We start from the raw sequence: 288358 nt of genomic DNA, 5'->3' as shown, positions 1-288358 counted from the left end.
ACAGTGGCAAGAATGCTGAAATTGCCTACTCACTCGACCCTGTTGCTAATGGACCATTTTACATAGATGCAGACAATGGAGACATTCGTGCCACTGGGGTTTTGGACCGTGAGCAGCGAGAGCGATATGAACTGCGGGTTTTTGCAAAGGACAAAGGCACCCCGTCTTTACAAGGCTCTGCCAGCGTTGTTGTTCAGGTGACCGATCGCAATGACAACGCTCCAAAGTTTGTTCAGGAAATCTTCACATTTTATGTAAAGGAGAATCTGCTAGCCAACAGTCCAGTCGGCATGGTCACTGTGACTGATGCTGACGAAGGTCAGAATGCAGAACTAAGTCTTTTTGTAGAGATGGATGGAGTTGATGAGAAGATGACAGGAGAAAAATCAGAGGGAGAAGATGGTAAAAAAGAGAATGAAGAGTTGTTCTCCATTGAGAACAACACTGGAACAATCTTCTCTTCTGCATCATTTGACCGTGAAAAGCTTTCCACCTACACTTTCCGTGTCCGGGCAGTGGATGGAGGTGAGCCTCGCAAAACTGCTACTGCCACCGTCTCGCTCTTTGTGACGGACGAAAATGACAACGCCCCCGCAATTACTTCTCCAGCCAACGAGTCCTACACCCTCCTACCGCCTGCTAGCAGTGCCCGCACCATTGTCAAAACTGTAACAGCCATAGACTCAGACACAGGCCCAAATGCTGATCTTCACTACTCTCTAGTAGGAGGAAATCCCTTCCGACTGTTTGAGATTGGCCACACCAATGGAGTGATCACCCTGGCAGAGCCTCTGGAGCGGCGCCACAGAGGTCTACATCGTTTGGTGGTCCGAGTGAATGACAGTGGCATCCCCTCTCTCTGTGCCACTGCGCTGGTTCATGTCTTCATTAATGAGAGCTTGGCTAATGCTTCACTAGTGGATGCACAGGTAACTTCATGTATTAATACAGGCTTATGCTAACTGATTTCTCCCACAGAGTACATTAAGTTAAATAACTCAAAGTAAAAGATTTAATGAAACCTACTGTCCCTTTTTGGTAAATGTGAACCACAATTCCACACTGTTGGTAATGATAACAAATATTGACAGCGATGGTATTGCCCCGGGGCCTACTTAAACGGCCACAAAGTCTACACATTACAGTGCAGGAGCTGTGGCTGCAGAATGAATAAATGCAGAGATTCTGCAGCCTGCATGGTGTAATTTTCAGACAGTTTTTTGGGGGGAAATGTGCCTACATTTGCCCCAGATAAAGAAGCCCATTTCTCAATTGATGGCTACTGGCAATGCCAGCTTCTTTGTAGTTTTGAGCCTACTGGAGTGTGTTCTTTGTCCAGCATGCATTGTTATAATGCGTGTGTGGTTAAAATAACTGTTATTACTGAAGTGGTTCTCCTTTTATGGTACATTGAACTCAAAGCTGAAAGCATTAGGTGTGTGTGTGTGTGTGTGTGTGTGTGTGTGTGTGTGTGTGTGTGTGTGTGTGTGTGTGTGTGTGTGTGTGTGATAGAGAGAGGGAGAGTGAGAGAGAGAGAGGAGAGGAAAAGAGTGTGTTTGAGAGAGAGAGAGCATTAGAGGTAAGTATGTTAGAGAGCCAGCGAGAGAGAGATCGCCCTGTCCCAGTTTTGGCCCTCTGATACAGAATAGGTTGAAGTATGTTCGTACATTTGAGTAGAAGTTATTCCAGAGCCGTGTCTCTTAACTATAGACTTGAATATTAATGCAGTATAGAGTTTGCATTGTGTTTTGAAGCACACTGTGAAGAGAAGAGACACGGGCAGAGATTAGATAAAGTAAACCACTTCAAATTGTAAAGGAGTAATGTTTACTGGGAGAATAAAGAGAATCTTTAATATATAATGCATCTGCTATTACTGAATAAATCTGTGTGGCTTTCTGAAACAGAAGTCTTCAGAGCAAGATCAGAGTTGGCTTGAAAGAGCCACACGGAGGTGCAGAGGTAATTGACTAGACTCAAAGACATTACCGAGATACCAAAAATAACTACAACAGTATGAGTTCAAATTTAGCTTATGCTATGCTGGTGGAAATCTTTCTTTCTCCTCTGCCTCCGTATTAATCAAATGAACTTCCCATTACACTTTAAAAATGTTCAATTAAGTTATAAATGCTGGCAGGTAATAATTACTGAAACTTTATCTCTGGTGTGGAAATTGGTACTGGCGCTTAATTAATTAAATTGGTTCTGTGGCTTTGTGGTTAGAGTGTTTGTGCTGAACTTGTGGTTTCAACTCCCACTTGAAACTTGGGCAGGAACTCATTCTTAGATTTTCTCTGAGTAATAGGTCTTCAGCTGTCCACTCTTTGCATGTATCATGATTTATATAAATATAAATATTATATACATAGTAGTGAGGTAGTGAGGCGAACAGTAAGAGTAGTAAGAGGCACACATATAACAAGCAAAAAAAAAATGTTTTGGTCAATATGGACAGCATAAAAAGTTCCACTGAACTCTGCCTAACCTATGCAAAATGTTAGCTGAATCTGTAAGAGCACACTTTATAATGCAGATGCACCTCTTGCAGACTTTACCTCGATCTATGCTTGTTGTAGTGTATTGCTTCCCTGGGTGGGAAGATGATTAAAAATGAGACAGTTGGAGAATATATATGATTGCCAGCTGAGAAATGTAAACTTTAACTAATTTCTCATTTTCTGTTATGTTAGTATAGCTATTTTAGACAGTTGCATAGCAACTACAGTAAAACTGTGCTAAACATGCCCTCTGAGTAATCTAAATCCTTGTATTGAACCACACTTAAAGCTAAATGTTGTGTTTTAGCAAGGGAAAAACATCCTGTATTACCTCAGCTTGAAAGTTTTGACTCACCTCATGTGGAGACAATTTGGCATCCAGATATCTTTTCGAACAAAGTCAAACAAATGAGTGCAGACAGAGGGTGAATGACTTTATCACAAGGGAGTAAATAGAACACCTTATGAATTTAACACTTAAAAATAAAAATATATATAAAAAAAAATCCCAAGAAATCAAAGAGATGAGAATTTAAAAAGATCACGAGGTAAGTGATGAAACAATACCAGGGCAGGAAAAATTAGCTGCAGTATGCCTAAATGACCATGCCACTGAATCAAACAATAGGGTGTAATATATCCAAGCTGATATAAAAGCTGTCTGTGATTACAATATGCATAGTTTAGTGTGACTGTAAGGAGGAACTTGAAGGAGTAATTGAGTAGAAGTCATTGAAGAGAGAATACCTCCATCTCATAATGAAGTCAAACTGAGTGGTGGATGGATGCCAGATGCAATTAGGGAACGAAAACGGCTGCTGCTGCTGCAGTAGCACCGCGGCAGAAAATTACCCCAGTCGTTTCTATCCAACATTACTGGGAGAGCCACATGTTGGATAATTATCTGGAATATCATTCTGCAGAGTTTGAGGTAGAAGAAGAAAGAATTTAGTTGTGAGATTTTAGACATTGCTGTCATTTGGGACCCCTTAAGGTACATCAAAAGTGTGATCTACTATGAAGTTCACTTTCACATTTTGACCAATTGTATTTTATCTCAGTTCATATATATATATCTATATATATATAGATTTTTTTATATTTTTTTCATCTTAAAAATGTACGATTTTTAAAAGTGTTGCTATTCTGTGGTGTGAATTTATTGAGCCCCCAGCCGGGAATGAGTACTTTTCAAGTATTGGCTAGTTGTGTGGACTCCTTGTCTGGATGCATCAGTATCTGCAGTGACATGCTGATAACTGAATCCTTGGAGAGTAGAACAGATAGATGCTAATGTTAGGTCCAGCTAGAATAAAGCTCATGCAGCAGAATGGAAGATTCCTCTGGGATTTTGGGATGCGTCACAAGGTTGAATTCAAATGTAGGGGTAGAGTTGGCAGCTTATACTGCTCAACACTTGGGGCATCTAATGTTCTTGTGCAGGTATGCTGTACCCATACCTGCATACAGCATGCATATCTACACTTGGATGACAATACATGGGCTGTCTCATCTTCTCACACGCACACTCACACACACACACACACACACACACACACACACACACACACACACACACACACACACACACACACACACACAGAGAGAGAGAGGAGATGATTCACAAGCATACACCTTGCACCATTTCGTGTTTTTTGCCGTCACATGTGCCTGTGTGCTCACTCAAACACACACAGACTTGGCGGCTGCACCATCACATACTGGTATCTGTACATATGACACACCATCGCAATGTTCTCTTTGTTCTGCACACACAATACAGCAGACAGTGCAGGGGATGCGCTATGCCAGAGACGCCCAGTAGAATGAGAATGGAAAGGAATACTGCAGGCAAAAGAACAGTGGGGCTGATGGGAGAGCGGAGCCTGGCAGAGAGGCCCTCTGCAGTGGAAGCAGAATAATGGAATAGAACCAACACAACTCAGTGAAAAACAATGAAACTTAACCCTGATAGATGGGGATAAAACAACGAACTACAACACTGCCAGGCTTATTCTCAGCTCATGGATAACAAAAAGAATGCCTCTGTATAAGTGAGCCTTATATGCCTTTTGTAGTATAATGAGCAAGTCACACAGTGCAGCTGTATGAGCAGAATTTTCTGCAGTATTACTAACACTGCAGGTTATACCATATATTTTTTTTATTGAGCCATCTGAAGCCATGAGGGCTCATATTTAACTTTTTTTTCTCCCATTCATCCTTGCATACTTTATTATCTAACATTCTTAAGCAGCAGGCGGCAGGAATTACATGAGTCAGTAGTTTTTTGTCTAGATGGGTCAAAGAAATTGTCGTATGAGCTCTGTGACAAGGTGTCGGGATTGCTGAATGAGTTGTCTCGCTAACAGCTTACACTCTCTGCGGGCATGTGTAGGTGCATGAATAGATATCACTGTGCTCATATCTGTCTAAACTTGTAGTGCATCTAAATAATGATTCTGCCTACAAAGCTGGTTTGTATTGATTAGTCGTATTTAAATTCATGAGTCTACCCCATATTATCAGCAGGGCTGTGCAGACCAGAACACCACAGCCTCATTGTCTCCTGTCGAGCAAGGCTCCATATCCACTAATGGCTGTGTTTGTGTTTCAGCATAACCCACTTTCTTATAATGATCCTTTTATTAGTGTACAAGCTCAGAGCATGTCTGAGCTTCAATCCTGTATATGTGTTCATAAAGGAAGATAATTGTTAGATCTATCTTAAGCCCAGAGACAAAATATGTGCAATATGCTGTATATTGAAATGGATTAGCGTGGATTTACCTTGTAACAAAACCATTATGCTAAACAGAACAAACTTGAGACCTTAAAATGTGGGGAAAAAAATGGCTCTAAAGACAATTCCACAGAGCTCACATATTTACAGTAGCCTCCTTATTTGTCTAACTGTCCAATTCGCAGTGCAAAAATTGTGATACCAAATCCTTAACAAATCCATGCCTACGCTTTCATTTACAATAGGGACATTGTTCATTGATGAGACAGTAGATGAGTTTGCATTCAGAGGGTGTATTCATAATGTCTCTTGAATTTATTTTCACATTTACTGACTGTTTCTCCTACTTTTCCCATTCCTAACTGCCCATGAGCTCAATGTCTAAAGTTTCATTTTATTCTTTTAATCAGCTTTAAACTGTATAATCCCAGATTTTTTCTCTACTACTGCAGAAGATGCGAGATCACAAGTGAAGAATTGCAGGCACAATTTGAAATGCTGCAACTGGGAAGCAAGAGCAATTATATATTTAGTGACACCCTATGTGTCTGGGAATAATGGAAAGCTCTCACACTAAAACACAGTGTAATTAAGATGACGATGCTGTTTGATGTTTCTCTGTGGCTCACCCCCACTGTGTCATCTTTTTACAGTTGCTGCTCTAAACTTTTTATTGATGGTTTGTCTCTGCATTCCTTTTCCTTCTTTACTCTGCATTTGCATCTTATCTTTCCCCCTATTCCCTTTCTCCCCAGGTGGCCCGAAGCCTGATGGCTCCACTGTCACTAGACATTGCAGGGGACCCAGACAGCGAGCGTGCGTTAGGCAAGCAGCGCCTCAGTGTAGCAATTGGTGTCCTGGCAGGAGCCGCAGCAGTCATCTTGGTTATTCTTCTGGTAGTCACAGCTCGGCAGTGTGGTGCTCAGGGTAAGAATGGCTATGAGGCCGGCAAGAAGGAGCCAGAGGAAGATTTCTTTGGTCCCACGGGGGCGCAGCCACAGGTTGGCCGTGGTGGGGGATCAGATCGTGGACGCAAGCCTCGGAGGGACAAGCGCAGTGGAAGCAGTGGGAATGGACCTGGAGGAGGAAAGTCAGACAGAGCCCTCTACAGTGGTATAGTCACAGTCAACGGACTGCGTCGCCATGCCAATGATGATGATGAAGAGGATCTGAGCAGTGCTAGTGAGCGCCTGGCAGCTCGTTACTGTGCTGTGGATGGTGACCCTGGAAGCCCGCGGATGGGCGGTGGTAGGAGGCATCAGTCAAGCCCAGATCTGGCCCGGCACTACAAATCCAGCTCGCCCCTCCCCGCAGTGAATCTTCAGCCTCACTCACCTCCAGCAGAGGGAAAGAAGCACCAGGCAGTCCAGGAGCTGCCTCCCTCTAACACCTTTGTAGGCAGTGGTGGGTGTGTGGGAAGTGCTGGTTCCAGCAGCAGCAGTAGTGGAGGCAGTGGCAATGCAGATGCCATGTCCCTGGGATCTGACCAGTGCTCAGAGTACGGCTGCCAGACTGGAAACAAGTACAGCAAACAGGTAGGCGCTCTGGATGTTGAATATTCTTTTGACTGGTCCCTCTTTACAACTCTGTCTTAAAAAACTCAGCTCTTTCTGTCTCTTTGTCTCTTTGTCCGCTGTGTGGCTCCTGATCTCCTCCTTTTCATCCCAGGCTTCATGTCTTCTTATTCACACATCTGCTGACATACTGTACTGCAAACCCTGTCGCTGATGTCTAAACACCATTTTATCTCCACAAAATAGCTGTCAGTGTGTGTGTGTGTATGCTTACGCACTTTTTTGTGTCTGTGTCAGCATACTAAGCCTATGAGCAGTGTGGCGGTAGCCTGCTGTCAGACGCGTGCGCTCCATGTCAAACATCGGCCCTCTGTTTAGCAAGATCTACTACAGGGCACATACATCAAGCTCACACTGTAGCCAAAGAGTACGTGAATGTGCATGATTGTGTGTATATGTGCGCGCGCACACGTGTGTGTATGTGACACCGTGTGTATGAACCCCTGAGGAGATCAGTCAGAGTGAAAACAGAGAGGGGTGTGGGTGAATAGTTGCTTCCAGCAGGGTAATTGGTCATTTTGTGTTTCTGTTTCCCTTGTCAAGCTGTTATCTTTCTTCCATTTAGCATATATGTTTATCCCATAAACAATATCAGTCATATAGTTAATGGATGCAATGGCTTTGGTTTTCAATCCAGGCGCTGCAGTTAAAAGCTGAATTCCTGCTGATAAATAAATGCACCATAGAGATGGTCACTCACCCCTCCACCTACACATGTATACACATTTACAAATACACAGACACAGTCACTATCTATCATCACGGCCACACTGACACAGCAGGGTCTCCGGACTCCGTAGGGAGTGCGCCCACGAGTGATATTTGAATGACAGCTAACCCTGCTTAAAGAGGCGGGCTTCTCATTTCCTTGACAGACAAGTCTACATTTATCCTCCACGTGGTGAGAAAAGTGCTGATGTGGTCATTAAAAGGGAAGGAGAGCAGCTTCTTAGGCTAATCAGTTCATACATGGGCTCTCTGATCCCGCTCAGTGCACGTGCACACACACACACACACAGGAACACTCACACATATGCATACGCACACAAACTGCAGAGGTTAATCCATTACGGATTCAATCCTCTTAATCTGCCATTCCCAGGGAAAGAAAATGCTTACTGGGAGAGTTTGGTGTTCATGCTTATGTGCACTCAAAACATGCCAGAGCAGAGAGAGACTCACACAGACACACAAACTGACAGAGTAATGAATTATTGATCGGATGTGGTAATTAACTCCCATTCTGCAGTGAGGTTTGCCCCCTCCCCACCCAAGCCGACCCCCAAAATTTCCAACACCCACTGGTTTCATACACAGTGTGTGTGTGCTGGCTAAGATTTTGGGAGCTCATGCGTGACTTGGTTTCGCTTACATGTCAAAATTTGTTAACTCAAACAGTTTAGCGACATGAGCAGGTTTTTGTTTGTGGGTGCCTGTCACTTTGCTTGCGGTAGTGCTTATTCCATGAAGGCATATGCATTTTATACATGAGTGCAAGTGAGAGATAGACTCCGGGAGTAATAGGTGGTGTGCATGTGCCAGATGTAGGATTTGCGATGCCAACAGAAATTGGAATAGAATTAGATCAGGAGTGGGTGAGAATTACAGAAGGTTAGGAGGGGGAAGAAGATGGAGTAAACGAGATGGGGCAGAACTTCTGCATTTTAAAGCTACTTTACTGGGTCAGTGAAAATATTAAAAGCTGTTCATTTGAAGTCAGCACATCATCAGACCAACTTGGATGCTCATGAATAAAGTGCAAGATTGCATCAAAGAGGAAACAAGATCACAAGACAGCTCAGTTAATAGTGTTGGTTGTTTTTATGTAAATTGTCCACTGAGGAGTAGGGAGAGAGAAAGTGGGAAAGATATCTGTATACGAATGGAAATGGTGAGGGACAAAATGGTGAAAAAAACAGAAATGTGGTCTAAATGATTAGATATTTAACTAAATTCCACAAAAAGTGTGTGTGTCCGTGTGTGTTTGTGTTGGGGGTCGGGGGTGTGTGTCTCTAACAGTAATAGAAAAATTATAGAGGTTCAATACCAAACTTCTTCTTCTTGCTCACCACAGTTGATCAACTGCCTCCATCTCACCCTGTCTCTAACATCCTCCTCTGTCACGCCCACCCCCTTAATTTCCACTATATCCATGAATCTTGTCTGTCTTTTTCCTCTTTTCCTTCTGCTCAGGAGCTCCATTTTCAACATCCTTTCCCCAACATACCTACTATCCCTCCTCTGCACATGTCGAGAGCATCTCAGCCTCAGACTTTGTCTGTAAATTGATCAACCCGTGCTATCCCCCTGATATACTCATTTCTAACCTTGTCCATCCTGGTCACACCTTAACATCTTCAACTCTGCCACCTCCAGCTTGGCCTCCTGTCGTTTCATCAGTCTCCAAACCATATATCATAGCAGCTCTCACTAACACCTTCCCTTTTCACTCTTGCTACTATCTTTCAGTCACAAATCATCCCTGACACTTATCTCCACCCACTCCACCCTGCCTGCACTCTCCCCTTCACCTCTCTTACATGCTGTCCAGTGCTGTGGAGGTTGGTTGAGCCCAGGTATTTAGATTTGTTTACCCTCGCCACCTCTGTTCCTTGCAACTTCACTTTTACACCTGCAGTGGACAAATTCTAAGAAAGACGATAGGAGTATGTTTCTCCAAGAAAAGAGAGGCATGGAATGCGGGGAGTAAAGATAGAAGACAAGAGAGCGAGAGAAAGAGAGAGGTCTGGTTTGGGTGGCAGCCAGAGACTGAGAGCGGACTGCTGAGATGTGGGTCATCAGGATACCCGTTGGCATCAGGACACATTAATGATCACAGCAGTCACATGGCACTGCAGTCAATATGGGCAAAGTGGCCTTGTTCCACCCTTTAACTCCACCACACACAAAAAAAATGCACAATTCATCACAACAAGGTTCCTGCTGTCTGTTGTCCTCAGTCACCCACAATTAAAGCTTATCAAACTTAACAGTTATGTTCCAGTTATCTTTGGTTTTCATCCTTTTTGCAGAGTGTAACTTAATCTGAAAGAGCGCTTTGAACTTTTCACTTGTTCACTTTTCTCCCCTTTTAACTCTCACTCCCTCTTCCTTTCCATCAGTCTCCAACTTTCTTTGCCATATGCCAGGCTATAAATCTAAACACCCCGTCGCTGGTACCCTTGCATCTTCCATGCGCCACACTGACCTCCGAGAATAAATCGACTCAGCATTTTCACTAGTGCGACTTCTTTTACTGTAGTGTGCACTTTCTCTCTTGCTGAACCCAGCGGGTGTGCGGGGGCGGGTGAGCGCTCAGTGCCACAAAGGCTGAATCGAACCAGTCACACATCATCTTAAACCCATGCACACACATTCAGTCCAAGTCCAATCAATGTCCTGTTAACAAGGCCAAGACTGCAGTGGAAACAGGTGGGTCGACGGTGCAGTTTTTTGCGCACTGCACATTTCTGCAACACTTGGTGAAGGTCACTGCTGGACTCTCACAACACGGGGCACTTGTATTGGCACAGCAAGGTCAGGTGAAGGTGAGTTTGTGGTGAACAGGACTCATCCGGCCAGTCTTGTCCATCTAATTGGACTGTATGGACGGGTGCGGGTGGAGAGATTAGGTCTACTGGATTATAAAATTGAAAAGCAGCTTTTCATTTCAGCAAAATCCCTCCAGGATTAAATATGATGAGCCTCTGTCACAGACTCAGATTCATGCATGCCACATGAATGCATCCGCACATACGCCCCCTGTGATAACATGCAGCGTGCATTTGGGTCGTAGAGGTGAAGGTACTGTCATCCAGAAACAAACAGAAACACACACACACTGTCCCCTCCCTGTCGCTTTGTTACACACACGAATGTGCGCACTGTAACCATCCCGTGACCCTTGTCATGATGATACCAGCACACTGAGGTATTTATTAAAGTCACGACGAGTTCAGGCCACTCAGCCAGCCATATGCTCAAGGGGCGAGTAGATGGGAGATGAGGAGGTGGAGGTAAGTGGGAGGTGAGAAGGACAAGGTAACCAAAGTGGGGATCACCCATTGAGCCAGACTGAAACTGATCTGCTGACCTGGCAGCAAAGCACGAGGGGAGGGGAGGTGCTGGGGTTAGAGGCAGTGGACTTGAGAGAGGAAACATGAGCCAGACTGAATGAAATGAGACAGAGTGAGAGAGGTTTAAATGATGGAAGGAGACTAAGAAAGGGTTGACCATCGCACTATCCCCTCTTAGGTGCTTGGCTGTAGATTTAGAACACTTGCTTACCCTGTAAACATTGATTTTCCGCTTGATCGAGATTGTACGAACATAAATAGTCTGCGTCTGAAAGTGCACTGAAGGTCCATTATTAAAACTCACAAACAAACTGACATTTGTAAACATCGAGAAACACGAATTTCCCTTTTATTGACAGTTTTGTCGACCTGCCATTCAGCAGTACTTTGTGGGCTCTTGGCATGAAGAGCCACAGTTGAATGGAAGTGCAAAAGCATCTTCATCGCACCTTCGATTTAAGATTTAGAAGCATCAGCTGAAATTGAAAGAATAATAGTTTGTTAGTTAAATCATTTCATTCAACATTTATATTTTAAATATAGGCAACGATCAGATTTATAAATGACTCATAAATGTTTTTGTCATGTTTTTTAAGGTCACTGGACAAAATAATCCTTTACTTTTTTATTCATGTTTTTATTTATTTATTTCCATGTTTACAGTGTAGTACTGTACATAGTATAGACATATCTACAATCACAGGTTTTGAGCTATCCATCTGTTTGAACTCCTCTGTTGTTAGAACAGCTACATTGATATAAATTTAACTGAAAGAAACTAAGCTCATTTTTGACTGAATCTGACCAAACAAATCTTCAGCTGTATTGCGCTCACTTCCACAGATATAACTTTGTAATACAGGGGAAAAGCCTTAGCTTGAGGACCAGATTTGGTTTCAAATTCCTGAAAAATGGTAAATGTGAAAGCACTGCAGGGCTGCATCTGCACAAGAACTGTTTTGGTCTCATTTCGAAGCTGCCATTTCACACCTGTTTTTCTGCTATTTTCTCCAGGACTATGTAGAGTGTATTGGGCCGTGACTGCTGCCGAAACTTTTCAGATTGCACAGCGGCGCTCCAACTGAACACAAAATGATTGAGAACTGCAGCTGCTACTGCTGCTGGGCTGGCATGCTGCTTTCACAATGTAGCCAGCGTAGACAAGGTGCAGTCCAAATGTCCTCAGTGGGATGAAGATGAGGTTTTTAAAGTGATGTTTTGGTCACCCATACTCTTTAAAACGCTTTGACTCAAGATAAGAATGTGAACGTAAAAAGTAAAGGGCAACAGGCGATGCTAAAGGTTGAGATTATTTTTAGGATTCATTGAATTAAAGCCACAAAGACAGCATGTGCACTTCCATGTGTGGCAGCCTAAGTGCAGCCAGAGAAAGACAAAGGAAGGAGAGAATCAGAGGGAGGGAGGTTGCAGGAGGCAAAAGGAGACAAATTGTCTGTTTCCTTACACATCAAGGTCAACCAGAGCTGGAATGTGATTAGAAGTCCCTTGTCTGTCTCAGCTGTTTACCACACAAGATAATACAGACAGGCTGTTCAGCTGATAATGTTACCGTGTTAACAACTCCTCCCTTCAGCTTTTGTTTCAACTTGGAAATGGCAAGAATGTGGGAATGTCTTTCCAGCAGATACATGCACTCACGCAGGCAAGCTGAAGCAGGGATACATGTGGCAGGCACTGTCAAAATTATGATTTTAACACACACAGACGTGCCCACCGAAACACTTTTGTGTGTACATAATAGCACATAATTACACACCCTCCCAGATCCTTATGCATACACACTTTTTCACTGCAAGCAAATGAAGTCTGATAAGAATATGATGACACACAAGTGGATAGGAAAGTTTTCCATCTCTTACATCAGTTTCTTCTTCCATTCCCTCTGGATCGGAATCACATTCACAAGCCCGGGCACACTCTGCCTCCAAGAATCACACACATCCGCGGAGGCTCACAAACACTCTCTCTTAACTCCCTGACACAGACACACATTTGAGCACACACAAAGACCTACATAGCAAGCCCCTCACTGCGATGCTTCCTTTTATTTGCGTCTTGAAGACTCTGCTCCGCATTGTACAGCTCGGCATTCAGCTCATCTGCCTTCCAGCATTACCTTAATGGCTGTCTGTGGGTTGAGCAATTTTACCCAATATTGCTAAACAAAAGCACTCTTTCTCACACTAGACAGGGATTCGAGACAGCTTAGTAGCCCTATGACTGGTTTTATCCACCTACACAAAAGAATCTTCAGTGCATTAAGTGGTATTGAGTTGAGCTGAATTAAATTGGCTTGAATGGATTTTGAATTGAACTGAACTGGACTGCGCACAGCGCAGCTAAATTGAATAATTCAGATTGTGTGGAATCAAGTCGGATTGGATAAACTCAAACTGAATCAATCTAGGGTGAGTCAACTTGATTAAAATTGGTTTAGCGTTGCCAGTCGATGTTCCAGGTGACAGCTCGGTGGACGGACTGATTTTATTATGTAGAATGGACTGACACAATATCAGCGTGCTTTCGTTAAAAAATGCTGAAACTGCGTTTTGAACTAATGACATCTATAGAGGAAACAACTTACGAATCATCAAACACCTATCCAATGACAGGTCTGCAAACACACATAATGAAAAAGCACTTTTATTCTTAAATCACAATCAGGCTTAAAGCAAAGGAGGTGAATGCTCAGAGTTAAAGTATTGGAATATAAAGATATATGTCTAATTATGAGTCTTAAAAAAAGACAGTACATACTCTCAAAAGTGATGGTAACAGATCTAAGCTTCAATGTACAAACTTACAAAACCAAGGTGGCAAAAATCTACTCACTGGAATGTGCTTATAAACACTTATTATTTTATTGTACAGAGCAGGCGCCTGAGATATTTGCTTTAGAAGTCAGCGCTGTGTAAGTCGTCCAATTAAAAAAAGTGTCTCTTTCCAATCTTCCATCCCCAATGTCTGACTTTACCCCCCGCCCCCTCCACACACACACACACACTCACACAGTGTGTGTGTGAGTGTGTGTGTGTACACACACACTCACACACCCACACACGCACAATTACATCTTCCTCCGTCTGTCTTTCTCTTGATTGATCTCTTTGTTCTCCCTAAGTGGTTTCATCTCTTTTCATCACTCTCCATCTGGATCCATCTTTTTTAAAACGTGTTTTTAATGGTTCCAAACTTTCTTTTTTTTATAACACTTAATAGTTTCTTTAAATTTTACAAATGACTCTTAACAACCCTCTCCATTTCCTGCTCCCTCTTTTTCATCTGTTTTTAGACCGTAGTTAAAATCAGCTTTAATCTTTGCTTTTCATTTTTGGGGGGGTTGGATAAAATTAAGCATGCTACCAAGGAACAAGCCTAAGGTGTGAATATCTGCACTGTGCAATATGGTTTATGCATTTTTGCCACTGGCGAATCAGAGCACATTTCTCGCCGGATATCAGCTTATTAGATCTTGCGTGAGTGCAAAAGACTGGCCCTGGTAGCGCTGTAGTCCAAAGCCAATGTTTTTGCTCCAGGCTACGTGTAGCCATCTGTTTAGAATTGTTGGTGGAAGATAGATAAATCGGAAGATCGAGATGAAGACTGTAGAAGAGGAGGAGAATAAATGAAAGAGTAGAAAAGAAATTCCTGGTTAGTACCACTAACTTGGGGGGGGGGGGGGGGGGTATAGTGGTGGCGGTGTGGGGTGGTTGTAGGAGATTTGGGTAGGTGGATGAAGAGAAATAAGGTGAGTGGGAGAACAGGCAATGCTTCAGTGAGTGGTGGAGGGAGATGTGAAGCTACAAAATGAAAATGCATTCTTAGGTATTGCCTAGGGGTGGAAAGCTGATGGGGGGAGTACAGGGAAGGAGGAGATGGACTGAAAAAGATAGAAATGAGGTATATGGGTCTAGGGTTAGAAGCAGAAGAAGAGAGGAGGGAAGGAGGTTCACTTTGAGAGGAAAGCCAGCTCAGACTCTCCAGGCTATTTTGGTGTGAGTGTGTGTGTGCGTGTGTGTCAGGGAGAGAGGGAGAGACAGGGAGAGGGAAAGAGATGAGAGCTTTCTACCTGCCCTAATGAAAAAGTTACATAAATCTGAGTGGGCATGCCTCTGCCTGCAGCATTTCTCCATATTATACCACTGACCCAAACCTCTCCCAGTGCATGTGAGCGTATACGCTATGTGTGCGTGTTCGATCCTTGTAGAGTCCCACTTGCCTGTTCATGTCAGAAATAAACCAGAAGAGAGACACCCACGTAAATGTGCAGACACACTTACACACAGACCAAAAGATCTAGCTGACCCAAGCCCTAAGAAATAGCCAGTGTCTTCAAACAGAGATGTTAAAACAGGTTGACCTGTTTGACAGACACACATTTTCCACAGGCTGTGTAATCACACACTCTTGTTCCCTTGGACTTTGGAAAGGAAGAACTACCTCCATACGCATAAACGAACAAGATTTATGTTCACATACAGACACTTAGAGCCAAAACGCAGTGAACGTGATGAATCAAACTACACTTAAAGTCAAAGACTTTCTCCTGATATAGCACAGTAATAGCAAGGCATTACCATAAAGCTCGTTCTTAATGGGTCAACAGTGCACAGGTACAAATCAGACATAGATTATTTAAGAGGTTCTCCTCTTGTTTCACAAATGCAGCACTAATATGAAGATGGCAACTAACAGCACTTGAGGAAAAAGGGGGTAAAAGCAAAAAAAACCCCTCACTTTTACTGAACATTACTCACATCCGCATATGCACACAGAAGCTTTAAAACAAGCGCACTAAGAAACTGAAATCAAAGTCATGCAAATACGTCTTCCAATTAGGCCCCAAACAGGTTTCCATGGGATGAAATGGCAACCTCTAATTGGCTGGATAAAAGAATGCTCACATCCGAGCCGACAACTTGAGACAGCTTGGAAAATATACACATCCCTACCTGCATCCATACAAAGACACACACAGGTGTACACTTTGTAAGCGCGGATCACAGACAATTTATTCATGGTTAGGGGAGTCACACACGGTATCACCGGTAAGATGAGAAGCAAGGGTAGAGTGTGTTGACACAGATATGGTGTATTGTCAGGTGCAGGCACACACACATGCTTGGGTCAGTCTCTTTTTAAAAGCGTGAATAAAGCTTTGGTCGTGGTGTCGTGTTAACATAAAAGCTTTCACGCTGTTAAAAAAGACCAGGCTTTGATTAGAATTTGATGTGTGAGAGTGTTTTCTAATGCCGGCCTTTGCTGACAGCGGCCCTTTTAAATCCTGCAGAGCCTTTGCAGGGAGTCTTCTGTCAAAAATATGTTGAATCAACGATTTCACCTTAACATGCTCTGAAGGGGTTTTTTTGTTGTTACTCTTTTTCTTTTCCCCCCTTTTTTTCTCTGAATTCTCTAAAAGACAGATGTTAAGCGTGCTCACCATGTTTGCAGTAGATCTTTAGTAGATCTCAACCAAAAGGCAACAGCAGCAGCAGTAACGGTGTAGTTGTGGATGATCAAACATTGAATTTAAAATTGTTAACTAACTGAATATCAAAAAAAATGTTTGTTTTTTTTATCTGATTAATAAGTCGCTCCTGCAAGAAAGTGGCTCTGTGTGACTTTTACAAAGTGGTGTTACTCTTACATGGCATGATCATTATGAATGGCTAAATAATTCATTTCTTATTCCCGTATGGGGATTTGTGTAGAATATGAGATCTGGATTGTGAGGAATCCAAATTGCGCATATCATGTCTGAACCCATGTAGAGATCAGTGAATGTATTTGCATCTACAAAGTGCTCCACTTAAGCTCAAAGTTTTCAATATATATAGTGCTTAAGTCGCTGAAATATTGTGTACATTAGAGGTCTCGTTGCTGTCTTGTGAAAATTAGTTTTCAGATAAAGTAAGGGGATTAAATCCCCCTAATGGGCTGAAAAATACATTTCTTCCTTGAATAAGCTTTAAAGAGTAATTGGATTGTTGTCTCGTGGCTTAAAAGAAAGCTTGAAAGATCAATGCTTTCTAAAAACACATAGCTTCCTCTGCAGATGGACACCATGCAAGAGCTGTAGACTGCAACAGTTTCAGTATTTAAAAATTTATGTAACTTTTAGGCATGAAAACAGGTTGAATTTCAGAATCTTCTATGCCAGCATACTGAATATGTAGTCTGGACTCTTGGTTGGTTACAAATGGCAATTTCTATCAGCCTATTGGGCTAATGAGACTAAAGTATTAATGAGTTGTGAAAATAATCCACAGTTAAGCCCTGAAGCCTGAAAACAGAAGCACTGAATCAGAACATAAAGAAAATGTGACAGATGTTATATAGATGGTTATATTTTAATATACCATACACAAATCCTCATACACCCAAAATGAACCCTAATGAGGTTCCTTACTGACACCTTAAAAGTGCAATCTATACCTGTAGTTTTATGCTGCAGACAAACAGCATCTAAACTATTTTTACTGCATTAGCTGCGGAATAATTTGCACTTTTCAACATTTTTTTAATGCCAAGAGTCGCATAATAATCAGGCAGACTTCTGAGTAAAAGGCTCTGCTGAATATGACTTCACGGGAGCCATTTCTTAACCCTAATGCCGAACTATAATTTTCAAAGGGGATTGCAAAAGCCAATGTACATATATACGCTTGAAGTGTGGTGTGAGGTTATCGATAAGGACGCTTTGGAGTCTCCCCTGCTTTCTAATTAACTCTCCTTCTTCCTTCTCCGACCGCTCAATGGCCCAACTTTGCACTTGGTCTCTGGTGTATCGAACACACACACGCGCGCACGTGCACGCGCAGACTCACACACGTTATCACACACTCGCATGCAAGAAGTCTGTTTGCATACCAAAAGCATACTTCATAGCTGAAAGAAAATGAAAGCCGTATTAATTATACAGTCTGCGTTTGTACACGCACGCACACACACACACAAAGAAAAAAAGAGGAGAGAGTGAGGGAGCAGTTATTTTGTTTCTCCTATGCGTCAAAGGAGACAGAGTGCGAGAATGATTGAGTCTCTCTGCGTCAGGGAGAGAGGGAATGAGAAATAGTGCAGAGGGAGAGAAAGAGTTCACTGTCTTCTCTCTTTAATGTGCGTGTGTGTACGTGTGTGTGTGCCTGTACATCTTCGTGCGTGTCGTCTACCCAGTATAACGCCCCCTCTGTGTCCCCGAGCCACTCTCTGTCACTCACACACACTGAGACTATTGTCAAGACATTGGGCGAGGCACCCCAAGACATTTCTGTGGCACTGTGTCTGTCACGGGGGTGATAGGGCTGTAAAGGGGTTTGCACATGCACATACACCCACACAGAGTTGTTTAAATCATTTTAGAGGACATTAAATTGACTTAATTTCTTTATCTGAAGGCTTCTCCTGAAACTAACCATAGCTGCTATTTGCTTAACTGCTTCCCTTCCCTGAACTTAAACTAAACCTGCTCACAAACCATGTCTTCACCTCCGAATTGTGCCCTAGTTATTATTGGGACTTGTTTATGGTTCCCAAATGGGAAGTTGGTCCCCACAATATGATGGTGTAAATACATTTATGTCCCCACAAAGTATAAACACACAATCTATAAGATCCACAACTAATGTACAAATATGCCATTTTATATGTAGGCAGGTGAATTAATGTGGCAGTCGCCTGGAGTGCAGAGCATGCATGTGTGAGTGTGTGTTTGTACTTGTGCGTGCCAGAGTTATAGCATACGCATATGTGGGTTGTGATTATGTGTGGCAAGGCCTATGTGGTGTACGTGCTTGTTTGTATCTGACAGCACATTAGGCAAAGCTATCTTTAACCTTGTAAAATGAGTGACACTGATTCTAAACTGACAGGATGGATTTCAGTTTGCCATGGCGCTCCATCGTGTCAGCCTCTGTCAGCTCAGCCCGTCCGCCCATTTCACAAAAGACAGGAGCGTCACAAAGGAGACAAAGTATATGTGAGGGGGAGGTAGAGAAACAACGAGAAACAAGAAGAAAATGAGAGGTTTATGGAGAAAGCTGGGAAAGATATGAGAAATGAAATAGTTTGGAAAGTCGGGGAGGACGAGCGGTCTTGTTTGACAGAGAAAGGATGCCGCACCAAAAGAGCTGAAAGTGTAAACGAGGCAAAAGAGTGTGAAGGAGAAAAAAAAATGGGAGTGTGAATCGAGGTAGAGGTGGTGGAGGGAGCAGGGGGAAAGAGACCTTGCTCTTGTAGTCGGACGTCTCTGAGGTCCTTTATTGACTCTATCTATTGTTCACAGCAGCACTCCTAATCACTCTCAACAGGGAGGTTGTGTTTGTGTGTGCCCGCGCGTGGATGTGTGATCTTGTTTGCGTGATCTTGTTTGCCAGCCTTTTACAAAAAGTACGTATCTTTAGCCTCATCCTCACTTTTACTCTTTCATACACTGGCCCCCACAGAGAAGCTATTGTTCACTCTTCATCTGGTCAACCTTAATGGACAATAGCAGTGGGTGGGAAAAGCCTGTTCCTAACACGCATACTATTAGTCTAATGGTACAAATTCTCACACACACACACACACACACACACACACACACACACACACACACACACGACGACAGAATGGGCAGTAAATACCATCTAAATAGCAGGCATACATATGTATGGTCTCTCTTACTCACGCAGGCACACAGAAGGCCAGTTGTACGCGGCCATCCTGTTTGCATCTTTCTTAACAATGACTGCTGTCATGGATATTATAAGAGATGACTGTTTTAAGGACTAGCACTGGAAAGTGATGAACACCACCAGCACACACACACACCAACAAAGGAGCTAATCTGAATCATGGGCATTTGTCCGGTAAGCCTCGTTTCACATCTCACACTATGAGCCTTTGTTTCTGTTTTGTTTTTTCCCCTATAGACAGCCACGGCTGCACAAAAGGATAAACATTTCAAAGGGCCGATGCTGTGAATAGAGTCAATGATTTTCAATGTGTATCTGCAGGGTGGAGAGCCCAGATGGAGACAGGGAGAAGGGAGAAAGCACAATGCCAGAGTGGACAGATTGATGGTAATAAAGCTGTGGTGGATGGCGAAGCAGTCGATCCACATGCAGCGAAACAGTCTCTCTGCCTGTCTGCCTCTGCACAAACAGTCATCCACAAAATACCTGCAAACATCCACACACTTTAAATAACTAGTTAGGGCTAAAATGGTGCACAACTGACTCACGGTTTTATTTCTAAATGGAGCCAATAAGAGAAAGTGATTGAAGTTCACAAAGCTTCAACAAATCACAAACGTGCCTTGCACAAAGCAAAAACTGTTAAGCGGGACAGGCGTGTCAGAAGTCAGCGAGGCTCGTAGTTCCAGTGTTTGCCACCGGAGGGCTTGCAGCAGACTGCAGCATTCTGAAGAGGAGTGTGGAGAGAGGGAGCGAATGGGTCCGCATAGTGCCGATCAGATGACCTCGCTGCTGCAGTTAATGTTCTCTGGCGCTCAGACACAAGGCTAAGGCTCTCCCTCATACCGCGGGGCTGTTGTACAACAAGCTGTTGTGGTGGTAGGGGTGGTGTTGTTTGAGGAGTGCGAGTGTGGTTGTGTGTAAGTGTGTATGCAGGAGGGGAAAAGATTAGGGGAGTGGAACAAGAGAAGGTGCTCCTGTGAGGGGAATGAGGGAGCGTGACACCAAGAAGGTAACATGTTTCTAAAGCACTGCTCAATTTCTGTAATCCGGTCTTTCTTTCTTCTATACCCTTCTCCCCATATTTCTCCTTTTTCTTTGCCTCCTTTCTCTTTGTCCCGCTCTCTTGCCCTCTGCGTCTCCAACCCCCCACGCACTTTAATTTGCCCCCTCATTTCTACTGCCGCACTTGCCCCCCTTTTTCGCTACCTCATACCCCCTATCCCTCCCTCTTCTCCCTTTCTCTCTCTCTCTCTCTCCCTCTCTTCTTTTTCTCTCTGCAGTGCAGCACAGTGATTATCATTCCTCTCACAGAGTCAGGCCTGATAGTCAGATACTGCTGAGCACCCTTCTACATCACCTGCTTCTAGGGAGCAATGGAGAGCGAGAGACTGAGACAGAGGAAAGAAGAGAAAGGAAGAGGGGAGGGAAAGAGGGAGAGAAGATCGGTGAACTGCAGAATGAGGGGAATGAAAGAAGAAAGAGGAAATGAAAGGGGAGAAAGTGGGGGGTGAGGGAACAAAGGGTGAAGGAGAGCAGAGAAACATGGGAAGGGAGGGAAAAAGCAGAAGCATGGATAAGGGAGGATTGCTGTTACTGCAGAGGTGGTCCCACTGCAACATACATGCTGCATAGTTATAGATGTGTTGTCAGTGTGTGTTAAAGTGCACACCTGCAAGTGTGAGTGTGAGCAAGCGTGGCTGAAGTGCGCATTTACGGCATCAGCGTGGAAGCTATGAATGTCTGTGCGAGTGCGTGAGTGTGCGCTGTGATAATAAGGCGCCTTGACTCATCAACATCACTGGGCCAGACAGCTGAAGAAATGCCACTCATATTGCTTCATCCCTCCCTGAGCTGAGTTTCAACCTGCTCCAAACCATTTTGTGCATTCTGCAAATGCCACAACAGTCCGCGTCTCTTCCTCTGAACGACATTCTTCATCTCTTCTTCACTTCTACTTCAGACAGTCTGTGGTCATGCCGAGTCTTTTCCTTTTATTATTTTATATTTACCTCGCTACAAATGCTTATTAACAGACATTTTTTTTCCTCATCCCACCTTTGATCAGTTGTTCCATCCATCATCTGTCACTCCCTTCCACGTAGTCTCTTGACACATGTCTGTACCTGTCTGCTTGACCCAGCGGTGACACTGCGTAAGCAGGATGTCTGCTCTTTTCAACATAGCCTTAAGAAACTGCATTATGGCACTGGAAACGTCACTCCATTACACCACTAAGGGCTTGAACAAAGTTGCAGATCATTTCTATATTTAAATAACCAGTTTAAATATATCATCATCAAATAAATTGTTAACCCGTCTGTCCTGTTTGCGCAGTAACTGAAAGATGCTTTCTGTCAGCGTGCTTCACTGTTTCCCCTCCTCACTGGCTTTGATGCATAACTTAACAGTTGACAGAAAAAGATTCCAGGAGGTTTTCTCATAAACTCTTGGAGATTTTATTAGGATCACACGAATTTTAACAATTAACTCATTTTCCAGCTAAACTTTAGTTTCATTTATTTTATTGGACTCTTTGACATGATGAGAAAAGACAGAAGAAAAGAAATAGCAAAAAGTGTTGGAGTAGAAATGAACTTTGTTTGTGCAATTAGATTTAAAAAAAACAACAAAGACATTCATGTGTTGTTGTTTTTTTCACCAACAAATTTCACACTTAAGGTGCTTGTAAAAAGAAAAAAATCCCTTACAGTTATGAAACAAGACATCTGGAGCCAGAGAATTTAAATGGCAATTAAAATGGTAGAAAACAATAGTAAAGAAAGGCAAGGAAAAGCAAGCTTTGAAGTTAAATGCAAGTCATGCAACATGTCATCCGTAGAGCCACATTGTGTGAATCCACAGTGAAGAAGTGTCTCTCCATAAACGCCTTTTTCATGGCAGTTTAATCATGCAAGGTGTAAGGATGCCTGCTTTAAAGCAGTCAATGCAAGCTCATTATTTTTCAATAATATTTGCATTGTAATCTGGTCGCTGTTATTGAGTTCACTTATTCATTTCAGTATTCACTCTACTCTTAAAGTATGACCACATGCACGCTGGCTGTCTGCATTAGCACAACATGATTTCTAAACGGCAGCAAAACAAAAGAGCAGAAACAAAGGTCATTTTGACTGATCAGCATTCCGGATATGAAGTCTGGACTATACCCATGTGGTGTCAACAGGAGCATATTAGTTTTCAGTGTGTGCTCTGGTAGTATAGTGCAATATCACCTTACGTATTCCACACAGTTATAGCTGTAATAAGCATTAGGCTGACATTTTATCAGGTCTGGTATTTTTTTAGATAGTAAATAAACTTCCAGATTATAAGAATCGGGATAAAGTGATATTATCTGTTAATAAAAAATAGCTATGTTGAATAATCTGCACTTTTAAGGCATTTTTAATCCTTTATCGTGCAACACTAGTCACAGTAGAGCTGGCGTATGAAGCTCACCGCCCATCAGGAGCAACTTAGGGTTGACCGTCCTGCCCAAGGTGGAGGGGCCAGGGACTGAACTGCCAACCCTCTGATTTATTTATTTATTTTTTGACAGCTTTGTACAGAACCAAAGAATAGATCGCTATTTACTTTATTCATTTGTATATTAAAGGCTTTTTAGAGCAATGTACTCGTTTAATCACTAATTTATTTTTTTTAAACTGATTATTAAGTCATTACTCATATTATGCTTAAATGCCAGGGTTATTCTAATCATTCAAGAGGTCATCCTGCCCACTAGAGCTGCTAAGCCTCTTAAAGAATTCCATAAATCTGGTCTGTAATTAAGACTTTCAGTATCCCACATCAGTCACACAATCCAATTTTTGGCCTAAAAATATCTTATTTTATAAATATTGATGCACGCCATCAAATGTAACGTGTTCTCAGGATTAAAATCACGATTCAAGGATCGCTGCCAGGGAAATTACACCGCGGCACCCCTCAGTCAACGTAAGGAAAATTTCAGGTGTCTGGAGGGAGCGATTACAAACAGGATGTTTGTTGTCTGCTTGATTGACGTTGGACTCAGTGAATAAACCGACTTTGGCCTGTTTCAAAAGAACTATATTAACAACACGGGAAAAACACTTTTTCTTTTAACATCCAGTTTTTTTATTTTTAGCAAACAGCAATAAATACAAACATGCAGCAATATGTTGGGCAAAGACAGATGAAAGTATAATCCATCACAACACTTTTGATGCCGGGCAGTAGGACCGGCTAACGTCATTATGAATTATAAAGATAAAAATTAATCATCATCAACACTAGCATTTCCAGCTCTCAGTCGATAAATTTAATATTTGTTCTGTCACAGCCTGTTACATTTTACACTTCTTTTCATAGTTTTGTTTTCTTGAATAAAAGAAAGAAGCCACAAAGAAAAAACCAATTATTATGGTCATTAAGTATGTTTAGCCGAAACCTAATTACACTGACTTTTATCAATTGTCAGTTCAGAAGTTAAAAGCTATCATCAACTCTTTTAATGGATAATGATTTTATATTATGTATCAGCCTTTAAAAAGTCATATCAGTCAATCCGTCAAATGAATTATTTTACATTTTTTGGTCTGTATTTATTGAATCTGTCTCACTCTGCCTCCATGCAACATGATTTGAATAAATCTGTGCTCCTGATGGGAATTTGTCCCCCTGTCTATGCACTGTTACAACCCAGTACACTTGGTTTCTAAAAATTAGCCGCAGTGGCTCTTCACCTATACAAAGATGGTGTTAAACATCAAGGAGAACGAGCAGAGAGCAAAAGGGAACTGTGGCTCCAGTCCTACAACCATATTTGTAGTTTTGGTTTATGCATAAGCCGCATCCTGTCAGTTCATTATGCAGACCAGAGTGTACCAGGGCATAAACAAACACAAACACGGTCTCACATCCAAATGCTCTCTCTCTCTCACACACAGACACACACACACATACACACAGACCAAGAATCAGATGTGCAGATACACACATGTGTTGAATATGCAGACACATGTAACAAGAAGAGAGGGAGACTGTTAATTAACTAGAGCTCGTTAATTCTCTTTGAACCGACAGCAAGGAGGTTTACACACTAATTACCTTGATGACTGAGCCAACCTGTGCACGCGCACACACACACATTCTACAAACACAGACGCACACGCAGGTGCGACTACTCTCACGGGCTGACATAACACATCTTGCAGGTTTTGAAAGTCTCACACTCGTACACGGCTATCAAACACAAACATAAATGTGAGAAGTCTCACTCATATGCATATACACACACTCACACACACAGTCTGCAACACGGTTTTGCCCTGAAATGAAAGCTATATTAGGAACTCTTTTTTTTTTCTCTTCAGAGCTGCAAGATACAGATGGTTAAGTTTATTCTTAGTTCAGACCCATCATGCTTCCTTTTGATTCACTCTTTCGATCTGCCAGAAATAACTTCAGACCAACTTCCAGGATGGTCATATGTTTGTACAATATAGTTGCATTACATCCACACACACATATGAAAACATAATCGATCAAACGCGGACACTCACACTCGCTCACTTTGCTGCGCAGATGAGCGAAGCTCCCATGTCAGTATTGGACTGTAATGGCCCATGTCAGATTAGGGGGAAGGGTTTTTTTTATGTCCTCCGTCAGACTCAATTAATACTCCATCAGGCATGAATTCATAGGCCACACTGGACCTTAGCCAGTTCATCCATGCGTGTGTTTTGAAACTAATAAATGTGTTTTCACATTCAGTTGATATTTGAGTATAGCACTATGTTACCTATTATAATAATGAGACTTTTTTGAAGTTCCTCCTCCAAATTAGAGAAAGTGCACATGCACATACAAAAGTGCTTTTGTCAGTCAGGTTGGAAAACATCAAGGAGGTTTTTCAGTGCAAAGGTAGAAGCTGGCAAAGAAGCAAGGAGAGAGTAGGAGACACTTCGCAGGTATAAGCAAAGAAGGCGGAGATGTGAAAAGCTTTTTAAGAAATCCATATTCACAAAAAAAAGATGTTCAAATGGTTACTGGGTAGCAGAGGGTGAGTGAGAGCGAAAAGGAAAAAGTGAGACGACAATGTGAAGTAGTAAGAGGAGCTGAGGCAGAATGTGTAGAGTGTGGAGTCATAGAATGTAATGACTAGAACATGCCAAAATATGGGATTTGGCAAAAGAAAAGAAGCGAGGTTTGTCAATGAGGCTAAGGCAGTGGATGTGAGAAGACGCTGGAAAAGGGGGTTTGGGGAGTGCAGAGAAGTTATGGGTCAATAAAGCCCGCTGTGGGGAAGCAGAGAGGGACTCATAACGAGGTCAAGGACACATCATCGATCGCCACATCATAACGCTGACTTACAAGGAGAAGAAAGGATTGAGGAGGAGATGGAGGAAGTGAACAGGAGTCACGGAGGACAGAGGGAGAGCTATGCTACAGCTGTGGAGAGGGGGTGACTGTCGAATTGGCCGAAGCGAAGAAGGGGGAGAAGCGGGAGAGAAGTAGAAAATAAAAAATAACAAGGATGAAGGAATGAAAGGGGGCAAGTCTGGCCAGAAACAAGGTTAGAGGGAAATTGAATTAGACGGAATCATGGCTGAACAGATCAGATCTGTAATAAAACACACACAGAGGAGCAACCCGCACCAGTTTTGCAATAAGCTGCTGTAAATCAAGGCGTGCTCTGTGTTCCAAGCTGGATTTCTACACTTACACAGTAATCCTACCCCCTCTCATGTAGCTGACATGTTACATTTAAGCCACAGAGCTAAGAATCTCATATTCAGAAGTACAGCTCTAAGAAAAAGTTTGTTAAGCCTTTGGAAAGACCACGATCTCTACATCGATTGCCCATAAAATGTTATCTGATCTTCATGTGACAATTATAGACAACCGCAGTCTGACTAGACTAGCAACACGCAAACAGCTGTGCTTTTCGTCTTTATTGAGCACACTAAGTAATTGCTCAATAACCACATGAAGAGGACATGAAGAGTTTGTGTGCTGAATCAGATCTTTCGACACAGCAGCCTCAGCTTTATACTTTATACTTACTGCTCAATTAGCAAAGGTTGCTCACACGCTAACTTTCTTAGCATAGTAGCTAATATAAAGCATATTGACAGTGTTATTGTTACTTGTCATCTCAATATACCTCTGTTTACTGACAGCTTTGCCCTCCTGAAACAAATTACCTAGTTGCACAAAAGTACGATTATTACCTCTTTTCTTAAGTTGTGTATTTCCTCACTCAGGTAGATGTAACGGCACATCCTTGATGTTATTGAATACAATCAAAATAGAAGTGATTTTTATTTTATTCTGGACATTTTTCAGATTGAAAAGGGAGAAATGTCAACTGTGCAATTATACTGGTTGAAATATCTTCTATTGTGTAAGACAGAGAGCGTTTTTCTCAGCTGGGCAAGAAAAGAAATTAGCGGATTCAGGAAAGAGCTTCTGAACAGCGGACTGTGTTTTTAAAGTTGCCCAGTCTTTTATTAGGGGGCAAGTTTGTTTTGTCAAAGCCATACATGAGAATATCTTTCTTTCTTTTTCCTGTTTTATATCCCTTGAACACGGGAAGGATTGCATGCCCCTCTTGTGGCCTTGTGATCAGAAATTATTATAATTTTTCATCATTATTTTCATGAAATAAATCTGTGATCATGAAAACACATCCTGCCGTAATGTTGAGTTAATATTATTTTATGATCAGAAGTAGAAAAGTTTTGACAGCCTGTTAAGTGAAAAGAGGATTTCTTTTTGTCAACACCTGTGATGTCGGAAAACACTTATTATTACAAGTTCCCACATTTTCTTGGCAGCCAAACTATTTCTTACTCATGTTCTCGCTGACTCTTTACACCCAGCTTCTACTCATTTATCCACTGTTCCCTCTCTGAGCTGTTGCCCCCTGTTTGAATAAGTGGGAAAGAGGTTGAGCTTCAACTAAGTGAACGCTCTAAAAATACATTGCTCCGTCTGTGGAGAGTTAAAATGAAGCCACAGAGGTTCCAAGAACTACTGGTTTTCCATTAGATTCCAATGTCTCGGCTCTTTCCTCACCCTTGCACGTGCCTCCCATCCCTGTTGTCTGAGTCACTTTTTCTCATCCCCATTTTATCTCAACGATGTTAAGAAGTGGCAGAAGAAACACGTGCTCCATTAATTTCCCGTTTCTCCTTAATTAATTTTGCTGTGTTCGCCTCTCATCTTGTCTTGTGCGTTCATTAGGTGAACTCGCTCAAATGTTTCTTTTCTTTCTGCGCGCGCTTGTGTGCCTGTTTGAAAGAAAAGGAAGATTTGGTACAGTCCGGACTTTTATTGCAGCCCTCCATCAGTTTTTCTCCCCGATTATCCTGAGGTGACTTTCTGAGCTGACGTTTTGTCCACCCTAATCTGCTTCCGTCCTCTGCTCAGTCACTTCCTCCCCATACGCTGCATGTTTCAAAGCAGATTTAGGTTGAAAGGGATGTAATTTTGTGACCAGATAAATGAGTATGAAAGGGGTTTGTGGGGGAAGGGGGGTTATATAGAAATGGGCTTCCTGGTGCAGAGTGATCCCTTCAGGCCAGACAGCGTCGTTTAACTTTCACTGATAGCCTCTCAGCGTGAACTTATAACAATCTTTATCCTCTCTGTCTCGCCCCAAAGTGAAAACCGCTCCGCTAACTAGACTGGGGTGATTTGAGCGTTAAAACTGGAGCAGGTGTGATGCTTAGTTTGCATGAATGATGTAATTCACTCCTGAAACCACTTACACTGTAAAACTAGATTATTTGTTATTGATGGAAGATGGTTCAGTGGTTTGTGTCGCAAGGATGCTTGCAGCCTATTTTTGAAAGTTGCAGCTCTTATTTATTTTTTGCTATTCAGATATTAATAAATTTCTACATTATGATGAGTTGGCTTACTTCTAAACTAAGATAAAATGAAGGATAACGCGTGTCAGATCTTTTGATATCTCATATCTCTGGAACTGGAGCCCAAAGAGTATGAGGATGTAAATTGTTGTGGATCACAAATGTGTAGTTTTACATTCTTTTCTTTTTTTTATTAACCCTTTAATGCCCAGTGTATTATATTAAAATGCATTTTTTAGACTTCTACATCATCTGTCAACCCTCCCCACTCCCCCAAAAAACCTAAATAAATCTCACAATACATTTTAAGCAATAAATAACAAAAATAGAGGTAAAAAATGCCAGGTGTAGCAAATGTGACATAAATTAAAACTCAGGCTTTAAGGGGTTAAATAAATGCAGTGGATTTTAGTAAGTAAGCTAGTGCGAATTCCACATACACAGCAGGATGATCTAGTAGAGACTGGCTTGAGCTGAATACGCTGCCTGTCATTCATTTTGAAGGAACATGTCACCCTTTGCGCCAGAGAGGCTGTATGAGCCTTTGGAGACACAGACAAGCCTTTTTAACTGGAAAGCACATGCACCACCGAGGCCTTTTTTGCAGTTTCAAAAGAGTTAACCACGCTCAGACTGAAATTTAATGGCCTCTTCCTTTGTGCATGTTCCACCATTCCAGCACATTTCCGAAAAATCTGACCTGCCAGTATTTGTATCTGAGAGACAGACAGAAAAACGGAAGGCCTTCACCCCGGCTTTTGCTTTAGTCAAAAGCATAAAATCTGTGCATGTCCGTTTTTTCTTGCTGTCAATGAGAAAGATGTAAAATGTCACCAGACTCATCATTTAACATCCTTCTCTTATTTCAATACAGTGCTGAATGTTGTTTGTGAGCTTGAACTTTATATTACCCAGCTGCTACTACTAGGCACCATTCCAGATTGAAAAGAAACTCTCTCTGGCCCGTCCAGAGGTTTGTAAACATCAACCATGTCCAGAAACCTTAATCTAAACTGGGATTAAAGGCCAACTGAAAACTTTGAGGGAGTGCCATGATTGGTTGATAACTATTACCCTGCATTGTAGCAGCTAAGCCCATAATCAAGGCGAACATCCTCCAATAATCCCAATATGTCTTTGCAGACCCCTGCCCAACAGCCTAATCCTCAGATTTAGAACCTCAGATTAGGAATACTGGATGATTAATCTCATATTGTGCGTGTGTTTCTGTCTGTTTTCTGCAGGGGACCCTTCGCCGGGTGACCTTCTCGGTAGTGAGCCAACCACAGGACGGTGGTTGCTATGACAGTGGCCTGGAAGACTCGGAGACTCCGAGTAGCAAGAGTTCATCAGGGCCTCGGTTGGGAGCCCTGCCGCTTCCAGAGGAAGGCTACGAGCGAACCACACCTGAGGGCAGCGTAGGGGAGGAGGAGCATGTGGAGAATGGTACACACATGGCATTAGCGCTCAAAAAGGCCGAGTGATGCATTTACTTGTATATGTTTTACTTTGCTTGGACATGTTGATAGACACTATCTATGTCTCTCATTTTCTCTTTCCCTATCTGTCTCTCGCACCCCCTCACCTCCTCTTTCTATGCCATAAAAACACACAATAACACTTTCATTAAAACCTCGGCTTGCTGTCAAGGCCTCGGGAATCTTTTCAGTCTTTCACATGATGGAAATCTGTTTTATACAAAAAAGCATTTGTTCTGTGTGTGTCTGTGTGTCTCTGTGTGTGCATGCACTTGTCCCACATATACAGAGTGTTTCTGAGTAATATGTGAAGGGTTTTTTTAATAAAAGCTAATGTGTGTTAGTATGTTATGCCAGAGAACTATCACTGGCCTTGTCCAAGCATCTGCTTCACCAATGAAATTGTGTTTTCACCTTTTTGTGCAAAGTCTTTGTCAAGGATGGCAAGCGACAAAAAAAGTTATTCTTTTGATCTTTTCACTCGTCTTTCCTCTGTATATGGTCATGCCAGGGCTGCAGCAACATCGGCAACAAGCCAGGGTCACTGTGACCTTGGTGAATAACTAGTTCTATGGCTTTCAGTGAGTTTCCAGTTCAATGCTGCTTCTTGCCAGTGTGCGAAATCTTGAGGATTTTGTTGAGTTTAATAAGTTTTTGTCACGGTCAGATGGAGAGACGAATTGAACAGAGAATTCATTGTGTTGGCTTTAATTATACTGCACAAGTATGTTCTTGTTTGGTTTCACATGAAGTTACTGCTGCCGCTCTACATATTCAGTAAAACTTTGCTGGCAGATTACAGCAGAGATATCTAATTTCTTGCGGTAAATTCAAGTGAAGCCAAAGTTAGAAGCTTTAACAGGAAATGAACACATTACAAGACATGACAAGACATGAAAAGACAAATGACTGGTTTTGCATACATAAGGCTACAATGCATCAGCATTAAATCTCTGGTAGTCTCGCTAACCTTTGGAAAAAAGCACTGGAGGAATGTTACAAATACACATCCAATCAATTCCTTCCACATAAAGAAATTTAGTCTTGCCATTCAAATTCCTGATGATGAATTTCCTTTTCTTTTCAGTATTTTTTTCTTTTTCTTTTTCTTTTTGCTTTGACCTCACCTTTTACCTTTAATGTAATGCTGAACCGCACCTGATTTTTTTATGCATTCTTTGGATGTCAGCAGTTTTTCTTTTTGCTCCAGCAGCATTTTTCCTTTAATTCAACCCCCTCCTTTGCAACCTTTGTCTAAAACCATCTTTTTAAAGCTATTTTCTGTCTTCCTGTCTCATTGTTCAACTCTCCTTTCTCTCTGGTACTTTTTATTTCCTTGTCTCCTCATCATTTGGTGGTCTAGTGTGTGGCACCGTGAGTCAGTTCATTGTGACATTCCCCTTTCACTCTCTTTTCGCCAGTGTTTTCATTGTGATATATTACTTGTTAAATTAAGGCAGAGATGTCATTTAACTTCTTTTGTTTCTTTTTTCTGTATCCAGATGCTAGACAGCTGCCAGATGTAGCTTTGACAGGGAAGTGTACCAGGGAGTGTGATGAGTTTGGCCATTCTGACACTTGTTGGATGCCTGTCCGCTCTTCAGCACGGCCGCGTCAGCGCCACGGCAGCGACCCACCACGACTCTCGACCTTTGCCCCCGGAGATGACAACAATAATCTTCGCGGTAACGACCATGAGAGTGACAGTGAGAGTGCGGGAAGCGCGGGGAGCTCCGAACCCGGAGTGGTCGTCAGTGGAGAAGGTCAGAGATTACCTCTAGCCAATGGGGATCCGCTTGGCACCCTGGGTAGGGGAAACCACAACAGGAATATGGGTGATCACAACCGTAACCTTCTTAACCGCAAGATGACTTCTGCATCCTACGACACATTTAGCAGTGCTGGTTTTGGGAGACGCCAACAAGAGGAGGGAGGGGGAGAAGGCCAAAACCCACCTGAGGTCATACCACTGACGCGGACAGGAGGGGACTACAAGACCACATCCTGCCTGACCTTGTCACGCCGTGAGGTCTACCTGTGACATCCTTGCAGTCCTCACCACTACTTCCTTTTCCGTAACAAGAGGGAGGATTAAAACTTCACTGGCAAGTCATCAGCGTGAAAGGACTTGGAACCTGGGAAGATGTGAAACTGTCAGAAAAGATGTTTTCCAAAAATACTTTTTGATTCTGACTAATATTTATAGGCCCTTAAATGTAGAAAAAAAATTGGATCAACTCCTAGGAGAACCCTGAACAGAAAGAACACTTTCTAAAGCATTTTTCTAAATACTGGTGAAAGTTACCTACAGGCAAAGCTCCTCTTATGACAATGTGGAGGAGGACAATCTTCTCTTCTTTTTACCTGAATCTGATGCATGCCTGACCCTATCCCACAGAGGGAACTGTATGAAGAAGAAAGAGGCGGAGACGGTGTAAATTCTGATGCTATAAATTCCTGAGTGCGTATAAAAACTGAGTCTACAGCAGACCAGATTTGGACTCAACTGGTGAGCCATCTGCTGAAAAACCACAGAGGTTTCATCCAGTCAAAACAGATTAAAAAAGAAGTGACGGGTCTTTGATTGAGTTATTTGAATCTAATTCAAACCAATCAATTTTTCTAATGTCTAATCAACTGTATCATAACACAAGAGGGGGATATTAACCAATCAAACTGCTCATGTCTTGAGGATTTTCTGTCATAAATAGAGCGTAAAGTACCACCCAAGTGTGATCGCCGCAATGTTGCACACTAGAAAAAAACATCAGTTGTTTAAAACACATACGATTCAGAACAAACAGCAACAATGTGAAAACAGACTTTTCTTACAATCAAATGTAATTTTTCAGAATACAGTGTCCTCATAGTATGTCAGTAGTGCCACAGTATTCGGGCGTGTGTGAGAATATATGTTTATTATTTTACCTTTACACCCAGTCTGTATGTATATAGTGTATGTCAGTATTTGATAAAACAGCAGCGTTATCTCTCCGCTGCTGTCTTTCGTTGAGTAGACTGGGGTGCTTAGTTCATTGCACATCTACGGTATCCTAACGCTGTTCATGTATGATAAGTGCTCTCTCACGCACACGCGGACACATATGCACTCATACGCATGCAAGCGCTCATACACTGAGCATAGCATGTAAACACAAACATACAGTGCATTTACAGAATGTGGACGTGCATAAGGCCACCGTTTATGACACGAGTCAGTGGCTGTGTAACATAAAGTATGTAATAACCTGCATTAACTTTCATACAGAAAAAATTAAGAACAGGCAAACACAACACACACTACACACAGCATATTTAAACATAAGTCATATAAACGCAGTGCGTAGTTCATGTGCACTATGTATGTATGTGATTTTTTATCATAATTTTTTAACATTATCATTGAACTAGCTGTAGCATTTTGCCTGCTCCCCTCCATCCAGTATTTAAACATGAAATGTATTTAATAATTATTCATCTCTGACTGATGTGTGAGACTACATTAAAGGGAATTTCAGTGACATCTACTGTAAGTGACGATAGACAATGTGAAAACCGGAGCTATTCTGCTGTACGTAGGACTCATAGAAAAGACCAAACTTCTATAGCTTCTGTAAGAAAAAAAGGAAAGAAAAAAACTGCATGAAAGAAAGATTATGCTAACTTTTTTTTCCTCTCTTTTTTAAACCACATGCTTTTTTGAATACCACGCTTATTTGGATACATCTGTACTAAATGTGTGTGCTCGCGGGGAAATGGAGATAATGATTGCAGCAAGGGAGTTAGCTTCAGTGGATGAGATCGTTTCTTCTTTATCGTGGAGAGAGTTTGAAGTAACCTTGGGCCCTTTCGCTCACTTTGGCACAAAGGATGCCAGAGGCTATATATATATATATATTAAAAAAAGAACATAGTGAATTGGGAACGTAAGACTTGTGCTGCGACCCGTTTCACCGCGCAGTGCTGACCTGAACACGCCCATACTGCTGTGCTGAACTGCACAGATAACAGACTCCTTCACATTTTGTCCTTCCCATCAGCTACTGCACGACTTCGACACACTCTGCTGCATTGGGCTAAAGAGTGGGTGTGGATTGAGGCCAACACATCTTAATTCCCATCATCAGTGTGTGGCTCAGTGGTGTGATAGGGATAATAGGGTTAGGTCGTCCCTGTGGTCTTAATGAGTTTCTTTTCTCCTCTCTTCTCCTCCCTTGATCTGTTCTGATCTCATTAATGTCTGGATAGAGGAATGTAACACTGCTGGAAAATTGCCAGTGTGTCTCTTAATTTTTCTGGTTGTTTTCGGAACATAAGAGTGAACTAAGACATTTTAAAAAAAAATGTGTAGTAAGGTTCAGCTTACTCACAGAGTCGCGGCTTGACTGTCACCTCACTGAAAGGTAACTGGACTGGAAATGAATCAGGAATCATTGTGACACCTCCTTAGATTTTACAAGGATAAGAACAGCTCCGTGTGTGTGGATACACTTTGTATACCTGTATATATCTTTAACTTTCCAACTCTGTAAAAAACACTCTTTAGCTTCAGGTCCACTGATGTATTTACTCCCAAAGCCTTCATTACTCCCATATACCCCAATATGGCTGTTTACTGAGCTCTGTTTTTGATGGACTGTGCTGAGGATGTAACAAAATTCAAAGCCTAACATTTGGAATTTTTCGCTTCTTGGAGACTTCATGGGGATTGAAAACAATCATAATATCCTGCATGGTATGTTCTGAGAGACAAAAGGACACGTGCTCATTCTCTGGGAGAATGAGTTGAGATAAATGGTTTTCAGACCCTTAAAGGGCATCAAGAACCCGTGGAGAAACCAGTTTGTGAGTTTTGCAAAGAGACTCTTGAGACAGCCCTGCCTTTTAAAAGTGGCAAATATTTCTTCAAACTGCTGTTTTATGGCAGTTCCACGATGGCACCTTTCAAACACTTAAGAGTGGATTTAAGGGAACTTTATGTAAATGAATCTGTGTGGGTGTGTCTCTTTTTTTTATACTGCACGTTTAAACATGAAGATGTTTCAGTCTACTGCGAAAATGAAGAGGGGAGAGAGACAGAGAAAGGCATCATGTCTGAGATCTGCCACCTACTAATCAAGACACTTTTGAGAAGAGACACTTCAGTGGACGCCATGTACCTGTCATCCCCCTTGTGCTGTTACCCTAGCCATGTACAAATAAAGTACACTGTAGAACAGACAACCGGAAACCATAACAAACGATGGCATGCTTAAGGTTCAAATCTGCACTTGATAAAAAAAAGGAAAAAAAATGTTATTTTTGTTTTCCTCTTCTTTGTTTTCTTTACCTTTAGGAATTGGCTCTGTTTCTTTGCCAATTCCCCCCTGTAATTACATAATGAACTAATTGCATTTGCTATGATGTGGAAGAAGAAGAAGAGCTCTTGATGAATGGTTTGGTATGAAGATTAATCATGTAAAAGTTTGACTTTGACATTAAAAACTTCAGACATACCCATTGGCTGTTAGCACTTTCACTCTGTTCTCAGATTATTTCGCACAGTAACAATGAGAGCAACAGCAGGTGTGACACTTGTAATGACACCAAGCAAAATAACTTGCAATATTTTTTTTTTTATCAAGAACTGAGCCAAATGTTGGCAAATTTATTCATCAATAAAGTCATTACTTACAGCGAATGGAAGCCTTACTTGAAAGTGGTACAAAACTGGAGACAAGGCAATCTTTATTCAAGGTCAGCTTGGTCCAAATTCTCAGTTTCATAACAGCAAGCTGCAGTTAAACACTTCAGAACAATTTTCTAAGCAGGCTGAAGTGTGGAGGTCATTCTCTCATTTACATCTTCCAAAGTCAAGAACGCCCAGTGAAGTTTAGCTTTTGTCTGCCTTCCTGTTGAATCAACAGCACCACTGTCACGCAATTATATGTCATTTTTGCAGCTGGCTGATATCTGAAAATTAGATTATCACAAAAAAATAAGTTTATCACTAAAAGGTGGAACAATCTATCAAATTTGAAATATTCTGCACTGGACCTTGTTACTAGAAAAGTTTAAAATGTAGAAGCAATTTGGATTTGGACTTATCTGAAAATGCTTCACAGGTGTTAACTGCTACAAAGATTAGCGTGAAGGACTTTAAAATGTCAAAACGAAAAAGAAAGGAAAAGAAAAATGAGAAATCTGTGTTTGGTTTGAGTATGCAACGCTGACACCAGATGGTCATGCGTGGTACGTCAGTTTCCTGGTAGAGCTTTTTCTCTGTGTCATAACCCCTTTAAACATGCAGAAGTGAAGTACAGTAATATTTTTAAGCAATTAAAGGCATTAACTTTACATTAAAAAACATGTCATTTTAATTCAAATGACTCTTTTCACTGAACCAAAAATATTTGCTAAAGATTTAGATGTAACAAAATAGCAAAATATGATGTCCCTGAATCTTGGAAATGATCCTTTAAGAAAAGAAGGTTCTTCAAATGTATGTGATACACAATATATTTTACATGATAGCTGCGATAACTATTTAAACATTACTTTATTGTTCTTGAAAGGAATTGATAATTTCAGAAAACAAGCACATTTTAATATTTGAGTACCCATTATCAGGGGCATCGCAGAAACTAAAAGTCGAATCCTGCACTCTACTCTGTTTTCCATTGTCACAGAACAGCATGTTTTCTCCTGAACTTTGAGCTGGTTACAGCACTCAGAATTTAATGCGTTCCTGTTTCACAATTAGATTTTCAAACAATTCCAACTAATTATTCACGTCACAGGTTAAATTACTTTTGCTGTTTGAGAAACAGGCTGACAAAATTCAATTCAAATGCATCTTGTTTTATTTTTTCCTCGGGTGATGGCTTATAATAATCTCACATTTGATTTAAGGTTCAGTGAAAAAAATGTCAGTTGATGGACTCTAAAGTCATATAATTGTGTGTCCTTATTATCATTAATTAGAATAATCGCTTGTATCACTATGCAAGTGTGTTACCCATTCAATAAAAGGCTGTTTTCACCTGGAAAAACATTATGAAGTGCTGACCTCAGTTTTAAGTTTTCAGGAAATAGCCACCTAGATGTATTTGCATTCCTCAGAGGATAAATTCTTATGTAGCTGGTAATAAAGTAATAAAAGCACACATTGATTAAATCATTTAAAAATATTAAAAACCTTCTTCGAAACATCAGAACCATCATATCAATCAACTTTTACTCATATAATAAGTACTAGCCATAAAAGGTTTTGTAAATGATAATTGGATAAGAAATTGTCTGTCATCCAGAAAAAGTGTTAAAGTTAAACTCTTCATTAAATTCAAGGGATACATCTGATGGATGTTCATTTTATTGATTTTATAAAGATAGAAGAAAGTGTCGCGATTGCGCCCGGTGAAGTAAATCCCGGCATGTTAACCTCCTCGCACACTGCCCAGTAGTATATCAAGTGGTCTTTGGAGTTGTCAGGTGTTTTCAAGAGCTTAAGCTCACTCTTCTTCTGAGTGACAGAAAGCTAGAGTGAATTGCCTTTGAATTGGCTTTACATGCACAGAGAACCATGGGCTCATTGCTTCAAAGTGAAAAGACATATTCGTGTAATGTGTTGAAATTCGCCTGTCTTATTCGTTTGTGCTTTCCAATGAGATGGGTTTATTTTCAGATCCTATCAGAAGGTGTAAGAGTAGAAGATGTAAAGTATAGTAGAGTTCTGCAACTCATCCACACACACACACACACACACACAACATTCAGGATTGGTAGAAGTGAAGATAAAGCATTAAGGATGCGATAAATTCTGGCAGTGCAATGTTCTTATGTTAAGGGGAGCCTTGCAGCAGAGCTGTAAACACTATTTCTCGCCAATATGCCAGACAGATGATGTGAGATTTGATCCTCCCCGTCTTCCTCGATAGGCTGTCATTTATGTCTTTTCATCTTTTCATGGTCACACCAGCCTCAGCTCATCAAAGCTGTGCCATCAGAATTCTTGGTAGGAATAAGGAAGCAGGAAATAACACATATACAGCACATTTTTATATAAAAGCGCATCTTTTAGCATGATGGCATCTGCCTATACCTGCACGATAAAAGTTACTTTTCAAATGAAAAGTGGGTTATTCAAATGTTCTTAAATGTTTATGAAGCAGGATAAATATGCCAATTATATATTTCTATGAAATATGTAATATATTTGACAGTCCTCTGCTGTGCTTAGCTTTGCACTTGCTGTAATGTATGAGGACTGCATGGTATGTTTTAAGGCTAATTTGCACAGTATCAATGTCAGTTTGGTTTCTGCTGTCAAAGTAAACCCAAACAAGTGAGAATAGTCATTACTGTAAAATGCATTAACGGCTTCTTCATGTTTTAGATGAAGGAGTTTCCATGACGATGGAAGGCTGGAAGAACGGTCTTGAACAAAAAATAAAAATATATGCAGAAAATGAAGCGATTACATTGCAGAGCCATGCCGTACCAAATGTGCGATGTCACGATGGTCACTATACCAGGACTTGTTATGATGAATAGGTTTCAGCAGGGAAGAAAAATACGCAATGCAGTATTTGTGGCAAAGCGGAACAGGTGGAACAGTTTTTCATAAAGATAAAAGAGAAACAGCTAAAACAGCATTTAAATTCATTGGTATATGTTGTTAAGGTTTTGCAGTTATACATTCTGAATGAACACATTTATATTCTGTCCATTCTTTTTAAAGGACTTTTAAATTAAGGATTCATTTATACACACGTTTAAAAGTGAACTTAGGATTTCCTCACTGCATACTGATGAAACTAACAGAACCTTTCACAGCCTCTGCTCTGCTTTTATGTAACAATCATGTGATTTTCAGAGAACTCACTTTGACACTCACAAAGTAACGTTATTTCCATACTTGCAGGACCGCACTGCTTAGATTGGTTAATGGTCTCAAGGCGAGACCACTTTTCAGTGTTTTTAATTTACCCCATGGGTCTCCTCAAATGTGTTTACTTTGTTTGTGCCATTTCCTCACAGATAAGTCTGAGCTCATAATCCGTAGGAAGTAATAAAAACCCTCTGTGTGTGTGCGCGTGCACGGTTCTGTGTGTGTGTGTGTGTGTGGCTGATGACCTGCAGGTGGTGATATGTGATTTTCTGTTTCAAGTGATTGCAGGGATGTGATTGCATCTCCTGATTGACCATTTCTTTGGGTTTCCAAATGTTTCTTCAGTCCTTTGTTGTTTTTTTGTTGTTTTTGTCTTTATCCTCACAAAAGAAGATTTGGGTAGGGTGGGGTGGGGGGGGGGGGGGGGGGGTTCACATGTGTAGCTAATTCAGAATCAAAGTTGTGACAGCAGCCCAGTGTCGAAATTTTACTACGTGTGGTTAAGTTTGCATGTTAGTAAATAACACCCCCACTCTCTGGTCTCTTGCACCGTGAGATAGGCTCCAGAGCCACCCTGTGAAAGCCTAAGTGGGATAAGCAGTGCCAAAGGAGTGACAGACAGATACGCCTTATACGTTATACACTTTGTTTCTATTTCCAGTTATTCGCTTTGACTGTTTTCATTTGGGGGATAAAAAAAGTACTGTAAAAACTGCTGCCCTAAAGCTTTATTTAAAAAGTTCATCCATATAGCAAATGCAGTCTCGTCTGTTACTCAAGTAAAGAGGACACCAAACATTGTTGCTCAAGTTTAAATCAATCTACATCCATTTCAGATTCTGAATGTCTCGAGAGTCTGGACCATTTTCCCCAAAGTTCAGCATGGACAGCATCTTATTTAAAGAAACTTTTGTCTTTCTCAGGCAGATGTGATTTACTGCTGTTAAAAGCATTTGATGATGACACATTTAACATGGGGATGTGTAATCATGTCAAGTGTAAATGCCATTAATAATCAAACTGCATCCCTCTACTTCCTCCTCAGAAGGCAATCATCATTTTTGTGGTCTTTATAATTTTGTTGTTGAAATTAGGACTATAGTTATGATCCATACTATCTCTGCAAAAATGTCTGTTTTAGAGCTACGGATAATGGACCATTCATTACCGCGTATTTTCTTTTGTTTTTGGATGTCACTCAAAATATCGTCACGTTCTAAAGAGAACTAGCAGACTTTTTTGTTTATTGCACGGATGCTGGATGCAGCTCAAATATGCACTGCAGGGGCCTATGGGACTATCAGTAGTAGGACGAAAGCACAGCTGCCTCAGTAATTTGCCTGGATGCAGTCAATCCTCTGTTATGCCCAAGAAGCGGTCTGTACTCTTTCAAGGGATGGGAAGTCATTGCATTGTTATGGCACCTGTTCAGACTTGTGTAAACTCTACATACACACAGCCACTGTTTTACATTTCTGTGATTTCATCGCCTGCAGCAGAAAATCGGAAGACATGCATAATTTCAGCCTCAGAAGCTCAATATTACATCCCTTTGGTTTACTCCCAGAGCAGATGGCAGCGGCAGCATGCAGGTCTCTGTTGGTCTCTGTGAAGGTGATGTTGTCTGGATTTAGTTCATCTGTACTAGAAGCCAGAAAATGTTCTTTTCAAATATATATATATAGTCTGCATGATGTAAATTAAAAATCTCCAAGCAAATAAAGTTTTAGTGCGAAGATCAAATAAATGTCAAACTATGTGCTATTACTAGTCTGCTTTATTGCTTTTACAAAATACCCCTATCTGTTACATACGACATAAAATTAAAGTCTTTGACATTTCAGATTGCATATGATGAACATCTTTCTGACCTTTACATTTTTTTATGATCATAGAAAGGGTAAGTGGCTCCACTGTTTCTAAAGCAAGCCCCAGCACTGCTCTCCCTGCAGCATTTAGAAACTGTTTATTCATTTTCATAATTATCACTTTCACACCTGGTCTCCCTAAAACACAACATGGTGTTTTAGGACTTTAGAAGGCAAACGCAAATAAACTCTGGGACACTATAACGAATGCAACTGATGCACAGAGAGTGCAAAAGCAACCCCAATAAAGCAAACTCACTAAACAGCGCTTCCTTTGAGAAAACACTTGAGAACAAGTGATATCAGTCTCCAGATGAAACGTGGAAATTAAGTGAAGTAGAAGTAGCTGTTATTGTTGAGGACCACAATAAAGGGAAATGAGCCTCCAAGGAAACACAGATGGGTGTAGATATTGTACAGATGCAGCATAATTAATCGTATGTAGCGTTTGGATGTACATGGCTTTTTGTCGTGCTAGTTGATATGTTTTGCGTAGCATTTATTGCTTACTTTAAGATATCATGTGACATCTGTGAAAGTTCGCTGACTAATGCTGTGTGAAACTAATATGAGACAGTCTGCGGTCCATGCTGTTCCATGTTAATGGAGCAGGAGAAAACTACATAATGGCTGCTTACTGTGTAGTTCACTACACTCATGCATCGGGATAAGCGATGTTTAAAACAGACTCACAGTGGATCACTACCAGTCAATGCAAAGTTGTTCTGAGTGATAACCTTTATCCTGACATATCTATCTCAGTGTTAGTGCTCTTTTCCAGGATCACACTGCTCCAATCCATGGTCCCCAATGTGTAAAAAATATATTGTCAGTGATATGCTATCTCCTTCGCAGTCACCAGTCACTCTCCGCTCAAACCCCTGTTAGAGATTTTGGACCGCCTTGTTAGACAGCACTCTCCATCGCTATCATCAAAACACTAAATGAGGAAATATCTTCTGGTAAAATGGTGCTCTATCCCTCCAATGGAGTTTCAGACATTTTTATTGCCAGGGGCCCTCACGTAGACTGGGAAACTGTCTGGGGTGTACTGCACTTGTCTCCTGATGAAAGCTGTCTCCACCACCCTGAAATGGGTAAGCTGTTAAGAAAATGGGTGGATGGATGTTATTGCCAGGGCACGTTCAGGCTGTTCTGGCATTGCGTGGTCACCCAACAACAAACTAAGGGACTTTATGCAGGCTTTTCTTTTCAATTGTGGCCCATCTATAGCCTCTCTTTCATGAGTATTTGTCACTGTTAAGAGCCTGCCAGCTATAATATAAAAGTTGTGAAGGAGCACACGCTGCCATCCAGATGAAGTCCTTTCCAGGGAAAGGCCTCGCTTATTGTGGTCTGGCAAAACAATGCTAAACCACATTCAGAATGAATAACACCAGCATGCATGGCACAATATTAAAGGAGTCCAGATGAAAATCCACCCTGCCTGAAGTCCAGACATGTCACCCTTTGAAAACATTTGGCACATTATGAAATGAAAAACAACAAATGAGGCCCCCAATCTGTTGAGCAGCTGAAATCCTAAACAGGCATTTGAAAAGATCGCCCTTTCAAAGCTAATTGCTCTATGTTCCCCAATACTAAGTGGGCACTTTTAAAAGAAGAGGTAACAGCGGATGCAATACAATGATAAAAATGCCGCCTGTCACAACTTTTTGAAATGTGATGCTGTGGTGAAATTTTAAATATAGCATTTATATGTTCTTTAGCCATCCCTTCTTTCATTTGAAATGCAGTGTGTGCTTAAAAAGTTTTAGGAAAATATTCAAGTTGAAGGTAAAAGAGGAAGTGTGCAGACCTAAATAACATCTAACATATCTGAAAGTTATGTCCTTAAGAAACAAGGGGGACAGTTCCTGAAAGACCTGACACAGGACCTGAGACATGCATCTGACCCGTATTCTATTCATCAAAAGCTCATCCGAAATTGTTCACTGGAAGTGATGGCTGTCAAGAAGGCGTTCTTAAGGAAGGGAAGAAGGAAGAAAAGAGTGAGGTATGCCAGCAGAACACTATCAGTCATGGATTGGTTTCCCCAGAGCCCGGACCTCAGCATTATTGAAGCTACGTGGGTTCGTCTTGACAGAGAACAGAACAAAAGGCAGCCAACATCCAAAGAAGAGCCTTGGATCTTCTTCAGGTAGCCTGGAGAACTATTCCTGAAGACTATATAAAAAAATTACAAGGCAGCTTGCCTAACAGAGTTTATTCTTTGTTGAAGAATAAAGGCAGTCATACCAAATATTGACTTTCAGGCTCATTAAAAATTTACAAGCTATGTTTTTACCATATACACTATATGTCCATGTATCTATTTCACTTAATCCTTGCACCTATTTCCCATTTACCCAGCAAAACATAAAGAAATGAGCAGCAGCTTGAGACTTTTAAACAGTACTAGATATTTGTTTTACAAACAACAAACACTGATAGTTTGCATATTTGATATGTTACCTTTGTTCTACTTTTAATTAAATGTAAAGTTATTCAGAGTCAGAGTTCTGTTTTTTGTTTTTTTTAAACAGTGCTCCATCTTGTTAGAAATAGGATCATCATACTGTTTAATCATATGCACATTTTACTTGAAGGTAATAATAATAAATCATCTTTATTAAACAACAATTAATCAATGACTATATATGAAGGATGTTTACTTTGATTATACAACCATTATATAGAAGTAGCTAATCGATAACAGGTAATTTGTAAATGTAAAATGGATAAATATGGAGAAATATGATGAGAGGTCAAATGTGATATGATATTTGGATACAAACTATAACATGATATTCATAATCCCCATATACCAGTACAAAAATGAAAATCAATAGCTTTCTTTGATTCAACTCGTAAATTTATTCCAAATACAATACACATTGCTATTTAACAGCTTATTTAACAATATTTTGATTTTGATATAACTTAATGTAAAATTCAAAGTAAACATTATTTGTCTTGTATTTTTGTGATGAAACTGATATAAAATACTTGAAATAACACAAAAACCAGCCAGCCCAGAGACATAACCATGTCTCCACCATGTCCTCTGTCTGCCCTGGGGCCTTCTTTAGATGTCCAAAACACCTCACCTTGAAGGCACAGACAGGTCATCCCAGTCAGTCACCCAAACTACCTCAATTGGTGCCTTTCTATGTGAAGGAGTAGCGGCATCCAAATGAATATCTCTAAGGCTGCACACAGACCCCCTTCATAGGAAACTCATCACAGATGCTTGCATCTGTGATCTTATTCTTTCAGTCACTACACAGAGCTCCTGACCATATGGGACAGTATGGTCACATTAGCCATCAAATTGACTGATTTTCTCAGCTCTCTTTTCACCACAGCAGACTGGTGTAGCATCCACATCACTGCCAAGACTGCACCAGTCTGTCTGTCAATCTCATGCTTCACTCTGCTTTCACCCGTGAACAAACACCGAGGTACTTAAACTCCTCCACTCGGGACAGCACCTCGTTCTGGGCACTCCACTCTTCCGTCAGATAAAGGTGACACCTTTGTCAAGTAGATTGTCCAGCCAAATATTGGACAGTCACATCGGCAGATGGAATTTTCTTCACTCCCAGGAGGGATTGTGGCTTGCAATATAACAGCATCAGCTGTCCTTTTCATGTGTGGCATAACCAGGGCATCTATCTGTCTCAAGTAGATCTGGCAATGTCTCCAACGTTCTGATGACTTCCAGTCTGGGAAGTTCCCCATCAAGATGATGAATGCAGTAATAGCATCTAAGTTGACATATGACAGGTACCCCTGCCTCCCTTGATATTATGTGATACTTTAATTTAGGACAAACAATAACTGAATAAATCAGTTTGCTAAAACTGCAACGGCAGAATTGGGTTCTTTTTAAAACATCTGTATTTAAAAAAAAAAAAAAAACACTAATCAAAGCAGAAATAGAAAGCAATGATGTGGCATCATTAGAAACACATTAACTGACAAAATCATAAAATACCTGAAAGATTGAAAAAAGAGATATAACAAAAATATAACTCCTGGGGCTTCATAGAGCCCAGTTAGTGGGATGACAGTTAAGGATACACTTAAATTAACTCTGGGAAATGATGCCTCAGATGTGCATAAAAATACTGCTAAAATACCTCATTGGTACTGATCTACTCCATCATAAAGTGAAAGGACATCTTTTAGAAATACACTTTTACTCAGACTACTCTGAAGTAGCACAGCTTTCCAGCACAACCCAACATTCTGCCATCATAGACATGAAAGGCTTTTTCGTCAGACATGGATCCCCACTGTGTGCCTGCTGTCACTATTGACTGTAAGCTGGATAGGCTGTAAAGCAGCAAGAGCCATGTGTACCGACAAAAAAACATCCAGAACGCCCTCTGCTGACCTTTTCCATATTGCACACAGATACAGAAGAAATTCAATGTTAAAATACAGCTTCTCTAAATTTTGAAAACAGAAACCTAAATCAGACTTTTTTAGATTCTTTCTACTACATCCTGTTATACCAAACGTTTTTGTAATGTGCCAAATTTCACAATATGCTAAAAAGGTTAGCACTGTTGGTTCACAGCAAGAGGGCCCTGAGTTCGACTCTGCCAACTGGCCGGGGTCTTTCTGTGTGGAGTTTGCATGTTCTCCTCGTGTCTGCGTGGGTTCTCTCCAGGTACTTCTTTGCACAGTCCAAACACATGCAGTTAGTGGGGTTGGGTTAATCGGTGGATCTAAATTTCCATGTGAATGTGAATGGTTGTTTGTCTCTCCATGTTAGTCCTGCATCAGATTGGTTTTCATTCAGTCTTGATCTATAAAAAATGTAGTGTTCTCATTCCTGTACTCATTTCTTTTCAGTTTAGCAACTTTTTCTACTGTGATTTATAAATTGTAATAATAAATTATATAATTATATTTATAAATCAGTTTTTCCACATTTTTGCATTTGTAAAGCTTTTTGGGGGGGATTGTATATAATGCTTTTAACAGCAACATTACCTAAATATTTCTGATTAACTACATGCAGTTTATGTTGGCAGCGACTTTCCTGTATAACAGTGACTCTGAAGATTATTAGATTATTTTTATATGCATAACCTACAGTATTTAACTGAGCCTCTATAAAAGGAAATTTATCTCCAATCTTAAACAAAATACAATAAAGTGAAAGAATTATAATTGTGCTTTAGTTTGTAACCATATGATTACAACCTATCAAAACTGGCTGTTCTAAAGTTTCCTTTCAAGGTGTATTACAATAAATAAGGCCTTTGATTTAACCTGAGAAAATGCATTCAGTAATTCTAAATTTAGAAAAGACAGAGACAGATCGTGAAAAATTATATTCAATCATCTGAATTTTGATTACGATCAGAATAACAAATGATATTACTAATAACTCACAGTGTGTTTGTTTTACCATCATTTTTGACAACAGTCCAGTCTTTATTAAGTGGTTCCATTGGTGACACCAGACAAGAGTAACAAAAACAGAGAAACACTAAATGTACTATAATGAGGAAAATGCCCAGAAATAAATAACTGAAGCAATAAAAGATTTAAAAAAAAAAAAAAAAAAACCTTTTCAGAAGTTCTTTTTCTGCAGTGAGTTTAGCATGTCATTACAACAAAGTTCTTATTCTGGTGGGAGTGATTGGCAGCAAACTAAGCACGCACACTGAGAAGTCTACATTATGTAGGTACATCAATCTAGAACTTAATTTAGTTCACTTGTTTCTGTTTTCACTTTGACTGCTTATCTACTTTCACACAGAGTGTAAGAGAGTACTGACACATTTGCATATAGTATCTGTTGGTGGAGAAAAAAATGCATTCCTTTCAAAATTTACAGTAATTTAAATTGCATGAATATGTTTTTAACTAGGTAACAACTGCCTCTACCCACAGTGGATGTCGTTAGGGTTTTCAAACCATACATATACCAATATAACAATATGCTTGTGCTGTTGAATACAAATGTGCTTTGAGTTCATTTTTAAGTGTTCCTCCATTGCAACAATAAACCACAAGTAGTGTAACATCTAAAGACGCATCCATGCAGTGTAACTGATCCGCTTGAGCCACAATGAAACAAATATTGCCAAGATATTAGAACCAGATGCAGAAAAAAATCTGACAATTCTTGAGCTGTCCACCATGTGGGTGGAAAGGAGCACCATGTCAGACCCACACGGTAAGATGTGGGAGGTGAGGAAGAATAAGAAGGAAGTCATGCTCACAGGAAATAAGTTTATGACATAACACTTGGGCGACGGGTTGGTTGGAGGGGGTCCAACACTGAATCTGTGTGTGTGTGTGTTTGTGTGTGTGTGTGCCTGGAACGTGACTTTTTATTGTTTTGAATTATTTAGCTGATTGTAACTCACACACCTTTTTTGGATTAGAAGTAGAAATGTGCTTTTTTTGTTCTGAGTGACCATGACAAACCGATATAACAGAAACGGTCACGTTATGCCAAAAAAATGCAAAGGTATTCATTCATATCGTTGCGCTTACACTCAGTCGTACACATACACTCGCACACACTCAGTAGGTGAAGCGTTGCACCAGCCGTGCTTCATATGTATTCAAGTATTCAGCCAAGGCTGGTGATGTTGGAGCGACCACCCGGGGGTGCTACAATGCGGTGGCCAGAGCGACGTGGGATATTGTCATCAATCTGTGCACCTAAAATGAGGACAAAATTAATATATTAGATGGATCCAATTGCAAAAGAAATCAATTTTGCATAACTGTGTATTTAGAGTACATTCTGTTTGAAAATATATTACTTTTCTTACCTGAAAGGCTGAAGTTGGACTGGTGAAGATTACGTATTGGTGGTGGCTGGTGAGAGGTGGGAGAAGTTTTGGCTGATGGTGAAGGAGTAATGTATTTGGGAGTCAGAGCAACATCATATACAGGGCCATCATATATCCCCCGAGTTACACCCTGCTTACGCTTTACCTGGGCAGAAAACAGACAGAGACACAAACAAGCCAACCTATTATTCATTCTTTAGAAGCGAATGGCCTGCAGCACATTAGTCTCCATAATACGGGACTAATTGGCTCATTTGTATTTTGCCTGAATCACCTACTGGTGAAAAAAGAGAGAATAATGATCATGTTTCTAATCAATTCAGCTCCTGTTTTGTTTTGTTTTTTCTTTTTCATTATCATAACATAATAATCTGTACAAAAGGTAAAAATAAACATCCCAAATTCCTCCAACCAAGGTTAGGTTGTACAATTATTTAATTTACAGAGTCTTCTTCAAATCTTTATTTGCCTCATTTTGGGGGCATATTTAAATTTTTACCTTTTTATGAGGACTTGCAGCAAGATAAGGAAAAGAAATCCTCAAACATCTACTACCCAATTAATCTTTCAATGAAATTTTTCAATGTGACATTTATAACACTGTTTTTTAAGTATTTTTAAAATCTTCTAAATACTCTACCTCATTCCTGAACTTTACACGCTGGTAAGCATAATCTGGGAAGGGTTTGCGTGGAATAAATCGACCAGTGCCCTGCTGAGCATGCAGCTTTCCTTCTTCATACACCACCTGGCCTTGACTCAGCACCAGCACTGGACCTCCGCGACATTCCAGACCCTCGAAGATGTTGTATTCTGCAGCCTGTGCAGAGAGAAAATATGAGACAAAGAAGTACAGATAACAGAGGATTATTTGATTTTTCCAGATACTGTACAGTGTTTAGCCTCTCTATGCAGTCAGGGCAAGCTTGTTTTTTATCATAGAGTTTAATAGATGCAGCAAAATGCAGCATATGAGAAGATGGGGGATAAATAAGTGGGGGGCAAGGGGATACGGGGGGTGACTGTATAAATTCAGGGGGATGGGCGGAGATATAACAAAATGGGTGAGGGGTGAAGGGAGATTATAATTTAAATCTGGCTTCAGTCTGGATTAGGGTCTTTGGGAGTGGCAGAACAGACCAATAAATGAACTACGGTGTATTGTGTTACATTTTTGAAGGCAATTTTGTTTTACCATTTGCCTATAGCTCATTTTGTTTTGCAGATAGATTTAGTCTTATCCTTCACACAGGCACAGCTGTCTGTGTGATAGCTGCTGCTGTTGAAAAAGGTGAAAAGGCTTCATCTGTGATGCTTAAAGGATTAAAACAACAATGTCCTGATAATCCACGGTCCACAGCGTGAACTCGGGAGCATGGTTATTGTTCCGTGTCATTTTCAGTAGACTCGGTGTCGGTTTCACAATATGAAATTTCACTTGCCATCTCTGATTTTGAGAGAGAAATGTACAACACAATAAGAATGAACAGCTATTCATGTGTAAACTCTGTCTCATCTGCCTTTACGAAATATTATTTTAATTAATTTAGGAAAAAACTTTTAAAACATTGAGGCTTACTATTTTGGTTCTAGCACACATATATGATATATACTGAGTAAAATAAAGCTAGACTTGACTGCATATTATTATTCAGGTTTCTGTTCCCCTCCTGTGATCTTCCACATGGTTCTTATCCTATTTTACACTCTGCAGTCTCCCATGAAACCTTCTGTTGTGCAGCCTCTGTCTAGACCTCCCCCCCCTTATTTTATTAGTTCTTCTCCCTCTCTCCGATTTACCCACCCTCTCTCTTCCCTCATCATCTTTCTTTTCTTTTTGTCCTCACCGACTGCTGGAGTTTGGCAGTGATGGTTTTGACGCTGTCAGGGTCCCAGATGACAATGTCTGCATCAGAGCCCGCAGTTATCCGACCCTTACGTGGGTACAGATTGAAGATTTTAGCAGCGTTGGTGGATGTGACTGCCACAAACTGGTTTTCATCCATCTTCCCCATGGCCTAAGGGAAAAAGAAGTGGATGTTTAGAGTGCTACACAAAAACCTCACACCTACACAAAAGAAACAATGAAAACATGCCCTCATTGCTCACCACTGCCTTTTCCCAGACAAAGCCCATTCTCTCCTCGACGCCGTTGATTCCTTCGGGGATCAAGGTGAAGTCATCTTTACCAATAGCTTTCTGGGAGGTGCTGTAAGCGCAGTGAGAACTGCCCACCACCTGGAGGTCCCCACTGTATCAAGGCAACAAAATGAAGTGAAATCATCAGCAAACACTTAAGGATGCAGTCATTGACTTGTCTAATGTAAAAAGGTTCCCTGACAAATTGCTAAAAGTTTTAAACCCCTCAGAGAGCTCAGTCTGTAGAAATAGCAACAAATCAATAAAATAAAAACGTTTATGTTAAAAAAAAAAAGACAGAATGAAGAAGACACATACAGAGAAGTTATTTTTTAACCACTAGCCACCAGGTGTCCTCACTGAGCAAGTAAGGTAAAGTATGTCAAGTCATGCAGTGGCCTATTGCAGAAAAACAGCCAACTGAACTACAGAGAATGGTGCAACACAGCTGCAGTATCAGTCCTTTAAACATTAACTAGATTAATGCTCAGTCTGGTCTGCATCATTAAAGAAAGCCAACAAGACTTATGCTCGCTTTAGCTCTGAATGAATAAGGCTGAATCTGGCTGATAAAGAATTGTGATTGTCACGGTTCAGTTATAAGACCTTTAATTTATTTGTTAATTACAGTGATTACTCCGTGTTAGTGAGCTGTGGGATCGTCACCTTAATGCCAAGAAAGTGCTTATTATGTAAATAATGGGCTTCACTGAAATCTGAGGGGGAAAAAAAGCTCTTCTTGTGTTCATGTCTCTGAAAACGAACCTAAGAATACACCCCGTTGTTTCAGGAGTGGCTCAAAGAAAACAGCAGTATCACACCACCGGCTTGACAGCATGGACCCGCCTTGAGAAGTAGGAGCTTCAGATGAAGGGTGGAGAAACAGAGGAAGATAGAGGAGGAGGAGAAGAAGGAGGGAGGCACTCGGTAGCCAAGGCAACAGATAATAGAGGTTTCAGTGCTATTTGTGGAATCGGGGGCATTTTAAAATGTGCAGCTGGAAGTTCTCCGCATTGTGTGTGTGTGATATGTGTGACGGGTGCGAGTACTGTGTCTGAGGTAATACCTGAGGTGAGTTTGGCCTTGACTTGCACTTATGCATAGGTACAAGTTAACCAACCATTATCGTGTGCTTGACTGAATATACAGTAAAGTGGCTTCCAAATGATTATGTAGTCCTTAGTCTGTAATTAAGTCTCTCTTCTCTTCTGCCTCTCCTCACACCTTCACCTTCTCTCCATCTGTTCTTCTGTTTCACTGAAGTTTGATCTAAAATTCTGCATAACACTAGCAGCTGTTTGTGGCATGAATACCAAAGAGTGTGTAGGGGTAAAACGTAAGAGTCTCCTTTTGTGTCTTCGATCCTATTTGCATTTCACATTGAGCAGAGGTCATACTGTAGCTAAATTAAGCTTTTGTCTGCCTTTACTTAAATACTAAAAGTTTTTGCCTGTTTTAGGGTTTATGAAACACTCTTGACACTGCACATTTTCTCAGACTTCATACAAACTACTTGTTGTAAAACTCTGGAGTCTTCTATAAATTAAATTACTACAGTTTTTAGCAATATCCATTCACTGTTTAAAAAGAAAAAGTGAGACGTACCAGGCCAGCAGGGTGTGAAGATGGTCCGGGGTTGTCTGGTCAGGACTTAAAGGTGGAGAGGTCACGTAGGCAGCAGCCTTGGCCCAGTTTTTGCTCCAGTAGTGCGAACCATCAGTGGCCAGGCTAGCTGTAATTGGCTCTCCGAAAACCACCGAACCTGAGCAGAATAGTAGAATGGTTAATTTCATCCTTAATAAAGACAGAAAAGGACATTATATGATTAAGAACTACCTTTCCTCCGGGCCTGGGTGATAGTGTCAGCTGCACTCTTGCTCATCACCTTTGTGATGTAAACAGGACAGTTCACACGATTGCCAAGAGTGATGGCACGGAACACCGCCTCAGCCTCCAACTGCACAGGAAGGGAATAAACTAGAGTCAAGAACCTGGCAGGTGAATTGATTAACAGTGAAGCTATGGGGGGAAAAAAATCACCTCTTCGGGACGACTCAGAGGATGGCCTTCTGGGCCAGTAATTCCCATTCCAAGTATTTTTTTCTGTTCCTGCAAAAAAAAATTATAAGAATAACAAAAGAATGTCAGAATTATCTTCACATGCAATGCAATCACTGACAGCTGTACATACAGTAACTGTACAGCCATGTTTGAATGCCTCTGATGAGATTTCAGGAATTAGAAATAACAAATCTTTTGGCCTGTCAAGCTAAAATAAATATGCAGTGTAATCTTCGAAAGCCAGCGCACAGCTGGAAGATTAAGCACATTTCAGTTTCTCTGAAAAACTGGATGACAACCAGATCCCCTGCTCCCTTTTTAGTGTTTGTTTGTTCTCTATGGGGTTGATATGAATTTTCATCACCTATCTCCCTATTTCTCTTACAGTTAGTTTAACAAGCGTGTCATGATCATTCATCAGCACTGCAATTATCTTCCATTACCCTGATTCATCTTCACATACATCAAAGTTTTTGCCATAATTGTCTCATTAATCTGGGCCATCATTTCCATGACCACAACTAATACTTGCCATCACTTCTGCTAGCTATATCAGCACCTTCACCCTCACCAACTTAATCACCATTACATCATCATCATCCTCATTAGAATAATAATGGTCAACTTTAATGGTGGCCTAAGATAAACCTGTCATTCTCAACTGCAGCTGCAGCTGCAGGCGTATTAATCCTTGCTTTCTCTTTCTGAGAGATGCAGCATTATGTAACAAGAATATCTCTAAGCTGTGGTGCATGCTGGAGAGAGCAAAAAAAAAGGCAGCAGCACTTACCTACATAATAAGATATCCTTTTTCAGCAGGCAGTAGCACTTACCTGAGCAATAAGATCACCATTTTCAGCGTGAACTAACACCACAGCACCCAGCTGCTTCAGAAATGAGAATGCCTCATACAGCTAAAAGACAAGAACACCAATTTTCAGATTTCTACTGTTAAAAACAGAAGCCAGAGGATTCGTACAGTACAGATTTGTGGAATTTATGAGTATAAAACATACCTCTGAATCGGTCATCTGGTACACATCCTTATAAGCCATGTATACTTGAAAGGAGTTGATACCTGGCAACAGAAGAAACAATGAACGGCTTCATAATGAGAAAGTAAATACTCAGGAGCGTGGATAATAAAGACAAACTGTGAGTGAGTAGGAATGGGAAGCAGTGCGTGTTTGTGTCTAGCCAAATAATACGACTCCTAGAAGGAAGCTGGACACACAAGCAGCTGGTTTATCTCGTATGGTGACTTTTAAAGCTGCCCCAGAAGAAAATGCTAATTTTTCTACTCAAACAGATTACAAGTGAAATTTGCACATGGCCACAATGACAGCAGTGAGAACAATGGCTCTCTACAGTGTCTTGACTCTAAGAGGATTCAGCACTTTAGCCAAATTGTTTCTAAATCTGTCCCTATTGTTCTTGTGAAATGTGCCCAAACTAGGGATTGAAACAAGAACTGCAAGAAAGGCCACATCTCTAAAATATCATAAAATAATTAAAAATGGACGTACCTTTGTCCTGCACCAGAAGCTCCAACTCATCTTTAACATTTTCATTCCACTGGGGGATGTCTACGTGCAGAGAGTAATCACAGCAGGCTTTCTTGTCTGCGGCCTCCTGCCAGCGCTCAAACGCCTCCAGCAAACTGTCACCAGGCTGAGGGGCTACGTGATCAACTGAAAATTAGGAAGGGCACAAGGCATAGAAAAAAGAAAGAGCGTAATCAGTATTTTGAAACACTTAAAGACAAATGTAGATATGGTACGTGCTATTCTGTAGCTGACACTTGCTGACTAAGTCTAAGCATTCACACTCACTGATCATAGTGGTGCCCCCAGCAAGTGCAGCCTTGGTGCCCTGAAAGAAGTCATCAACAGGCTGTGTGCCCAGATAGGACTTCATCAGGCAGGTGTTAACATCTATTCCACCTGGTATCACCATGCGGCCATTGGCCTCGATCACCTTGACTCCCCCAGGAACAACCAGGTTCTCCCCCACCTGCCTACCCAGGATAAGATGTGCAAAAACAGATGAATTGATGAAAGGGAAAAGGAAGCCAAATTATGGAGGTGTGAAGATTATGGAAACACATGGCAATGCAAAAGGGTTGAGAAGATAGAAAAGAACACAAAAAGAAAGGAAGAGCAAAGAAATGCAGAAAACAGCCTCTGCAGTGCTTAAAACAACACGCTCATACAGTGTAATGGTAAATGGTAAATGGCCTGTATTTATATAGCGCTTTACTAGTCCCTAAGGACCCCAAAGCGCTTTACATTTCCAGTCATCCACCCATTCACACACACATTCACACACAATGTCCCCAAATACGCACTTGATGAGCCCGTCTTCAATGTAGACATCTGCATAGAAAGACTGGTCATCATTAACAACTCGCCCTCCTTTGATCAGCAGCCTTTCACTCTGCAGGGGAAAAGCACAGAAAGGGAGATCAGGGAGGGAGAGGTTGAACTTAGTCCTGACATTTTGATATATTGCACAATCAGTTATGTAATCCATGGCTTTATAGCAATATAACATGATGTGGTGTAGTGTGGACAGAAATGCATGGCCACACAAGAGCTGTACCTGAATGGGGCGCCAAAAAGTATCTTTCTGTTATTTCAATTATGCAATCAAATACTGAACATTCACAAGCAGGGTGTTGAAACCAGCACGTTTTTTGTGAGACCACCACGTGTCCACACCCTCTACTACTACGGATGGTGCCTGGCAACAGCATTAGGAAGATGTTACGTCTCCATGGTAACCAGTGATCAAGCAGGGTTTGGCATGACGACAGCTGACGGCTTGCCGAAAAATCAACGTCTTTGACCAATGAGAAGGCAAAAAGGGGGAAGAATATGCAGACATTATTTGTGTCTTAACCTTCAAATTCAATGTGTAACTCTAGGCTTAAGATCCATTAGACACTGGATAATTCTCAAATAACAGACGTGCCAAATGTGTAAAATCCACGCTTGAACACAGACTGAAAAGGATGCACGTCGTTTGTTAAAATCTAGCTTCACATTTCGTTGCTTTTAAGCAAGCAATTGTCACTTGCTCGACTCTAGTTTCGATCGCACACGTCAACCGAGTTAATCTCTCTGACAGGCAGCGAGATTATACAACATTATCCAACCAGGAGCGAGAAAACGCGCTCAAACACAACGCACTGTCACCTTTCTTTGGCGTGCAGTTTCTCGTAGGGGCAGCATGAGAAAGCCTTAAGTGAGGTAACTTTCAGTAGGAATTTAATCCGTATGCATACATGACTGCTGGTCGCTGCTGAGCAGGCCAGCTCGCTTACCGTCAGATGGGGGATGCTGTTCTTGGACCCAGACATGCTCTTTCCGTCGCTCTGCCCCCTGGCAGTTAACTCAGAAGCGAATTATACCGACTCCGGCGCCCCTGCGCGGCTTCCTGCTCCCCTTTGTCTCCACTGATGTGATGTGGGTTTTGTTTCCGTGTGTGACAGAAAGCGAGCGATGAATCCGCCGCCGTACGGCTGCGTCAGGCTGCGTGGCGCGCGCACAGTGGAAGAAAGCTGACGTTCCTGTGGGCGCGCGCGTGAGGAAAAAGTCACAGCCACCGTATTGCCTGACGACGTTCACGGCACGGGGGGAGAAAGACAGCTATAGGCCGTATGTGAAGACACGAGCACCCTCACACCCACTACACACACACACACACACATCTTACTTCAAAGCATAAACAATGCAGCGTGGAGGTTGGGTGGGGGTGCATGTTGTCTGTCGCTGTCCGATTCAGCACCACGGCAAGCAAAAAATATGTGTTGCTGCTTTGTTGCGCGCGTTTTGCGCCTTTTATTGAGAATTTAAGCTTAACGCAATCCATAATAGCCAAGCTGCAATGCACCATAAAAAGTTCATAATTTATGCAAACTGACGCCTTTGTCAGGAAAATAACTCCTGGTTCCTGGTGTCCCAAAAAGAAACTAGCATAGCTTTTTTGGTGGTTTATGAGTAAAAATTTATTTTATCCTCTGCGTAGGCCCAATGTTCCCCACCGGTTAAAGTCTAGTGGCACTTACTGGTCCACTTCATTAATAAATTATAGTTAGGGAACGACGGAGCCATTGCACTATCAACATCTGTCAACAAAAAGCCACAGATTGAAGCTGTCAGTCCTACCTTGCCATTAGGACTTTCCGTCCCCGATGAAAATCTGACCTCAGCACCACTGCGTGCTTCGTCTTTCTCTCCGGGCGAGCCGTTCAGCGACCACTCCCGGGCCTCGCTGGGCGTCTTGCTAATGGGGTCACCGGTGTCTAAGAGTCGTTCCCGGCTCCCGCTTCTCGGGGTGCGGCTACCTTTTCTCCCCACCGCGTAGTTTTCGAAGTCTATGGTCTTGCTCTCAAACGCCCCCTCCACGGAGCTGAACATACCATAGGTCTTCCGCTGGTTCGGCCCGGTGGTGATCGGCCCTGCTAGGTAGACCGGTAGCTCATCCTCCCGGTTCCACTGTCTTCTGCAGTCAGACATATTGGCTACAGTGGGAGACGCACACTTCCCCCCCAAGTCTGAAAGGATGGAGACGGCTTTGCTTGTTTTACGTCTAACCGGGTCACAGTCCCGCCTCTCCAGGCAAGCGCACTCATTCGATGATGTGAACTGGAAAAGCAGCTCTCTTCGGGCAACCTAGAATCCTTCCTCTTCATATACACATGGTGCAATGCTCCCGTTTTGACAGGACTGGTGGCGTGTCAGTGTGAACTAGTTTTAAAGTGAAGCATTCGTGCTGAAAGAATAAGTAAGCACATCTACAACTTACCCCGATAAATTTAGATTCCGTGTTTTGGCCTCTTTGTGGAGGACCTCTTTGTCTCTCTCCAGTGTGCCCCTTTCTCGTGTTTTAATGTGGGGGGTTGTGTCTGAGCAGGACACATCATTATCATCGGATTAAATCAGCATCATCTTTCCATCCACATCTGGGGGGGGGTCATCCACAAGGTCCATGTGCCTTAGGGGCTTAACTGCGGTTGTCACACAAAGACCTGCTTTACATCAAAGACCCTGCGAGCTAAACGAGAGCTACCCTTTATAGTTCCTTCATCTTCAATTATGGAGGCCTGCCCTTCCCAGAGCGCTCCATATGTACTCTCGGAAACGGGATGAGGGTGGGCGGCGGCTGTCCCTTAGCACTTGGACAGGTGGACCGCTACAAACATTAAACACAGCAATAACACGTGCACACGCATTATTATTATTATTATTATTATTATTATGTATTTGTCCTCTTTAGTATACTGATACAAGTGTTTCTCTACTACATGCCTCATAATGATCAACTACACTGATGTAAAATCTTATCTCTCCTTAATGAAATAATGAAAGGATCATAAATCCTCGTCTAATAGAACATCGGGTATTAATAACAATACGACATTTATTTTTGAAGTAACCGAGAGATGGCAAACAGGTATACATAAGAATCTCCTATTTTAATTCATATACGATTGTGTTTGTATCTGATGATTACAGCAATTGTGACTTATATAATTATTTTGGTTTTATTTATTAGTCATTTTAATGATTTCTATTTTACTTTCACAGCATCTCAGGGTGCAGGATCGCTGTCCTCTGCCATATGGAAAAGACACAATCGATTAAGTGTAGGCTCGTAGCGTTTGATCTGGGACCCCGTAATCCACTTACATGTGTCTACTGCTCTAGCTATAGCTAAAATAACTGCACGTCCAGGCTTGAACTTTAAAGCAAGACAACCTCAAGTTTGTTTGTTTTTTCTTTTTAAAATTGGAAGTGCATTGGGGAAATGTTTAAAGAATCGCCATAAAACATCCGCAAAGCATCTGTCACAGGTTTAAAAAGCTAAAAACCAATCAGGTAAGCTGTTCCTTTGACGGACATTTGCAGTCCTTGCAGTGTGAGAGCCTGTTTTAAGAGGGCGGGCCACAAAGTTGTGGCGTCGTTTATAGCCCAGAGTTTGACGGCAGCGAGCAAGTGTGCGTCTCTGGTTACTCGGGGCTGTTTGGTGAGGATTAATCTGCAACATGGAATACACACTCAACATTCAAATCCAGGAGGGTGATTGCCTTGAATCCTGAAGAAATCTGCTCATTTAGTAAACAGGTAATGATTATTGCTTTACTGTATGTCATCATAGCGCAGTTTTAATGTTGAAGATTTGCTCTAGTTACTGACGTTCCGAGTTCTCCTGTTGCCTATTACTTCGTGTCAGTGCCTGCTTACTGCTTTGATGCTTTAATGCGGAGTAATTACAGTACTTTCCCAAAGCACCGGTCAATTACCTCGCGTTTTCTCAAATTTTTATGCTATTGTATATTTTTTTTAATTAGCCTTTTTTCTTGCTTTGCACTTTTAGCCTGCTTTATGTAAGAATTTGTTAAGTTCAAAACTTCAATGAGAAGGTCTGTTATTATGGAAGTCCAAATTCTGTAACAGGGAGTTCAGAAAGTTCACTACCCAGCTAAAATATACATTTTCTCTCACCCTGTTTTTATTTTAGGAGAGATGGAGAAGGATTTGTCATCAACACCAACTAGTGTCAACGTCCAGGGGTCGAGCCTTGTCCTGGATATACCCTCTTGTCCCTCCCCCATGCAAATTCCTCTTTCACCCATCTCCAGTAACCTCACTGCTTCTCCCACTCAGCATGAAAAATCACCAACCTCTCTGGAACCCAGAAAATTACCCAGTTCTTCGCCGCCATCTACACATACTACCGCTAAACAGATGGATCCCCCCCTTTCCTTAGACAAGTCAAAGCCCTTATCTCCTGCTGTGTCTCCTAGCTCTACATGTAAAACCGTTTCTACTAATCCCTCCCTTAGTGCTCCGATCAGAACACCCCTACCAGCTTCTCTCACCCTTGCTGACCCTCAAACTTCCACAATTTCACCCACTTCCGACCTCACATCTGCCTCCTCAACAGCTACTTCCACCACGGCTTCCACATCTTCTTCCATGGCCTCCGCAAAACGCACTTTTGCTTCCATGGCCAAACGGGTAATTATACAGGAAAGACTTAGAAAAGCTGAGGAAGAGGATGCCTTTGATGAAGAGGATGGTAAGAATAGTTTCATTCAGATTGAGGGATTAAATGACAGATTTAGAAGGTTCAGTGCTGCTGAGAGGATGTCATAGACCAGTTGCTGTGTTAAGGTGATAAGCTTTGGAATGTCTTTTCATGTAACCCTGTCCCGAGGAAAACACAACTCTTGTCCAGAATCCAGAATGCAGATCCACTTTGACTTCCTTTGTTTACTCATTTGAATCCTGTGCTGTAAAACATTTTGGGATGCTTTTTTTCCCAGTGAATTAAACACAATAATCTAAATAATGCAAAAGGCTTTTACTTAAATGTCTCAGCAACTTGTTATGGCTTGCATTTAAATCTGTAGGGCATTACACAGGGACATTATGACTTTGGTAGTCTAAAACTCCAATATGAGGTTCAAATCTATGAAACAATATTAGTTGCGTTGCCGTGGAATTTTGTGCACAAAGTCATGTCCCCTCATTGATAAAATAATACACTTTTTTCATTGTACATCATGATATGTTTCATGTATCACAATAAATATTTTATCTGTCAAGTGCACTAATTTTATAACCTCACTTCCAAAAGTTGGGAAGGTGTAAATGCAGTTTTAAGAAGAATGCAATGATTTCCAAATCACATAAACTCCATATTTCGTGGAAAAACATACAAAGGCAATCTGTAAAATGCTGAAACGGAAGAAATTGTATTGTCATTGAAAAAATATGAATTTTGCAACAGAAAAGTTAAACAGAAGTTGCTCATTGTTTAAAAAGCCAATTTTACAGCCTAAATTTGGTTGGTTAGCAGCATCACTGGTTTAAAAATGTCTGCCAAGTGTAACAATAGGAGGGGTTCAGCAATCTCTGAAAGGTTAAATATGCAAAAAAAAGTATTACTATTTAAAGTTTATTCTATAAAAAACAAAGCACAAAAAGAATTTGATTGTGTCATTGTACACTCAAAGATTAACACTCGCGTTCGTTAATTCTCTCTGGCACAGATTCACCAAGGTGCTGGAAACATTCTACAAAAGTTTTGGTCCATTTTAAAATGACAGCATCATGAAGGTGATGCGGATTTGTTGGCAGCATAACAATAAAGTGAATTTCCTGCCCCATCACATCCCATAACTGCTCTGCTGGATGTAGACCTGGTGACTGTGGGGCCCATTTGGTTACACTGAACTTATTGTCATGTTCAAGATACCACCAGTTTGAGTTTCCTGACATGGTGTTTTATCCTGCTGGAAGCAGCATTTTTTTTTTTTTACCCTACAAGAAGATGGCTAACATTGTTAGCAACAACGCTCAGGTAGCCTGTGGTGTTTAAACTATGCTCAGTTGGTACTAAGGAGTCTAAAGTGTGTCAAGAAAATATCTTCCCTAAACCTTGGTACAATAAAAATGCATTGTACTTTCATGTTGCATATATCAAAATCTGACCCCACTATCCAAATGTCATAGCAGAAGTCAAGACTCCTCAGACCAGGCAATGTTTTTCCAATTTTTGTGTTGTCTGGTTTTGGTAAGTATGTGGGAATTATAGCCTCAGTTTCCTGTTCTTAGCTGACAGAAGTGGCACCCATTGTGGTCTTCTGCTGTGGTAATCCATCTGCTTCGGGGTTTAATGTGTTCTCAGAGATACTCTCCCTTGCATACCTTGTTTGTGAAAGTAAATATTGAGTCTTCTAACTGTCTCCTGTCTCCTAACTGTCAGCTTAAAGCAGTATGGCCATTCTTCTCAGACCTCTGGTAACAACAAGGCATTTTTGCCAAAAGAACTGTTGCTCACTGGATATATACTCTTTTTCAGACCATTCATAGGAAACCCTAGAGATGACTGTGTGGGAAAGTCCCAGTAGATCAGACTGTATAATCAGATTTTTATGTATAATAATAAAACTGTTCATAATGTACATTTTCCATAAGCACTTTAGAAAACCGACACTCTTGCCTCATTAACATTTTGTGGTATTTCAATATATTCCATAGCTGTTGGAATTGAAAACAAGATCCTGGCTTCACCAGTTGGAGATCTGCTATGAGTGATAAGCTGTGACATTTGAAATGCAGTAAGGGCTAAAGTTGAAGAGTGTCAAGCCCTTTTCTTAATGGACACCGGGGGGACAGTTATGAAACTTTTACAGCTGACAAGTGCTGTGAGGTAAAAACTGGGCACGGTGTTGCTGGAAGCTTTGAGGTTTTGTCAAAAAGTTATTGGTAGTTAATTAAAATTGATATACATGATTTTTTTTTTATTAAGACATATTGTGTCCTCTCCTGCAGATGAAGAACCAGAGGAAGACGTGTCTGTGGAGCAGCTTGAGGAGAAGGCCATAGGCGGTGATGCCAGAGCTCAGACCCGTGTAAGTGAAAGCACATGCAGACATGCACGGACAGGCTCTTGGCATTGTTTTCAGTCCTGCAAGCTGACTCAGTCTGGTTTTCAGCATGTGCCTATTTTGGGCCACTTGGAAGATGATCCCACAATTTCAGTGTGACACACTAATATACTGTCATACTTACAAATCATTAAGAAGTGTAAAAGTTAAAGCATACTGTAGCATGTACTGCTTCTGTATAAATAACAATGCAAAATTCACACTCTGTTTCCTCCATGTTGTCTGCCAGCGCAAACAAATTCAAGGGTGGGCTAGAAGTGACATTCCCAAGTGTCTTGTCAACATTTGGTTCAACATTCTCTTGCCAGATGTCATGTATTTGCACATACCCACTGTCTAAATAAGGAGAGGGTGTGCATATCTAAGAGAACACATGCAAACCTGAGACCATATCAGTACAGCAGCTGGATGCTGAGAAGCATTGGTAGGCTTTCCATTTGTGCATTATGGTATCCCAATAGGCAAGATACACATTATAATATTTACAGTACTGTCCAATACTCCAATTCAAAGCTTTATTTTATTTTAAAAACATTTTGTCACTCTAGCAATTAAAATAAGTTTTATGATGGTATTTTCTTTGTTTGTCTGATAGACACAGGAATACACAACTGCAGAACCATTAAAAACGAAGACACATCTGATTTCACACAAATAGGGACATTTAATAATAACTGAGTGAGAGGGAAGTTTATGAAATGACAGTTAATATTAGAAAGCCGTCACTTGATATGCCACAGGGGCCACTGCTGCCCCTGTTAGTTAGACATGACGAATGCCCCGACGGCTACAGAAACAGAAAATAATACATTCTGAAGTCATGTGTTCTTGGTGCATTATATGAACTTTACTATGAACTGTTTTGATTGGAGCTCACAAACAAGTGTTAATCCAATAATCCTTGAGGACTGTTCAAAATAACAAGAGAGTTACTGGAAATACAAGTTCCTGTTTAATTACATTTTTGTGCCACTGCAGATTAATTTTGATGACAGTGAATGTCGTAGCTGGAGGTGTTGCCTTTTTTTCATCTGTCTCTCCCATTTTTTTCATAATGCTAATATTTTAGGAATACCCCCAGGGAACTTCTTAAGCTTTAGCACAAACGTTCACTTGATCTCAACAATGAAATTATTATTATTCGGTAGCTAAAATTCAGAGGTCAGTGTGACCTCACGTAACACATTTTTGGCCATAACATTAAGAATGCATACACCAATTATGACCAAAACACTTCACATACATTTTTAATGGGATAAAATTAATATGCGATTCTGTTTTTATCCAAAATACAAAAGAAGATCAGCTATGATTTCACTATGGCATAATATGTTAACACTTTTTTGAGCATTGTTCATTGCCGTATCTTGGGAGCTAGGAAAAAGATTGTAGTAGACATACAGTTTTGGACATACACGATTTTTTGTAGTTTTGCCTTTAACACCACAGTATAACAAGCTTGCTTAAATACATATCCATGCATGCAGTACATTAAGTAAGCTGAAATAATCTGGCCCTTTTACCTCTCCTCTGTCTTTCAGCTGGGTCAGCACTACTTGGGTCTTGCTAAAGAGAAGGATACTGAAACAAATAATCTGCTGGCTGTTAACTGGCTTGTTAAAGCAGCAAAACAGGGAAGAAGGGGTGCAGCAAAAGCCCTGCAGCGCTGCTGGATCCAGAAGAAAGGTTCATTTAACACAAGTATCACGTGCGTTAAAGTCTTTATGTTTCTGTTCTATAACTTAAGCTCACTTCCACTAGGAATCACTCCAGAGAATGAGGCCGATGTCCGCAGGTTGTCGACAGAGAGTAAGTTTGAGCTGGCAGTACGCAAAGCAGCCATGCTGATGTACTGGAAGCTAAACCCAGACAGGAAGAAGAAGGTGACTGTATCTGAGATGCTGGAAAATGTCAACCAGGTGAATGCAGTTCCAGGTAGGAGAGACAAACTCAGCCACAGATATTTTTGATAAATTCATCATTAAAAAGTATTAACTATTTTTGAATGGTGAAAATAATGCTGCATGATGTACTAGTGGCTATACCTAGAAGGATTTAGTATGCTGTTATGCAATAGCTGTCACTACTGCTGGAAATATGAGATGTCCCTGTGTGATTTTAATATTTGCAGCTGTTACAATGAATAGTTTCACATTACCAGCTTTCATCCAGCTCAATGGTGGTGTGGTCGTTTCTCACCAACAGGTGGCACTGCAAGCAGCAAGGTTCCTGTCCCAACTTCGAATCAAGCCCAGAAAGTGTTGGGGAGCATGGTCAGCAAAGAATGTAGGTATCCAGAGAGGGTGGAGGAGCAGACCAGAAACTATATTGCATCTCCAGGTAAAATTATATCTCTCTTTATCTCTTAGCCAGTCAGATGGTGGACCTGGATGAGTTTGTTGAGATGACAAAGAACTATGCACAGGGTATTGCCCCGGCTACTCCCAAGAATGGCAGCCAAGTCTCAACCATAACTGAAAGCCCTGCACCTCATGACAGTCATACAGGGGTAAAAGATAAATAAATAAATAAATAAATAAATAAAAGAAAGAAAGAAAGAAAGAAAGAAAGAAAGAAAGAAAGAAAGAAAGAAAGAAAGAAAAGAAAAAAAAGGTTTACACTTTACATAAGCAGAAATAAACTGTTACTTGAACATAGTTTATTTGATACAGCATGGCTGTGTTTGTGTTTGCAACTGTGTTTTTAAAGCACAAGGCTGAGTTAGTCTCATCAGGATGCAAGAAGTCAAACAAGAGTGCCTGGAGTTTTGGCCGAAGTGGGATGATGCTGCACACCAGTGAGACCGGAGCCTTTAGAAGGGCCATGGACATGAAGTCACAATTAATAGTACCTGTTCTCTCATTATTATTTCACATTTTAATATTCTTTTAAATGTGTTGATATTCTCTGTTCATCTTCATATCCGTCTCTCTTCTCCTCAGATGCTGCAGTACCCACTGCATGCAGTTGTTGAGATAAAGGAGCATCTTGTTGATTGGGCATCACGGGCCGGTGTCCAGTGGCTGAGCACAATCATTCCGACGCAACACGTCAATGCTCTCATTTTCTTCTTCATCATCAGCAACTTGACGGTGGATCTGTTTGCTTTTGTTATCCCTCTGCTTGTCTTCTACCTCTCCTTCATCGCCATGATCATTTGCACGCTGCGTATTTTCCAGAGGACAAAGGTGAGCATTTCCTTTCAGTTTCATTTAGTAATTTTCACACAGTTAGCAGGACTGTCAGAACCCTGAAAGTTTACATGAAAGTTTATGGAACAAAGTAATTTCTACTGTAAATGTGAATTTATTTTTGCATTTCTCCTTAATCAATGAAATTATATAGTGCTCAACCAATTTATTACACCACAACCTAATGTAAGGTTTATGCTAAATCTGCCCTACATTAACAGTACTGGTAATTACCAAATTACCTGTAAAAAATACCACAATCAGTATTTTTAATGCAAAAATATAATTATTGTTTCAAATTTACTGTGTTGCTAAAAGTTGCTTTTTATGCTAAATGCTTTTTATTCTGCAAACGTAGTATTTCTGACCCCAAAGATACAAAAAAGGGACACAATCTCAGATTTAAAATTTGCAGCACATTAAAAAAATTCAACCTACCTCAATCCACTTTGAATGCCTATAAATCAGAAAATATTTATAGCATGAATGTAAACTTTGCGGACAAAATTTTTGTACAAAAAAGTCAGCTAATGCTAAATGGGATAGGTGAGAATATGTTTGTTGTTGTTGTTGTTGTCTTTTTTTTTTTCTTTAATTTGTTTGATTTAGAATTTCAGTCTAAATACCCTGCATTTAAATTTCTTTGGAGTGCTTTGCTTTCTTTCACTTGTAAACTTTCCCCCTTTTTCTAGACCTGGGAGAACTTTAGTGCCCTGACATCTCTGCTGACACGGTTTGAACCTGGCCTTGATGTGGAGCAAGCAGAGACAAACTTTGGCTGGAACAACCTTGAACCGTACCTCTATTTTATCTTCTCCGTCTTCTTTGTAATTTTCTCCTTCCCTGTAGCAGACAAGAATTGGATCCCCTGCTCTGAGCTCTCGACTGTGGCCATCTTCTTTACTGCTGTCAGCTACCACAGCCTCAGCCCAAATGCCACAGCATATGCACGCCGGGCAATAGTTATAGAGGTCAATTGACTGAGTGATTGAATGATCAGAATTACTGTCTTGCCTGTTGCTAAGTATAATTTACACTAATAATATTGCAGCTTAATTAATCATTTCATTCTTAATGAAATGATTTGGAATTTCTAGGAAACCACTTGTTTGCCTTCTGTCATAAAAACGTGTAGCAGCAACATGACATTGATAACAGAGAAAAAATATTTTTGTAAATACTGGGAAATCTCAGATTTGGGAGTTGAAGTTTTATTTTGCCTTGTAAAACCAGAGTTTGACATAATTTTCTAGTAATGCATTTTTTAGGCATAAGTTGCATAATATTGCTGGCATTATTAGCCTGATAGTGACCACATGCTTTCATTCACTCGTTGTTGTGTACGCTGTGTGGCAGGCAGAGGTAGGACCCAAAAGCAGGACTCAGAAACAAAGGGATCAACTGAAAGAGGCAGCTTTATTGCTGAGACTATTTAACCACAAGGGTACTAACAACCAACAACTCAGAAATGAGCAACTAGGAACTATAAACTAGTAACAAACAACTAGGAGATTAAAACTAGGAATTAATAAGTGAAACACGGCACAGGTGGCAAACAGGGACAACACGACAATGTGCAGAGGAAGAGAGAGGACTTAAATACACACATGATAATGAGAGGATGGGACACAACGGTAACTAATACAGACAAACAGGACAAGAGAAGCAAAACTTAACAAACTGTACACACTACGAGAGACTGTCAAAATAAAACAGGAAGTACAATAACCACACAGACACTGGGACCAGGGGAGAAACAGACATGGGAACAAAACTGACTGAGGAGACAGAAAGGAAATACTAAACACGGAGATAAGAGTAAAACAAACATGAAGACAAGTCTGATAAAACAGTCTGTGGAACATAGGAGAGGCATGGAAACAGAACCTGAAGACTAGATGGCAAAACTAAGGCCAGAAACTACAAGTATTACACAAAACAGAAAAACAACTAAAAGAACCAGAACTACGGATATAAACTAAACCATAGAATGGGTTAAAGGGTTTTTATGTGTACTTAACCTCAGTTTTATGAATAGAAAACATGCAAAAGGTTTTAACAAATGTCGACATAAATCTCTTTCCTATTTATAATCTTAATGTTTTTATGACAGTGAAATAAAACAGCCTTCTCCAAGTTAATCAAAACCTCTGTTGTGTCCTTGCATTTGGTTTAATCCAGATGGCATCATCTCTCTGTTGCCTGACGCAGTTCTTGCCACAGAACATGACGGCGCTTCATTTACTGGGACGCACCTTTGCCACTCTGCCACTGGGGGAGTCTGTGGTGCTGAAGCTCAGTCTCCCCTGCTTGCTTTATGTTTACCTGTTCTATCTGTTCTTCAGGTAAGAAAGATTTGGACAAACTGAAATATTGATTACTTATATTAGTAAAATTCTCAAACTGGTCTCTGCCGTGTTGTTTTATTCTATGTTAAAATGACAGATTTACTCTTCAGACACTTAAAGTAATCTCAGAACGTTTTACCCCCTCCTTTTTGTTTCCCCTTCCTTAGCATGGCGAGGATGCGTGGTTTCCGGGGAACTTACTGCTTCCTGGTTCCGTATCTTGTGTGCTTCATGTGGTGCGAGTTCTCAGTGGTCCTCCTCCAGAATTCCACTGTTGTGGGTCTAATCCGCACTTGTGTGGCTTACTTTCTCTTCCTGTTTGCCTTGCCTGTTCTGGCATTTGGTCTCGCCACCATGCTCTTCATTCAAGTGTTTAAGTGGTTCCTCGAGCTAGAACTGACAAAGATGATTGTGACTCTGGTAATATGTGCGATCCCTGTCACCTTGCGGCTGTGGACGCGGTTCAGCACGTCCATTCTGGATGTCTTTCGCTCACTGACTCATCGGGGTCCAGTCAAACTCATTTTACTCTGCATCTCCATGGTCCTTCTATTCTTCTCTGTCTATGTGTACCATGCAGAAGGTGAGAAGGTGTACAACTCCACCCTTACTTGGAGTCAGTATGGCCAGGTTTGTGGGCCTCCTGCTTGGGAAACCAAAGGCATAGCCCAGACACAAATCTTCTGTAGCCACCTGAATGGACACAGAGTCACCTGGACTGGGCGCTTCAAGCAAGTCCGTGTGGCTGAAACAGAGAATGGGGCACAGTCTGTGATCAACATGTTGCCGGTGTTTGTGGGAGATTGGCTGCGCTGCTTGTACGGTGAGACCTATCCCAAATGTGAGCCAAAGAATGCCTCAGTTGCAAATCTGACAGCTGCAGATTTGACAGCCAGTTCTGCATCAGGGCCTGTTTCACTGCCAATCCTCCTTCTATCGCAAGATGAGGAAGAACTGTGTCAGCTCAAGGCTCTGGCTAAACATACCTGCCATGTCAAGCGTTTCGACAGTTACCGCTTTGAAGTGACAGTGGGAATGATCCAGGATGAACGTGGAGAGAGAGAGGACCCAGCCAGAGATATAGTCCTAATGGCGAGTCATGAGTTCAGACAGGTGCTTCTAAATCTGAGCCCTGGTAATAAGGTGGAGTTTAGCACCAAACTGGAGGGACGTCTAGGAGCCAGAGCTCCAGCCTTTGAGTTGAAAGCTATCCACTGTCTTGACTGTCCTTCTTCAGTGCTCACTGGAGGCAGGCAGGTGAAAATAGAGAGAAACTGGAGACGTACCACAATGAAAGCCCTGAAGTTTGCATTTGATTTTTTCTTTTCCCCATTTTTGTCAGCAAAAATTTAAAACTAGTAATTAAAAGTAGAAATAAAATAACCTAGTTGAGTCTCTCCAGAACATCATCTTGTTTCTTATGATGTTAGTCTAGAAGCACTGATGCAATTAAAATAGTATTTTTTTTAATTGGATGGATCTATAAAGTTTGTGTTCTTGTGCATTAGTTTATGCAGATCCTACTTTTACTTCATCTACAGCAGTTTAAGAATCGTCAGACACCAACTTTGGCAAGACTCATGATCTGTTCTATTTTGAAATCCCTTTTTTGTCTAGCTAGACTTAAACTTATACACACACAACCTAATATATAATAATATGTTATAATATAGTTATAAAGAACTGGAAGATTGCTGTAATTTGATGGTATCCAGCTGTATGCAAGAAGGTTAATGCTGGGTGGTGTTCTCCTTTGAATACCTAGAAAACTGCACATTTGTTGAAAACAAAATAGCGACTGAGTGGATTTTATATCTGCCTTTGTATTTAGAAATTTATCTAGAAATATAGTGTATGGTTAAGATATTTGCATTTGTATTCTGTTTATATTTGTGCGTTTAAGCCAATTTTCAAATGCATATTTAAATATTTTTATGGAAATATATGACACAAATTTAGTGATAATATATATGCATTTCTGGCTTCCTCTGTTAGGCAATATTTTATGATGTTGTCTTTAAACTTCCTGGTCTTAACTTTATTTTTAGCATCAGATTTTCCTGTCTCTCAAGCTATGATGCACATGCAGTCATTTTGAAAAGCCAGCATAAAACTTTCATCCAGGGGGGAGGTTGCAGTAAACTTGCAGATTTTTGTATTACACATATCAAAATGCATCAAATGTGGTGCTGTGGATTTTACACAGATATCTACACTTTGGTCTGATCTGTTTCTCATCAAGACATCGTTCCAGAAGTCTTGTGGTTTGCCCAGATGCAGATCTGCAAACTTAAACTGTGCTGACATCTTGTTTTTAGAGGAAGAGCCTTTCTCCTGGAACCCCTTCTACCCAAGTTGTACTTTTTATAAATTTACTATCATGAACTTTAACATATTCAGGCCTATAGAGGCTAAGATATAGTGCTTGTTGTTCTTGTAGGTGATCTGAGAGTTACACAGTGTGACTTTGGAGTGAATTTGCTGGGGCATCCCCTCATTGGAAGATTGTGGCATTTTGTTAACACACATGAGAATGCTCCAGCCCAGAAAACTGCCAAAACCTCTGCTTTTATAGAAGTGCTCACTTGCTGATGATCAATAACCAGATGCAAATAAGGTTGAACTTTGTGCAGTTCTGTGAAAACTTTCGTTATCACATTAACACACACTAGACCTCCTTTTATGGTATTTCTCAAATGTATGCAAATGACAAATTTAAGACACACCATGTTCATTCCATAACAATTAAGAATTACCAGGAATGTTTAAAATGAGTTGTTTCACTGAGTTGAACACAATATTGGTTCAAGTTAAGAGACCAATTTGTTTACAGAATCCGAACCTTTAAAGAAAAACATTTTTTATCTCTAAATTTGCCAGTTTGGAATTTGACTGAAAAAAGAGGTACTAAAAAAAATATTGTACACATAATTAAAATAAGCCCTGTGAAAGATTGGCGATGTGCCCAGAGTGTATCGCCACCTCTCAACCCTAAGCTCCATAAGCTCCAGCAGCCCTGAATTGGATACGTGGAAGAAGATGGATGGACGGATAGTTAAAATAACAGTAATGAATGATTTATTTATTTTTGAAATGGGGGTTTTCCTAGATATCTGGTTTACACAGTACAGTAATGCAGTGGTGGTGTATGAAAAGCTTTACACATAAACACTATCAATCTGTAACCTCAATGCTCGTGTGAATTACAATTGCTGACGTTGAGCCTCGACACTGTAAATGTGAGTGCCTTTTTTTTTTCCACTGGTGGAGTTAAATGGGGTGTGTATTAAAATGCTTGAATTGGGGGAAAAAATCTCTTGTGAAAGGTTTTATTCAGATTAATAGATTTTTTTATATATATTTCTTTTTTGGTGATGAGACAAAAAGCAGAATCTATTAAATGAGGACAGACATTAAAATGAAATCCAACACATTTTTGTTAGATTTTATGTTATTTTATTAATGCACATTCCTTTCATTCACCTCATTTGAGTTATGTTTTCATACTGTTAGATTTTTAAAGCATGATAGATATACACGCTAGTAGCATTGAGTAATGGCGACATGCTGCTGCTGTGCTCCCGAACACAAATCGTCTCACTGGTTGTATGTGTTGGTGGTTATGATGCGATTACAACTGACTTGTTCTAAACTACATTTCGCCACTGCAGGGATGAACCTCGGAGCTTACATAATGCTTCACAAGGCCCTTCACTATGTATAACCGTTTTCTTGTGGGTTGTCGTCATCATGGATTTTGCTGTGTCGTACATGTTAAATCAATAAGTGAAAAACTGTACCTGCACATGATAACACTGGCTGGTAGTGAAGACAAAAAATATATATGCCCATAAGACAACCATCTTAGCTACAGGCAGATAACACAGATGTGTGTGAACAGCAACTTGGAAAACCAAACGGGCATGAGGGAGAGAGGAGGAAGCAGGTGTGACAGCAGTTATTTCTTTACACTGTTGATTCTTCAGATTTTGAAAATGTGCAAAGGGACTTGATATTCTCTACCTTTGCACTGGTTATGTTACCCCACCCACTACAGTACACATTTAAACCACTTACAATAATCCCATCAGGGCCAAGGTCACTTGAAAATAAAGTACTTCACTGTAAACAAACAAGTCTCACGCGATCCAACACAGACATCACCTCACTGTACTGCTGTACATCCCAGGCTTTCAGAGTCGCACCGCAGAGTAGCATGTGGCGCTGTGAGGTATACGGTGTAATGACATTAAGATCTTGTGATAGTATGAATTCACATGACATTACTGCTGTGATGAGCTATTGCACTGATGATAACCTCTAACCTCCAAGCACACTGGACACAAACTTAGTCAACTTTGATTTAAATTTGGGAGTCTCAACGATAAACGATGTGCTTAGAATTCAAGTTTGTCCAAACTGCAAGATTCCCCCATCAATACACACACTGCCTCCTTCAACTGCTATGTTTTCTCATATAAGCATGTGGATTTGTTTCTTTCCTCTTTTTCTTTTTTTTTCTTTTTTACATGAGATTACCATGATACAGCAATCAAAACACAATAAGGGCTTAATATACACAACCAAACAGTTAGTGTTTTTTGTGCACAATTTTACCCCGTCCTCTCTACAGCCAGCGACAACTACCTATATACTGCTACGAGAAAATATCTGATAAAGTGTGATTCCACAAACCTTATTATAAATGAGATCTCACACCGATTTAGAGTGTCCTTGACAAAATGCTTTTTTTTCTTAGCTCTCTGGAACTGAAAATTGGTACCGCCTTTAAAAAAAAACACAGACTATTTACAGCAAACAGTAAAAAGAGTGTGTACATTTTTTTGTTACCTGTAGAAGAAGAGCTCATGTATTAAAGCAGGAATGCTGCTGCACTGTGTTTTGTTAGTGTTATTATTGCAACGTGAACAGGGAAAAGATTACGGGACAGTTATTCGTGCGTTCCCCCAGAGCACTGCTCTGAAGGAGAGACTGAATTGCTGTTGTCAGACGACAAAGAAGAAAAAACTTTTAGGAGACTGTTGTGAACTATACAATAACACCATTCCTGATACCTCACCCTAGTGAAAACAATTAGATTTGGATTAAATGCCTGGTAAAGTTTTCCAGCCATTCTATCGGTATATTCTGTAGCATTTAGAAATTACCTCTCAAATGCTAGCTAGCACATATCTTCCATTTTTATGTGAAAGGTAACCAGAACATTAATGGGAAGTGCAACATGGTGTGAGGAACAGCACTGAGTCACTGCAGATCGAGAGGTGTCCCTGCACCTCATTGACTGCCCCAACAGTGGGGCAGTTAGACAAACATCTTCAAAAAGTGGAAGTAGAGTGCAGCCAAAAATAAATCAATCAATCAAATGTCCCGATGGGTACTAGATCAGTTCAGTTCGGTGATTAGATTAAACACCTTTAAATAAAATGAACTGAATAAAGAGTCTTGTTATTTTATGATTATTCCAATTATGTACAGACTCTGCATCAAAGCATGTCATCAAACATGCCTCGCTCCATGCCCTCGATAGAACATCCAAATATATTCCAGTCACTCTTTGCATTTCTGTGACACTTGGATAAAAAGTACTGTGTCTGCTTCTGTTCATATTTCCATTCTTGTCACTGTGCCTGCGTTTCTGGGTTGACACGATCCTGGAAGATGTACAGATTGTTGGTGGCTGCTATGGCAATTATATTTTCAGATGGGTGCCAAGCCATGTGCAGGATTTTCTTGGTGAAGTCCAAGCTATCGACGCCCACATCGCCCCTGCGACGTTTACCGCCAGTGTACACACGGCGGGTTCGCAGTACAGCCCGGGGCTTGCTGCTCTCTCGCCAGGCCTCCAGGGTTACGCCTCGGCCTGTCTCCCTGTCGAACATCCGGAAGAAGCTGTTGTACGCCCCTGTCATAATCACGCTGGATCATGGAGGAAAGGAAAGGAGAAAGGAAGTAAAGAGCGGGAAGAGACAAGCGGTGTTCACGGTAGAATGAGGGGGAGGAAAAGAGGAAAAAGCAAACTGAATACATGAGGATTGATTTTATGTCTGTAAAGCTTGTCTCTGGGATTGATTTAAACGTCGGATAAAGCAGGAGGCCAGGCATTTAGGAAATCACTGTAAGCAGTAACACACTGACACAGCAGTCTGTTTTTGCTTCCAAATCTACTTAAGCTGTACTTTGTCTGTCCCCCCACCGCCTCTTACCTGTCTGAGCTGTTCCAAACACACTCAAACTTGTCAAAGATGCAGTCGTTTTCGTAGAGGGAACACAGCTTACTCCTCAGGTATTCATGGACCTGGGGATGATGCAAACAGTCAGCTTAAGTTTTGGGGAAGGTAGCATTATCCTGCTCAGGACGCTCACATTTTGGCATTTTAATCTTCTTTCTTGTACTTTGCTCTCATGTATAATACACCGGCAGTAAAAATGAGAAAAGGCTTCCAGATTTTCTTTGGGATCAAGTTGATGCTGCTGAATTATGCTGATCAACTGAATGAATTGTGCATAAATGTAAAAATATATATATGTATATATTTGAATTTGAAAAGCATAACAAACACCCAAAATTTTCAAATTTGATTCAGACAGATTTTATGTCAGACAAATAATGAATAACTACTAGTTAGTTAATAACTAACTAGTAGTTTCACAACTAAAATGATCATATCCTAACAATTTCCAAATAGGTGCAGGTAAAATCCTCTACCTGAAAGGTCTCCACTGGGCCTTTATCCATATTGATATCCCACACCTTAGCGGTGAGGTAGTCTCTGGTCAGCAGGTAACGTCCGCTATGGCTGAACTTAACATCCGACACAGAGGAAATAATCTCTGAGAAGAAGGAGCGGTTCCCTGGATCCTCAGGCTCCTCAAAAACTAATCAGACAGAAATATAATTGCATTGCTTTCGTGAGAGCAAGATTCCTCATGCACAGCTTGCAGTAAACTCTTTAAAATGTTTCCTCACGTTTGGTATGTTTGTCGCAGAGAGCCGAGGCTCTCATGTCACAGAGGCGCAGCGTTCCCTTGCTGCTGCTGTACACGAACAAGTGGCAGTGGTGAGGGTGGAACTCTGCCGCTGTTATCACCTCCGTCAGATCCTCCATGTTTGCTGGTTTGATGTCTACAATATCTGAGAAGCAGAGCCATCAAGGAACAAACAGCGCAGACATTAAGCACCACATAAATCTGGCGAGCTGGGTTTCTACCACAGCCACACCAAATTCCATGACTATGTTTACATTTTGTCACATTGAGGCAGCAGACATGCAAACAAATCACTTATATTCATTCATGCAGTCTTTTTATTTTCAGATGATCTACAGGTTCACAACCTAAATTCATAAAGACATCCCGGAAAAGAAAAAAAAAACTGCACCCCATCCTATCCCCAATATGCATGCACAGGCTGTTCCTCTCTGTTCTATTTGTGGTAGTCCTGTGTGGCTCAGAAGAAAGTGTACTGCTGTGTGAATTATTTAAACTCGTCTTCCATAGATGCCTCTATGATTTTCTAGGTCAGCTTCCATTTGAAAGGGGAAATCACAACATGCAGCCAGTCCCACATGCTACCACCTGCACTGACTACACAGCATTATAATGGAAACACAAATCCAATCAGAGTCACGTTGTTTACATTAAGTATAAATCAGAAGATGAATTTGGATGATTGGTTATGATCACTGTACATGACCTGGAATTGGCTCCGTGATATTTTAGGCATAAATTTAGATAACAGGGGATGAAATACAAACACAGATTAGAAGCATATGGGATGCGTTCCCAACACTGCTCAATTTCTTTTTCTTTAGTAAGCAAACTACATACATAATGATCAATACTGATAACTAAAATCATGCACACTAACATACTAGCATGAATTGTTTTACAGTGTACCTTAACACAATTAAAATGGGATTTTATCCTTTACGGACACTTCACCATAAAATCAAATACAAAAAAAGCTTACTGACGTATACTGCACTTTTTCTTTTTTTTCCCTTTTGGTATAGACAGGAATCTTTACCTGTTTAGGTATATTGTTCTCATTGCTGTTTTACAATTACCATGAGGATACAGTTAAACTTTAACAATGAACAGTGATCTAATTCATACCGCTGAATTCTCTGTAAAAGTTTCCACCACACAAAAGTCTGAGAGGAGCTATAGAATTATTTAAAGCAAATGGTCATGGTTGGTTAAACTGAAAATAGTGTGTTATAATACAAAAAAAAGACAGTAAGGATACTGAAACTGCGGTCTGTGATGCCCAGGTGCCACATGTTGATGCGGAGGTCGTCAGCAGACAGGTAGGTTTCCCCATCGCTGTTGACTGAGATGGAGTTGACATGGTAGGTATGTCCATTAGCGAATACTCTTCTGGGACGGACCTCCACCATTAGATCTGTGGGTTTCAGCACTGGCACCTTAAATGGTGAGAGATAAAAGATTTAGGGCTGAAGGAGGAGGTGATAAGAACAGGAGGAGTAAATCATAGGACAAAAAGAAAGACAACAACAAGAAAGGACATAATTGGAGGACAGTAGAGCCATGGATCATTTAAGGACAGGAGCAAAAAGACAGACACTTGATTTGATGATTAAATGTTAGCCTGATAAATACTTGTATCAGGCATACCCAACAAAATGAAAGTGTGCAGTTGTACGTGTGTGTCCGAGTACCTGTAGAGAGGTGATGGTAGAGATGTCCTTGAGCCGTCCCTCCTCATCTTTCAGGTTGTATCCTTCTGGTCTCTTGTCTCTCTCGCTTACCTTCCACAGTTTAATAGTCTTATCTGTGACAGGCATCGGGATTTGCGTGCCAGAAAATGATGATTACATTCGTCTGTGAAGGTTCTCAGTCATCCAGGTCATCGTAGTCAAAGGAGCTTGCAAAGAAAAGCGTCTGGACTTCTTTAAGTTGCTAGAACTTAAAGAAGTCCAGACGCTTTTCTTTGCAAGCTCCTTTGACGATGATTACATTCATTGAAAATTGCAAAGCACAACAAAAATCACATTTGCAGCTAATTTAAAACATAATACTTAATTCATGCACCAAATTTAGATTTTTTTTTCTGTGCCATTACTGCACCCGTAAGTGAGACTCCAAAGACTATCTTGATGTTATTTAATTCTATGTAGGTAATAAAAGATGACGCAAGGCTGCCATAATTTTGGAAATTGGGGGTAGTTTGAAACCAAAGTGTGTAAGCGATACCTGAGCCATATCAAGCAAAAACAACTGCTATTTATAACAAATCTCTCTCTCTCACTCTCTCTCAATATAGATAGATAGATAGATAGATAGATATAGATATATATAGATAGATATAGATATAGATATATATATATTTAAATAGATAAAACCTATATGCATGTATACTTTCTGTACTTCATTTTACCACAACCAACAATCAATATGATGTTCTGATAGAGACTGAGAAGTCACTGATTTCTCACCATTGGTGGAGAGGAGGAAATGTGCTGCGTTCTGCTGTGGCAGCCATCTGATCTTGTTAATTTTTTCTTCTATCTCCACACTCTTCAGGTAGTCAAAGTCAGGCTCGTGGCTCTGAAACGTGCTGTAGACATTGTACTCCCCAGAGTCCCCTGTCTCGCCCACCTCCTCTGATTCACCTTTCGGCTGCCCAGGGCAGACAGTGAGGAAAACACGGCTTTCAGCATGCATTTACAGTATGTGTACGAAGATATTTTTTTTAAAAAGCATGTGTACAGAAAGTGGTGGTTTTGCATTGTAAACTAACCTCAGTCTCTCTCTGGAAGATGACCACCCGGCCACCTTTGTCCCCCGTGGCCAGAAGGTCCCCTGTCTGGTTAAACTCCACTGTAGAGATGACATCAGCTGTAAGGAAGATAGGAACATTGGCGGCAATTAAACAAAAGTATAGAAAGAAGAAAAGAAAACCGCAGCAATGATAGAGTAGCGAGAACGTTAGGCAGGCATGGCAAAAAAAGCACAGATGATTAAGTGAGCATAACAATGTAGAAAAGGCTGACAATGAAAGAAAAATTAATAAAATCACATATTATTTCAGTTACTCTAAACCATAAATCAACCATTTATGTCTATGATGCCTAAGGAAAATTTAAATTATGAAAGTGTCTGTTGCTGAGTCAGGCAGTGTCATCATACATTCCTTCTACTGTGCAATGCAGGAAGCTGAAATTAATCTGTTCAATTATACCAGTATGTTATCTGACACCACAGAGATGGCAGCGAGACATCGTCCGCTCTACCTTCAGTGACGTAGTCTCGCAGGAAGGTGTGGTTGATTTTGGGGCTCTCAGTGTCCTCGCCCATCTGAAGCTGAGGGAGGGTGACCCGCCAGTGCGCCCGTCCTGAGGGGAAGGGTCCAATCCGTAATGTCTCTCCCCACCCAGTCTCCGCCCATGCTGGTAGGGCCTAACGGAGCGGCCTGGAAAAAGGCATCCTGGGAAACCAGCCGGCAGGAAGAAGAAAAGGCACGTCGAAGAGATTGAGACTGGAATGCAAGGGGCGGGGGAAGGAGGAACAGGGTTTTAGGAAAGAGGAATGGGAGTGAGAGGAAATTAAGATGCAGGAGGACAGAAGAGAGAAAGGTGGATGGAGAGGCTGGTGATGAAGACAGCTTTAGAAAGGAAAGACGAAGGCTGTCATTAGGTAGGCTGACAATATGTGCGCACAGCATGGCAAATGATGTGACCTTAGTTAGACATTCAATGCATTCATTAGCAAAGACACGTGTGTAGACGAACAAGGCCTAGTGGGTGCTGAATCAAATCACAGTGCTGTAGAATGAAGGAAAAGCAACAAACAACTAGAGCAGAGAAAAGCAAAAGATGAATCCTTGTGTTTAAGCTCAGAAATAAGTACATAATGAACATAGCATGAGAATGAAAATATCAGCTGCTACATTCAGCCCTACCACTGGTAATAATGTTCCCAGGGTGTGGTAGTCCTCTTTGACTACTTGCCAGATTCCTGCTCTCACATGCACGCACACTTCTCAAAAAGATAGTCCTTGACAGTGATCAGAGGAGAATGCGATGTCTTGCCTGTGCTGCAATAAGGAGGGAGACAGGCCTCAGCACACCTACCAGTCCGCCTGCTGCTGTCGCTGCTGCTGCTATTCCTGCTGCTGTTGTGTTAATGGACCTCTGCTGCAGTGTACTCAAACAGGCCTGCGTGTCTTTCCAAGTGGGAGGAGAAGGGACAGAGAAGAGAGAGCAGGGGTAGTAGTGAGAGGAGGAGAGGCAAAGGAGGAGAAAAAAGAGAAAGAGAGAGGGATAACGAGGAGGATGGAGGTCCGTTGCCTGCTGATGCTGTGGATCTGTGCAGCATCCAATGTGTCATGGCAGCCTCCTACTGGAGCAGCCAATCACAGTATAGCTGTCACTGGAGGATCCACCCACTGCAGGTGATGAGAAGTACCCAAGACCAGCAGAGGGAGCCCTTAAATACTGAGTGGCACATACCAGCATGCAGTTTTCTGTCCAAAGTAAAATATAATATTGAAGACTGCAGAGCAATTTAAACAGATGAAAGAAAAATTCTTTAAAAGAAACTTTTAAAACCTCACACACCAATTGATGGTATGTTGCTACAATTTCAGTTATTTGTCTCCAGAAAATAAAACATGATAAGAAAAGGATAAACAAGATTGTGGGGCGACCGTGGCTCAGGGGGGTGGGAATCGCATCTGTAACCGGAAGGTCACCGGTTCGATCCCCGGGCTCTCTGTCCTGGTCGTTGTGTCCTTGGGCAAGACACTTTACCCTACTTGCCTACTGGTGTTGGCCAGAGGGGCCGATGGCGCGATATGGCAGCCTCGCTTCTGTCAGTCTGCCCCAGGGCAGCTGTGGCTACAACTGTAGCTTGCCTCCACCAGTGTGTGAATGTGAGAGTGAATGAATAGTGGCATTGTAAAGCGCTTTGGGTGCCTTGAAAAGCGCTATATAAATCCAATCCATTATTATTATTATTATCAGTCAAAGAATGTTTGAAAAGCCCTTTCTTATTACAGCACTGTGTGATATTCCCTAAAAACTAAATAAACATTGTTCTGGTCACCTTGCTTTTATGATCTTCGGCTTTTCTTTTTTTTTTTTTTGCAAGGAGTACAATTTATGTTATGTTGTACTTATGTTGCACGTATAAATGTATTTAACAGAATCTGGCTAAATGAAATGTACTTGACTGGTATACAGTTGGCATTCAGTTTACACCAAGCCTATTTTGCTCCATCATTAATTATTTAAATAAAAGAAACTTTTGATTATATATATTTCAGTTACATTTTACTCAAATTTATTTCTTGTTTAAGAGGACAAAGTACTATTTTGTAAGATATTAGCACAGTGTGAAATAATCTTCTAATGTCCAGTTAATGCTATATATCTGTAATGATATCTGACTGTGTTCATGTTGTTCTTGGTTGTTTATTTTAATTCTAAAGGTCTAAATTGCAACGCTCAAATATTTGCTGATCATGTGATCACCTATGCTTTTTTATATAAAGCTTAAAGGTTAATTTATAGTTTATCCACATCACGTAAGTGAATAACACATAATATGTTGTGTACTTATGATGATTAAACCATATTTTGTCCTTTTTACTTGGTTTTATTTCTCGTTCTGTACTTCAAGCCAAATAATTAGGATTAACCTATTATTTACTATTTAAATGAGGACATGTTGGTGCTTTTTTGTTATTGTACAAATAAATATCACAATAGGTTGGTTTTCCTAGTTCTAAGATATTTACTTTTTTGGACACTTGGACACAGGTGTTAAAGTTAAATGACGAGTTCATAACATGTACGAGCCGGGGGTTAGAGCAAATCCATTTAATCAGGTTCCTTTAGTGGATATCGGCTAAATAAAGGTCAAGGGATTACCTTGACGCAATCGTTTTCACGGGCTCTTTATGCTCTGCTCTCTGGCAAGTCGTTAGTCTGTCTTACTTTCTGCCTCCTCGCGTTCGAGGTGTTTCTCTTAGATAGCTCACTGGGCGTAAAAACTGAGTTTACCCGATCTTTTCTCGATTTACCTGAGCGAGGGGATGCCCTGCCTTCACTCTGAAGCACTAGAGTCCATGGAGCCTGGCAGCGTGAGTCCTGGGGCATCTCCGGACGCTGGCGCAGAGTCGATCCGCAGGGAAATCGTGAGCGACTCGCCGATGGTGCAAGGCACGGGTTGGTTCTTCTCCCCACTGTGGAGTCCAAGGTCCAGGTTGCGTAGCAGGAAATTTGGAGATGGTACGACAAGCTACCAAGAGGACGCATGGTTGGATGACCACTCCGACTTCACAAGGGCTTACTTTTTACGCAGAACCTCAGCGTAAGAGTTTACATTTTATACCTCTACAGTTTTAGCTGAAACTCAAATTACTCAGATCCCTCAAAATTATAATGTGCGATTAAAACGTTTTTAACAAACTTTTGTTGAATAAAACGCTTGTAAAGGTGAACACTTTATTAGTAATGAAAATATAAGGTGCCTTAGATAAAATTATGTTTCCACATATACGTTTAATACTTATTATACAAATTTTAAGTACTTTATTTTAGTTTTGCTTTTAAATAAATCGTGTAATCTGTGTATGATTTCAGGGTCAGTTGTCCACAGACAGAGATGTCCCCACTTCTGTCAAGGTTTCAAAGGAGGAGCTCTGACCATTCCGAGGCGCTCATGAAGGCACCTTATCGGAGGAATTCTTCCCCATTGAGAAGCTCAGACCTGAACGTTTTAACTTTGACAGACAGACGCCTCGCTTCAAATCTCAGTGTCCCTGAATGGATGGACCACTTTGGTCCAGATGTTAAAGAAAGCCATTCACCATGCTCTCTCTGCTTACCTCGTTGTTCCCGTTTTCAGTTTTCTCCCTGTCAACCACGAGCTCCCGTTTGCCCCTGCTCATCTAGCTTACCCCACCCTCCACAGTTTTTTCCACCCACATCATGTGGCCATGGTGACGGCTGCCCTTGGATGATGGGGCTCCTAGGAGAAGGCCTAAGCTGTATGGGTTCTTTAGCAGAGCTCTGCCAGGGGGCTGTGATCCATGTTGGGGAGCTACTGGGAGCAGAGGGTGTTTCGCTCTCTCTTGTACGGAAACACTGTGGTGGAAGGAGTAGCTTGGAAGACGTGATAGCCCTAACATCACTGGGGCACTTGAATGAGGGAAACCCATACAGCCAATCTCATCTAGAACTGGTAAAAGGGATCATGGGATGCGTAATGGCTACAGCTTCACCAATAAATCTAAGAGATGCATCTAAGGTAAATGTTGATGTCATGATTGTACATGTAGGCTTAACTCCCATGTTCCAGGGCACAGGCGAGGGATTAAAAATCAGAAATGAGGACTGCATGTTTAATGAGTCACCCATTTCCTGAAAGTCTGTTTTGAGATGATGACATGGCTATTTGAAGAAGCCTGATAGGGAATCCCTGGTGACGCAGTTTCTTTTAATCCTTTTAGTGACTGCTTCCAGTGATAAACCTTGGATTACTGTCCTTTCCTGGCACATGCCCACACATACACCCCCACAAAAGTAGATTCATGCCAAAGCTGTCTAAAAGGCTTACAGGTGGTGGTCACAGCAGCTCTTCTTGCCCTCACAAGTAAGGTGATTTGGAATGTGTGCCTGGAAGAGTTGAACACCAGGTAAACCCAGTCAGCGTGGGTGTGCATGGGTTGTCCCTAATAACTTGGTAGATGCCAAGCATCCTGAGAAGTGTGGGTATTTTTGGTCAGATGTGGCTAAAGCTGATGAACAGCGCCGACCCAATAGCTTAACAACAAAGGGTTATGAAGAGAATAAAGTTAGTTTAGGTATTAAAGTCTGTTGCTACTCAGTTGCCACAAATATCTAACATACATAAGACTGTTGGATAGGATATGTTTAAAACATGTTGCTGTTAAGTAATTAATATTAAGTGATCCTCTTACATGCACTTATGTTTTCCTTATTTGTCCCAGCAGGACCCCAGATTCAACTTAGCCAATGATCAAACATCAAAGATCAGGACGGTTCTGAGCGTTCCTATCGGCAACCACAGGGGAGAGGTATGTGTGCCGTTGCAAATACCTTTAACTAATGTAAATGTCCTGTGGATTTTTCAGTGGCATATTGTCCATTGTCATAACAGAATTTTAAACATAGATTGGATGAAAATAAAACGTTTTCTTTTTTTGAACAGGTTTTAGGTGTCCTGCTAATGATCAACAAAAGAAATAGTTGCGATGGATCACGTTCTGTTTTCACAAACGTTGATGAAAAGGTGAGGGATTGGACTTTAGTATGGAGATTTTTTTCCATTATACATTATTTATAATGTCAGATATTTGCCTTGTCTTAATGCTTACCACCCATAAATACGCGTTTGATTTTGTTTTAAGGTGTTGTCAAATCACATGGATGTGTTGGGGACTGTCCTGGATAATGTCCAGCTGTATGAAGGTGCGAGACAAGAGGCTAAACGCAGTAAGGTAAAGCCAGAGAACAGTTTAAAATCGTTTTATGCCTTGTAACATGTATATCTAAGCAATATCTTCATGCATATGTGTGTGTGTGTGGTCCAGGCTTTGATAGAGATGGCACAAGTACTATCAAAGGAGCACCATTCCCTTGAAGTTATGCTGAGTAAGATGGCTGCCACCATCATGCCCTTTACACACGCTCAATACTGCACCATCTTTATCCCCAGTGAGCAAACTTCAGACACTGAAGAAAAGGTACATTATCTTGACATCCTGCTCAATTTCCTTGTTTTCCATTACTTTGTCTGTTCAGAATATAGTACAATATTTTTAGCCATACACAATGTTTTCATTTTTTTTGTTTTGTTTTGTTTTGTTTTTCATTTTTGTCTTTTGATTACAGACTTTATTCTCAAGAGTTATACATTTGGAATGTGAGGAGCTCGGATCAACCTGCCAGATCTACAGAAGGTATTGTCCGGAGACTTTGCAAGTCCTTGCTGTTGATTTACTTTTAAAACAAATATGGGATATTTGGGGGGTTTTGTAATTTGAAAGTATAATTTTTCAGGGAGCATGACCTCAGGAATATAGATCCATCATATGCCTTTCGAACCCTGACTTCTATGGAAACACTTAATATGTCGAAGAGTTCTGATGAACTGAAAAGGAGTCTCATCTGCTGCCCAGTTAGAAATGAGAGATCTGAAAATGTTATCGGTAAGTTCCTTTCTTGAATGGCAGTAAACATTGTAAACAGGATAGAATTTGAAAATAAATCTTTCACACCTCTGTTACCAGACAAGCACAAATGAAGCACAGCATACAAAGCCCTCTTATTAAAATATAAAATAAAGTAGTATGAAATAATATAAAATAATAGGTTTCACAGATGATTTGCAGTGACTTTTCACAGCTAGAAATCCTTACTTACTGTTTAGACCTTTTCAGTCTTTATACTACTTACTGTGATCTGCTCTGAGAAGACCAGATCTGGACAAGTTGTTCCATCACAAATTAGATCTTATAAAATTGTTTCAGTTTTTAATCCAGTTATCTTTTCTAGCCACTTGAATATTTAGATGCTGAGATTATTATTGTGATTTTTTTCCCAGTGATTCCAAAAACAAGTTGCCCATCTCAGCTTTACCACAGAAAGCAACTAGACTATGTGTTAAAAACAAAAACATAATTTGAAGAACTTTGTGCTCAAGCTACACAACCATCTGTCTTTTAATGTCATTTAGCTGTGTGCCAGCTGATGAACAAACAAAGCAGAGACTCAGATGAAATGGAAGTCTTTAACCGATATGACGAGCGCCTTCTGGAAGACCTGGCAGTGTATTGTGGCCTGGCTCTACAGTATGCTCAGGCAGTCCAGATCACTGAGGAGCGAAGGGCCAGTATAGAGGTCACACAGGAGGTGAGAACACTATCTCGCCCAATTAGTAAGTTAGAGAAGAGTCAGAAAAATAATTCATACATTAACAAATCTTAAAGTTTTGTTTCTGAGTTTTCTTTGTTTGTTGTAATTGTGCAGGTCCTTGCCTACCACATCACTGCAGCAGAGCAGGAAATCCAGGCATTGCAGGTGAGTCTTTCTTTGGAAGAAATCAGCCTTTCTCTTTTTATCCAGTTTATCCCTGTTGCAGCGTGGCATCGTGCATGTAAATAGTGATTTAAAGTAAATAGCGCACACATTTGTTCCCTTTTCTTTCATATACCTTGTTCTTTCTGTTAAATGCCTTCCTTCTCCACTCCTCCTATTTTTTTAATCACTATGGCAGTAGTCATGCAATCAACCCTTGCTTTGTTCCAAGAGGCCAGATTTACAGGCTTTAATGCTATTGTAGAACTAATGCCCTAACAACTTAAAGCTCTTGATCAGCTGCTATCACTGAATGTGAGTGCAAAGGTTAAGGTAACCTCCTCACCCATGTTAAAGCTAGATGGGTTTTCTGTGTTTACACACTTAGGTAAACTGAGGAAAAGAGCTCAAGTTCTATTTTGTTTGTGTGTGTTTGTGCTTGAACGTCCTGAAGAGTACATTTCAATTTCTTTTATTGGTTGTGTTTTTAGGAGGTCACCATTCCTTCTGCTGAATTGCTGAATATTCTAGACTTCCATTTCTCTGGTTTCGGCGTGCCAGAAGACGCGACAACACAATCCACGATTCGCATGTTCCTGGATCTCAATTTGGTGCAGGATTTTAACATAAACTACAAGGTAGCTCAGCTTCTATTAATATTAGTAGCGTTATTTTCTTTATCATATAAATGAGGAAACAGGGCAGTTAAGTTGTTTAAGTTAATTTTTGTTTGTTTGTTTGTTTGTTTGTTTTAGAACGAAATGACATTAATAGGCTTGTTTCATAAGTATTCATAAATTCAAAAATCCTTTTTCATACACATCATGCTTCTTTTACAGCTTTTTTTTTCAATCAGGATACAGGATAGTGCTTGTATCAGTGTTAGTGTGAAGCCAGTTTGGCACAAAATTCAAGGTTTAATAACTAAGCATTTCACAATGTTCCATTTTAAAAGTTGGGGTAAAGAGATTTTGGTAAGAAGAAAAGCTTCTCTGTCAAAATCTGCAAGCTGCATCTGCAAATTATCTGTGAATTTCTTGGTAAAATCCTGTTGTGTAGCTACTGATGTTAAGGACTGTGAAACCCTGGGGTTCTGTGGTGGTTCAAGCTTGTTTCACTGGCATTGGTCTTTTTTTCATTTCATTAACTCCACCTTATCTAAGGCACCAAAACAGGAATCACGTTAGTGGGAAAAGGACCTTTGAGAGAGGAGAATATGAGTTCATAATGGATATTTTAGTGTTATCTTATTAGCTCTTACATTTGACAATATGTAGTTCAATATGTCTCTTTGAGTTACAGGAATTTCACTACTGACAAACTAGAAAAGCACAATAGAATCACCTAATACCTTAAATATTCTCAATTTCTATTATTTATCAATTTTACATATCTCATCCTTCCAGAGTCTTTGCCAGTGGGTTTTGACTGTGAAACGTGGCTACAGGAACAACGTGCCCTACCACAACTGGCACCATGCAGTGAGCACTGCTCAAAGCATGTTTGCAATGCTCATGGCAACAGACCAACTCCAGGTTAGTTTGTGGTAAAAGCAGAGTGGGTCTGTAGTTGCTATTATTATAATTTTGTTTACAATCCATTCTATGTGTCCATGTGACAGTCACACTGTGATATTTGCGTCCTATTCCTCTGTGGGGCAACCTGCATATGGCCAATAAAGCATTCATTCATTCATTCATTCATAATGCCGCCGGAGTTTCGTCTGTCCTGTAGCTCAGAAGTTTTGGGAGGAGTCAGTTGAGGACTGCCAGGGTTGTCCTTCCATACTCAGCGCTCTTAACTGTTTGGAAGAGGATTAATTTTAGATCTTGCCAAAACCTCTTAACTGCTGTCTGTAACAATCAGACACATGCCTATGCCTCAACTCAAGTGACTTCTGCCATTCACTCACCAGTGTTTTAAGCTTTTTGGAGATCCAGGTATATGGCCACCCTGGGGGTCTCTGTACCAGGACCAAGCTGTATCTGTTATGCATATTTGTATCTGTTATAGTTTGGAGCTTAATTATGTGGGATATTCAATGAAGACACTGACTGGTATTAGTAACACTAAAATGGAAGTATCATTTGTCGTACTTCATTTCTTTTACATCAAACATCGAATAGTAGAATTACAGTTACACATTTTTTTTCAGTATTTGTTCAGACAGAAAATGACATTACTATCTAACATTTTACTGTCTTATCACTTAATTCTTTTAGATTAGAGATTATTTAAATACAATTAAAATACAAAAAAAATTAAAAATGATTTAGAGATTTTGCATCATCAACTATCCATAAATTCCTGCTTCTTGTTTTTTACCCTTGCATATACTCATGTGTAGGGATCCATAGACTTCAGCTCCAATTGGGGTTGGTCCTTTATCATCTTATCTGTTAGAAACTTTTATTATCGACTTTTGACAGCACATAATCCAGCTATTGATACAAACTTTCTTTTATTTTGTGTAGCACATGTGCAATATATACATGTGCAGATGATTATTTTCTCACTTATTATTTTTTTCCTATAAAGCGTTCAATTATAAAATGCAGAAAAATAATTTTCTTCATTATTACAACCTGTTTCTTTCTGTTCATATGTTAGACCATTTTTTCTCGTCTGGAGATCTTAGCGTTGATGATAGCCACTCTGAATCATGATGTCGATCACAGAGGAGTTAATAATTCCTTCATAGAAAGGTAAATGTTACTTCTTCATCTCTCACATTTACTCCATTACTTATTTTTACTCTAAATTATCTAGACCATAATTATTTGTATTTATTTTGATTTGTACTATCTATAACACTTATTAGTCACTGCCTACTTATATTCAGTCCTGATTCTTTCTTTCTTTTTTCTCTCAGGACTCATCAGCCTTTAGCTCAGTTATATGGACACTCCTCTCTTGAGAACCACCACTACAACCTGTGTGTCTTCATCCTAAACAACACTGTAAGATGCAAGAAATCTTTTTTTTTTTAACTTATAAGTTATGTTTGCATGCACACAACAGGACGTTCAAATGAAGCTCGTATACTATATCTATTATTCTGCAATCATTCCACTTGTGAAATAATTAGATTATTTTGATCTCTGTGTGTGAACTTGTAGTCTTCAATTTAATTTACTTTCTTTCTCTCTCTCATCTTCCAGGGCAGTCAGATTCTTAGCGGTCTGTCTGCTGAAGAGCACAAAGCTCTATTACACCTAATCAAAAGGGCAATCCTTGCCACAGACCTGACCGTCTACATGGAGTACGTCTGAAACATTAAAAATGTCATAGAAGACGTAGATTACACATTAAGTCAGTCTTATTTTAACCCATGTTTCTTCTGGCTGTTTTTAATTTTTTTTTTCAGAAGAAGAAAGGAGTTCTTTTCTCTTGCTAACAAAAGCGGAGTGAGCTGGAAAAGTGAGAAACAAAGAGACTTGCTCAGGTGAGAATCACATAAATTAGAATCAGAGGCATATTATATTGTTGTGCTCGGTAAACCAAGAGAATGCGCTGTGTTGTAAGCTATTACTTTACCCCACAGGTCAATGCTGATGACAGCCAGTGACCTCTCTGCTATCACAAAGCCTTGGCCTGAACAAAAAAGAGTAGGTCTCACAAAGTAGCTCTGAATGAAAAATAAAACACTTCATGCTTCATCTCTCAATCCTTTTTCACTGCAACCTTAACCTCACTCTTCCGCCTAACAGATTGCCAGTTTGGTTGCCATGGAGTTCTTTGCACAGGGGGACAAAGAGAGGGAAGAGTTCAAAATCAAACCCATTGTAAGTGGAGCTTGCAGGATTTGTAGTGTGCCAAGGATTCTGAAAATGTTGAGTGGAACTCACATCTGGATAAAAAAGTGTGCGCACATAAAAAGGAATTTAAATCAATATTATTTTTTCATGATTGGAATCTAACAAGAATCCAATCATTTGTGAATATCTTGTTTTAGTCTCATGATAAATGTTTTTAAGTTTAAAAGCCCTTCAGGCATGCTGTTGTCCTATTTCTTGTTGCGCTACAATTGCATCTACCCCGTCGTATAACAGTATCACAGTGCCAAAGACTGTTCTTTGAAAAAATACATAACCGCAAACACTGGTATGTCTTGGAATATCTTCATATTTTTGTCACTGTGGTTTAAAAAAAATTCTTATTTTATTCACACAGATTCAAAAAAGGGTTTTCATAAAATGTTACTGTTACTCTGTCTACACTATAACAAAAATAACAATATCTTTGAATACATAAAGCTTTATAAAGCCTGTTGTGTATTTCTGATGCATTTTTCCCCATTCAGAGTGAAGTAAATTTAATGTAGCTTGCAGTGTTTGGGGTTGAATTAATCTTCATATATAAATGTTCATATTCAAGTACTGCATACTTTTACAATTCTATCTGATCTTCTATAAGTGCTTTAAGTGCTTTTAAACAGCCACTTTATGCTTACTTTTCACTAGGACATAATGAACAGAGAAAACAGCACTCGACTGCCGTATATGCAAGTTGAATACATTGATGAGGTCTGCTATCCACTCTACAAGGTGTGTTATTACTATTGGTATTGTGTAAGCAATGTGTAGATAACTGTATATTCTACTTGCATGCATGTGTCCTTATATATTTCATCACAGAATTCACCTTGTTGCCATCTTGTTCCCTTAAGATCAGTTGTAATTTCCACTGTTCTATCAACAATCCCATCTCTGTCTTTGCCTTCCTCAGACTGTATCGAGACTGTTTGACTCCTGCTCTCCTTTGCTAAATGGGTGTAAGAAGAACAGAGAAAACTGGCTGCAACTTGCTGATGAACAAGAAAAAGAAAACAATGAAAACATTAGTACAGACCCATCACTGCATGAAGACTTTAAGGGAGAGACACAGACAGACCAATGAACAGCGGACTGGAGAGAAGATGAAGACATGTGGCTTCAGAGGCTAAAAGGAGGCTTGCCCATATGTTCTATCTTCATTCTTCTAAGTGAAGACTGATCTATTGCTCACACATCAGAACTTTGATGAGCAAACTGGTTAATATGTTATGCAGTGGCCCTCACGGTTATGATTATTCCTGCACTTGTATTGCAAATAACTTATTGTGCCACGTATATAATAGCAAATTAAATGCATTTACTGTATGTAAAGATGTACTAAATAGCTTCTCAAAGTACTTTACATTAAAAGCTACATTCACATTTATGTTCTCTCTGTATGGAGTGTTAGGTTAGAAGATGGACTGCTCTGCCTTCACATTGATCCTACATTAATCTGTTTATTTAGCAGTGAAGCTTTGAAAGTCTGAAAAATGACTTTGATTATTTGCACACCATATTTGTATTTGTATTTTTATCTGTGCTACACTGAGTTTCGTAAGACCTGTATCCAGATTTTCAAATGCATAAGTATTTTAAATGTACTGCTTCCTTTCCACATACCATCAAATTAGTACAGTGATCTATAACATAATCAATTTTGTGAACTTGTATTCAACTATTTCTTTTATTAGATTACTGACATCTACATATTTTTTTTTATCTGATTTGACTTTCTTTCCATAATGGCTCTTTGGAGCACTTTGACCCTGTGCTAATTCTATTAATTGTTCCCCTTTATTGGCTCTGACTTACAAGGTTATCTTGAAATTTAGCAGAACTGATAACAACTAATGTTATTTCCACCATCTGAAACTGAGCAATAAAGATATTGTTCACCACACATATACAGCATGCATTTTAAATAATTATCCAGCCTAAAATGTTCAAAGTATTGTTACATACCTTCTATATGATTTGCATAACCTTGTTAATAGTAAGTAGTTATTTAGCTGAACTGTAGAGGCAAAAGGGGCAGATGAGTGTATAGTAAGCCAATTTATTATTATTATTATTATCAGTAGTAGTAGTAGTAGTAGTAATAGTAGTAGTAGTAGTAGTAGTAGTAGTGGCGTTGTTGTTATTGTTACCTGGATTATTTGGGGGAATGGACGTTTGCATTCCAGGCCTGTGGGTGGCACTGGTGCTCTTAAACAGGGCGCTGTTGCTGCCGACGGCTCGACGCTGACTGGCAGAAGAAGACTTCAACGGAGAAAAAGAGGAATAAAATGACAGGGCGCGCAAAAAGAAAACACAAAGCCGTTCAGGTAAATACGCTTTGTTTTGACCTGCTGTGTTTGGTGCAGGAATATGCGTTTAAAACAGCAGCCTTACCAAACGAGACGCCGTGCTCTGTGTGCAGCAGAGCAGCTGCCGTTAAAGTCGGTGTGAAGAAGTGTTTAGCAGCCTGACCGAGCAGCAGTGGATAACACGACAACATGGCAGCAGCTCTGCAGGCTGGTCCCACAAAGCAGCTTGTTCAGCGATGCTAACAGCACATACCTGAATGGGGTCTTGGGCTTTGATTAAATGGAAAGCACTGCACCATAACTGGACCTTTATGCTAGCTAGGAAATATCCGTACGTCGTTCCCATTCACTGATTGTGTAGTGTGGCATCAGCAAGCGCACTGTGGGTGTCTTCATTGATTGGTGCCTTTATCCATTAAACACCAATAAATGGCCCCATAAAATCGTTTTGCTAAGGTTGCGAGCAACTATTGGAAGAGATTTCGATCCCTACTCGTATTGTACACGCCACTGCAGGGTACAGAGTCCAAGGCAGTGGACACAGCTGTACTTATTGTACACTAGTTGCTGACGCGAGGTCGATGCATTAATTCTCACGCAGTAAATATTGACCTACTTCTGTGGAGACCATGATGCTCAATGATTATTATAGAAGTGTTTTGAATAACCTTTATCGATTTTTATTTATTTTTTTTGGAGGGGGGGGGGCTTCTTTTTATAATAATATAGTGGTTGGTTCAATGTATCCACAATATGTTTTACTGTCAACCTGCTGAATCAAAATGAGATATTTGGAGCTTGATATAATACATAAATAGGCAACTTACTATGCAGTATTGCTGAGGAGTTCCCCTGCTTTTCATGTCTTTAGGAAAAAGGCACAAATAATGGAGAGGTGAAGAAAGCTCGAAGTGAAGAATCCAATGATGTGCTGCCATCGGGAGTGAAATCGGAGCAACGTGATGAGCTGATGCAGTTGTACAGTTTTCAAATGCCAGAAGATCTGTACCACTTCTGGGAATTCTGCAGCGAGCTTTGCACTGACAACCCCTGTGGTATGATGATGTGGTACTAGACTTCATAGGGTGGAACCGCTGAATTTAATACTGCTTAGTATTTCAGTCTAATAGAACATTAAAGACGAGGTAATTCAAAGCAAAAAAAAAAAATCCACGTGACAGTCGGTGGTTAAGGACTTCAAAATGAACAGATCTCCTATTATACTTAAACATGAAATTCAGAAACTGTTTTTTAGCTATTAGATGCTCAATCGTTGTAATGAACTTAGGAGCTGTAATACAGGTGTGAAACAGATGACACAGTAGAAGACAGAAGCATCACGTCTGTAATACTGTAGTACTGTACGGTGCTTTAAAGGCCAGTGTAACAGCTAGCTAAAAGCAGATGTTCTTGAAGGTGCTGCGGTGAGTGGTAGTGTACACACTGCAGTAGAGTACAGCAGCTGACAGTCAAGGATCATTTCATCTATAAAATGTCAAATATACTGAACAATTTTATCTTTGATTTTTTTTTTTTTTTTGTTATTTTTGAATCCAGCCCTAAAACAGTGGATGATTTGTTTCCACTGAGTGTTGTTTTGTTCTCAGATTTAAGTTTATTTCATTCATCAAGATTTTTTTGTTTTTGTTTTTTTGAGCAGTGCAGATGATTCATTTTATCATTAAGTGAAAAATCTCCATCTCAGATACTTATGTGGTGTATAAGATATGTGCTACAAAACAGTGTGTCTATTTAGTAAAATATTTCATCAATAATTTGCACTTAAGTAATGCTTCTGTGTCAGCTCGTTTCTGTATCAATATATTGTCACTCTCTGTAGGTGCTCTGAAAGACTCGCTGGGATTGCAGCTAGTTGGACCATTTGATATTTTGGCAGGAGCTCACAAAAACTCCAAGAATTCCCAGCCGAACTTCCACCTTCACTGGCGATATTTTTATGACCCACCAGAGTTTCAGACCATACTCGCAGGGAGTGAGGACAGCCAGCATCACATTGGTTACTACAGGTATAGAACATAACATCTGAAGTGTGTGACTATCGGCTTTTATTAGAATCTTGTAGCTTCCACCAAAGGCTGCTTCCAACATTTGCTCTACCGAGAAGACAGAGAGCATCGTGTGTAATAATATGAAAATAGTGATAACAATATGTACATGAGCACAAGTGGTTCTGATTTTGTTGTTTTGTTTTGCTGAATTTCATTGTTCCGCCAGAGATACTCCAGACTCCCTCCCTTCGTTTGTTGGGGAAAATGAAGCCAAGAAGGGCTGTACTATAACACAGATGGGGGACAACGTGTTTGCTGCAGTCCAGTGAGTGTTAACCACCACAAACTCACCATATATCACTTTATATAATCCAAATTCCAGCTTAAGAAACAAATTCTTGGCACAAGAACAAAAAAGTCCTTGTGCATTAGTGACCACTGATGGTGGTGATTTTATTTCCCACATCACATTTCACAATAAACTGTTTTGTTTTTTTAAATGTAGTGTTTAGGTATGTACTGTTTAACAGGTTCTAAAAGTGATCTGAAGGGGGACAAATGCTGAAAAAGCAACAAGGTCACAGCCTCCAAAGCACGAGAAATGAAAACTGTTTTTTATGTTCAGGAAAATCAGGAAGAGCTTAGTATCAGCTGTACTGGAAGGTAGATCTGGGCAATATGGATTTAAAAAAAAAAAAAAATCACAATTTTTTTTTTTTTCTTTCTTTACTGAACAATTTCAGTTTCTGGTGAACTGGTGGCAGGGATACAGATTTAACGCTAAGCAAGAAGACTCTTTTTAGGAAAACCTGTTGTGTGGACTTTCCACTATTCCATCATGCTTGTTTGAATGGTATTATTTAGGGCTGCACGATTTTGCATAAAATGAGAATAACGATTATTTTTGCTTAGAATTGAGATCACGATTCTCTCATGATTTTCTTTTCCAGTATAAATATTTATTGCACTTATTAACTGCACATCAACTTCGCAACAGTTGAGACTGAACATAAAAACAATAAATAAACATAAAAACAACAAATGTCTCACATTTTGTTGTTGCCGCAAAATGTTGTACTGCTTGAAATTCCGTCTCCACCGTTGCTCGCTACTGCGTGTATAGAGCAGTGTTGCCAACTTAGCGACTTTGTCGCTATATTTAGCGAGTTTTCAGACCCCCTTAGCGACTTTTTTTCTAAAAAGCGACTAGCGACAAATCTGGCGACTTTTTCTGGTGTTATTGGAGACTTATTTATGACGACTTTTTGAAGTGAAAGCGCGTATCGCTTTTACTCTCAACAAGCAGCGGGTGCTGCCGTGGGCACCTCACCCGTTCCAAAGCGCTCACGGGCGGAGAATAGTCCCCCCAGCTTCTATCAGGGCAGAAGATGTTCACATGTGCGTCCGAACTGCAAATGAATCGCGCATGAGCGAAGCCGCTGCTCTCGCACTGACTGTAACGCAGTCAGTTCTTCTTTTACTGTTATGCTTTTTTGTGGATCACGAGGTTTAAAACTACTTATACACACACACACAGTAACTCCACCAGAGTGCCTATTTCGGGTCACTTTTGCCGGTCCAAGCCCGGATAAAGGAACAGGGTTGGAATTGTGACATTTAAAAAAACAATAATTGCTAAAATAAATTTAATTTGTAGTTATAAATAAATTCTAAATGCATTTAGAACGTTCTTTACTCACTTTATGTCTCTTCCATGATGTTATTTCTCTCTCCAGGCAGCAACGTAGGTTATAGTTATATTAGCATGACCAATTATGCAAATTAGGCGATGACGTCATTTAACGACTTCTAGCGACTTTTAGGACAGCCAATAGCGATTTTCCTTACTGAGGAGTTGGCAACACTGGTATAGAGCAGGTAGTGCAACAATAGAAAAATAGTTGCGGGACGGCACTGTGTAGCGTTTGTCTAGGGTGTTGATCATTTTCCTAAATCCCTCGTTTTGCACGGTGTTGATGGGAGCCATATCTTTGGTCAGGTGATAAGTAATAGCCTCCGTAATTTCTTTGTGCCTGCGGGAGTTCGACGTGAAGCGCTGTATAAGGTTCCCGTTATTGATGTTTGGGTGGTTGACCGGGACGGATTTTCTCCTGTCACTTTCTCGTCATCCCTGACGTGCTCTCCGTTGTTTTTTCCCCTGCTAATTTTAGCAGCCAGCTTCTGTATCACGTGGTATAAGGCTCCGCCCTTGTCATTTGTTGAGCAGGAAGAGTGAGCGCTTGTTTTCATGCAGATTACGTCCCGGATCAAAATGCGGTACAATCGTCGTCGTCGTCTTTTTTTTTTTCTTTTTTTTTTTAAATCGCACATAAGTATGAATCGAGATCGCGATTTTCTAACGATTAATCGTGCAGCCCTAGTGTTATTGTGAAATACTTGATGAAGGTGGTATGTCATGTTACCAGACTTTGTCGGGACCTGTTAGTGCTATACCTTGCACACTGGCTTTATCTGTGCTTGATCTGATAGAGAAAACCATTCCCAGACTACTGACAGTGTTTCTTATTTACTGCTCACAAGGACATCTTAGTTGCCTGACATGTTTTTCACAAGTCCTTGCAAGTAATGTTTACATTATTTTTTTCGTCTTCTGAGGGAATGGGCAACATGTTGACTATGATTGACTGCTTTGGCGTTATGCCAACCCTACAATACTGTCTGATAGGCTATATGTATTGTCTGTCTGATCAAATTGTAAAGCCTACATTTATTATCATGGTCTAAAAAAAAAATTTTCTCGAAATAATATTGTAATCGTTTTATCATCCAGCACTATTAGAAAGTTGAAAGAATCATCAGTGCGTTGCATCCTGTTGTGTTTGGGGCTTTGTAGCTGTAGATCAGTCAGGGTACCTTTGCTGAACTCTTACATTACTAAAAGTGTATTTATGTGGATGTTGTTATTTTGATGCATATCACCCACCTAAACCTTCAGACCACAAATAAACTTTCATGGGAACAATAGTAGAATAATGCACCACATTTAACTGCAAAAACTGTTCAGGAATGTTTTGAGGAGTATGAAAAAAGCTTCAAGGTTTTAAGTTGACTTGCTGAGTTTCTGTGTCTGCCTGATTGAGCATCTGAATGTGTTGGGAAAAAACTCGAGTGCATGGAGACTTAAAGGAAGTCCTGCTAATCTGTTGATGCTTGATACCACAAAACGCCTTCTGAGGTCTTGTGTTGAGTCCACCCCTCAACAGCTCTGACCCACTGAGGTGTGGTCTCAGCACAAGGGGAAATTGTAGAGTATTAGGGTGGTGGCTTTAATGTTGTGGTTTATTTGTTTGTTGGCCACTTAAAATTCCATCAATAACTTGATGCTTACAGAAATAAACAGTCAAATTGGGTGATCCTTAACTTTTCATAATATGCCCTCTTGTCTTTCCTCCTTTTATTTCATGTGTGAGAGTGGAGGTACATTACTGCATGAAATTTTCTGTCATCACTTCTTTTTGTCTTGTAATTTGCTGTTCTTACTTCCTTCAGCCTGTATCTGCTGAGGAAGAGGAAAGAGAGGGGCAGTAAGAAAACTGGGGATGAGGCGTTGGAAACCTTGGAGGCAAAGCTGAGAGACAAAGCACAGACTCTGGGCTTTTCTCTGGAGCAGAAGACCAAAGACATGAAGCAGAGAGACAAGAAGGTAAAATGCACACGCCAACAAAAAAATTACCAAGACCTCGCTTGTAATACCCATTTAAAAAAAAAAAAAAAATGTGTTCTTAAAGTTGATGCTTGAAAACTTTTTACACACTATAGGTCGTAACAAAGACATTCCACGGCGCGGGCATTGTTGTACCTGTAGACAAGAATGATGTTGGATACAGGGAACTTCCAGAAACAGATGGTGAGTTTACAAATTTAAAGTTGTTTTAACACCAGTTTTTTCCATTTATCTTTTGTTTATTCATTGGTGAGGTAAACAAATTTTGATAAAGGAATTTAGCTTCTGTGAAATAAGCTGGTTATATAGATTGCAGAGATGTCTTGATGCATTCTTAATCATCCAGGTAAGTAAATCTCCAAAAGTTGATTCTGTTCATGTGGATGTAGCGTTTTCAGTGGGAGAAACGTTTCGTCACTCATCCAAGTGACTTCTTTAGTCTCAGCTGACTGCAAGTTTCCCCAATCTTATAACCAGTACATTTGCATAATGACTGAAACCAGCCCACTGAAGGAAAAATGGACTGGGAGGTCAGTTCCTTCATCTTGATTATGCAAATTCTCATGACCATTGATCAACAACCACTGATCAAAGATCACTGATCAATGGCCATGAGTACCATTCACACAGAGTTGGGGAATGGCTGCAATCACAGCATTGTAAGATGGCGAAAGATGTACCCTTAAGCGCCCTCCTCTATTCAGAGATGGTCTTTCCCTTTTCACGTAAATGGCCTCATTGACTCTGCGCTCAAACCAGCGTTCTTCCCTTTCCAGGATGTGTACATCCTCATCATTGAAAGAGTGTCCACCCTGTAGGTGTGAATACTGCAGAGTCCTGGTCTAATGAGGTGGCTCTTCTGTGTTGTGCCATCCGCTTTGCCAAAGGTTGTTTGGTTTCCCTGATGTATAAATCCTGGCAATCCTCCTGGCACTTAACAGTGTACACTGTACATATGTTACTCTGTTTGTGTCGGGGGACCAGATCCTTGGGGTGGACCAATTTTTGGTGCAGCGTGTTTTGGGGTTTAAAAGCCACAGAGACACGATGTTTAGAAAAAATGTGTCTCAACTGATACTCCTGACACATGGGATCACTACAGGTTTTTGCTTAGTCAGCGGTTGTCCTTCTCTCCTGGATCGGCTGGAACTTTCTTTAGGCGCCTTTCCAGCTTTGACAAAAGTCCAGCTGGGATAACCACATTTACTCAGGGCCTTCTTGATGTGATGTTCTTCTGCTTCCCTGTCCGCTGTGTCTGTGGGGATGGTGTTGGCGTCCTGATGACAACCAGTTTATGCTCCAGTGGATGATGAGCGTCAAACCTTAAATACTGATCTGTATGCGTAGGTTTCAGCTTTTAGATGTTCCCCATTACTGATGGAAATCTCACAGTCTAAGAAGGCTAACCTGTCACTTTTCATATCCTCCATGGTAAATTTGATGTGTCGGTCCACCAAGTTAATGTGATTCGTGAGCTGTGGTGGTACGTCCTGAGATTTGATTTTCATCCAGGTGTCATCCACATACCTGAACCAATGACTTGGTGGTGTTCCAGGGTAGGATAACAAAGCCCTCTTTTCCACTTCTTCCGTGTACAAATTGGCCACGATGGGTGAAACTGGGGAGCCCATGGCACACCCATGTTTCTGTCTGTAGAACTGACCCTTGTATGTGAAATAGGTGGAATGAAGATACAGTTCCAACAGCAAACACACTTGGTCAGTGCTGAGAGTGGTCCTGTTGCTGAGGTTGGGGTCATCCTGTAATCTCTTACGAACTACCTCCAACGCTTCCGTGACTGGGATGCAAGTGAAGAGACAATGCTGTTGACCGGAACTCATACGATTATAAGATCGGGGAAACCTCCAGTCAGCTGAGACCTGAAGAAGTCACTTGGATGAGTGACAAAACATTTCTCCCACTGAAAACGCTACCTCCAGATGAACAGAATCAACTTTTGGAGATTGCAGAGATTTTTATTTTTTTTTTTTTTTTTTTTTTTTTGTCTCCGCTCCTTAACAAATTTGTTTCTTCCCTTGTGTCCAAGCTGGTCTCAAGAAAATTTGTAAAGCCATTGTTGAAGCACGGACTGATGAAGAACGCGTCAAAGCTTTTGGACCGATCCAGGAAATGATAACATTTGTTCAGTTTGCTAATGATGAGTGCGACTATGGCATGGGTTATGAACTGGGAATAGACCTCTTCTGTTATGGATCTCATGTGAGTATACTGAGTCACTGATTCTTCAGCAATCATCTTTCTTGGATTTGATGTGATTTCTGAGATGACTTGTGAAATAAAAAGAACTTTTCTTTTCGACTTATTTCTTATTTAAAATGGGATAGTTTTAATTCTTTGACATATTTAAAACAAAACAAAACAAATCAAAAACAGGGGACATCAAACTTTTAGTGGCTATACTAGAACTATTAGTGGTTTAATGTTGCACATATGTTTATTCTATTTAACTTAAATGTAAGTTGGGAACTAATGCTTTGGTCCATACAAAGAACTGAATTTTCAAAACTTTTTAAGGACTGGATTTTGGGGATATAAATCATTTCTCTTTGATTTTCCCTCTCTCTCTTACAGTACTTCCACAAGGTTATCAAGCAACTTTTGCCCATGGCTTACAACTTACTGAAAAGGAACTTGTTTGGGGAAATTTTGGAGACCCATCTGTCAAGTCGTATCCATGACAACATAGACCAACTCTCTCCACATTAAAACAAAAAAAAAATTATTCAGAAGTACATTTCTGTTCTGGCTCTTTATAAGCTTTCCCACCATGTGTTCTTGTCTTCTGTTGTTTGTCATTGCTGATATTTTTGGTGGATTTGTGCTGCTGTCACTAACTGGAAACAGTTTAGTGATGTCTTGTTTGTAAAAGGTAGCTGTTCAATAAAGCTTTTTTTAAATATATATTTCTACTTTTTTTTTTTTTAAATTTAATTTTTTAACCTGTTTGATTTTTGTGTCCAGCCTAATCTGAGCCAAAGTCCACCTCACTTTACAGTTGAATTGTGCAGTCATCATAATTTTTGCCTTGAGTTTAGATCATCAAGGTGGACTGCATGTTGATCAGACTGCAGGCAATCTGATGAAACAATGCGTTTAAGGTGGTGTAATACCATAGAGTGGAAATAGAGGGCAGTGTTGTGTATGGGAGTTCATAAATGAGCAGCACGGTAAGATTCTGGGAACGACTTCCCATCATTCATATCATGAGTCATCATTTCCCATACTGTACATAGGATGTATTTGGTAACTGACATTTCTGTTGATGAATGTTTTGGCATATAGAAAGGGATTGATCCTTTCCTGTCTTTTCATTAGTCTTTCAGGATATGAAGAGAAAAACTGTAACAATAAGAAAGTTTCCAGTTTTAGCATACTGGAAACGCCAGAAAACCCCCTAAAACCAGGCCTGAGCCACCTCATTCATTTCCCATTTCTGATTAGATGCAGTTCATAAAATGGCTGGTATTTGGATATATTTCATTTAAGCCTCTATTATATCAAGAGCCTTTCTACAAACAAACGTTTTACAGCAGAGTAATATGCAACAAGAAGCCCATGTGGTTGCATTGGAATGGTTGCATCCACAGTAACGCAGCCTTTATTAAAAATTTGGATGACTGCACAGACTGCTCTGTTGCTGTTTTGTTTCAAGACATTTCAAAACATTTATTTCACTTGTCAATAATTGGGCAAGCTTACACTGAGTATGTTACATCTTCAAAATCTAAAGTGCATTACAAAGGTTATGGTGGCTGTGTCATTGTCGTCTTCCTGCTTTGATGTTTTTTCTTGTCGTGAAGCTTCATTGGTACACTAGACTTATAAAAACTGTCTTTTTGGAATGAGCATTCATTAATTTGGATTTAAGGACCTACAGTCAGACTGTAAACAGACATATTTACAGTTTGTAAATATTTTGACACCAGCATGATTTTGTAATTTGCCCCCTGTCCATCAGAGCCATTTTTAGAGGCATACATATAATGCACAGGGTGTGTTTCCTTATTTGTTAATTCCTGAAAAACTAAGCAGATAGAAGATCTGGAGCTGATTCCAACTTTTGGACTTGTATTGAGCAGTTGTTCAATTTTGAAGTCCAAAGAGGCATCGCTACAGTTTATTCAAGGAAGAAAAATGGATATTCTTCAATAGATCATTCAGTCACCTGAACTTGACCTAACAGAGGAAACTTTTCAGTTATTAAACACAAAACTGAAGACAGAGAGACTCACAAAAAAGCAGCAGCTGAACTGCTGCAGTAAAGTGACTAGCAGATCAAGGAAGGAAACAATATTTAGTAATGTCCATGGTCGATGTCGTTGGCTGCAAGTGATTTCCATCCTGACACTAAAAACAATTCTGATAGTTATAATAATTTTAGTTTGCTTTTCGGTCTCTAAACAGTGTGTGTTTCCAGGGGGAGCTTAGTTCAATTTCTTTTTTTTTTTGTTTAACCCCTCTCAATAATCTGTACTTACGCCACATATTGACTGTTTGATTTAAAGTGCACAATGCTGGTTCACAGAGGCTGCAAACAAACAAACAAACAAACTCATGTATGGGCAGAAATCTGTGCCATCAGAAACTGAATTTGAATTAACTTATTCAAATTCAGTTTCTGATGGCACAGATTTCTGCCCATACTCATGGTCCATGTAATGGTCCAAATGGGTTTAAATGTGAAAGGTCTGAAAGGAATGTGATGTGACTGACCTTGTGTTCCTTGTTGCCTGTATGTTTCCTCCTCCAGAAGCCTGACTGACTAGCTGGCTGGCCGCCTGGCCATTTGGTTTCACCTGCACACACTTACAGTGGGGCAAAAAAGTATTTAGTCAGCCACCGATTGTGCAAGTTCCCCCACTTAAAATGATGACAGAGGTCAGTAATTTGCACCAGAGGTACACTTCAACTGTGAGAGACAGAATGTGAAAAAAAAATCCATGAATTCACATGGTAGGATTTGTAAAGAATTTATTTGTAAATTAGGGTGGAAAATAAGTATTTAGTCACCTCAAACAAGGAAAATCTCTGGCTCTCACAGACCTGTAACGTCTTCTGTAAGAAGCTTTTCTGTCCCCCACTCGTTACCTGTATGAATGGCACCTGTTTGAACTCATCATCTGTATAAAAGACACCTGTCCACCGCCTCAAACAGTCAGACTCCAAACTCCGCCATGGCCAAGACCAAAGAGCTTTCGAAGGACACCAGGAAAAGTATTGTAGACCTGCACCAGACTGGGACGAGTGAATCTACAATAGGCAAGCAGCTTGGTGTGAAAAAAATCAACTGTGGGAGCAATCATCAGAAAATGGAAGACATACAAGACCACTGATAATCTCCCTCGATCTGGGGCTCCACGCAAGATCTCATCCCGTGGGGTCAAAATGATCATGAGAACGGTGAGCAAAGATCCCAGAACCACACAGGGGGACCTGGTGAATGACCTGCAGAGAGCTGGGACCAAAGTAACAAAGGTCACCATCAGTAACACACTACAACGGCAGGGAATCAAATCCCGCAGTGCCAGACGTGTTCCACTGCTGAAGCCAGTGCATGTCCAGGCCCGTCTGAAGTTTGCCAGAGAGCACATGGATGATACAGCAGAGGATTGGGAGAATGTCATGTGGTCAGATGAAACCAAAGTAGAACTTTTTGGTATAAACTCAACTCGTCGTGTTTGGAGGAAGAAGAATACTGAGTTGCATTCCAAAAACACCATACCTACTGTGAAGCATGGGGGTGGAAACATCATGCTATGGGGCTGTTTTTCTGCCAAGGGGACAGGACGACTGATCCGTGTTAAGGACAGAATGAATGGGGCCATGTATCGTGAGATTTTGAGCCAAAACCTCCTTCCATCAGTGAGAACTTTGAAGATGAAACGAGGCTGGGTCTTCCAACATGACAATGATCCAAAACACACCGCCCGGGCAACAAAGGAGTGGCTCCGTAAGAAGCATTTGAAAGTCCTGGAGTGGCCTAGCCAGTCTCCAGACCTCAACCCCATAGAAAATCTGTGGCGGGAGTTGAAAGTCCGTGTTGCTCGGCGACAGCCCCAAAACATCACTGCTCTCGAGAAGATCTGCATGGAGGAATGGGCCAAAATACCAGCTACTGTGTGTGCAAACCTGGTAAAGACCTGTAGTAAACGTTTGACCTCTGTTATTGCCAACACAAGGTTATGTTACAAAGTACTGAGTTGTATTTTTGTTATTGACCAAATACTTATTTTTCCACCCTGATTTACAAATAATTCTTTACCCAATCCTACCATGTGAATTCATGGATTTTTTTTTTTTTTTTTCACATTCTGTCTCTCCACAGTTGAAGTGTTAACCTCTGCGTGCAAATTTACTGACCTTCTGTCATCATTTTAGGTGGGGGAACTTGCACAATCAGTGGCTGACTAAATACTTTTTTGCCCCACTGTATACGCTGTCTTTGCACTGACACACACACACACTGTATACACACTGATGTCCTGATAACTACCCATACAAATCTCTGGTTTCACTACTTTATTTCATTAAACCACTCCACTGCTTCCTAAGATTAGGTGTGGTCTCCCTGTTTTTGTTATTCTTTTAAAGCGGGTTGCATCGAATGGGAGCTTGTCTGCACAAAAATCGGGGTCCAGTAAGTTTTCAAATGCTTGTTTGTACTGCTTTGTTAGGCTGCACCTGGTATTCTTGGGGTATTCTTGTGTATACTTGTGTATACTTATTTTGGTTAGTTATTTCTTTTGACTTGCCTTTAGAGAAGGATTGAACAGAATATTGCTGCTTATTGTCATTTTACATGTATAATGAAATTTTGGGTGCTTCACACCAACTGTGGTGTATTATTATTTATTTTATCGTATTTATTATTCTTATGGTATCTATTATGTTTCTATTGTTCAGCACTTTGGTCAGCCTTGTGTGTTTTTAAAGTGCTATATAATAAACAATGATGATGATGATGAAAATATAAATAGTAGACAGGAATAAATAGCAAACAGGATAAATATATACAAAAATAGGCACACATTAGAGAACAAGTTGCAAAGTGCTTGGAACTAATGCAAAGTAAAGACTTAATCTGAATAAAGTCCATGTGTGAGTGGCCTGAGTGTTGGGGGGGGGTTACTCAGAGCATGGCTCAGATTAGTGAGGTGGTTGGGCAGGGTTGGGGTGTGGGCAGCCAATGATTTAATTACCCTGGGCCTGTTTTAAGAATGTTCAACTTCAGGTTATTTCCTCAGCACCAGTTCTCTACCTCTGCCCCGTACACTGTCTGATCTATATCACAGTGGTGTCATTGGCATGCTTGATGATGATGTTTGGTTGGGTGGGTTGGTTTACACTCGTATCTGTAGAGAGTGTACAGTAAGGGGGCTGAGAACGCAGCCCTGTGGGGAGCCCTGGTGCTCAGTGACAGTGAGGGGGAGAGGGAGAGGTGGGGCCAAGTCGGACTGACTGATGCCAGTTGGCGAGAAAGTGGGGGATCTGAAAATAGTGCAGTTTGGTGGTGAGGATTTCTGGGATTATGGTTTTGAAGCTTTAGTCCACCTTCCTGTTCTCCAGATGGCTCAGGCTCATAGACAGCCTCCATGAAGTCTTTGAGGCTGTCTATACCAGTCTTCTGGGGATGGGTATGATAGTGGAGGCCTTCAGACAGTTGGGAACAGTGGCATGAGTCAAGCGCTTTACATATCCAGTCATCCACACATTCACACACTGGTGATGGCAAGCTACATTGTAGCCACAGCCACCCTGGGGCGCACTGACAGAGGCGAGGCTGCCGGACACTGCCGCCACCGGGCCCTCTGACCACCACCAGTAGGCAACGGGTGAAGTGTCTTGCCCAAGGACACAACGACCGAGACTGTCCAAGCCGGGGCTCGAACCAGCAACCTTCCGATTACAAGGCGAACTCCCAACTCTTGAGCCACGATCGCCCACAAGAAGGGTGTGCTGGGTGAGGTGGGTGGCAGGGGAAGTGGGGGAGGGGTGGTCTCAAACTGAGCAAAGAAGGTATGAGCTCCTCTGCTAGTTTGAGGCTGCTGTCCAGGATATAGCTCTGGCCTTTGTGGTTGGTGAGGTTGTTCAGTGGTAACATTGGCTACCGTTAGCTTGCGAGGCAGATAGATAGGCCAGCACCAAGTGGACATGGCACCTAAGTGTAGTGAGCAGTGACTGTGTAATTCTGCTGTTATTGGCACCAGTCCTGAAGCACATAAGCACAGACCACATGAGCACAGAGCTCACCACCCCTTCCCTTTGTGTGTTAATATTGTGAATTGGTTGTCTGAGTACTGGGCTGTGACCTATAACTGGTTTGGGGAGGCCTCATAGTCTAGAGTACTTATTGAATGTGACTATACCCAGAGGTGTAGCGCTATTTAAGTAGCAGAAAGCATCAGTCGTGTGCTCCAGTACACGCACATGTTTGTGTTATTTGTTTCTAAGGCTGTTAACAGTGGCAAAATTGATAAAATCTCAGGTTGAATTTATGAACATGAAGTCATCCGTGTGATTATCTTCTAACAGTTATGGTATGCTGTTTAAGACTTCCTCCTCCCTGGAAGTGTATTGTCTTTTGCCACAGAGGTGACAAAAGTACAGACATTCTGTGCTTAAGTACAAGTACTGATTGTTGTAAAAGTTGAAGTACGGATTCACCTTCTTAACTCAACTAACAATGAAAAAGTATAGACTCTGAAACATGCTCAAAGTAAGAAAGTAAAAAGTATCTCTTTGGAAGATGTTTCTACTACTGTTATGTTAATGTAATAATGACAATAAATGAGAATACTAACTTTACTTTGGTTGAAATTGTAGTTCTAAATAATATGCTCAGCTTGAATCACTTAAGTAGAAAATTAAACAGACTGAAGGTAGATTGCAGTGAATTAATCTAAGCATCATCAGCTTAACTTCAAAATAATCTCTGCAATATGTAGTGTACCTCACTCTGACCATGAAACCACAGCCACTGTGCACCTTTTCTTAATTTTTTTAAAAGTTTCTAATGACTTTTTAACTTTTACAGACTCGGGAGACTCCGCCATTTTACAGTGGCTTGCAAAAGTATTTGGCCCCCTTGAACTTTTCCACATTTTGTCACATTGCAGCCACAAACATGAATCAATTTTATTGGAATTCCACGTGAAAGACCAATACAAAGTGGTGTACACGTGAGAAGTGGAACGAAAATCATACATGATTCCAAACATTTTTTACAAATAAATAACTGCAAAGTGGGGTGTGCGTAATTATTCAGCCCCCTGAGTCAATACTTTGTAGAACCACCTTTTGCTGCAATTACAGCTGCCAGTCTTTTAGGGTATGTCTCTACCAGCTTTGCACATCTACAGACTGAAAGCCTTGCCCATTCTTCTTTGCAAAACAGCTCCAGCTCAGTCAGATTAGATGGACAGCGTTTGTGAACAGCAGTTTTCAGATCTTGCCACAGATTCTCGATTGGATTTAGATCTGGACTTTGACTGGGCCATTCTAACACATGGATATGTTTTGTTTTAAACCATTCCATTGTTGCCCTGGCTTTATGTTTAGGGTCGTTGTCCTGCTGGAAGGTGAACCTCCGCCCCAGTCTCAAGTCTTTTGCAGACTCCAACAGGTTTTCTTCCAAGATTGCCCTGTATTTGGCTCCATCCATCTTCCCATCAACTCTGACCAGCGTCCCTGTCCCTGCTGAAGAGAAGCACCCCCAGAGCATGATGCTGCCACCACCATATTTGACAGACTGTGTTCAGAGTGATGTGCAGTGTTAGTTTTCCGCCACACATAGTGTTTTGCATTTTGGTCTCATCTGACCAGAGCACCTTCTTCCACATGTTTGCTGTGTCCCCCACATGTCTTGGTGCAAACTGTAAATGGGACTTCTTATGGTTTTCTGTTAACAATGGCTTTCTTCTTGCCACTCTTCCATAAAGGCCAACTTTGTGCAGTGCACGACTAATAGTTGTCCTATGGACAGATTCCCCCACCTGAGCTGTAGATCTCTGCAGCTCGTCCAGAGTCACCATGGGCCTCTTTGCTGCATTTCTGATCAGCGCTCTCCTTGTTCGGCCTGTGAGTTTAGGTGGACGGCTATGTCTTGGTAGGTTTACAGTTGTGCCATACTCCTTCCATTTCTGAATGATCGCTTGAACAGTGCACCGTGAGATGTTCAAGGCTTGGGAAATCTTTTTGTAGCCTAAGCCTGCTTTACATTTCTCAATAACTTTATCCCTGACCTGTCTGGTGTGTTCTTTGGACTTCATGGTGTTGTTGCTCCCAATATTCGCTTAGACAACCTCTGAGGCCATCACAGAGCAGCTGTATTTGTACTGACATTAGATTACACACAGGTGCACTCTATTTAGTCATTAGCACTCATCAGGCAATGTCTATGGGCAACTGACTGCACTCGGACCAAAGGGGGCTGAATAATTACGCACACCCCACTTTGCAGTTATTTATTTGTAAATAACTAAATTTCTGATAGTAATTTAACATTCGATAAACAGATAAATAATGCGATCAAGACCAGCTTCTTTCAACTCCGCGTACTTGCAAAGGTGAAGCCATTTCTCTGCTTCAGATACTTTGAGAAAGCATCCCATGCCTTTATTTCATCTCGCCTTGACTTCTGCAACAGCCTCTATTCTGGTGTTACTTCGTCATCTATTGGCCAACTACAGCTGGTTCAAAATGCTGTGGCAAGGCTTCTGACTGGCAAGCGGAAGTGAGAGCACATATCCCCTATATACTTGCCTCGCTAGACTGGCTGCCAGTAAGTTTTTGAATTAATTTTAAAATCTTGACACTTTTAAAACATTGCATGGACTAGCTCCTATATATCTTTCTGATCTTTTAAATTGGTACACTCCAGCGAGATCTTTGAGGTCCGCGGACCAAATGCTTCTAGCTGTCCCTAGGTCTAGATTACAACACAGAGGAGATTGGGCTTTTGCTGTGACTGCTCCGAAACTGTGGAATAAACATATCAGGACCTCTCCAACACTAGATACTTTTAAAACTTGTTTAAAGACCCATTTTTACTCTTTGGCTTTTTTTTTAAATTATTATTCTGTATGAGTCTGTCATTATTTTATTCTTATTATTTTCTTATCTTATTTATCTGATTATTCTATTGTACAGTACTTTGGTCAACAGTTGTTGTTTTTTAAAAGTGCTATATAAATAAAATTGATTTGATTTATTTTCTATTCCTCATTGATAATAATACTAGTATTTTATTAGTATTCTGAGCTGGGGGGGGGGGGGGGGTTGTGTTAGGCACAGACACAATAATACTGCAGTATGACGGCCACCCTTGTTATCCTTGTTGCCTGTATCATATCCCCCAGGTAATTAGTGGGTGGAGCTGACCTGACATCTGACCTGAGCAGATGGAGCCCAGGGCATTTCTACCATGCATTCCCTTCACCCAGAAATTGCATGTGTGTTGGCAACCATTCATAGTTTATTTACTTTATTTAACTAAACCATTTGTTGCATTCTTTAGAGCTGATTTCTGACAAAGGGTTAAGTCACATCTAAAAGGTGTTCTTATCTAGTAATTGTTTCACGCATGTTTTAAAGAAAAAAAATTACCTCTGTCTTTTTTGTAAACTCATAGATTTGGCCTAGGGCATATTATTCTATGCCCTACTGGCTCTGAAGACTGCATCTCAAACGATGACATTTTGCTAACATGATTTCTTACATCTCTTCCCGTACTTGGCCCTCCTCTGCCCAAGATGCTGTCTGTTTTTTAAAATGTCTCCAAGACATTGTTATTGATTTTTGCCCTGTCAGCCTATATTAAATTTGTCATCTAGTGAAGAAGGCCAGGCCATGGCGGGGGCGTAAGAACACGAAGAAGGACATTAGATTAGTTAAGCCCAACCCAAAGTGTCTAATTTCACATGAGTGTGTAAGTAATCTCACAGTTTTTATTCAACCATGGGACAACATGCTCCATACTGGGAACTTTGATCTCTGAAGCAAACTGCTGCACAGGGCGTCGGTGTATTCAAGTGCCAATGGGAATTGTCTCATTGTAAATGTTTTGTTTTGAATTAGTGCTTTACTATGCAGTAAAGCACTATATGGTGACAATGTATGCTTTAAGTGATGCGATGTGTTAAAAAAATGTCTGCGCACAGTGCGCCCCTTTAAAAGGTGCTCTGAGGCTACTTCTGGTCGCATTCAGGGTGGTCATCACTGCCAAGGTCTACTGTCGAGGTTTCCGGTTGTCCACGAAGGCAACACTGGTCCTGCGGAGGTTCGGGGAAGCGCATCTGAAGCGCGTTCACGTTTCCATACACACAAACACGCGCGCAGGCCATAGCAGCACACCGGGAGCATCCCTGAGAGGAGGGAGCGCTCGTTTTTGGTTTACCATCTGGAAGAATCGCTGTATTAGCTTCTGTCGAGCTTGATCAAAGACTTTCTCTGACGACGCATAATGATCCCGGGCTCTGCCGGGCGCCGTGGATGCTGAGGCGTGCACAGAAATCCACAGTGGATCGGGTAAAGGACCCCCGTGTCTCCTCCAGCAGAAGCAGCAAGCCCGAGACGGAATGTCAAGTAGCCCCGAAGAAAGTCACTCCAGGGGCGGCGGCTCCAACCGTGACTTAAAGACGGCCTCTTCGAGCAGCACGTCCCTCGAGGATGGAAATCCACCACCGCTGCACCAAAACCGTATACGCCAGGTGGGTGTCTGTCCGCAGCCTGCTCTCTGCACTAGCTGGCCCAGTCAGCCGTGTAACGAGCAGTCCAAAGCGCTGATGCTGATGCTGCTGATGATGCTGTGCGCCTAGGCAGAGCGGTCATAGGCGTTGCCGTGCTTTATCACATCGGCGTTGCCGAGAAGACAGATTTTCCTCTGATGCTGCATAAACTGTGTTTAAATTAGCTGTTAATAATAGAAAAGCTCCTCAACCATCTGTTTTGATAAGCGACGTAGAGGGACGTGCTTCAGCATTGTGTGATAATACCCAAACAGGCCAACTGTGCCAGTTGTTATGGCCGTCAAAATAAACACCACCAGGTCTGCTCTGGCTGAGGGGCTTCAGTGAAGAATGTTTACATGTTATCATTTACCACTGAAAGTTTACTGTCTGGATCGGCCATATCATGACACACTGCAAGTTGTTTATAGTTCTGAATATTTGCTTGATTAGTTTGAACTTCAGATGTGATTTTTTTTTTTTCAAATATTTGTAGGTCCATAGACTTGTGTCTGAGACTCTCAAGCTGTTAAAATGACACGCATACACTGTATGTGATATCTGCAACAACCTCACATAGAGTGCTGTGCAAAAGTCTCCACTCATTTCTTTACATTTCACTAAAAAGATGGGAAATACAGTAAGCTCAGCGATTTATTGAAACATGCAAACAGACATGGAAATACAGTACATAAGGCAAAAGCAGAGGTAGTGAGCTTGAATGTCAATATTTGGCATGGGCACCTTTATTCTTCCATAAAGCCTGAACTCTCTTAGGCAGCTTTCTGATCATTTCTAAGTAGTCTTCAGGAATAGTTTTCCAGGCTTCATGAAGGACATTCAAATCTTCGTTTTTAGACGTTGGCTGCTTTTTGCTCTGTTCTCTGTCAAGATCCGCACTATTTCAATAATTGAGGTCTGGGCCCTGGGGAGGCCAATCCAGGATTGATTCTCTTCCATTGTATGTTATTCTATCCAGGTGTACTTTTACTGTATGTCAGTGTGTTTGGGATCCTTGTCATGCTGGAAAATGAAGTCATTTCCAATCAGATGCTGTGCAGATGGTATTGCATGGTGGATTTTATGTGTGTCAAACTGTTTGGTCATTGGTATTTTTTTTGTAGATTCAGGTAAAGAAATAGAACATGTTATAGTTAGGCGCTTTGCTTATGTTTGAGTGCTTTATAGTTCAGTGTTTTTGTTAAATGGCTTAATACTAAAAAAAAAAAAATTCTTTTTAAACATTTGTCTGAAAATGGTCAGGTATAAGGACTGGACTGGATGGAAAAAGAAGCCAATATCCAAGAAAAACATTGAAAAACCTCCAGGAAGCCTGCAGAACTATTGCCCAGGACCACTTTAAAAATTACATGAAAGTATGGCTCCTTGAAAACAAAATGTTAAGAAATGAGGGGATGGCTCAAGACTTACAGACTAAAAGTACTGTTTATTTATCACTAAGTTCTAGATTTACTTTTATGAGTACACATGCTAGTAATATATAGAGTCCCTTTATCTATATCCAAAAGTCAATTTTCATAAATTTTCAGTATAAACAAGAAAATGGATGTAAAGCGTTACCATCTAGGCCTGATCATGCAATGCGTGTTTGGCTGCTCGGTGGAAGTGAGTCAGGAGATGGCAGAGGGTTGTTTCCTGTCTCAGTGCACTCTCTGAGGCTAATGTGATTTCAGTAATGGACTGTGGTGCTACATATACACTTGCACACACAGACACACACTTAGACCCTTCTTTTGGGGTGGGGCCTTTGAGCTCAGATACTTGAATTTACTCCGGAGGTTTTGTTTTTTTATAATTTAATGGCACTGAAATATCAAACGCCGCACTGCTCATCCGTGTGCTTGCTTGTTCGTGGTCAACTAATCACATCTTCTACAGGTTTACTATAGTTAGTTTAAAAAAAATGCAATTTGCATACTTGTGTTGATGTGCTCCACAATGAAAGCAGAAAATAGATTTCTTAATTTTCAGATAACAAACTGGATTCACGTTTAGGCCTCTAAACAGGCTGTGACACTCAAAGCTTGTTTAGAGGCTAAACTGGTACAATAAGCCACACCTTACAGCTTGAGGCTGTATGACACTGACCTATTGATTTCCAATATATAGTGCTTAACAAATTTATTAGACCATCACCCACTTTACATTTTACACCACAGTTGCACTAAATCATTGGAACTGGTAATGACTAAAACTAATTTCACATACATGTAATCATTAATACACCAGTATGTGCAAGCCCTTTAACTCATATATTTTTAATGCTAAAATATGAATTTTCACAATTTACAGTTTTAGGTGGTCTAATAAATTTGATTAGCACTGTGTACGTACAATCATTTGAAAAACAAGTTTTCACAGGTCTCTGAGGATCAAATCTACAAAAAAATAAATGAATCAAGGTGTTGCAATGGGCCAAAGTACAAACCTCCAACTGATGGAAATGATGTGGTGAGAGAGCGCTGTATAAAGAAGATCTTGCAAGCCTCAGCAAAGTAAAGAAGAGTGGAGATCTTTCACAACAATATACTGCTAAAAGATTACTTTAACTTTTTGCTCCTTAAGGTGGTTCCACAAGCTAGTGAATCATAACAGGACTGCATGGAGTCCTGTTAAAACAGTTTTTCACATGACTGTATATTACTTTTTTTTTTACAGAGATAAATGTAGGAAAAGATGCCTGAGGCAATGATGAGTAACAAATTGTTCAGTAGAGTGCACTGGGTGCATAATGCACCACAGCTGAGCAAACAGTGGTGCAAAATCAAAATACTTTATATAGTCAGTATGCCCAAAACACAAAAAGATATTACAAATCTTTGAAAACTTGTGTTGGAAGTTGATTCAGGTTTCTGTGTATCGTTATGAATGACTCTGATATTCACTTTCTTCCCCCCATGCTTTGGTCCCATCTAACTCCTGAGTCTTGTTCTTGCTTTATGTTGGACTCTCTTCACCAGCAAGTTTCTACTTTCTTTGTCTGCCATTTTGTTAGGGCACACTGGTTTTATCAAAGCCTTTTTATATCTGCTGTTGCTGGAAATGGCTTTAATGAGCACAGTGAAAATTAAGTATCCTAAATGCGCATGGCCCAGCAAGGAGAGGTACAGAGCGAGTTCTTATGTGAAGGCAAATCATGTGATACGTGTGATAATTTTACTCACCGTGAGTATAAAAAATAGCACATTTTGGCCTCTTGGGATACATCACTTTAACTTGCAAGAAGGACAGTATGGCACATCAAAGGGATATTGTCCAATTAATAGGCTTTTGGCACAAAGAGTACACTTGTCTTGTCTTGTTGTCTTGCAAGTGTGAAAAAGCATCTAGCTGAGTGGATACTCCTTGATTTTATCTGTTAAATACATCAGAAAATGTCTTTCTAATAACGATACCTTGGTTTATGGAGGACTTTAAGGTGTCAGAAGAAACAGGATTGACTGCAGGAACGATTCTTGTGTTTTTCTAAACTGAACTTTCAAAGATTTTAATCCTGCAAACAAACTTTGTTTCATCTCCAGTGTACTTTCCAAACCACAGATAGACAATATGCGCAAAACTTTAAAAAAGCAAGTTGACGTGAATAAATGTAATATATTACAGCACTTTAATGTTTAATCTTATGAATAATCGAAATCTTATCGTTGAGCTGGAGTTCACTAAAACAATAAAAGAGCTCTGACACAAAAGGAGAACATGACTAAGGGAGACTGGGATGTGAAGATCTTATTTTCAGGTCTAAAAATACTCCTGTCTCTCTCGTGATTGTCCTGGAGAGAAATCGCTTTTTCCCAGCCAAATGGCTTTGTGTCCACGTCTCTGCGCTCACTGCAACGGACCAATGTCACTGTTCATTTGCACGCTACTCTGAGCTGTTGTTAAATGATTGCTTTCTGCAGTGTACTCCCTCCTCTATCTGAAAGATATGTGGAGTGCGTCAAAATATGTAAACTACTTTCCTGGGCTCGAATAGTAGATTCTTAGGAACAGAGATTGATTCTACTAGATTTTATGTTCATTGCAGTTTAAGACAAGTCAAGGAGCTATTTGAACCTTTTTGCTTTGGTGGAAAAATGCTGCTCCCCATGTAGATACAGATATAAAACCCAGAAAAGCGTAATGCCTTCATTTTATATCCAAAGATGATGGGTTTAGGCAGCTTGACCTGTTTCTTATTCAGGACTTGACATGAAGGTCCTATTTCAAGTGTCAAGCCCTGTCGCTGCATGCTCCTTTCTTTTGACACCTTTTCTTGCGCTGCGTTCCCTCTCCACTTTCTTTTCTGGTTGCCAGTTGTCTTTTCTCCTCGAGAGCCTTGCTTTCTCGTTCTTTCCTCTTTAAAGGGGTTTGACTCTTTAGGTTGGTTTTCTCCTTGTCTTTTTGGCTGCCTTCCCTACCCATCTCTCATTTCCCAGCAAAATCCCCCCCCCCCCCCCCCAACACACACACACACACACACACACACACACACACACACACACACACACACACACACACACACACACACACACACACACACACACACACTGTTTTTGCCCTGCACTCCTCTCCACTAGTTCCTACACTCATGTCCTGATGTGCAAGGAGGTCAGATTACACTGCAGCCTTTGACATTTTCAGCTTTCTCTTTTCCGCCTCTCTGTCTGTTGCTTTTATGCCTTTCTGTTTTTGCCTGCCTGTCTATCTGTCTGTCTTTTTCCACTGGGAGTCTCATGATGGGACTCTGCAGGAAGGGAGTCCTAATGGAGCCAAGATCTTCATTACATTACTTTAGAACAGCTACATCAACATACACCCACATATAACCACAGTTATCTTCTTCTGCACAATGCCAAGTGGAAACGTTTGGGGTCAAATACTCTATATTCATTCAAATTGCTAAACGCACATGTAGGTAAAGCATTATACTGTATATTAGTATTTACCAGAGGCTTAACAGCACATTCCTGATTATAAATTCATGCAAAAACCTGTAAATGACTGCAGGTCAACAACTCCAGTACCCGATGGTTGTCAAATGCTATTAACAATTTATAATGTGGGCTTAATGCTTCCAGATTATTTCTGTGTAGATATGATTCAGCAGGATACAGCTGTCAATTACACTTTCTCACTATTCATATACTATACCATCAGCAAAATGGCACATTACTGCACCATCTTTCGGATTAACCAGTTCGTCATTCAGTCTGTCAAATGTTAATTTTGAGATTTTGAGAATTAGTAAAGTGTTTTGTTTTTTTAACAAAAAATGTAAAGCTGCTTTTTTCTTGTAATTTGTTGATATAATACAAGGAAAATGATTTGTGTTTTTGTAGTTTGGAGCTTTTGGACCAACACAACGAGCTAATAGAATACAGAATGCTTATTGTAATTTTCACTACTATATTCTGAATAATTTATTTTTGCCAACTGGTTAATTGTTAATTGAAACATTTTACTAGTACCAATTATTTTTAAATACTGACACCTAGCTTTAGTCAATTATTGTCAAAGAGCAAGTAATTAGAAAGATGTTCTCCAAATACAGATGAGCCACATTGCTGGTGAGCTCTGATGCAATGTACAAGCAATACACATGAGTGTTGTGTTTCAGTACTAGGTAATGGTGATACTGTTTAGAGAAATCCCTTGGTATTCCTGTCCAAGATCCAAAATCCAAAGAGCACATGAGCATGTCTATACTGGGGTACAAACAACACCCTGACTCAACCTCACAGCTAGCTTGGGTGCCCTATTTACGTCTGACACCATCTTTTCCTGGCATGTTTTTTCCTTATAGATGTTTCAAGGAGAGAGATAGCATCACCTGATGTGTAATACCTCACCATCATTTTTACAAAATGTTGCAGACTGAAACAGATGAAATTATAAGGAGAAAACTTGAGAGAATATCAGCCCGAGTATAAGAAAAGCTAACAACACTATGTAAATATTGTATCCCTTGAAATGTGTCCTCTGCTTCATAGAGGACAGGTGTTTTTGGACCAAGGCAGTGAGAAGCATTTAGAAGTTAATTATTTATAATGACCTTATAAGGCTGATTCCCGTTAGAGAGAAATAGAAGGCGGGGGCAAGAGCAGGGTGTGGTTAGTGATCAATGGACTTCTCAGAAGCTCAGACATATCTATGTAAATGTGCACTCTCCCCAGCCGTCAGCTCCTTCCTAATGCTCCTCCTCTCCACTTCTCTTGCATCAAATTTAAGTTGGGTAAGCAAAGGTTTTCTCACAGGAAACGCATCAAAGCTTTTGACTGTGTTGCTGAGAATAGTTTGCTGATCGAACTGAATGTTCACACGCACAAGCATGTACGTGCACATATGCACAGCAGCATGTTGCTTTTTTTTCACAAATCGAGGAAGATGACACAACCTGTGACCCACCTTCTAACTCATGCAGCAGTTACATTAGAGTTAAATCTGACATTTGTGCTTTTATTATGTGTCACTTAGGTCTAATATTTTCCTTTCTGAACTGGTATGGTTATAGATCTAAAAAGCGGCTGAAAAAAGTGGCGATACAATAAAGTGAATTCTTCCCCCATTTGTTTTGTTTTCTTTGTCGCCATCTCACAGTTTTGTTTTGTTTTTTATGTCTGTCTTACTAATTGTCTGCATTGTTCTTTTTCTCTGTGTGATGGCATCACGGCATCACTCAGCATTCCTGCATGACTGCGCTGCAGCGAATTTTAGGTCACACGCTTCATTATTCATAACACATTCAGATTGGAGGTGAAATCAGTTTCTGCCTCAATACCCTTTGTCATCTGACACAGCACTCTGTCATCATTTTGTTATTCTAGCATATGAAGAAATCAGTGAACTTTAAAGAAAAGGTGCAGAAAATTTACAATACAGATAATTTTCCAATTCTATATTAGCTGTAGGGGTGAATGTGAGCATGAATGCGTGCCTTTCTCTATGTGTAAGCCCTGCAATTGACAGGCAATCTGTAAAGGGTGTGCCCTTCCCCTTGACCTGTAACAGCTAGGATAGGCTTCAACCCCCCCCCCCCCCCCCCCAACCCACCCCTGAGACCGTGAATTGGATAAGCAGTTAAGAAAATAAGTGGATGCTTGGATGTTTATTGTGTCCAATTTTGAGTCAGTTTTGACTCATATCAAGACATGACAATGATATTTCTCACAATACAGAAAGATGTGTTATTGATGATTGCAGGCAGCCGCATTTAAATTAGTGAAGGTCATTTTTCATCCTTCTTTTTCAGTGAGCTGCTGTCATTGATGACACACCACGTAATTTGAAGTGTGAACCTACTGAAACAAGGTGCCAGCTGCAGAAGCATTATACTGCATTAGAGATCATACAGCATAATATCCAGTGACACAGCAGATGTTAAATGTAAGTTCAAATGTAAGCCTATGTAATGTTACCTGAGAAATTTTAAATAGCAGGTAAAATAACAGCTTAACACTTTGATTTAAAAAATAACTAAACTAACCCAACCTTGTAATTTATCAGGAGCTGCACAATATTGTCACATAATAAAAAAGAAATATATTTTCTCGTTGGAAGGTTTTTAGCCAGCCCTGCTTTTTTATTCTATAACTGCATCAGGAATGTTCCTTCACTGTTTGTGCATTCTGTCATATGGTGTGCAACTAGTCAGTACTCCATCAACTCCCGGTGAGGCCATTCGATTATATTTGGGTTGCACATCACCAGCTGCTAGTATCTCCTCATTGTTCTTGACTGTGATTCTGCCTTAAGTGGCAAAACATGTTTGTCATTTCCATGTTTAGCACCTTTAGCAAAAGGTGGAACCTTTAGTTCCACCTTTAGGAACAAATGTTTTGCATATTTTTCCAGAGTTTGTTGGTGGTTGTTCCAGTAGCTGACACATACTCTTACTGTCAGAGATGTCCGGGCTTGTTTTGTTGTGTGTACTAGGGAATCTGTGTGTACTAGGCGTTACTATAGCAATGACATGTCATGCTGTGACACTTGTGGCTGTAACGCAGGAGTGAGTTGATGGTTTAATTCCTGGCTGCTTCAGGTTGCATGCCAAATATCCTTGAGCAGGATACTAACCCCGAGGTGCTCTCATTGGAGAATAAATGTGTGTGAATGTTAGATAGAAAGCACTTACGTCGTAAGTGTTTTCTATGGGTGAATGAGGCAAGTTGTAAAGCACTTGGAATGCTCAGACTGAGTAGAAAAGCGGTATATAAGAACCAGACCATTTATACTTTCATGTCACGTAAAAAAATTACACAGGTTATCCCCAACATTATCCCAGCTGATATGATGTTGCATTGTTACTTTGTGCAATACGGTGCTGAAACCAGGTATCTTGTTAGGTGATGTCATTTGTTAGGTAGATGTGTGAACCACTAGGCTGTGGAGCCACACATAGCTAGGGACTCTATGGCTTGAACTTATACTTCAGTATTTGGTATACAAAACTACAGACTTTTGTTGTGATAACTGGTATATTGTACTACTTAACATTGATAACATCCTATAATAGGATGGGAGTCTCTTTCAAGTATTTATTTTCCATTTGCCTCAAGGCCTCTTTTTAATTAAAATGAAAAGCAAGATGACATCATGTGTTCCCAAGGGACTTGGGTAGAACTTCAAAGAGGGGAAAAGGGCCAAAGCTATAAATTCAGGTACTGGCCATTTGCAAGGTACTGTAGTGGCTATCTTACCAACCCTCATCTATCATAGGGAGGCAGTGAATGTTGGTTGTAGCTGGAGACATTGCATTGTACTGATGGCTTTTACATATAACACTTCATAAACCCTGGCATCAGTTACGGGAAGTGAATAATGAATTTATTGACGTGAGCAGTTGCTTACACTGCATTACTGGCCATCTAGCTTTTCTTAAAGTGTTCATAATTTATTTGGGAAAAGAAAGAAGTTGAAGGTTGTGGCATTGTGTAACAAAAAATAAAAGCTTAAGCAATCAGTTAATGTAGCACTGCTGTTTGCCTTTAGTGTTGCTGCCTGTCTGTGAGGGTGTGTGTATTGGGGGCTTTAGTGCGGTTGCACAACACTAACAAACAAATGGAGCAAGTCATGTTACGTGTAAATCAGCTGAGTGACTAATGAGATTTTTCCATTTTGTGCTTCATTTGCAACAGGGTGTGGTCCTTTTGACTTCCTCTTTCTTCATTTGACTTTCTCTTTATATAATAATGTATCAAGGTTATGTCATGTCTACAATGTGCCCTTCTATTCAATCTCATCTCATTTCAGCCCCTCCCACCAAGCATCCGAGTTTTATTTCTTAGTGTGTGTTTGGGTGTGGCCTGATCTGGAGTCTTAACTGCCTGCTTTGTTTGCTCGCTATTAAATTTGACTCTGTATGATTTGGTTTTGGAAAAAACAGGGACGGTGATGGAGAGCAAGCATGTGTGCTGCATTTTATGGTGCTGACCTTTCTTAAGCACTAAAAGAGGCTTTCAAAAAGACATGGCATTTAAGCACTGTCTCTGAGGCAGTCCATTACTGCTTCAGCCATGTATTTTATTAATTCTGTTACACAAACATAAACAGGCTAACAATTTAGCTATTAGACATAAAAAATAGAAATATCAACCTTTTAAGTGGAAAGTCAGCATATCAAAGCAAAAAAAAAAAAAATCAACTTCTCTTCAATGCAAAATCATATTTTGATCATTTTTAAAAAAAACTGCCCTCAAAAAATTTCCCCCCAAACTGTATGTTTTACAGGATCCTCTCTCACAAGTAAAAATAAAGTGCTCTGCTATTGAAAGAAGTATTTAGAACTCAAGTGTAGTTGCTGTGCACCCACAGATGCAACAGATTTATGAAACAAAATAACTATTAGTGACTTTGCTCATGCCAAGGTTGCTTATTTGTGACTGGCTCTGAACTCTATAGCTTTAGCCACTTTCCCTTTGTTAGCTTCTTTAAAATCCACGTTTCCATGTTTCGCTAGGTGGAGGTGATTTAAATGTCTCTTTAGATTTTTTTGTTCTGAACATTTGTGGTGGTCCCCCTGTGATTTTGGCAAACATCGTGTCTTCACTCACAATAAGAAGCCTTAAAGCTAACCACATAGTATCATGTGGTTTGCATGCAACGATTTGCCTACATCACTGTGTGTGTGTTGTACATGCATGAAATAGACCGGCTTGTAATTTGAAATAAGTGAGGCTGACTGACTGGTCATCGGCCTCAGTCGATGCTGTAAATTGGCTATTTTTGGTCTTTGGACAGTTAAGAAGTGAAACTCTGCTATACATAATCTTTTAAAGCATGGTAAAGCCTTAACTTAAATTTAGTTTTTTCTCCAATCTTTCTTATGGAATGATGTCATCTGATAATGAAGGATATTTTACTAAATTAAATATATTGGAAAATACAATATAGTGATTATTGACATCATGAGTCTTTATATTAGTCCCGGGCCTGAAAATGGTCAAGTTATTCAAAGCTAACAAAGGTTCAAAGGGGTTGGCAAAAAAAAGAATCTGGTAGCCATCCCCGATCGCTGTTACAAATTTCAGGGAGGAGATAAAAATTGTGGTTATGAAATATTTAAACGCGTTAAGAAGTCTATATGAGTTTTTTCAAACAGAAAGATCATATCTCCATTAAATCTCAAATGCATTATATGCTGTTAGACACTCTTCTCTGGGAGAACTCTACTAGTCAGCACTGTAGCTCCATTAGCAGGTAGAATAATCGTTATCAACTTGAAAGCCACGTCTTCCATCAAGGATAATGGCCTATCTCACAATTTTAAAGAAAGTGATCAAAAACATAATGGCTTATTCCTTTGCTTTTGCTCCTAATGTTTGCTCGTGTTTCATAACATGAGCCCCCCCACGATAAGGATAAGCAGAAGAGATTGGATGGATGGACAGATCGAAGTCCATGGAAGGCAACTATCTTTTTAAAGTCCTGTTGCCTTTTAAAACTGTCTAATTCATTATTAAATAAAAAATCAGCTTGAAAATTAAGCACAAAAGTCGAAAAATAAACAGGAACAAATTGAAACATAGATGTAAAGTGTGAATTTGGTTGTTTATAACCCCCTTTTCATATAAAAATGAGTGTGTGTTCATTTGACAAAGGAGTTGTACAATTCTGCGAACACACACACATTTACAGTTTGAAACATGCGTGTGTGCTCTCTGTCTATCAAAGAATGCTAATGGGCCAAATAAAAGCCTTTGGATCTATAAAAAGGAAAGCAGACCATTAACCCCTCCCCATGTACCAGGTCCACTGGACCAACAGAAACGAGAGCTCACGTCATCCTTCTTTCAGATCGCCCATCAGTGTAACCTGAATCTCAAATGGATAACCGCCACCACACACACACACACTTCCTCATATACACGTGCATTTGCAGACAAGCAATGATAGCATTATAACTTATTACTGAGGACACTGTTTCTGGATCAGCTAACATGATGATCAACAATTATAGATTTTTGTCTGTTTAATGTGAAATTCAAGAAGTCGGGTAATGCCAAGGTTTTTACTTGTAAAACAGAGTTGGCTTTAGTGTACTTAGGGAAGGGAAGGTGTACCCAATGAAGGTACACCCCCAAAAGACTGCACATCTTCGGCAATCCAAACAGAACTTGTTAGTAATTTTACAATAGCTCACTGTAACAAAATGCTACTGGTTGTAAATAACCCCCATCCAGTAAGTATTTCAGTATGTGATACATTTCAAGTAACGATGCATATATATTTAAAATTACAATAGCAAACCAAAAAGTAAAATTGCATTGTGCAGCAGTTCCATTCCATTTGAGACTCCACAATTTCTTATTTCCTGTTAGGATGTCCTGTGACTGGACAGTACCAACTATATTGCTATGTAAAAGTTAATGCAGTTAATGGAGGAATCATCTCTCGTGAAATAAAAAGATTTTAGTTGAATCCATTTCCTGAAAACTCAGACTTTATGTACTATGTTTATTTGTAACAGACGGGCAAAGGTAATTGCAAATTTATGAAAAATACAATAAAAATAAACATTTTGCATCTGTTTCATTCTCTTGTTAAGGAAGACCAGCCCACCTTTTCTTTTAAGATACAATGATTGAGGAAAATCTCAATCGAGGCTTTGAGAGTATGTTTTTACTGAGCGTAAAAATCAAACAATAAATTCATAATCAGGCACTGAGAATATAGTATCCAGCCACATTCTAAAGTATCTGTAACCATAAACTGTTTTAATTTTATGACCATAAATGGTTTGAATAAGTGACCTAGTGAATAGCATGTGCTTGTAATTTCAGTTAAAAACAAGTTTATGCTTGAAAAGAAACCAGAAAAAAATGTACATTACAATTTCAGTTTATTACAATTATTACAACTATATTATTTTTATTCAAGTGAATAAATTAACAAGGAGCCTTAAAGGTCTGTTCAACTTTCCTTGTTCCAAAAACCTAGGTCAGAGTAGTATTATTTTGTTTTGAATATTAGTATAATGGATTAATGATGCAAAAATGTCGAGTGTTCTTTTTACTTGTGTTTACTGCCAGTTGTTTTTTCTTCCAATATAGACACTGTTGTTAGGTCAGATTGGGTTCAATCTAATGTCCATACGCTGTTTCCTTAAAAAAAAAATAGATTCTCTTATTCCCTTCGTCACCAGCAGAGAGCAGCAAAGGAAACAGAAATGTGCAGTCTCTCTAAAGGCAGCATTGTCATGGAACTAAATGAAGCAGTCAGGTTCAGTGCACCAGTGTTAAAAAAAAAAGGAAAACAACATTATTGCAGTTGTGGAGTGATTCAGCAAATCTGTCCCATTCATGATTACTAGAAGAAATAAATGCTGCTGATGCTGCTGTAGCTGACTGAGTCAGTGAAACCGATCAGGCAGAATGTGTGAACAGAAATAGAGGTGTGAGATTGTGTCCCTGTCACTTGTGCTGAAATTTCAAACTCCTAACATTAGCGGCATTGACAGAGAGAGACCTTGACACCCGTCTGCTTGGAGTGGGCGCGCACACTCACATGCAGGAGCTGTCAACTTCAATTCTATCAGCTACCACTACGGAGGGTGCAATGCAGTTAAGATTCAGACTGACCCACTTTCTCCCGTTTAGGGGGAAGCCTGTAACTTGGTGGTTGGAAGCCACTGTTCTCTGCTCACTGGTCCCCCTCTGGACTGAGTGGTGTGTCCCATTTGCTCTGCTGGCTCACAGTAGGACAGCCTGTACCCAAGTTCACCCTTTTCATGGTCTCGTCTCATTTTTATTTGAACACTTTTTACATCATTCTTTTCCATTTTTATTTGGAAAAGTCTGTAGTATGTAATAAAAGAAACTAAACGCATACATCATTTAAACTGCGACAAAATACGAAGTCCTTACAGACTTTATAAATTTATGAACTTGTAAATTGGGGGTTAACCATACCATGACTAGAATATTTACCGTATTTCGACCATTGTAATCCATCTCATGGTCCTTTCTGACCTATTAAATCTTCACTATACATTTACCTCATTCGCTAAGGATGGAGAGCATTTTCACAGCAGTAGAGGAAGTAGCTGTGTCTGCAGCAGTCAGCTGGCTGTTAGCACACAGCCTCCTTAAACCCCTTACACAATGAAAAATTTCCTGTGACTCTGGCTCACATGCACATTAACACTCATGCAAGGACACGCTCGTACACACTCAGAGCCTTTTGTCGCCACATCTGTTCACATGGAGGGTTTTCATGTACATCTGGGATGGGTAATTCCCTGTTTGTGTGTTGAAATATGTGATGAGGATGAGAGTGTGAGTGGTTCTTATGTTCATTTTTCATCAGCCCTTTTCAGTCATCATCCCTCTTGTTCGTGTTTGATAGGACCATACGAGGGGAGGGATTCATTTTTTGAGCACCTGTAGGTGTGTGTATGCCTGTGTTTTTGTATGAAGACTGAAATCTAACTGCTGTACAAGGTGGAAGAAAAGAAAACTGAAGAAAGGAAAAAGAGGAATATGCAACAGTTTTTTAAAAATATTTTATTTTTCACTGAATTTGGGTTAACGCTTCTTTAAATTCTTTTTTTCAGTCATTTCGGAGTAATTAGTCAATATTTTTCTGTTTTTTCTTTTAGTATTAGCATAATGCTGATGCAAAACAAGGCCTAATAACTTTTTATAATTTATATAGTATGGCATTTTTTATTGACAAATATAAAAAGTGAAGGTGTTTAGTTTGCTTTAGGCAGAATTTATAAACTTTAGCACCAAGGAAAACACACAGAAAAGTAGAAGGGTGAAGTCATGGCCCACGCTGCAGCCCATCTTAAGAAAGCTCGCGAGCTTGAGCAACACCCAGACTACAGAGCTTTGCAGAAAGCCAGGGAGAAGAGGAGACGGCAGCGGGAAAGAGCTGAACGAAAGCGTCAGGTAAAATCTGTCACACGTGGTGTGTATCATGACAATTTCATTACCACATTCTGTGGTGGCCTTATCGTACGCTTTGGTGTTACTGTAGGACAACATGAAAAGGGGCTGTGGGATTTGCACAGATGTGGAGGTGGTTGAAATCGCACTAGGTAACGGATAAAGTACAATGTCAAAGAAATAGTACTGTACCACTGTCTACCATAAATAGTATAATTTTTTTAAAAGATTTTCACCGTCTTTGTTTTAACCTTCATGGCAATAAAAGCCCCTAGCAATACTAGTGCACATATGTTCATAGTGACCTCGTGTACACAAAGCAGCTGTTAATGAGACATTCGTGATAATAAGTAGAGTTTTGATTTTCATCCAGTGTAAGCATACTTGTGTTGTCCTTCATTACATGACTGACTCCAGGCGAATCTGTGCAAATCCTGTACGGATACAGAGATTACAGCTGGATCTCAATCAATCCAATCTCTGCATGTGGAGTTTGGCAAACAGCTGAATCAGGCAGGCAGACGAGTAAAAACTCAAAAAGTGGAGACTGAAGAATACACACACACACACACACACAAAACGAGTTCTGTGTAGTGAAAAATTCTATGTAAGGTTGAAATTAGATTGCTTGTACTAACCGGATCTGACTTGGTCCATTTTTCAGTGGTTTCGGTCAGCCTCCCATATGTCCCGTTATGCATGAGCAACACATGTACAGCAGCACAGCCAAACAGTTGCATACACACTCACAGCCACACACTAACATGTCATTAGTGTTGTAAAGACTCACTTCTTGATGCATTCTCAATCATCCAGGTAAGTAAATCTCCAAAAGTTGATTCTGTTCATCTGGACATTTCGTCACTCATCCAAGTGACTTCTTCAGTCTCAGCTGACTGCAGGTTTTCCCAACCTTATAAACAGTACTGTTTATAAGGTTGGGGATAAACAGTACTGTCAACTTTTGGAGGTAAAGTCTCACTGTTCACTACCATGAAAAACCTTTGTAACAGCAAACCTAATCAAACACTTAAATCACCACCATGAACATTTATAAGAAAGTAACCAAGGCAAAGGGACTAAAGCTAAAGCTGTCCAGAGCTCAGAGCCAATCCAAGCCAGCAGCCTCGGTATGAGCAAAGGATCGAAGGAGTTATGTAGACAATTATAGAGATGAGTAAAAATGAAGGAAGGGCTGAAAGCCTGTTATAAACATGCTGAAAAAAGATGAAAGTTTTTTTGTTGTCGTTGTTATATAAATCTGTTGCTTTTGTTTGGTAAGGAAAAATATATCAGACATTTCAGTTAATTATGTATGCTTCAGCTAATTTTGCTTTGAAGAACAGTTATAGTTCTTAGAAAGAAGAGAATCAGAATCATCAAAAATCTGTATTACCATGTCAGACTTGCAAAAAAACATGGAATTGGCCAAAGAAATCTCAATTAGTGAATTTCTTATTTAAATCTTTTTATTGCTGTGTTCATTTTTTAATTTTGTCTCAGAATCCTGACCCTTGGTGTTCCTGAAAGCACCGTAGGCCATGTGGTCTACATTCTGAGTGAAACCCAGCTGTTATGCACCCTACCATGAACACACACACACCCATCAGTGGGTTGTTTCTGGGTGGAACTGAAGGTCTAGAATGGTAAAAATAGCTAAGACAGGATAAACAGTAAGGGTTAAATGTTTATGGCTGCAGTTGTTATCTTACTGCAAGAGAGGAGAGGCAGCGGAAGAGTAGGCAGGACTGGGCCTTGACCACAGTACATCGTACATTAAGTCAGAGCTAGAGGCTGATCCTCAGTAGCTTGCACTGTGATAAAAGGGAACAACAAGGAAATGTAGTAGAATTAATTAGAAAAGGAAGCAAGATTTGGTAATTTATTAAATATGTTTGAACCAAAGATATGTACAAATTTATTGGACTGTAGGATTAAAGGATGCCAGTAATCAGGAGTGTACTGAGAGATGCAAAGTGAGAAACTGCAAGAATTTGACAAAGTGGCCAAAGAGAGTAAAGAAAGGCGACAATATTCAGGTAAAGCTGTGAATTCTTTTCCTGTCTGAATGGTAACCATGGGAAATGCAGCAACATGTAAGATATGTGGATCAGATAAAGCTTCAAAGACCGTTGGGATTGACTATGCCTTAAATCAACATACTGATTACTACAAGGCTGCTGACACTGGATCTAACGTTGATGATTTACTGGTAAGAGATGGAAAAAGCAGACTTAGGTTGTTATAATTTCTTTTTCTGCTAATGTCCTTTTTTGTCAGAAACAAACATGTTTGTTTGTCCCATGTTCAGCAAATGAAAATAAAATAAACAATAAAAGCAAAGGTGAATCAAATAGACCAATACAGCAAGGCTGGGATGGTCCATTTGGTAAAGTAAATCCATTGGGCATCTTTCTTTGCCTTTAGACAACAATTCTGATGGCAAAAGAACCAAACGAGACAGGCAAAAAAAAAAAAAAGAAACAAACATGTTAATGTCTGATGGTTTGTTTGGGATTGTGCGACATTGCACGTGAAGGGTAATCCACATAGGGGGTGTGGTATGATTGTTGACATGTATTGCGAAGTTTGATGACCTTACAAGTTAACGCCCAGTGGTGATTGACTGACACTTTAACACTTTAACCTCGCTAAAAAGAGGTTAGAAACTTGTTGACACTCTCAAGATAATGAAGACAGTACTAATGTTCACATACTGTGATATTCAGCAAATAAAGCGATACGTCGGTATATTTTGATTATTCAAATATCAGATGTCATGCAATGAAAAATTCTATTTTGGGCCAAAATCATTACAGAGGTAATGACAGGCCATCGTCAGAAAGTCATCACTTCCTTTGACTTTGTTTTGTTTTTTTGTTTGCTGTTAAAATTGGTTGTTAAATTTCTGTTCATTAAGCTGCAGTGATTATGATTGTCTGCAGTAAACAAATGTTAGATGTTTTATTAATATAAGATTTTTCTTTTAATTCTGATACTGCCTTAAAAATATAACACTATTTGGTAAGATTTATATTTAATCCAACTCAGTAAAGAGTGCTATTCCTCGTACATTTTTTTAAAGAGCAAGAGGAAAACACAATTTACATTTAAAACTTAAATTTGCTGTGTACATGCACATAAAGGCAGTCTGTCATTAACTGTTGATCAGGCAGTAACGAACAATTCTAACAAAAAATGAACACATTTTGAATAAAATGAAAACAAGTCTTACACCAGGAGAACAAGAAATGCTGGAAGGCTTGAGATCAAACAGTAACAGATTGGGAACAAGTGCGGCAGTTTAAAGCAGGTGATATTTATCAGTGCAGGACAGACAAAAATGGAGGAAAAAATAGTAAAGACACAAGTAAAACTAAAAAAAGACACCAGGAATGGCTAAATAAAACAGAAATAAACTTAAGCCTGAACAAAAAAACACGACATCAAAATGCAAATTTAGTATGACAACCTGATGTAGGGATCAAGGTTAGAATCTCCATGAAATGAATGTAAGTCAACATAATGTCCTCTGGCGATGTGGAAACATGACTCTGTGTGTGCATGTGTGTGTGTGCATGTGTGTGTGTGCACGCGTGCGCAGCTGCTTTGTGATGGTTACATTTAGAGTAGCCTAGTAGGCCACTGATACTGTACAAGCAGCTATGTAGCCATATAAAAACACATGATTGACCCTTTATTTTATGTTTTCACATTAAAAGAGCTTTAAGGAACAAACCCATCATGACTGTGTGTGTGTGTGTGTGTGTGTTGTGTGTGTGTGTGTGTGTGTGTGTGTGTGTGTGTGTGTGTGTGTGTGTGTGTGTGTGTGTGTGTGTGAGAGAGAGAAAAATACTGTTTTGTCTGATAAATGGAATGCGGCCTTTAATGTTGTTACTGTAATATTACATATATGTGGCACTTTTATCAGAATGACACAGTAACAAAATAAATTAGTAACATTTGCTTATTTACTTGTTATTAATATTACCCTAATTTCTGTTTAATCTCTGTAGTCGGACAGTAACACCAGTTTCCTCCGGGCTGCCAGAGCTGGAAACATTGACAAAGTCCTTGAATTCCTGAAGAACGGGGTTGACATCAGCACATGTAACCAGGTAAGAAAACTTAAACAACATTGGATTTTGTTTGAATTCTTGTATGCAGTTACATTAATTTGAAGAGGGGCGATAAAAATAAAAACTGTGACAAATTTTCAGGTTTTATGGAGTTATATTTTTCAAAACTCCATCTTTGTGTTTTTAATTTTAAATAATACTTTTTAAGTTTTTAGTTTTTTTTTTAATCTAAATATTTATTACAACTTTCCAGAACTGATATAGCAGTTGTGTGAAATAATATCTAAAATCTGCTGTTTAGTGCTTCAATGCAAGCTACTGTCAAACCTGCTCAAGCTAACCTTCGCCCTGCCGTGTCATGATGGCATCACACAGCGAGTACCTTAACCTGCCATATCCCTTTACATACTCACAGCTACCCTCATAGCTACAATTACTCCCTTTCCCCCCCACCACACCCATTCTTCCCCCCAATCTCAGCAGCTTTTGAAAAGGTCTGTCTCCGTGACAGCTGTTCTCGTCCCCTCCCCATACTCGCCCTGTCCCACATTCCGCAGAAGGGGAGGGATTGGAGAGGTTAAAATATTTCCCCCTACTCCTCTCTCCTGTCTACGTCAATGTGATTTACAGCAGTCACAAGACAGCCTAAAGGAGTGAGGCTACGTGAGCGTATGTGTTGTGTGTGTGCGTGCATATCGTTATTTTTTACTGTGTCATTGCTTGACTGTTATAGCTGGTTTGCAGCTATAAAAAGCCAACCCGTAGCTCTGCTGTTTGTTATCATGGGCACCATGGGCTCTGTTTTGTGCCCCGAGAGGGAAGCCTGAATATAGAAAGCTGTGCACACACTAATCTTCACATACACATACACACAGACATGTACGTAGGCACACACACCTCCTGTCCTGCAACAGGAGAGCCTTGCCCTAATAGGATTTCTCGGTGGTCAGATGATCAAATTTGAGACCTTGTCAAGTGACCAAAAAATGTAAGGGACATTTTTATACATATCCCAGTTATTCCCTCATTATTGTGTGTGTAGAGGCCAGTATAATGTGCAGTGAATGTAATTTTGGACCTAAGCACGTTAAATATCTCCCAGCACATATGAACATAAGCTATAGACTGTATTTTATTCCAGTGATGTGTAAGTAAACCAAATTAAAGTTATAACATGCACATAAATGCATTACTTTTTTTCTCTTAGTGTTTTCAATAGCCAAATGTAAAATAATATAAAATAATGTGTGCATCTTCCCACGTGTGTATTTGTCTCTAATTCTGATTGCACGTGCTTAAATACATAATCATACATTCACACATTCACAGATCATTTCTACACTTTTTCCACCTACAGATATATGCTGTGGTGACAGGCAGGGAAGTCTGTTGTGTCTTTACCTATTTACTCACCAATTTTAAGAGGAAAGACATTGACAGTATGGTTAAGTTAAAGCACACATCACTGGTCTTAATTTCTGCTGAATGTGTATGACAGCTGATGAGTGATGTCTCTAGAATGATTTTGTTAAGTCAAAGCACAACAGGCAGTGACATGACCGTACTGGAAGTGATGGCATGAGCCCAGGATTAATGCTTTTGATTACTGCAGTAAGATAAAAAAAAAAAAAAATCACAATAATTCTGTGCATAAATGCAAATTTTCTCCAAAGACTTGAACGAATCACGGAAAAGCATCATTATCACAAAGCCATTATCTGAAATAATGTCCGATAATGAGTCATTAGAGTTAGTAGTCTATTGACAAGAGCCGGATAATGTGACATTGCAGTTGAATGACCCAATTTCCTTTTGCTTGTTTTAATGTGTTTCCGATTACCGTTCACAATGCAATCAAATACAGGAACTGTATCTTAGTATTTTATCATGTTTAATGTTATTCATGGTTTCTTTAAAAAGTCTATCCATCCACAAAACACCAAAAGAAGCTGCAAATGTCACACACTAAGTCATGCACATATTTTGAGTATCGCCCTTGGTGCTATATTCATTAATAACTGAAGAGTAAAAACCTAGAAAGCACGAAGAGAGTGGCAAGGGCCAGAAACTGGCGCCAAGGGCAGAAGGCTGCCTAAGTTAGTAGAAGAGAGAGTGAGGGGTATATTCCTAGCTTGCCAAAGCCACTGTCATACTATGATTCTCCATTGCACAGATTTTATGAATGAGATGTATAAATAAAGTTGTAATGTTTTTTACAGATGATGTTTGTTCTTCCCGTTTTTAAGCATGGTGTGTTTGAGTTTTAGGATTTCAAAAGAGAATGAGTCACTACAGCTTATTCTGCATTTTAATACAATATGCCTATGTGCTTGTATTTGCGTGTTAAGAGTGTGTATAAGAACTGTTTCGCTCTTCACAATTAAAGGCCAGATTTCCCTTCTAATCTACTTAAAATTTTAATCCTTGGTGAGTAATATTACTCTTTACTTTAATCCGCATGCATTTACATTATTTGCTCCAAAATCTATCCCACTGTGACATTTATGACATTTACATTATTTCCTCCAACATCTTTCCCCTGTGACATTTGAGACAATAAAACGGCACCAAGTAAGCATGGTTGTTTATACCATGTGTGCTTATAACAAAGGTCAGCGGTCAAAGCAGCTTGAATGACAATCTGCGCTGGATGAAGCTCAACATTTTGTCTCCTGCTAGGGGAAGCAACAAAGTGCCAGGGATCACGATGTCCATTAGCTAAATGAAGCTTTTAGGAACAACTGAGCTCAGAGGGAAAGGAGATTTAGATTGGTTTGTGTGACTGTGTGTGTGTGTATGTGTGTGTGTGTGTGTGTTTTGTAGGGTTTTCTTGTCTCTCCTGAAATACATAATGGCTGAAATGTGGCTGAAAGTATGATTATTTTTTGCTGTGTCAGTGAGTCTATCATTTCAGAACTGAAGCATAACTGAGGCTGGACTTTCTGCTTCTCAAATGTCAGCAAAGAGCGTCTGATATAGCCTAGACTATTTTTTTTTTCTCTTTTCATTCGTTGCCAGTTCAGTGGAAAAAGTCACAGATGGACTAACTGCATACTGATTTAAAATATACTGAAGTGATGATGATATTAGAAGGTTTGGCCATGCGACCGGACAAACATGATATGCAGTGTGATCATTGTGGAAGTGATAATGACAATTAAAAAAAATCAGCAAAAACATATATTAAAATTTAAAGTCTTTACTTATCAAAAGTGAGTGCTTGCTATGATGAGTCAGTTGCAGACCTTGCAGACCTTGCAGACCTGCGTGATGATGATTTAAGTGTTTGATTAGACTTGATTAGACCGTGAGGAGCTTTCACACTTTAAGCGACTGTGCTGTGAGAGCATGTGTGACTATTTTAGCGTGATGCAGTGTGACCAACTCATAATCTGACATACATGAAACTGATTGAGAATGTGTCATAGACTGTCGATCGGTGGATCTCTGCAGATTTGATTAAGACACATAACAGACACTGGAGTAGTGCCATTTGTGCCGCTTTACTCGTAGCTCATTAGAAACCATTTGCACAAACTGAAGGCATTTATGCCTTCTTAGGTTTTATGGATGTACCATAGTGATATGAACTATGTGTCATTTTTCACTCTTTTTAAAGTCATGTTATAAATCACTCAGCCAGACAGTCACTGATATACTTTGGCCTTTGAGGAATGCCCCCCTTTTTATTTTAAAGGCTGACATTTTCAGTTGCTTCTAAATATGATTATCTATGTTTGGATGTGTGTTTGGGTTCCCTCTATGACTGTGCAGAAATATGACACCCCCCTTGGCTGTTTGGCATTTAGCAACTCGCGAGAAAGAAAGAGAGGGCGTGTTTCTATTTGTGTGTGAATGTATATGCATGATGTACATGTGCTATGGAGGGGAAAAGGCAATGATAGAGGGGTTAGCAACAGCTCCTCTTTTATATCACTGCCCAAAAAGCATCCAGAGCTTAGAGGCACATTTCCTCGCTGTCATTCATCTGAATTAGCCTGCAGGAAGAGGACAGAGCACATAAACCTAGAAAGCTGGTTCTAAACCAGTATAGAGGAAGCAGGAGGTGGAGGACTGGTTGGAGTTCCATCACCAAAGACAAAAGAAAACAGAGCAAAGGATTCATGAAGGCACAGAATACCCAAAGGAGCGGGCATTTTGAAAGATAAAAAAAGAGCAACATTTCAAAGATCCAAAGCACAGGATGGAAGAAAAGGAGGACGAGGTGAATGGTTTTTGTTTTGTTTAGAGTTTGTTTCTGTGTGTAAATGTCAGTGTCAGAAGAGGTACTGTGAGTTTTCGAGTGGGGATAACTCAGTTGTGTTGTAAGGGCTTGTTGGAGTGCAACATTTGAGGTCTGCTCTCCTCTTGTGCTGCTATAGTTCCTGTTGATAAATCTGAGGTGAGGCTTTTGTTATGAGCGAATTGAACTGTGAAAAATCAGCCAGTTTTTTTAACCCAAATAGTTTTTCTTCTGTTTCCATTCTTAAATGTCAATCTCTCCAACTGTGAATGAAATGAATGCCATAAATCATGTACAGTATAATGCAATGTCAAGTTGGATTATACCTTCATAAGTGACTATAAACTTAATCAAGATTTTTTATTGTTGCCAATTTTATAAAAATTCACTCTTGTACTGTAGTTTTCCTTTTTTGCAGGAGTATACATGATTGCATTAGATTGTTATTGAGCCAATTTCCAGTAGATATCGCTTTATGTCCTGTAATGTTGGTATGCCTTATCTTTGATACAGGGGTGTTGTAATATGATTCCCTGAGCACCACGCAGTTTCATTTCTTCTTCACGTGTTTTCTTGAAATCTTCTCTTGTTTCCTGTTTAGAATGGTCTCAATGCGTTACACCTGGCGGCTAAGGAGGGGCACAAGGAATTGGTGGAGGAACTGCTACAGAGAGGAGCATCTGTTGACTCTTCCACCAAGGTACACACACGATTTAGCTTTATGGGGTCTTTAATTAATATAATTCAGTTAATATAATTGTTGCTTTAAACGCTCACTATATATCTAATGGGTTTTTCTTTGGCTTGCATTGGCAAAGATAACTTTTTAAAGATAAAGCTAAATTTTTAAAAGACGAAAAAAAAGATAAGAAAATTATTTTAACTAAAGGAGAAAGAAGGAGATGATGGAATTAAATAAGTTGTAAAATACCATAAAAATCATTCCTTCTTTAGTGAATTAAGGAGCCATTGGGGTGGATATGAGGGTGATTTAAGATGATTATGAGAGTTTGATTGTTTGTTTCTTCAGACATTCAGTTTTATTAATTAATAAAATATTAATAATTGTATCATATATAAACTTAGCACAACGAGTCAGGAAACTTTTGATTGGCTGATTACTTGTTTGTTGTAACAATGTTTCTTGGCAGTAAATGTTGGAAGCCCTGTTTAATTTTTTTTCCATTAAATGGTGCCACATTGGTAAGGAAAATGCATTTGTGGGTTGAGCAGCAGAGTTGAGTGTGTCGGTTGCGCCCATGAAAAACCTCTCTGCCAATCCCAAACAGCTTCTTCTACTAATGACTTGTGCTTTGTGTCATTTATTGGATTGGCTAATTGAAATCTGAAGAAACAAGACTTATTGACAATCTAACAATTTCCTATAGCATATACCAGCTTTGTCCTAGACTGCTGTTGAATGGCAACCTACAGTAATGTGTGAGGTGCAATGGAGGAGGTGCAAGGCTGTTGTGGCTGTGCAAGGTTCTTCCAGATGTTACAGGGGCCTCTGTTGTTAAATTATTATTATTATTATATGGCCAATATGTTTTGTATACTCAACTCTGCTGCTCAACCCTTTCCAACAGTATAAGATTTATTGCCAAGAAGCATTGTTACAACAAAGAAATCCTTACTTTTTGTGCTAAGTTTAGATATTGTACCATTCAGTCGGAAGGAGTAAGAGAAGGCGAGAGTGAATGTGTAGTGCGCTTTTTGGCAAGCTGCTTGTTATGTGAGTCTGTGACTGCCTCATGACTCAGGCTCAACAGCTAGCAGCAGTGAACAGCTGACACAGAATCTATCACTCTGCTGTTTGTGTCCTTCGAGTGACTTGAATACGTTTCTTGGAATTAAACCCAACTTTTACATCCTAAACATTAAAGCAGAAATGAAATGTTTGCATAATGTGATTTTAGCCCTGTAACACCAAATGTATGTATATTTTTTATATGTGTCAAACATTTCAATAAACATTCATTTTCAAAATTCTGAATTTTCTGGAATTTTCAGGGTTAAGACTTTATATAATTAATGAGGGAGGTAAGAGAGGACAGATATTTGGTTGGTGATCTTAACCCTGTTTTCTCTTTGCAGAAAGGAAACACTGCCCTCCATATTGCCTCTTTGGCTGGACAAAAAGAAGTAGTCAAATTGTTGGTGTCAAGAGGAGCAGATGTCAATTCTCAGTCACAGGTGAGAATTAACAAGAACTTTTACAAAATGTATCAGCATGCAACACAAGCAACAAGTATATGATGTGGTTTTGTTTTTGCCTGTATATCTCTTCAGAATGGCTTCACGCCACTCTACATGGCGGCTCAGGAGAATCACTTGGAGGTCGTGCGATACCTCTTGGAAAATGAAGGAAATCAAAGCATTGCAACAGAGGTATGTTTTTCTTTCATATTGTTATATATACAATTATTGAAGGTAAAAACAATATGTAATATCTTGCCTATTTTCTTTTATTTTCTCTATGAAGCGTGTAACCATTTAACTTTTTTCCCCCTGTGCTCCTCCAGGATGGCTTTACTCCACTTGCTATTGCTCTTCAGCAGGGGCACAACTCAGTTGTCTCCTTGTTGTTGGAGCATGACACTAAGGGTAAGGTACGCCTTCCAGCCCTGCACATTGCTGCCCGCAAAGACGACACAAAGTCTGCTGCACTGCTGCTTCAGAATGACCACAACGCTGATGTCCAGTCTAAGGTGAGGGAGGGCAACGGGGACAAGTTACATTTTATTGTTTGTGGGTTCCTTAGGGAACAATAATAAAACGGACAGACCAGGCCTCTCTGAAAATGCTGTATTGTACAGGTCCTTATTTTTTATTTTCAAACTGTGCAAACTTATAAACATACTCAGTTTTTTAAATAAAAAAAAAGTACTGAGTGTTTCCCCTAACAGCCCTTCACCCTATTCCCCTTTTCTCTCTCTATGCATCATAACCAGATGATGGTCAATAGAACCACAGAGGTATACAGACTTATCACCTCCTCCTTTGATTCTGAATTTTGTCACTTCTGACCATTTTTTTCAGCTCTTTTGTTTTGATCTTGTCCTTACTTATTGAGGACTTTTGTGACATAGGGATACCCTGCATGCCAGAGTTTGCTGTATTAGACACTGCATGGCTGACAGTAAAACACAATGTGTTGTATTGATAATCCCCAGAGAATGTCAGTTAATTACTGATCATTTATTTTATAGATTTTTGTTGTTATTTTTAATTGATAGGTCATTGAAATGTATTATGTTTACGAATTTTATACTGAATTGATAACCTGAAAGTAAAATCAGCTTTTTCTTTTACTCCTATCTTTCTACGCGTAACTCAGCGCATGTGTGTCCTTGTGCATGTTGATTTACTTCTCTGAAACACTTTGATCTCTGATCTTTAAGTAAACTTTGTTTCTTAATTAAATTGCACCATGTCTATCAGAATGGGAAGGTAAGGAGTGAACCGACCTGCAATTGTGTACTATGAAAATTTATATATATAGCTAATATATAAATGTTCATTTGTCTACCCAAGTAGAAACACATACTTGCGAGCGTCCATAGTGTTGCTTGGTGCTTATGAGTTATGTTTTGTCCTTTATTTCAATATATTTATGTATCCAAAAAACCAAGTTGATTCACCCGTAGTTTTTTTTAGTAAGCATGGCTGAACTTGAGCAGTTTTGCATGTATTATCTATTGAATGTGCTATTTTGGGATTTGCTCATTTTTATGCTCCTTCTTACACAATGTTTTTCTTTCAGCACGCTCTTTCATCATATTACTACTTCAGCAGAGTCTGCTTCAGTAGAGTCTATTCCTGTATCTAACAATGAAAAGTCTTTCTTTCTTTTTTACTTTCTTTTGTTCACTTTCATTTTACTTTTCTCCTTTTCGTGATGAGCTGTTCTGCACTCTCTAACCTCTTTTCCTTTCACTCTGTCCCTCTCTATTCTCTCCTTTCCTATCAGAGTGGTTTCACCCCTCTGCACATTGCGGCTCACTATGGTAACGTGAATGTCTCCACCCTGTTGCTGAACAGAGGAGCCGCTGTTGACTTCACAGCCAGGGTACAGCCAAATTCCTACTGTGTGGCTGTTTTTGACTTTGATCATTACAGAAGGGCATGTTATTTACCATCGTAGTGTTCACTTCTAATAAGCCTTTATTAATACATTTACCTCTAGCCCATTAAACGTTACATTTCTTTCTGTATGTTTGTAGCTAAACTACTTTGCTAAGACTTTTACATGCTGTAGTTTTTGATGTACCTTTGTTTCTGTATCTGCCTTGTCAGAATGGAATAACACCTCTACATGTTGCCTCTAAGAGGGGCAACACCAACATGGTGGCCCTGTTATTGGACCGAGGTTCTCAGATAGATGCTAAAACAAGAGTAAGACTCAGCTTTTATTAAAACCATAGTGAACAATAAATAAGTGGAATCAACAACTTTCCAGGTCCTCTTTCTCAAAATCTTTAAACTGGATTAATGTGTGTGTTTGCTTGTGCATATGTGATTGTTCCGAAGGATGGTTTGACGCCCCTGCATTGTGCAGCCAGGAGTGGACATGATCCTGCAGTTGAGCTTTTGCTGGAAAGAGGAGCCCCCATCCTAGCTAGAACCAAGGTTAGCATATTTGCACTAGTATATCATTTATAATTTATACAATATGAGTACTATTGTTCCTTTTTATATTCCTTTGGTTTTCATCTCGGCTACTATTCTTTAAATTTTTTGCCTCCATATAGAATGGACTGTCTCCACTGCACATGTCAGCCCAGGGAGACCACATAGAGTGTGTAAAACTACTGCTGCAACACAAGGCGCCTGTTGATGATGTCACACTCGACTACCTTACCGCGCTGCACGTCGCAGCTCACTGTGGCCACTACAGAGTAACTAAGCTCCTCCTGGACAAGAAGGCCAATCCCAATGCAAGAGCACTGGTAAGGGTTCAAAGAAACAATAAGAGAAGCACCAAAACTGGTATTAACAGAAATTATCATGATATTTACTGATGCACATATTAAGATAAAAAGAGTGACACTATGGATCGTGAATATCTTGCAATTTACTAGTATGCTTATTTATATATTTATATTTCCATATTCTTTCATATAAAATGTTCCTGAGGAATTTCAAACTGCCAACTTGGATTGTGAAGTCAGCATTGATGGTCTGAGTTGGAAATCTGACTTGAGGGGCAGATACAGTTAAAAAATTCTGACTGGGAACACGTATATTCTGACTTTTCACCTTCAAATTAAATGCCTCTTTGGTTTGGAAATGGTCAGAATACAGTTATTTTTAATGATATATAAGAGTCCCAACAGTAGTAAGCATAGGGTTAATCAGATTATCAGGGGTCAGTTGACCCAAAAAGTTTAATAACTCCTGAAATATAAAATAAGGTTATAAAATTTAAATACTCCAATGCTACCTTTTTACTATAGAGACATGCATATTCCTGCTAATTTTTCTCTTATTGTCTCTGCCAGAATGGTTTTACTCCTCTCCACATTGCTTGTAAGAAAAACAGAGTGAAGGTGATGGAGCTGCTGGTCAAATACGGTGCCTCCATACAGGCAATTACTGAGGTGAGATTGTTTTGGTGTGTCAGGATTTCATGGATTAGCACAGTATACTTTGTTGCTAACATTGTTCTAAATTTGCATTTAATGCTTCTCCTTGTTGTTACTGCATGTCTCTTTTTTCATTATCGCAGTCTGGTCTGACTCCCATCCACGTAGCTGCTTTCATGGGTCACCTCAACATCGTTTTACTTCTACTGCAGAATGGAGCTTCTCCTGATGTTCGTAACATCGTAAGTAGTCATTTCTTTTATCAGGTCAGCGATCAGCAGTCGGAAATACACATCACAAAGTAAACACACATTTCATTTGTTTCAGTGCAAGCACGTGAAAAAATGTACCCCGTTCTGGTGTACTTTTTGTGTTTAGCACAGCGTCCTAAAGCTTATAAATCTTCTGTCTTTGCTTATCAGCGCGGTGAGACAGCTCTCCATATGGCAGCACGAGCAGGACAGATGGAAGTGGTTCGCTGTTTGCTGAGAAATGGAGCGTTGGTGGATGCCATGGCCAGGGTGAGTCAGCTGTAAACATTAATCACTCTTTCCTTCTGTTTACAGTAAATTTTTATATTTCAAGCACTGGTTTGAATGCCTGATGTCACCTGTCCCAGCTCTGCCTACAACATCACCGTTCATTCTAATTTTACTGCTTTTAAATGACTGCATCATTTCCGTTTATCCTTTTCTTCTATAACATGTACTACCTCTTTTTCCCTCAACTACAGGAGGACCAGACTCCCCTGCACATTGCATCACGTCTGGGAAAAACAGACATTGTCCAGCTACTATTACAGCACATGGCCTACCCGGATGCTGCCACCACAAATGGCTACACTCCTCTCCACATTTCAGCCAGAGAGGGGCAGGTGGAGACAGCTGCTGTGCTCCTGGAGGCTGGAGCTTCACACTCAATGGCCACCAAGGTGAACAGAGGATGAATGCATGTAGACAGATAAATAACATGTGATAAGTTAAATCAGTGGAATTTTAATTAATCCCTTTTACATCTACAGAAAGGATTCACTCCATTACATGTAGCAGCAAAATATGGAAGCCTCGACGTAGCAAAACTTCTCCTTCAGCGCAGAGCTCTTACTGATGATGCTGGCAAGGTGAGCTGAAGTTGTAGAAGCAGGTTCTGAAACAAAACCCAGCACTGAGGGTAATTGTCTTAATTGCAGAGAGAGACACATTACACTTAATCTTTGAGCATCTGATTGTTTTCTCTGAAACACAAATTATGGAATAAAACTGACTTGAAACAAAAAAAAAAAACACACACAAAAACACACACACAAAAATATCACAAAGGCTTGCAAAAAGTTTCATTAAATCAAATGCTTCTTTTCACAGAATGGCTTAACTCCACTACATGTGGCAGCTCATTATGACAACCAAGAGGTGGCGCTGCTGCTCCTGGATAAAGGTGCATCGCCTCATGCTACTGCAAAGGTTAGGCTGAGTTTTAAAGAAAAATAAAGGTCCATGAGAAGCTCACACTTGTTTGCATGTACTGTATTTCTATCACAGTGTATATCTTCTTTCTTTCCTCTGTTTTAGAATGGCTACACTCCTCTCCACATTGCAGCCAAAAAGAACCAGACAAACATTGCTTTAGCGCTACTGCAGTATGGAGCAGAGACCAATGCTTTAACAAAACAGGGAGTCAGCCCTCTGCATCTGGCAGCTCAGGAAGGACATGCAGAGATGGCCAGCCTCCTGCTGGGAAAAGGAGCCCATGTGAACACAGCGACAAAGGTCACACAGGAGCACAATCTTTATGACATTTTTATTTATTAAAATAATTTGAAGTGGAAACAAGAAACACATGCAGTCTACATACAGCTGTATAAAACTCTTTAGTTCTTAAGCTGAGTGCTCTATAAAAAACAGTTTTGTCTAATTTGTTCCATGAAGCAATTTATTACTATGTTAAGAAAAGTAATAAAATAAAAAAGTGTGAAGGATGGTAATGTGACATTGCTTTGTGTTTTACAGAGTGGACTAACTCCTCTGCATCTTGCTGCCCAAGAGGACAAAGTCACTGTAACAGAAGTACTAGCCAAACATGATGCCAACTTGGACCAGCAAACCAAAGTACAGACATGCATGTGCATGACAAATTTAACAAGTATACACAAAAGAAGATTCTATAAGAAGATTTACTAGTAATGAAAACCTAACAGTATGCTAATCTACAAGAATTTTCCTGTGTGAATGACAGTATGTCTTGCTTACTTTCTGTTTAATCGCTTTATGTTTACATGTTAATATTTAAGTGTATCATATGGACGTGCATGTAAATACCTGCCATCCAGAGGCTTTTTAAAAACATAACAAAGTCTTCATATACATCATATATTCAGGAAGCATTAAGATTGAGTTTAGTGCTTGCTTACAGAAGATCAGTTTTCATCTCTCACCCTCTCCCCCCTCGCTACAGCTTGGATATACCCCTCTGATTGTCGCCTGTCATTATGGAAATGCCAAGATGGTTAACTTCCTGTTACAACAAGGAGCCAGCGTCAACTCCAAAACCAAGGTTATATTTAAATCTTAAATTTGAAGCATGCAAGCTCTATTTAACTTAAACTGCAGACACAGCGTGAAACAAAACTCAAATATAGCATCACTTTCGTTTTAGTTTCTACTGTGACTTAACAAAATTTTGTTGTCTTCTTTTTAAACTTTTGCCCTGCAGAATGGTTACACGCCACTTCATCAAGCGGCACAACAAGGGAATACACACATAATTAATGTTTTATTACAACATGGGGCCAAGCCCAATACTACTACAGTGGTAAGACACAATAGAGCCCAAGCATTTACTTTTAACATGTGAAATATGTTGTGGAAAAAGTTCTGCTGGTACGCTATCGTATATCCTTCTCTCTGTTAGAATGGAAATACCGCTCTGTCAATTGCGAAACGTTTGGGTTACATTTCTGTGGTAGACACACTGAAAGTCGTCACTGAGGAGGTCATCACAACCACAACTGTAAGCTCATGATTGCTTTAGCCTCTGGAAATGGAGCCAGGAAATTTTTTTTAACTTAAACTATAACCTTTCTCTGTTTTGGTTGTCTGTTTTCCATGACTCTGAATGGTGTTACATTAGACGGTTACAGAGAAACACAAACTGAATGTTCCAGAGACCATGACTGAGATTCTCGATGTGTCTGATGAAGAGGGTAAGTTACTTAAATGTAGAAAACAAGAATTTAGTGTGCTGCTCATCGATATCAAGCTAATTTTTTTATAGGAAAAAACTACTCCAGTCATGAGACACAATAAGTCATGACTGAGCTTCATTAAAAAATTATACCTCATTGTTCAAAAGTTGTAAAAAAGTGTATTGTAGGTGATGTAGTTTTGGATCTGAAAAAGTGCTCGAAGAGTTGAAGAAGAGCCATTATCTGAGATGTCTGTGGAGCTCATCTTTTCGATCCCCATATTACTTGCATAGTCAATGCAACATATATTACATATATATATACATGAGAGAGAGAGTGTTATTAATTTTTTCATTGTTCATAACAAGGTTTGGCATTTTTGTTGTATCTGTTTTCCAGGCGAGGACACAATGACAGGTGATGGGGGAGAGTATCTAAGAGCAGAGGACCTCCGTGAGCTGGGAGATGACTCTCTGCCAGGACATTATCTAGATGGCTTCAATTACATGAGCCACAACTTGGACAGGTCAGAAACAGCACACACATATTGTATTTGACAAACATCTAAATTTGCTCACAGCAAACCTTCCTGATCTGCTGTTAGCCAAGTTCATCATCATAAGGAATACCTAAGTAATGCAGATATATACAGAAAAAGTCTGAGAAGATTCACCTTGGTTTTTCATCAGGCCCCAACACACTCCCATTCACCAAAGTTTCCATCAAAGAGAAGTTCTCATTGAAGATCTGCTTACAAGTCACCAGGTAAGCGTAGTATCCGTAGTCTAACCTTCAATAAAGTATCTTTAGACACTCGAGGTGAGTCCAACCAGCCTGCTGATGCTTGTTGTTCTTTAGGTGTCAACACTGTCTAGAGAGCATGAAAAGGACTCATTCCGTCTGAGCTGGGGTGCTGAACATCTTGATAATGTTGTGCTGTCCTCCAGTCTGCTACATTCTGGGTATAAACACACACAAACACACACAGAGAAAAACTCACTCTCCGTTCTTTCAGAGAAAATCCAAATGTTGGGACTTAACCCAGTTGCAAACTTAACATACACATTCCCATTATGTCTGGAAATACTGAGGGTTTTTTTTAAAACCCACAATTTGTAAAAACCACAAGATGCCATAAACATTTTGTGGACTTGCATTAAATCAGCTTAGGGTGCACACTTTATCCAAATTTCTTTAGTAAATTATCCACAATCAAAAGCAGAATTGTCTTTATTGTCACTACACTCAGGTACAGTTTCATTTTGCATGGCGTCTCTTATAGAAATAAATACATTAAGCCCATCTTTGGAAATTCTACCAACCTGTTTATGGTAGCAGTGCCCTCTACAGGCACATTGACTTCAAAGTAAAATCAATTTTTTTTTACACTTGTAGCATTTTAATTTCAGAGTGAGCTTGGACATTAGAATTCAGACTAAAGGCTCCATCTTTATACACAAAGGTGTACATCTTGGATAAACAGGCTATGTGGGCATTTCTAACTGGATCTTCTCATTTGCATTTTGCTTTGTGTACAGTATGTGCAGCAGCATGTCAAAGGATCAGCTGATATTGATTTTTTTTTTAATGATTTACTTATACTCAAAGCATTATTCTGCCATTGTTGTGTATTTTCTGGTTCTATTTTAGTTTACTTGCTGATAAAGTCACCAAAGTTTAAGACACAAAATGGCATCTCGGTGCTTTGCAAGCCTTTATTTCAGTAAATCTTTCTCCTGTTTGCAGCTGTCCTTCAGCTTATATACCTCCTGCAACAAATTACTGACTGTTCTGCTGCTTGTGCTGGCTAATGCACTACTTCAAGGGTTGTCATTATATTCTGAAATAGATATTCCATCTTTTACATGCCCTTATTTTTTTCTGGTGTACTTTTGGTGTGTTTTTCATACTTTCTCATGTGTCTTTTCTACTCCTTTTATTTTTGCTGCTGTGTAATTATCTGTCTGGTCAGGTTTTCTCACTTTTACTCATTCTTTTTTCTCTCTTTCTCTTTTGTTTATTTTGTTGTTGCTTCGATGTGCATTCTCTTATCTTCTCTGTATTTGTGACTCTGTGTGTGTGTGTGTGTGTGTTGTTTTTGTATTCTGCTTCTAGCCGTTCCTCACCATGCCTAGACCATGACAACAGCAGGTGAAGTCTTTATTTTGTCTATTTTCTTATCTCCTTTGTGCCTTTACTTCTTTTTCTTTGTCACTTTTGAATGATTTTCTCATTTCCATCCTGTTTCTTTGCTTTATTTCATAATGAATGCCCTTACATTACCTGAAATAACCTGAAATAACCAGATTTGTTTTTATCCTTAGTGCAGCTCTAGCTGGCTTTGCCCTGTTTTAATGCAATTTAATTATATCAGTTCATAATACAACCTGTGTCCTGACCAGAATCTTGCAAGTTAAAAAAATTAAAGCAGAATAAAACCAAAAAAGTGTTTCTCCAGGATAAAGTGATATTTATTGAGACCTATTTGTTATTAATGTCTCTTCTCAGGTTACAAAAATAGCCTTTTCTTTTACCTTTACTTGATTCAGTTGCCTTGTGAGCATGGAGATTTTGCATCTTTATTTGTTTGAATGTCTAGAAACCAATTCATCCATTTCTGGTGCCTTTTCTTTAGCTTCCTGGTCAGCTTCATGGTAGATGCCAGAGGTGGAGCTATGCGTGGTTGCCGTCACAATGGTTTGCGAATTATTGTCCCACCAAGAAAGTGCTCTGCCCCGACACGGGTGACTTGCAGGCTGGTGAAGAGGCATCGTCTGGCCTCTATGCCACCTATGGTAGAGGGTGAAGGGCTGGCTGGTCGCATTATAGAAGTGGGACCCACTGGAGCCCAGTTCTTGGGGTAAATTTGGTTGAGTGTGCGTGTGTTTGTGTGTGTCTGCGCGCATCTACTAACAGTTTGTGTACTTGCTGGTGGCTTTGTACTATCTGGTATAAGTGTGTTTCAGTAGTTGTGTGGTGTGTTCATACTTTCTTCTTCACTCCCCCTCTGTGCTGCGTATGGATCAGTAAGCTCCACCTACCTACAGCTCCACCCCCTCTGAATGAGGGTGAGAGCTTGGTCAGTCGCATCCTGCAGCTGGGTCCTCCAGGAACCAAGTTCCTCGGGTAGGACCATGTGAGGGTGATACCCAACCACCCTCAAATCCTGGTTACACGCCCACCCGTGTTTTTCCCTTGTCCTAAAATTTGAATTTTTTTTTAGTTTTTCATGATATATATATATATTAATTTTTATAATTTATTTTTGTGGTGCTTCTTTTCTTTCTTTGAAGAGAAGCACAGCTTTACCACCTGACCTGTTACCTTAACCTGTTGCGTTTTCTTCATGCTTCCCACAAGCACCTATCTCCCCAATCATGTTTCTAGTTGGATTCTGGTCCTGATGTGAAATAGATGTTTATTTGTTTTTATGTTCATAGTTTGTGTTTTGAAATTAATTTTAACTGAGTTTTTATTGTTTTCTTTCTTCGTAAATTCATTCACATGTCAACCTAAACACTATGCTATCATTGATTTTTCTCTGGAGTTAGCGCTGAAAAGCATTAATTAGCATTAGTCCAATTTGTATTTGCTTTTACCTTGTCACACCTTTTAGGCCTGTGATTGTAGAGATCCCCCATTTTGCTGCTCTGCGGGGCACAGAGCGGGAGCTAGTGATCTTAAGGAGTGAAACAGGAGAGAGCTGGAAGGAACACCACTGTGACTTCACTGAAGAGGAACTGAACCAGATACTTAATGGCATGGATGAAAGTAAGGGATCTGAAGTGGCCTGTGATGTATAACTGTGATCGATAGGTTGATATCTCAAAGCATTTTATGTAAAACAATACATGAATGCCATAAAACGAGCAACACTAGAGCAGGAGAGAGTTGTCTTATAGATTTTAAAATGCTAGTATAATAATGTGAAGCACAGTACTTAAATAATAAAGGGAAAAAACAAAGCACTGACTTTATGCTTTCTTTCACAGAACTTGATTCCCCTGAGGAACTTGAAAAGAAAAGAATATGTCGCATCATCACCAGAGACTTCCCACAGTATTTTGCTGTTGTGTCAAGGATAAAGCAGGACAGTCATTTGATTGGTCCAGAGGGCGGGGTCCTCAGTAGTACTCTCGTGCCCCAGGTCCAGGCTGTATTCCCTGAAGGAGCCCTTACTAAGAAGATTAGAGTTGGGCTTCAGGTGTGTACATTCCTTGACTGGTATACCAACAGAATATCCAAATTATGGCTATGAAGAAAAAAAATATGAATACATATTACCACATATCTTGCCCCAGGCTCAGCCTATTGATGTTGACATGGTGAGAAAGATTCTTGGTAATAAAGCAACGTTCAGCCCAATTGTCACATTGGAGCCAAGGAGAAGAAAGTTCCACAAACCCATCACAATGACAATCCCAATTCCCAAGACCTCCAATAGTGACACCACATTCAGTGGGGAGACCCCGACTTTACGTTTGCTTTGTAGTATTACAGGTAAGTATCTATAAATAAAACCCTTTGTTTTAGAAAGAAAACATCTTGGATGGCTTTCAGGCACATCTCATTGGATGACATATTGAAATGCTCCCGTGAACATCCTAATTTATTGTTCATGTTGTATTTGTTGCTTGTGCAATTGCTGTTTTTTTTTCATAATTTTATTAAGATTTCTATGTTTAAAATCTTAATATAAAGCTCTTTAGTCAATCTTTGATATTTTTCTTTGTGTGCTATTAAAAGAAATGACCTGATTTAATGGACGTAATTTATCAGAATTGGTGGTGGATGTATCTTGTCTTAAGTCCAATAAAAAGACAAATGCTGTCTGAAGATTAAAAAATATTGAGTGAACTGTTTTCAGAGGTTGGGTAACAAATCATTGGTTTACCTTTCAGGTGGTACCACTCCTGCACAATGGGAGGACATCACCGGCTCCACGCCTCTTACTTTTGTTAACCAATGTGTTTCCTTCACCACGAATGTGTCAGCAAGGTAAATCTTTTATTTGTTGGTAAATGACGATACACAGTTGCAGTCTTACGATTGAAGGTTATAAACGTTTATGCTTAAATTTTTACCTGTTGATACTTACCTAAAAGTGTCGTTCATTTGTAGATTCTGGCTGATAGACTGCAGACAGATCCAGGAGTCTGTTGGTTTTGGCACTCAGGTCTACAGAGAAATCATCTGTGTCCCATACATGGCTAAGTTTGTCATTTTTGCTAAGACACTTGACCCCATTGAGGCTCGCCTACGGTGTTTTTGCATGACAGATGACAAGATGGACAAAACCTTGGAACAGCAAGAAAACTTCACTGAAGTCGCCCGAAGCCGAGATGTTGAGGTGCAGTGTAATACTGGGGATAATAGTGGGTATTTAAAGATTTTAAATCAGACGCAGGTTATTACTGACTGATTCTTATTAATATTGGTTCTTTTTCATTTCTGGAAAGAAATTGAATAATATTGTCCAAGAATTTTTGTTTCTTTTGAGCCATGGAAACATTTAGATTTGTCATATCCTGATACAGGTACTAGAGGGGAAACCTATATTTGCTGACTGCTTTGGAAACCTGGTGCCTCTTACCAAGAGTGGGCAGCACCATGTGTTCAGTTTCTATGCCTTCAAAGAGAACAGACTGGCCCTCTTTATTAAAGTATGACTTTAAATCTATTAAAATATATAAAATGTTTACTTTTTTACTCAGAAATTCACAAATCTAAATATATGCAAGTCAGAGACATATTTTTTCCCCAAATATGAGCAGATTCGAGACACAGCACAGGAGCCATGTGGTCGATTGTCTTTTACCAAGGAACCACGCACGTACCGTAGTCTTAATCTCAATGCAATCTGCAACCTAAACATCACCCTTCCACCATACTCAAAGGTCAGCTTTTAAATATTTTATCATGTATGCTAGGTGATTTTAACTTTAACTTTGAAACTGCCACATTGCTGATTTCTCCTCATTTTTATTCTTTTATTTAGGAGTCTGATTCAGACCAAGATGGAGATGATGAGGTAAATAAAGTTTGTTTGATTTCAGTCTATAGCAAAAAACCTAGATGGTATAATTAGGTTGCAGCTTACTGTGATTTGACTTCTTTTTTTTTTTTCAGAGTGAGAAGAGTGACAAGAAATGTAAGTTGTTATTTTAGTATTTGTGCTCTATTAGAAGTTAGTTTTCTTATATATATTGTCACAATAGACCAAGTATCTAAAATGCATGATAGAAATTCATGCATTGAGACATTGTAAAAACTATTTTCAATAGTAATGGGCCTGTATATTATATGATAGTTATGCATTTATGCATCACAAGATTAACTTGAGATTGCTGGTCATAAATATTTTGAAGTATTAAGTTAAAAGATTTGCCTGTTATATATACTAACTACTAATTACTACTACTAACATTGTATGCAGTTACATGTTTGTAACTGGAGGATATGCTATGGCTGCTATACTTTATGTTCTCCTCACTCCAAACTCCACTGACTTTCCTATCATTTCAATTTTCCACTATATTTGTTTTTATTAATTTCATACAAAGGTCAAAATAGTATTTTTTATATATATCTTCTCAAAATTGTTTGATTCTCTAGATATTTGTACTTGACATTAATCTTAACTTACAGATAATTATGTTTTATGATAATAACATTTATTATGTAACAAGTATTTTTTTGACATAATATTTTCTCATGTTAAACCTCAGCAGTTGTACGAGTTGCGTGTAAAAATTGTTATTCACAGAAAAACAAACAATATCATGTTGTTTGTGCTTGATTACTAGCCAATTTATTATTACATAATTCATGTTCTATGATTTTCTTTAGCCACTGCTTTCTCCTTTGTTGTTTTATTTCTTTAAATTATTATTATTTTTTTTTTACTAAGTTACTTTCATTCACTCATTCACACAAATTTTAAATTTGGTTTACACTGTTTTACCTCACTATTTTTATTTTCTATATATGCTATCATGTCACAAAACTATAGGATTCTAGCAGTAACAACTTGTAAGCTATAATATTTAATAATAATGAACACATCAAATAGAGTGTAAATGCTAAATATAACAGTATTTTATACTAACTAACAATTCTATATATTGTGTTGCTTACAGTTAGTAAGTATTGAAAAGAGACTAAAACAGTCAAGTAACAGTGATTCTATTACTTTGCTTACCTCATATTTTCACTCAAATACCTTATAATTTTTTTAATTCAAAGTTTATTATTTAAAAAAATGTTTATTTGTTGGCAAACATGACTATAATAGCAACAATCTTGAGAAGTTTTGTTTGTCTGTTTTCAGTCCTTCTTGTACCTTTGTTCCATATGTAGGTTTATCTGTTTCATCTTGTTTTTGGTATATCTTGCAATTCATTTTTAATGCATAGTCAAACAATTTAGATTATTATGGTACTTATTTACATTCTATTCATTTTGTTACACCTCTTGGCTTTGCTTATGCTGTTGCTGCTCTACCGCTCTTCAAGTGTCTGGGAACTACTTTGTCTTCTTTGGTCTTCTTTTTGAGACTTCCTTATTCTCTGCCTTGTCATCTTCTAACTCTGTGAACTGAAGATGGATTTTTGATGGCATTATCTTGGTGACAATTTTGTGATGTCTCTCTCCCCCACTTCATTTGTCCCTTATGTTCTGTACCCTTTTTGGTTCTGAAATATTTTTCACTGAAGACGATGAATCTGAATCAACGGAGACATTCTCCTTAAGAACTAATCAACCTCTTGACCCTGCAACCCTTGCGAGCCCAGATCTCCTGTCAGACACACAAGATGTCAGAATGTCTGCTATCTTTACTCCAGATATCTATGAAGAAAGAGCTGAAACTAATAAATCGGAAGAAAGAGAATCTGTGGCCACTGTAGAACAGTTCAAAGACAGAGTAGAAAAGGCTGGTGAAATTAACGATCGGACGAATGTTAGTAAACTGAGAGGACAACAAATTGATGATATCAAAGATAAATTTTCAATCTATGGGACCAATACCCTTGAAGAGCCAGTCATAAAGAACATTGACATTGAGAAACAAAGTTTAAGTAGATCTTACACAGATGTTAGAGACATCACATTGTTCTCCCCCCCTACCACACAGACAGAAAAATACCTTGGCCAGAAATCTGCTAGGACATGTGGTTCTCAAGAAGATCTTGTCCAAGATGGATTTGAACAGGTCATTGAAAAGCATGCAAACAAAAAACACCCCCCAGATATCAAGAAACCTATTCGGAAAAAACTTAGAGACAGATCGCGTTCTGGATGTAGCAGTTCTGAGGGAGAGTTGGAAAGGATGAGCTCTGAGGAGTCTTTAGATGGTGATACTATTCTTAAAGAGAGTAGCCTTTTATCCACCCAAGTTGTCGAGCCACCAGCTTCTCCTTTGGTGGTTGAGACACCTATAGGATCAATAAAGGACAGGGTAAAAGCTTTACAGAACAAAGTTGAAGAGGAAGAAGTGCAAAAAGATACTAAAGTCTTTACATACGATGGAAAATCTTCTATTACCACAAAGAAAATGGAGGAAGCTATGCCAGAACTTCCCAGAGTTCCTAAGTCACCTAGATCTCAGACAGAAAGATTAGAGGAAACTATGTCAGTGAAGGACCTGATGAAAGCTTTCCAAACTGGGGAGGACCCGTCAAAGAGTAAATCTGGGCTTTTTGAACACCAATCCTTGCAGCCTTCTTGTATTTCCACATTGATTTCTGAATCACCTGGTTCGGAAACAGTGCATGATATAGAACAAAGACCTACACAGGAGCCAAAATCACAAATCCAAACTCAAAGGCCCACGATTTTCCATCAACAGAGTAGTGTCAAGAAAGGTGATCAAACAGACATCAAGGATGAACCAGCAAACTTAATCAGCTGTAAAGAATCACAGTTCCCTTCAGACAGTGTTTATATTGAAAAGATGGTTACATTTAGTGATACTGTTCAACAAGATGATGAAAGTGTTAGCCCATTGCGAGAAGTATCAAACTTGTCAGAGAAGGAGGGATTCTCTGTGAAACATCTGATAAAAACATTCCAGACTGGGCAAGAAGATCAAAAAAGTAAAGTGGGACCTCATTCAACACTGATATTAGATTCTAATGATTCTGAAGAGAGAGAGACAACTGAACAACGTCCTACACAGGAGCCAGAATCACAAAGCCAATCTCAGAGACCCACGGTTTTCCATTCAAAGAGTGACGCTGATGTACACGGCATCATAAAGACAGACACAGATGATCAATCACAAAGTTTAATCAAAACGGAACCACAGTTAATTTCAGACATTTCCCTGTTGAGAAAGACAGTTACGTTTGCTGACACAGTTCAGTATGATGCTGTTAGCCCACAGCAAGATGTGCCAGAGTTTTCAGGAAAGCAAAATGTGTCTGTTAAGCAGCTGATGAAAACATTCCAGTCTGTAAAAGACCCCTCAAAAACTAAAGTGGAACTTTTTGAACACAAACCTGTGGCTCCCTCTATTTCAACATTAATATCCCATTCAGGAGATTCCGCAGAGATACAGAGTACTGAACAAAGTCCTACAAAACAGATAAATACTCAAATCCAAAGGCAGACCCTCACAAATGTACATCAACAGAGTGATGCCAAGCAATATGACCAGGCAGAATTGGTTGATCAACCAGTAACCTTAATCAAAAAGGAATCACAGATAATTTCAGATATTCCTTGTGGAAAGTCACTAATATTTGTAGATACACTTCAGGGTGATCAATTATGTCTTAATAAGGGGCCAAAGATGTTACATAAAGATGTCATGTCTGTGAAGGAGCTGAGGAAAACATTTGAGTCTCAGAAAGACCCTTTGAAGAGTAACGTTGGAGCACTAGAGTCAGAGTCAGGCATTAAGTGGAGTGAACACAGTCCCAGAAATGAGCCAAAATTGCAAACCCAAATGCAGAATATCACAACTTTCCAACCGCAGAGAGATGTGAAGGATTTAGAGGCCCAAACTGGCCCTCTACAGAATCCTGAGAGTTCACAACAAATGTTAGATATTTCTTGTTTTGGAAAAACAGTAAAAAATGCTTATGGAATTCAGTTAGATGACGGAAGGGTTAGCTCTTGGAGTGATGATTCAGAGTTATCAAGAAGGATAATGCAACTCGAAGAACCGGCTATTAGAAAGAGTATATCTGATGATTCACAGATTAGCCCTGATCGCAGACCTTCTGAGGACTTTAGTGCTGACATAAAAGCTGAGTTGGAGGAATGTCCAAAGTACCAGCAGTTCAAGCAAACAGCTTCAGATGTCAGACATCAACTTGAGACACCTGAAGAGGAGAGCTTTGCTCAGGATTCTGATACTTATTTTGAGGAAGACATAAGTCCCAAGTATCTTGAGAGTCACAAACATAAAGGCATTGATAAATCCTCAGAGACTAGTGTTATTACAACATATCACTCCAGCACTGGTGAGAGAGACAGTTCTGAAGGACTCATGTCAGGACTGAGCAATGAAATCCATTCGTACTCTACTAAAGAAGATGGAATGTACATTATACCATCAGAGGAAGATCAAATCCAAGTAGAGATGAAAACATCTAGTCAGGCTGATGTAATTAGAGAGAAAGAACTCATGCCAACTTCAGTAACTGAGACTTCACTCCAGGAGGTTTGCATTGACAAAAAGGTACATCAGCAATCATATGAGCAATCTGCAAAACCAAAAGAGATGGCAGGGATGCTATCCCTGCTGAACAGTGACCTGGATCAGTACCTCAAGGACAAGCCAGTGAAAAGTGATCATGCAGAGGAGGTTGTTGTTCAGGAAAACTTTGAACAAGTTATTCACACCAAAATACATCAGTCTTCTAGTGCTGATATGAAGGATGATATTAATGATGAAGAAACACAGATTGATGTGGCTAAAGTAAAAGAACTAACACCATGTTCTATATCAGAGACTACATTTCAAGAAACTTGCATTCAGAAAAGCTTAAGCCTACAACAGTCTTCAACGGAAAAGCAATCTACATCTGAGAAAAATATGTCTGGCCTGTTGTCACTTCTCAATAATGACTTAAATCAACATCTTCAGGAAAGGCCAATGGCAGTACAATCTGAACCAGAAGAAGACCTAGTCCATGAAAGTTATGAAGAAACTGTATTGTCAAGTAATGATTTACAGGACAAACTAGGTGGTGAGGAAAATGAAGTCCTGCAGACTAATGTAATTACAGAGAAAGGACTCACACCAACTCCTGTGAGCGAGACTCCATTTGAAGAAAATTGCACTGAGAGAAACTTAAAACAACAAGAATCTGCAAGTGAAAAGAATATGTCAGGCCTGATATCACTTCTTAGCAGTGACCTAGTTCAACATCTCAAAGAAAAGCCAGTGACAATACAATCCCAACCACAAGAAGAGCTAGTCCATGAGAGGTTCCAACAAGTCATATTGACACATGATGATTCGGAGGGCAAAATAAAGGGAGAGCCAAATGAAGAGCTTCAGACAGATGTAATTGGAGACAGAGAAATACCAAGTTCAGTGTTGGAAACTCCATTCCAAGAAGTTTGCATAGAGACAAAGGCACACCACCAGCCATCTACATCTGAGAAAAATATGTCTGGCATGTTGTCACTTCTTAGCAGTGACTTAGATCAACATCTTGAGGAAAAGTCTGTGGTAGTGCAATCTGAACCAGAAGAGGATGTAGTCCATGAGAGATGTGAACAAACTATAGTGAAAAGCAATGATTTACAGGTCAAAATAGGGGAAGAAACAAATGAAGAGCTGCTGACTGATTTAATTAGAAAGGAAAAATTCACAGCAACTTTGGCAAGTGAGACTCCATTCCAGGAGGTTTGCACAGAGAGAAAGGCACACCACCAGCAATCTACGTCTGAGAAAAATATGTCTGGCATGTTGTCACTTCTGAGTCATGACTTAGATCAACACCTGAAGGAAAAGCCAATGGCAATGCAGTCTGAACCAGGAGGAGATCTAGTCTGTGAGAGATGGGAACAAATTATAATAAAAAGTAATGATTTACAGGTCAAAATAGGGGAGGAGCCAACTGAAGACCCACAGACTGATGAAATTAGAAAGAAAGAGCTCATGCCAACTTCAGTAACTGAGACTCCATTCCAGGAGGTTTGCATTGACAAAAGGGCACATCAACAATCATATGAGCAATCCGTAAAACCAAAAGAGATGGCAGGGATGCTATCCCTGCTGAACAATGACCTGGATCAGTACCTCAAGGACAAGCCAGTGAAAAGTGAGCATGCAGAGGAGGTTGTTGTTCAGGAAAACTTTGAACAAGTTATTCACACCAAAATACATCAGTCTTCTAGTGCTGATATGGAGGATGAGATGAATGCACAGACAGATGAACAGACACCGATTAATGTGGCTGAAGTAAAAGAACTAACACCATGTTCTATATCAGAGACTCCATTTCAAGAAACTTGCATTGAGAGAAACTTAAACCAACAACAGTTTACAACTGAGAAGAATATGTCAGGTATGGTATCACTTCTTAGCAGTGACCTAGTTCAACATCTCAACGAAAAGTCAGTGACAATACAATCCCAGCCACAGGAAGAGCTAGTCAATGAGAGGTTCCAACAAGTCATAATGACAAGTGATATTTCAATAGACATGATAAGGGGAGAACCAAGTGAAGACCTTCAGACAGATGTAAGTGGAGGCAGAGAACTAACACCAAGTTCAATGGTGGAAACTTCAATCCAAGAAATTTACATAGAGAGAAAGTCACAGCACCAGCCATCTGCATCTGAGAAAAATATGTCTGGCATGCTATCACTTCTGAGTCATGACTTAGATCAACATCTTGAGGAAAAGTCTGTGGCAATGCAATCTGAACCAGAAGAACATCTAGTCCACGAGAGATGTGAACAAATTATATTGTCAAGTAATGATTTACAGGACAAAATAGACGGTGAGGCAAATGAAAACCTGCACACTGATGTAATTAGAGAGAAAGAAATCATGCCAACTTTGGCAAGTGAGACTCCATTCCAGGAAGTTTGCCTTGAAAAAAAGGTACAATATCAACAGTCATACGATCCATCTACAGAACCAAAGGAGATGTCAGGCATGCTATCCCTGCTGAACAGTGACTTGGATCAGTACGTCAAGGACAAGCCAGTGAAAAGTGAGCATACAGAGGAGGTTGTTGTTCAGGAGAATTTTCAGCAAGTTATTCAAACCAAAATACATCAGTCTTCGAGTGCTGATATGGAGGATGAGATAGGTGCACAGATGCATGACCAGACACAGATTGATGTGGCTGAAGTAAAAGAACTAACACCATGTTCTATATCTGAGACTCAATTTCAAGAAACTTGCATTGAGAGAAATTTAGAACAACCAAAGTCTACTGCTGAGAAGAATATGTCAGGTATGGTATCACTTCTTAGCAGTGACCTAGTTCAACATCTCAACGAAAAGTCAGTGACAATACAATCCCAGCCACAGGAAGAGCTAGTCAATGAGAGGTTCCAACAAGTCATATTGACAAGTGATATTTCAATAGACATGATAAGGGGAGAACCAAGTGAAGACCTTCAGACAGATGTAAGTGGAGGCAGAGAACTAACACCAAGTTCAATGGTGGAAACTTCAATCCAAGAAATTTACATAGAGAGAAAGTCACAGCACCAGCCATCTGCATCTGAGAAAAATATGTCTGGAATGCTATCACTTCTGAGTCATGACTTAGATCAACATCTTGAGGAAAAGTCTGTGGCAATGCAATCTGAACCAGAAGAACATCTAGTCCACGAGAGATGTGAACAAATTATATTGTCAAGTAATGATTTACAGGACAAAATAGACGGTGAGGCAAATGAAAACCTGCACACTGATGTAATTAGAGAGAAAGAAATCATGCCAACTTTGGCAAGTGAGACTCCATTCCAGGAAGTTTGCCTTGAAAAAAAGGTACAATATCAACAGTCATACGATCCATCTACAGAACCAAAGGAGATGTCAGGCATGCTATCCCTGCTGAACAGTGACTTGGATCAGTACCTCAAGGACAAGCCAGTGAAAAGTGAGCATACAGAGGAGGTTGTTGTTCAGGAGAATTTTCAGCAAGTTATTCAAACCAAAATACATCAGTCTTCGAGTGCTGATATGGAGGATGAGATAGGTGCACAGATGCATGACCAGACACAGATTGATGTGGCTGAAGTAAAAGAACTAACACCATGTTCTATATCTGAGACTCAATTTCAAGAAACTTGCATTGAGAGAAATTTAGAACAACCAAAGTCTACTGCTGAGAAGAATATGTCAGGTATGGTATCACTTCTTAGCAGTGACCTAGTTCAACATCTCAACGAAAAGTCAGTGACAATACAATCCCAGCCACAGGAAGAGCTAGTCCATGAGAGGTTTCAACAAGTCATATTGACAAGTGATAATTTGGGGGGCAAAATAGAGGGAGAATCAAAGGAAGAGCTTCAGACAGATGTAATTGGAAACAGAGAATCAGCTTTGGAAACTTCATTCCAAGACGTTTGCATAGAGACAAATGTGCACCACCAGCAATCTACATCTGAAAAAAATATGTCTGGCATGTTGTCACTTCTTAGTCATGACTTAGATCAGCATCTTCAGGAAAAGTCTGTGGTAGTGCAATCTGAACCAGAAGAGGATGTAGTCCATGAGAGATGTGAACAAACTACTGTGAAAAATAATGATTTACAGGTCAAAATAGCAGAAGAGGCAAATGAAGAGCTTCAGACAAATGTAATTGGAGACAGAGAATCAGTGTTGGAAACTCCATTCCAAGAAGTTTGCATAGAGACAAAGGCACACCAGCAGCAATCTACATCTGAAAAAAATATGTCTGGCATGTTGTCACTTCTTAGTCATGACTTAGATCAGCATCTTCAGGAAAAGTCTGTGGTAGTGCAATCTGAACCAGAAGAGGAACTAGTCCATGAGAGATGTGAACAAACTACTGTGAAAAATAATGATTTACAGGTCAAAATAGCAGAAGAGGCAAATGAAGAGCTTCAGACAGATGTAATTGGAGACAGAGAATCAGTGTTGGAAACTCCATTCCAAGAAGTTTGCATAGAGACAAAGGCACACCAGCAGCAATCTACATCTGAAAAAAATATGTCTGGCATGTTGTCACTTCTTAGCAGTGACTTAGATCAACATCTTGAGGAAAAGTCTGTGGTAGTGCAATCTGAACCAGAAGAGGATGTAGTCCATGAGAGATGTGAACAAACTACTGTGAAAAATAATGATTTACAGGTCAAAATAGCAGAAGAGGCAAACAAAGAGCTTCAGACAAATGTAATTGGAGACAGAGAATCAGTGTTGGAAACTCCATTCCAAGAAGTTTGCATAGAGACAAAGGCACACCAGCAGCAATCTACATCTGAAAAAAATATGTCTGGCATGTTGTCACTTCTTAGCAGTGACTTAGATCAACATCTTGAGGAAAAGTCTGTGGTAGTGCAATCTGAACCAGAAGAGGATGTAGTCCATGAGAGATGTGAACAAACTACTGTGAAAAATAATGATTTAGAGGTCAAAATATCAGAAGAAGAAATCGAAGAGCTGCAGACTGATGTAATGGTAGGCAGAGAAATACTAAGTTCAGTGGTAGAAACTCCAATCCAAGAAATTTGCATAGAGAGAAAGGCGCACCACCAGCCATCTACAACTGGGAAAAATATGTCTGGCATGCTATCACTTCTTAGTCATGACTTAGATCAGCATCTTCAGGAAAAGTCAGCAGTAGTGCAGTCTGAACCAGAAGAGGAACTAGTCCATGAGAGCTACAAGCAAGTTATAGCAATAAAGGATTTCAAACAAGAAACTCATGCCTTATCTCCTGAACATAAAATGATGTCACCAGGAGATACAATTTTTGACAGCCTGGATATCACTAAAAAACAACCTTTAGAAAGTGGTTGGCACACATGTTCTAAAGAAGATGAAGGCCTGAAGAGTTTTTCATCTGAGGAAATTAAAACGGAATGGATGGTGGATGCACATGACTATAAAAGTGACCATGAAGATGTTAGTGTTGCTGTCTCTGATTCTGTTCTTTTTCAAGTACCAAGTAGTTTTAACACACTACAGCGACCGGCTGATTTAGAAAATCTAAACACTGTTGTATTTGATGACCCAGCTAATGAGTCATGTCATCGAGATTCACTAGAAGCTAGCCCTCTTGTGGAGGATAAATCGTCACAGAAATCCCCTGATTCAATTGAACCAAGCCCTACCAAAGAATCTCCTTGTCCAGACTCTCTTGAGGGAAGTCCTACTCAGTCAAACAATGCAGATGTTAAGATCCCAGCAAAGACTGCTGTATATGAAGATTATGCTTCCCAGCTCAGAGCATGTTTTGCTTATGAGAAAAATATTTACTCAGATGAATGTGAGCATGTTGAGCATGATAACAATCTTGAGACAACTGAAATACACAGTGAAAATAAAGAAGACAAATATTCTGAATCCACAAAGAGAGTAGCTCATGGTGAGAGTCTTCACATGTTTGTAAGGCAAGGCTGTTTTGACACAGAAGAAAGGGTGGTTGATGGCACCAATAAACAGTTAACACCAGAAGAGGAGATGTTTAAAATGGCTGCAAAGATCAAAACATTTGAGGAGATGGAACAGGAGTCTAAACTGCGGATAGAAAAATCTTTTGATGCTATTGTACTATCAGAAACAAATGGTCATGAAAATGGTGAGGTTGATCTTAAATCTGGCCCGGTTTCACAGTCTGTCCCACAAGATGCAATAGAGAAAATAACAGAGAAATGTGTGATAGAAAGCATTCACAGACAAAAGGAGACACTGAATATTACTTTTAATAAGAAGGAAGAAACTCAGTCAGATCCTAAAAGTACTCACTCAGTTGACAGTTCACTGTGTTTAACTGCAACTCCAGATGAACCTGATCAAGAATGTGAGTACTCTGTGCCACACAAAGATAAAGACACTATTGGAGGTGCAGTCACTGACATTCCTTTTTCTGGCTCAGATGAACATCATTTAAATGATGACAAAGAAGTTGGATCACCATTTACAATCGGTTCAGCTTCAGTCAGCCAACCTCAGACTACGGTGTGTACTAAAGAAGGAGAATTTGTTGTAGAGTGTGAGGGTCTTTGCATTTCAGAGGACAGAAAAACACCTGATAAAACACCAGGTGATGAAAAAACCCCTGATCCATTTCAGTTTCAAGAGGGAAAGCTATTTGAAATGACCAGAGGTGGAGCTATTGACATGACAAGAAGCCTCGATGAAGAAAGGGAAGCATATGCATTTTTTCATATTGGGAAACATCCAGTTGATGAAGTTGTCCCAGAAGAGACTGAACACTCTCAATCAAAGTCTTTAACTTTACAGATGAATGATTATGTCTCAGATGTAACCCATCAAGAAACCCCAAATTCATATTTGACTCAGGGTACCAGTGACAAAGCATCTAGTCCCAATTCTGAAACTGTCATCGTAGCTACAAGTGGAAAATCACAACTTGAGAAGCCACTTACTAAAGTTGAATGTGCCAGCTCTAGCTCTGCTTTAGACAATAAAAGCCTTGAAAGTCTCGGTCTAAGCTATCTAGACTCTACCATAGCCGATCTTCAATCAGACATATCCACAGTCGCTCATTCATTCTACTCAGACCAGAGCCATGATTTCTCAGATGATGATGATGATGATGATGATGATGATGATGACATTGAGGAGGAAGAAGACCAGTGCTCAGTCATAGAGATGGCCTTTTCATCTGGTCAGCCTAGCATGCCAGCATATAATCAGGGCTCACCCACACCTTTGACAAAACCAGCCACGGCAGTTAAGGGAGATGGTCATTATAAAAAAGCCAAGAAAGACACACAGATATCTCAAGTTCATGGAGAAGAAAAAAGTTCCACCTTAGCCCGTAGGACTAGATCTGAGGCTAGTGACATAAATAAATCCTCTGTAAAAGACAGCAGGAGTTATTCTGATGGTAGTCAGCCCACTAATACAACTGACCTTTCCCCTTCCAAACTTACTGTAATGACACAAGAAAAAGCTTTACCTCATATGATCTCGACATGCTCTTCTCCAAGGAAAGACAGCCAACTGTCCATGACTATAGAAACATCTGTTAGGCCTTCTTTGGATACCGATGATATAAGTAGCGCTAGTCACAAGAGCCCAGATTCTGTTATCTTCACATATGACATTCCTGCTTCGCATAGTTCAGGTTCTGATGGCAGTAGAGTAGAGCCAACAGAGCATTTGTCTTGTGAGACAGTGGATGTATTTGAATCCAGGCCTGCCTGGAATGAAACAGTGGAAACTCAGATGCAGAGAGTCATCGATGACCAATCTTCAGAATGTACGGCAGGTATGGCCAGACTCAAAGTGGGTTTTTACATTCTTATCTCTTCCTCTCAGCTGCAAGAGCCTTTTCCCTCCTCCTAAGAACAATATCAACATTACTCATTTTGCATTGCTTTCATATGTTGTGACTTGTCTGGTCCCACCTTGCACAGTTTAGTGTATTTTGTATGTGAGTATGTGTGCCCCTATGTGTATATTTTTGTGTTGTGCATGTAAGTTACTTTCCCATCTGTGTTTGTGAATATGCAGTCTCAAGATTGAATGGCCATGTTGGCTAAAGAAATAGTCTAAGTAGTTTCAATGAAGACTTATTGATTATAGATGAGTGAATGATTATCATACGAGAGTATTGTCTGTACTAATAATCCAGCTTTACTATTATCAAAATAAGGAAAAGCAGATCTATAACATTACTTACACTAATGACTGAAAAGCATGATGTGCTGACCGTGACTAGTCATTTGTAAGAAAACATTAATTCGTATCAAATTTCAGCCTTTATGTTATCATCTACGTCATTATTACAGATCTACATTTATTTTACAGCCTATAGCATAGAATCCTCGTGAAATATTATTTTACACGTACACATTCACATAACATATACTTGCAATATGTAAAATAAAATGTTACTCACTATATTTTCACTTCAGGAGTTGTTAACATTTAATGTTTGGCTATGTTGGCATTTTTTTTTTTTAGTCGATTGGCAGGAAGATGCTGACAGGAAAGAGGAGACATTAGCTATCATTTCAGATCTTCTTGGCTTCAGCTGGACTGGTAAGCTGTCAAATTATGCAATTAATTTTAAGTTTTATATTTTAAATTTTAAATACGCAATGTACTTTAGGAAGAGGCTGTATTTTAGGTAGAGGCTATATTTACTGCATTTTTCAAATGTTATTTTAACTTTAACTCAACTATTCATCATCAGGAACAGATGATATTATACATAATTCAACTCTTTTGTTATTTGATTTGTTCTCCACCTCTCAAGAACTTGCAAGAGAACTGGAATTCAGTGAAGATGATATTCAGCTAGTGAGAACAGAGAATCCTAATTCCCTCCAAGAGCAGAGCCATGCTTTACTGCAGCGCTGGGTTGAACGTGAGGGAAAACACGCCACAGGTCCATAGCATTTTGTCCTGCCAGATATGCCTTTATGAAATTATTTGTGCATTTGGTAGACCCATATTCAAATCGCTGATTGAATACAAATGTCATATTTTCAGTTTTCACGTAATAGAAATGAATGTCTTCTAGTCATCTATTAATAAATTATTGATTCTTCCACAGAGGACTGTCTGATTAAGAGGCTGACTAAGATCAACCGCATGGACATTGTTCATCTTATTGAAACCCAGATGAACAAGTCAGTTCAAGAGCAAACATCTAGAACTTATGCAGAGATAGAGAAGACACTGGATCACAGTGAAGGTAGTTGTACTTCTTAGCACACTGAAAACCCTACCTTACACCAAGCTCCCTGTGTGTTTACGTTCATTCATATATATACATATATATGTTGTTTTTAGTGTCAGTAGCCTTATCTTCAGTCCAAGAGGATGCAGATAGCCCCAGAGTCGTGAGAAAAGTGGAGTCAGATCGCAGACCACCCCCAGCTGTTTCAGAAGAGGACCTCTCAGTCGCTTCCCTACTGGATATTCCTTCGTGGGCAGAGCCTGTTGGACAGATCCATTCAGAGAGCATGCATGGTGACCTATTGGAGGAGCTTGAAATCCCGCAGTAAGTTATTCATTTGAAAATATTCCTGACTCTGCAAAATGCACTGGCAGTGCAACACAATGTCAGATCAAACTACTCCTTTTCTCAAGCCTAATGTTTCCCACCAAGTTGTCCTCAGGAAACAGAACAGTGTCCTATCCTGCTTCAGGCTGTTCTTTGTGTCATATAGTGGGTGCAGTTCTTTGGGTGTGTTTCCCTTTTAGCTTGTCAGATTAGGACTCTGAGATGCACATTTATCATCAAAGTCAGATTTTGTGACCTATCTTTCTTTTTGTTCTGCAGTGAGTTGAATCCTAACTTGTGGACCTCTGAGGATGTAATTACACGTGAATCAAGTCAAGACAACTTAGATGAGCAAGTAAGTATGCAGCCCACTTCAAAAGAAGCTGCATTTGGGAGCCAAGCAACTCAGGTTTATGACCCCAAAGTGAAAGACCAGGAAGCTCATTTCATCAGCTCTTTCCAAGGTGGAGCTCAAGTCAAAGATGGTCAAAGCCTAGAGCACTGTGGTTATGAAGACAAGCAAGGTCAATCCTGTGAAATTCACTCATCTCACTCATCTTTTTCTGTCAGAGACTTTACTCTGAGGCTGTCAGAGTCAGACAAAATTGAAACTGATGTCAGTAAGCTTTGTAATGAATTACATTGTGCACCCTTGTTTTGCAGTAGAGATCCAGCCAGTTCTAGTGAGATCACAGCCCAGTTCAAGAGAGTACTCTATAGTCATGACAAGACCACACAGGTTTCAGGTGTGGACATGGACACCAAACCCTTCAAGTTAAGCAAAGAAGAAATAACAAAGTGCAATGTATATAGTGAAGTCATTCTGGAAAACTTGCCCTTCATTGATGACAATGCTGATATGCAGGCAACTGAACTCAATATTGCAACAGCTAAGTCCAACAACGTGAATCCATTTAAAAATGGCATACAGACAATGATGCCATGCAGTCAGACAACCTGTCGCCCTCATTGTATGGCTTGTGACTCAACTGAGATGATCTGTAATTGTTATTCTACTACTCCAAACAATAACAATGTTGTAACAGAAGCAAACAGGTCCTGCATTACTGAGCCAGAGAATTTGTCTTTCCACTATTTCCAGCCTGTCACTTATCTCACACTACAAACACCTGAGTGTGGTATCACATTACCTTCCACTTTTATAGACTGCAGCCGAATGACCCCTGATTCTTTAACATCTGAAGAGCAGTGTGGCTCCCTTTCTCCCGCTAATGAAAGTGGTCACTTCCTTGCAGATGCATGGATGTTAAATGAATCTGTACCTAGATTGTCATCCCCCGAATCTGTCATGTCAGTTAGTGATTATAGAGCAATGTCACCTGACTCTCCTCAGGGTGGGGAAAGAGTATTACCTCCAGACTTTTCAAGTATATTTGATGAGACCTATGCACTCTCTGTTATGTCTGAGAGATGTAGTTCTCCAGAAGTTACAAACAACTTCACTGAAAATGAATATAACACCTGTGAGTCATGTAGTTACGACCACAAACTGCTTTTTGGGTCAAAGGCTTTTGTTCCTGTAATTTCACACTCTAGACCAGTATCGAATGACTATCTAATCTCTAAATATAGTCCAAGACATGAGGGTGAACATTTAAAGAAAGAATCCAGAACATTCTCACCTGTGATAGTAGAAAATGAATATGATCTTTCAGTTCACAAAGGAATATCTTCACCTGACTTGTGTGCAGCTATTCATGACTATTTATCTACAGATAGGGATTGCCGACCATCTTCCCCACAATCGCAAACTTCTCAGTGCAGTTTTTCATTTCTTGAACTATTGCTGTCACAGCCAATTCGCACACAGCTAATGAATCAACACTGTCATTATTATTTACAGTATTCAGGAGAAAATCCATCCTCACCATCCCTGATGTCAACTTCTTACCATAAATTCAGTGTAAAGGAAGCAGCTCAAAGTAGCCCTTTGATGGAGGATTATGTAGATTGCGATTGCCCTCCGTCTGTCCCCCAGCAATCTGCCACATCAGTTTATCTTCCACCACATTTTTCTGCTTCACAGCACCAACATAATGCATGTGATGTCAAGCAATATACTATAAAGAATTGCTCATCTCATCTTAATAAATGGCGAGATGATAAAACCACAGATGCATCAGATTCATTGATATGTCACATGAAAGGACGAGAAATACCAATTATGGATTCATCTACTCTTACATGTGTAGAAGTCAAAATCATTGACACTGAAGACTTGGGCTGTTCAGCTAAAGAAGAAGAGTCATTTCAATTTAGGCCACTAGTTTCTGGAGTCCAAAATGTAAGAGAGGAAAGGAGTCAATCTTACCTTGATTACTGGTTTTCAAAGCTGGAAGCAGAATCTTTAGAAAATAATTCATTACCAGGGAAGTCAGTTGAAGATTTAACAACAAAGCCAAAATTGGCTCCAGAATACAATGAAATGAAAGAGACTATAAATTTGACTTCGGTGAAAGAATTATCACCTACCAAAGACCAACACCAAAAACTTGAAACTTGTGACAACTTGCAAAAAATATCTTTAGCCCAACCACTTGTGTTTGACTTAGTGGAGAGACCAAAATACATTTTGGACTTTCCAACGATAACTCAATTCTCTAACACAAAAAAACCCTTAAATGAAACTGTAAACAAAGACTGTCAGTATGCATTATTCACAACTGAGAAGGAAGCACTAAGGCCATGTTTGAAAATTTCACATACATCGCTAGGAAAACAGAGGGATTATGTATTTCCTGAAGATACAAAAAGTTTGGGGACCGTATGCCCTCTAACTGAAAAGGAGTTGACCCTTATCAGTGACTTGAGAACAGTACCTACACAAGTTTTTGAGGATAACAAAAAAAATTCAAAAGATTTCTACTCTTCAGATATTGAACTTACACGCTCAGCTTTTAATGTAAAATCATGCCCAAGATTGCGGCCAAAATCTCCTGAATCATTGGAGTCTGATGATGAATTTAGTCCTCTCTCTCCTGACTCACCTGTTACTCAGTTCAGATGTCCCCATAATAAGTACAATGAAGAATTGCTAAGGCCTGCTTCAAGACCTTTGACCTATGCACAGGTTGTGCGAGGCTTTACACATGACAACGAATGTGACACTTTATTTGACTTCCAAAGTAGTGACTTGAGAACTATGCCTTCTGCATCTTCGCCATCAGAAGCATCTGATACAGAACATACCCTTTATCTTCTAGACGAGTGGGTGGCGGAATTAAGGCCACAGTCTCCTGAATCGCTGGAGTCTGAAGGTGAATTTAGGCCGCTCTCTCCGGACTCACCTGTTCCTCAGTTCAGATGTCCCCATAATGAATGTAATGCAGAATTGTTAGGGCAAGGGTCGGTTACACCAGAATCAGCATTTTCAGACTGGGAAGATTCTCATTTGCGTCTGGAAATTATGTTTGATGAGATCAGACCAGTGTCCTCTCAGTCACATTCATCTGATTTTAGTCTGGATCTGTTGTCAGATAAAAGAGCATTGTCTCCAGAGTTTGTGTCTCCTGGTTTGGACTTTTCACTCTTGAACAGTTGGCTGGCAGACTTTAGAGCATCCTCCCCAGAATCTGTGGTGTCAGTTCATCAATGTCCTCATTCTTCTTCCATGACGTTAAGTCCAACAATCAGTCAACATTGTAACTACTACTTGCAATATTCTGAAAATAGGCCCATGTCACCTCTTTCAACAATGTCCAATAATGATGATTTAGAATCTTGTCTTGCACAAATGTTTGAAGACAACAGACCAGATTCACCAGATTCCTACTCTTTAAATGTTGAAGTTAAACACTCAGCTCTTACTGTAAAATCATCGCCTTTGCTGCCTGCTTCAAGAACTTTGACCTATGCACAGGTTGTGCGAGGCTTTACACATGACAACGAATGTGACACTTTATTTGACTTCCAAAGTAGTGACTTGAGAACTATGCCTTCTGCATCTTCGCCATCAGAAGCATCTGATACAGAACATACCCTTTATCTTCTAGACGAGTGGGTGGCGGAATTAAGGCCACAGTCTCCTGAATCGCTGGAGTCTGAAGGTGAATTTAGGCCGCTCTCTCCGGACTCACCTGTTCCTCAGTTCAGATGTCCCCATAATGAATGTAATGCAGAAGTGTTAGGGCAAAGGTCGGTTACACCAGAATCAGCATTTTCAGACTGGGAAGATTCTCATTTGTGTCTGGAAATTATGTTTGATGAGATCAGACCAGTGTCCTCTCAGTCACATTCATCTGATTTTAGTCTGGATCTGTTGTCAGATAAAAGAGCATTGTCTCCAGAGTTTGTGTCTCCTGGTTTGGACTTTTCACTCTTGAACAGTTGGCTGGCAGACTTTAGAGCATCCTCCCCAGAATCTGTGGTGTCAGTTCATCAATGTCCTTATTCTTCTTCCATGACGTTAAGTCCAACAATCAGTCAACATTGTAACTACTACTTGCAATATTCTGAAAATAGGCCCACGTCACCTCTTTCAACAATGTCCGATAATGTTGATTTAGAATCTTGTCTTGCACAAATGTTTGAAGACAACAGACCAGATTCACCAGATTCCTACTCTTCAAATGTTGAAGTTAAACACTCAGCTCTTACTGTAAAATCATCGCCTTTGCTGCCTGCTTCAAGAACTTTGACCTATGCACAGGTTGTGCGAGGCTTTACACATGACAACAAATGTGACACTTTATTTGACTTCCAAAGTAGTGACTTGAGAACTATGCCTTCTGCATCTTCGCCATCAGAAGCATCTGATACAGAACATACCCTTTATCTTCTAGACGAGTGGGTGGCGGAATTAAGGCCACAGTCTCCTGAATCGCTGGAGTCTGAAGGTGAATTTAGGCCGCTCTCTCCGGACTCACCTGTTCCTCAGTTCAGATGTCCCCATAATGAATGTAATGCGGAATTGTTAGGGCAAAGGTCGGTTACACCAGAATCAGCATTTTCAGACTGGGAAGATTCTCATTTGTGTCTGGAAATTATGTTTGATGAGATCAGACCAGTGTCCTCTCAGTCACATTCATCTGATTTTAGTCTGGATCTGTTGTCAGATAATAGAGCATTGTCTCCAGAGTTTGTGTCTCCTGGTTTGGACTTTTCACTCTTGAACAGTTGGCTGGCAGACTTTAGAGCATCCTCCCCAGAATCTGTGGTGTCAGTTCATCAGTGTCCTCATTCTTCTTCCATGACGTTAAGTCCAACAATCAGTCAACATTGTAACTACTACTTGCAATATTCTGAAAATAGGCCCACGTCACCTCTTTCAACAATGTCCGATAATGTTGATTTAGAATCTTGTCTTGCACAAATGTTTGAAGACAACAGACCAGATTCACCAGATTCCTACTCTTCAAATGTTGAAGTTAAACACTCAGCTCTTACTGTAAAATCATCGCCTTTGCTGCCTGCTTCAAGAACTTTGACCTATGCACAGGTTGTGCGAGGCTTTACACATGACAACAAATGTGACACTTTATTTGACTTCCAAAGTAGTGACTTGAGAACTATGCCTTCTGCATCTTCGCCATCAGAAGCATCTGATACAGAACATACCCTTTATCTTCTAGACGAGTGGGTGGCGGAATTAAGGCCACAGTCTCCTGAATCGCTGGAGTCTGAAGGTGAATTTAGGCCGCTCTCTCCGGACTCACCTGTTCCTCAGTTCAGATGTCCCCATAATGAATGTAATGCGGAATTGTTAGGGCAAAGGTCGGTTACACCAGAATCAGCATTTTCGGACTGGGAAGATTCTCATTTGTGTCTGGAAATTATGTTTGATGAGATCAGACCAGTGTCCTCTCAGTCACATTCATCTGATTTTAGTCTGGATCTGTTGTCAGATAAAAGAGCATTGTCTCCAGAGTTTGTGTCTCCTGGTTTGGACTTTTCACTCTTGAACAGTTGGCTGGCAGACTTTAGAGCATCCTCCCCAGAATCTGTGGTGTCAGTTCATCAATGTCCTCATTCTTCTTCCATGATGTTAAGTCCAACAATCAGTCAACATTGTAACTACTACTTGCAATATTCTGAAAATAGGCCCACGTCACCTCTTTCAACAATGTCCGATAATGATGATTTAGAATCTTGTCTTGCACAAATGTTTGAAGACAACAGACCAGATTCACCAGATTCCTACTTTTCAAATGTTGAAGTTAAACACTCAGCTCTTACTGTAAAATCATCGCCTTTGCTGCCTGCTTCAAGAACTTTGACCTATGCACAGGTTGTGCGAGGCTTTACACATGACAACGAATGTGACACTTTATTTGACTTCCAAAGTAGTGACTGGAGAACTATGCCTTCTGCATCTTCGCCATCAGAAGCATCTGATACAGAACATACCCTTTATCTTCTAGACGAGTGGGTGGCGGAATTAAGGCCACAGTCTCCTGAATCGCTGGAGTCTGAAGGTGAATTTAGGCCGCTCTCTCCGGACTCACCTGTTCCTCAGTTCAGATGTCCCTCATAATGAATGTAATGCGGAATTGTTAGGGCAAAGGTCGGTTACACCAGAATCAGCATTTTCGGACTGGGAAGATTCTCATTTGTGTCTGGAAATTATGTTTGATGAGATCAGACCAGTGTCCTCTCAGTCACATTCATCTGATTTTAGTCTGGATCTGTTGTCAGATAATAGAGCATTGTCTCCAGAGTTTGTGTCTCCTGGTTTGGACTTTTCACTCTTGAACAGTTGGCTGGCAGACTTTAGAGCATCCTCCCCAGAATCTGTGGTGTCAGTTCATCAATGTCCTTATTCTTCTTCCATGACTGTTAAGTCCAACAATCAGTCAACATTGTAACTACTACTTGCAATATTCTGAAAATAGGCCCACGTCACCTCTTTCAACAATGTCCGATAATGATGATTTAGAATCTTGTCTTGCACAAATGTTTGAAGACAACAGACCAGATTCACCAGATTCCTACTTTTCAAATGTTGAAGTTAAACACTCAGCTCTTACTGTAAAATCATCGCCTTTGCTGCCTGCTTCAAGAACTTTGACCTATGCACAGGTTGTGCGAGGCTTTACACATGACAACGAATGTGACACTTTATTTGACTTCCAAAGTAGTGACTGGAGAACTATGCCTTCTGCATCTTCGCCATCAGAAGCATCTGATACAGAACATACCCTTTATCTTCTAGACGAGTGGGTGGCGGAATTAAGGCCACAGTCTCCTGAATCGCTGGAGTCTGAAGGTGAATTTAGGCCACTCTCTCCGGACTCAACTGTTCCTCAGTTCAGATGTCCTCATAATGAATGTAATGCGGAATTGTTAGGGCAAAGGTCGGTTACACCAGAATCAGCATTTTCGGACTGGGAAGATTCTCATTTGTGTCTGGAAATTATGTTTGATGAGATCAGACCAGTGTCCTCTCAGTCACATTCATCTGATTTTAGTCTGGATCTGTTGTCAGATAATAAAGCATTGTCTCCAGAGTTTGTGTCTCCTGGTTTGGACTTTTCACTCTTGAACAGTTGGCTGGCAGACTTTAGAGCATCCTCCCCAGAATCTGTGGTGTCAGTTCATCAATGTCCTCATTCTTCTTCCATGACGTTAAGTCCAACAATCAGTCAACATTGTAACTACTACTTGCAATATTCTGAAAATAGGCCCACGTCACCTCTTTCAACAATGTCCGATAATGTTGATTTAGAATCTTGTCTTGCACAAATGTTTGAAGACAACAGACCAGATTCACCAGATTCCTACTCTTCAAATGTTGAAGTTAAACACTCAGCTCTTACTGTAAAATCATCGCCTTTGCTGCCTGCTTCAAGAACTTTGACCTATGCACAGGTTGTGCGAGGCTTTACACATGACAACGAATGTGACACTTTATTTGACTTCCAAAGTAGTGACTTGAGAACTATGCCTTCTGCATCTTCGCCATCAGAAGCATCTGATACAGAACATACCCTTTATCTTCTAGACGAGTGGGTGGCGGAATTAAGGCCACAGTCTCCTGAATCGCTGGAGTCTGAAGGTGAATTTAGGCCGCTCTCTCCGGACTCACCTGTTCCTCAGTTCAGATGTCCCCATAATGAATGTAATGCGGAATTGTTAGGGCAAAGGTCGGTTACACCAGAATCAGCATTTTCGGACTGGGAAGATTCTCATTTGTGTCTGGAAATTATGTTTGATGAGATCAGACCAGTGTCCTCTCAGTCACATTCATCTGATTTTAGTCTGGATCTGTTGTCAGATAATAGAGCGTTGTCTCCAGAGTTTGTGTCTCCTGGTTTGGACTTTTCACTCTTGAACAGTTGGCTGGCAGACTTTAGAGCATCCTCCCCAGAATCTGTGGTGTCAGTTCATCAATGTCCTCATTCTTCTTCCATGATGTTAAGTCCAACAATCAGTCAACATTGTAACTACTACTTGCAATATTCTGAAAATAGGCCCACGTCACCTCTTTCAACAATGTCCGATAATGATGATTTAGAATCTTGTCTTGCACAAATGTTTGAAGACAACAGACCAGATTCACCAGATTCCTACTTTTCAAATGTTGAAGTTAAACACTCAGCTCTTACTGTAAAATCATCGCCTTTGCTGCCTGCTTCAAGAACTTTGACCTATGCACAGGTTGTGCGAGGCTTTACACATGACAACGAATGTGACACTTTATTTGACTTCCAAAGTAGTGACTTGAGAACTATGCCTTCTGCATCTTCGCCATCAGAAGCATCTGATACAGAACATACCCTTTATCTTCTAGACGAGTGGGTGGCGGAATTAAGGCCTCAGTCTCCTGAATCGCTGGAGTCTGAAGGTGAATTTAGGCCGCTCTCTCCGGACTCACCTGTTCCTCAGTTCAGATGTCCTCATAATGAATGTAATGCGGAATTGTTAGGGCAAAGGTCGGTTACACCAGAATCAGCATTTTCGGACTGGGAAGATTCTCATTTGTGTCTGGAAATTATGTTTGATGAGATCAGACCAGTGTCCTCTCAGTCACATTCATCTGATTTTAGTCTGGATCTGTTGTCAGATAATAGAGCATTGTCTCCAGAGTTTGTGTCTCCTGGTTTGGACTTTTCACTCTTGAACAGTTGGCTGGCAGACATTAGAGCATCCTCCCCAGAATCTGTGGTGTCAGTTCATCAATGTCCTTATTCTTCTTCCATGACGTTAAGTCCAACAATCAGTCAACATTGTAACTACTACTTGCAATATTCTGAAAATAGGCCCACGTCACCTCTTTCAACAATGTCCGATAATGATGATTTAGAATCTTGTCTTGCACAAATGTTTGAAGACAACAGACCAGATTCACCAGATTCCTACTCTTTAAATGTTGAAGTTAAACACTCAGCTCTTACTGTAAAATCATCGCCTTTGCTGCCTGCTTCAAGAACTTTGACCTATGCACAGGTTGTGCGAGGCTTTACACATGACAACGAATGTGACACTTTATTTGACTTCCAAAGTAGTGACTTGAGAACTATGCCTTCTGCGTCTTCTCTATCAGAAGCATCTGATACAGAACATACCCTTTATCTTCTAGACGAGTGGGTGGCGGAATTAAGGCCACAGTCTCCTGAATCGCTGGAGTCTGAAGGTGAATTTAGGCCGCTCTCTCCAGACTCACCTGTTCCTCAGTTCAGGTGTCCCCATAATGAATGTAATGCGGAATTGTTAGGGCAAAGGTCGGTTACACCAGAATCAGCATTTTCAGACTGGGAAGATTCTCATTTGTGTCTGGAAATTATGTTTGATGAGATCAGACCAGTGTCCTCTCAGTCACATTCATCTGATTTTGGTCCCGATTCTTTATCAAATAATAGCCCTTCATCACCAGAAAATGAACGCGACACAACTTCGTCCCGAAAATCAAGTCATGCTTTCAGAGAAAAATCAACTTCAGTCAAGGCTTTTTCATCAGATTTTGAACCTCTATCTTCTCAAAACCTATTAGTTAATAAAAACCATACCCAGGTACACACTTCTTCTTTGCATTCCTTGCCATCACAGTCATATGAAATGAGATATGTTAGTGATTCTAGCATACAAAACAAAGTTTGTTTTCCCAAACTAATGTCACATCTTTCTGATCCAATGTATAAAGGAAAATTTCCTTGTTGTGATATTATATTTTCTTAAACCATCCACCTATTTAGTCAAGTCAGTTGAACATCACAAAAAAACATCCTGACGCAATAGTAACTAGAATGGTTCAGTTTTTTTTCTCTAGTATTTCACCAGTCACCAGTCATCTTTTTTTGCATAACAACTATTGTGTTAGGATCTTCAAGCATCTCTATTGCAATGCTGAAGACACCCGTAATCTTGACTTATGAAGTTAATTTATGATAAACTGTGTGATTCCCCTACACATATATTCTATTTATCCTTTATTCCTTTATTCCTTAGTCCTTATGCTCTTTTCCTCAATGCAAGTAAGGCCAACTAGTTACTGCTAGGGCTGCTAGGTACTACTAGGATCATGGGATTAACTCAAAATGAGCTTAATGTTCCCTTATGTGTTTTCAACTGTTGCCTTTTTTAGTGAATGTGGTTGTATTTTGAGCCCTAATTTTGAGGGGGGTTTGTTTCTTTGTTTGACCAAGCCTTTCATGTTCCCTAATGTGTAATGTTTAATGATTATCCACGCCAGTTAGGGCTGGTCAATATGGCCTAAAATCCATATCATGGTATAATTTGAAGCATGTGCGGTAACGATATATATCGCGATATATTCTTTTCTTCTGTATAACATACTTTACACACTATAAGGCAGAGGTCAACAACCCTGGGCACGCGTGCCAAGGGTTAACTGATGGCACGACCATATCTGGACTGGCCATCTGGCATACCGGGTGATTTTTCGTTTTTATGGGCCGATTATTTATTTATTTATTTTTGTAACGGTATAAACAATGAAAGGTGGTGGATTGGCCAGATACTGGTCGATGTGTAAAAATAACTCAGTTGTTTGGTGGTGGCTATGGCGGAGCTTCCACAGAGGCCAGCGGGTGGATGAGGGAAAGGGGGGGCAGGAGGAGAGACCCGAGGCAGCCGCTGGTCCGAGTGTCAGGTGAACTGAACTTCAGGTAAGACGTTATGACCTGCAGTATATCTGGGTCATAGAAAAACCAAGTTTAGGTGTAGTTTATTTTCGTTGTGCTGACTTTTTACAGTCAGTTACAATAACCCGTACTGCGTACTAGCTGGCGGAGTTTCTATACAGCTGGGCGGGTGCTATGATGTTACTGATAGTGAACTTTATTTTATTCATAAGGTTAGTTAGTAGAGTTGCCAACCATCCCGTAAAAAACGAAATCATCCCATATTCAGAGAAAATATTACGCGTTTCGTATTGAGCTGAAAAGGAACACAGTTTGTCCCGTACTTCAGCTAAAATGGAAAAAGACACAAAGCTGGAGTTTTTCTGCGTCTTTACGCTGCACAGCTGTTTCTTCTTCTCTCACTCTCTCCCCCTCCCTCTCCTGTTGCTACTTCAGTCATGAAACTGATCAATGATCAGCTGATCGGCTATGCTTGTTTATCGCCCACTTTGCACCAGAAACAGGAAACCAGCGGAAACAGGAAAACAGCAACATCGTCTAGCAAAGTTTTGCCAGGGGGCCAGGTAGGGCATTAACAGGGAAAGGGGGGCACAAAGAAATATGTTTCTTTCTTATTCTCATTTAAAAATGTCTAGCTTTTATTAAATAATTATCTGAATCTTATAACCAAAGTTTTTATCTGACGTAAAATGTATAGAAATCATACATATACCAACAAGACACTGTCACCACAGCATTTCTTTTCATTCAAAGGCTTTATATCTTTAATACCTGGTGGGCCGGTCTCTAGTCAAAATGCCCGGGCCGATCTTTTGTCACAGTCCAGCCCTGGGCACGACACGCAGTGAGTTAATCTGAGAAGGTGCATTAAAAAATAAATGGCTGGGCCAGCGGTGCACATCACAAATTAGCTCACATAGACACACTAGTTGTGCCGCTTCTTAATGACGGTATCTTAGCTAACAACCCCAACTACCAGATTCAACTTGTAATTGGCTAAAAATAACTTAGCTTACCGGTGAGAGGGACGTTGCTAGCTGACAGTTTTTTCAAGCGATGTTGAAATTTCCTCATTTGTGGTTGTATTTTGAGCCCTAATTTTGAGGGGGGTTTGTTTCTTTGTTTGACCAAGCCTTTCATGTTCCCTAATGTTGACCAGCCCTTCCATCCGCTCAGCGCAGCATCAGCACCACGTAAATACACGGATGCATCCGTAGACTCGAGACTGATCAAACCAGAAGGCTTTAATGAGCAGCTGGATTTGTCTCGCATTAACTGGCTGAGTTAATGCCAGTTAATGCGACATTGAAATGCAGCTGATTGAACTGAAAACCTCAACTTTGTGGGGGTGAAAGTTTGCAGAACTACGAACGCAGCTGGAATCCATAGCTGTGCGTGTTCATGGAGCTTGCATTTTCACCTGCTGGACATCCCTACCTGACAAGTTTAACTGTCTTCAGAACATTGCAGAGGCATTATTGACAGTATTTGGCTCTACATATTTGTGTAAGCAGATTTTCTCTCACACGAAGAGTGTCCTCAGGTAGCGGTCTGCATGCTGGACACTCGTAGACCTGTGTCTCTGAGTGGGAGACCAGAGATCACATTAACATGTGTATCCCTGTATTAACAAACATGTCATATTGGCTCAGTTTATTTTTCTTATCATTGTTGTGAGGAGACCATAAAGAGCATTTGCATTTTCTGTTGTACAGTTCATTTGCTGTTATGGAGTTCTTGTTATGGATAAAAAGTGTCTTTTTTTGTTTCAAAACAGCTGATAACTATTCGCTGATAGCTGCAAACATCTGCGAACAAATATAATTCTATAAAGTTGTTCTATATAGTGTGTAACTGTTAATATAGAGTTATTAAATTTATTGCTTATGCAATCATATGGCACATTGACTTCTGAGGAAATTTTAGATGGTACTCATCATCAGAAAGGTTGCCTACCCCCCGCTATAAGGCATAAAATACTTTCATTTTCTCAGAAATCGACAGTGTGCCTTATGTCTGAATTCTGGTTGTGCTTACTGACCTCGAACCGATTTTATGTGGTACACGGCGCGTAGAAATTTGTCAAAAAATGTTTTAGTATGATTTTGGTAAGCTATGAAGGCGCACAGCTTGATGGATTGCCGGAGCATTACGGCTGTCGTAGTCAGGAGCCTCGCGGAGTAATCTGGGTCCAAAACTCCGTCTGCTTCAGGTCCCAAAGTCAAACGAAAAACTGTCTAAATTCTTTCATCCTTAATAAAATAATCAGCGTTGCTGCTTTACCAGGTGTAACAATTAAGTTTAACATCCAGGCATCCATGAAAACAGAATTTATTAAATTTAATGGAGTTAGAAGTTAGCAGGAAGTTAGCTCGCTAGTTTCCACTTAAACATGATATAGCATGTTCTGACTGAGAGATTTCTGAAAAATTAAAATGTACAGGTCTGCTATGACTTCCAACATAAATGAAAACAGACAGAAAACTAAACAGCAGTGATTTTTGTAGGGTTACTGAAGTTGGACTAACTGGTATATAATGATGTGCTACGTGATCGCTAGCAAAACAGCTATGTTAGCATAACATTAGCACAGTGCAGCTGAAGGATGAACGCTAACCTTTTTCCACTCGATAAAAGTTAACGTGAGGGTTTCTGGTGGTTAGGGACAAATGCAATTGCATGGCAGGATGCTATAAACGGACAAAACTTCAGTCAGGAGAACAACTGAGGTAATCCATCCACAATACGAGGTTAGTCATTAATATACTGCAACAACATGGGAATAGAACAGCTGCGAGAGAATTCATCATTATTGAATCAATGGTACGGAAGTGGAGGAAGCGCAGTTTTTAGCTTTCCCCATATTCCAAAAGTGCTTCGTCTCTTTGCTATTACTGTCGCCCGGCATAATTTGCAAATGATGTTGTTTGCAGCTGCTGCAATGCTTTCGACCAAAACAGGCGCAGCTTGATGACGCCGTCAACATGCGCTATCATGGTAGAGCGGTATAAGTCAAAATCTCTACCGTTGGCCAAATTTATATTGTTTCTATCATATACCGTTTCTACCGCCCACCCCTAACGCTAGTCAAGTTTTATTAAGCTCAAGTCTGCTGATTTTGTCACAGGCTTAAAGCTGTAATGCTGGAAATACAGGCCACATTTTGGAGTAAGGTCTAGTCAAGGTCTAGTCTTGTATAGTGTAACCTGCATGTAACATCCTATGTGCATGCATAAGTGGACCATAGGTGTTTTGCTGGGTGTCTACCAAATATCAGGTAGTTTCAATGTTGTGGCTGACCTACTGCCCATACTCAGCATGCAGTGTGACCAGTTGTTTATCTGTTTTATTCTGTCCAAACAAAGCTTTTGCATTAGTTAGGCATTTCTGCTGGTGTAACTCTACTATCTGATGCTGTAGGGGCACATTCAAATGGAGGCGTGACAACATAAATTATAAATTAAAGGGTCACCATCTGGTCAAAACAGTTTTGTTCAGGAGTGCTGAGGTATTTGACTCTGATTTTAAGACATTATAATATTTGGTGCAACAAATAATTTAGAAAGGAAATGAAATGCTATATCTGTCACTATGTTCCCTGGATAAATAAAAAGTTAGCAAATGAATTGTCATCACATGGTGCAGATGGGCCACCAGAGGGAGTTGACAGGTGTTGTGCTTTGTCACAGATCATCTGTCTTCCACCAACTCAATTCTGTCTTTCAGAGAATAGACATTATAGGCATAACATTGTATATTCACAGCTCAGATAATAAAATTACCTATCTATCTAATCTGGAGAGACACTGTAATTATTTATGTTTTGCTATTTTTCTTTTATGTGATATGACCATATTATCGATTGTATACACTAGTTTGTATTGTATACAATGTGTATTGTACACTCTATACTTTAGAGTTTAATATTCAATCCTACGGGTCCCCCATAAGTGCACTGTACAAAAAAAGGTGTACACAGTCAGTTGTTGATGATTTGTTGCCTGCAATCACTAAAATTATTTAAAATTCAGATTAGAGTGAAACTCCCCAACAATCAGACAAAGCCCTATGCTCAAGCAGTAGTAAATGGACTGGTTCTTATATAGCACTTTTCTACTCTGACAAGGCACTCGGAGCGCTACAACTTGCCTTATTCACCCATTCATACAAACACTTTTTTTTCTTTTTCTATGCAATTGCTTTCTGTCTAAAATTCACACTCCAGTGGATGCATCGAAGAGCAACTTGGGGTTACTATCTATCTTGCCCAAGTATATCTGGCATGCAGGCTAGTTCAGACAGAGGATCTGTTGCTGTTGGTTTTGGCAAGTAAGAAGAAAAAATAGAAGAGCATTCAAATAGATTACAAACTTCTGATTTCACTCTACATTAGTTACAGTCACAGATACATATCTTGAAACAAAGACTACACAAAATGAAACATCTGAAAACGAACCTATAACTCTTTACTAAGATATAAATAACCTTTTTTCAGTTTGTTTTTTAATAAAGCCTAAATGCCAAAAAGTCTATATTAGATCACAATAAACCACACATCGCAGCCAGTTTTCATCATTTGAGTCACAAGCCATCTGTAGAAAACAGTGGTTTTCATCATGGTACCTGGCTGGAGGAGGCTTTCCAATGAACAACCTCAAGGAAAAAAGAATCCCTGAAGTGAATACAACTTGTGTATGAACAAAAATGGACACAACAATATCACATGTCCAAGACTGATCTTCCCAAGTACATGAAAAGCTCATGAAAAGAAAATCCACGATCAAGTTCAAGAGAAAAATTTCCATGGCATTGGTAAGGCAGCAAAGGCTGTTGCATATCAGTGAATGCAGTGTTGATTTTTATAAGTAGTAGCTTCCCCCAATAACAAGCAATGGCTCTCTGACCATGGCATGTTTGCATTAGAACAGGTGGAATGCCCTTTCTCTGAAGCAAAACTAATAGAGATTACCAATAGAAATGTATTTTTTATTTACTGTAGTTGCAGCAAATTTTTTGCAATATTTAGCTGTTCAGTTAAAAAACACAGAATTCTAAATTTGCCACAGCTGATATTTTTCTTCCTCTTTGAAAGTACATCCTCCGTCAAAGAATTTTTACATTTAAAACCCACACATTTTGCTTTCTCAAATGTATTGGCAGGGGCGCAACACCTTGGGTTGGTTGCGTTGATTCAAATTTTCACCTGATGTGTTTTTGTAACCTTTCCTTATAATGCTTGTGTCATTTGGGCAGGTTTTTCGAATCAGTGTTATTATTATTGCAGTAATGCAGCTCAGCAAAATGCACTAGCAAATTTTATAAACTGCTGGATGGCTGACTTTATATGACATGGAAGTGACTTTATACTATACTTATGCATGTTCATCTTCACAGTAAATCAAATCTTTTGTTATTCATTTTTGCAAGTCTATCATAGTTGTAATATAATGTCTTGTCAATTATGTACTGCTATGAAGAATATTTCAAAAATATCGATGGGCATCTTAATAGGTCATGCCATGCTTTTTAAACCTCATGCTGCTTGTTAAATACATGTATTAACATATTTCTTAATATGTTAATTCTGTTTTATATGCATGTGCACTACAAGTGAACTTAATTATTTAAAATATTGCTCACTGTTCTTGTATTTAAAACACCAACTTGTCCTTGAAAAATCTTGGAAAATGCATGCGTCATTGGAGTCTTCCTTAAATCAACAACAAAACCACCCATGATATTTATTTTTAATTCCCACTTCATTGTACCATTTCTTTCAGGTGTCACCTGCATCTTCCAAGACAAATATTTCACAAGATTCACAACAAAAAAATCTTGATTTAGGACAGAGGCAGGTCTTTCCAGCAGAATCCCCATCCTTACCATGTGATTCAAATACAGTTTTCACTAAAAAACTAGAATTACCAATTCCAGCTAACTTTGACTTGAGTAAAGTACAATTTGACACCACAGTGAACAATCAAATTAGTGCACCACAGGAAAAAGACAAAATGTCATCTCCCACAAGTGAAGATTATGGCTTAGTTAAACCAAGCTTCATGACTCTAGAATCAGTCTCTCAAACAGCTCAAGATAGCCCAGATGCTGCAACTGTCATGTCCTCAGAATCCACACCAACACCACCAGGGTCTGGGTCCCCTCAGCTTGACCAGCTTCTGTCAGATCTGGAGGAGATGAAACTTAAGTTTAGACCAGAGGCACTTAAACCACATTCATCTGAATCCACCAACGAGATCCCTGCAGTTAACCAAATGTATGAGTTCCAAGATATTTTCCTTCAGGATCACGGCCCTGCAGAATATAGTGATATGCTAAAAGTCAATCTATCATCTGCTGCACAGCTTGCAGTAGATAACCCAGATATTCCCATTACAGAGCATCCACATTTCCAGACATCCATTCAGCTTGAACATGAAATGGTCTCAGTCATTCCCGATGTAACAAAACTTGTCACAAGTGTACCATCAAGCTCTGGTCTTCATAAAGACAGTTCTGAGTCCTCTAATGAATCCCTTTCGAGCCCAGAATCTTCCCAAAGACTTTGTGAAGAAATGGAACAACCAAGCTTTCATGTGGATGCATTTCAGTTAAGCACACATGGTCTAAATAATACTCAGAAATTTCCTTCAGTTGCTACAAAGAGCAAGTCTGACATACCTGAGAAAGATATTTGTTGGGAAGATGCTACAACTGACATTCTTCAGAGTCAAGAAGCACATGAATTAGCTATGCCATCTAATGACTTTAAAGGTGTGACAGAGGAATCACAGACTATCCCAGATAGACTTCAGTTATGGGCAGAAAACTCTGTTGACAGTATACATAATGAAGATTTGTCTTCACAGTCTCTTTCTGATTTGACTCCTGAGACAGTGATATCTGCAAGAAATTTCAGCTTTGAAGAACTGGTGCCCAATTCCTCATCAAGGAACTTAAAAATATCTTCAGATGAGGACAGGACCAGTGAACATCATTCAGAAGGATCTCTGACTTCAGTAGACGATGAATGTTTTGACTCTGAGTCTTCTTCAGTCAAACCCAAAACTGATTCTTCTTCAGCCTCTGATGAAGAGTACAGCTTGCCACCTGGCTATGCAGAGGCCTCCTCTATTTCATCTACCTATACTCAGATACCTTCAGGATACAGTCCTATAGTGCATAGTGGTGCAGACAGTCCAACCAATGAATATTCTGACCCAGAGCCTTACTTTGACTGCAAACAGGGTTCATCCGATTTCTCAGAGCCTGATCCCGATGAATCTGAGACAAGAGCTAGGTCAAGTGGAGATCAAGCCCAGGATCCCTCTAGAGTGCAGGAAAAGTTGAATCAAAAAGTACTGTTGTCTTCTGGAAGTGAAGATTACGAAGACGCTTCTTTTGTCCATGAGCCTCTTTATCATGTAGATGTAAAGAGAGAAGAAATGCAAGAAACATCAGATGAAGAATTCACCTTGTGTGAGACTTCACAACCACCACCTGTCTGTGAAACTGCAGCATATCATGATACTGATAAATCTCTGACAAGGGTAAGATGAGAGTTGGTAAAAAAAACCCTGCAAGTGTTTTCCCCAGAGCTGAGCTTGGCCAAATGACTATATTTGCTTCAGAGAGGAATGACTGCTGGTAACCCTGTAGCCACGTGAATGGGAGCTAAAACTCCTTCTAACCCTTAATTTGTTTTGATTTCACATTTGACTAATCCTAACTTAGCATGTCACTTTGCTGCCTGTAACTAGTAGGATCACTCACAGTGATAACATGAGTTACTTTTTTTTTCATCAGTAGGCACATTTATTGTCATCTAGGTAAGAGCATGGTGTATTTTCTTTTTTTGTTTAATTATAGACTGCCATGTTGTACTTTCAGTGTAATGTACAAAACGACATGCAATCATCTGAAAGTGCAACATATCACTCTGCTTCTTGCTTGCTTTCCTGCAAACCTAGCATTCATGCTGTCATTCATTATTAAATGTCAATGGATTTGTGTTGCTTGGTCAGGAGATCAACGCTGAGCTTGGATCAATGTCAGAAAGTTCAGATGATGAATTTTTGACTGCCAGAATAGTACAAAGAAGAGTTGTCATTCAGGTATCTGATTTAGCATGACTGATGACGTTTTAAACCAGTGTGGCAACTAAATGAAAGCTAAAAACTTTCACTGTCAAGTTACAAATGTTTATTTTCTAACAACCTTAAGTCTTAACAGAAAGGATGAAAATGGGTTCAAATTAGATAACACACCCCTCGATTAACATGTATGAGCCTAACCTGAGAGTTTTGTGCTGCTGTGAGCACTTTTTTTTCTTGGTTTATTTAACAAAATACATCTGAAAATGCAAGTTTGTTTCCTGTGTCCCGAAGTCTCTGTTTTCTCACTGAATTACTGCTTAAAAGTTGTGTGCATTATTATACTCGAACATACAGTTGCACTAATTTGTCAGTTAAAGAAGTGAATATTTCACTGACCCAAATGAGCCTGTCTGATTATTAGTTGTCTTGTTTTCCTCATAGGCTGATGAAATGCCAGACCTCCCTGCCCAGTCGGTGTCAGAAGAAAGGTACAAGGATGAAAATGGACACATAGTTGTCAAAAAGGTGGAGAAAAAATGCACTATATGCATTATATGCAGCTTCGAAAGTTAATCCTATATATAGACGTTAAATGCATTATCTTGCTCAGGTTACCCGTAAAATTATACGTAAGTGTGTTTCCGCGGATGGTGCGGAGCATGAAGAGACGACCTTAGAAGGAGCTCCTCAGGGGTTTGTCCCTGCAGCGGAGGGAGATGGCTACTCTAAGGTTGTGAAGCGGACAGTCGTGAAAAGTGAGGGAGACCACACAGAGGTATGTTCGTTGCAGATGTCCTTCTTCATAGTGTTTTGTTCTGTTTTGTTTTGGGGTTGTTTTTTGTTTTGTTTTTTACCAAAAAATGGAAGGTGTAACATCTATACTGAAATTATATATAAAAAGTACAGCTAAATAAACTTTCTGACCTAGGTGACTTTTACCGAACGTGAGCATTCGTCATCATCAAGGCAGGAGACGACTGATGGCCGCAAGATCAGTCACACGGAAAGGACAACCGTGTTGGAGGGTGAAAGGACAGTGACACACCATGGTGATCAGTCTTTGACCTCTGATCTGCCTACAGCCCAGGACGACTTCAAGAAGGTTTTTAAACACTTTGTCACCGTTATTCCCCAACCACATAACCACATATTAACATAATACTTATACATCAACATTCTTCATGTCTTAGCACCTTAGGTTTAAAAAAATAATAATAAACATTATTTTTTTAAACCTAAGGTTTAAAAAGCACATTGTGAAGATGTTTCGAGTTTCAAATGTATGTTTTTTATTATTTAATCACTTTGAATTAAGACTGTGTTCTCTGCTTTTCATGCCACCAGGCATTCGGTTATTTGAGTGGTTTTAGCGGAACAGAGCTCCCTCTGGTGGTAGAAAGAGAGACTATCAAAGAGGATGGAACAGTGGTCAGGAGGTGTGCCTACTGGAGTGCACGTGTGTGTGTGTGTGTGTGTGTGTGTGTGTGTGTGTGTGTGTGTGTGTGTGTGTGTGTGTGAAGCTTACTATTATTGACTAATGTTTGCGCATGTTCATTTGTGCTGGCAAACAAATTTTTTGTATTCTTAATCAATTCTAAAAGTCAAACGTGTAAATAAACCAGTGAGATGTGAGTTTATAATTTTTTAACTCTTGTGAACAACTGTAAGAAAATGTTGTCCCGTGCACTACATTAAAATTATTATTCATGCACTATTTAGTTGTTTTTAGTAAATCATAGTTTTAGTGATTACTTTGTGTTGCTGCTTTTCAAATCAAATCAAATCAAATCACTTTTATTGTCACATCACATGTGCAGGTACATTGGTACAGCACATGTGAGTGAAATTCTTGTGTGCGAGCTTCACAAGCAACAGAGTTGTGCAAGTTTTTGAGTAGTATAGAAGTTGAATAGCCTTAAATATTCAAGCAAAAGACACAAAAATGAAAAGGAAAAAGATACATTTTGACACAAATGAGTTTTGAGTAGAATTCCGTAGGTTTCCTAATGGTGGTATTTTACAAACAAGTTTAATTCAGGAAAAACTGGCTCAAAAGAAATTCCTTGGTTTGAGGAACCTGAATTCAGGTTCCACGCAGGGGACGACATGTTTTCAGCCTTAACAGTATGAGTTTTGCAACACAATCTTAAGTATTCTCCACTAAGAAAATAGCTATGAAGTTGCTCACAAAAAATTGATTTCTTTCATCTAGTCATAGTGATTTCAGGTCCAGATGAACAGAATCAAGTAGTGGGGATTTCCTTACCTGGACGATCGAGCATGCATCAAGACCATGAAGTTGCTGTGCATGTGTGCAGCGAGTATTAATAGAGATGAGAAAGAGAGATCAATTTCTCCCATAACTGCTTCTCAGGCTCACTGTCCACAACTGAATTTAAAGTCCTTCTCTTTACATACAAAATCCTGAGTAATCAGGCTTCATCATACCGTCATCAGACAGTTTTATATTATCCCAACAGAGCACTTCTGCTTTCAGACGGCAGGTTTATTTGTGGTTTCTAGAGTTTCTAAAAAAGCTTTCACATTTCGTCCCCCATGTGGGTGATATAGAGTCACTTGATTATTGGGGTTTTCTCCAGAATACTATAGGGTCTTTACTTTACAGTATCAAGTGTCCTGAGGTGATCGTTGTTGGGATTTGGCACTTTATAAGTAAATCTGAATTCAATTCAACTGTGTAAATCCAAAAATGTAATGTTGGATTTACACGGTCTAATCTGTGTGGGGGTTTTTTTTCTCCTATAACATATCTGTAACTATAGCTCTTCCTTTACTTTATTTTCCACAGGTGAATTTTTTCAAAGATATTTATCTTTCTTTATCTATTTCCCCTCCCTGCCTCTTGCTACCTGTCCAGGGCCCATCTGCGTAAAGGTTGCACTCTCACACGAACAGTGGTTGAGGGAGCTGGGCAGCGCAAACAGGTCATTCAAGAGAAAGTGGACCACCCCAGAAAAGGATCGAAAACCCGTGATCTCCAACAGCATCTCCACCAGCTCTTTCACCGCTACTACGAAGAAGAAAAGAACAATGACGATGAGGAAGGAGGAGTAAATGATTGAGTAACACTCTGCCCAACTCCCTCGTTGTGCCCATGCTAAAATCCCTGCTAGTCCTATGCATTAGTCACATGCAATCCTAGTGTGCACAAACACACCTCAAAGCTACCACAGTCTTCCCCTTTAGGACCTGGAAGATGATCTTTAGTTCTTGATTTGGAGTTTTTTCCCTGTGTGGTTTTAAAGTACTTCTGAGTTTCTTTATTTTATTTTTTTATTTTTTTGCCTTTTGTGACCAAAGAAAGCCTTTTGTTGATCTCCTGATTGTTTTACTTTCTGATTCAAGTTGTCTGATAGGTTTGTCTTATCCTGTGGTAGAGCAACAGAACACTCAAAGAAAACAGAGCGACACTATCCCCATCAAATAACTCACAAACCTCCAGAAGTACATTTTACTTAAAAACACTGGTACTGCTCTTGGAGTAGGTGCTTGGACTGAAAGACGATATTTCACATTGCACTGCCTCTCACAACTTTCACAGATAATCCTTTATGAAAAAAAACAACTTCTCACTCACTGTACTAGCCTCTGCTTTTTTGATTCAGATGGTCAAGATGTCACAAACAGAAAATCAGACTGTACTGACACTGAATTTAACTGCTGCTGTTGTGTTTCGTGTTGACTATGTGTACTCTGTCTTTGGGAATTATATATTCTATTTAATCTCAACATTACTGACATCTGTAGCCTAGGAATGAATAATCACTCATGTGAACTTAACAGGCATGACTAATCAACATCTGTCAGTTTGATCCTAGCTTTGACTGCTTTGTTGTTGTGTGGATTGCCCTTCTGCTTTTCTTTACCTTGTGTGTGTGTGTGTGTGTGTGTCTTTCATTCTTTATTATTATGTTTCAACTAAACATTGTTGACCTCCTCTTTTAAAGTATGGATGTGATGAGTGCACGTGTGACTGTACGTGCTTTAGGTTTGATTTTGTCTGTGCATTTGATGAGTTAAATACCACACTGAACGCTGGTCAAAAGTTTCTGTAGTTGATTTTAACTTGTTTGCTGATGTTTGTTTGTTTGTTTGTTTGTTTTTTCATTTTCATTTTCGTGTAGAGAAGTTATTTAATTTAATAATTCAGCCCCTCAGGATTTGGCACTGGGAAATGAAATAATCCCAGTTTTCTAATATTACATTTGTGGTAAGATGATGATACACTCAGTGTTTTATTTATGTAAAGATTTGTTAGTTTATCTTTTGAATCCGATTGTTGAAGTAGATAAAGGCGGTTTTGTGTTATGTGTGTGAGTGAATGATTCGGCGTGTGTAGTTAAAGGATGTGTAGCAGTTTCTGTCAGCAAAGAAAAGAAATGTTTATTTTACACAATTAGCATTTGCACTCCTGAATGTCAGAAGAGGAAACCTCCATGCTTTCTGTGCACTGCAATACAAGGTACAGAATATATCAGCCACAGGAATAGTCTCATTGTGGAGGGATTGCTGTAACAAAGCAGGTTGAGAGCTTAAATATATGATTATCCACAGCTCGGAGCATCGCTACTGTTTGTATTTACAACATGCAATGTATTTACTCTCACTCTCACTGTTTATTTTGTGATTTAGAGAAAAAAATGCAAATTAGTGGAGATTCACTGTGACAGATATGCTTTTAATTTGAAGACTCAGCATCCCTTCTCTGTGATGATGACCCGTTATATACATATACAATGCATATATAAATAAATATCTATAAAGGCATGTATTACTGTATCAAAAGTCAAAAATGCAGAAAAGAAAATGGCTGCAGTGTATCTATAGCTGAGAATAAAAATCTACAAATGTGCAGTGTTGTATCTGATTACATCTTTTAACTGTAAAATGGGCCATTTTGACATGCCAAAACAGTAGCTTGGGTATATTGCTGATGGTTGTGTCTCAGAGGAGGTCTTGCATAACCAAGTTCAGAGCTTACTGGAACCGAGAATTATTAATTCCATCTGTGCTTTTCTAGAAACTACTTTACTCTGCTTCTTTATTTGCAAGAGGGCGCCTTGTCTGCATATTTGACCATGAATATCATGCTGGATTTTCTTCCTGACTTAACTCCAAAAGGATTTATGTCTCAGAACTGAACTGGGGAGCTTTTGTTTGTTGGGAAAATGTCTAATACACTACACTTTTTCTACTGTGACAAAGGAAAAGTTATCTTAAAAATTGTCTTTTTTAATTCCTGCTACATCCAGTCCCATCAGTTTTATAATAAAGATTTAAGTTAGGCACATGTACTTAGTAGAGTTTGTACTGCCTCCTGCTGGGCATCAGGGGTAACCCAGAAGAAACAGATTTCCATTTAAACTCAAGATAAATGGATTGCATGAATTTTACCTCACACTACACATTTTCAAAGACACAGTTCCAGTCTTTAAAAAGTATTACAAATGATCCATAAATCTGCACCCATGTTTACTAAGAGTCAAATCAGCTACTTGGGAAGAAATGGTTTATAAACAGGACAGCTTTCATCACAGTGGGTTAAGAAATTGATTTGCCTAATTGACACATGTTCAGGTCTGTGTGAAATGCACTCTTCTGGAGATGTGATCTAAAGATCCTTTCCTTGGTTTAGCACCCTGCAGTTGTCCTTGTGCAGTAGCCCGACAAAGCTAGTGAATTCAAGAACTTGTTGATGGTAAGAGGGTTGAAAGGTTAACAAATCTTCATCCAAGGAGGTCATTTAAGGTTGAAATGCTTATTTAATACACTTTACCTCCATACTACCAAGGTAAGTAGAATCCAACTTTATTGATCATAAACACATGTTTCACCTGGTAGCTTAAATATTTAAATGCTTTCTCACTCATTTTCAGTCCAGTCCTCACACCTGACCATTTTCAGGGGAATATTTTTTAATCAATCATTCATGCACAAAAAGGCATCTAACTACAAGGATCAACCAGTGTTGTATCAACACAAAACAGGCAAATTAGCAAAGAACATATTTTCAACTGTATCTTTAGACAGTTTGTTACTAGCAAAAGCACATCATTCTTTTCCATTTCTTTAGTTGAATACAAAAAATAGCCAAAGATAACACTTTGAGGAGTAAATGGTAATTTTGCAACAACAAGGTGATTCCCAAAGCGCCATCAACTCAACACTTGGCATATTTCGACATCGTGTACAATGTATCCTTAAAAAATTTGAGGAATCAGGACAAAAGAAGAAGTCATAACAGTGATTGTCTACAGTCATACTATAAAACACAGCTGAGGCTCTGTCATGGTTTGGGGCTGTATTTTAGTCAGTGTTGTTGGAGATCTTGTCAAAATTGATGGAATTGTGAACAATCATATTTTGGTCCACCATGCAATACCATCTGGAAAGCATCTGATTAATAACAGCATCATTTTCAGCCGGAAAATCATCCCAAACACACTGCTAATGCAGTAAAAGCATACCTGCGTAGAAAAAAGATACTTATGCACACTATCAGTCATTGATTGGCCTCCCCAGAGCCCAGGTTGTACATGTTGTATTTCAGAGTATGTTTAAACATGAAAATGTAATATAAGTCTTTAAATATCCAAATAATCAGGCACAACAATATAGCCTGGTCTGGGCTTAGCATTTCTGAAGCACAGCCATCTAATCACACAGTGACCAAACCACAGGACACAAATGCATGAAAAATCAATACCAAAATAACACAAAATAAAATTAAAACACATCAATTATCACATATTTTAGCTGATTTATTTATTTCTTAAACATGTTAAGCCATCCATTGCCATGCTGGCAACAGTTACACACCAGATAAGGAGTGGTGCATTGCATTGACATCATACGTTTTGTCGAAAGAAATGTTTATCATATTTTCCCTTTTAAAAAAGAAGAGACAAATCAGTCGAAAAGAGCAAACAGTAGGGATGACAAAGACACTGCCATTGTCCTGCAGTGGTAAGACCACTGGCTAGCAGAAGCACTGATCGCCAAGGAAGACATCCCAACATTTATTACAGTCCATTGCACTTTCTCTCCTTCAATTTTCTGATACCATCCTCTTGCCTCGGTGCAACTTTTTCATTACAGTGCTTCCAGACCTATTAGTCCGACCACCAGTTTGTATCACTTGACCTGACAGAAGGCAAACCTTCTAGTGCTTTTGTGCCATCTTCATCATCTGCACCACCTCTATGCAATTGGCAAAATAACACACTGGTATGACAAGAATAAAATGACAAAAGAAACCCTACATACAGTTATACAATACAAGTACAAACGTTATGAAAAATGAGCTTGTTTTCGTCTTATTTTTTGTACAAAATGTAAGTGGTGCTTCGGCAACCCGGAGTTTATTCTCCTCCTCTTAGATATGAGATTCCGATATTTGGATGGTAACAATAACAATGTTATTGTTTTTACAACAGTTCCATGATGCTGGAGGACATTAGAAACATTTGGACAGGACTGATGCACAACATTAACAAATACAAACAAACAAGTCAGTGACTGACAAATCAAACAGAAGATATAATAGTTTCATATGATCTTAGCACGATAACACCCCCCTCCCCCCACCATGCACTACACAATAGTCTTGGATTTTCATATATTACATATATGCTACATTCTCTTATTTCTTATTTCACTTATATAAAGGCAAACATATCTCAACGCAAATGTAAGCTGCTCTGCTTTTCTTTACATTTAAATTAGTACTATAGATTGAAATCTGGCAATTTAAACAGTATGACTTAGCTCATAGCAAACATAAATGTAGCTCATAAACTGGATTTTACGTAAACTCTTAAGTCCTCTGATAGCAAGAATAGCAATTTCAGTATTTGTTTTTGTTGTGTTTTGTGTTTTTTAAACCAACAATCACAATGTATATACATCACCAGAACTAAAGCAAGCTCAATTTTTAACATTCTGATCTTCCAAATGTTTTTGAATTGCACACACATAAATACACATAAAAATACATAACTATTTTTTTGGGAGAGGTTACAGTTGTAGATCTTTAAACATCTCTATTTTATATTTAAAATGCATACCAAAACATCTTAAAAAAAACAAACAAAAAAGATTTTTTTCTCAATATGCTTGTTTCATAATGTCCAAATACGGTGTGCAGCCACCCAGTGGTGGTTTCGAATGATGTCCATTAATAAAATGCCATAACAGTAAAATGTAGTAATACTTGTTTCCTGTGGTATGTCATATCCTTATGGAGGGGTCAAAGAGCAGTCATGAACTCCACTAGATTTGCTGATGGGGGTTCTTTTTTCTTTTTCTTTTTTTTTATGTGACCACATGTTGATGTTCCATTAACTGAAAAGACAGAGAGCAACCATGTGAATCTCTGCTGACAAGACAGCATAAAAAGGATCTTTTGAGAAAACATATTAAGGCATGTAATGGCATGTAATGAAAAGCACACATCAGTGAAAGTGAAAAGTACTGGCATGGTACTGGCATGCAAACAGCTCTGCGATACTGTTTACTGGTAATATCCCAGAAATGCCAACAAGACACTTGCACAGGTGTGTTCAAATATAATGCCAATATTTATACTTAACCTTTGCAAAGCAAACAGTTTATACACGATATTATGATCATGCCATGCCAAGTGAACATTTCTCAGGCTCTCAATTCAAAACAAATCAGCAGTTCTTTCACTTTTAAAGAAAGTCTGCACGGAATGCTTAAGAGTGATATTTTATGTTATACAACTACAGTTTCAGTGCATTATACAGCCCCGATCAAAAGTTTAAGAACACTTGAAAATGGCAAAAAATCATATTTTGCATGGTTGGATCTTAACAAGGTTCCAAGTAGAGCTTCAACATGCAACAAGAAGAAATGGTAGTGAGACAAAACGTTTTTTTGAGCATGCAATTAATTAAAAACAACGGTTAAACTGAAACACGCTTTATGGATTTATGGATTTATAAACTATTCTAATCTTCCCAGATAGAAAGAAAGAAAAAAATCATCAGAAATCATTCAGAAACTTTTTAGCTACCGGTGCTGGTAGCACTGGTTTACATAATCTAGCTACAATACTGTCCAAACATATAGAGCCACCATGCATTTATAATATTTTGCTTCCATGGAGCCAGATTTTCTTTCTTTCCAAACTGGTCTTTAGCAATAATTCTCCTGGCTTTCTGAAGTTCTTTCAGTTGTTTTCTTTGCACAGTAATTCGACCTGGCCACTTTCAGAAGATGATTTGTTGTTGTTGTTGCTGTGGTTTATTTTGATTTGTGTTTATTTATTAGGCCACAAAAATGAGACTATGAATTGTTCATTCATAAAAAGGTACCTTGCTGACAGAATTAACTAACCAGTGTTTGTCTACATATAACAGAGAAATTAACAAAGAACTAACTTTTGTATCTTTAGGCACTTTGTTACTGAGAGCCTTGTGGAAAAACAGTTCCTGAAGACCACTTAAAGATATTAGAAGAAAGCTAGCTAAGACAGTTCAGATTGTGTTGGAGAATAAAGGTGGTCACACCAAATATTGGCTTTGAAGCTTTGATAGAGTGATAGAGTAGGAAGCCCAGGACATAGAGGGGGGTTGCGGTTAAATTAATATTACATCATACTGTAATACAGAAATTCCCTGCTTTCTCAATAGTGAAGTGATAGCTGGTACTTATTTTTATCTTAGTAGGAGTAAGGAAACTTCGGGGAAATTCAAGAGCGACAATGCCAAGCCTGGTATAATTATTTTTGCTCTAACAATAAAAGGATGTCGCTGAATCACAAAAGAACGCACACTTCATCGAACAGCTCATCCTGGTTACCTCCCTTTTTTCACCAAGCAGAAGCAAGAATGTTTCTCTAGAGGTAAGCATTTAACATCTAGAAATATAAAGAATGCTTCCTGCTTAAAGTACTACGACAGCTTCATTTTCATATTCTACTTAATAATTCCATTCTCGCCGTTTCTGTTGTAATACTATATATGCAATAGTGCATATGTAAAACAGTCTTCAAGGTTTTCTGACTGCCCCTTTTCTGTTTCTTTGTCTCATCCACTACATTGGACAACGGCAAGTTTTATACTAATGTACTACAGCTTGATCAAAACATGAATTGAAGTTGAATATGTTGAGCTCGAATTCCACACAATGGTAGTATGTATATGAAACCTCATACCTTAATTTTTAAAACAGTAGAAGAATATAGGTGCAGATAAACAGAATCATTTTTCTAAGCATAATTCCACGATCGTTGTTGGTTATATTCTGTAATATCATTTCCTGCAACTTCATCTGAATAATGTTTGATAATTAAAAAATAAATTCAATGTCAAACAGATGTTTAAGTGTTTAAACAGATAATTATAATTACTGACTGAAATAAGCTATGAGGCTGGTTAAGCACAGAGAGCGTGCCCGCTATTGATTAGGTGCAACAGCCAACAGTGATCATACCCCGGAGCCCACAGCTGCATTACATTAGCCAGGTGGTACATCTATTTTCCTAAAACACATTTTCAGCTTTGCAGTTCTTACTGTCTCTTACTGGGGGATGCTAGGCGAGCCAGAGCGATGAAAGTGAATGTTCTGCCACTTTCCATCACGGCGGTGCCAAACTCGGGTCTCCTCAGACTGCATGGTGCGAGGCATGCCACTGCCATCCATGTATTGGGTCAGACGAATATAGGCAATACATGCTGCATTTTCCCCAATAAGGTGCACATGTGGGTTCAATAGGATGGTGTGAACTGGCTTATTCCCTTTGGACAATGCTGCAAATGAAACAGAGAAAGATGCCACACAATATGTGAATGTTATGGGTAGTATTTCCCCACTTTCCACACAGAGTTGGCTAAGAATTGCTCCTTTTTATGTTAATATCATACAGCAGATACAGTCGCATCAAAAACAAAATGCTGATTCTTCTTTGGAGTATTAACTGATATGAAATCAGAGCAAGTGAAGTCTCCATATGTTGATGCTGGATAGTGGACAAGCATGGGGTTGCCAAGTGATTGAGGTTTCTGGGGCATATCTGGTTTATCTGAACTATTTTTACCCAGACTGAGGACATTCTGCCATTTATAGCAGTCATTATTCATGAGTGATTTTTTTTTTTTTGCTCCAAGGTTAGTCAATGCCCTTGTAGTTTAGTAGCAAATATGAACTACAAACTGAACTAAATATTGATATAGGACAAACAATCCAGTCCAACTCCAGTAATGTTCCTATAATATTGTCTTTCAACAACAATCCGAATAACTCCTTGGTTGTGAACTGGACTTTGTGCACACATTTATCATTTTGACAAGCTTAAGTCAAATATTTACAAATTTATGAACTGGTGTTGACATGCACAGATGTACTTGATAGTGTGAATGTTGAAAAGAAGATTAATATGTCATACATTTGTTTTCCTCAAGGTCTTTTTTTATTTGGCTTGTTTCTGTTTTATCAGCTCCCTAAAGATGGATTTCTATTGACAGCTCAGATTAGTAGTTGCAGTTATTTAGAATAGAAATATCCTTTATTGTCCCTCATTGGTGAAATTTAGCTGTTCCAGCAGCAAAGTAACCACCAGATGGAGAATGCAGATTCAAAAAAATTAGTTAGCAGTCTTAATGTTCGACTTTGTATTAAAACAAACTACAAAATGAAATTTTTTGTTCCTCCAGTGGAGTATATTGATTGTGTTTGGTCTCTTCAACATGCAAGTTCTCCCCTGCTGAAAAATTAACAGTTCTCCAGACTCTCTGTGTTTAACCTCCTAAGACCCGAACTCTTTCGTGGTATGCATTTTTAATTTCTCTTTGCTATTTGGGCTGACTGGGACCTGATGAATGTAAAAACAAAGAATTACCAGATTTTTTTTACCTGACTTTTGTTTCTGAGAAAAATGAGATCAACATATGAGGACATTCGTTTTAAATTTTGATAGAACAGTGGCAGTAGAATGGCCTCGTACGTGGATATCAGGCCCTGGTAGAGCAAAATTTTGTATTTTGGTCTAGACAACCCAAAATGTGATGTCCACATATGTGGACACCAGGTCCTAGGAGGTTAAAGACTCCAGTACTGTTACTTAAACATAATCCTTAATTACTCCTAGTGTCAAATGCTGATTCGAGGTCAGCCAGCTGTTTCTAACTCTTACACTAAAAGCTGGTAGATTTTAGTTGCAGATATCTTTTGCATAAGCAAAAGTTCTCTTCAAATTCTCTTTCTAATTCTGCAAATTCTCTTTCTAATTCCATTTTAATTTGTCACATGTTACCCAGGTTGTTAGTAGTTTATCGATTTTCTTTTGAAATGCAGAAATTGCAGGCAATTCTCGATATGAGTCCTCAAGATACTGCTAAAGCAGCTTTTTTTCTAAAGTTAGAATTAATCGTCTTGAACCTACCATTCTCAAAATAAAAGCGATGAAAGTCATGTCCTTCAACGAGGTTGCCCAGGGCCTCAGGCTCAAAGGAAGTCAAACCAGGATCACAAATTTTCCTGTTCCACCAGAAACATAATGTAGCATCAGCAAAGAAGACAAGCAAATAATTCTATGAAATTATATATATATATATATATATATATATATATATATATATATATATATATATATATATATATATTAGGGGTGCAACGATACTCGTATCGATATTGAACCGTTCGATACAGTGCTTTCGGTTCGGTACGCATATGTATCGAACAATACAAAATAAATTTTGGAACTATTTTGGTTTTCATGTGACGTATGACCCTGAAGGTAAGCGCGTCATGGACTAAAGTAAAACAGTATGTTGGATGTGCCATGCAATGCTCAATTACATGGGTGGGAGCTAGTGTGTTAGCACAGTTAGCTCGTTAACGTGTTGGCCGTCCAGGCCCATGCATGGGCAATCCGCGGTAGCTCGTTAACGGAGATTTGCCGTGTTGTGGCGTTAACGTCATTTCAACGAGATTTACGCTGACAGCACTAGTGGGAACACAACAAATATGACTGCACATTTACACCGACATCATCCTAGTGCAAAGACAAGTGGAAGCAGACAAAAACAACAAGCATGCATGCTACAAACTTTACCCGAGTCATTTAGACAGCCGTTAGCACATGATTCTCCTTATGGGGACCTGATATGTTTAATATGCTGCTGAGAATATAGCCCAGAAGAAGCGTATAGTATAGCTTTTATTTTGGAAAGAGCCATTTCTCTGTAATAAACTCTCTTTTCCAAAGATGAGTGATTCCTCAATCAGATACAGGGCTCGCAAAATCGAATGCCCGACGTCCCAGGGCTAGCGATTTTTCCAGTCGGGCTACCAAAATCTATCTCTGCCCTGCCCGTCGGCCTATCGTAGGAAGGAAAAATATATGTCAATGCTTTTGCATTCTTTCAGAAATGTAGCTGGGTAATTATGTCATTGGCATCGGTGAGCCACTGTCAATATGTGACATATTGAAATCGTGTTTGAATTTGCGCTTGTTTTTTGCTTTCACTTTGCAATCGCGCGAACTGTGTATAGAGAGCGACAGCACTGATTGGTGAGTGATGATAATTTGCGCACCAATTCCTCTGACATCGTCTTATCAATCGTTAGCTTACTATGCAAACATGACAAGTGAAATCTCCCGCAGCAAGCTTAAACATGTGAGAGGTTGATCGCGCAGAGAATCGCTGAGCGTTATGTGAGTGCGTGTGTAAAAGCAGCAGGATATATATTGTAGCGGGTCAGGGTTCTGTTTGTACAGTTATGTTTTGTTTATGTTGCCATAGTGACGGGTGATGCCCTCTCGCTGCGACGGTGTGTCCTTCCGGGGTCAGAGGGCGCCCTGTGTGTTGTTGTTGTTGTTGTTGTTGCTGTGCTGTTGCCGCGCTGAGCAGTTAGCTAGCGGCAGTGTTCTTCTGCAGATGTCAATAAACGGCTGTGCTCCCTGGCTAGCTCACGGGTAGCAAGACCAAACGGTACCTCCGTCTCCTCCTTGTCTGAGCTCGCCACATTGGTGTCAGAAGTGGGGTGATGGTGGCACCCCATGTTCTGACCCGAGTGACTTTTCCCCCGCCGGTCATGACCGGCCGGTGCGCCAAAAGAAGGCACCTGGACATTTGCAGGACTTTGTGTGGGGTAATGGGGTCGTCGGGGATGACTGACCCCTTAGGTTAGGTTAGACAAGTATCACATGTGGAGTTCCCCAAGGTTCCATCTTGGGACCCCTTCTGTTTAACATTTACATGCTCCCACTGGCACAGATTATAAAGAACAACAAAATAAACTACCACAGCTATGCAGATGACACACAAATATATATCACAATGTCACCAGGAGACCGAGGCCCTGTACAGGCTCTTGGTAAATGCATTGAGGAAATTAATGACTGGTTGTGCCACAATTTTCTCCAGCTAAACAAAAACAAAACTGAAGTAATAGTCTTTGGCGCCAAAGAAAAACGATTACAGGTCACCAGAGAACTTCAATCTATACACCTAAAAACCACCAACCAGGCGAGAAATTTGGGTGTAGTGATGGATGCAGACCTAAACTTAGAAAAACACATTAAGACAATAACAAAGTCAGCTTACTATCACCTCAAGAATATTTCAAGGATAAAAGATCTGATGTCTCAACAGGACCTGGAAAAACTAGTCCACGCATTCATCTTTAGTAGGCTTGATTACTGTAACAGCATCTTTACAGGTCTACCTAAAAAAATCAGTCAGACAACTACAGCTCATTCAGAACTCTGCTGCTCGAGTCCTCACTAAGACCAAAAAAGTGGACCACATCAGTCCAGCTCTGAGGTCTTTACACTGGCTGCCTGTCCGTCAGAGGATAGACTTTAAAGTTCTGATGCTGGTCTATAAAGCTCTGAATGGTTTAGGACCAAAATACATCAGTGACCTCCTGACCCAGTATGAACCTTCCAGATCCCTCAGGTCATCTGGATCCGGTCTTTTATCAGTTTCCAGAGTCAGAACCAGACACGGAGAAGCTGCATTCAGCTTTTATGCTCCTTATATCTGGAACAAACTCCCAGAAAGCCTCAGATCAGCTGAAACACTCAGTTTATTTAAATCCAGGTCGAAGACTCACCTATTCTCAGCTGCATTTGAATAAAGCACCAAATCCACACTTTTAAGCTTAAACTTCAAAACTTACATTAACTACTGATTTTATCTACTGTTCTTATTTTATCTGTTTTGATTTTATATACTGTTTTGTTTGTTTGTTTGTTTGTTAATTAGTTTGTTTGTTTGTTTGCTTGTTTTAATCAATTTTAAATCATGCTTTTTATTTGTTTTTGTTTCTAATGTCTCTGTAAAGCACTTTGAATCACCTTGTTGTTGAATTGTGCTATACAAATAAATTTGCCTTGCCTTGCCTTAGGTGGGGGCTATAGCGGGTCAGGGCTGTTCGAGGTTCTGTTTGTACAGTTATGTTTTGTTTATGTTGCCATAGTGACGGGTGACGCCCTCTCGCTGCGACGGTGTGTCCTTCCGGGGTCAGAGGGCGCCCTGTGTGTTGTTGTTGTTGTTGTTGTGCGGTTGCCGCGCTGAGCAGTTAGCTAGCGGTAGTGTTCTTCTGCAGATGTCAATAAACGGCTGTGCTCCCTGGCTAGCTCACGGGAAGCAAGACCAAACGATACCTCCGTCTCCTCCTTGTCCGAGCTCGCCACAATATTTTAGTTCTGCTGAGCCAAATAAGACAGGTCAGGGTGAAGAAGTGACAGCCAAAGAAAAGCTTACCACAAAACGGAAAAGTTATGACAAATCAGACTATGGGGTGGCTGTAGCTCAGATGGCAGAGCAGGTCAGCCACTAATCAGAAGGTCGGTGGTTCGATCCCAGGCTGCATCCTGGCTGCATGCCAAAAATCCTTGGGCAAGATACTAACCCCATGTTTGCCTACTGGTGGTGGTCAGAGGGCTCGGTGGCGCCTGTGTCCGGCAGCCTCGCCTCTGTCAGTGCGCCCCAGGGCAGCTGTGGCTACAATGTAGCTTGCTATCGCCAGTGTGTGAATGGGTGGATGACTGAATGTAGTGTAAAGCGCTTTGGGGTCCTATGGACTAGAAAAGCGCTATACAAATGCAGGCCATTACCATTACCAGACTATAAGGCAAAAAGAAAGTGCAGCTTTATGGTTTCATGGACAAAAGAATTTCTGTGGCTGCAATATGACAAGCGAAATAACCAGGGCTGCACATAAGTGGTCCGCAGGTGCGTATTCGCTGTCAAAATAAAAAACAGGCACAAGATAAGAAGTTGCAAGGCGTGTTTGCATACATAAGATTTTCAGGAGGAGGACAGACATTTGTTTAGAACTCTTAAAGATGTCGAAGAAGCAAGCTCCTTTAAGCAATTACTTTGGTGTTCCTCCACCTCCAAACAAATGTCAGAAGGAGTCCGAACCACAAAAGAAGCGCATATTCTTGGAAAAGTAGTTGCAGGAGGTGAGCTGGCTTCAAACAAATGATGAACGCACAGAGATGTGGTGCGGAATGTGCCGTGAAAATTTAATAAATGACAAATTAAAAAGGCATGAACATTTTTTTTGTATCGAAAAAAATATCGAACCGTGACACCAAAGTATCGAACCGAACCGTGAATTTTGTGTATTGTTGCACCCCTAATATACATATATATATATACATATATATATATATATATATATATATATATATATATATATATATATATATATATATATATATTATTTGAGGGCGCCTTTCAAAAACCCAAGGTCACCTTACAAAAGAACAAAATTAATAAAAGAAGCAATAGTCATAGAATACATACAATAAGTTAAAATTGCAAAGCAGAACTTGACAACAGATAAAATCAGCACTAAAGCGAATAAGCCAGTTTGAACAGATGTGTTTTGAGCTGTGACTTAAATGCGGGAAGAGAGTCTGTGTTTATTAGGCCACATTATATACACATTATAGTTATGTTACTGGGAAAACGTGAACAAAAGGGAACTTACGCGTAGGCCTCAAAGTCTCCATTGTTGATAGATTCAATTAACTGCTCAGTAACTTTGATGATTTCTTGTTTTCGAGCTAAAACACAAGATCACAGAAAATCATCAGCTAAACTGGCATAATAAATGTGTTGTTACTATATTTCAGGCAAATGTTCAGAGTGCAGCTACAAATCAGCTTCAGATGAGTTCTACTCTACGGATTTGCAGGATTTTAAGGTTATTAGAAATGGAAGGCGCTCAAGAAAGGATTTCACAACATTTTTGATCATTCATGTCTGAGTCAAAAAAAAAAAAAAAGCTGGAAGAAAGCCTCCCATGACTAATAGTGATATCAGGCAGGAAAAATGCAGGATGACAATATATTTCACCCAACAAAGCTCAAATGAATCAAGACAAACCAATGTCAGATGCAAGTATTTGCTGTAAAAGCGATTTAAACTAAGTAATATTGACAGTTACCTTTATTGTTATTGGTGCAGGCTGGGGGATATTGAAAAAATTACTCAATTTGTGAAACAACAGACATGTTAAATAATATTTTTTTTAAAAACTGTAAGAAGTCCTTCACCTTCAGACGAAAGGAGCAAATAGGGTCATAAACAGAGGTTTCATTTTATTGAAGAAGGGATAGTCACTGAGGAGTAACTTTCTTAAATCACAGACTACTGCAAACACCCAGTGGTCTAAGAAAAGGATATGATCTGAACATCACGAGCATGGCATTTGAGACACTTTACATATAAGGAACACTACCTCACAGGGATGACTGGGTAAGCAAAATAGGGCATCTTCCCCATTGTGGAGGACTTACTCTGAATTGAGGAGTTGGGAGTCTGTCTTGAGTCAGACATCTGTGAGGAACGGCTCTTAGAACTCAAGATACCACTCACTAAGCTGCCCAGACGAAGGGCTGAGATGGGATGCATGGATGATTGAATGATTGGGTGTCCAGTGTGTATAAAGGGCGGAAGACGTAACAAAGATAATCATGTATGGTGAGAGACATAGCGAAAAAAAGATTTTCTCAACAAAAACACATAAAAGGAGAGTAAAAAAAATGCTGAGTGGAAACATTTAATAATAAAAACATAAAATGGTGGGCACAAAAGCAGCATGTGTTCCCATTTTTGTATTAACCTAGGAGTACATGGATGCAGTTGGAGGAGAAGACAACGAAAGAACAGAACAATTTCCATTTTGCAAGAGTTAAAAGCCAAATGGGAGCAGGAGTAGTTAACCTGCTGTTAACTGCGTAACAAAGCAGGATGTAGAAAAACACAGATGGGAGTGACCAGTCTGACTGGAAATCATGAGGACTGACTAACATTACCAGTGTAGCAGAGATCTGCAAGCCTGTAAACCATACAGTTTTTACTACCTTTCACATCTTCATCTTCAATGGTGGTGTTGGCACTCTCAATTGACTCCTGACAAAAATGACAAAAAGATTATGGACATATAATACATGCTTCTTTAATGATATCATGCAACATGCATTTGTAATACAATTAAGTCTTAAATGGAGAGTTTTAAAAGCTAAATGGTCTCACAAACTCTGATTTATGAGCAAATTTGTTTTATTCGTGTTGGTAAATTGGAAAACATTCCTGTTAGCTCTTACTAAGAAAGTCTATAGTACAGGAGCAAACAGACTTAATATTAAATGTAGCCATCAGTGAAAGTGAACTTTGTTTATGTTATACCTTGTTTCCATCCACAGGGTTGTGTATCACAGTTGTCTGTGGTTCCTAAGAAAAACATATAATAGGCACTTGTGGGAGCAAATACTTCAACAATGCAAGAAAAGTTATGATTGGGCAGATATACCTCTGAAGAAAATGTATTTTGTGTATTTTCTAAAACTGACGGTCAAGAAGATGGCCCACCACTTACATCAATTAGTCATTATAATCTTTAACTTTGTCTATCTGTAAATCTATTCATCACAATGTATCTGAGACCAAATTCAAATGTGTGCGTCAATTTCTTGTTTATTGTATTTCTCATTCTTTCCACTCTTTCCGTATTGTGTGGTCTTTTTTGCATCTGATTTTCTCTCAGCAGCCCTAGCCAGTGCCCTCACTTGGTAATCAGATGTCTGGGTTTTTGTAGAATTGATCCTGGTGACCAGCTCAGTCTTTCTAATCACTCACCCAGATTACATAAGATTATAACATCAGCAGCCTTGTGTGAGTGTGTATGTGTGTTTGTGTGTTGGGGGTGGGCGTGTGTGTGTGATGATGGAGTGAGAAAGAGAGGAAAGACAGATGTCATGTGCATGTGTTCGTGCGTAATCAACTTGACAGCAAATGGGAGGACAGAAAGTCTTTGACATCATGCATAGTGGCAGTCATGTGGCCTGACGTAGACAGCAGACACCATGCCCAAAGAACAACTATCCTCACAATCCTTAGTCATGCACAGACCAACTATGCCAGTAACAAATCCTACAAAATGCACATGTGGATTACTGTCAGCAATTTTACTTTTAATTGCAAATCTAACAGATGTACAGTACAATGACATGAAAGGACTTCATGCATGGTACAAATGAAAAGAGCAAGAAAAGAAGAAGAGTTTCTTAAGAAATACAAGAACACAAGAAGTGGGGGGGGTTGAGGTAGAGGTTACCCTAACCACAGAACCTCATGTTCATTAGAGCCTAATCCAAACGTGTGTGTGTGTGCGTGTGTATATAAAGACTTAACTTGCTTTAACCCAACATTAACGGTGCATAAATTCAGCAAATCCAAACTGGCCAAGCGTTATATATCCCATGCATGCACTGCTAATTCAGATGAATGAATTCATAAATACATCAATCTGAATTATAAATATCTTTCATAGATAGCTTTATGAAAAAATCTGGAGCTGGGACATGCTGCACAGTTACAAAGGTCTATATGCACTATTTCATTCAGGGATAGTCTATTATTGGTGCTAGACATGTATTTCACCCCATGTTACTACAATATCCTTACATGTCTTTTTTAAAAGTTGAAATCTTCTTATCAAAGGTTGAGATCAAAAAGAATATGATCTTACAATGTGGAAAGGGTGAACCTGAACCTCCTCCACAGTGGGATGTGAGGCAGGTACATATAGATGTTTTGTGAAAGAAGCTGTGAGTGTAGATGAGAATGTGTGTGTATACCAGTGCAGGGGCAGGGCCAGTGTCTTTAGGACTGGTCACTGTGTTGGCTTTGTTGTTGACCTGCAGGGGGGCAGTGTAGAGGGGAGGGACATGACACATACACACTTCTCAGACACACACACTCTCTCACACCGGCTACAGACCAAAGTGATCATCCCAACTCTCCTGTTTGAAAGATCTAATTTCAGTTCCTATTATATGTTACCATGCAAAACTAAATTATGGAGATGATTAAAAAAAAAGGATTTAACATAATGACATGTGAGACATCAGAGGCAGCTGGAAAAAAAAACAAAAAACTCTAATGTGTCCTAAAGGTCACACTCTGATGAAGCCAACAGAGCAAACAGATTTAGAGATTCCCAGAGCAAATGCTTGTGATTGTGTGCCTTGAAATCCTATTCATGAAAATCAAAAACAGGACTGGAGCCAGGGGGCAACCCTAGAGCCCAACAAAAGCTGAGAACATTCTTGACTTTATGTGAAGAATGCGGGGACAGCGCATCCTTTGTTCATACAAATACCAGATGGCCTGGTTGTAAACCTTTTCAAAGTTTCCAAAATGTACATATACATTCCAAAATATCCCATGTACACAAGATGGTCAAACTCCCATGATCCTTCTTGAAAGTTTTGCAAAGGTGAAGAATGGAATCAGCAATCAGCCAGAGCCTCCTGTTCAGCACCCTGTTATAGACTTTCTCCAGGAGACTGGGCAGTGTGATACCCCAATAACTGGAGAACAATTTCCGGTCCCTCATTTTGAAAATGGAAACCACCCCACTGTCTTACACTCCGCCTCCAATCTTTAACAAGGCTCATTCGGACTCTGTGTCTCCAGACTCTCTGGGAAGCAAGAGGAATCCTTCCAGATTTAAACGCACTACACACAGGGGCTTTCAACCAGATGTTCCCAGTTCACCCACACTAGTCGTTTGGGTTTTCCAGGTCTGTCTGAGAACCTTCCTCACCATCTGATCTGGCTCACTCCTAGGTGGTGATCAGTTGACAGCTGTGCTCCTTTTTGTGCTTTTTGTGTCCAAGACATACGGCCTTAGATCACATGAGACAAGGGAGACTGTTATTGACCTTTGACCTAATGTGCTCTGATACCAAGCACACTGATAAACCGCGTATGCTAGAGCATCATGTTACTCTAAAGAAACACTATAAATGACTATGGAAAACATGAGTTTAGGTAAATTCAATAAATACAAAAACTAAAAAGATCAATAATTTAAAAAGAGGATGATGAGACCAGAAACATAAGCTAAGCTACGAACAAGCTAAGAAAACTAGGAAAGCTAAGAAAATAATACCCATTTCCCACATCTTTGAGTGACTGTCCCTGAATGATAATGTTGTTAAGTGCAAAATGCATAATAACAGTAGTAATAATAATCAATATGGCTTCTCAGACACTAAACATTCCAACAAAAATAATGCAAGAAACAAAGCATTTTCTTCATTGTGCAAAGCAGCTCACCTTAACGCCATCTGGCTTCTTGTTGAGCAAAGTCTTAGCTGCTGTAGAAGGAAAGACAGAGACAACATTTCAGTATGAGGTTCAAGAGAGTCCTGTGCCAGAGGCTACACAAACATGCAGCAAGCATATCAATTTGTGCTTATCTCCAAACTCCAGGTGCAAGATCCAACTGCAAGATCCATAATGCAATCCAACTGAAGCTCCAAATAACATAACTTCTGCAAGGCTGTTATCCTACTACATACTTACTCACATGTCAGGGCTGAAGGGTGGGTGGTTAATTGGGTGTATATATAGCAGGTGATGAAAAGGTTAATCTAACCAACTATCTCCAACAGGCTCACACACAACATTCCTAAGTCGACATTTGCCCACATACCCATGCACTTATATATTTGCACCTACATATATGCTCCCACCGCTATTCCTTAACTTTATTTTCCGATGTTATATAGAAACTTAACACTAAACTGCATTACAATAATCCATGCTGCATCTTTCTCTAAATTTCTCTGAGATTGTAAATTAGCACTTATGCAAGGATGAGATTCTGTAGTACACTTTAAAATGCCAAATGTCATACTTTCATGCATGCGCAACTGGCTATTCCACACTATTTCCAAAAATGTAGGGGCACAGTATAAAAAGAAAATATAACCAGAATTAAATTATCAGCAAATCATTTAGACTATACATGTAACTGAAAATAGTACAAAGGCAATTTGACAATTTTTTTTAAATTGCTTTTCATTTATTACAAGCATATGCTTATTTGGAATTTGATGTCAGTTGGGAACTGAGGAGGAGTGAGATGTTATGTAGCTTTGAAGGTGAAATGTTTTCCTATTTGTTGCTTAATGTATGAGTTCAGCTTCTCATCAGTTTCTGGCTTCTTGTGTTGAATTCTTATGTGATTATATGCCAGAGGTTTTCAGTGGATAACATGTCAGGAGTGCAGGCAGCTCAGCTAAGCAAGTGGAATGTGTTGTAATAGATGCTGTCTTTCTGAAATAAGCAAGAACTTTCCTGAAAACAATGTGATCTGGATGCGTTTCTCTAAAACACAACATTTTTCACCTTTAACATTTTATACATCTTTACACTACTGTCAGTTATATATATAAAAAAATGTTATTTGCATTTTACACAGTGTCCCAACATTTTTGGAAACATGACTCTAAATGAAAAATAAGACCTAAATGCCAATGCTTATTGGTTGGGCTCAACCTCATACATTTCACTGTCATTCCAAAAATCCTTACCTCAAATGGTTACCACAATTCAAACAAAAAAGGAAAGAAAATTGAAAAAGGAAGAAACTGATAAATAAAAAGAGACACAAATGAACAAATGCATTTCACTGTAGAATGAAAAGCAAAAGTAGTCTAATAAGAGCATGAAGAATATGAGATAGGTCAAAAGAAATGTATATTTAAAAAAAAGTTTGGTGTCAAAATAGAGAGAGAATGGTAGAAAAACAGCTTGAAAAATATAAATGACTCGTGTTTAGCAATGGCATTCTTATGCCTAGTTTCTTTTTTTTAAGTCTTCTAAAATTCAATTTTATTTCATTTTAAAACTTAGAGTTTCTCCATATTTTACCTTTTTATGGTGTAAGCAGCAGAAGACTCACTTTTCAGAGAGTACTTAACCAAATTATTATCAGTTATCAAGGTTTAATAGTTCAGGTTAGTTTAAGTGGGCTTGAAATAGTTATCCATAGTCAGTGTACTACCAACAACATTCATAGTTTATTCCCCTAGTACTTCCGATACCATCACCAATATCCTGCTGTAGACAAGGCTGGTTACAACCATTTATACTCTATGTATCTACCTCTTGATTCGTTGGTCTACCACTGTCTTCACTGGTTAATATATACTAATGTGTGAATTTGGTGTTTTAATGCCTTAGATTGAATCTAACCCTTTAAACCCTTAAAGTTTTAAAGTTGAGGCAGGTTCTGCTCATTACTGTTTTTAATCAAACTTTACTAGCTTATTAAAAAAAAGCAGTATAATAGCTTTATATCACCTCAGTAATTTGTTTCTTTTAATCTCATCCATAATAGTTTTAATTTACCAGTACTCATGTCCGCATCCTCTACTGCAGGTATTACACTGATGGATAAGTTCATAAATTCCCACTTTTTTAAAGATCTCTTTAACAGCTGTAACACCTTTTTAGCTTCCAGTTTTGTTTTTTCCTTCTTCTTTTTTTTGTTTTTTAGGACAAATGCTTGTAATTTTTTAACATAATATGTTTGGGAAAACCAGGTTTTGGACACCATGCTGAGAAAGACATACCTGAGAAGTTTCTTGTGACTAGCAAAGTGGTCAATATTGCTCCCTGCATTGACAGAAAAGAAGGAAAGAAGAAGGAAATGATGATGGGTGAAAGGAAGGAAGAGAAAGAAAGAAAGATTGATTAAAAGGTTGTAGCAAGAAAGAGCAGCATAGCAAAAGGACAACTCGAAGGCTTTACAGAACAAGCAATCATTTTAAGTTATAGTGAGAAGTCTTGAGCAAGGAAAACAGAAAAGGAGAGGAAAAAAATGGCTGGATGGATTGTTCTATATAAACAGAAGCATGAAGGACTGCCAGAAGTCTCACCTTGAGTTTCCTCCTGGCATTGAATTTCTTCAGGCATTCCACAGTCTCCTGCCTGTGCATCATGGAAGCGACAGTGGACCGTTGCTGCAGGGAGAAGATGAGAGGATTTGAAGGAATGGAAACAATGGGTGAGAAGAATGTATGGCTGCGATTGTGTGGGGAGTGCAACTGTCACGTTTTGTGTGTGTTCATGCTTTTTTTTAAATTTCTGTGTGCATCTGTGTGTGTGTTTGTGCAAATATTCCAACATCTGGGAGTGTGTTTGCCACATACGCAGATCCAGGGGTGTTTTAGGGCCTCTGCAGCAGTGATGCGTTTACTGGGGTTGATGGTTAGCATCTTGTTAATTAGATCTTTGGCCTCAGGAGTTACAGTGTCCCACTCCGGTGATGGGAACTGTAAAAAAAAAAAAAAAAAGTGTGTCATATATACAGCATATATACAAATACAAAACTACAGAGCTCTGAGGATTCTGTTTTTGTAGCAAGCCAGGAAGAGAGGAGATAACATCAGAATTATTATCCAATTTTCAATTTCAGGTTTCAGATGTTATATTAGTGGAGAGAAAAATCCTTAAAGGCCTATACCAATTCAAAAATCACAGTGGCTGTGTCCTGAGCTCCCAATGATGCTACAGGAAAACTGAGCAGATGGCCAGATGATGAAATGATCCTATGTGCAAATTAACTCAAATAAAATGTCACTTTTTGTTTTGTCTGACTTTATTTACCATTTTGTTTTTTCAGTTTTGGATGATGTATATATGCTTACATCATAGGCCCCAGCCTTGATTTGTTGATAGAGGCGATGTTGATCCTCATCCCAGAAGGGAGGGTAGCCAACCAGCAGGATGTACAAAATAACACCTAGAACAAAGTGACATGCACACAAACCCATGCATTTTAGATCTTTATACTCGGATACTATTTGTTTATTTAAAAAACAACAACATGAGGTTTCTTTATTTAGCACTCCACAAAACACTCAGAACAACTTAAAGTTTCAGTCCTTGTAAAAAAAAAAAAAACAGGATGTCTTTGGACCCAGTATTAGATCCAAGCAGCTACAGTGAGACAATCTGAATGTTATTTACCACAGGCCCACATGTCCACTGGTTTCCCATATGGGTCTTTCCTCAGAACTTCTGGAGATAAGTAGCCTGGGGTGCCTGCAAAACCTGGAGGAGTAATATGAAAGGAGGATATTTGGAAAGGCAGGTTGGTGCAGGCTGTAAAACGACTGTGAGACAATGAGTGTTGTCTTATGCTGATTTTTGAAATTTCACTTTTTCTTATTTTGAATAAGAGACTCTGCTAAGAGACATCTGTTGTAACATTTTTATTGACAAGGAGCCAAGGCTTTGGCTGCCATGTACCCTCTGTGGATTTAGGGTGGTTCCTATGAAACTCTTTATTCCTGCCAAATATTTTGTTGACAGTGTTCTTTGGAAAACTGAATAACTCCAATATGTCACATGAAATCTATTATCACGTTGTGCTTTGGCCAGGATGCTGTCCAGTTCATGAACAAAAAGAAGCCTACGAAAGGTTTCTACGGGACATTTAAACTGATTGGTGTATGTGCCCCTACTTGTCGAGATTAAAGAGATTCTCAACAGATTAACACTAAATCCCCCTTTATTAGTATTGCCCCAAAACTTCCCTAACATTGTCAAACATCTATATGACTGACTTAATATTATTTATCATTACTGATTGCTTGCTTGACCAATCAGCTATTTCAAGTTGGAAAATGGATGGATGAATACTCACCAAACCATGCCTGCTGGTCCCCCTGTACCTCGATAGCCAGCCCAAAGTCAGCCAACTTGACCGCCGCCCCCTTCAGCTTACTGGCCAATAGAAGGTTCTCAGGCTGGGGGGGGGCGGAGTCAAACAGGTTAGAGGTGAGAGGTCACACGCTCTGGGAACAAGCTGCCCACAGACACAGATCTAAGATCAGATTAGCCATAGCAATCCCAATCAAAGCCATTAGAGGTCAGTGACACTAAGCTGCTCTTAAATCAGTGTCTGAGGCAACTCCCTTTCTGCCACATCAATGACAGAGAACAAAAATGTGCACGGGACCAGATCTCTACGTGACCACGGACATGTTTCACACTGGAGCTGTGGACTTGCTCCCCCAGCCTCATGGATTCAAAGGGAGTAGAGGTGATGTGTAAATTAAAAAAAACACTCTACTATTAGAATCCATGAGCAGGAACAAAGTGCACACTGCAGGGAGAAGGATACAGGGGGCAGCTGTGGTGGAACATGAGACGTGGGTGTAAAAACAAGTGACTCTCAGCCACATATGTATAATGACACACACTGCACACTAAGACAATTTAGCACCATCATAAATTTATGAAAGCCAACAGCATGCACATATGCACACACATTTAAACACATACGCACTAACAAAGGCGCAGGTGCAGAAAGGTCTTTGCTAACCTAAGGCCAGTTAGACAGTGTGCTCTAATGAATAATGCATTTCCTAACATTTAGAGACTCAAAACACAGGCAGCCTGTGAGCAGTCACTTTATGGCAGACGTATGACTCAACAGGACATAGACAGTAACTGACAACTAGACACAGCTACATAACGATTAACATAACGATGAATAAATCGTCCTAATTTTGAAGCATGTAAAAACCTGAAATTGCTTCAGCAAAGGAAATCCTAGTCACAGAATGGAAATCTCAAACTTGGTTATTCTTTCTGGGGTGTTTTTGCAGTCACAAGCTCACAATCCATTTAGTCACATTGAAAACAGCTTTTTTTAGCATTCTCCTGCCTCTTTGCTTAACATCAAAATGCTAATGGGAAGTTGTGAGAATACGGGCTACCACTGGAATAGTCATGACCTTAAAATAAATTTTCCCATCTCAACATAATTTTTTACATAACTATGCGAATGGGGATCATTTCTGAGTGTCTGTCTTGTGATTGCCTCTATTTTTAACCAGCACTGCATTACATTACACAGTCATTCATCTCACAAAATTACTGCCATGATAACTTCAACATACTTTCAATCTGTCTTCAACATATTAGAGGTATTAGAAGAGGTTCCTCATTCTCTACACGAGCAGGCAGGGGGGAACTAGCCAAGCATACTAACTTAACATAGAAGAAGACAAGCAGGCAAGAAGAAGTGTCGGAATCTGGTAGGCTCGAATCAAATATTTGCAATGTATTGCTTTTTATTACTTTTATTGCCTTCAAAAGAAAGAATGAACAATGTAATAATTAAGAAGGTTGATAATGGAGAATTTAATGAAAATTCCCTATTTATTTTATAAAACAAAACATAAAAGAAGCAAAACAAAAATATGTAAAGGACAAAATGGAATTTTCTCTCTGTTGCTACCAAGTCAGGACTTTTTTTGTCTGTCTGTTTGGTCAACAAGGTTGCAGCAATGTCTGTGGTCATACAAACCTTCAGGTCCCTGTGAACGATTCCATTAACGTGGCAGTGATGGACACTCTCCAGGATCTGCTGTATGCAGTGGCTGAGGGTGGGAAAGTGGAGGAATGAGATGGATCAAATTAAAAGGAGAGAGAGGGGGGAAAAAAATCAAGAAAAAATATATTTTAAAAGAGGATACTAGGGAAAATAACCGAGAAGAGAAGAATAACCTAATTCATAACACTGTTCTCGTCATCAAACTTTTTATGTGAGATGCTGCTCTTGTTAATATGTGATATTAAGCCTCATGATGGGAACTTATTTCTGCAAAAAGTTAAAGTTAAAGACATGCATAACATAAAGACATAGATACACACACACACACACCCCTTTCTTTCTCCCTCGGGATGCAGCTTTTCAGCATAAAGCTGGCAGTGTTAGGTAGGTTGTGTATGATTAATATTGCAGGCTTTATGTCATTAATCATCTTTATAAATAACTCTGAGATCCCTGAGACAAGGTAACTATATCACACCTCTGAGACAACCATATGTGAGACACACAAACACACATATAGGCACACACAGTTGTTCTCTCGGGTAACAGACAGAGATGCATAATGGTTGCTTTGCTCAGCAGCGTGTGTGTGTGTGTGTGTATGTGTTACCTGGCATCAGCCTCACTGTAGTACTCCCGGGCTACTATATCTTCAAACAACTCTCCTCCTGTCACCCTGGGAAGAGAGAATGAGATCATTATTTAGTGTATTCATGATTCTGGCTGTCATGAAAACTGAAACAGACTTGTCATTTTTTCTATGGACTCAATTACAAAAATCACTGGCAACTTCAACTATTACACCTCGGTAGTATCGACTCTGTACCCCTTTTTGCCATCAGTGCTGCCTTAATTCTGTCAGCTGTACAATCATCATGTGAATATCCCATTCCACCAAATACCAGTGGTGTTTTACTGGACCTGGTGACAGTGAACGCCCTTCATTGTCAAGTTCAAGAAACGAGTTTGAGATTATATTACATTTTTTAACAGGGTGTGTTATCCTGTTGGAAGCAGCCATCAGAGGATGGACACATTGTGGTCATAAATGGATAAATTGTTTAGCAAAGATACTTAGCTGGGTTTCGCATTTATATCAGTTGATACTCAGGGGCCTTGCTGATGCTGCTCAAGGTATAGCTTCTCTTTCTCGGACCATTCTCTGTAAACCCAATAGATGGTTTTGTGGCAAGATCTCAGCAGTTTCTGAAATTCTAAGATCAATAACTGTGCCATGTTGAAAGCCACTTGAATCATCTTTCAGACCTTTGCATTAACAAGCAGCTGAACAATCCGAGAAGCTTCTTCAGTTCTGAAGAAGCTTCTCAGATGAGAGGTGAAACGTCTTCAAGCAACTTAAAGAAGTCCAGACGCTTTTCTTTGAAAGCTCCTTTGACTACGATGACCTGGATGACTGAGAACCTTCACAGACAGCTGAATAATGCTATACTGGAATGTGGAACGTTCCAAACGAAAATAAGAAAAAAAATGTTTGCAAGTAACTCACCAAATTACAGTAACTGGCTATTAGCATTCTAACAAAAGGGTGCCATAATAATTGCCATAATAATTCTTTAACATAGTGGACTCTAATATAATTGGGTATTTACAGATATCTTGTTTGAATGTGTTTAACCCTGAATTTTTTTCCCCTCCAGTGGTCATGGCTTTCAGAGTAAAAACTGAGCTTCTTCTATACAGGGTGTTAACATGAATAAGAGATAGTATATAAAAATTGGTATGGTGAAGAGAATTGACAAAATGTGTGAATGAGTGTTACTCACAGATCAAACACCAGATAGTGGAAACCCTCTTCTGATATGCTGTCATGGAGTCTTACTGTGGAGGAGCGCAAATAAAAAAAAGGAGAGAAAAGTGTGACAGAGAAAAGAAAAATCAGCCAACAGAAACAGACCAGCAGTGTGCAGCGGTGTCAACAAAGTTACAATATAACACTTAAAACGTCTCAGAACATGTTACTAATAATAGATGACTTCTAAGTTTTCATAGTAAAGCTGTCAATAGTGATGGCTGTCGTTTGATGAAATCTCGCTTTCCCATAATAAAACCTAAATTATTTTGGAAGTAGCTATATGTCTATGAAAATCTTTACAATACTAAAAATAAATTCAGTAAAATTATAATTCACATCACAGCAATTATGACACCCAGTTACATCAATTGAAGGTTACTAGAACTAATATTGAATCATGTGTAACTTTGCCAAAACAATGTCAGACTCTGTAGTTGGGACCACATGTTCTCCTTAAATTGCTGGCAGGAAACCTGTTCTTGGTAGGAGAGACGGCATCCATCCCACTTTGGATGGAGCAGCTCTCATTTCTAGAAATCTGGCCAAATTTATTAAACCCCCTAAGTCGTGACTATCCAGAGTTGGGACCAGGAAGCAGAGTTGCACTGTTACATGCCTCTCTGCAGCTTCTCTCCTCCCATTCCCCCCCAAAAATACCATCTCCTTAGAGAGTGTGTCAACTCCCAAACAGGAAAAAACAAACTAAAAACAAACAAAAAATGACTTAAACACAAAAGAATGACAAAGAAAGAACAATACAGTATCCACATTTGCACCAAAGAGTTAAACAGTGAAATGTGGATTAATAAATATTAGGTCTCTCCCTTCCAAGTCTCTGTTGATCATTTATTAACTCGAGTTAACAATTGATTAACAAATTGATTTATTCTGCCTTACAAAACCTGGCTACAGCAGGATGTTTATCTTAGCCTAAATCAATCAACACCCCCGAGTCAAACTAACTATCAGAATCCTTGAAGCACAGACCGAGGAGGTGGTGTGGCAGCAATTTTCCACACCAGCCTATTAATCAACCAAAGACCAAGAGAGACTCTTCTCTGTGCTTGTCCTGCTAGACCTCAGTGCTGCGTTCGATACTGTTGACCATAATATCCTATTAGATCGATTAGAGCATGCTGTAAATACTACAGGTACAGCGCTGCAGTGGTTTGTATCATATCTATCTAACAGACTCCAATTTGTTCATGTAAATGGAGAGTCTTCTTCACACACTGAGGTTAATTATGGAGTTCCACAGGGTTCTGTGCTAGCACCAATTCTGTTTACATTATACATGCTTCCCTTAGGCAGTATCATCAGAAGGCATAGTATACATTTTCACTGCTATGCAGATGACACACAACGTTATCTATCAATGAAGTCAGATGACACACACCAATTATTTTAAACTGCAGGAATGTCTTAAAGACATACATACCTGGATGTCCTCAATTTTTTGCTTTTAAATTCAGATAAAACTGAGGTTATTTTACTCAGCCCTGAAAATCTTAGAAATATGGTATGTAACCAGATACTTACTCTGGATGGCATTACCTTGGCCTCCAGTAACACTGTGAGGAACTCTGGAGTCATTTTTGACCAGGACATGTCCTTCAATGCACATATTAAACAAATATGTAGGACTGCTTTCTTCCATTTGCGCAATATCTCTAAAATTAGAAATATCCTGTCTCAGAGTGACCCTGAAAAACTAGTTCATACATTCATTACCTCTAGGCTGGACTACTGTAATTCATTATTATCAGGATGTCCTAAAAACTTCCTGAAAAGCCTTCAGTTAATCCAAAATGCTGCAGCAAGAGTCCTGACAGGGACTAAAAATAGAGAGCATATTTCTCCTATATTGGCTTCCCTTCATTGGCTCCCTGTTAAATCCAGCATTGAATTCACAATCCTGCTCTTCCCATACAAGGTCTTAAATAGTCAGTCCCCATCCATCCATCATCCATCTTCATCCACTTTATCCGAGGCCGGGTCGCGGGGGCAGCAGCCTCAGCAGAGAGGCCCAGACCTCCCTTTCCCCAGCCATCTCCTCCAGCTTATCCGGGGGAACACCAAGGCGTTCCCAGGCCAGCCGAGAGATATAATCTCTCCAGCGTGTCCTGGGTCTGCCCCGGGGCCTCCTCCTGGTGGGACATGCCCGGAACCCCTCACCCAGGAGGCGCCTAGGAGGCATCCTTGTCAGATGCCCGAACCACCTCAGCTGGCTCCTTTCGATGTGGAGGAGCAGCAGCTTTGCTCTGAGCCCCTCCCGGATGGCCGAACTCCTCACCCTATCTCTAAGGGAGAGGCCAGCCACCCTTCGGAGGAAGCTCATTTCTGCCGCTTGTATCCGCGATCTCGTTCTTTCGGTCACTACCCACAGCTCGTGGCCATAGGTGAGGGTAGGGACGTAGATCGACCGGTAAATTGAGAGCTTCGCTTTTACACTCAGCTCCCTCTTCACCACGACGGACCGGTGCAGCGTCCGCATTACTGCAGCCGCAGTCAGTCCCCATCTTATCTTAATGACCTTGTAGTACCATATCACCCCATTAGAGCAGCTCACTCTCGCACTGCAGGTTTACTTGTTGTTCCTAGAGTATTTAAAAGTAGAATGGGAGGCAGAGCCTTCAGTTTTCAAGCCCCTCTTCTATGGAACCAGCTTCCAGTTTGGATTCGAGAGACAGACACTATCTCTACTTTTAAGATTAGGCTTAAAACTTTCCTTTTTGCTAAAGCATATAGTTAGGGCTGGACCAGGTGACCCTGAATCCTCCCTTGGTTATGCTGCAATAGGCGTAGGCTGCTGGTGGTTTCCCATGATGCACTGAGTATTTCTTCTTCAGTCACCTTTCTCACTCACTATGGCCTCAGTAGACCTCTCTGCATAGAATCATACTTTTATCCTGTCTTCCTTCACTCTCCTCAACCAGTCACGGCAGACGACCACCCCTTCTCTGAGCCTGGTTCTGCCGGAGGTTTCTTCCTGTTAAAAGGGAGTTTTTCCTTCCCATTGTCACCAAAGTGCTTGCTCATAGAGGGTTATATGATTGCTGGGTTTTTCTCTGTATGTATTATTGTAGGGTCTACCTTACAATATAAAGCACCTTGAGGGAACTGTTGTTGTGATTTGGCGCTGTATAAATGAAACTGAATTGAACTGAATACACTAAATACAAAATACAGTAAGTCTCATTAGCAAAACTGGCTGCTGTCATTAGTTAAGTTAATTGAACACAGTATATGGATAGCACATTATCACTGTTTTAACATCTGCATTTATGAGAAAACAGAATAGCTGGCTTGCTTTCACTTTTAGCCTTTGCTATACTGTTACTGTTAGAAAGTAAAGCATTACTACACTGCGTTTCAATATTAGGAAATTAGAAGAGTTTGACTTATATTATATATTATTGTCTTGATTTCAAAGCCACAGGATCAAAAACCTAACGCCATTGTTGCTCTCAAACTTTCAAATAGCAAATACATCTCAGAAAACTACAAAGAAATTATTAGAGAAATATGAAACAACAGCAGTGAAGGGAAGAAAGAGCATGTGTCTATAAATGTGAAAACAAAGGAGGAGAGACCACTTCTTTCAGAGGTTTAATGAGAGGGGTGTAAAGGTTTAGAGAGCAGGTGTACGGCTAGTGTATCTTTTTGATGACTCAGCTGCAAGAGCACACAGGTGCAGCATAATCATTACATACCGTACTAGAACACATACACACACACACTTGGTTTTGTGGTCTCTCCTCCTTTCTCTCTCGTAACTGTGTCTAGAACATGAATATCCCTAGCAGAAATCAGTAGAGACCTGAAAAGACCCGTTTTAATTTGCACAAGTGTGTGTGTGTGTGTGTGTGTGTGTGTGTGTGTGTGTGTGTGTGTGTGTGTGTGTGTGTGTGTGTGTGTGTGTGTGTGTATTCCGAGATTTAGGACACAGCTCACCGATGTTGGGGTGCTTCAATAAACGACAAATCCTCGCCTCTCTCTCCAGCTTTTGATGATCTAAAAGAAAAATAGAGGAGACACAAACACAGAGATGGGTTATTTTAATGCTACTCATGATTCCCTCCTGTGATTGGCTTTATAAATAATAGAACGTGAAGTTGGATGCAACTTAGTTTTGACTCAGTGGAGGACACACTGCAGTATTTGGTTGTCAGCGTGTGTTGTGTCTGTCTGTCTGTCTGTCTGTCTGTCTGTCTGTCTGTGTGTGTGTGTGTGTGTGTGTGTGTGTGTGTGTGTGTGTGTGTGTGTGTGTGTGTGTGTGTGCGCTGGCGTGGTGTCAGCCGGCTCTTTTCCTTATCAGAACTGAAATGCTTGACAAAAATAATGTGACCTGATATGTGCTCGGTAATATGCCACAAACAGGCAGGCGGCAGTGAACAACAAACACAGTGAACGGCCACAGAGGATTCATATTGACCTCTCGCGTCGGGCTCAGCATAAGCTCCTGCAACATACTTTTAGGTCCTCTTTGGTGGCCCTGAGGGAAATCTGAAATCTGTATTCCCAAAATATACACTGTGCTGCAGTTTTGCAGATGTATCATACAATAGATTTATACAGTAATCCTTTTGAATGTTTAAAAGAAAATCTCATACCGTTTTTTCTTCATGTTTTTAATTACAATTTGTGTTAAACAATTAATCTGGATAAAATATGTTAAAATTATTTATTTTCTACCCCCTTTTTTCAGACAAAGGGTATTTTGAAATAATATATAATCGGTAATACAAAAACAGCTATGTAATTCTGTATTACACCAATGGTGAGATTTAATCAGAAACTTTATGATGTTTGTAGATTTCTACATCACTGTAATGAAGTGCTTTAGGTTACAATAAACTGTGACTTTTTTTTCCCCACACACAGTAATATTGTGCATACCATAAAACGATTTCACTCATATTCCGAAACCTTAAAGAAGTATATGCTCTACGGCAGTGACTATAATGTTCCACCTAAATACAACATCAGCTTTTGGTGAGCTTGTTTTAATAGTGGGCCCTTAACTGATGCTGGGAGAACATGTACATGCTTCTTTACATGAAATCCATCAAATTTTATGAGGGGGGGAAAAAGACGGTTTTTGGGAAGCAAAGAATAGAACAGCAGCAGGTATTAGATACTGCAATCTAACTGTACTGCAACAAAAATCCCAGACAGGAAATATGGCAACCCAGACAGCATAACATATCTCTCCTCGTTGAGGCTCAGACTGATTTTATCTGACTTAGCAAACATGAAGTGACACTCAAATCTCTCTGTCAGAAGAAACCCAATGTCCAGTGACTCTGATTCAGAATAAGTGAGTCATTGCAATGAGTAAGACAATCCGGTGCTGAGGCGACCCATTTCAGCTTTGCCTCAGGACAGGAGGGAGGGAGAGAGAGAGCAGGAGGTTCTACATTTTTCCAAAATAAAATAGGACGCCTATTTTTCACTCTCATCTGCCTCCTTCTTCTTCTCTTCTTGGTGCTATGGAAACTGTGGGCTCAGTGCAGCACAGAAGCAAGACCAGCAAAGAACACTAGGCTGCTTGTTCTCATTATAGGTCCAGGTATCTGTTTGTTTCGTGTCAGTGTAACGCACCTATAGGAAAACAATAGGCAAGCACAACAACAAAGCTAGTGCGCTTTAAATGAGACTGACCTTGGTGTGCACTCAAATGTGCAGCAAAATGCCAGTATAAAAAAAACATATTATGACAGAAAAGTACTTATCTCCAAAGAAAGGTGACAAAGATGTTTGTCAGCCCTAGTGACAAAGTTTAATCCAGAATAAAATTGACCTTATATTGCATGAGCAGACAAAACTACAAAAAAAAGAATATTTAAAGGCAAAAGAAGAAGAGATAAAATGATGAAACTACAAAAAGGTCTACAATGAATTGATCTGATTACTGTTGCAAAAAAGCTTTCTCATCCATCAGCCCAAGCATTAACTACCAAGAACAGCCACAATTAACTTCATTAACTGAAAAAATGCTGTTTCTTTTCTTTCAACAGTCATATTGGCTCCAGAGGCGGTGATGAAACTGTGTAAAAACTTCCGAAAGGACTTGCATGCCTTCCTGCATGCAGAATTTCTTGCAGCTCTTCTGTGTGGCTCCAAGTCTGCCATAATGCCCCTGAGAACATGCCAATTTCAATTTTGCTGAAGCATACTGCCGGCTGTAGAGACAAGCACAACAGCACAGAAGCCCACAAACAGCGCCAGAAACAAGGGCAGCCTAGCCATTACTGCATGATTAGCAGGATTCTCTGAGCAAGGTCACTAATCTCTCCATCTCTGTCTTTGCCTTATTATGTTGCTGAATGGCACATCCTTTTGTGTCAGTATAGCACAAAACACATTCTGTCTTCCCTTTGCCAATATTGAGAGAATCATTACTCACAAATATCTAATTTTCACATTTGCATTTTCTGCTACATTAAGTAATTGTTTTTTGTTTAGTTTTTTATAATACACCTGTGTTTACAGTACATCACTTAAGTCTACTAGCATCATTTTACACTGGTACAACAGCCAATTTGCTGTTCTTAAGGAATTTAACGGACTACTTTTCATTGTACTTTGCTTTATCAACATTGTTAAATTCCAGTAAAATAAAACAATACCCATAGTTTTAAGTATGTTTGCAGGACTTTTGTTAAAATGATAGTATGCACAATGCATTAATGCCATTATGTAACCATTATATTACAATTAAGACACAATCTAGTGTTATTCTTTGTACACTAAGCAATAAAGTTATCTGACCTAATTATACCATACCTAGTAGCAATACTGAGGACATGGTTTAGGAAAAACTGCAGCACGTTTTCAGACCTCAACACAAATACTGTAAGTTTTTTTTCCCAAGATGAAAAAAAAATAAAACTCTGAAAATGATTTGAACCATTCTTCCATAATGCTCCACAATAGGTGGTCATGTTTGGCTGTGCCAGGGTGGTTGTATTTTTTTTATTTTTATATTTGCAGTATTCATCGACTGTACTCTGTTATATGACAGCCTCGCTCCCTTTTGTCATCATTTTCCACCTCCACTTTTCTTTCTGTCTCTCTCCTCTCTCTCCCTCCTCCACAGGTAGTCCACCTCCTAGCCGGCTGGACATCTGTTGTCTAGCAACTCACGCACCAATCAGAGCGTCAGGCCTCTCCTCTCCTCTGCAGTGGAACCAGCCTTGAATGCAAATAGCAGATATTGAGAGTTCACGCACAACTTTAAAACTCTGCAGAAATACAGTTAGAGCTACGTATGCTTATTTCCTAACTTAAACACGTCTAGTCTTGTAGATGAGGATGGAAAGTCAGAAATTGAGCTTTACAGATTCTGTAATGCAACAGTTGAGTCTCAAGATGCTTATGTACACAGAAAAAGTGCAGATAGTCTAAGGATTGATGAGTAGTGAACGTTTGTCTGAAAAGGATGCGTTCATTTAGATAATATATTTTTTTGATAATATTAAAACTGTAGCTTTTTATTGGAAACCTCAGCAGCTACAAGATTAGAGAAAAATGCAACAACAAACACACAAAAGAGCTTAAACATAACAAAGTTCTGTTCGTTCTGAAAAAGTGATACATGAATTTGTGACTTCCAGATTAGATTATTGTAACTCGCTGTACTCTGGACTCCAACTTGCTCACCTCCAAAGATTACAGCTCGTTCAGAATGCTGCGGCTCGTCTCCTAACCGGAACTAGAAAGTTTGGCTCTATTACTCCAGTGCTCTCTGACTTCCATTAGCTGCCTATTAAAGTTCTGCTGCTTACTTTCAAATGCCTAAACAACCTTACCCCTGACTATCTCACCGACCTCCTCAGTCTCTATACTCCCAACTGTTCTTTGCGATCTTCCGGTCAGTTACTTCTGGCCCAGCCCAGGCACCGTCTGAAGACTAGGGGTGATCGTGCTTTTGCCTCTATAACACCAAACCTCTGGAATAGTCTTCCTGCTACCATTCGTGCCTCTGACTCCATTCAATTCTTTAAAGCACGCTTGAAAAGTTACCTATTCAACCTGGCTTTTTCCGGTTCACTAATTCTCAACGCACATTAATTGCTGTATCGCTACTCATTTCTCTGAATTATCATGATCTCTCCCTATCTCTACTTACTAATGCTTTTTGTTTGTTTTCTATACTTTCTCTATTTTACCTTGTTTTAATGACTTACAGTTCAGTGTAATCATTTACCGTTATTTTTACTGTGAAGCACTTTGGTGTACCCCCTGGTTTTAAACGTGCTATATAAATAAAATTGTATTGCATTGTACTGTAGTATGCTGTTGATTTTAGGAGAAAATCAAACCTTAATGTCAAACATCTTCAGTGTTGAGGGACTGCAGACAGTAACTGTAGAATGAGACAGTCCACAAGATTACTTGGTTTTCCTTTGTATCTCATTTTTGCAAGCTTCATACAAGTTAACAGGATTGGAGCACAAAAGTGCACGAGCACAGGTGTGACTGCCTGCACTGGCATAACAGCGTGTTTTTATTTTTTAATGCATGAGTAAATCGCATTTTACCCATTCACTCTTCAGACTGTAGCTGCAAAAAAAGCTGACTCTCAAAATGTCTCAAACAATCAGTTATGACTGGCTGAAAAGCCTCACAATACTCAACTCTGCTTGCGCAAGCTTGAGTCCTGCTGTCACAGACACTAGTGAGAGTAATTTTGCTTATGTGGTTAAAACTGAAGCAACTGTGCCAACAAATGTGAATGTGCGGTCAGCTGTTTTCATTCAACCCTGTCTGGACCTTTTCTTGGCTTGATCTGGGCTGACCGTCTCAAAGTGTCCAAGTATGAGTGCTTCTCTGTCTGGCACAATAAAGACCACGATGATTGATAACTTCATTTAAAGTATACAAAAACATACCTATTCTTTTTTGTTCTCTTTTACTTTTATTATTTTAACTGTCATAATTTGTCTTTAATTAGCTGTGGTGTGAGAAAAAAATACAGCTACTTTGTTTGTAATGGCTGAAAAGTAGCCGTGTTCCTCTTCAATACCAAATGCACTTCTTTGTCTCATAAAACAATCCAACAAATTTGTTATATTTTTCCATGACACAGTGCAATAGCCACAAAAAGATTGAAATATCTATTTAAGGTATTTACAACAGAAACAGTATCTTAAAAGTTTGTGGCGAGTATGTATTGCTATAGGTATAGATTTAACCTCCCTAAATGTAGAGTGATGCAAGGAGTCAGCTCCTTTTCAGTCTACAGAAAAATACTGACTTGTTGTATTAGTCATTTCATAAATCTTAATATCTTAAATAATCGATTTTCTATCATTAGCATTCCAAGTATGCTGCTCAGATTAGGCCTCCTACACTTTGCACCATTTTAGAACAGATCACAAGTTACTTCTTTCAAAAGTCCATCCATGCATTTGCTTCTCCTTTTCAGGGTCGCGGGGGGCACTGGAGCGTATCCCAGCTGTCATAGGGCGAGAGGCGGGGTACACCCTGGACAGCTCGCCAGTCTGTCGCAGGGCTAACACACAGAGACAGACAATCATTCGTGCTCGCATTCACACCTATGGGCAATTTGGAATTATCAATTAACCTATCCCCACAAACTGCATGTCTTTGGACTGTGGGGGGAAGCCGGAGTACCTGGAGGGAACCCATGCAAACATGGGTAGAACATGCAAACTCCACACGGAAAGACCCCGGCCTGATGCTGTGCGCCAACAGTGCAAACCACGGTGCCACCGTGCTGCCAAGTGAATGTATAAATATGCTAATTTGTTACTAGGGAATGTACAGAAACACAGCTCTTCAACCTGGAGAAAGTGGGGACTGGCTGATAACCAGTTTGTCTGCTGTGTTGTGCATTTGCTCATTTTCTATAATCTCCAGGTTTCTATTAGTAAAGGGTATGACTGTAAACCAAAGAGTTATGTGTTCTTTCATTCTGAGTTGTTCTTTCTGTTCCATTACCTGTACACTTCAGTTGCTTGAGTTGTGTATTATTATTCCTTACGTTAAATGGACACAATTGCAAGTTGGAAAGAACCAACCGTTAGCAGTAGGTTGCAGTGGGTTGCTGGGGTAAATACGATCGACAGGTTAGCAAGTATCATTTGATGAATTGTTTCCAAAGTGATTAGTAAAAATCCCACTGAACCTACAGTAAAGACACAAAAACATTTGCAACAGCAAGCCCATCTTCAGTTCACCCAACTGAAGATGGAGGACATTTTAAATAAACTAACAAAGGAAAAAGGGCTAACGTTAAAGTTATCTAAAACTCAGAGCCAGTAGTCTCGGTGTGAGCAAAGAATCAAATCAGTTCTGAGGAAAGTAAATGAATAAATGAGTAAGAAAGAAAAAAGACTAGATGTCAGGTTATCTGGTGAAGACAAAGAATCGATTTATTATACTTTTGGTTAAAAAAAAAGAGCTGTTGTTTTGTCCAATGTAAATCAGTGTATCACATGACAAGTTCCAGCTGCAGACCCCAGTGAACCTCCACCTCTACCCCACTTTGTTTCTTTCCACTGCTGCTTTTTTCTTTTTCAGTCTGGGTCTGAAGTGTCACATCTGCAACCGCACTGCAGCAGTATAGTGCTCTCTCTGTGAGTGTCTTTATAGTTTGATATCCTGCAAGTCCAACACAAGCAAATTTTGGGACAACATAACACGTCCAAACATTTTTATTAAAAATAAATAAAAACATTTTAAAAAGAACAAGGTAAAGAGTAGAGATGGACCGATCCGATATTACGTATCGGTATCGGTCCGATACTGACCTAAATTACTGGATCGGTTATCGGAGAAAAATAAAAAATGTAATCCGATCCATTAAATATCACGAAAGCACCTCACAAAACTTGCAACACTCCGTAACTCACCTCAGAACGTTAGCACGTCGGAGCAGTATGCATCATGTGATAGAGCGGCTGTGGCATGCGGGACCTGTGGTGGTCTGGATAGTATTTGGAGCTTCGCTAGCAACCCGGCATTTCATCTCCGACAAAGTTATCCCCGAGAGAAGTAAAGCAAGTGTGTAAGTCCATCTCTGAATGTTTGTAAAGCATTCCTGCGTTAAGCTTAACAAGCGATATATGGAGCGACTGTCTCTTCTTGCTGCTACTTCAATCATGAAACTGCTTAATGATCAGCTGATCGGCTTTTCTGTCGCCAGTCCGTGTCTCTAGTTTGCTTTTGGCCCACTTTGCACCAGAAAGAGGAAACCAGCGGCTGAACAACAGCAGCACGTTTAAGCTTGATCAGCTGTTGTTAGAATTTATTTAATATTACTTTCTACTCGAGTATCTTTTTCTACGTAGCTGACGGCTGGTAACTGTGCAGGGGCGGATCTAGCAAAGTTTAGCCAGGGGGGCCGATAGGGCATTAACAGGGAAAAGGGGGCACAAAGACATACTTTTCTTTCTTATTCTCATTTAAAATGTCTAGCTTTTAATAAATAATTATCTGACACCCAAAGTTTTAATTTGATGCAAAATGAATAGAAGTCCATTACTGTATATAGTAACTATTAAGTCTAATATACCCTAGTAAGCTATAGTACTTTTTCCTTTGGGAAGGTACCATCTGTGCAGTCTGCAATTTTGTTGAAGAAAGATGTTGAAGCTATTTAATATTTCTTGAAAAATAATTGATTTCTGTGCATTTTTTTTTTCACACTGCATCAAATTAAGGTTGATTACGTCGATTAAGCATCATGAGGTGGAGCGTGAGGGGTGGTTCCCTATTTTTTATTTATTTATTTTTGTTGTTGCTGAGAGTTGGAACCCTATTAGTTAGGTTGCTTAATATTTATGCTAAGTACTCTTTAAAATACCAGAATAGGGAGGATGGTGTAGGTTTAAGTTTATTAGATTGATCAGTATTGCTGAACTATGAATTTATTTTTTTTTTTTTTGCATACAGGTATAACAGAATAGCTTTAGTGTAGTTGTTGTTTTAAACTTGAGTATGAACTTATACAAAATGCAGCAAGATATTTAAAAAAAACAGTTTTGTTGATTAAAAAACACTATATCGGATTCATATCGGTATCGGCAGATATCCAAATTTATGATATCGGTATCGGTATCGGACATAAAAAAGTGGTATCGTGCCATCTCTAGTAAAGAGGTTAGCTTTGAAACTAAAAAGCTAAATAGAGCCATCTTCACTGCAACAGAAGCAGACTGAGAACATGGCATGAATCTTTAAGTGAAATCATTCTGTGCTTAGTTTTATTATTATTGTTATTTTTTTTTTAGTTTTTTACATCCTCGATGTTTTTGCGTCCCTGATGACAACAACTACAATTTCAATTTCCAAATGATCTAAATGATGAACTATTAATTCTTGATATGTAACATTTCTGTTTTCTGTATAAAGTATGAGGTAATTTTACTTTCATTACATGTAGATCTGTAGTTAATGTTACTACTGACTTCAGTGTTAAGCGGTGACTTAATTAACAGGCTAGTATTGACAGTCTGACCTTTATGTCATAGTAAAACCACAGCACTAGTAGCTACATGTAAAGAGTGTAGTATCTATTACAAGGGAGGAAAAGAAAAGAAATGACTTATTTAACATTTGGCTCATACATAGTTTTGGCCTACAAAGAATATTTCCAGTATAGTGTGCCTGTGTAAGAGTGCAAAATGCAAATGAGGAAAAAAATAATGGAAGGCATCCATGACAATTGTTATGTTTTTGTTTTTTTTTTACATTTTATCCTTCAAAATAAATTCTTGTAGGCACTTTTATGTAAAAAACCAAACAAACAAACAAAACTGATATGTGAAAACACATTTTCTGTTTAAATTAGGTATCATGCATGTTTGGGAAGCTAAAAGGTCACTTGAGTGGTCTTTCATCAAATGTGACTCAGACTCCAGTTTTGCATGGCGACCCTCCAACTTTATCAGTAGCTGATAGGCCAAGTATAAAAAGCAGCACACTGGCTGACCCGTTCTTTCCAAAGTATATATTGCCAGTCATCAGGGGAGCTAATATCAAAATATTTTTGGAAGTGGGTTGAACAGAAAATGGCTCCTAAGCTAAAAAAAGAACCAATACTAGCTAACTCTAGCTTTGTACCAAAAAAAGAGTCATGAATAAGTAGTGATGCAGTTATCGATGATAATATGCTAGTTTCATGCTGCTCACTTTTATTTTATAATGGAAATAACATCCTTAAGACTAATTTCTTATATTTGCAATGATCATTACAAATATCTGGGGAATTTATACATATGTCCTGCCTTACTGGCTAAAAATATTGCTGTTACCAGTATAAAATATGCTAATTCTATATACCAGTCAACAATAACAAATTCTGATAATCAATTAAAAACTTAGGTAATCAATTAAGTAAAAATTCCAAATTTTGTTGGTTATAGCTCTTTGGATGTTTTGAGTGTTGGTCAGAAAAATGAGCAGCTGAAACCATCCTCTGGAAATGCCAATACATATTCAGTTAACCCTATTAAACAATCAATAGTTTAACCACCAATGACGACAAACGTTTTCTGAAGTCTTAACGCTGATACAGACGCAAATGTTCAAACCACACACAATTGTACACACACAGACAGCGACACACCGCAACGGGGTCCTGGAATTGCTCTGCTCCATTTAATTAAGAGTTTTAATTAAAAAGATGTAGTGGAGTGAATGTAACATCCTCTGCTGCCAGCGGCTAAGTAGTCCTCTTCCATACCGTTCCCAGGGATCTAATGAAACCATCCAGGATGCTGAGACACCGTCACCCTCTGTTAGTTTGCAATAGAGGAAGAATTATGAAACTGATAACTCCCTTGCTTTCTCTTCTGAAGAGAAACAAAAGGTGGCTGGTGTCAAGAGATAAAACTGCCCCAAGAGTCTTGTAACATACGGTAATGTCCGCATTTATCTTATACACTGTAATGCAGAGATATACCACACACACATTAGACTGATGTGTAAAAGTGGTTTAATCTGAGCTGCATTTTCTGAAAACACCTCAACAAGGAGAGACTCTCAAAATACTAGTTATAATCACAGACAAAGACCCCATTTTATTGCAGCAATCAAGCCCTACTGTGCTGCACATTCTTTATTTTGATTACAGCTACAGTACTGCGGTAGGAATTGTGTCCTGCAGCTCAGGAGAACTGGCAGCACCAAGGTACCAAAATACACAGTACAAAAGATTCAACTTGAGAATTTAATTTTTGCAACAAGAACAGGAGTAATATAACCTGACCTGTTATTTAAGAAACAGAAAAGCCCCATGGAAAAAAATTATTTTATAAAATACAAATTAAACAGAAAAGTTGCAGCTCTCCATTTTCAATGCATGCCTTATGATCAAGCTTTGTAAGAAATATACTAGTAAATATAAATACATGAATGGGTGTGCAGGTACATATGTGCAATCTGTGTGAACCATGAAACAGCATAAAAAGATTAGTCAACACTTAAAATTCTTTAATACAACTACCAGACCTAATTTATTCTGCATTTCTCTGCAATGCCTCCAATACACCCACAGAGAACTTGACTGAACCATCCAGTTTTCCAGTTTTTATTAGCTAGGGAAAGCAATAGTTTTAATGTAGAAGAGAAGCAATTTAATGGAGCTACTTTTTTTCTGGGGGAAAAAACACTGGAATGTCTTTTTTTCGAGTTTTAATTTTGGAACAAAGTGCAACAAGTATCTTGTGGGAAAATTGCATTACAAAGTAAAGAACTCGAGTCACTTGGGGAACACCAAGCCAGGCCATGCACTGCAGACTCTCCAGTTAGACATGCCAGGAGCAGACTAGAGGCATCCTAGTTAGATGTTGTAGGAGTGTTTAGCTTATTTTAGAGCTTAGAAATGTGTTAACATAGAATGTAGAACTATTGTAGAGACATTGACACTGCCCTCAATGTAATAAAGGCCCCATTGTGTTGTGAACTTAGGAGTAGATTGTAGGAGACCCCTCACCCACTTGAACTGTGAAAGTAAAACAGAGAGGAGTTAATGCTGAGTGGAAATTCCCCAGAGAACGTTTGGGTGGGGGTCTCAACATTTGTAACTGGATAACTGTGGTCTGGAAGGGAGATGGGTTTTATGACCTAGGGAGTCACCTACACCCACAGTGTTTTAACTGCCACGCACACACATCCACCCGCACAGTCACACACGAGCACTCACATAGACACGTGGGAACGCGCACATGTAGGCATTCATGTGCTCGTGCACATAGACACAGACACAGAGTTTGCAGCACACCGTGGGGGGTTTTATGATGGGGTCGCCCCTACAAAACTGTGTTTCACAGACAAAGGAGTGAAGATTTGGAGAGGGACACACCGGCCTCGTCTTCCCTTCTAGTGCATGCTTAAATGAAGATGAATAAAGATGAATAAAGGTTTTGTGAAATGACTACTGAGTTCCGGTGCCGTCTCTGGATGCCTCGACGAATAAAAGAACCAGGGTAAAACTGATTTCGCAACAATGTCTGGACCACTTGAACTGCCCTTTCAATGTGGAGGAGCAATTCCTCTACTATGAGACCTTCCACTGACTGAACTCCTCACTCTATCTCCAAGAGTGAGCCCAGAGATGTCAAAATCATCACAGCGAAATGCAAATTGTGTCTGGGTGATAAGTAGTTCCAGGCTGTGAAGTGCTCCACTTCAAACTGAAAAAGCACCTGCAAGTTAAGCATGGCTTAACACAACACTGCTGATGAGGCCTACTGAAGACAATAACAATGCAGGACCTATAGCTCAGACGCAGTCATGGCTAGCATTTAGTGTGGCTAAAATTGCCACTTCAAAGGAAACTGCTGGTTAAGTGATGTAGTAGATGCTTCTGCTCAACTGTCTATGCAATGAGGCAGTGTCAATACACTCATGACAGATGTACAGTTTTCTATGCCAAAAGTAGAAAATGCATTTGCAACTTTGCAGCTGTGCTAATCCATCTATGAAGTGACATCATTTTGAACTACAATGCACACTTTTACATGTTTTATTATGAATTTTGTCTTCTAAGATTGTTTAAATATATTTATGTCTGTGACAATCTAATCAATATTCAATTTGTCAATGTTGAAATCATTTGGTACATGGCCGATGACTAAATGGTCATAAATATGTTCAGTGTCACACAACAGCTCTTTGTAGGAAGTAGGACAGTAACAATATGAACCGTACACAGTTTACCTGCAGCAGGAGTTCAGACTAAATATTTTAAGACTCTGAGAAAGTAAGAAAAAAAAATTAACATATAAAAGCACAGAGAAAAGGAGGGAGGTAGGCGATGCATTCAAATGTAATCTAATCTGTAACTAAGAATACCCTTGCTTTGTTGCACACATTGTACTGAACATTTTTTTAACCTTAAGTCAAAATTTTGTGATTTTAAAAGAGTGAGAGCTGCATCACTTATTTTTCACTTTCACTGAATGCATACATTGAATTTAATGGACAAAGTTGGTTCACGTTTCACATCTGAAAATCTAGAGCAGACTCTGTGCTGATGACTGCCATCAGTCTAATGTCTATTCACAGTGGTAGGACACATTTGAATAATAAGGTCCATGATATGTGGCAGATGGCTCTGTAAGAAATTTGGCATAATGCATCAAATTAATTTGATAACTTGATGTATTATTATACAGGAAAAAATATTTTCAAAACTAAGACTTAAAGTGGGATCTACAAACACACATTTGCTGTCCAGTGCTTTGTTAATTCGCCAAACAGCTAAACATTCACAAAAAACAGAAAAAAAGAATATTTTCAATACTGAGTGTATGTCAGGGTGTGAGAGCACAAGCAATATATTTTTAGCCTTTGAGTACCCAGTGAGTCATGTGATCCCCTTCTTCTGACTGATCCCTCCTTCCTTTCCTTCTCTCCTGCGTGCATATCTGTGTATCTTAACCACAGTCCTCTCCCCTTTCTCTCTGTTTTTAGTCCTACAGACCTATTGATTAATTTCTTTTTTATTATTATGATTATTTTTGTCAAATGGCTCAGCTGTCTCCTTATTGTCATCTCCTCACATATAGTACAGACTTTCGTCAAACATGTGCCAGGTGAAAGAAGATAGAAGAAGATAAACCACCATCTCTAATTTGCTGGAAATGATTTCCAGATTCACAGCCCATCTCTTTATCACCATGCCATGCTCAAAACAATGCAATGAGCATACTGGGGTATCAATCAATACTTAAAATTTTTCTAAAATTTCTATATCAACAAAGCTGAAAGCACACAACCCCTGATTAGCTTGAGTGCCAAATTCTGTATTTTTTTAAAGATACCAACCAATTGCATTGGTATTAATGAGTACCAATTCTCACTAAATCAATTGGTTTCAAATTTTAAAACATCTGAGTTAGAGGAAGAAAGACAGCGAGACAGTGTGATGTCACTCCTACAACATTTTCAAGTACAATGATGGTGGTGTCAGCAAGGAGACAAAAGTAATCTCAGGGGTGGTTACACTTTTCAAACTGCAATGCAGACGACACACTCTGCAACATAGCATTTTTGTACTGGCTACAGCAACACTTCTTTTAAAATCACCATGCTGTGCACATTTAAAGAACACGTTTTGTGAGATTGTATGTATGAAAAAATAGTATGTAATCACAACCAATAATAGTATAACGTTACTATCTCTCTCCCCAAATGTGATCTTGGTGGGAGATTTCAACATTCACATGGACAATAATGACCTTCTGCTCACCAGAGACTTTTCCTCCTGTCTCGAAGGCTCTGAATTTCAACAATTTATCGACTTTCCCACTCACTCTAAAGGACACACCCTGGACTTGGTCTGCTGTTCTGGTCTTACTCCCTCGAATCTTTCTGCTACTGAAATCCCCATAACTGACCACTTCCTCCTCTCATTTAACCTCACTCTCTGCTGCTCTTCTACCAAGCCAACCCGTCTCATCTCGTTCCGCAACATCAAGAACATTGATATGGACATTCTCACTACCAGTTTGGACAATGTTCAGATTCTGGACTTCTATTCTACTCCTGATGATTTGTTGTTATATTATAATAATTGTCTACGCACTGTCCTTGATTCTCTGGCTCCTGTAAAAACCCACCCTGTTTCCTTCACTCGCTCTGCTCCCTGGTTTACCTCTGACCTCCGAGCTCTGAAGGCCAAAGCTCGGCAGCTAGAGCGTAAATATAAGAAATCTGGTTTAACTGTTGATTCAGAAATCTATAAATACCACGTACTTCAGTATAAAGACTCCATCAACAAGGCCAAACAAAGCTTCTACTCTGGTATTATCAGTTCTTATGAGGGTAATGCAAGGACTCTGTTTTCAGTTCTCAACAAACTAATTCAACCCCCCAACGCTTTACCACCGCACTTCTATTCCTCTGAAACCTGCAACTCCTTGATGCTGTTCTGGACTACGAAAATCAATAACATCCACCAGCAACTCAGATCAAATGTTGTGTCTATGCCCTCTCCAGAACCTCTTCTCCTTTTTGAGCTGTTTTCCACTTTTCATCTTCCTGATTTATCTGATATTTCCGAGTTAATATGTAAATCAAAGCCTGCCACATGTCATCTTGACCCCATGCCCACGGGGCTTGTGAAATCCTGCCTCTCTTCTTTACTCCCACTCATTTCTGCTATCATTCACTCTTCTCTCACCACCGGTATCGTTCCCTCCTTATTGAAGACTGCTCTAGTCACTCCTATACTGAAAAAACCTTCTTTAGATCCTAACTTTAACAACCTCCGTCCGATTTCCAATCTACCCTTCATTTCTAAGATACTCGAAAAAGTGGTTGCAGCTCAACTTCATTTACACCTGGTTAATAATAACATCTACGAGAGATTTCAATCTGGTTTTCGCTCATGTCACAGTACCGAAACTGCTCTACTTAAAGTCACTAACGATCTTCTAATCGGAGCTGACTCTGGTCTTCTCACCATTCTCGTCCTTTTAGATCTGAGCTCAGCCTTTGACACCATTTCTCACTCTGTCCTTCTAAGCAGACTTTCTTCTCTCGGCATCTCTGACACACCCCTCGCCTGGTTTCAATCATATCTCCTCGACCATTCCCAGTTTATTCAACTAAGATCATTCCGCTCTCGTCTATTCCCCGTCACCTCTGGTGTACCCCAAGGCTCAGTTTTAGGCCCTCTTCTCTTTATAATATACATCCTCCCTCTAGGTACCATCTTCCGCAAATTTGATCTTCAGTTTCACTGTTTTGCTAATGACACCCAGTTATATCTCTCTTGCAAACCTGATTCCTCCCTCCCACCTTCTTCCCTCACAGAATGTTTATCCGAATTAAAATCCTGGTTTAGCTCTAATTTTCTAAAGCTCAATGAGGATAAAACTGAGATCCTCCTTATTGGCACCAAATCCAACCTTTTGAAGGCAAACCATTTCTCACTCACCATCGATAACTCCACAGTTTTCCCCTCTCCTCAGGTTAAGAGCCTTGGTGTCATCCTAGACAGTTCACTTTCCTATAAATCTCACATCAATAATCTCACCCGTTCTGCCTACTTCCATCTACGTAACATTAACAGATTGCTTCCTTCTCTTTCCACCCAGTCTACGTCCATTCTTGTACATAGTCTTGTTACCTCCCGTATTGACTACTGCAATTCTCTTTTGCATGGTCTCCCCCAAAAATCCCTCCATACGCTTCAACTGGTTCAGAACTCTGCTGCTCGCATTATCACCAGAACCCCCTCCTACCAGCACATCACCCCTGTTCTTCAGGAACTTCACTGGCTCCCTGTGAAATTCCGGATAATATTCAAACTTCTTCTGCTCACCTTCAAGGCCATTCATAACCTCGCTCCTTCTTACCTTTCTGACCTGTTAACCACCACTTGTTCTGCCCGTTCACTTCGTTCTTCTTCTTCTATCCAGCTTACTGTACCTTCCTTCCGCCTCACCACCATGGGAAGCAGAGCTTTCAGCTGCTCTGCACCCAGGCTGTGGAACTCTCTGCCCCCAGAAATAAGAAATATTGGTTCTCTCCCACAGTTTAAATCCCAACTCAAAACTCATCTGTTCAAATCTGCATATTCACTGTGAATCCACTGTTTGTTCATTTTATCTTGTGCTTTTATTTTATTGTTCTTATTCTGCCATTGTTTTACTAGGTGTTTTATCCTATTGTAAAGTGTTCTTGGGTGACTTGAAAGGCGCTCATAAATAAAATTTATTATTATTATTATTATTATTATTATTATTATTATTTAGTACAGTCGTTCACAAACAGTGTCACATGACAGACATTGTCAGTGACCAAGGCAGTGTGTAAATGGTTGTAGATACATAACAAAATATATCAACTGGGAAGTATGGACTTATTTTGTAATATATAATTTATTGTTTTAAAACAAGAATATGATAATTGAGTATCATAACATTTAATGTTTGCAATTTAACTATTAGCAGTTAATTGATAGCACCATTAGCTGTCTGTTAAGTTATGATTAAGGCAGCGGCTAATTCCTATGACTAATAATAAATTAATAACATTAACATGGAGAAATGGGCATCAAAGATTATCAATCCCGCCAGTATGTAGCCTTAACACAGTCTCCTGGTAATTTAACAGGATCACATTCTCTTTTGTCTAAAAACTGTCATGTTTCTCTGAAAGTACCAGAACGAAGGTGAGAAAAGTCTGCACCAAGTAGAAACAAAGGCAGTCTACCTTTCCAACTCTGTTTGATCAGCAATGACAATACTTTGGGGTTTTTTGCACTACCTAAAAGAATCTTAAATTTGTTTGTTTGTATTATGCTAATCTATATATTTTTTAACCAACTTTTATTTTAATTTTTTTGTCATTTTTCCTCTGTGATATCAAAACTGGCATTGAATATTAAGTATTTACTTGGATATCAGTATCGACAACCCAAGAGCACATCTTTTAAAAATTAAAAGTACAAACCAACACAACTAGGCAAACTTTTAGCTATGAGAAATACAGAATGCACAAACACACACTTAAATACTGACTGACCATCTTCTCTATCTCACTCTGATTTTCTGTCTCTCTCCCTCTGCTTCCTTTCCTTTTCTTCCATTCTGTTTCTCCACTCTTATTCACTAACTCATCTGCTGCTCTAAATCAAATGCTGCATAATCAGGACTGCAGATTTTAGGAATGTGGCTGGTTCAATAGGCCCACCACATGTATGCCTACTTAACTAGAAGCAGCAAACACACACGCAGTGCCTTGATCTGCCTGCATTCCAGACACCAATCCTATCCTAAACCCCTTTCAATTATATATAATCACACACACACGCATGCACTTGCATACACAAACACAGAGAACAGAAGAGAGGAGTAGGGGGAAGGTCATGATCCTGCCAGAGAGAAGGGAATCAGAGTTGCAATTCTAGGGCTTATCGCGGAAAGAGGGTAAGTCCATATTTGACACGCCAGCATGCAGAGTATATAAACCTCTATATGAACACACATAAGAAACAGGAAGGGCGAGTACGTATGCACTTCGAGACCCACATGCACAAGTGGTGAGATAATTCTTTGCAGTATTTTTGGAAAATCTGTCCACGCAAGTGTCAAGACACTGATCCGTCTCCCAAGGTGTCTATTACAAACACTACACTCAGCAACGTGCAAAAGACTGTTAGGATATGGAGGAGAAGATAGAGATATGCTGCAATAGATAGATGGATTGACAGATAGAGCACATACTAACCTTCTTGGTTACTATTCAGTCAGTACTCACACATTTAAATATTACATTTTGGGTAAGAATTCGATGAGCATTTTAATTTAAGACTTTAAGAACTGAGAAATAACTGAGTATAACACTAAACATTTAATGTGCACTGTGTAACATATAATATACATTTTATGGAAATAAACAGCACCAGTAAATGCATAATGAAAAATGTAGCAACAACAATCCAGGAGACTGTCTATCTAATATTGAGCATATTCTATCTGAGTGAGCACCTATGCCAAGTGGCTAGTTTTGGCATGTTTCAAATGGCAATATGTAGATCAACTTGTTATTATGATATTTCAAGAAAATCAGGTTGGTTGAGTCATTTGCTTACAGTTGAGTTACACAACACCAGGTGCTAGTGTTTTTTTCTTTTTCTTTTTTTTTGGTTGGTCGGTTTTTAGGTAGTATATCATCATCATCAGAGGGCATCTTGCTCTCAGACATGCCCGGGGTTGTCTCATTCTTGTGCGCACTAGGGAATGCAAATGCATGGGGTTGCTATAGCAGTGATATTACAATATGACAGTCTTACATCATGTATAAGATACAAACTGGTGTGGTTTTAAGTCAATGAATGTGAAGAGAAGTGATTGTCTGTAGTGTTTGCATGTCATCTGGAAATGATACAATTCTTGGATTTCCTTTGAAATGACTATCTAATAACAGTAGGCACCAATTTTAAATGTTATATATTGACAGCATGATATGGCAGCAAAACTGTCATTAAAAATTATGTGTCAATACTGTTTTGTGTTGCCTGTCTGCTACCTGCCTTTATGTAAACCAACAACATCCTGCACCTTTCCGTACGCCTTCCTGGTCGAAGAAGTGTAAAATATAACTTCTGTAGTCATCATCAAAGTATTTACTATTAGCTAACAATGACAAGTGGTTTGACTTGCGGACAAATGTTATAGAACTATTCCTTTAGTAAAAGGTAGTAGCAAACACTAAACACCTCACGAGACATAAAACACAATTATTGTCATACAATCAATAAACAACCAAAAGAAAAAGCACATATTCCCCAGAAATTGTTCCCCATCGCGTTTTATGGAACAATATTATTTTTGCAGATGGTTAAGTCTCAGCTCATTTTCAATACTTCATGCTCTATTTAATCTAATGTAATGATTCATAGTATATAAAATCACATTTTTGTAGTGTGGTTGTGAATAAGGACCACAAATCTTCAAATAAACGTTTTTTAACGAGCTCAGGAACACAGTATATCAAATATATATTTATTTTTTAAATGACAGCTGTCTGCACTGTCTGACATGGTAAACCGTCAATATCTACTGAGGGATTCAAAATATTAATTAAAAATGCAAAACAGCTGATTAAAGTTTATTCTGTCAACGCTGTGAGTTCACATACATGTTATTCTGAAAGAGCTGCTGGGTTCTTAATTTGTTAAACTTGTTTTATTAAACCAGAGATGGCAACAGCTGATGTCCTCTGTCCATTATCAAGGCTTTCTGCAAAAGAAGTTATGAAAAACTTTTTTCACGCTACACTATAACTCCTTACACCTTGCACGTTTGCAAAGGTGGTTATGTAAGGAAAACTTGTACTTGTTCTGATTCTGTAGGCGCAAGCAACCAGAAAAAGCTGCTAGGGCCCTTAACTGACAATCTCAGGCTATTGTTAACAGAACAAGACCATGTCTTCAAAACACTGGCCCTGTACAGATTTTAGTAGCATTGTAGTGAAGTGGGGTTAATCCTGCTTCCAGAGACAATAGCAAACTGTGGCCACAAGATGGCAGTAATAGAGAGGACAGATGCAAATGGGCATGAAAATAAAAAAGAACTCAAAATAAATAAATAAACATGTCCTTTTTAAGATTTCATTAGACAACTGCTACTTCCCTTGCTTGCTTAGTAAGTGATATGGTGACACAGACAGAATGAAAGCTACCATGGTGTCACTGGTCTCTTTAGTCCCGTTTTGAAATCTTGAGATGAGTGTTTTCACTGTCACCATCTTAGCTTAAGAAAACCAGATGTAACAAGCAAGAGCGGGACTTACTACATAAGTCATCTGCCAGTGACCATACTACAGATAATCCTGCATTTTGAAACACAGTATGACCAAGATTTACAAAAGTGTTTACAGAGGTTAAATCAGAAAACTGTTTACACAGGTTTATATGTGTTATGGGTAGACACCAAGATACATCTATCTTAAATTTGAGGCAGCCCCCAATGAGAGTGCAGGATATCACTGATTGGCATATCACATGACAGTAAATACATCATTGGGGCACCTAGGCAACCGTATCTGGAAAGTCTGAAAGTAACTAGCTGTCAGCTCCAAAGCGTGTCCAACAAGCAGTTTACTTCCAGTGTGGACGAAGCTTACGGCGCTTCCATTTTGGCTTAATTTTTCTAAGCCAGAAGCCATATCCATATTTTAAACATACTATGTGTAGTGACTGTAGTCTACTTTGTGTAGAATTTGAGTTGCTTTTATCCTTCAACAACCAATCAAAACTTAGTGCCTCTTCTGATTTACTTAGGGGTGGTCCTAAGCAACAGACCACACATTTGATTCATCACAGTCAAAATATACACAAATATAACATGTGCACTCCAGTCAGTTTAATTTCAAGTAAATTATTGCAAACTAAATTGTAGTTTGGAAAGAATGGTTCACATATACAGGAATCTGACATTTTCTGTAGTAGACAGCAGTCACTGATTATCACAAACAAGCACACTGCAACAAAATCTACTGGCTGAAGAAATGGAACTGTAAAAGCACAACACATCACTGGATAGTAATCACAGATAGACTCTTAATGGCTCCTGGGTCACATATGTGGCTGCGCATGCATACGTTTGTGAGCGTGTATGTTTGCATCCCAAGCCTGAGGCAACCAGGCCAGCAGCTACAATTACAGTGATGGATATGAAAGAACTGGGTCGGCTTCACAAGAGATCTGCCCCTGGGACAACAAGACCAGCCAGAGCCCTGAATCAATAAGGAACACACTCACACGGACGCACATACGTACACACAAGGTTGTATGGGACAAACATTTGCATAGAAACTAGAGGACAAATATGAAAGCCACAAAAAGGAGGGAGAACTGCACATCACAAAAAGTGCAACAGAACAATTACAGCATGACACATCACTTGACACGTATTCAGTTGTTTTTTTTCTACAAACATGGAAAACATAACTATCCAAAATGCAGATGAGTCTCTTCCCTTCTGTGTGACTGTCTGTCAGTCACTCACTGAGTTTAATCAGACGCACACAAACATGTGTCCTAAAGCCTGTTTCAGAGTGAGCAATGCTCAGCTCATAGGTCAGTAACACTCAGGGAATGTTTCAGCTTGTGTTGTTGTATGTGCTTGAAAATGTTTGTGGTTCCTACCTCTGGCAGATAGCTTCTTAGTGTTGATGATTTTGGCAGCATACTCCTGACCAGATGAGATCTTTACGCACCTCCTGACCACAGAGAAGGCGCCCCTAAAATGGACATGCACACAAAAATACTTAGGGTTTTTTTTCTCAACAGGTAAAAATAAGAGATATAATCCATACCAGTCAACATACAACAAAACAGGTTCAGAAAAATTGAGCTTAATTTTAAAAGACTAGCTTGAGTGAGCCTATGAATGTCAGCCAGATACCCTGAAAAAGGCTGCAAATATATCTGACTAAAATGATCTTGCTTTATTAAAAATCCAGCTGACGTTATAGTTAAGTTAATTAAACAATAGTGAAATTTCAATGTAAACTAGTTAGTAGTACTAAGTCTAGGTGCAGCAGTAACTCACTCTCACACACCACACCTGCAGTACACGTTCCCTAAACCGTCACACCCGTTAGCACCTGCAGACGTGCCAACTAGCCTTCTTTTGTTTCAGTCACGTGCTGCTCTGGAGTTTCAGGCACATGTATGAAGATCAAAAAACTAGGTCAGCTATATTTGAAGAAGGAGAGGAGCAGAGTGCTGCATCTCTCATCTGTAAATGCAGCCAAGGAGTGGTCCACCTGCCTCAGATCTGCTCAGCACTGCAGCCATGCCTGCGGCTTTGCTACTCAAGCTTTTTCTCTGTCTATCTATGCTTTTTCTTAACAATAAAATGTTCTCCTTCGTACCAAACCTCCTGTCTAATTCCATATAACATCAGAGACGTCAGCAAGAGTCAGTAAGAAGTAAGTAAGTATTGCCAAGATGATGCTGAGAATAGCCATTATCTCAAAAGAACTCTGGCCTTTCACTTAATTTAGTGCTAATTGTACATCATGTGATTTGATGAAATCAGTTTTACAAGAAAGAGCTGACTCTTGTCTTTGGTGTGTTTAATGACTGGCTGTTGAGTATATAGTGATGTGTACCATAAACATGTTATCTAACATCCTCTTGAGAGCGCAGCCTGCCACTAAAGCTTACCTCTAATTTATAGGGATTTGTTGAAGGAAATGATCATAGCATGACATGTTACATAAGAATTTTAGTTGACTGTCCAGTATGGTTAAGTCGCGTGGCACTATTGCACGCATATGTCAAGTGCATCTATACAGTCCTGCGGGACAAAATGTACAGTAGCTGCAGAGTGAAACTGCCTGCAGTTACTAAATTCAGAGAAAATAAAAGGCAATAGCAGAAATGCGGTTCTGGGTTAAACACTGAACACTTTCCCATGATATTTTGGGTTCTTGAAAAAAATATATTGTTCCAAATATAAATGTAATATACTGTTGGTCTCTGGTATGGACCATCTTATTGTGTAACTATGTAAAAATGCTTAACAAAGATGAAAATTGTCTTGGTGAAGAAATGCTCAGATAGGAGTTTCTATGTCACTGAAGTTCACAGAAGATAGTAAACTGATATAAGACTTCTAGCATCAATGACAGGACAGTGCTTTTGATTTAAAATGTATTTTTGTTATTGAACTGAAATTTTTATATGTATCATTCCAATCATCCCAATCACAACGCACTTTTGCAAATGACGTCACCATTTTTTATATTAAATTTTTTTTTCTTTACCTGAAAATTGATGTAAATCCAATTCATGGGTGTAAAATAACAGACTGTTATACTTTATATGCAGCTTAAAACTGACAGACATTAAAGCAAACTTAAATCCTTTTTGTGATGGCTTACACAGCAAAAGATGCTTGAACAGGAAGGGGATAGACATCCATAAACCAAAAAGCATATACCATTAAGTTTAATATATATATATATATATATATATATATATATATATATATATATTATATTTTTTTTTTTTTTTTTTTTTTTTTTTTTTTTTATGCAGTCCAATAGATAAACTGTGACAGGCACGTGTGGTCCTTTAACAGCCAAATCTGAGTTGTTGTGGGTTTTTTTTGCCATATTCCCTTTACTAACTTGTCTAATGGAACGCTATCATTGTATTGTACACAGACAGTAGAGAAATGTCTAATGCCTGTGTGGGTGAAACTGTGCTTAAAGTATCAGTGAGTTAAATGGTAATATGAAAGCAATACGGGTGCATTATTAATGCCAGATGGTGTAAGATGAATACTGCAGAGGATCATAATTGAAGGGAGCTGTGGCTTCGGTGGAGACTTGAAATCCAGGTTTCCTTTCGGTGATCAACTCTTCCAGTAAAAATACTCGGTGAGAGCTACTGGGAGGACATTCTTATACAGTTTTTGCTGTCAGTAAAATTCAACGCTGGTTTCAGACATCTTGAACTGTGTACACTGACTACTGGGTGCTCACCAGACTGCAGGTCAGTCAGCTGCATGACCACAAACATACACACACATATATTTTCATATAAACCAAGCGAGCCACCTTAAAAACATATACATATGTGTGCACAGGTATGCAGGTACATGGATCTTTCTTTCACACCTCTCGCTCTCTCTCAATGGTGAGGAATTCCCTGCCTGGGTCTAAGAGTGATCACGGTTCGGTTGCTTGGCTGTGGAGTGTGTCATCTCCATCTCGCCTACATGGTCTGCTGTCGCATTACTGAGTGTGTATTTCTGTCACGAGGGAAGAGGAGGAGGAGGAGGGCTTTGGAATGGGGGGTCGAGGCAGAAAGGGAGGGGTGTTTTAGCAAATCTCAGGCTTTCACCCACAGTAATGCATCTTTCCCTGGTTTCGCTTTTCAAAGAAAAAAAAGGTCCTCGCCCTGCTGTGGAACCTCTAAGGTCGAGGCATCAAAGACTGCACAGGATAGAGGCAGATGACGACACGCTCCATACGCGTCTTCTTTCGTAAGCACAAAACGTAAGCAGGGCTTCAGATGTTGGATTAAAACAAATAGGATCCCATCGCACAGGCCTGCATGATATACATCAGAGTGTTTTACCCCTCTGCATCAGGCTTCATCGCCGCACTTATCAGCAGCGCGCACAAGCACACTCACAAAAACACACTCAGCCTGAAATCCGCGTCCCTAAACCAAGGCGGCCTATTACATAACAAGCTGACATTTCAAAAGGGATGATGCCAGATGATTGAAACAAAAAGGAAGAAGAACGCGTTTCCTTACTTCCCCAGCTCCTCGAACAGCTGATATTCGTCAGTGAATCTCGTGCAGATCGTTAACGCCATCCTGAAGGAGGTGCCAAGGACTGTGCGGAGACGCGGATAAGGTGCACTCACAAACTGTATATACCACACACAGTCAGCACCGCCCGGTTTTGTCCTGAACCTGCAAACCAAACGAAGGGACTCATGCAGAGCTAAAGCGCATCGACAAGAGCTTTAGTGGAATGATTTCTGCGGCAGAAACGCAGCCTGCTAGAGCGTACTCAATCTGGAGGCGTTATCGTCAGCCGGTCCTTTATTTTCTTCACATCCAGCGGCTTGTTACAGCTCGTGGACGCAGCATTTTGTGTGTATGTCGGTTATCTCCTGTGTGTCCTGTGCTGTAAGTGTTGTCTTTCTGCACGCATCGTACGCCGCACTACCGCACCTACCCCCGGCTGTGCGCTCAGTCCCGCCCCTTTGCCTGCATCCTCACGCAAGCCACTGGCAAACAAAAATAACAACATTAATAAATGTAACGTTGTAAATATTAACAGCATTTGGATGCACGAGTATTTTTGGCGTGTCTGCAAAACCTTTCTGAAATTAAAAAATCGCGCAAATGAAATGTAAGGTCATACATAAGCTAGAAACTGAATCATCCCTTCTTCTGTTTTATTTACATTCTTGATTTATTGATGATTAATTGTGAAGCATCAGTGGCAAAACAGTTGTGACAGTGCTGGCAGATTATAGGAAAGTGAAGCTGATGGTTGGTTGGCATTTTGTTTCTATTTACATCCCACACAAGCCCTGCATAGGCATACAGAGCTAGAGGGTTCTGCACAGTATCACAGCTGATCCTAGGACTGCACTCTTCGATTCAGATATTGTAAGTGGAATTTGCTGAAGTCACTGTCTTAGTATGGGGGGCAACAAGTAGCAAAAACAATGCTGATAGATGCACATGCTGTGATTTAAGATAAGCAACAGCCTTCTAGTATTAAACAGACACAAACAAATCATACAACTAACCAGAAGGAAGCTTTCTGTGTTTACTCTGCACAGGTGCTATTTATAGGGCTGCTAACATGCTACTAGCTGCTAGCAGCCTTGACGGTACATGGGGGAAAGATGGCAGAGCTAAAGCAATATAATGATTTATTTAACCACAGAGGTAACTAGGCAAACAAATCCAGAAATTCACTGAATTTAGATCTTTGGCGTGTTTATTGAGATGGTAATAAACACACCAAAAGGTCTAAATTCAGTTCGATAAGGCAAAGAACCAAACAGGTGGAAGTTCCACCTTCAGTTTTTTGGGTACTCACATCTCCACCAACCTCATCTGGACCCAGAACACCAACGCCCTGTTAAAGAAAGCCCTGCAGCGTTTGCACTTCCTCTGTGCCTTGAGGAAGAATAACCTGGACCAGAAGCTGCTGCTACCCAAAAAAAATCATTGGCTGCACCTCCCAGAAGCTGCTGTCTCAGGAAAACCAGGGTCATCACAGGTGACCCCGTGCATCCCACGCAACAGCTGTTTGACCTGCTGCCCTCTGGATGGCGCCTAAGGTCAATCAGGTCCCAAACCTCAACACTGGCAAACAGCTTCTTCCCTTGGGCCACTCATAATGTCAGGAAAGACTATCCCCCCACACCCCACCCCTGGCCACCCACTCACTAATCTGAGCCATGATCTGAGTAACCCTCATCACTCAGGTCACTCACACACAGACTCAGAGTCCATTGCACTACTTTCAAGTACTTTGTAAACTATCCTCTAATGCCTTTCTGCTGTGTGGCTTCCTCTTGTTTTGTATATATATTCCTCTTTTTTACATATTCTTGCTGTCTTGTTATTTATATGTTTTCTTTCCATGCACAGTTGGTGTAGAGCACTCAAAATTTTGTTGTACATCAGTGAAAATGTTAGACCTTTATCTTTAATAGTTTTAAGATAATCGCGTTCAAACATAGCCTGACATTTCAATGTTTGAAAAAGAGACCTGAAAGTGGGTTGGTATCTTTAAAAAATCATGAAAAGTATTTGATATATGAAACTAAAATTTTACAGTACTCATTATGTATGTTCACATTTTGATTCAACCATTCCTTCTCAATTATCCAACTCATATTCACTACCTTTCCAAAGTATATGCTAACACAAAGTATGAAGGAGCCAAGGATTGTACTATCTCCTAAGAGATAGCCTATCCCAAAACTGAAACTGGAAAAACTAATATACGGATTGTTTTCAATGCTTCGAATGAAATTCTTTGCAGTCTCTTTTTGCTTGAAGCCTAGAACAGATGGATATCTCCAGATGTTTTGTTTCATTCCGTGAGATGCTCTGCTAGGCCTGGCCTTTGCTGCAGCCACTTTTAGCTGCAGCTTCTTTGTTAGTCTCTCTGGCTTTGTATGTAATAACCAAAAGCATCCATTTTATTTGTATTCTGCCAGGTTTCAGGCCTTTTGGTGTCACTGAGGTGACCAGTACTTTCCTTCTTTAAAAGAATGTATTGATTTGGCCACCCCTTTTCCTTTTTTCAGCCTGTTATTGGCCCTTCACTTCCATCCACATCTGTTTCGCTCTTATTGAGAATTCTAGTGAAAAATACCACGTGTTAGTTCAACACTTGGAATCAACTTCACTTCTTTGGAATTGGCTACATGGCTATGGGAAATATGCACTTTGTTTGATTAAAAATTGAATTAAAAAATAAAATAAAATAAAATAAGAAATCAGGGCTGATTAAGAAGTGTTATGCACGGGGCGATCATGGCTCAAGAGTTGGGAGTTCACCTTGTAATTGGAAGGTTTCCAGTCTCGGTCGTTGTGTCCTTGGGCAAGACACTTCACCCGTTGCCTACTGGTGGTGGTCAGAGGGCCCAGTGGCGCGAGTGTCCGGCAGCCTCGCCTCTGTCAGTGCGCCCCAGGGTGGCTGTGGCTACAATGTAGCTTGCCATCACCAGTGTGTGTGAATGGGTGGATGACTGGATGTGTAAAGTGCTTTGGGGTCCTTAAGGACTAATAAAGCGCTATACAAATACAGGCCATTTACCATGCAGGCCAGCAGAGATTAGAAACCAGGAGGGGCTGATGAAAAATGGGAACTTCTGGGTCAGTGAGATAATAACAACAGGAAGAAAAATCCAAGGACATGTGTTCAGTAGAAAGGCAAAGATAAAAGCAAGAATGTGGTTTGGCAAAAGTGAGCATGCCCTGAAAAGCAGATTATAACACATATACCTGTGAAGTCAATTAACTTTTGAGGTAATTTTGTCTTGTGACCCCAACAAAAAAAAAAATTGTATCGGTGGATCTCCTTGTCACATTTCAGATGACAGATGGCCTCATGACATTCTCATCAATAATAGATGTTCCCTCTAAAATTACAGTTTTAGGACCAAAGAGGAAAAACTAGTCATGGTCTGACAAAAAGCCAATTACTTGATTATTATGTATTATGCCATAAGTGGGAATCAGTGGACTACTTAATGTAGGTCCACTATAACTAGTTACAACAGTAAATAATTACTTAGACACAATATGCATCAGTAATAACAATCTATTAAAATATGTAATGTATGTCATATATGTTACTATATCATCAAATGGGTGTTTTTCCATACAGAATATTTACAATATCTGGCTGCTCCTATTGTTGATATTGTCAGTTTTGCAATATAAAATGTAAGAAAGGGCAAACAAGCTATTTCAATTTGACATTTTATTTGACATTTTATTTCATAAATACAGAAAACAATTTAAGCACTTATAATCATAAATACATAAATACATACACACAGGGAAATAGGTAGCCTCCCTTTCTTCATGACAGGAGAATACATGGAGAATACATATACTGAAGTAAAAAAAATAAGGTGTTTGATACAAACACTTCAATCAAAATTCTGTCATTTTTAACAGGTTTTCAGGCGAGTGGTACTGCTAGTTGCATATGATGACATTCATCTCGTGAAAGGAACACGGTGATTTCAGTGATTTTTGTTGGTTAAAAAACAGCTCGTTCATGAAGCACATCTCTTGTGTCGCTTCAGTTCTTCAGCTCAGGGTCTGCTGCTTGGACAAGAAACAGTAAAGAAGAATTAATTTGTGTGTCAAAAGTGGATTTTAACATTGCTTGATAATTTCTTAGTTTCTATTTCCTATTAAAAGAAAGACTGCTGTGTTGGCATACTTTTAGGTAAAATCTTACCTGGACATGATCTTGTTGATCACTTTCTTGACCCAGGGGGCCTCAGGATTAAGGCAAACCTCTTCACCTGTCCTTTTCAGTGTGGCACTGCAACACAAATCAGTGAAAAAAACTAAAGTTTAGATAGAGAACTCGTGTTGAAGCCAACAAATCACAGTGACAAAATCAAGCAAAATTATCACTACTGAGATGGAAAGAAGACTTTGGCTCTTACATGATCTCCGTCTCCTCGCAGTGGGAGTTGGGAAGAATCAACTCCACCTTCTCGATGTGGCGGCCAATAGGTTTGCTTTCTGTCTGAATGCAACGGCAGTGCAGTTCCACTCCCATGCCTGTAAGAAGAAAGCAGTTGCACATGGTCACGAAGTGCATGCTGAAAACATTTAATGCAATGAAAAAGGATAGCATGAATAAAATTGCTTGTTACTGCTAAATTAAGCCATTAAATGACAAAAAAAAACATACCTTCACAGGTGGCCAGCAGGGTCAAAAGCACCACGATGGAGCTGACAATGATTCTGTTGCTTATCATTTTGCCTTTTAGAAATTCTGTAAAAACTAACAACGAAAAATAACAATGTTCTTCTGAAAGCTGATGAAGCCTGAAGCGCTAAACTGCAACAGCTGTTTGTTTTTTCTTCTAGTCTGTTTGTCTTTCTTTCAGCTCCCGGTCTCCTCTCTTCTCTCAGTTCAGCTGCTCTGCTGTTTGACTCTAGCGCTGAAGAGGCTCAGCTTTTAAAGCCAACTGAAAATGACTCACTTCTTGCAGATTGCGCAAGAGTGGACTTTCAGACCCGGTGTGGGAATTCACACTGAGGGCTCTAATAGTCTGATTTATCAAGATTTGTCACATATATCACCTTTGTGGAAAAACACTGTGACTAAAACTCTGTGATAATCGACTGATGCCACAGGAATGCTTCAGATTTTTTTTTTTTCATTAACCAACTACGTCTGCATTCCTGTATTGCACCAGCTCTTGCACGAAGCTTAAAGATTGACCAAGTGGTGACTGATTCACAGATATAATATAATTTACACCTGAATGTAATTTTTGAATGACTGGTTGATGAATGTTAGCCTCCGTTTGTTGGCATGTCTCTCACATACTCAGTTATCATGAAAGTTACCTATTTGCATAGTTTTCATAGAAAACAAAGTGAAAATGGGGAAAAATGCAAAAGTGGCTAAATTCCTAAGTAAAATGTAGTATCACAATCGCTCATCAAGTCTTATAAGAGCTACAGTATTTTTTATTCTTAAAGAATTTCATTTCTTTTCCATATGAGATGGTAATTGCCTTCTCAGTAATTAACTGCCAACTTAATTTCACTCAGTCCTTAAGAAGAAAAGCTAACTACCTGCTGTATTTCAACAGTGGGTATACTGTGAATATGTTGATCATGTACACATGCCATATATGCATTATAGTAAAAAAAATGCATATATGCTAAAAAGAGACAGAAAATCCTTTCCCAGAACTGATGACACTGAACCTTTGGCTTTTATGCACCCTAGATTACATTGATGTCATTTTGGAAGGCACGATCGTCAGTTTATTACTTATGCGATTGATATTTCCTGAAGCAACAGTGGGTGAGCTGCCAAAAGTTGTTATTGGACTTGAGTCTGATGCAATCTCATCTAGCTCAAACATGTCTGCTGACATGACGTCGATTCAATCATTCTCACAAAGCAGAAGGAAGTCTGAGCAAGAGAAAAAGACTTTAACTGTTGCTTCACTTAACAAATTAATGCTGACTAAAGATTTTTTTTCTTTCAGAGGGCAAAAGTCTGTCATTTAAAGGCACAGATATTTCCATATTAGTTGTAATGAATTTTTTTTCTGTTTTGTTTTGTTTTTTAAAATTGATTTTTGGAAAAATTGGATGCAATGACCAAAGGTCTATAAACCTATTAACCGATGGTTCCTTTGTGGTCACACCCACCTTCGCTATATAGAAAGGGAAAGCAGTTATGGTTAAACACAGAGCATGTGATGGACCTCAACGGAAAGTTTTTAAGTTAACCACTACGATGCTGAAATTAAAACTAACATATGTAGTGAGACATGTGAAGAAAAGATGATATGCGGCATGTGACCACCAGCAAATGTTAGAAATCAAATGACAGTTTACATCATCTGGCTCCATGAAATTCCCCTAAAGAAATATTTATACATATATGAGTGACCAAACACTGTCTATTGCTTGAGTTTGAGTTCTGTGCATTTATAGTATTTCATATTTCCTGCACACAACAAAGAAAAAAAATATTTTTACTGTTATATGCAAGATTTCATTTTGCAAAGCAAAACCTATTTTAAGGAGCGTACTTTCGTATATTAGTGAGAACATCTCATTGACATAATGCTTTCATTTTCTGCTATCACAAAGATGTTTAAACATGTACACACACACACACACACACACACACACACACAAAATACAGGAACTAGACTTTTAATTAAGAGGAAGTATAACAAAATTTTTCCTAACAGCATGTTTCACAAAACAAAACTTCCACAACCTCATGTTGGCCCCATCTTGAACCTAAAGCTAGAAGTTGAAGCAAAGAAATTCCCCTAAATGGAATAAATGAAATCAGACCATTTTAGGTGGGATAATGAAAATGATGAACTATTTTTAACACCTATTTTGGAATTATTGTTAAAAGATGACTCACACTGTCAACTCACGATGGCCAGGTTTGAAATGACAAAACAAATATTGAATGAAACTGCAGTGCCATTTAGTGTAGGTATCTAAGAGGTGAGAATAAACTCTACTAACTTTTATGCAAGCATTCCAGTTTTTGCGTCCTTGTGAATCATCTCACTATCTACTTGAATTACAGTACTTGCTGCCATGCTGGTGCATGCTGGTAGCAGGCACATTCATTGAGATTTGACAACAACTGGGGTGGGATGAACTGTGCTTAAAAATGACATATATGGTCATGTTTCCTCAGAATGAATAGTAGGAACGTCTGTAAACCTTCAACTTTATGTAGCTCACTGATTTTCCCACCAATTGTGTGTTTTCATTTACAGATTACCACATTCTAAGTGAAGTATATAATAAAAAATAGATATTTTCAAACATTAAAACCACTCCAATCACCTCCACATACACTAAATGTATATTGCCAAAACTATTCACTCATCTGCCTTCACACACATATGAACTTGAGAGGCATCCCATTTTTAATTCCACAAGGTTTAATTTATTTGTGTTTATGAAAATTTTTGACCATCGTTCCACAAATGCGTTTGTGAGGTCAGACAAGGAAGTTGGAGGAGAAGGCCTAGCTCCCACTCTTTAATTCATCCAAAAGGTGTTCAGTCAGGTTGAGGTCAGGACTCTGTGCAGGCAAGTCAACTTCTTTTACGCCAAACTCTCTCATCATGTACTGTGCACCTAAGCATCCACTGACCCTGCTCTGTGACTTTAGTTGGTTTGGGGCATATCTCAGTGTGCTGTTAGAGTGTGCTGAGAGTGTCACCAAAAAATTAAGGAAATTTGTTAAGTGGAGGACAAAACATGCCAGGTTTAAAAAAACTACACATATCTACTGCAGATAAAGAGTAACTGAAAGCCATGCCCTAAAGAAATAGAGGAAGAAATCACGAAAAAAAAAAGACAAAGGGAATGCAAGATATATCTGTCCCTTTTATTCCCTGAGGTCTCATCAGAAATTGTTTCAGTGGGAGTGTGGCAGTTAAAAAGCCATTTTTAAGGAGGGGAACCGGGAAGAAAAGGCTAATTTGCTGTGCCAAAATATACAAGAACTGGACTCAAACTCAGTGGCAACAGGTCTTGTGAAGTGAGTGTCAACAGCCACTGCTAAAACTTGCCGAAAGATTTGTCATGGTTTGGGAATCTTGTCAAAATTCATTTAATTATGAATGCAAAAAAGTAACATCAGATTATAAACCATCATTCACTAACATCTGGAACTCATCTGATTGCTATGTCAGTGATCACCGTCACTGTCAAAACATTATTGATGCACAAAAGGCACTGAATAGAAAACACACAATGGAACATAATCTGTCATGGGTTGAAAAGCCAGACTTCAACATGATTTAAGCAGTGTGGGATTACCTTGACAGAGACTTTTAAAGAAGGCAGCTAACATCCAAAGGAGAGCTTTGAATGTCCTTCAAGAAGCCTGTAGTCATTTCATTAACGAAAAGAAATAGCAAGGAAGCTTGCCTAAGCAAGTTGAGGACGTGTGAAGAATAAAGGTTTACCTTACCTAAACCAAATATTGACTTTTAAGTTCTTTAGAATTGTGCAGACTGTTTTTACTGTCAACACTGTATTTCCATTTATGCTGAAAATGTGCAATACAGTAAAAAGTTAAACTGTTATTTTATCAGTATAGTAGACATGTATATTAAATGCATAGATGCTGACATTGCACCTTTTCACTGTTAAAGCAATGTAGAAAGATGAAATATTTTGGAAAGAAGTCAAGACAACATGCAGGAAATCTATTTCCTGTTCATAGACTCAAAGATATATACACACAGTATATACAGTGTGTGTATATACACGCATCATGGACATGAATGTCATGGCAACAAGGATTTCTTTGAACTGTTCTTTTTCCAGCGTGGAGTGATTGTACAGTGTACATATTTAATTACTAAAAAAAATTTGATTGAACAAGTTTTAATTTATTTTTTGATTTTGTCCAGTCCACACAGAGTCAGAATTATTCAGGATCAAACATATACATACACTCACTTAAATATTTTAATAAGTGGCGCTGAAAGTGCAACAGTGTCTTTCAAATTGACAAGGACAATGCCTATTAACTTGTGATTAGTGATTATGATTAAATGCGACTTGTAGTTTCTGTTTGCCAGCATTAAAAATGGATTTGTTTGACAGGACCTATTTGGTTGACCAACACAACATTGGGAAAGTAAAAAGAACTGAATAAAAACTGGAAAAGGATAAGTTGGGAAGGTCTCTTGGAGCCAACAACTGCAGATCTCTCCATCATCAGTTCAAACAGTAGTGCATAAGTACAAGTTATTCTGATATGTCATCACTTTTTCAAGGTCTGGAAGAATACAAGAGATAATTAGTTAGCATGTTCAGAAACACCCCAGGAACCACCAAGGCTTAAAGCTGGTACAACAAACTAGATGAAGTAATAAAGGAGAAAGACTACCTCCAAGATTCTTCACCTCAAATCAAAACCCAGATAGTTTAAAACTTGGACACAAAAGCACCTGGTTAAGGTGCAACTTGGAAAAATGTAACCAATTATTAGTGGGGGTGTATGTATATATTTGAGCCTGTGTGGATTAGAGAACCCCCCCCAAAGAAAAAAAATCTAAAATCCTATACACCCAATTCTGGAATTTTAAAGTAATTAAAGATATATGGCGTCCAAAGCATTCCACCCTGAAAAAATAACAGTTCAAAGAAATCATTAACAGCCCCAAATTACCATGAGGTTCATGGTAAGACTTGAAAACCTGAACTGGGAAAACAAGGACTGAATCATTTCCTTGCTGTTGGCCAATTGTTTATTGTTTGCTTTCTGCAAGCTGATGGGATGAAGTTTTACAATATAACTTGCCCCCATTGAGACTCAAATGTAAACATCCCCTGGATAGTCTGAAAAACGTCAGGATGTTGAACAAATAAAGAATTGTACAACCTCTCACCCATAAACAATGAATACTTTAATCTGGGATATCTGTTGGGGGATGGTCCCGAAGTACAATTTCACATGTGAAATCGCATCCCTCTGACTTTAATGTCATGCCAGGGCAAGCCTGCTGGCTTGTCATAAGCACCTTCTGTTTGAAAAGTTGGTATCTGCAAAGCCTTCACACATATATCTGGCTGAATATTAACAGGTTTGTGCTAGTTTTATTTATGTTTATAGAGGGAAACTGTTATGATCTATGTTTATTTATGCATATATGCAACACAAATTATACAAAAACAAGAAAGACAAATACAAAGTTTTTGGTTTGGCACAGATATCCATATTCCAGATAACTTGTTAGTACCATTTACTGGCACGAAGCTATAAAAAGGCTTCAAGAGGTTTAAGAACAAAAAAAACCCCTTTTTCCATGGAAATCAGTTCTCTTGCGATTTACTTATCCTGGGACAGAGTCCAGGTATTTCCTTGCCAAAAGCCTGCTGCTGCAGCATGTACAATAACAGCAGTGATTCTTATTCTGTTCTCTCATTCTTTTTTTTCAGTTGTCGTTATTGAGGGGGAAAAAAAGAAAAAAAGAGTTCATTGGAAAGAGGGAGCAAAGAGAGAAAGGGGGTCTGCAGAGCAGACTTCATCACAATCTTTCAAAGAAGAGGGCTGAGCTGATAGTCTACTCACTAATCATATTCTTCAGATATATATCGTATCTCTTAGATAGTTTAGTTTACAGTCAGTTGCAGAAGAAATGTCTACCATCGTTGTAGCACTCCTGGTTTCCCTGACTATCCATGGAGGTAAGTATAGCTGAACAACTGATGAAAATACAAAACATTTATTGCTCAGAAATGTGCGTTTGACACCTAATGGCAGCAACAGAATTTTCATTTTTGTCACATGCATGTGAATTTTAACCTGCAATAGATGCTTGCCTTACCTTGTTTGTCTCCAGACACTAAAATCATTCTCTAACTTATCTAAAAGCCTCAGGTATCAGTCCTAGATGCCAATGCCTCTTTAAGGAGAAAAGGCCAATTGGACGTTTTATAAGCACAGTGGAGATTTACCCTGCAAACTCCTACTGCAAAAGCACTGAGATTATGTAAGTATTTCTATTGATTTGCCCTCATAAAACACTTGAACCATATGCATATATCTGCTGTCTCGTATCTGTCTTTGATCCTGCAGTGCTACTCTCAAGAAGGAGGGGCAAAAGATTTGTCTGGACCCCAATGCTCCATGGGTCAAACAAGTGCTTAAAAGTAAAAAGATTACGTGAGTGTAACTTTACTGTACTTTGGTAACTGTTAGTAGATACCTGTGCATATAAAACCTTATTTAAACAAGAAGCATATTACTTTTTTCAGAATCCGGATAAGCAGGGAGAGCAAGATGTCTGCAATGACTGAGAAACATATTTTAACACAACCCCACCTTCATTTTTTACATTAGGGTGAACTGGAAACCTTGTGTGGCTATTGTGTTTGCATGCTTAGTCATGGATCAGGAAAAGGTTCAATTTCTTACAAAAGGAATTAAAAGCACCCACTTCCCCTTAACATATACAATTACAGGAAAATATTTACGATACCAGGAAAACAGTTAATGGTTAATGATTAACTTGTCACTAGGAGTGTCACTTCCAGTTTTTGCTTTTGTTAACAGGAAGTGGCTCCTACATTTTTGTTGGTTCTAATGAAAGAATAAAAAAATACAATTGGTCATTTTATTGCATTCAAATTAATCAAAAAAAATTTTGATTATTTTTTTGACATTTTTTTCCTGTGAGCCAAGTGAAATAGTATTCCCCTTAAAACATGAACATTTTCTTTTCTGTAGGCAGACACCTTGAAGAATATACCTTCCCTGATTTGGCTAAGATGGACAGAGGATAGACACATGGAAAATAGAAGCACAGAATGCAGTTATAGAACATAAACTGGGTTTTGTTTGAAGGTGTAGAAGCAGGATTGTTTATACCCGTTTTCACTTTACAGCACTTAACTGTGTTCTCTTATTATTGATGTGAACTATCTGTGTTTGTATTTCCTTAAAAATATATCCTTATATACATTACATGTTCATTTAATAGATTGTGGGGATAAACCTTATTAACTAACGGTAAGGAGGGACTAGATAGTGGGCAATGAGGACAGAGCACAATAGCAAGTCATGAAATGGGTTTAAAACTTTATTAGAAGAGTTGGCATTTAATGGTTTGTATATCACATATGACTGTGTGACTGTTCCATGTGCTGTGCTACATACCATACATTTTGTCAAGGACATTTTTGCTGCCTTTGAAATGTCAGGAAAAAATTGTGGAAAAATAAATCTATTCATCCATTTTCTTAACTGGTTATCCAATGCAGAGTCATGGTGGGGCTGGAATCCTGCCCAAAATGTCATAGGGTGAGAGGTTGACAGGTACAGTCTATTCAGGTATATTGTCCATTGCAGGGTAAAGCAAAAAGGAGAATTTCTTGGATTGTGTCATGTAGAGTATGGCACACAGTGAGATTATATTTTCAATGGAAGGAGATTGCCACCTCTTGGACAAAGATGCATACCATTAGGATTGTCTCATTTACTGAATACCACATAGCAGCTGAAAGCAATTATGTTCTTTCAAAATTAAACAGTTTTTACTGTGCCCTTTTCAAGAAAAATCCTTAGCTGGTGTATAACCATAGTCATTTATGCTTCTTCTGAGCTGACTGCAGAACAACTAGTATTTTAGTTTTAAACACAGTAACAAAGTTAACAATAAAAAAAATGTACTATGTGCTTGTTTTGAATCATCATTGCTGCTTTGAATAAAGGCTTATGAATAAAGGAAATACAGTCACCTCTTTTTGGGACTGATTTCAAAAGCAACAGCAGATATTTGATCTTAGCCTATGAAAGTTATGCTGACATACCGAATGTCACAATATTAACCACTTCCCAGTTACACAGCTGCTTTTTATTCCCCCTTTGACTTGCCCTAACTCTCTACTCCCTTCATATCTGTTCTCTGTGGTTCTTTAACTCCTGTTTTCCTACTTTTCCCACTGACTTACATGCAAATGTTAACACACTGGGATATCATGTTGATTTACTGCCAAAGTAAATAATGTTGCAATCCTGTTCTCAGTCTCCCAGTGCTTTCTCAGCCATTATGTTTAATTATGCTTAGAAAGTAAAAAAAGAAAAAAGAAAAGAAAAAAAAGAAATGTAGGTCACATGCACGATATAAATCATTAAATAGCTGGACCTCAGTACTCATCAAAATGTGACTGTTCTTTTCATTAAATTTTCAAATAACATATATACAGTATAACATCAAGAATCAACTGTAATCAAAGGTAAGCATTGCATTAATAGAATATTTTCAGAAAAAAACGTGATAGGAATAATGGGAGATTTCCATTTGCACAATATTACAAGTCTGGCCTTTAAAGGGTCCTGAACTGTAAACTCTTTAGATGAAGCTGTGCTGTTAATGAAATGGTCTGAAAAAAAGAGCATTATGTACAACTTGTTTCCCAGTTCATGTAGAAAAAGATTTTAAAGATTTCTTCCTAGAAGGCTACAAAGCTGGCCTGAACCAAAAAATATGCAAATTGCTTGCTGGTATTTGTGAAAAAAAGTGGTAGGCTTGACCTTGACATTGCTGGTGTAACTTTGTTTGTGGTAGCATTATGTTACAGTTTACATCCATGCATATGCTTTTAAAGCAAATAGTAGTGAACCATCAGGTGATTTGAATTTTCTTCTGCTGACAGATAACTTTCTGGTAAATTATGTTTGCTTATGTTGCTTTGGTTAAACTTACCATTGATTGTTCCTTTGTTCTGGTCCTATATCCAAAACGTGTGTGGGTCATGATGTCATTAACTGCATCACTGGGTACAACCAAATGAAGGGTTTTTCCTTTTGTATAGTACTGTTTATTTACTTTAAAGTAACCTCTTGAGTTGTACTGTATGCAGTGTTTTACATTTCAAACCATTTAGCTGCATAAATGAGTTTGTCAATTGGATAAATAATCTTACTCCTGTTTCTTTGTTTAGATTGTATTGTTTGGTCTAACCTATTTCTTAATGGTAGAGACTAATGATGTTCAGGTGTGTATAAAGTCTGTATAAATCAAGTGAGAGTTTGACGACCGGGGTTGTTTTGAGATGGTAGAGTGGAGATGCCAGGAGATAAATAAATTTGACCAGTCTGCTGATTCTGTCTACTTATCACTTTCCTTAGTACTTGCTCTACAGTGCTTGACTACTTTAGACTATTTTTGTTATGGTTTGTCTTGCCAGACTCAAACCCAGGACTCAGGAATGAAGGTTCAGTGAATTTATTTATAGTGTTGGTGCAGATAGTGCTACATGCAAAGTTTTCTTAAAGTGCTATGTTCAAAAGCCCCATATGTACAAAATCCACTGGAAGGAAAGTTCTGTTAATCCAAGTCCCCGAGCCTCTGAGTCTCTCGAACAGAATCGGCTAACTTGGCCAAGCAGCACTCTCACAGAACTCCGCTGTGCTGTCCTACGCACAAGAAGAGACTGAGGAGGAGCTTCTTCCCGCAGGCGATACGGTCTCTCAATCACACCACCACACAGTACTGACCCACACATATAGTTCTTACACACACACTGGACATTCTGGACATTGTTTTCACTTCATCACTTAAATCACTTTAAGCATATTTGCACTGCAAAAGACATAATGTGGATTGCACAACACTGGACATTATATTCTTCATTTCCAGTTAATACTTGTACAGCTGCTGTTATTGTGTATATATTTATTTATATTTCTTCATACATTCTTATATAGTTCTATATTGGGTATTTTGTTGTACAGTTATTTTATTTTCAACTTTAATTTATATATTTTATCTTATTCTTTCCCAGTTAAATTTACCCTTCATTCTAATTTGTGTTGTACAGTTATTTCATTTTTAACCTTAATTTATATTTTATTCCCTCCTAGTTAAATTTACCCTTTTTAATTTTTCATATTTATTTCCTATCTTATTCATAGCCTTTTCCTTTTTCGTTTTCTTTAGGTCACGAGCAGTTGTCCAAGCATTTCACTACATATCGTACTGTGTATGACTGTGTATGTGACAAATAAAAATTTGAATTTGAATTTGAAGACACATTAGAAATTTTCACCAAATAAATTGGAAACAAAGATTTACAGACAGGCACAGTAAAGACTACCACAGTTACACAACACTCAGGTCGTGTCCAAATTCATGGGCTGCATCCTCCTGAGGCTGCATTTGTAGACCGATTACGTCACAGCGACGCGCCGAAAGCTGCCCAAATTCGTAGACTGTCACTGTCGCTACCCGATCCGTACCGGAAACCCGATCGGTACCCCGCATGTGCAAATCTTACGTCACTTCCTCTCTTTGCCAACATTGCGACATTCAATATATTTCAATGATACGGTTAGTGCCCAGTTAGCTCCTAACATTTCTCAACAGCTCTGCCTCCTTTTCGACTACCGGGACATTTAAACAATGGATAATCCGTATACAAACAAATTTATGCTTTTCTCCTCAACAAAGAGCGTTCCCCGATTGAACAACGCCGTAAAATAAGAAGAATGGCGCCTAATTACAGAGTTAATAATACAGACTTTGTAATATGTCACATGAAGATTCATCAGCCAGATGAAGTGTTTACTGACAATTGACAGTGATAGCGGACATCATCATCACTATTCGAATCAATCCTCTCCACACAGACAAGCATAAACACACTCGACTATCACTAAATCAAATTTAACACACGTTTGTAATGACGCTAATTCAGTTTACAATATGGTTCATTCGCTCGGTCAGCACGTGGCAGTATCCTCGTACACTGGGGAGTAAACTCATTAAACGAACAGAAGAAGAAGAAAACCCCTGCACATGCGCGGTACGGATCGGGTAGACCCGATTTGTACGGTCCGACTTTGCACATGCGCAGTAAGGATCGGTGAGTTCTGATCCATAACTATCTTTTTATTTTTCGTTTTTGTCTACATCATATTGAAATGTTTCATTATTGGAAACATTTTAAGAGATAGTTATTATTCTTAACATCTTAACAGATACTCTGACCTGTAACTATCGTAAAACGCTTCGACCGGAAGTAGACACCTTTCGCGCATGCGGGGTACCGATCGGGTTTCCGGTACGGATCGGGTAGTGACAGCGTCCTCCTTTTCCCCGAATTTGAAGGATGGGTCGGGTGTGTCCTTCGTGGCCCACCATATCCAGCCAAACTCCAGTTTCCAACAATGGCGGCCGCTACTAAGTTTTAAAATTACTCTTACTAATCTTTCTGGGTCACAAAATAAACTTAACATATTTTCAGGCGAGAATGTGGGTATGTAAACATCAAATAGCTTCTCGGTTTATCAAGATATCGCATATTTGCAAAAGTGCTTCGACGTTTTCGGAGACGTCTGCTACCCACCAGCTCGATAGCTAACCGGGAGCTCGAGGGTCACTGAAGCCGCCGAGAACGGCACAACTCCCGGCACATCATTTTCAGATCACCGCGGACTTTCGCTACTCAGGTTAAACGTTATATATAAGTCACTTAGACAACCTAAAAATGTTATTGTTGGGCTTTTTTCAGTGTTTTGTTTGTTCGTGAGTCAATCGGTTTGGCTGAGATTAAAGTTATTAGATTAGATTAGATAAAATAAAACTTTATTAATCCCCCGGGTGGGTTCCTCCTTGGTTTTCACACAGCTGATTAAACGTCAAACAGAAAACTGATAAAAAAAGAAGTATGAGACAGTCGAGAATTTACGCCAGTGTCCTGTTATATTTTAGATAGCAAGGAGCAGACGGCCGAGTTTATTAAACTCCACCGAGACAGCGGTGACGCTAATCAGAAGGCTAGACCGTCCAATTTCCCCAGCCGTTTACTTCCGGCCTACCCGACCTTCTGAGGACCTGGCCCACGTAGACCGCGAAGGCCGGGTCCTCAGGAGGATGCAGCCCATGAATTTGGACACGACTTGTAAGTCAGGACCCACCTTAAATACCAACAGGTGATTGCAAGGTGATACACAGGTGCTTGATTGATTCAGGTGTGTGCAGGAGAGGCTGGGGATCCCAGGAGGATCCCGCCCCTGCAAAGCAGGTAACCACACACAGAGCAGTAAGCATACAAACAGAGAGAGTCAAAGAAATGTTTAGGTAATCTAAATTTACCAGACAAAGAACAAAAAACAAAAACAAAATAATCATCACCATACAGGTCTTTAAGTGACTTATTGCCAAGGTCTAATAGTCTAAGCTCTAAATGTACCATCCAGTAAAGATGGAGGGAAAAAGTGATTTGCAGTTAAAGGATATGGAGTGCCAGGACTGCCATAATGCATTAATTAAATACACCATTAAATAATTAATTAAATGTGGCAATAATTAATTAAAATTGGAATTAATTAAATAAATAGTTATGACACATGTAATTAATTAATTATTGACACATTTAATATTATTTATGTATTTCACATTTTACATTAATTAGTTGACACATTTAATAATATTTAGAATTCACCTTTAATATGAATAATACTATTGCACATTTAATACCATCAGGCCGGGGTCTTTCTGTGTGGAGTTTGCATGTTCTCCCCGTGTTTGCGTGGGTTCTCTCCGGGTACTCTGGCTTCCTCCCACTGTCCAAAGACATGCAGCTTGTGGGGATAGGTTAATTGATTAATCCAAATTGTCACTAGGTGTGAATGTGAGTGTGAATGGTTGTCTGTCCCTATGTGTTAGCCCTGCGACAGACTGGCGACCTGTCCAGGGTGTACCCTGCCTTTCGCCCTATGACAGCTGGGATAGGCTCCAGCGCCCCCCGCGACCCTGAAAAGGATAAGCGGACGCGAATGGATGGATGGATGGACATTTTAATTAATTATTGACACATTTAATTAATTATTGACACAATTAATTATTTAATGATATATTTATTTATTTCATTTTGGCAGTCATGGCGCCTGGCTCTCATCATGAAATAATTTTATCTGTCAGCCTCACCCATCAAACTCAGGGGGCGGGGTTAACGCTGCCCATGCAGCTTCTCTAACATTTGATTGGTTGCCGTGCAAAGTAAGTCAAAACAGGTCGATCCTAGATAATCCATTGCTTGTGTAGACTTGGGGCAGCCAGGTATCCCAGAATGCAGATCAAATCACAGGCAGCAATGGTGGTGGTGTAGTTTTAAAATACCCCGTTTTTCTGTCACCAGCTACACTTTTAACAGTGTTTTAGCCACGAATGTCGCGACATATGTCTGGTCAGGTTGTCAACATAGAACATGTTTGCAAAAGTGCTCAGATGTTTTCAGAGATTTCACTAGCTCTGCTAACAATTAGCATGCAGAGTGCACCCAGGGGGTTACGTTAACCGGTTTGTTTACATATTCCACTCTCCGTGTTCCACATGTTGCATTCGCAGATTCTCATTTTCATCGAACGATCGTCTCTTTCCGCCTGGTCTTGTGTCTCTGTGCTTCTGTAACATAAAGAACGAGCTGACATTTTCCTCACGAAACCAGCGATCAGCTCAACAGACCCTCAGTTTACCTGCATGCATCCTCCTCCTCATCTGTCAGCTGTTTAACACCTGCTGCTAATTCAAGAAACACGCCTACGTTACCTGGTGATAGTCACAGTTTAACCGGGCAGCCGGTGCTCGATATAAAGCAATGTCAGCGCATTTTTCTGCACAAGATAAGTAAATATAGTGTTTTCCCCGAGCGCAGAGCTGCTGGAGCTTGTTTCCTTACAGAGCACTTTATAGGCGAAGCAGCTTCATCAGCGGCTGATGTCCAATCACCGGCACACAGCTTTGAAACCTCAGCTGAGTTTTAGCTCTCAGTGGTTAAACGCTGGACTTCATTCACTCAGGTTCTGTCTGTCGGGTCACGTTTACTTCGCTGTTTTATTTACAACTGAGCAAATCGGTTTGGCTGAGGTTAAAGTTACGTTTCATAACTGCATAGTTTCACAGACGTTTAATGGTTCACTGGCACATGTGTTAGACTGAACTATCATCTAAATATCATCTGTTTTTTAATAGTTATTCAACTGTATTCTAAGCACCAGCTGTCTGTTAGAATGTGATTTTTTTTTCTCTCTGTTGGCAGAGGTATAAAAATGCGCAGGAAAATCTGACGTGCATGGCAAACTTCACCGACGATATTTAGGGCGGAATAAACACACATCAAACATAAATGAACCATTTGCCTGTCTCCATAATTGAGAGCATTTTCTCTTCTTATGTCAACACTCTCTCTCTCTTTTTTTTTTTTTTTTTTTTTTTTTTGCTTTTTCGGTCATGTTATCTTTACCTGTCAAAGGCTTGTTACAAACTATGAAACACATGGTGCAGACTTCTGGATGTTAGAAGAAAACTAATACTGCTCATGAAGGAGACTAAAGGCAGGAAGGTGTCCTTTAAAACTAAACATGTTAATAGGACCTCCCTATTTATATCATAGTTTATGATATAGCACGTGTATTTCAGTAATAGCCTGCTGATTTCAGGTGAAAAGTCGCACAGCTCACGTAGGCGTTATCTGTGAAACTCCTTAACTATAATTTATCCAAGTTAACTTCAGTTAACCATTCAGACAGTTCTTTTGCAATGAAAAACATAAACACCCATGCTGGTGTAGGTTTCCTCAGTGCCAGCTGTTAACATTATAGCTGCTTATGCAGTAACCATGGTAACCACGGACTCTAAGCGGCTGGATCGACGGAGGTCAGACAACAATTTTACATGTATGACCTTAGAACAGGACACAGCCACTATACGTGCTGGCCTCATATCAAATGTGAAGGCAGACTGAGTCTATGTTTGACGTTTTTTATATCTAATCTTCCTTTTCAAACATTTAAACAGCAGCGAGTCTGCAGCTGAGGGAATACAAACTCAAATTGTCCGAACAGGTTTGCTCGTTTCTTGGATTCATTTGGTGATTTATTAAATGTATAACTGTTATTCTAATCTGCTGCTGAGTCTCTTACACTTTTCTTTATGCTGTATATTTTCACGTCTCTGGAATAGTTGGCAGTTAGATAGTCAGCTGGGAAACTTTGTGTTAACTCATGGAGCTGAGGATATCGTGGATATGCTGACCTCGCTCCGTGGTGTACAGGGCCGTTTACCCTCATGATTAATATTCACTATAAAAATATTAGCCGAACATCATGAAGTCTGTATGTGTTTCATAGTGTCGAACAACCTTTGTACAGTTAAAGCCAGCAGTTACTACATGACAGAAACACCAATGTTATCTCTTTTATGCGTCTATACACAGGTCACGCTGATTACTGAACAAAAACCCAAAGATCAGATGTTAAACAGATTTATTTGCTCTCTCTCCTCCTTAAACATGTTTTTAATGTTAGTTATAATTCAGAATTGGCGACTGAAACACGTAGGACACATAAGAACATCAGGAAATAAAACACCGATAAATATAACCTCAGTAAAAGAAGTCAGCGGGGGTTACTACAGCTGTGTACTGGGGCCATAGCTGGACTGGCCATCGGGCATACCGGGCATTTGCCCGGTGGGCCGCTGGCGATTTTTTGGTTTTATGGGCCGATGGATTTATTTATTTATTTTTAGGAAGGGTATATATAATGAAAGGTGTTGGATTGGCCAATTGGTCATGATCGACTCTGGGCTGGACCAATTACAGCCGAGGAGGCCGGATGCACCCTCCCCCTTGTTTAGCAATCACGTGATTTTCGCGCATTGCATGCCGGGAATTAGTGGCAAAACAATCCAAGTACCGCATCAAATGCAAGCATTTGCAGCACCGCAAAACGTTCATTCTCCGGTTCCAATACCTTCTTGTTTTTTCTTTGCCGCACAAAAAAGGAATGTACAAAACAAAAGGAGAACAATGCCGGTCCGTACAAAGACAGACTCGACGAAAAGACAAAGAAAAGATAAGAGGAAAATTCAAAGGAGTGAAAGGGTCAGACCCTTACGAGCACACAGAGTGGACAAAAGACGTCAGCGTGCTGCCCAACTTTCACCACGCTCATATTTATAATTATACGGTTCTTAGAGTGAGTGCATACACTCATGAAGTTTAGTAACTTCAGGTCACTGCAACAAGCCCAGGTACAGTTTACCGACGGATGGGTGCAGGACCTTGAAATGCAAAGGTAGGTTTACCAGTCTCACAAATCGTCGTCATAAATACACATTCGTTAACCGTTTATTAATATAACCTTTGAGCTCAACGGTAATTAATTAGTAGTGGAAATAATTTCTGGTACGTGTTACAGAAATGTAGCAGTGACAATAATATTGTATGTTGTAATCGCACTGGACAATTAGTGATACAAAACAACTGTTTTATCCTGTAAATAAAAGTATATGTTTTTGTCAGTGTACCATGGTAATAACAGAAGCGAAGCGCAATATTGTGTCAGGACAATTCACTATTTATGCACAATAAACAAAGGAGCATAGCGCGACAATTTCTGTTCAGCGCCAGACTTGCTTGTAACCTATATCACCAATTATGTTAAGAAAAATGACGTATTAACTACTACAAAACACTGACCTTTGTGGGAATGCTTGGAGCAGACTAACATGTGAGCTGGAGTGTTCTGGGACGTTATATTTGGTATATCCAGACCATCCGTCGGTTCTTACTTGGAAACATGGCTTAAAAAAATTCTCTTCAAGACATAATCCGATAAAAAAAAAAAAACGATCTCTTTACCCGTCGGCTTCCCGTGGCTGTCATGCGACCGGCTATTGCAGTTAATAATACAACAGCTTCTTGCCATTTTTTGGGTTTCTTTTTATCGCTGTGTAACTGAGTTCAATTGAAAGCCTGCATGCGCTAGTACCTCTTGCCACAAGTTCCCAGAATCCTTTGCGGTTTTACCCCTGAATGACGTCACATTTTCAATCTTTATCCTGGTGGGCCGGTCTCTAGTCAAAATGCCCGGGCCGATTTTTTGTCCCAGTCCAGCCTTGACCGGGGCCTGCGCTTTGTCGGTGGGATTGCTTGCGAGGCGAGCGGGTCTATCCCACGCTTTGCCGTCAGACTGGGCAGACATCTCCGAAATCATCGAAGCACTTTTGCAAAGAGGCTGTATCTTGACAAACCGACCAGACACATGAAGATTAAACCACTACATTCTCGGCTAAAAAAAATATTAAAACGGTATTTGGTGACACACAAACAGGGTTTTTCAAAGTTCAGTTCTGTTAGCTTCCACATGCCGGTTGTTGTGTGCTAGAAACAATGGCCACCAGGCCAAAGCAATGGTTTTGACTCGATCAGCGTTAACCCCGCCCCCTGAGTTTGATGGGTGAGGCTGACAGATAAAATTATTTCATGATGAGAGCCAGGCGCCATGACTGCCAAAATGAAATAAATAAATATATCATTAAATAATTAATTAAATGTGTCAATAATTAATTAAATGTGTCAATAATTAATTAAAATGTGAAATACATAAATAATTAATTAAATGTGTCAATAATTAATTAATTACATGTGTCAATAATTAATTAAAATGTGAAATACATAAATAATTAATTAAATGTGTCAATAATTAATTAATTACATGTGTCATAACTATTTATTTAATTAATTAATTCCAATTTTAATTAATTATTGCCACATTTAATTAATTATTTAATGGTGTATTTAATTAATGCATTATGGCAGTCCTGGCACTCCATAAAAGGAGGCTGACACAGCTCTTATATATTTATTGGAAGTTTTAGCAATAACATTTTTAGTGTTCATTAGAAGTTAGGAGTTCATGAAGAGTGTTCATTTACTTGGAATTAGCGGAGGAGGTTATATCAGTACAGAACTGAAACTGCTGGGTGACTCAAAGTCATCCAGTACATCATAACAAAAATATACTAAAACAAGGCAACATTTTACACTCCTGCTCTCTCTTCCTTCCTTTCTCTCTCTCTCTCACACACACACACACAGTGTACCCGTGTGTGTGTGTGTGTGTGTGTGTAAGTACAAAATAATATTAAATAGCAATAATTAATATCAGCAGCATCATTCTGGCTTTTGATCTGCACTATGGACAACAGCCATAGTTAGAGGCCAGGCAACAGACAAAATAATTGAAGCATAAGCCATAAACTCACACCACTCTTCAATTAGGCTATCACAAGCCCCAAACAGATTCAGCATTGACAAGGTAACCTAAAGACAACTGTAATGTCCACAAGCCTGGAACAAAGAAGAGAGAGAAGCCCTTTTAAACCTCAGGTCCTCACAGACTGACTGGATGGGGTCACCAAAGAAGCACATTCATTTATCTCCAAAAGTTGATTCTGTTCATCACAACGTAGCTTTTTAAGTGGGAGAAACGTTTTGTCACTCATCCAAGTGACTTCTTCAGTCTCAGCTGACTGCAGGTTTCCCCAATCTTATAAACAGTACATTTGCATAATGACTGAAACCAGCCCACTGAAGGAACAATGGGTTCATTTATAAAATTCTTTATTCAATAATAATTTCTGACCATCTTCTGTATTTCACACAAAAATATTGCAGTATGAGTACATATTTTCTGTATATAAGTGGTAAAGTTTCAGTGCTTTAAACTTTTTTGCCCTAGTAGACCCATTGTCAACAAGTTCTGTTATGTAATGGACTGCTTTGATTCCTTCCAACATAAGTGAGGCTACTCATGTATACTCTTGACCTTATTCTATCATATACAGTGGCTTGCAAAAGTATTCGGCCCACTTGAACTTTCCTACATTTTGTCACATTACAGCCACAAACATGAATCAATTTTATTGGAATTCCACGTGAAATACCAACACAAAGTGGTGTACACGTGAGAAGTGGAACAAAAATCATACATGATTCCAAACATTTTTTACAAATAAATAACTGCAAAGTGGGGTGTGCGTAATTATTCAGCCCCCTTTGGTCTGAGTGCAGTCAGTTGCCCATAGACATTGCCTGATGAGTGCTAATGACTAAATAGAGTGCACCTGTGTGTAATCTAATGTCAGTACAAGTACAGCTGCTCTGTGACGGCCTCAGAGGTTGTCTAAGCGAATATTGGGAGCAACAACACCATGAAGTCCAAAGAACACACCAGACAGGTCAGGGATAAAGTTATTGAGAAATGTAAAGCAGGCTTAGGCTACAAAAAGATTTCCCAAGCCTTGAACATCTCACGGTGCACTGTTCAAGCAGTCATTCAGAAATGGAAGGAGTATGGCACAACTGTAAACCTACCAAGACATAGCCGTCCACCTAAACTCACAGGCCGAACAAGGAGAGCGCTGATCAGAAATGCAGCCAAGAGGCCCATGGTGACTCTGGACGAGCTGCAGAGATCTACAGCTCAGGTGGGGGAATCTGTCCATAGGAGAACTATTAGTCATGCGCTGCACAAAGTTGGCCTTTATGGAAGAGTGGCAAGAAGAAAGTCATTGTTAACAGAAAACCATAAGAAGTCCCGTTTACAGTTTGCACCAAGACATGTGGGGGACACAGCAAACATGTGGAAGAAGGTGCTCTGGTCAGATGAGACCAAAATGCAAAACGCTATGTGTGGCGGAAAACTAACACTGCACATCACTCTGAACACACCATCCCCACTGTCAAATATGGTGGTGGCAGCATCATGCTCTGGGGGGACTTCTCTTCAGCAGGGACAGGGAAGCTGGTGAGAGTTGATGGGAAGATGGATGGAGCTAAATACAGAGCAATCTTGGAAGAAAACCTGTTGGAGTCTGCAAAAGACTTGAGACTGGGGCGGAGGTTCACCTTCCAGCAGGACAACGACCCTAAACATAAAGCCAGGGCAGCAATGGAATGGTTTAAAACAAAACATATCCATGTGTTAGAATGGCCCAGTCAAAGTCCAGATCTAAATCCAATCGAGAATCTGTGGCAAGATCTGAAAACTGCTGTTCACAAACGCTGTCCATCTAATCTGACTGAGCTGGAGCTGTTTTGCAAAGAAGAATGGGAAAGGATTTCAGTCTGTAGATGTGCAAAGCTGGTAGAGACATACCCTAAAAGACTGGCAGCTGTAATTGCAGCAAAAGGTGGTTCTACAAAGTATTGACTCAGGGGGCTGAATAATTACGCACACATTTATTAAAAAAAATGTTTGGAATCATGTATGATTTTCGTTCCACTTCTCTCGTGTACACCACTTTGTATTGGTCTTTCACGTGGAATTCCAATAAAATCGATTCATGTTTGTGGCTGTAATGTGACAAAATGTGGAAAAGTTCAAGGGGCCCGAATACTTTTGCAAGCCACTGTAGGTTCCCAGTTAATATTAATATTGAGGTTGCTGCCTTCTCCTGTTGTGAGATTATTTTGCTCGCTATTTGCTCTGTGTAATATCCAAACACATAATTACCTCTCACTGCATTTGGAAAGATTTTGGCAAAATCCCATTGCAACCTCCATTAAATGTGCTGATGCATCAGTGCACATTCTCACAGATCTAAGATATCGTCAAGCATTATCAATTCAGTCAAACCTCTTATATTTACAGTCACTGAAGCATCTATTGGTTTTGTTTCATAGATAAAATTGAAAAGATAAGATTAACGGTCACAGCCTCTCTTCCTTGGGTGTTGCACTGACTCACCTTCAACCGGTTCTGTAAGGTTTCTTTGTCTGAGCTGAGGGACATTGTGCAAGAAAACTCCCTTTTGCCCCTGTGATGCTGGGTCTTCTCATATCATACAGGATAGTGTAGATGCTAGTTTCAATCGAGTATCTGAAGAAGGTCAGCCTTTAAACAAAATAAATAAAAACCCACACCATCCTATCTCTAAATTACCACACGTGAAAAATAATGGAAAAAGTTGTCATGTCACAACTGCTGCTTTCATGAACTCAAATGAGATACTATTACTGTCACATCTGCAGTGGCAGATGAGGGGAGGTTGGAAGTAGGACCCAAGATGCAAGCACTGACTTTGATGAGAGTGAGCTTTATTGTGACGGTGATAGAACAAACAGCAAAGGAGGTGGCAAGTGCTGAACCTAAGATTAACTAAACCGGAAAAACGAACACAAGCAGACCTGAAATGGAGACACAGGGAGAATCAGGAAACCAACATAGGATGATGCAGGGAAATAACACAGATGAACCGGCAACAGGCAGGAGAACACACAGGGCTTAAATACACACAGCAGTAATCAAGGGACAAGAGACAAGAGGGGAACACACCTGGGAGAAATCAGAGCTGACGAGACTGGGGAAACGTAAACTGGACACACTCACATGAGACCTTCAGAATAAAACAGGAAACTCACAGACACAGAGAACCAGACAAGACACTGAACTTACCAGATAGATTTACAAGCAGACAGTGTGACACCATGGACAGACAGAGGGAACACAGAGAAGTGGGAGCAGGCCGGCATAGATCAAAACCCTAACAAATGGCAAACCTTAACAAAAGATATAACAGAATAAACAAGAACATAGAATAATATAAAGAAACACAAAACACTGAGTCATCAGACTCAGGACCATGATAATTACTATTTTAGTCAGACTTCAGATGCATTGATGCCCCTAAAACAGCTTTGTTGAATGTGACCAATGATCTGTCATTTAAAATAGTTTCAGGAAGTTATGAAGACTTGATTCTGTTGGACCTCAGTACTGCTTTTGATACTGTAGATGACAACACTGTTTTGCCTTGCCTTGAATACTGGGTTGGCTTTAAGAGTACACATCTTCACTGGTTCAGTTCTTATTAGACTTTCTCTTTCTGCTGGTTGTTTTTTCTCATCCTTGTCCAAGTTTCTTGTGAGTCCCTTAGGAGTCCATCCTGGACTCTTCTTTTTGTATCTGCTTCCACTTACTACTGATGTAGAGGCTAAGCCTACGCTTGAAGCCACTGAGGTGGTCGTTAATGGGGGTGACGCGATGTCACTGGTATGCATGAATTAAGTTCACAGTCCAATAAATCCAGCAGTATGTATCTTGTCCTTTTTGGTCTTTATTCTGTATCGACTTAGCATAACAGCGCAACGGTCACAAACTGTTTGCCTTCTCAATGACACACCTGACGCCGATTACGTGCGTCTACCTTAAATACCTTTACATTACATAATCAAAACAGAAAAAGGTGACCTCTAGTGACCACATAAGGATTAACCCAAGAATGGCTCCTACACCCCGGCCCCTAATTGAAATGGCTATCAGACATGGCAATTCAAATCACAAAGAAAATAAGGAGCCACTAATACAGTCTACTTTAGACCTATACATTCACATAAATAAACATAAGTAACACACTTTTAGATTACAGTCTCATGTAACAAGCAAAGTTTAGTTACAGGTCTTTCCAGAATGTTAGTCTTTGTTTTTAAACGTGCAGATCGCACAAGTCCTTTTTTGTCACGAATGGCTTCCAGAACTCTTCCAAGTGGCCAGGAACCACGCGGTGCAGAAGAATCCATTATAATGACTATATCTCCAGGTTTTAGATTCTTCTTCTTTTGGTTCCATTTTTGTCTCTCCTGTAACAAAGGCAGGTATTCGCGTATCCATCGTTTCCAAAAAAGATCTGAGATGTACTGAGCCTGTTTCCATCTTCTCTTCAGATACATATCCTGAGGGTCAAATAGTCCGGGTGGTAAAGATGGTTTTCCTTTCATCAGGAGGATGTGATTTGGTGTAAGTGGCTCTAGGTCTTTTGGATCATCAGAAAGCTTTGTGATGGGTCTGTCATTTAAAATTGCTTCAATTTCACATAGAACCGTATTTAATCCATCGTCGTCCAACTGTTGTTGCTGAAGAACGGATCTCAGAATCTTTCTGATCATACGAATTATCCGTTCCCAAATTCCACCATGATGTGATGCTCCAGGCGGATTAAAACTCCATCTTATTCCAATGTGTCGCAAAGCATCCGCTATTTGGGTATGTTTCAGCAATTCAAGAGCCTCCCTTAACTCTCTGTCTGCTCCGACAAAGTTGGTTCCATTGTCCGATTGGATGTGAGCGACTTGACCTCTTCGACTCACAAAACGACGCAAAGCATTAATGCAGGCATCTGTGTTTAGAGAGCTAGCCACTTCCAAGTGCACTGCTCGGCTGGCTAAACAGGTGAAAATGACTCCATAGCGTTTAGCTGTATCTCGTCCTCTTTTCACTTCAATAGGTCCGAAGTAATCAACTCCGACATTGGTGAATGGTGGGTTATCTGGCAAGATTCTTTCCTTGGGTAAATCTGCTATCTTTTGCTCCAAGGCTTTTCCATGATATTTTCTGCAAAAATTACATTCTGCGATAACCTTCCTTACAGCTGAGTTGGCCTTTGTGATCCAGTATTTTCTCCTTAGTGTGGATAAGGTGTGGTTACGACCGCTATGACCAAGCTGTTGATGAATGTGCTTTAGGATAAGACTTGCTACATGTTGATCCTTTGCAAGAACAAAGGGATGCTTTATTTCTTCTGGTAAGGAGCCCTTTGTCAGTCGTCCCCCAACTCTTAAGAGGCCTTTATCGTCAAGATAAGGATCTAATCTATAAATTGAGCTGTGCCTGCTCACAGAACCTTTCCCACTTGACAACGTAGCAATCTCCTCTCCAAATCGTTGTTGCTGGCAAAATTTAATAATGGCAAGCTCAGCTTCCAGAAGATCCTTTGAAGATAGTCTGTACAGTTGCGTTTTCTTTACTTTCTCCTTTGTAGTACCTTTACAAATTGGGTTATCTGAGTAAGGTTGCGGTCCTTTTTTCTTATTTCTCATTGAACAAAGGATTGCCTTCAGTCTAAGGAACCAAGCAACAGCAACCTTGAGCCTTCTCCAGTCTGAGAAGTACACCATCAATTGACATGTAGCATCAAGCAAGTCTTTTACCTGAGTAACATTTACTGTGGCCTCACCTTTGACTTCAGGGTCCTCTGGTTCTAAGGAGCATTCCATTAAATTGGTTGGCCAATCACTTTCTGGCTTCTGCAGAAAGCTTGGTCCTTCGATCCAGCGGCTGCTATGAACAACGTTCCCAGCCTTGAGCCCTCTTGTAGCATCATCTGCTGGATTTTCCTTTGAGCTTACATATCTCCATTGTGATTGTTTAGTTGCAGTTGTAATGAATGAGACTCTGTTTGCCACAAAGGTAAGGAATCGTTTATCCTCATTCATTATATATTTTAATACAGATGTACTATCTGTCCAAAATATAGATTGCTCAAGTTTCATTCTCAACTGAGCCCTTAACATGAGATCCACTCGGACGGCAACTACAGCAGCTGTTAGTTCCAGACGTGGAATAGTGACAGGTTTTAGAGGTGTTACTCTTGCCTTGCCCATCAAGAATGCAACGTGGATGGATTTCCTATTATCTTGCATACGCAGATATGACACGGTTCCATATCCAGATTCACCAGCATCTGAAAAATGGTGTAGCTGTGCATGTGAGAGAGGTCCAAACTCTCTTGGTTGTATACACCTTTTAACCTTGAAATGGGAAAGCATTTGCAAATCACTGAGCCAACTTTTCCACCTTTGCAACATGGTTTGGGGTATTGGTTCATCCCATCCCAGTTTCCTTTTGCAAAGCTCCTGCTGCATTCCTTTGGCAGGCAGCAGGACTGGTGCAAGAAATCCCAATGGATCGTAAATGGAACTTGATATTGATAACATTCCACGCCTAGTACAGGATTTTTGAGGGATATCCATTTTGAAGTTGAATGTATCAGTTTCCACGCACCACTGCAAGCCCAGAGCTCTTTCTACCGGAAGTTTGTCTCTGTCAAGATTTAATTCTTTCAAGTCTTTAGCCCTTTGCTCCTCAGAGGTACTTTGCAACAGGGTGCGATTGTTACTGACCCACTTGGTCAGTGTAAATCCTCCCCTTTGACAGAGTGCTGAAAGATCTTTGACCAAATCAACAGCATCTGAGGTGGAGGCCACACTCTTTAAACAGTCGTCCACATAGAAGTTCTCTTTCAGCGTTTCACATACCTTGTCTAGGAATTCAGTTTTATTGTCCTCAGCTGTTTTTCTCAAAGCGAAACTGGCGCAGCTCGGGGAAGATACTGCACCGAACAGATGAACAGTCATGCGAAACTCAATTATGTCCTTGCTCAGATCTCCATCTGGCCACCATAAAAAACGCAGAAAGTCTCTGTCCTCTTTGGCAACTTTAACTTGATAAAACATTGCCTTTATGTCACCCATAAATGCGACTGGATCCTGTCGAAATCTAAGCAAAACCCCAAGCAATGTGCTTGTGAGATTAGGACCTTGTAAGAGCTGCTTGTTTAATGATGTCCCCTGGAATGATGCCCCACAGTCAAATACAATTCTTATGGATCGTTTTCTGGGATGGTAAACTGCGTGATGAGGAATGTACCACTTCTTTCCATTTTCGCAAGACAGCTGCTGTGAAGGTGTTTGCTCTGCATATCCATTACTTATCATCTCGTCCATAAAGTTTTTATATTCTTTATGCAACTGTTCATTGTTGAGAAGTTTTCGTTGTAGACTTTGCAATCTTTGTTTAACTATGGAGAAATTGTTTGGCATCTTTATGTTATCCCTTTTAAAAGGTAACTTCAAACAGTAGTGTCCGTCTTCCATTGTTGCGGATTTTTCCATGATCTTCATGAACTTAAGGTCCTCCCTTGACAAACCCTTTTCCTCTGTAACCCTTTCATTAAAGTCATAGTTATATTGACTTTTCAACATTTCCTCCAGCTTACAAACAGATATCCTATTTACAACTGTTGGTGGGTGCTCGCTGTCCAAGTTGCTTTTACTATCTTCCATGGGCCCATTTATGACCCAGCCCAATGCTGTTCTTATAGCATATGGGCCATTCCCCTGGCTATGAATGACCTCCCATGGTTCCAATAACTTGGGAGCGTTGCATCCAATCAACAGGTCCACATTAGCCATTATGTGGGGAATTTGAACCTTTGACAGATATGGCCACCTGATCAGATCGTCTTCCTTTACAAAGTTATCCGTGGTGACAGGCATCCTTTCCTGTGTTAGGATTTCTGGAAGTTCATAGAAGGCATTGCTGCCTAAACCAGAAACTTCAAGACCAGTAAGTGAGTGGGCAGAGACAACCTTTTCTTGACCCATCGTTTGTAACAGGAAGTGAGTTCTTTTGCCCACAAGATTTAGCTTTTGCATGAGGTGTTCTGAACAGAAGCTAGCTGAACTGCCAGGATCTAAAAAAGCATATGTCTGTATGACATGACTACCTTTAACAGACTTTATTTGAAATGGCAGAATGGAAAGCAAACCGCTTTCTCTTCCGGCCCCTGTATGACCACAAGTTTTTACATTCTTGAAGAGGAGGGCTCTCCATAGCATTCAGGGCTTACACCATCGTTATCAATATGGAGGACAGTGGGATGACCTTTACCACACGTTCTACATATTAAACGCTTAGCACAGTCCTTGCTTGTGTGCCCAGCACCTAAGCAACCAAAACACAGCCCTTTCTCCTTTAGAAAAAGCATTTTGTCTCTGTGCTTTTTCCGCTGAAACTGTTGACACTCCTCCAGTGTGTGTCGTTGAGTACAGCAGACACAAGATGGCTTTACTGTAAAGTCATGGCTTGTTGTAGTAATCAGCCTTTCCGTGCTGTAGGTTTTATTCATGTTCATGGGTGTGGCTGTAGCAGCAAAGCTGTTCCCTTTAATTTGTTTGCTTGGTTGTGACTTCAGTCTGTTGTCAACCTTTGAGACAGGGATTGTTGATGTTACATTCTGTATGTCCCCAAACAAAGGATCTGAAAGAATTTTCACCTGCTTTTCAATAAATGCAACCAAATCTTCAAACCGAGCTCTGTGTTTAGAGGTTTCCAATATATCATATGCAAACGCTCTCCATTTCTCTCTCATTTTATATGGCAACTTGCACAAAATGATTTTCATGTTCACTGGCATGTCCAGTTCCTGCATATGTTGCAGTGTTTCCATGACATTACAACTCCCACGTAAGAAAAGGGAATATGCTTGCAATGATTTCACATCTTCATTTTTAATTGCAGGCCAAGATAATGCCTTGTCAATGTAAGCAGCTGCAATTTTATATTCATTTCCGAAGTGTTCTTTGAGCAGTTGCTTTGCTTGTACATAGCCTTGTCCTGCAGCCATATGTTGACAACTGCGTACCAGCTCTCTCGGCTGTCCTGTTGTAAACTGCTCCAAATAATACAAGCAGTCCCTCTTATTGGCCTTTTCTTCCACTCCTTGTTCAAACGCATTAATGAAAGAGATGTACTGAAGAGGATCACCATCGAATACAGGTATTTTCCTGGATGGTAATGACGATGCACGCTGATGCTGAACAAGGGTTGCAGTTATTTCATTTTGTCTTTGTAAAATGGTACAAATGTCCTCCGACCGTCCTTCTGCCGCTGTAGGAATTGACCTGGGCGATGGAGGATCCACAATGTGAAATTGCGTTATGATGACCATTTGAGCTTGTGGCTCACCTTCAATTTCCGTTCCTGGCAGGATCATTGCAGATATGTTGCTTTCAGTCTGTACTATTTGCACTGCAGGTTTATCTTCATTGACTGGTGTACTAGGCTTGACTGTGGCTGAAGCAGCTGTTTTCTTGATTTCACTTTCATAATATGAATTCATAGCATTGGACGATATGTTAGATATACTTTGAACTTCAGCAGCTTGGAGAACAGCTAACTTTGCAGAAGAGGCAGAAAGCAACGCTTCAAGCTCAAGTTGTTCACGTTTCCTCCTTAGCTTTAGCTCTTGCTCCTCCAAAGCATGCTTCTCTTTTAGGACTGCCATACGAGCGAGTAATGCTGCCCTTTCTGCTTTTGCTTTGATTTTGGCAGAAGAAGTTGTGCTCACTTTACCACTAGATGAGCTTTTAGTGACTGAAGATTTACCAACAACATTTGAAACACTGTCCTCTGGCTTAACGCCATCATCAACACCATGATCACCCTTTAAATGTAAATGTTCGCAACCTGATAACCATTCTTTCACTTCATAAGTAAACTCATCATAATGCATTGTTTTTGCTTTAAACCATGTTTCATGCTTTTCTTTTTCATCATCTGGTAACAAACACATCAATGAACCATGAATTGTTTTTGCTTCATTACACAAACCAACAAAATCATTGAATGATGCTTGAATCATAGAAGTTTCATTTTTTTCCATTGAGACCCTTATATTCTCTTTTAAATTATTAGCTTTATTTAATTTAGCTTTTCTATCACGTTGCAGTCTGTCTAGTCTCTCTGCAAGTGCCTTAGCAGTCAATTTCACCACTCGTTTTTCCTTTTCTGGATGTGTCCCAGCCTTGCTGGCGTTGCTACTTTGCACAGCTGATTCTGCAGCAGGCTCCGGGGGCCTGTCAGCAGCTTTATTTATGTCCATAGTTCAAATGTTCCAAAACTCAAATATTTATCAAGTATTGAGGGTTTATGCGCACATGCGAAAGTTTGTTTATAAATCAGTTTTATTTGGGTTGACAACCAATGCATTGGAATTACGTCTTCTTAAATAAGTGTGCACACTTTTATCAATGGCCATTTATTAGTAGCGCTACTCATACCTTGCGTTGGGCGCCGTACTGATTCCGATGAAGAATTCTAAGTCCTCTCCAACATCCATGGAACAATCGCCAAGCATTCCATGTCGTCAGCTGACAGACCGCTAGTCCGGCTGTCCGCTCCTCGTGAAACCTCCACGGTAACCTTTCCAAACGGCATTCAGCTCTCCGCGGCGATCGATCACTCAGACTTTAATTGTCCTGTTTGCGCCGAGTCTTCAAAACACCGCGGCGAAGTTGGCACAAACTTTTCCCCCAAGAAAAGTAGTTTGTGACTCTATTGTAGAGGCTAAGCCTACGCTTGAAGCCACTGAGGTGGTCGTTAATGGGGGTGACGCGATGTCACTGGTATGCATGAATTAAGTTCACAGTCCAATAAATCCAGCAGTATGTATCTTGTCCTTTTTGGTCTTTATTCTGTATCGACTTAGCATAACAGCGCAACGGTCACAAACTGTTTGCCTTCTCAATGACACACCTGACGCCGATTACGTGCGTCTACCTTAAATACCTTTACATTACATAATCAAAACAGAAAAAGGTGACCTCTAGTGACCACATAAGGATTAACCCAAGAATGGCTCCTACAACTGATATTTGAAGATTTAAAGGATTTAAAGGTCGGGCCTTCACTGAACGTCCACTGAAGTCTTTTTTGTAATTCCCTGTGGTTTGTCTTGAAAATAATAACATTGGATGACTAATAACGTCTTCCAGTTAAACAGTGACAAACAATTTTTGCACCCTCCAGATCTCTTTCTCTGGAAATTGACCCTGTGCTCGAGAAAATGCTAACTTCCTGGTTTGAGACCGGGTGTGGGGTTGTACATTTCTGGTAGCTTTACTTTGCGGTCAATCGCTACTGCGAAGATATACTCCAAAATCATGTCCAAAACTCGAAAATGGAAAGATCGCGTTAAGTTACAAAGAGGAGAAGGTGGGAACACTCACCACTGTTGTGTCATAAAAAATCTAATGATCAATTTTGACGTTTAAAGAGTTTAGATCGATCAGTTGTTTACATCACTCAACACAAGCAGTACTGCATTACTGCATGCAGAAGACACATCGTCCACATTCAGAAGCACATCTCTGTATAGTGTCTGGTCTTATGATTTAAACAGGCAAATGTTCAGCATTCAAACTACAGGACAAGAATAGTCAAACCAGATGTTTCCCCCATTATGTCGAGATCAGCTAGTCAAGTACACACCTACACAGCATGTTAACAAACCGTGAAAAAAGCCACACAAAAATGAATGATTGCTGGTAACGGTTTCTATACATTAGTATGTACGAAGGTTATGTTGTGACTTACCTTAAAAATTACAGTGGTCCCTCGCTAATAACACGGTTCACCTTTCACCTCGCTGTTTCGCAGATTTTTTAGTGCAAGTTTGCATGCTTATTTTTTCTTATGTCACATTGTGTCCTGCGTCCTGATCGCTGCAGACGATCTCATCTCTCCTGTACAGTACAGAATCGCTGCATCGATCGCTAGCAGTGTGACTCTGAAGTGCAGTACTGTATTTCCACGATGCCCACGAAACGTTTTGCACCGTCAAAAAATAAAATTGGCTACTTGATTTCACCTATCGCTGGTTATTTTTAAAACATAACACCCGCGATAAATGAGGGACAGCTGAGAAATATAACATTTGAATCCATTTTCTCTTTTGCCCTGAGGCGCGGGGAAAAATATTGACAAGTCGATGAACATCATTTACAGATATATTGTGTAAATGCCCAAGACATCTATAGAAATGTAAATCGCCGCTTAATTCATTCATTTGCTTAACTTGTTTTGGACTGTAAACAGGGCGCGAATAGGACACCGGAAACAAAGCTCCCCACAGGAGTTTCCGCACCGGAAGTAGCATATGCTAACGTGCACATAGTCAATTTAGGTAAATTCACCTCATATTTAAAGTCTTCAGTTGATCCAAAAAAAACTCCTATATTGACTTCATTTCATTGGCTCCCCGTTAAATCCAGAATTGAATTCAAAATCCTCATATACAATTTCTGGAATAATCAGGCTCCATCTTATCTTACTGACCTTATAGTACCATATCACCCCATTAGAGCAGCTCGCCTTTGAACTGCAGGCTTACTTGTTGTTCCCAGAGTATTTAAAAGTAGAATGGTTGGCAGAGCCTTCGGTTTTCCAGCCCATTTTTTATGGAACCAGCTTCCATGGGACACGTGGATCTACATCAAAATGATATTTGCGATGAAGGGGGAAAATGCACTGGATCTTGTTTACACAAACATTCCCCGTGCTGCAGAGTTTGCATGCTTCATTAACAAGCTGTATTGCCTGATCTTCAGTGTCAACACTTGCTAGTCAGAGGTCAATGAAGAAGTTGGTCTTGATGAACTTGATGGTTTCTTCATCAAAACTTCCTTCTCCTTCAACTGCAAGATGCTTGAGGCCATAGTTGGCAAAACCTGGAGAAGATGCTGCTCCAAATAAGTGTACCTTCATCCCGTAGACAGTGAATGGAGTTCCAAGGTCACTGGTCTCCCACCACAAGAACCATAGGTAATCGTGGTCACAAGCATGCACATGGAATTGGTAGAACGATATCACACATGAAAGTTCCCTGGGCCTCTTTGGAAGCGACACAAGACTCCGAGCAAGGTGTTTGTTAGCTCTGGACCAGTCAGGAGATGGTCATTTAGTGAAGTGCCTTGGAACTTGGCAGAGGCATCAAAGACGATACGAATCTTTCCAGGTTTTTGTGGATGATACACACCATGGTGTGGGATGTACTAAGCTGGTGTCTTGACAATGTGTTGCTCTGGGACCTTTTCAGCATCTCCATGGGCTAGGATCTCATCCATGAATTTCTTATAGTCCATGTAGTACTACTTGTTCCTCTTGAGCCTTTTTTCTATACATTTGAGATGATGAATAGCACATGCCTTGTTGTTCGGCAGGTTAGGCCTTTCACTCTTGAATGGGAGTGGCATCTCAAAATGACCATCCTCCTTGTGCCTAATGCCAGTCTTATCTTTGTTAGAAATTTGAGATCTTCTTGAGAGACCTTTGTATCTTCTGCTGTTTCTCAACAAAGTCAGACTCCAACATCTTTAGGACCTCTGTGGAAGAGATCGTTTCCTTTATTTGAGTTCTGTAGACATAGTGAACCTTGTTGGTGAGGTTTGAAGAGGGCTGAATGTCAGGCACCACTTCCTTCACAATGACTTGGTGACTTACTCCGAAGGCATGTCCATAATCGAGACATGGATTTCCATAACCCACAATACTCCATCCCAGATCAGTTCTTTGTGCGAATGGCTGATTTTCCTTTCCAGACACAACCTCACAAGAAACAAGTGCTTGGGGGCAGTTGTACCCAATCAGCAGACCAACATCACAGCTTTGAAGTGGAGCGATCTCACTTGCAATGCATTTGAGATGAGGCCATGTCTGAATGTGATCTCGGTTTACGGGTATACAATCTCTGGCATATGTTACTGGTAGGGAAATGGTCTTGAGTAGAACCCTCTGACTTGTAGACCTGAGAGCTTGCAACAGGACACAACTGTGTTTCTTGAAGACATGGTAGTGAGCTTTAGCTGAGTCGATTCACCTTTGATATGCAGAGCTTGTGCCGTTTCTTCAAGAATAAAGGTTGTATCGCTCTGTGTATCAAGGAGTGCGTACACAAGAATTTCATGCTCTGGCTCACCTTTGGTTGACACCCATACTGGAATAATGGAAGATGTGTGAGTGTTGTCAACATTCTGTGTGACTCTGTTTGTTAGAGCCAATCTATAGAGAAATATTTTTGATACTGTTTCAGTTATTATGTTACATGTTTGATTTTGTATATTATGTTGTTAGAGAATAAATGCTGCGCGTTTAATTTGTGTCGGGCAAGAAAACATTACAGCGCATGTGTGGTAGCAGGCTAAAGTGAGCCAGGACGGCAATGGAAATGTGCGCTGTAGCAGCAAATAGTTTTTTGACCGTGACATCTTTTGTTTGTATGTACGAGTCAGAAATAAATCTGAACAGCTCACATTAAGAAGTGGAAGAATTATTTTTTCGAAGCTTGGGACAGAAATTCGCCACTACATAAAAGTAAAAAAACTAGCGAGTAACGGAGGAATGTTTTCCGCGGTGGAGCCACCGACTGAGACATAGAAAAGTCACCGGATCGTCGGCATAAGGACGCCTACACCAGAGCGTTCTCACTCCCGAGGCGTAACATGTCGACGTTTTGTCACATCCCGCGGCGTTCCTGAGGAACGCGAAAGGAGACCTTCGGCGTTCTTATGGTACGCGGCGGGTTATGGCTGGAATCCAGTGCAATGATGCTCCCGCGGTAATAGACGTTCCAGCCCTGTATTCCAGCCCTAAACCTAACCTTATCCCTAGCCCTGACCATAACCTTATTCCTGACCTTAACCAGGACTTTAATGATGTTAAATAGCGTGTTTCTAAGCGATTTGAAGAAAAAGAGCGAACATGTGTAGATTCAGTCCAGACGGTTCTCATATTTCCTCTTTTTTCCGAGGTCGTCATTTAGGAACGTGGTGGGTAGCCGAAAACGTAATATGGTGACGATTTGTCACCTAGCGTAAAATGTTACGCTTTGGGAGTGAGAACGGGTTGCCTACACACAACAACACGGCGAACAGCTAAGTAAAAAGTGTTTTGTCAGATGCATCTTACCTGTGGAAGTAGCATAAAGGAGTTTGTGCAGTACACCACCCGACAGCTGTGCCGAAGAAAATCATTACGGCTTAGCGGTGTTATATAATTACAATGGCGGACGACATTAATGACAGTGTGGGTGTAGTTACGCGTGATGACAGCCAGAGGGCGATGACAGACAAAGGTCTGGAGTTCAAACTGCATCAGCTCACAAAGGTGAGAAGAGGCAAATTAGAACAAGTGACAGCACAAGAAGATGAAACTGAGCGACTTTTGAGCCGTGAAATTCTGCCGGCTGTAAATGATGTGAGAGAGGCACTGAAAGTTTACAGGAAGTTGTATGAAGAGTTTCAAGAATGCAATTATGCAGTGTTGCTGTGTATTAAAGATGAGGAGGAAAAGGAGGCTGACCAACAACTTTGGTTTCAGCCAATGTCAGAACGATGTTTGCAGTTCATTAATAGAGTTAATACATGGATTCAAATACAAACATGTGATCAAGAGATAACTGGACAGTGCATCCAGAGTGTCAAAAACATCTAGAGTGTCAAACAAGTCTAAAGTATCCAACACGTCAAGGGTGTCGACAGCATCGTCAGAGCGCGTCAAGGAAGAAGCTAACAGAGCAGCTCTGATGGCACGAGCAGCGTCTCTGAAAGAAAAACAGGCTCTAGAGTTAAAAGAAGCAGAAATTAAAGCTGCAAAGGAAAGACTGGAAATTGAAACAGCCATTGCAGTGTCTACTGCCAAAGTGAAAGTGTATGAGGAATGTGAAGGGGTTAAGTCTCAAGTGAGTGAAACCAGACTTACGGTAATGCCACGTCGTGACCTCCTGAAGATGAATAACGAAAATGGTCATGGCAACGTAAAACACACACCAGGGAAGCCAACAGAGATAGAGAGGTCTGCCTCTTGGAGGAATCCTGGTGATCCAGGTACTGCAGCAGGGGCCATACCTAAGACACATAGAACTCCACTGCAGGGGCCGAGCCAACGCCAAGATGGTGTCTCACTTCAGGAGACCAGACCAAGTGAGCTTTATCAAGTTATGCAGAAACAGACAGATATCACAGAGATGCTTGTAAAGAACCAACAGCTGGCTCGGTTACCACAAAGGGATGTGCCAGTGTTCCACGGAGATCCTTTGGAGTACAGGTCGTTTATGAGGGCATCCATGCACGCTATTGACACCAGAGCTGATAGCAATTCAGACAAGCTATATTTTCTGGAGCAGTATACTCGAGGCGAGCCTCGTGATCTTGTGAGGAGTTGTCAGCATATGCCTGAACATTGGGGGTATGAAAGGGCTCTGCAGCTAAATATGGAAATGAGTTACAGATTGCTAGCACGCTAATTGAGAAGACATCGAAGTGGCCACAAATTAAGGCTGAAGATGGAAAGGCGTTGAGCGCATTCTCTGTATTCCTGGTGAGCTGTCGTAATGCCATGGAGGATGTGGACTATATGGAAGAGATGGACAACCCTGCAACTATGAGGGTCATCATTTCCAAGTTGCCATTTAAAATAAGAGAGCGCTGGAGAATCCATGCATATGATATCCAGGAGCGGCGCTGCAACAGAGCAAGATTCACAGAGCTGGTGGCCTTCGTTGAACGCCAAGCAAAGATTATGTCCGACCCACTCTTTGGCGATCTTGAAACAGCAGTGTCAGACAAGGTTATGAAAAAGCCACAGCAAGGAAATAAGTTGAAGAAAGACATTAGACATGGGAGCAGCATTGCTATCAAGGTTAACCAAGGTTCAGAAATGGACAAAAGAAGCAGAGTGAGTAAGAACCAGAGTGACCTGTCACTCAACTGCGCCTTCACAAGACCTTGCATGTTCTGTGGGAAACTTCATACACTGCAAGAGTGTTACAAGATTAGAGAGGAGACTCATAAGGATAGAGTGGACTACTTGAAGAAAAACGGACTTTGCTTTGGATGCCTGCTAAAGGGTCACATGAGCAGAGATTGCAAAAAGAAGATGGTGTGCGAGGTTTGTTCACTCAAGCATCCAAGTTTGTTGCACTTCTCAAGTTATGAGGAAGAGAAGCCTCCCGATGAGGTCAATATGGGTAGCACTGCTAAAGGCCCAGCAGGGTTGTCTGAAGAAAAGGAGACAAGTGCCTGTACTGGGGCTGGAGGCAGCTGCGTGCTTGCCATTGTACCTGTAAGGGTGAAGTCCTGCAAGAGTGACAAGGCTGTGGAGGTTTACGCTTTCATTGACCCAGGTAGCTCTGCATCGTTCTGCACCGAAGCCTTGGCAAGGCAGTTGAAGGTGCAAGGCAGACGAACCGAGCTAACGTTGAGGACCATTAATTCCAAAAGTCGAGAGGAGAGTTATGTGCTCACAGAATTGGAAGTCAGCAGTCTGGCAGACAACAACTTTATCGCACTGTCAAAGGTCTTCACACAGAAAAGTATTCCTGTTTCCAGAGAGAACATCCCACTCCAGAAAGAGGTTGACAAGTGGCCGTACCTCCACGAGGTGAGGTTGCCTCATATTGAGGCTGAAGTGGAGCTTCTCATTGGAACTAAAGAATACACCATATTGGAGCCATGGAAGGTGATCCCAAGTGAGGACAATGGTCCATATGCCGTAAAGACAGCACTTGGATGGATTCTGAATGGACCACTCAGAGAAACAGATACTGCAGCCAATGATGTACAAACATGTGCTATTGTGAACAGAATAGCCATCGACAACGTGGAACAACTGCTTGTACGACAGTATAACCACGACTTTCCAGAGCGTCACTGTGATGATAAAGCAGGAATGTCTCAAGAGGACCACCACTTTATGGAGTCTGTGTCAATCTCTACTCGTCTCACTGATGGACACTATTCCATAAGTCTTCCTACGAAGAAGTCGTGCGTTCAGATGCCGAACAATCGAAGTGCAGTGTTACAGCGTGCACTGAGCCTTCAGCGCAAGCTGAAAAGGAATCCTGCACTCCATGAAGAATACACTGCCTGCATGAGTGACATGTTGAGCAAGGGATATGCCGTTGAGGTTCCAACAACACAGTTAAACCGCAAGGATGGAAAACAGTGGTATATTCCCCACCATGGGGTATACCATCCACAAAAAAAGAAGCTGAGGGTGGTCTTTGACTGCGCTGCCAGCTACCAAGGAGTTTCACTGAATAGTGAACTTCTACAAGGGCCAGATTTAACAAACTCATTGATCGGAGTGCTGACAAGGTTCAGACAAGAGTCTATCGCCTTTACAGCAGATATCGAAGCAATGTACCATCAGGTGTGTGTCCCGGATGACGATGCTGACCTGCAGCGCTTTCTGTGGTGGCCAGCAGGGGACCTCAATCGAGACATTGCTGAGTACAGGATGATGGTGCATATCTTCGGTGCGACTTCTTCTCCCAGTTGTGCCAACTATGCACTGCGAAGAACAGCAGAGGAGAACCGCAGCAAATCATCACCTGAAGCTGTAAGCACAGTTCTGGAAAATTTTTATGTTGACGACTGCTTGAAGTCTGTTGCCACGGAAACTCAAGGTATGGAGTTATACACAGACCTCACTGAATTGTGTTCTGGTGGAGGATTTCACCTAACGAAATGGACAAGCAACAGTCGTGCTTTGCTCTCATTCATCCCTGAGCATGAGAGAGCCAAAGATGTCAGAGACCTGAACTTGAACCATGAGCTGCTGCCTATGGAACGTGCTTTAGGAGTTCTATGGTCCCCTGAGTCTGACGCATTCAAGTTCAGGATTAACATCAAAGAAAGACCTGTGACGAGACGTGGAATACTTTCCGTCACCAGCTCCATCTATGACCCACTGGGATTCCTTTCCCCAGGAACTCTCCCTGCAAAAATGATCTTGCAGCAGTTATGCAGGGAGGGTCTTGCTTGGGATGATGAGATCCCAGAACAGCTCAGTCATAAGTGGAACAAGTGGTTACAAGAGCTGTGCCAGCTGTCAGAGGTAACCGTACCCAGGTGTGTGAGACCATTGGACTTCGGTCCTGTCGCAACAGCACAGCTCCACCATTTTTCTGATGGGAGCGAAAGTGGATATGGAACAGCATCATACTTGAGGATGACCAGCAATGACGGACGGGTTCACTGTACGTTAATGATGGGAAAATCCCGTGTGGCGCCCCTGAAGCAAACCACTATTCCACGAATAGAGTTGACTGCAGCTATGGTTGCTGCAAAGACAGACAAAATGTTAAGAACGGAGCTTCAGATGAATCTTCTTGAATCTACATTCTGGACTGACAGCACAACTGTGTTGAAGTATATTGAAAATGAGAGTCTTCGCTTCAAGACATTCGTGGCCAATCGCGTTGCGGTCATTAGAGAGCTAAAAAATCCCCAGCAGTGGAGGTACGTCGGTACAGCAATTAATCCAGCTGATTGTGCATCCAGAGGGCTTGCACCATCTAAGCTCATGAAGAATCTAAGCTGGTTCCACGGCCCAGCTTTCCTGAAAACCCCAGAAAGACAGTGGCCAGAAAGACCTGACAAGGAAAGGATTGATAAAGATGACAGCGAAGTGAGGCATGCAACCATGGTACATCTCACAAATGCAGCTGAGAATGTTCACACGTTGAACAAGCTGATCAATCACTATTCCAGCTGGCATCGAGTGAAGAGAGCTGTGGCATGGATGATCAAACTCAAAGACTTACTGCTACGACGATGTGAAAAAAGGAAAGAGACGTACGTTAAACAGAAAGAACAAGACAACGAATCAATGCAGACAACACTTACCCTGAAAGATCTGGTGCAAGCTGAGACAGAGATCATCAAGTTCTGTCAAAGTCAACAATTCCAAGAAGAGACCACCATGTTAAAGAAAGGCAAGTGTGTGACAAAGACTAGTCACTTGAGGAAACTTGATCCCGTGATGCAGGACGGAGTTTTGAGAGTTGGTGGTCGCCTCGCAGCTGCTGGGATGCCAGAACATGTGAAGCACCCAGTCATTATCCCAAAGGGCTCACATATCACCACACTGATCTTGCAGGATATACATGAGAAGATTGGGCACTGTGGAAGACTGTATATGCTTTCACGGCTGCGACAGAAGTATTGGATTCCATCCGCTAACTCAGAAGTGAGGAAGTTTCTGTCAAGGTGCGTAATCTGCAGGAAAACTAGAGGCAAACCACTGGAACAGAAGATGGCAGATTTGCCAGAGGATAGGCTTTTACCTGATGAACCCCCCTTTTCTAATGTTGGGGTGGATTACTTTGGACCGTTTAATGTGAAGCATGGCTGCAGCACAGTAAAAAGGTATGGTGTGTTGTTTACCTGCCTTACAACAAGAGCAGTGCACATTGAAATTGCGCACACTTTGGACACTGATTCATGTCTGAACGCCATCAGACGCTTTGTGTGCAGAAGAGGTCAGGTATCTGTCATGCGTTCAGATAATGGCACCAACCTAGTTGCTGCTGAACGGGAGTTACGCGAAGCCATTCAAGAGTGGAATCAGTCAAAGATTCTAGATTGTCTCATGCAAAAGGGAATCCAGTGGGTATTCAACCCACCCGCTGGTTCTCACTTTGGAGGGATATGGGAAAGGCAGATCAGAACCGTGAGGAAGGTCCTGAGGTCTATACTGAAGGAACAGTTGGTCAATGATGAAGGTTTACTGACACTAATGTGTGAAGTGGAGTCAGTACTAAATGACAGACCGCTGACTACAGTAACAGATGATCCAACAGACCTGGAACCACTGACGCCTAACCACTTGCTACTCATGAAGAAAAAGCCGGGTTTGCCTCCTGGACTTTTCAGAAAGGAAGACTCATACTCCCGCCGCCGTTGGAAGCAAGTGCAATATCTTGCTGACTTGTTTTGGAAAAGGTGGGTGCGCGAGTATTTGCATATGCTTCAAGAGCGTCAAAAGTGGACTCAGGTCAGAAGAAACGTAACTGTGGGGGACATTGTAATGGTGGTCGACGAGTCAGCGCCAAGAAGCTTGTGGATGTTGGGGAGAGTTCTTCGTGTCATTCCAGATGCTAAGGGTCTGGTTCAGCGTGTGATCATCAAGACAAAGACTAACACCTTAGAAAGACCCATTGACAAGCTATGCTTGATCTGTGAGAATGTCATGTAACTTGGAATGAGAAAATACAGTATATGTTCTGGTCGGTTACAGGTTTTGTGAAAGATAATTTGAATGACCATGTGTGATACAGGAAGTGTTAATGTTGTTTGGCTCTTTTGTAAGTGTTCGCTAATTGTCAGTCTTCACGCCCTCCAATTATGGGGCTGGAAATGTTAGAGCCAATCTATAGAGAAATATTTTTGATACTGTTTCAGTTATTATGTTACATGTTTGATTTTGTATATTATGTTGTTAGAGAATAAATGCTGCGCGTTTAATTTGTGTCGGGCAAGAAAACATTACAGCGCATGTGTGGTAGCAGGCTAGAGTGAGCCAGGACAGCAATGGAAATGTGCGCTGTAGCAGCAAATAGTTTTTTGACCGTGACATCTTTTGTTTGTATGTACGAGTCAGAAATAAATCTGAACAGCTCACATTAAGAAGTGGAAGAATTATTTTTTCGAAGCTTGGGACAGAAATTCGCCACTACACTGTTAGAAGTTGCTTCACTTGTTGTTGGTGTGACACTGTTGTCTTGTGAGACGTCTGAGTTCGTTTGTCTTGTCCTGTCACTGTTCTTGGTTTGATTTCTCCTTGTTCTCTCTTCCTTAGTACGATTGTCATGAAGACATGTTGGATGCCTTTTATTACATGTGTCACAGGTTTCTCTGCTTTCACAATCCTTGGAGCAATGACCAGATTTCAGATAGCCAAAACATAACTTTTTGTCTTGAGCAAACTTTAGTTTCTAGAATGCTCTCACTTTTGAACCTTCTACACTTAAGTAGGCTGTGACCCGACCTTTCACAGTACACACAACTAGCACTAACAGTTCTTTCATTTGAGTTAATTGCTAGCGCCTTTGCTACATTGCTTCTGTTCCCCTTCAATTTCACTTGGCTTGAGAGCAAAGAGAGATGTTATAGGATTACAGGCACTTCAAACCCCTTCATTTGCGACATGGCTGTCTTGCAGCAGCAAAGGAAGTCAGCAAATGCTTGAAGTTCCATACTGCCTTTAGAGCTTACCTTTGGCCATGCGCCAAGTTTGTATCTGAAGGCCTTGGCTACGAGGAAGGGATTCCCATACCTCTCTTTGAGAACTGCCCATGCTGCATAGTATGCAGCCTCTGTGCCAAGTGGGAAGTAGCCTTCTATTGCCTTACTTGCAGGTCCACTTACATATTTTCTCAGGTAATAAGTCTTCTCTTCAACTGGTATATTTTTCCTGTCGATCAGAGTCTGAAAGGAAATTTTCCAATCATTATATCTGATAGGATTGCCACTGAATATTGTTGGCTCTGGTACCGGAAGACGACTTGCATTAAGAGACACTGCAAATGCTTTAACCAGATCTTCTGTGTTCACCTCTCGTTGCGGTGGCGAGGAACACCGTTTGATATGCTGGTCATTTTTTCAGACTTGACTTCATTTTTCTTGTCAGATCTGTGATGAAGTAGGTTGTATATTTCTTCATCTGAACATTCACTTTATTCATACACCTGCTGTCGAGCCTTTGCTGCAATCAGCTTTTTTACAGTAACAAGTCGTTCTACTTCTCTGCGCTTAGCTTCTAGAGCCTTTTGTCTTTGTGCTATTTCTGCTTCTTGTCTTTCAGTTTTCTTCATATGGATTTCTTGTTCAAGCAGAACTTGCAGAGCAGCCTCATTTGCTGCAACTTCAGCAGCTGCATCTTGTCTTTTAGCTGAGAGCCTGCTGGAGTGTCTGGAGGAAACCCTTGAATGAGAAGAGAGGTTAGTGTGGTGTGACTTAACACTCATCCTGTCTGAGGCTAACTTAGGCATAGACTCAGTCTCCTTCCATTGTTCATCCCTATGACTTTCCACATCTGAGGCTACTGACTTAGGTAAAGACTCAGTATCCTTCCAATGTTCTTCATCTCTTTGAACCTCCACTCTACTTGGGCTTGGGCACTTTCTTACAGATTCAACAATTGTCTTTGTTATGGCTTCACACATATCCATCCTCCATCTTGTGTCATTATCTGGAGATTCAATACGTCTCAACTCAACGTAGGCAGCATTCACAACCTTAGAAGCACTCAGAACCTTGGAAACATGTTCTTGTAGCAGATCCTTTGAGCACTGACCATCTATAGCTCCTTTGGCATCCTTAATGACAATGTTGACACTGCAGGTCTTAATGCTCAATTCCGATTTTTTGATCAAATCCGATTTTTTTGTCTGCTTGTTCACACCACAAATAAAATGTGACAGCAAACGCGCTCTAGTATGAACCCTCAAAGCGGCCCGCATGCGCAAAAGAAGACATCACACACAATGCGCTCTGTTTAGACCCAGACCAAACAGTACTGTTTGACTGATGGCCCTTAATATAAAGACTTATTTCTGACGTTACGTTTCCCAATTTTGCTTTAAGTTATAAAGTTATTTTTTTATTTACATATGGCCTAATAATGATCCTTATTGCTGTTTTAGAGAGGAGGTTATACAGTACAAATAAAAGTTCCACGTTTCTCCAACGCTGTCTTCCCGACATTTTCACTGGATGGCCAAGAAGCATTCACAATGTCTTCTCGGGCACTTCTCCGGCGCTGATAATTGGCGTCTGTCTTGTGTCAGTGACGCAAAAGACGGATTTAATGCGACATGACCGTTCAAACAGCAGTCGCTTTCTAAAACATCAGATATGTATCGGATTCAGTACCACATACAAAAGTGACCCAGATTGGATTTGAAAATATCGGATTTGTGCTGTTCACAGTGTCATACCATGATAGGATATGTGTCGCATAGGTTCAAAAAAGTCGGATTTGATGCGCTTTTGCCTGCAGTGTGAATGTAGCCTATGTGCTTATCGTACAGTTCTTTGCCCTTTTCCGTCAACGTACGGACTCGTTGGCTCTGTCGTGCTCTTTGTGATAGTAGAAACATCATCAGCTGTGCCTTCAACTGCTTGTAGTTGCTCATCTGCAGAAAGTTGTTCCACATCACCCTTTTCACTGATTTCTGGATTAGTCTCAAACTCTGCCATTGTTGGAGGGTTTTTTTTTTTTAATTTGTATACTTAGCCTTAATGTAAACGTTAATGCAGCAGCTTAAATTTGATTTGGTAGTTGAGGAGCAAATGAATATTAATCTCAGCTTACTGTTACAACTTTAAAGCACAGTAATTACTGTTACTCTTTAAACATCACTTAACATGTATACTTAAGTCACCTTAGCTATAAGTCACCATTACATATCTTGTCCAAGCCAGTAATACTGTTTCTTACAGCAACTGCTGAAACCCACCATATGCACAATGCACAGGTTACTCATCACACATTAATTTAACACCGTATGAATACCAGTCACTTAAACAGTAGAAATGTAAACAGTGAGAAAAAATTATTTCAGTCCTTTGCTCATTTATAACATAATGGACCCAAAATAAATAAATGTACAAAAAATATGTCATTCTGTAACAATTGATTTAAATAGACCTCTAATGCATTTGCCATATCTGGCTTTTTGACATGTATCACTGAACAATCCCAACAGTCAGGAAGGAGTTTTCTTCAGTATCCAAAACTTGCTACAAACAGTGTAGGGTAACAGGTAATCAATACGGAACAAATCTCTCTCGCTCATAATTCGATAGGAACATTTCTATGATCACCAAAGTGGTTCTGGTTACCTGGCATGGAGATTGAAAACTGTGCAGCGCAACTCTACTGAAGAGATGCAGAAACCAAGGTCAGCTTTTCAAGACAGCCCCAAAATTCTTCACAACTTGTGTTCAAATGCGAGACAGTTGTCAGGTGATGACTGCAAGGAAGCTATGTCAGTGATGAGGCACTCAACTGACATGAAACTGTCAAAGAGAAAATGAAGGTGACATTTCAACATAGGCAAAAAGTGATTCAAGATCCAGCCACAGCTTCTTCTGTCCTGGACCTTTTCCCAAGATTCCTGGATACACCTGGCTTGGTAAGGCATAAAATGGTTTACTGACAGCTTTGTGGTTCCTTTGTTTGTTTGCCCTGGGAACAGCGAGGGCCAAACTGTCTCAAGACATCAGTGCAGCAAAGCAGGTACACGGCAGAAGAATCCATGGCCACTTCCTAGACAGTTGCATGTAGCAGGGCATCAAGGCCATCAGCAACTACAAGAAGAAGACACCTGGGGTTGATGGCGACGCCTCGCTAACAGATGCACTGAACAACTTCTATGCACGGTTTGATGCTCAGAATGACATATTGGTGAGGAAGCCCAGAGGAGCAAATTTTAGCAGAATGCTCAGTCTTTTGCACAACCCACTGGCATTGTCACACTTTCTGTGTCTGCACTGCCATGTGTCTGTATCATTTTGTTTTTTCTGGTGTTACACTGTCTTTGTCTTGTTTTGTTTTTTTCAATTTTTGCACACTTGCCCTCTATGTAGCCCCGTGTTGATTGTCTGTTACATGTTATATGTAGCACCACAGTCTTGGAGTAATGTTGTACATACTGCACATGGTTGTATTGTGGTCGTATTGTCGTATTGTACTTCTGTTCTACTTCTACACATGGTTGAAATGACAATAAAGTCACTTGACTTGACTTGACTTCCAGTTTGGATGCAGTAGACAAACACTAGCTCTACTTTTAAGATTAGGCTTAAAACTGGGGAATTCCCATGATGCATTCATTTCTTCTTCAGTCATCTTTCTCAATCACTATGTGTTAATAGAGATCTCTGCATTAAATCATACTTGTTATTAATCTCTGTCTCTCTTCCACAGCATGTATTTTATCCTGTCTTCCTTCTCTCACCCCAACCGGTCGCAGCAGATTGCTGACCCTTCCTGAGCCTGGTTCTGCTGGAGGTTTCTTCCTGTTAAAAGAGAGTTTTCCCTTCCCACTGTCACCAAAGTGCTTGCTCATAGGGAGTCATATGCTTGTTGGGTTTTTCTCTATATAATAATAATGGATTACATTTATATTGCGCTTTTCGAGACCCTCAAAGCGCTTTACAATTCCACTATTCATTCACTCTCACATTCACACACTGGTGGAGGCAAGCTAAAGTTGCAGCCACACCCTGGGGCAGACTGGCAGAAGCAAGGCTGCCATATCACGCCATCGGCCCCTCTGGCCAACACCAGTAGGTGGTAGGTGAAGTGTCTTGCCCAAGGACACAACGACCAAGACAGACAGAGGAGGGGATCAAACCGGCAACCTTCCAGTTACAAGATGACCTTCCCAATCCCCTGAACCACGGTCGCAATACTACAATAATATGTGTATTATTGTAGGGTCTACGTTACAATATAAAGCGCCTTGAGGGAACTGTTGTTGTGATTTGGCGCTGTATAAATAAAACTGTGAAAAATTCATATTTTGTAGTAGGAAAGTTGCTGCCACTCAGGCTGAAACTATTTTTTAATACGACTTTTCACTTGATAAGCTTTTCTTTGAAACCTTCACGTCTGCCTTCCTAACACTCCTCTCAGTGGCTTTAGTTGTCATAGCAACCGGTCCCCGCAGGTGCACTGTGAAGTCATGTTTTCTCTTTCAGGTTTTATGTTATGATACCATAGTTTTGTCCGTTTCCATATGTATGTAGAGCCTATGGAGACGGGTATTCAGCTTACACAAGTGTGCTCCCGTGCCGTTCTTTTGAAATCCAACAAGCCATAGTTTGGCATAGGCTGAACGCTGATTGGTTAATAAGTGGGCCAAAGCAGACCCAAGAAACACGATGAAGCTACCATGTGCTCATGTCCTTATCTTTCACAATAAAAGCCCCAGAGTCCTGAATGCTTTACAGTTTGACTAGAGCCATCATCCTGATAAGAAGCTGAATTTAATAGCTTACAAAGGTGAAGAGATTTGCAAGAGATTCTGGGGTATACATAAGAACCACATTATTGATTTAGAGTTATGAAATGAAAGACAGTAAATGATGTAACAGATTGGTGGCAGATGGAAGGGCATTAAAAGTGGTAATCTTTCCAAAGACAAGAGCAATATTAAATGTCAACGGGGTAACTGACTGAAATTAATATTTACCACATGTCAGAATAATTTATTAAATAAAATGTCTATTTGTGGTTGAGGTTCTGATCAAAATGTTTCAACAGTGACATCTGCAGGCTAGATGAGGTAGGGCAAGCCATGTGATTGTGCAGACAAGACTGGACTCTCACCTCTTCGGGATGTGATCTCTTACATGAATATAATGGACTTCCGTTTTTTCCATGCTAATACTTATTCTAGAAGCTGTGAAGGACTGTTAAATTAGGAGAGAATGGATTTTGAATGGTGCATTAATCAGCAACAAAGCACTGCTGTGGGAAGGAAAGTGCTGCTTTTGTGGCAGAGCTGCAGGCCTCTCTGCCATAGCATTGGCACTGGATTTTGATATTGACAATGGACTGCTTCACTGTTATTTTGGTTGTGTATTGTGATAGTCTATCCAGTGATGTAAACACCAGTCCAAACTGTAACTTATCAAATAAAAAAAGCATCTAACACATGAGAGAGAAAGAGACTGGTGGATGAGCTACAATGGCTTACATCAACAGAGAGAGCACTTTACTTTCATTAACCTATATTAATAGAAACCGCCTATACATTCAGAAAGAAAAAAATGAAAGGTTTTTCTACTTTTGAGTGGAAATAAATAATGTACTTACTGTATTAAGTCCTTTCATCCTCATGCTAACCCTTTACTCACATTCTGTGCAGCCAGAAGCTACCAGAAAAACATCCATTAATTAGAGAGAACCTATTTGTTAACAGTTCAGTTTTTGTCTGCTCAGTGTGCAAATATCTCATAAACAGAGACGCCATGCAAGTTCAGAGTGACCAAAACTCCACACTCCAGACTCAAACAAAGTAAAACATCATGCCCGTGTCACATGATATGCCATTCACACCAGTATACAATGCAAAGAAAAAAGAAAAGAAAAAGAAAATTTCTTCATCCTCTTCTCAATAACTGCTAATTTTATATATATTAGCCAGTATGTAACTGGTTAGGTAACAAATGATAACTTAATAAATGCTGTCTTTTACTGTTTTAGAAAAGAAAAACGCATTTAGTCTCACATTTGCTTCACTATTTATTTTGATAACTGATAATAAAACCTAAAGCAATATTTCTCACAGACTGCCAGAATAGGCCTATTGTTAAAGAGGCCCACTGACAATACTGTAACAGAATTAGCTAAAGGTGTGTTGAGTTTAGGC

General features: G+C 39.9%; 12 protein-coding genes and 1 long non-coding RNA gene across 42 annotated transcripts in view; 9 read left to right on the top strand and 4 right to left on the bottom strand.

Moving 5' to 3' along the window:
* The window catches only part of pcdh7a (protocadherin 7a), a 40510-nt gene extending 5072 nt beyond the window's left edge, over nt 1-35438 (top strand). The window contains exons 3-6 of the mRNA XM_040024410.1: nt 1-929; nt 6000-6779; nt 29696-29897; nt 31432-35438. The exon at nt 1-929 is cut by the window's left edge and continues 248 nt beyond it. Of these exons, the coding sequence (XP_039880344.1) occupies nt 1-929; nt 6000-6779; nt 29696-29897; nt 31432-31970 (2450 nt within the window). The 3' untranslated portion in view covers nt 31971-35438. The remainder of the gene's footprint in view (nt 930-5999; nt 6780-29695; nt 29898-31431) is intronic.
* A 10353-nt stretch (nt 35439-45791) lies between these two features.
* crmp1 (collapsin response mediator protein 1) lies at nt 45792-56341 on the bottom strand. Of its 2 annotated transcripts, none has more exons than XM_040024403.1 (14): nt 55866-56341; nt 54044-54132; nt 53529-53713; nt 53223-53387; nt 52713-52774; nt 52530-52610; nt 51676-51744; nt 51472-51592; nt 51241-51397; nt 49606-49747; nt 49344-49514; nt 48137-48316; nt 47476-47641; nt 45792-47362 (listed from the first exon to the last, which is right to left on the bottom strand). In XM_040024403.1, exons 1-14 carry the CDS (start codon nt 56214-56216, stop codon nt 47271-47273), a joined length of 2031 nt encoding a protein of 676 aa, XP_039880337.1. In that variant the 5' UTR covers nt 56217-56341; the 3' UTR covers nt 45792-47270. The 2 variants fall into 2 exon arrangements, with proteins under 2 accessions (XP_039880337.1, XP_039880339.1); XM_040024405.1 differs by lacking the exon at nt 55866-56341 and adding an exon at nt 55022-55859 and having other exon boundaries at nt 45794-47362.
* A 503-nt stretch (nt 56342-56844) lies between these two features.
* Nucleotides 56845-71229, top strand: wfs1a (Wolfram syndrome 1a (wolframin)). The gene is made up of 12 exons (XM_040024402.1): nt 56845-57824; nt 58222-58782; nt 61044-61123; nt 62701-62845; nt 62921-63094; nt 63365-63445; nt 63529-63668; nt 63869-64006; nt 64102-64347; nt 65043-65321; nt 66532-66695; nt 66866-71229. The coding sequence occupies exons 2-12, from the start codon at nt 58227-58229 to the stop codon at nt 68049-68051; spliced, it is 3189 nt and encodes a 1062-aa protein (XP_039880336.1). The 5' UTR covers nt 56845-57824; nt 58222-58226; the 3' UTR covers nt 68052-71229.
* Nucleotides 71220-78132, bottom strand: ppp2r2ca (protein phosphatase 2, regulatory subunit B, gamma a). 4 transcript variants are annotated; one of them, XM_040024407.1, is made up of 10 exons: nt 77816-78132; nt 76976-77346; nt 76483-76580; nt 76178-76361; nt 75401-75513; nt 74968-75145; nt 73687-73851; nt 73426-73595; nt 72923-73014; nt 71220-72635 (listed from the first exon to the last, which is right to left on the bottom strand). In XM_040024407.1, exons 2-10 carry the CDS (start codon nt 77037-77039, stop codon nt 72338-72340), a joined length of 1362 nt encoding a protein of 453 aa, XP_039880341.1. In that variant the 5' UTR covers nt 77040-77346; nt 77816-78132; the 3' UTR covers nt 71220-72337. The 4 variants fall into 4 exon arrangements, with proteins under 4 accessions (XP_039880341.1, XP_039880340.1, XP_039880343.1 ...); XM_040024406.1 differs by having other exon boundaries at nt 76976-77220; XM_040024409.1 differs by having other exon boundaries at nt 76976-77169.
* A 1447-nt stretch (nt 78133-79579) lies between these two features.
* Nucleotides 79580-83850, top strand: LOC120729024 (cGMP-specific 3',5'-cyclic phosphodiesterase-like). Of its 3 annotated transcripts, XM_040024400.1 has the most exons (8): nt 79580-80057; nt 80330-80996; nt 81703-81786; nt 81921-82001; nt 82120-82209; nt 82303-82455; nt 82604-82920; nt 83448-83850. In XM_040024400.1, the coding sequence occupies exons 1-7, from the start codon at nt 79780-79782 to the stop codon at nt 82748-82750; spliced, it is 1500 nt and encodes a 499-aa protein (XP_039880334.1). In that variant the 5' UTR covers nt 79580-79779; the 3' UTR covers nt 82751-82920; nt 83448-83850. The 3 variants fall into 3 exon arrangements, with proteins under 3 accessions (XP_039880334.1, XP_039880332.1, XP_039880333.1); XM_040024398.1 differs by having other exon boundaries at nt 82303-82920; XM_040024399.1 differs by lacking the exon at nt 83448-83850 and having other exon boundaries at nt 82303-83040.
* Nucleotides 83492-89747, top strand: LOC120729246 (cGMP-specific 3',5'-cyclic phosphodiesterase-like). The gene is made up of 12 exons (XM_040024785.1): nt 83492-83623; nt 83741-83791; nt 84280-84426; nt 85195-85323; nt 86399-86493; nt 86661-86748; nt 86950-87050; nt 87156-87233; nt 87333-87396; nt 87499-87573; nt 88252-88335; nt 88517-89747. Exons 1-12 carry the CDS (start codon nt 83492-83494, stop codon nt 88685-88687), a joined length of 1215 nt encoding a protein of 404 aa, XP_039880719.1. The 3' UTR covers nt 88688-89747.
* A 60-nt stretch (nt 89748-89807) lies between these two features.
* On the top strand, nt 89808-98543 carry LOC120729026 (histone PARylation factor 1). The gene is made up of 8 exons (XM_040024401.1): nt 89808-89930; nt 90784-90967; nt 91753-91939; nt 92148-92246; nt 95432-95585; nt 95702-95789; nt 97654-97826; nt 98199-98543. The coding sequence occupies exons 1-8, from the start codon at nt 89892-89894 to the stop codon at nt 98331-98333; spliced, it is 1059 nt and encodes a 352-aa protein (XP_039880335.1). The 5' UTR covers nt 89808-89891; the 3' UTR covers nt 98334-98543.
* Nucleotides 98544-107685: 9142 nt separating this feature from the next.
* Nucleotides 107686-166770, top strand: LOC120729019 (ankyrin-2-like). 9 transcript variants are annotated; one of them, XM_040024378.1, is made up of 46 exons: nt 107693-108334; nt 126756-126857; nt 131663-131761; nt 133159-133257; nt 133354-133452; nt 133587-133772; nt 134016-134039; nt 134506-134514; nt 135035-135133; nt 135361-135459; nt 135595-135693; nt 135816-136013; nt 136566-136664; nt 136793-136891; nt 137072-137170; nt 137383-137580; nt 137671-137769; nt 138011-138109; nt 138218-138415; nt 138656-138754; nt 139101-139199; nt 139359-139457; nt 139557-139655; nt 139776-139848; nt 140230-140356; nt 140520-140595; nt 140689-140792; nt 141946-141981; nt 142466-142690; nt 142858-142956; nt 143447-143601; nt 143823-144034; nt 144132-144330; nt 144732-144828; nt 144952-145180; nt 145368-145493; nt 145605-145727; nt 145829-145861; nt 145960-145981; nt 147546-152357; nt 153258-158237; nt 158936-159013; nt 159231-159362; nt 159531-159671; nt 159770-159980; nt 160263-166770. In XM_040024378.1, exons 1-46 carry the CDS (start codon nt 108203-108205, stop codon nt 166474-166476), a joined length of 21036 nt encoding a protein of 7011 aa, XP_039880312.1. In that variant the 5' UTR covers nt 107693-108202; the 3' UTR covers nt 166477-166770. The 9 variants fall into 9 exon arrangements, with proteins under 9 accessions (XP_039880314.1, XP_039880308.1, XP_039880306.1 ...); XM_040024371.1 differs by having other exon boundaries at nt 107688-108334; nt 147546-158237; XM_040024374.1 differs by lacking the exon at nt 142858-142956 and having other exon boundaries at nt 107687-108334; nt 147546-158237.
* A 7148-nt stretch (nt 166771-173918) lies between these two features.
* LOC120729020 lies at nt 173919-184009 on the top strand. 3 transcript variants are annotated; one of them, XM_040024381.1, is made up of 8 exons: nt 173919-175855; nt 176824-178590; nt 179065-179154; nt 179578-179661; nt 179747-179911; nt 180065-180238; nt 180481-180572; nt 182015-184009. In XM_040024381.1, the coding sequence occupies exons 1-8, from the start codon at nt 175805-175807 to the stop codon at nt 182217-182219; spliced, it is 2628 nt and encodes an 875-aa protein (XP_039880315.1). In that variant the 5' UTR covers nt 173919-175804; the 3' UTR covers nt 182220-184009. The 3 variants fall into 3 exon arrangements, with proteins under 3 accessions (XP_039880315.1, XP_039880316.1, XP_039880317.1); XM_040024382.1 differs by lacking the exon at nt 179065-179154; XM_040024383.1 differs by having other exon boundaries at nt 173919-178590.
* Nucleotides 184010-185897: 1888 nt separating this feature from the next.
* Nucleotides 185898-237359, bottom strand: camk2d2 (calcium/calmodulin-dependent protein kinase (CaM kinase) II delta 2). 13 transcript variants are annotated; one of them, XM_040024386.1, is made up of 22 exons: nt 237202-237359; nt 236940-237101; nt 233808-233902; nt 212621-212680; nt 208638-208692; nt 207464-207529; nt 206827-206899; nt 205156-205258; nt 204477-204560; nt 204155-204249; nt 203657-203779; nt 203384-203467; nt 203078-203120; nt 200772-200812; nt 199286-199345; nt 197835-197879; nt 197510-197558; nt 196943-197041; nt 196132-196207; nt 191564-191658; nt 189707-189932; nt 187464-187500 (listed from the first exon to the last, which is right to left on the bottom strand). In XM_040024386.1, the coding sequence occupies exons 2-22, from the start codon at nt 236999-237001 to the stop codon at nt 187497-187499; spliced, it is 1638 nt and encodes a 545-aa protein (XP_039880320.1). In that variant the 5' UTR covers nt 237002-237101; nt 237202-237359; the 3' UTR covers nt 187464-187496. The 13 variants fall into 13 exon arrangements, with proteins under 13 accessions (XP_039880319.1, XP_039880327.1, XP_039880320.1 ...); XM_040024385.1 differs by having other exon boundaries at nt 185898-187500; nt 189697-189932; nt 236940-237359; XM_040024384.1 differs by having other exon boundaries at nt 236940-237359.
* Nucleotides 203012-218164, top strand: LOC120729023. The gene is made up of 3 exons (XR_005694834.1): nt 203012-203511; nt 214687-214950; nt 215769-218164. It is a non-coding gene; the product is annotated as an uncharacterized LOC120729023 (long non-coding RNA).
* A 3277-nt stretch (nt 237360-240636) lies between the features above and the next one.
* LOC120729017 (permeability factor 2-like) lies at nt 240637-241949 on the bottom strand. Of its 2 annotated transcripts, none has more exons than XM_040024368.1 (4): nt 241606-241949; nt 241355-241472; nt 241141-241227; nt 240637-241004 (listed from the first exon to the last, which is right to left on the bottom strand). In XM_040024368.1, exons 1-4 carry the CDS (start codon nt 241670-241672, stop codon nt 240992-240994), a joined length of 285 nt encoding a protein of 94 aa, XP_039880302.1. In that variant the 5' UTR covers nt 241673-241949; the 3' UTR covers nt 240637-240991. The 2 variants fall into 2 exon arrangements, with proteins under 2 accessions (XP_039880302.1, XP_039880303.1); XM_040024369.1 differs by having other exon boundaries at nt 240637-241001; nt 241606-241896.
* A 5426-nt stretch (nt 241950-247375) lies between these two features.
* On the top strand, nt 247376-251047 carry LOC120729018 (C-X-C motif chemokine 10-like). Its single transcript, XM_040024370.1, has 4 exons — nt 247376-247628; nt 247816-247933; nt 248020-248106; nt 248671-251047. Exons 1-4 carry the CDS (start codon nt 247580-247582, stop codon nt 248681-248683), a joined length of 267 nt encoding a protein of 88 aa, XP_039880304.1. The 5' UTR covers nt 247376-247579; the 3' UTR covers nt 248684-251047.
* Nucleotides 251048-288358: the final 37311 nt, after the last annotated feature.

The sequence above is a fragment of the Simochromis diagramma genome, unplaced genomic scaffold (genome assembly GCF_900408965.1).
Source record: "Simochromis diagramma unplaced genomic scaffold, fSimDia1.1 OVJJ01000302.1, whole genome shotgun sequence".
In the NCBI taxonomy this organism is placed as follows: Eukaryota; Metazoa; Chordata; class Actinopteri; order Cichliformes; family Cichlidae; genus Simochromis; species Simochromis diagramma.
The sequence above is the reverse complement of the archived record's forward strand: the minus strand, read 5'-3'. Positions and strand labels throughout refer to the sequence as shown.

Bases quoted from the DNA above. Each gene is read 5' to 3' on its own strand.
- wfs1a (XM_040024402.1), top strand. From the start codon at position 58,227: ATGGAGAAGGATTTGTCATCAACACCAACTAGTGTCAACGTCCAGGGG. The intron at 58,783-61,043 runs GTAAGAATAGTT...CCTCTCCTGCAG, and splicing joins TGCCTTTGATGAAGAGGATG to ATGAAGAACCAGAGGAAGAC. The intron at 63,669-63,868 runs GTAAAAGATAAA...GTGTTTTTAAAG, and splicing joins CTCATGACAGTCATACAGGG to CACAAGGCTGAGTTAGTCTC.
- LOC120729019 (XM_040024371.1), top strand. From the start codon at position 108,203: ATGTCAAGTAGCCCCGAAGAAAGTCACTCCAGGGGCGGCGGCTCCAAC. The intron at 140,596-140,688 runs GTAAGCGTAGTA...GTTGTTCTTTAG, and splicing joins ATCTGCTTACAAGTCACCAG to GTGTCAACACTGTCTAGAGA. The intron at 142,691-142,857 runs GTAAATTTGGTT...CGTATGGATCAG, and splicing joins ACTGGAGCCCAGTTCTTGGG to TAAGCTCCACCTACCTACAG.
- LOC120729026 (XM_040024401.1), top strand. From the start codon at position 89,892: ATGACAGGGCGCGCAAAAAGAAAACACAAAGCCGTTCAG. The intron at 89,931-90,783 runs GTAAATACGCTT...TCATGTCTTTAG, and splicing joins GAAAACACAAAGCCGTTCAG to GAAAAAGGCACAAATAATGG. The intron at 95,790-97,653 runs GTGAGTTTACAA...CTTGTGTCCAAG, and splicing joins GGAACTTCCAGAAACAGATG to CTGGTCTCAAGAAAATTTGT.
- camk2d2 (XM_040024385.1), bottom strand. From the start codon at position 237,001: ATGGCGTTAACGATCTGCACGAGATTCACTGACGAATATCAGCTGTTC. The intron at 207,530-208,637 runs GTGAGTAACACT...CTCTCTTCCCAG, and splicing joins CACTATCTGGTGTTTGATCT to GGTGACAGGAGGAGAGTTGT. The intron at 200,813-203,077 runs GTATGTCTTTCT...TTCCTTCTACAG, and splicing joins AGTCACAAGAAACTTCTCAG to CAGCTAAGACTTTGCTCAAC.
- ppp2r2ca (XM_040024407.1), bottom strand. From the start codon at position 77,039: ATGGGCGAGGACACTGAGAGCCCCAAAATCAACCACACCTTCCTGCGA. The intron at 76,362-76,482 runs GTTAGTTTACAA...TGCCCTGGGCAG, and splicing joins TCTTCCAGAGAGAGACTGAG to CCGAAAGGTGAATCAGAGGA. The intron at 72,636-72,922 runs GTAAGAGGCGGT...TCCATGATCCAG, and splicing joins GTTTGGAACAGCTCAGACAG to CGTGATTATGACAGGGGCGT.
- LOC120729020 (XM_040024381.1), top strand. From the start codon at position 175,805: ATGAAAAGAAAATCCACGATCAAGTTCAAGAGAAAAATTTCCATGGCA. The intron at 175,856-176,823 runs GTAAGGCAGCAA...CATTTCTTTCAG, and splicing joins GAAAAATTTCCATGGCATTG to GTGTCACCTGCATCTTCCAA. The intron at 178,591-179,064 runs GTAAGATGAGAG...TTGCTTGGTCAG, and splicing joins CTGATAAATCTCTGACAAGG to GAGATCAACGCTGAGCTTGG.
- LOC120729017 (XM_040024368.1), bottom strand. From the start codon at position 241,672: ATGATAAGCAACAGAATCATTGTCAGCTCCATCGTGGTGCTTTTGACC. The intron at 241,473-241,605 runs GTATGTTTTTTT...TTCTTCTTACAG, and splicing joins CCTGCTGGCCACCTGTGAAG to GCATGGGAGTGGAACTGCAC. The intron at 241,228-241,354 runs GTAAGAGCCAAA...TTTGTGTTGCAG, and splicing joins TGCGAGGAGACGGAGATCAT to TGCCACACTGAAAAGGACAG.
- LOC120729018 (XM_040024370.1), top strand. From the start codon at position 247,580: ATGTCTACCATCGTTGTAGCACTCCTGGTTTCCCTGACTATCCATGGA. The intron at 247,629-247,815 runs GTAAGTATAGCT...CTTATCTAAAAG, and splicing joins TTCCCTGACTATCCATGGAG to CCTCAGGTATCAGTCCTAGA. The intron at 247,934-248,019 runs GTAAGTATTTCT...TTGATCCTGCAG, and splicing joins TGCAAAAGCACTGAGATTAT to TGCTACTCTCAAGAAGGAGG.
- crmp1 (XM_040024403.1), bottom strand. From the start codon at position 56,216: ATGTCTGACTGCAGAAGACAGTGGAACCGGGAGGATGAGCTACCGGTC. The intron at 47,642-48,136 runs GTAGAGTATTTA...TTTTCTGCCCAG, and splicing joins GTGTAAAGTTCAGGAATGAG to GTAAAGCGTAAGCAGGGTGT. The intron at 47,363-47,475 runs GTAAGAAAAGTA...TCCTCATTTTAG, and splicing joins GTCCAACTTCAGCCTTTCAG to GTGCACAGATTGATGACAAT.
- LOC120729246 (XM_040024785.1), top strand. From the start codon at position 83,492: ATGGAAGTCTTTAACCGATATGACGAGCGCCTTCTGGAAGACCTGGCA. The intron at 87,051-87,155 runs GTACGTCTGAAA...TTTTTTTTTCAG, and splicing joins GACCTGACCGTCTACATGGA to AAGAAGAAAGGAGTTCTTTT. The intron at 87,574-88,251 runs GTAAGTGGAGCT...ACTTTTCACTAG, and splicing joins AGTTCAAAATCAAACCCATT to GACATAATGAACAGAGAAAA.
- LOC120729024 (XM_040024398.1), top strand. From the start codon at position 79,780: ATGCCCTGCCTTCACTCTGAAGCACTAGAGTCCATGGAGCCTGGCAGC. The intron at 82,002-82,119 runs GTGAGGGATTGG...TTTTGTTTTAAG, and splicing joins TCACAAACGTTGATGAAAAG to GTGTTGTCAAATCACATGGA. The intron at 82,210-82,302 runs GTAAAGCCAGAG...TGTGTGGTCCAG, and splicing joins AAGAGGCTAAACGCAGTAAG to GCTTTGATAGAGATGGCACA.